This window comes from Vanessa cardui, chromosome 4, assembly GCF_905220365.1.
Source record: "Vanessa cardui chromosome 4, ilVanCard2.1, whole genome shotgun sequence".
In the NCBI taxonomy this organism is placed as follows: Eukaryota; Metazoa; Arthropoda; class Insecta; order Lepidoptera; family Nymphalidae; genus Vanessa; species Vanessa cardui.
In genome coordinates, this window is record NC_061126.1 from 13,933,832 (window position 1) to 14,203,235 (window position 269,404).

At 33.2% G+C, this 269,404-nt stretch overlaps 8 protein-coding genes and 1 long non-coding RNA gene across 36 annotated transcripts; 6 read left to right on the forward strand and 3 right to left on the reverse strand.

Annotated features, from left to right (window-relative positions):
* The first annotated feature begins 31,593 nt into the window (after positions 1-31,593).
* Positions 31,594-40,367, forward strand: LOC124543997 (ornithine decarboxylase 1-like). The gene is made up of 9 exons (XM_047122317.1): positions 31,594-31,780; positions 32,355-32,472; positions 32,577-32,708; positions 33,497-33,617; positions 33,744-33,917; positions 34,818-34,949; positions 35,677-35,778; positions 36,411-36,637; positions 40,221-40,367. Exons 1-9 carry the CDS (start codon positions 31,594-31,596, stop codon positions 40,360-40,362), a joined length of 1,335 nt encoding a protein of 444 aa, XP_046978273.1. The 3' UTR covers positions 40,363-40,367.
* A 5,762-nt stretch (positions 40,368-46,129) lies between these two features.
* Positions 46,130-63,064, reverse strand: LOC124543998 (troponin I). 23 transcript variants are annotated; one of them, XM_047122322.1, is made up of 13 exons: positions 62,920-63,062; positions 61,283-61,320; positions 59,482-59,499; positions 59,120-59,248; positions 58,915-59,038; positions 57,619-57,719; positions 55,107-55,150; positions 53,768-53,909; positions 52,805-52,822; positions 51,137-51,178; positions 47,321-47,396; positions 46,944-46,979; positions 46,130-46,277 (listed from the first exon to the last, which is right to left on the reverse strand). In XM_047122322.1, the coding sequence occupies exons 2-13, from the start codon at positions 61,295-61,297 to the stop codon at positions 46,267-46,269; spliced, it is 756 nt and encodes a 251-aa protein (XP_046978278.1). In that variant the 5' UTR covers positions 61,298-61,320; positions 62,920-63,062; the 3' UTR covers positions 46,130-46,266. The 23 variants fall into 23 exon arrangements, with proteins under 23 accessions (XP_046978278.1, XP_046978277.1, XP_046978275.1 ...); XM_047122321.1 differs by lacking the exon at positions 57,619-57,719 and adding an exon at positions 58,141-58,241 and having other exon boundaries at positions 62,920-63,060; XM_047122319.1 differs by lacking the exon at positions 57,619-57,719 and adding an exon at positions 57,322-57,422 and having other exon boundaries at positions 62,920-63,057.
* A 45,830-nt stretch (positions 63,065-108,894) lies between these two features.
* LOC124544255 (tetratricopeptide repeat protein 17) lies at positions 108,895-127,287 on the reverse strand. The gene is made up of 22 exons (XM_047122728.1): positions 127,039-127,287; positions 126,556-126,927; positions 126,069-126,295; positions 124,599-124,886; positions 123,773-123,882; positions 123,098-123,403; positions 122,843-122,948; positions 122,006-122,158; positions 121,696-121,818; positions 121,069-121,207; positions 119,559-119,783; positions 117,438-117,615; positions 116,675-116,791; positions 115,136-115,336; positions 113,981-114,098; positions 113,333-113,552; positions 111,050-111,207; positions 110,842-110,922; positions 110,636-110,714; positions 110,322-110,521; positions 109,858-109,963; positions 108,895-109,406 (listed from the first exon to the last, which is right to left on the reverse strand). Exons 1-22 carry the CDS (start codon positions 127,147-127,149, stop codon positions 109,266-109,268), a joined length of 3,759 nt encoding a protein of 1,252 aa, XP_046978684.1. The 5' UTR covers positions 127,150-127,287; the 3' UTR covers positions 108,895-109,265.
* A 184-nt stretch (positions 127,288-127,471) lies between these two features.
* LOC124544522 (post-GPI attachment to proteins factor 2-like) lies at positions 127,472-131,119 on the forward strand. The gene is made up of 6 exons (XM_047123120.1): positions 127,472-128,069; positions 128,145-128,276; positions 128,392-128,553; positions 128,646-128,751; positions 128,839-129,045; positions 129,243-131,119. Exons 1-6 carry the CDS (start codon positions 127,959-127,961, stop codon positions 129,371-129,373), a joined length of 849 nt encoding a protein of 282 aa, XP_046979076.1. The 5' UTR covers positions 127,472-127,958; the 3' UTR covers positions 129,374-131,119.
* A 1,011-nt stretch (positions 131,120-132,130) lies between these two features.
* On the forward strand, positions 132,131-217,006 carry LOC124544002 (protein scalloped). 4 transcript variants are annotated; one of them, XM_047122348.1, is made up of 12 exons: positions 132,131-132,426; positions 141,578-141,654; positions 184,035-184,165; positions 192,075-192,204; positions 202,381-202,511; positions 202,884-202,982; positions 203,615-203,655; positions 205,914-206,091; positions 207,377-207,457; positions 208,304-208,470; positions 210,729-210,963; positions 212,763-217,006. In XM_047122348.1, exons 2-12 carry the CDS (start codon positions 141,621-141,623, stop codon positions 212,874-212,876), a joined length of 1,341 nt encoding a protein of 446 aa, XP_046978304.1. In that variant the 5' UTR covers positions 132,131-132,426; positions 141,578-141,620; the 3' UTR covers positions 212,877-217,006. The 4 variants fall into 4 exon arrangements, with proteins under 4 accessions (XP_046978304.1, XP_046978305.1, XP_046978308.1 ...); XM_047122349.1 differs by having other exon boundaries at positions 205,932-206,091; XM_047122352.1 differs by lacking the exon at positions 202,884-202,982 and having other exon boundaries at positions 132,141-132,426; positions 205,932-206,091.
* Positions 217,007-223,262: 6,256 nt separating this feature from the next.
* Positions 223,263-225,451, forward strand: LOC124544160. The gene is made up of 3 exons (XR_006967519.1): positions 223,263-223,397; positions 224,242-224,341; positions 225,285-225,451. It is a non-coding gene; the product is annotated as an uncharacterized LOC124544160 (long non-coding RNA).
* Positions 225,452-226,542: 1,091 nt separating this feature from the next.
* LOC124544159 (lysosomal acid glucosylceramidase-like) lies at positions 226,543-230,336 on the forward strand (the record flags this gene model as incomplete). Its single annotated transcript, XM_047122618.1, has 8 exons — positions 226,543-226,710; positions 226,995-227,155; positions 227,662-227,785; positions 228,233-228,346; positions 228,859-229,003; positions 229,385-229,464; positions 229,548-229,828; positions 230,186-230,336. Coding segments are annotated over 8 exons (1,179 nt in total), but the record flags the coding sequence as incomplete, so codon positions are not given.
* A 1,616-nt stretch (positions 230,337-231,952) lies between these two features.
* LOC124544142 (mitochondrial inner membrane protease subunit 1) lies at positions 231,953-233,017 on the reverse strand. The gene is made up of 2 exons (XM_047122598.1): positions 232,624-233,017; positions 231,953-232,404 (listed from the first exon to the last, which is right to left on the reverse strand). The coding sequence occupies exons 1-2, from the start codon at positions 232,729-232,731 to the stop codon at positions 232,048-232,050; spliced, it is 465 nt and encodes a 154-aa protein (XP_046978554.1). The 5' UTR covers positions 232,732-233,017; the 3' UTR covers positions 231,953-232,047.
* Positions 233,018-234,116: 1,099 nt separating this feature from the next.
* On the forward strand, positions 234,117-268,340 carry LOC124544036 (zinc transporter 1). Of its 3 annotated transcripts, XM_047122424.1 has the most exons (10): positions 234,117-234,617; positions 235,447-235,631; positions 241,371-241,593; positions 245,836-246,087; positions 251,340-251,515; positions 255,063-255,175; positions 260,869-260,992; positions 261,464-261,559; positions 265,601-265,746; positions 267,152-268,340. In XM_047122424.1, the coding sequence occupies exons 2-10, from the start codon at positions 235,455-235,457 to the stop codon at positions 267,195-267,197; spliced, it is 1,353 nt and encodes a 450-aa protein (XP_046978380.1). In that variant the 5' UTR covers positions 234,117-234,617; positions 235,447-235,454; the 3' UTR covers positions 267,198-268,340. The 3 variants fall into 3 exon arrangements, with proteins under 3 accessions (XP_046978380.1, XP_046978382.1, XP_046978381.1); XM_047122426.1 differs by lacking the exons at positions 265,601-265,746; positions 267,152-268,340 and adding an exon at positions 264,042-264,325; XM_047122425.1 differs by lacking the exons at positions 265,601-265,746; positions 267,152-268,340 and adding an exon at positions 264,088-264,325.
* Positions 268,341-269,404: the final 1,064 nt, after the last annotated feature.

Sequence of the window (269,404 nt, forward strand, 5' to 3'; positions counted from 1 at the left end):
TGAAAAATTTGAGAAGAACTTGAGAAATAGTTTTTTTGGTAAAAAAAGATTTTCAAGGTGACGGATTGATTATGATTTAGTTTTGAATGTCAGGAGAGATTGTCTTGTAAACTATAATTGTCCAAGGTCCAAGATTAAATTGTATGTGTATAGTTCCAACTTCATGTGTTTTTTTTTTCAAAAGCCGAAGGAATAATTTTCCGAATAGTTCAATGTTCATATTATAATTTAAATATGAGAGTTGCTACTTTAACGTCTTTGGGTAAGGTTTTTATGCCGCTTTAGTTCGCGCTCCCTGTGAAAGGGCATACTGTCTTAACTATATAGTAGTCTAGAAATCCTCAAAATTTCATGATTAATGATCTCGGAATGAATTATAAACTCAAATTAAGCACATATATATAGTGGTTCTTGTCTGTGTTTGAATCCGCAATCATCGGTTAAGATGCACGCGTTCTAACCACTGAGCTATCTCAGCTAAAAATAAAGCTAAACGTTTATTCGAATGACTCAAATTCTCACACTCTGCCAAGTCTAACTAATTTATCACATTTCTTTAGGCGTATTATTTTAGACGAATTTCAGCAATCTTACTTTTTTCTTCCCAATTTCACATTCGTTTGGCAATTGTATATTCGTGTTTCGATTTGATTGAAAAAAAGAAGGAATTTGTATTTCGAATTGTGTTTTTTAAGAGAAATGTCAATTGATTTGGGCGTAAGAATGAATCGTATGCCGTGACAGCAAACGCTTTGACTCCCTCGTGTGACGTAATGTAAAGGATATTACGGCATAATTTTTGTCAGTTTCTCTTTCTCGTACGTATGCTATATACTTTGTTGCTGTATATTATCATAACAATAAGAAATATACATTCTTTATTGATTTCAAATGTATTTGCTGTAATGGTATTCGAGTTTTCAGGCGTGTCAATAGATGTTTCACGTTAATAATGCAGAAAGGGATAAGTAATAGTGATAACTGTTATTTACATTTTGGTCACGAGTGATTACACAATGAATATGCACGCACTGAATATTATTATTGATGAACTTAGTAAGATATCTTCCAAATCAGTTCAAATACTGGATCCTATTTCACGACCTCCATGGTCGAGTGGTGTGTACACCGGTTTTCATGGGTACGCCACTCTGAGTTCCCGGGTTCGATTCCCGGTCGAGTCGATGTAGATTACCATTAGTTTTCTATGTTGTCTTGGGTCTGGGTGTTTGTGGTACCGTCGTTTCTTCTAATTTCCATTACACAAGTGCTTCAGCTACTTACATTGTACATTGGGATCAGAGTAATGTATGTGATGTTGTCTCATATTTATTTATTATTATTATTTATTATTATTGTTATATATATTATGCGATTTGAAGGTTGTGCTAATTATTACAATACTCGTGAAGAAAAAGTTAGAAGACATAATTAACTTTGGTTGAACAGTTGGGCCATGCAATTCATGACCTTGGGCTGGAGATTCCGAAAGACTTGGTGGAGCAATTACAAGGGAGTCACAGCCTACCAGTGCGTTATCGTTCCCTGTAGAATTCCGCGATAATTAATTCATTAAATCTATAATAACAAAGACCTTGTCGATAAATTTATAGGTTGTAATGATATTTGCATACGAACGAGTATGTCTCTATCTGGAACCGTTAAATTATGAATGGCAATCGTTTTGGAAATCGAACGAACTTACGAGATATTCAAATTCGATTTCAGGTAAAACTTTATCATCATTGAATTGAATATTTACTCTTATCTATAAAATATTCTTACACTCAAGTATTTCTTATTCATTAATTTTGATAATGATAGTTATAACCTCGGTTTCCAGTTCATATACATATTTAAAGAATTATTGTACATCTGTAACCGACAGCCAATCATTTTTGAGTTCCGTTTTTAATCACTTCAAAACATATGAAACATTTTTTTTGGAAGAATTCGTATCAAATCTTAGTTACCAGACATTGATGAATTTCTTATGTATTTACTTATTAAAAGAATTGGTACAATGAATTGGACAAAGGTTGTAGTACCAGTCATAGGAATTTTCTTAGCATATCTGAATATGAATTACACTTAACAATTAACTTGCCAAAGCCTGTATCTGTATCTTGATGTAAAGGATCTTAGTACCTTACTCTATATGAAGAAGCTCCTGAAACAGTACTCTTTGTTGGTTTGCATTGGCGGTGAGAGGAATAATTAAAATGTCTACATCGCCAACGTCCAATGCCAATATGGCGACCACTTACCATGAAGTGTTCATTTGCCAGTTGGCCTAAGGTATAAAAAATAATTGAATATTATTTAAATAATCTAATTAATAAAAAAACTTCTCTGCACCAGTTGGGAGCGGTGTATTAAAAGCCAATACACGCACCGTTAAGCCGCAGCGCAATATGGCTTTGCAAACATTCGCATTCACATCCCAGCCTCATGTTCGACGATGTGGAATGGGTGAGAATGGTGTATTTGTAGAATTGATACTATTTATGATATTGAAATCATATAATGGAAACATTCAGTTTATTATTTAAAACTAGCTGTGGTCGTGACCTCGAAAAAGAAAAAAAAATATCGTAGCCTAAGTTACTTCTTACTATATCAATTATCTGCCAGTGAAAGTCCCGTTAAAATCCAGCCGCTCCAGAGATTAGCCGGAACAAACGGACAGACAGACAAAAATTGTAAAAAATGTTATTTCGGTACCGTGTGTACATACATGCACTGAGCAAAAAAGGGGCTATTTTGATATGAGACAGACATGGACACTCCAATTTTATTATATGAATAGATTTAAAATAAAACGCATTCTGTATTTTACTTTTAAAAACAGCTGAAATGTATTTTATAAAACTGTCCATTGGTTTGATTGCATTGTAAATAATTTTTCACTAGAGATTTTTCTGATATTATCAAAATTTTGCGTACGTGTTGTCTATGACATTTTTGTATCTTGTTTCACGTTAATCGTTAAGAGTAATAAGTATAGATAAAAAAGATGGCATAAGTATGTAAACGTGAGGCTACCTGACGGTAATTGGTAGGCAATGAACATAAACATAGGAGCTGTCACAAAAAAAATACGACAAGCAACCTTTGGAACTGCAATGCTATGTCACTGTGAGCCAGTGTAATTACAGGTGTGATTACACTGGCTCACTGATCCTTCAAAAAGGAACACAACAACGCTGTGTAGAGCTGTATGGTGATAATATATCTCATGGGTAAAAATAATATTTATTGGTAAAAGTCGAGAAGCACATCTATTAATGATTCTAGTTCTGGACTTTCTTATGGGAAAATAATAAATAAATAAGTATGAATATTGGAAAACATCACATACATTACTCTGATTGTAATGTAAATAGCTAAAGCACTCGTGTAAAGATGTAGTAACGATGGTACCACAAACACCCTAGCCCTAGTAGTAAAGTAACAGCCTGTAAATTTTTCCATTACTGGGATAAGGCCTCCTCTTGCATTAAGGAGAGCGTGTGGAACATATTCCACCACGCTGTTCCAGTGCGGGTTGCTGGAATGCACATGTGATACACGCATTCTAACCACTTGGCCATCTCAGACCCAGGCCCTAGATAACATAGAAAACTAATGAACTTTGGAAAACGAACCCTGGCCCTCGGAGTTGCGTACCCATGAAAACCGGTGTACACACCACTCGACCACAGAGTTCGTCGGATATACGGATAATAATATTAAATTACAAATAGTACTTGAATAGTAGAAAGTTCTATTAACTCCAAACAAAATTTCCAAGTTATTTCCATGATGCGTTCAAATATTCATTTGTAAAATAGATTTTATTGCCAGAACGAAGTACATTTGAAAGAGATGTAATGGTTTCCTTGTTTACTTGACTTCGCTAAACGACACAAACATTGGAAGCGAACCAGTGATAGACGATCTAATCGTAGCTTGTTTACAAAACTATTTATTTGTGCCGTATATTCATGGAATGTATGAGTCTTCTGTAGTCTGGTTCAGCTTTTATTGAGTCGTTTAGACTTTAGAATAATCTTTGCTAACAGTATTTATGCGAGATATTTTACTATAAGTTTCCGATAAGAGGTCAGTTGTTAGCTTAGGTGTCCTTTTCGATACCCCTAAAAAATAATGATGATCAGTTGCATAAGAACTCATTCATAATATCAGTGAAGAATAACTGTTACGCGCATAAAAGTTGAATCGATTTTTTTGTATGCAAACCTAATTACTTTTATAAAGTAAGAGTATCTTAGAAACTCATAAAATATCTATTAAAGTCGATTCAGCCATTTTCAAGATTAATCGGAAAAAAATGATAGACCAACATACAGAGAAAATTTTAGATTTTTTTCTGTTATAGTACCGTATATACTTTCGCATGCATTAAGAACAAAGCTATGTACTAGTTATATCAAAGTTCATTACAATTGTTTCATAGATTTAGTCGTGATAAGACAACAAATAGAGTAAATTTCGTATATACTAGTATAATAATAGAAGCTTAATTATATTAAATCATTAGACTACCATTAAATAGCGCTATCGATTACAAAATAATAATTACTATTAGTTCAACGTAATTCATCACGTATATTATTGACGGCTGTTTGTAGGTATTTCAAATAGCTAAACGATAATTAATACATATTGGAATCCTAATAACGGTATCTCATATATGTTAGGGATCACTAACAGTTCTCACAAATCAACTTCACTAAATTGAGTAAACAATAATTAAACCTTCAGAAATCTTGACAACCAGCTTACAAAACAGATTTACAGAATTGAGTGTTCATTTTTTTTTTCATTTTCAAATTTCAATTTAATAGATTCAAGTAGATGCCCCCTACACCTTTTTTCATACATTAATATGCTAAAAAATGTATACAAACACAGTCTGATATTATTCTAAATTTTCGTTCGTTGATATTATGCAGGGCAGCAGAGCAATTATCTACGACTAACATTGTGCACAATCTCTCAATTTAACACGAACCTTTGCGTTTTCAGTTCCTCTGCGCTTTTATTTGTTCAAGAAATTTAATTATAATTTATGAAAAAGTAATTTTCAATTTGCAATTTTATTTTTTGAAGATATAGGTGGAAAATTCTAATTAACTGCAATATTCTAATTGTTAGAATTTTATTTTATTTATTTTAAACACCGCTTCGTTCAAGTTCTATCAATGTAATCGATAGGACTTAGTATAGTTAGTTAATAGTTCAGATATAAAAAAAACTAATAAACATTTGTTAAATTATATTTTACTACAAATACGTAGTTACAAAGACTAAATTTATAAAAATATTTGCTTTAAAACTATTCACAATTTCAAATGGTAATGTTCATGTAATAGTAGTGTTCAAATCATCAGTTATTCTACCGCCAAATAACAGTACTCATTATTGTTGTGTTCCGGTTTGAAGGGTGAGTGAGCCAGTGTAACTACAGGCACAAGGGACATAACATCTTAGTTCCCAAGGTTGGTAGCACATTGACGATGTAAGGAATAGTTAATATTTCTTACAGCGTCATTGTCTATGGGTGATGGTGACCACTTACCATCAGGTGGCCCTTATGCTCGTCCGCCAACCTATACCATAAAACTAAAAAAAAAAACAAATAAGGCACCTATCTATCAAACCTTGACTATTTTCAATACATTTCGTCTTCCATCTCACGTTTCGTTCGTCAAAGAGTTCATAGATTAATATCAATTTGTGAGAAACACGACTTTATCAGCTACACGATTTCTTTTCGCTCGTTCGCTCCGATACGAGACTCTCGAGATCGCTAGACCTCGTTATATGGATTTATTAGCTCCTTAAAAGGGCTCACACTTTTAGTAAAAAGTATCCACTTATCTTCGAAATCATGAGTGCCTTAAATTGACTAGTTGACACTTTTATTTACGTAATATATTAGGGTTTGAGTGGGCTTTTATAATGTCATATAATCTCTATTATAATACATAATAAAAAAAACCATCTATTAAGTGAATTCCTGGTCGAAATGAAAACAGGCCAAAGACGACAAATGTCTTGGAAATATGATACCAGTTTTTATATGTGGTAGAGCTGTGTGCAGGCCCGTTTGGTTGTGGTTTACTCACTTATCAGATATTCTACCATTATTAGTACACCGTAGAATATTTTGGTTTGATGTAAATTTCTAGATAATATAATAACTTCATTGACACAATTTCAGCCTCTTCAACTTTAATATTGCCTTATAGTCCAGCTAAATCAACTAGGTCATTAAATAGTAAATGTAGTCTATCTGTCTCCAGCGACAGTTGAATTCAACAGGTGAATAAATTTCGGCGCTAAATAAAAACTCGTTTAACTCAAATGTTGAAGTATTAACACAAACAAATAGAAACCGACTTTGTTTTGATTTATGGTATATGCAGATCGTAGAATGATTACATAAATTGTAAATAATTTTCCACGAAATAGTAATAGTACATTAAAATTGTTAGTTATAGCTTTTCAGATTTATTAATTCTAAAGGCTAATATTGATCAAATACCAGGATAATATGACTGATTAATAATTCAATTGCTTGGTATACAATAGGAATAGAAAAAGAAGTAAAAGTTACCGGATTGCAGAATACTTTTGTTACATGACGATTTTTGTCAGTTCCACTGTGATAAAACAAATAATTACGCTCCAAAAATGTTTTTGATTACTATCAGATGAGCAATTTGCAAGTATGTCTTCTTATCAAAAAAATATAACAACAATAAATGAAGCGCAACGTAAATATCCGCTTAATTCATTTAACATTGATTTTATTCTCCTGAAAATTTGTACAATGTTGTCACACGCCAAACCAATTATTTGATTTGTTTAACTCTCGACTTCGACTCGTGACGAGAAACACAGGTTGTTTGTTCTACATTTTTTCTAAAATAAATGAAAATTCAAATATAATACTCATAATTTAAAAAAAAACAGCTAGGAATAAAAACGGAATAAATTGAGTTAGTTTTTTGTGCATTTATTTTTTAAATAAATTTAACTTTTTTTCATAATACAGAAACAAATCATGACTCAAAAATTCAACCACTTCCGCTGTTGAAATTCAATTTTATTGAATTCCAAATTCCATACCGACATTCGAAAATAAATCTATCTCTACCGGGATTCGTGGTATGTCAAAGCGAATAAAAAGCTCGGGTATATCCGAAGCATGTTCACACACTTTGATGTACGCCTATTCCCAACATCTGCTACATTTTCCTTGAACTTATAAAACTGATGCAAATTTTCTTCTTGTTAGATGCGTAGGGTCGACCATAATAAAAACCACAATCGTAAAAACTTTTCCAATAAAATTATATTGTTCCATCACAAATTACCTTTGCATAAAGTAAAATGAAAGGAAACGAACGAATAAAAATATCGTATAGATTTATTGTAGAGCAAATATTAGCAATACAATTCAAATATATATTTTTTACAGTTATAGATGTTTTTCTATTCATATCTGATAAAGCATATTTTATTATTTTGCTGTTTATTGATTGATTTGAGTTTGCTAAGCCAATTTCGTATCACAGCTGCACAAAATTTGACACACCAAATAAGTTGAAGAGGTACTTTACACCCAAACAGATTTGCCATTTTCTGCATCGGCGATTTAAGATATAGTTAACATTTCCTTAACGCCAATGGCTGTCAAAAGTCTATAAAGTTAAATAATACTTCATTCATGTCCAATCCGTTTACGAATGAATTGAAACCACTTGTGACATGATTCACTTGTACAGTCGAGGTAAGAAAGGGTTCGTCACCTGAAGATCTATTTTCGTGTGCTCAGTATGAGCGATATTCTGCTTTACCGATTGAAAATGACATATTGCGGCGCAATGATTTGATGTTCAGATTCGAAAGGTACTAAGAGTTTAAGACTTGATAAAGGAATGAATTCGAAAACTGACGAAGGTTTTCTTACTCTGACTGTACATTGTGAATCATTGCACTAGGAAACCTAACAGCGATGCGTCACTGATTCTATCCAAATTCTGACGTAATAACGATACTGACACACTGATGCAAGCTAAAGTGCCTGTCAATCTTCTACAGCGTATGCACTTCGGAAAGTAAGCACTGGAGTTACATGACACATCCTTTAGCATCCCTGTTACGTCATCTCATCATCATGGCGTCATCACCAGCCATTGTCACGATGCGGTTTGTTTAGTAATTTTTCATGCAACCACAGATGTGTGGAATATCCTATCTGCGTCTGTCTTTACAAAGTATTATAATCTGAATGTCTATTAATTTATTTACAACAACAAATTAAATAAATTATCCACGGCCTGTAAATTTTCCACGGTTAGACTAAAGGCTCGCGCAAACTATAGCCGCGGCGGGCCTCAACGCATTGCATTGCAAAATTGCGCCAAAGCATATAGCAGGCGCATCGGGCCGCATCGCAACCCAATATCTTATAATCAGTCAGGTTTTGGCAATCTAAGAAGATGGATAGTTCTAACGAAGAGCTTTTTTTATTCAATATGTTGTTTTATGATTCCGCCTATATCTCTTCCCATATTATTCCTTCTCTATACATCATCATATTTGGAATGTTGTAGGTCGTACAATTCCTTGTACTGTTCTACTAAAGAAAATATAAACTTTAGTACTATAAAAAAATACCTGAATAAATATTGTTGATGATTCGGTTTCTGTTTTATTAATTACTTTTATTAATTAATTATGGTAATTCGCGAACAGCACTCATTCAGCCGTCTACTTGTTGGGTCTGCTAACGCACACTGAGACGGGCCGCATTGCAACGCATAACATCGCCGCAAAAATACGCCTGGCTAGCGATGCGCTAATGCGTTGCGATGCGGCCCGTTGCGGCCAGCCTGAGGTGTGCGATAGCCCATACAAAATGTATGAAACTGATTCAGGAGCATTTGTGTTACGCGTTGCGGCCCGCCTTGGTGTGCGCCTATCTTAAGACTTACCATGTGGCAGAATTTCAATGAAATTAGACACATGCAGGTTTAATCGCGATGTTTGCCTTCACAGCACGAGATGAATTATAAACACAAATTAAGCACATGAGTATTTAGTGGTGCTTGCCTGGGTTTGAACCCGCAATCATCAGTTAAGGCACGCGTTCTACGCACTGAGCCATCTCGGCTCTTTATTTATTTATGTTTTATTGCACAAACACTTAATACTACATTATACCAAATGATTAACATTTACAAAAGATGCATGAATGCAACATGCGATTTTATCGCTAAAACAGCAATCTATTTATATTCATCTAATTATTTAAAAAAATCATAATAGTTTAGAATGCCTAACCGACAGGCACGTCAGTCAGGCATTCAGCTATTAGTTATGACTACTAATGCAAGAAATATTCTTTCAAGTGATAATGTTGAGTTTTGGGAAAATGCTTTCTGATTTATTTAATAAGCTTGTACTGTAACCGTTCGAATCGTAAATAAATTAAAAAAGAAAACCAATGTTATAAGTAGAAATTAAAAAGTAGAAAGGAGTCGTTTAAACGCTGCCTATAAAAGTCATCAAGATTGAATAGACGTCTTCGAATCACGCTGCATCTCAGATCGTAATAGAACTTACCAACAATATACAATTGTTGTCGAAGTAAAGCCTTAAAGACAATAATAATGTTCGTAATAAATTGCTCATGTAGTACTGAAAAATTAATCGTAAATATTCATATACTTATTCGTCGATTCATAATGCGAGTATCAATATTATATTATTGTACACGACACTTGCTGCTATGATTAGGTTGAGAGCACTTCCTCCACAGTGAACGAGGAAGCGATTGTATCACAATATTAGTTTATAATACTAACATTGTAAATTTATTACCAACTAGTTAACGCCCAGTCGAGATTGCCCAGTGGTAAGAACACGTACATCTTAACTGATAATTGCGGGATCAAACCCAGGGAGGTACCACTGAATTTTCATGTGCTTAATTTGTGTTTATAATTCATGTCGTGCTCAGCGGTGAAGAATTGTATCGTGAGGAAACCATTGTGTCTAATTTCAACGAAATTCAGCAACATGTAAATCCACCCATCCACATTGGAGCAGCGTGGTAGAATATGCTTCAATCCTTGAAGGGAGTGGAGGACTTAGCCCGACAGTGGGAAATTTACAGGCTGTTGTCGTTGTTGTTTTCGTATTTATCGACCGCGGTTTCGATCTAGTGTAGAGTAGCAGATATCAAGTATTGTATCTACATTTTTTGAAGTTAAGTTAATTAGTTACGACATTTAAAGTATACGAAACAACCCACTGCTGCATGTAAGTGTGATGCATATTAGTTCAAATTATTGTATTATATACTTAGTGGGCTTGAAAGAATTCTTCAAATAATGACGAAATTTCCTTTACTAATTAATAAATAAGTCGAAATAAATTATAACAATTACGCCCACATAAATTAAACACGACGTAAATATCCGTTTAAATCATTTAACATAGATTATTTATTCTCTTGAAAATTTGTACAATGTTGTCACACGTCAAATCAGTTATTTGATTTGTTTCCCTCTCAACTTCGCCTCGTGACGAGAAACACACATGATTGTTTGTTTTACTTTTTTTCTAAAATGAATGAAAGTTCAAATAAAAATTTTATGATTAAAAAAAACTATACCAGCATTAAAATATAGTATGATTGTTGGAGAAATAATATCAAATATTTCCTTATTTTATCATTGATAACATGATTTCAAAGCTGAGAATACATCAAACAAATATTGACCAATCATCGACCAGTAAGTACACGCACACTAATAAAGTGGTGACGTTTGGCGAGTGAGTCGAGATGGCCCAGTGGTTAGAACGCGTGCATCTTAACCGACGATTGCGGGTTCAAACCCAGGCAAGCACCGCTGATTCATGTGCTTAATCTATCTTTATAATTCATCTCGTGCTCAGCGGTGAAGGAAAACATCGAGAGGAAACCTATGGGACAAATTTCATAGAAATTCTGCCACATGTGTATTCCACCAACCCGCATTGGAACAGCGTGGTGGAATATGTTCCAAACTTTATCCTCAAAGGGAGAGGAGGCCTTTAGCCCAGCAGTGGGAATTTACAGGCTGTTGTTGTTAGTGTTGTTGTTGTTGTTTGGCGAGTGTCAAACGTAGTTACACGCACACCAAGATAATAAAGGTAACTCGTTTGTTTTCGTGAAATGCGATGCTAGGTATATCAATCTTTTTTTTTTCTTGTTGAACAAAACTGGATTAGCTCATCGATCATGTAGCTCAGTTCAGTCTCGCATGAACGGTATTTGCGGTTGTAGATCCATTTTTCGTCAAAAGCGGTCAGTCGGTCTGAAATTCATTCGTTCTTTTGTTGATTGATCAATGAAAAGCATGCATCGTCGCGTTCAACTCTTTGAAGCTTGTTTAATTGGACTTGAAAGGTTCTTTCTCGTTTTATAATTTTTGTGATTAATTTCGAAAGGGCAGATGTTAATGCACATTTCTGCTTCGTTTGATGAGTAGTTTTCTTATAATTCTTTTAGATTTTTATTAAATATATTGTATTAAAAAAGTATTTAATATTTTTATGAACCAAAATATAAAACTTTATACAATGAGAGTCACCAATTTCAATAAGATTTGGAAATTACAATTCTTTGAATGTCCTGTGATACTTTATCAAGTAAATATATAACATCACGCTACAACCGGGCAGGGCAGTCAAAAACAACCAGCCCCAAAACACACAATAAAACAAACAATGAAATAAAAATACAACAGTATAAAGAAATCAACAGCCTCATCATAGACCAAGTTTTTATTCGGTGTTTTCTATTAATAGCTGCAAGTGACGTCACATCTCTGTATAATCATATTTTTATCCTAAAATTATAGCTAGCTTCCTTGCGTGAATTACTCATTAGTACTTATGATATCTTACAGCGCCTTCCAGCGCTGTCTTTAAAAGTTGTTCAACGTAGCTCTACAATTGCAAACAGTAACGTCTTACCGAGATATTTTCCTTCGGTTGGTGGAGTCCAATTAGTAAGCAGTAGTCGATTAAATCTCGTTAAAAATATCAATTGCTACCATTCCTTATTAGCCAATATTTCTACATGTTTTCCAACCGGTTTTTTACATGACAATACAAACTAAAAAAATAAATAAACAAACATAATACAAGCAATATCGTTCTTAACTATCTGTGAGCCTTTTAATTTTAGTTTTATTTAATTTATTTAACTAAATATGCTGTTGTATCTCTTGCTGCGTATAAACGACGTACAAGAAACTTACTAAAAGAAACACTTTTCTACTGTTCTATAATAAGAATACATTAATATTTTACAAGCTATTACAGTATTATTCTAAGCTAATATTATAAATGTCAGAGTAACTTTGTATGTCTGTTGCTCTTTCACGATCAAACCAATGGATCGGATTTGACCAAATTTGACGTAAAGCAAATTAGAACTTCAAGTAAGGTCATACGCTACTTTTTTGTCTAACACATCAGAACCTACCCTAAAACGCGCCTGACATCCAGTCGTATATAGTTATTTCATAAAAAGTTTTTTACGTGTATATTATTACAAACTTTTAATACCGGCTCTTACAATTTTTAAAAAAGGAATAAATACTTATTTAAACGGAAACAGAGAGATCGAACACAAAGCAATTTCAAAAAAAGAATTATTATTCGAATCTAAAATACATTACAAAATTGGAAATACAAAATGTTGTCATTCTTTAATAGAATTTTCTTGAAATATTCAGGAGCAACTGTATCTCATTTCCTGTTGCTACCCGTTCCTGCTTCGAACGGGCCAATTTAATGTTTTACCTTAGGGTACTTTTTAAATGATGAGATGTAACAGGTATTACAATAATCAGGATCGATTCAAGTAATTGGCTCAAATGGGTACCCACTTTAAGTAAAGTAAATAAATAAAATATATTTGCTATGAATAAGCATAAGCTAGGTACGCCTGTCACACGACTAAAGAGGTTTTTGTTGTTGTTGTCACAGAATAACCTTATTTATACATTAATGAAATTAATGAAACTAATAACAATATTAATACAGATTAAAGACGTTCGCCTGTAGACTGATGCAAGTATAAACAAAATAAAATCGGAGTTTTTAGCACCAGTTCTTCCCTGGTATTATGCATATCTTTCCTTAGAAGTGATAGATGATACTGTAATGTGAAAGTATTAACTTTTCTTTCACCAAATATCAATATTATATTTGGTATAATATAGTTGAATATTCCCCTGAGTGAATTGATACTCATACCTTTGACATTCATAAGATGTTCTTTAGAAAATTGGACGATATAGTTTGTATAGCTGTTATAATATGAACTTATCATACTACATGATCTTAATAGAATCTATTCAATGCGAAGCCGTAAGAAGCCACTAGTTTCGTTAGTTCAAGAGTAACTATTATAAATTTACAGCAATTTACTTTGACAAAGTCGCGAATTGCACTGGGCGTCTGTATAACTCTTGCTCGTATAGTTTTGTGTAAGGACCTATGTATTTTAGGCTTGCGGCTAAGTTGAAAACTTGCTTGAGTTTAAGCGACATTTGTATGAAACACATATACCAAGCGTTAAGGATAGCTAATTTTCTTAAATAAATGAAGGGCATTGTTTAGCTTTGACGCAGAGTTTAACTTTAAAGATCGTTTCAGATTGTTATATTATTCAAAACTTCAATAAATTCGCTACATGCAAGTTTCTATTTACCTTTGCCTCTTATGAGAACATACACAAAATAAGAACGCGAAACACATTGCTGCGTTCCTGGTTTACAACAAAACTTTGTTTAAAGGAATATCAAACACAATAAAAAGTAATAATTGTAAATTAACGGTAAACCGAATATATTTAAAAGTAAATTGTCATACTTATAGATAACCACGACACGTAATACACTAATCATGTTACATGATAATAAATCAATAATTAAGAAACTTGTTTCGTCGTGTATTGTATTGTTACTTATATGTATTATATAACAAACACTATACTTAAAGTTAATAAGTTTGAGAACAAATATAATAACAAAATTATTAATTATTAGTTCGAATATTCTAAAAGCTGATGTGGCCCAGTGGTTAGAAAGCGTGCGTCTGAACCGATGATTGTGGGTAGCAAGCACCAGGGAATGTTAATGTGTTTATAAATTCATCTCGTGCCCGGCGGTGAAGGAAAACATCTTGAGGACACGTGTCTTATTTCATAGAACTTCTGCCACATGTGTATTCCACAAACCCGCAATGGAAAATGTTCCAAACATTTTCCTCGAAGGGAGAGGAGGCCTTAGCCTAGAAGGAAAGGTTGGCTGAAAGCCCTTGACGACTCTTATCTCTTAAAAACTGTTCGAGAAAAAATAATAAACAGTCAAGTGGTTTTACTAACAGTAGTATAATGTTTCTAATATGTACGTGACAATGAATAACTTAGAAACAGTAAAAATTTTATGAGCTAATATCATTGTTAAATCTCAAATAATTTAATATGAAAGTCTTAAAATTAACGATTTTATTTGAGAATATATTTGAGACTTTTTATGCAAATATTTATATTGCCTCATTAATCTTTTTAACGGATTGCAAATTATGCCTATATATATAGTATATACATAATTTGCTCTTTTCGTTTTGACATCTTCAAACCACTTAATTTCTTTTCTTTCGCTGTTAAAACGCCTTTACGTGTTTTCCCCGGAAATTAACATCATGTCATATCATGAACCCCAAATGTAGGACACACGGCCTAAGAACTCTAGACACTTCAGCACGCCAAAACAGCCACCGAACGAGAATAGTGGGATCCATCTGTCTCTAAGGGGACATCACGGGATCGCTTGCGCATATTACCGTGACTACGCATTCCATAAATATAGTTTTTGGTTGCAGAAAGCTATTCTAAAAAGAACCTTCCAGTATATCCTCTTTAAAATCAAATCCATCCTTGTATGAGAAACTGAATCTCACACAGACAGTCTTTAAACGAGGCGACAATGTCATAAAACACGGTGTAATTACAGCCACAGGGGACATAACGTATTAGATCCAATTGTTGACGAAGCGTTTACGGTGTCAGAAGTGGTTTATACATCTTGGAGTGCGCGGAGGTTATTACTGCTTGAGAATAGCCAAACAACAAACAAGGTTCATATACAAATTAAATTATTTGTGTCATGTTAAATATATCTTTATTACTTTACTGGTGTCAATAAAGCACAGATTATTTCGCCAAAATCAAATAGGACGTAGGGGAAAGATTGATCAGCACGGAGGCTTATAATAAAAGGCGTAATTGTATCTTACAACTCATGCTTTTTTGTAAGAATCAACGTTAGTGAATTATGATTATTCATTATTTTGTTTAATTTATTTTTTATATATCTTGTCGACCTCCGTGGTCGAGTGATGTGCACACCGGTTTTCAATGGTTCGCCACCACGAGGTCCCGGATTCGATTTCCGGCCAAGTCGATTTAGAAAATCATTAGTTTTCTATTTTGTCTTGGGTCTAGGTGTTTGTGGTACCATCGTAACTTCTGACTTTCCATAACACAAGTGATTTAGCTACTTACATTGGGATCAGAGTAATGTACGTGATGTTGTCTCATATTTCTATAAACTTTAATTAAAATTTCGACAGTGTTTTTCACGAATAAAAATATGTAATCACTTTTATTCTTAGTATAGTTTATAAATAGATTAAATATATCTATAAAGTATATATGTAATATGTAGAATGGTGTAGACTTAAAAGAATTTCCAGAGACCCATATATGTCCGCAGACAACTTTCGATACGTGTCGCGCTGCACTCATTAAAATAAATTACTAGAAACTAAGATAGTTCCCTACTTGGTTTCCCTTTCACTTTTAATAGTTTTCTATTAAACTATTTTTATAACTTAATCGAAGAAAACAGAGACTCAAGTATATTAAACAAGATTATTATTATATTGAGTATTAATTTTATTGCAGTGTTTTTATTATTGTGTAATGTATATGTAATGTTGAATACTAACTAATAATGAAGTATATTTTTTAAGCTATAGGCAGGTGGAAGCACAAAAGGGAAACCTGACGGTTTTATGCCAGCTCACTCGCCCTTCAAATCTGGATACATCAATAGTGGATTTGGTTCCTGCTTAGACGGGCTTGCACAAAATCTACCACCAAGAAAGGACAATGCATTTTTTCCTTATATTTTAAAATTATATAATCTTACATCACCAGAAATAAATAATAAGTATCTTAAAATCACAAAAAGAACGTTTGTGTTCGTTAAATATTAAAATTAAAAAGTACACTTTAAAAATGATTTAGTCTATGGAAATATTTAAATTTCCAAAGAGGTTTAACTCAATAAATAATGTTTAAACTTATAACTTTAGTCGTTTGTCCCGCTCCGTATATCGTGTGAGCTAACAGTTTGGGAACGGTGTTTAGAAGTTAAATTGGACAACAATTTCGCTTATAATTGTGTAAAACTATGGCGTACAAAACTAAATACTGTATAATTAATTTGAAAAAATTAAATATATGTAACTATTTTCTAATACATCATATTAGTGACAGACTGACTATTTGTTGACCACATTCGTCACCTTGGGAAGGAGGGCTGGTTAATTTTTAGCCCAGAGGATCGGAATTGCAATTGAACGAGGAAGTGCTGCAAGCATTCTTGCCTCCATGACACGCGGTCAAGATTTATACAGTAACTAGTTTTAGTTCATATTTGTATATATTTAAGCATTTAATATTATTAAACCCTAAAAATACCAACCTTTGGAAGAAATGTAGGTATTTTCTATTACTTCGTATAAGTAACAGACTGACCATTATTTGAAAAATGAACCAATCTTTGGAACAAATGTGCCTATTTTCTATAACTTCATATAAGTAACAGACTGACGATTGGTTGACCAATGCACCAACCTAACAAATGTTGCGTATCTTGTTCCCGTAATTACAATAACTTCGTTTTGACCGAAACACAACAATACTTATATATTTTGCTGTTTGGCGATAGAATATGCTCTGGAGTCTGTATTTGGAAGTTGCAAGTGTACACTCTCGTGATTCTTCTCGTACGGATTATTAGAGTCAAGTACCGCGAATGCATTTCTGTTTGCTTATAGATTTGTACACTATAATATGCTCTGTCCGATTATCTTTTTTTTCCTTGAGATTGGCCGTCGTAACCGAGGTCGACCAGACGATATTACAAATAGCTTGCATAAAAAATGAAACCATTATACTTATTACTAGTACATTACACCCGTACAAGTTATACCCTGTACAGTGTACAAGTTAGTTTGACCCTGAGATTTTCTAAATGTAAATTTTTCTTGTCGACGTAACTTTTTTTGAATTGCAAGGACGAAAATATAATTTTCTCAATTTAATGGTTTTAAAGATAGTAAACACAAAAGTCCCTAAAGATTCGAACGTTATCCAAAAATTTTAAGACTTTTTATTGCTTCAAGGTAAAATTTAAATAGGAAGACTGAAAATAATATACGCTTGTATAATGTTACATCGGTCAGGATGGGACACGAAAAACAGCCAGTAACTGTTATCAATATCGATTATAAAAAATCATTATTAAAGATCATTGTTAATTTATTGCTACGAACGGAAACTTTCGGTTGGGGTCTCTTTGCTAGTGGTTGATTAAAGACCAATAGCTGGTATAACTCTTTCTAGAAAAATAAGGTAAAAAAACATCTTGTTACAAAAAGAGTTCTTGACAAATAGGTTTTATGTACACTACAAAACTGCTTAAATGCGGTAAGGTAAGGTGCCCCTTATTTTTGACGTCGAGTAAAAATAGAAAATGAAACCGCAACTTTTGCACATTTTATAATAGTTTTCCTTTTTAAAGTTTATAAGTCAAACTCTTAAGAATAACGGCAAGTTTAATAATTAACTAGCTTTTCTTAAAGTTATAAAATCTGAAATCAGCAACAATCCTTCTAAACTTTTAAAATTAATGTCATGTTTTTTACAAAGTTTTTTATCGATTATGTAACACTATGCTGTTATCGAAATCATATGACTTACAGAAATAATTAATTTGAACAGATACTTTGGGTCCTGGGTAAGCATATAGGCTTCTTTTTAATTAATTCAACCCACGAGGGTATAAATTGGAGTTGACGGTGTAAACCGCATATTCATAAAAACAAAATAAAAAACCGATGATAAAGTGTTTATATATTAAATTAAATTGGATCCTTCATTCCACCGTATTCAAAATATTTTCTTGTAGACTAAGAATAACGATTAATGTATAAATAAACTTTATAATATAAAAAACATGAAAATACGCGTTTTATTTACATTACCTGTTTTAAGCAATGCCATGATTGACTATCATTGCAATAATGACTTCAGATGAGGCCGTCATAATAATATAATTATATTATAATAAATCAAAAATAAATATAAAACTCATGGTATTATCAGTGTAAACTTCGAATTATAATTAAAAAAATAACTTTCCAAATTAATGCAAATATGTGTTTATGTACTTCTGATTGATTGAGTTAAGATACCTTTGTTTTATAAGTTGGGGGATTGGGTATTCTATTAATTCAAAAGGATATGGCATCAGGTCATGCCTATAATTTTGTAATAATAATACCGAATTACAGGATAATAAAAGCTGCTCATATCCTTATAACTAAAACAACAGAAGATTTAAAAAAGTAGAATTGTAATTCTTTTTAGTTTACACATTTAAGAACATTCTCGAAAAATCCTAGAAGTAAATCGAAATTGATTCGAGCTACGATGTCATAGATATACACAGATCAAACTTTTCCTAATTGTGCATTAAGAGTTCAAATATTAATACGAGTTTGAAGTCATTAAATAATGCTTATTCATCAGTATACATATTATTTCTTTTTATATTTTGGATAGTTTACATGTATGCTTTGATTGATTCAAAACAACTACTGACTTAATTACCAATTTTTTTCAAGTAGAATCTATATTTCGATCATGTAAAATGTAAAAATTCATGATTTGGACAAGGGCTTGTTATTACTTGAATAAATTATAATTTGATTCTGAAATTCAACTCGATCATTGTTGACTAACAATCTATTTACACATTTAAAGTTTGTTTTTATTTGTGTTTTTGCTTTACTTATTTTTAAGGCCTTAAATGTATTTCAATATAAAAAGGCTTTAAAAATTATAGCAGTACCTTCTTTTAAAACAAGTTGCTACTCCATACCAAAGCCAAACATTATTCACATCACTTAACAACCATTAGGTACAAATAGTTCATCTGTTTACGTAATAAAAACCAAAGTTCAAAACGAAACACATTCGCATGGAACAATTTCATTCATCGGCATTCGGCACCAATGTTTTTGGCAGGAGTGACAATAAAGGCGTGATTACGTTGTCCGCGATACCGCCGTACTGAGTTCATCTACGTTTTGGCATCTCTGCCTTCACACTAAAATAAAACTTCACGGCCTATGTATCACTATCATTCCTTAAAGCACAAAATACATCGACGCCTATAAATTACAAAACAAGAAATTCGTATTGTAAAATCATCAATGGATGTTACTTAGAAAATAGTGACGTTCGTTTAAGACATCTGGGTCCGTTGGTCTGATCCCGTCAGCTGTATTTCGTATATCGAAAAGTTCTCTGTAGTCATTTGGTTGTCAAATTTGTGCTAATGCCTAAAACCCGTACATGGCTTTGAATTTAAATGGACTTCTACCTAGCTAGTTCCATTTTGCATGTTTGAAAATGTCGATACAAGAAACATATCATTGCAAGTAAAGAAACATAAGTGAAGTAAATGTGCCATTTCTCGACTATGATATTCTCTACACTTTAACGCAAACCTTTGGAGCTTATTCCACCTCGCTGTCCCAGTGCATGTTGACACATATGTGGCAGATTTTCATCCAATCCATGGAAATCCTTTTAATCTTTTCCTTGACCGCCGAGCACGGTGAATTTAAAATTCAAATAAGCAGATGATAATTCGGCTTGGGCTTGAAGACGCAAACATCTATAAGACTTACGTTTTCTAACAACTTAAGCAATTCTTCTCGAAAGAAAATAAGAAAACTTAGAGGTATGATAAAGCGCCACGGTGTTCAAATCAGTCTCACCCCCGAAGTTGATCACACAATACCCATATATCAATATTTATCTGCCCAATTGATATTGTGTTGTTTCAACATTTTTATTAATATCTCGCAATTCAAACATCACTAAATCACCGCCTTTATTAACTTATTTACAAATATATTTAATTGATTTGATTGAATTTCAAAACTCGACATTGATATAATGGGCCCTATACGTTTTTGAAAGCAATGGTGAATGAGGGACCACGCACTGATTAATTATTATTAATTTCTAGATTTTTTTACATCATAGGTGGTAAACAAGAAGGAGGCTCACCCGATTAATAGTGACTACCACCGCCCATGGACATCTGCAACACCAGGGGGCTTGCAGGTGCTTTACCAGCCTTTAAGAGTACGCTCTTTTCTTGAAGGTTCCCATTAAAATTAGCAAATTGATATCTCATATATATGTATATATGAGATAACAATCACATTTTACGCAAAGGCCTTTACACTATTAAGACAATGCCCTCTATAAACAGTTAAAAATAAATCACATTCTTATACCATATCTATTTAAAAATCCATTAAAATTTTATTCATATTATGCCTCATTTTGCTTGTAGCATTTCGGAAGGATGTTTTTATTTTTATTTCTTTGTAGTCATAATTTGCTTCCAGCCACATTCATTTAAAAAAATGCTCCGGCACGAATATCCTAAATGTTTTAAAAGGATTTCACTTGAAAATCATTGAGGATGTGAAATGAATTTAAAATATTGAAACATTTGTATAAGTTTTTGTATGATTATAATAATATGAATATGAGAGTATTATAAGAAATTCAGTAAAATATTTAATCAACAACTAAATAAAAATTTCTCAATTCAAATTGCAGTAATTGAAAGTTTCTCCTCTTTTCTTGGTAGGGTTTTGTGAGTCCCTATGGGTAAGTTAACTTAGCTTAAACAGCATTTGTCAGTATTGTTTTATTCCGGTTATATATAAAGGCGAGCAAGCCAAATTAACATTGTATCACTCACTCGGTGCATTGACGATGTAATATTAAGATAACATTAACCGCCTGTTAATTTCCCACGGCTGGGCATATTCCACCATCACGACGGTTTCCACCGCTCGGCGATGCGGTGCGGCTCGAGGTGAATTATAAACAAATATTAAGCACATAATAATTCAGAGGTGCTTGCCTGGGTTAGAACCCGCAATCATCGATTAAGAGGTATGCGCTCTAACCACTGGGCCATCTTGACTCTAAGCTGGTACGATACCAGTATCGTATCGTATCGTTTATAATACATGTTTTCAAATATAATATTGCAGAAAATTTTAAGCTTCAAATGAATAAAAATACAGCTATATGCAATGATTGTGGGTCTTTTGAGCAATAGTCCAGACAACTTATGTCCGCAGTAGATGCAATTACTTTACGTTTCACGTCAATCGAGAAAATATTTTCGAAGAACATTTTTAAAACTAAATATAAAGTATATTGTGGCTGTATTCGGTACTTTTGTACGGAAAAGTCTTTTGCAAACTTTCTTAGAAGAAAAATTTAAAAATCGAATTTACTTACAACATTTCTTTTGTATTATGGTTACTAGCTCAAAGAAAGTAGGCTGCGTTGCTTTGTACATATCAGAAGAAGATCTCCAGAGTACACAGAAAATTTAGTGAACAATCTTAACGTTACAGGGTCAAGACCCTGACAGCGACTTAAAACCAGATGGACAGATGTGGTCAGAAAAGATCTTAGTTCCTGCAATATTACTGAAAACGATATGTCACTGTAAGATATCTCCTTCATATTATTTCAATGTAAAATTGCAAATACCATTAAACTATAATCTATTTCGCGCAATTGTAAACTATCGATAGATTTCGGAATTATATTCAATTTGCAAAATAAAATATAAACAATTTCGATAGTTCATAATATTTCGGATAGGTTGGTTGTTTTTATATTTTAACTGAAATTTACTTCGATAGAATTTAAACTACCGAGTAATAACGGTGACATGTGTATGATTGGTCGCTCTTACAATATGATCGGCCAATCAGAAAGTGCTTTCCACAGTTGACAATTTGACGCGGGACAGATTGTAATCTAACAGTTTATAATTGCAATCACATTTTACGGTTCACAATGCTTCGACAGATTATAATCTGACGAGAAAGATTGTAATTTGTCGAATTTTGTAATCTTACGGTGACTGATACGTCAAATAGAGCGCAATTGAAGCTAATGACTAGGAAGGCAGACCATCTGATGGGAATTATAAATGCACAGAAGAGATAATAGAGTTGACGCGAAAAAATGCCCGTATCGCGTATACTGAGCGGCACACGCATTTAAATCGTTTACGTTGATCCGGACAAGCGTAACTGAATTTCACGAGCTGTTCGTTTACAATACATTTCATGGTGAAAATAAAGGAAAACATCATCACAAAACCTGTTGCAACATATCTGCCACATCACAGACCGCTAAAGTAACTGATTCTAATAGAAACAATCTAAAAAAACGAATACAATTATCTTACGTTGTATTTCAAAACGACTTTATTATTTTTCAATTTTGGAAATGTTATCATTCTAGCTGTAAATATTTCTTTAGACTATTGCTATTTAAGTCTCATAAGAATCATTACATTTAATGATTTCCTAATATTAACGTATAACAACTTTAGCACATTAGCTAGTTACTCATATATGTATGACCAAATTGTTCTTGATTCAGACTTACATTCTGGATGAGCTAGGCTTCTCTAATTGGGTACTACTCTCTTATATTTAGTCTATCGTTAGCTAACATTAATTTGTAACGTTTTATTTCGGTTTTAATGGCTAGTGAATCAATTTATAAATATTTTTACTAAACAGTCGTCGTGCTCCAAATAATTTTAAATAAAAACTGGTAACAAAAATCTGCGAATTCGTTATAATCGGATTTAAAGAAATCATTGAAATATGATTTAAATTATTTGAGTGTAATATTTACCTCGATATTCTATACAATCCCGAAAAAAACGAAACAATAAAAAAACGATAATTTTTACATTGAAACTTCAAAAATAGAAACAGTTAGTTAACTAAAGATAAAAAATAAAAATTACGAAACTGCTCGATCGATTTTAATTATACTTACACTGTGCCCTAAGTTGAAGTGCATCTAACTTAAATTATCATCTAAATACAACTTTTAATTTTCGAGAAATTCGTGGACATACAAACATACACGAAATTTAGCATACGTGCTTGGAAGCCTAAATGGATCATCACACTCAAATATAATTAAATTCTAACGATCTTAAACACATACATGTCGAACATATAACCTCCTGTTTTAGAAGTCGGTTAAAAACTAAAACTCATTTACTCAATATATTTAAGTTTTTGATAGCTTAGAAAATGGTTATTAAAGTTAACCCTTTAAACAACCGCCAGAATCAACTGACGCTAATAAATTTACGCTGAAACTAAATGAAATTTGCTGCTAGAAATTTAAGCCTTTGAGAGTACCCATTACAGTGAAATTTGCGTTCATAGATAAGTTCCGAGTTGAGTTATATTTGATATTCGTAATTCTTATGTTAGCTTTATGCCCATGTATAGTGTTGAATCTAAAACTACAGACAACAGTGACACTACACGATAATATTTTCGGTAAATCTATTTTTCTATCTGCAGACAAATTTTGCGAATTGGCCAGTATAAGATTTACAAAAAATAGTATACTTCCAAACTATACGAAAAAACATTCTAAATTTAAATATTTTGTGTTCTTACACTAGAAAGAGTATTTTAATAGGTGTCCTAAAATGATCGCAATCTCATTCGAAACTACGCAAATTAATCTCCTCCGTAGTTTTAAAATCAAATAAGAAAGAAGAGATGTCAAAGTAACAGTAAGGATTAAGGATTTGTTCATCCAAAAAGTTTGCATATTTAATGAAAAAAACTGACTCTAAATTGTTATGACGTACGAATAATTAAGCAGAGACCGAATTCCTGATAGCTATCTATCACGTATCCGCCATCCACCCGCATCCAGCGTCCAGCATCACAGAATCATGTTCTAATTTAAAACAGTTATTACCTCTATGAAACTACATAACAAAATAAACTAAATGATAATGATTTACTATCGAAAAATGTATCAAAAATTACATTGGTAAAAAGGCTGCGAATTGATTCGCCTAAATTTTCCTGAAGTTAATATTCAACTACTTTCGTGTAATTTTTGTATAAAGCTTGGTGTATATGGTGCCACAGCTGCAACGGCGCGTGACCGCAAATTTCGTATAAATAACGATCAACGTATGGCCTGAAACGTTACCGCGTCGCAATTTTCAGTAGGTGCAGTATTCTGTGAGACCGTGCATCGTATCTCACTCGTGAATAATGTTTAAAAGGAATTTACGGTAATACGCTATTCTGTGTGTAACGTTAAAATATCATCATTATTATAGTAAACTAAACTTCAGAGGAAGATTTATAAGATCATGGTCAGACCTGTTTTCCTATATGTACCAGAGTGTTGGGCCACAAAATGAATGAATGAAAGACAACAGCATGTAGTGGAGATATGAATGTTGAGAGGAATGTTACGCGAACGGATAGAGTAAAGAATGATTACGTAAGAGGAAGTTTGAAATTGGCACCGATATCCGAGAAGTTATGTGGAAGGCGGCTATCATGGTATGGGCGTGTTATACGGAGGAAGGGAGAACATATTGTGAGAAAGGTCTTGAGCATGAACGTGAATGGTTATAGAGGAAGGGGACGACCAATGAAACGGTGGATGGATTGTGTGAAAGATGATATGGCTGAAAAGAATGACCCCAAGTAAATTGGGATAAGGATAAGAGGATGAGGATGTTGATATTATAGTACATGTAGTTTATCATGTTTGAAATGTTACGACTGTGTGTATGGAGTTTCAAGTGTGTTCTATCCCTCTGCTCTAATATCAAATTTTAATTTATGTCTTCAAATATACACTTGAAGTCACCAATGGCGATTCGTACTTTATTAACCTATATACCTATGCCCGTGACTTCGTGTACGTTGGAATTAAACTGAAATTTTATATGTAATTCTAAAATAAAAATAAGTTACTCCTTATTAGGTACACCAGATGTCTGCAAGTGTTTCGTCGTGGTAGCATGCGTAACCGATCCCGTGGCGCCCGCCGAAAGACGGAGAGGGTACCGCTGGTTTTTTTAGTGGGTAAACCCGGTGGACCTTGGCGCACTCAGCGTCCAGGAAACCGGGGAGTCCCACACACCTCCCCACTTTCCATCACGTGGGGAAAGCGCGTAAGGCGTTTTTCCAGCGAAAAAAAAAAGAAAAAGCAAAGCTGTCTGCAAGTGTAAGTCTCGTAAAAATAGGTCCAGCCGTTCCAGAGATTAGCCGGAACACACAAGACAGACAAGAATTGTAAAAAAAATATTTGGTACATGTACTTTTTTAAACATAAACATGTATTTATTACAAAACGAATATTTTAATATTACAATCAAACACTCAAATTTTATTAAATGCATAGATAACATTCAAAGTATTCTTCACAAGTACTTATAAATAGTAATATTACGAGATTTCATAAAAAAATGATTCATAAAGTAAGAATTAAATCAATAGTTACTTTATTTCGTCAACCATAAAAATATCATAATCATACAGTTAGTGTATCTGTTTGTGTACCTATATATGTGCTTCTAATACTACTATTTTGTATCGATTACTTGATAATAGTTATATAATATCATACGATCGTGTATTCTAGTTTTCTAATGTATTCATGAATAATAAATAGCTTTTAGGATTCTCGTAACTAATTTTTTTATGTTACTTGGCGGTAGGGCTTTGTGCAAGCCCGTCTGGGTAGGTACCACCCACTCAGTTATTCTACCGCCAAGTATATTTATTTGTAATAAAATATTTTTTGCATTTTGATAGCTGACGCAGATTATACTTGATTTTCGAATAGTATTAAGTATACAATGCTGTTCTCATTCACTTTAATAAATGTATTAATATGATAAGCACAGAATCAATAAATCGATAGAATGTCAATCACCCCAATTAGGACTAAACTGATAATAAGGACAGTAAATACAATTAAATATAATATTAACAAGCTCATTGTAGAAGAAATAGAACGTTTCCATTAATTCATACTACATACATTCATACAACCGATAATTATTAATTAACGCGGAATATGTGGGTAGAGCTCCCAGCCGATCTCACTTTTTTTCGACATTTTCAATATTCATCCTTATACTTTAGAGACCCGAGATGGCCTATTGGTTAGAACGCATACATCTTAACCGATGAATGCGGGTTCAAACCCAGGCAAGCACGACTGAATTTTCATATTGATGCGTGTACTTGATGTGTGTTTATAATTCAACGAAACCCACGTGTCTTTTTTTAACAAAAAATCTGCCGCATGTGTTTTCACCAACCCGCGAAGCAGAATAGTGGAATATGTTCCTCACTTTCTCCTCAAAGGGCAAAGAGGCCTTTGCCCAGCGGTGGGAAGTTTAAAAGAATTCCATTTTGAAAGGTAAGCCAAAGGTAGACCGGACATCAAATCTTAGTTCCCAAAGATGGTGGCGCGTTGTAAAGTATCGTTAAAAAAATTTGCGGTGTTCATTTTAGGTACTAGTTACCACTGATCATCAGGTGGCTCATTAGTCCATTCCCCTACATATGAAGTATTACTTCTTCAGCGAGGTTAAAATAATTTTTCAATTGCATACAAATAAAATAATTAATAATTTGATAAATGTAATTTCTAATTTTTACTAATATTTTAAGTGTCGCAAATTGTAACATTGTATAAAATAAACGTTGTAAAATAAGATAAGGTGTGATATTGTCTATCTCGAATTACTATGTAACAATATTATGGCATTAGTATATCTTATGAAATGGAATTAATATATAATGCCATTTAGTACTGAATTGGTGGTTTAGCGAGAATTTTTATCGTGTTATTTTAATGTCAGCCTGAACGCAAGCATCATAAAGAATCACTGAAAACGTCTTTTGTAACGGTCCAAAGGAAATAACCATAAAAAATAATAATAGTAACGTTCTGATAAAATTATTTGATGTAGTTAATATGTTACATATTGAAAATGCGACCTTATTACTTACAAGGATCTCTGACAGCTTAGTAAGAATATCTAAACTATATTATATTAAAGAACTGAGATGGCCCAGTGGTTAGAACGCGTGTATTAACCGATGATTGCGATATATATATATGTGTGCTTAATTTGTACTTTAAAACATCGTGAGGAAACCTGCATGTGTCTCATTTCATCGAAATTCTACCACATGTGCCTTCCACCAACCCGCATTGGAACAGCGTGGTGGCATATGTTCCAAAACCCTCTCCTTAATGGAAGCCTTATCCCAGCAGTGGGAAATTTACAGACTGTTACTTTTTACTCTTTTTTTATTGTATTAAAATTATTGTTCATAAATGAATATTTAAAATAATGATGGAATTCGAAGTTTTCATTTATTTAATTAATTAATGAAAATTCCATAATTAATTTCAGATTCCTATTAAAAAAAACCTTTAGTACTAAGAATTAAGATGTTATGACTCTTTTTCCTATTACACGAGATACATTGGCTCATTATTCGGAATACAACAATACAAAGTACCTGCTGGCGGTATCTTTGATAAATGGATGGTTTTGTGTCCAGAAGGGCTTGCACAAAATCTTATCAAGTAGACTCTATTGCGTCATTTCCAAAATCCTGTGAGATAGCAATCCGACACGGTTGGAAAGACAAGTTTCTGAGATATGAAAGTGTAAATTTGATATCAAACTAAACAAAAAAAAAACAAAAAACTACACATGCAAAAAAACACCGTACGTAAGTACGAAATAAACATAAACATAAACACACACATAATTTTATATCTTACTCGTTTCACACAAACACAAACGCACTTTCACACTTTTTCTTCATCGTCAGTTTGAATTAATCATTTAATTACCTTGTAACACATTATATTATTGAAAATTTATTCTGTCTCAAATATATACTCTTGTATGCTCACTGAGATTCCCAGCCTCAAATATATGCTATAAGTATTTATATTATATACATTATGTATTGTACATACGAAAGATTAATTTTGAAATACACCACTTCGAACTCTATACTCGTATCTATTTACATAGGACACAGATCTTCCCCTGTACACAATCCTTATTAACATAAATAAGGTTTTCATTAAACTTCTATTAATAGTCTTTTAGACATCACAATTTGGATGTATTGATGTCTTAAAACTTTTTAAACATTTGTTGATAATGTTTATAAAGAGTAAAAAAAAATAAAATAAAGTAAAGTAACGGCCTGTAAATTTCTCACTGCTGGTTAGGACTTCCTCTTCCATTAAGGAGAGGGTTTGGCACATATTCCACCACGCTGTTCCGATGCGGGTAGATGGAATGCACATGTGGCAGAATTTCGATAAAAATAGACACATGCAGGTTTCCTCACGTTGTTTTCCTTCACCGCCGAGCACGAGATGAATTATAAACACAAATTAAGCACATACATATAGTGGTGCTTGCCTGGATTTGAAACCGCAATCATCGGTTAAGATGCACACGTTCTAACCACTGAGCCATCTCAGCTCTCCATTTAAAAAATATTGAAGACAAAATACAGTCTAAGGGCCTGGTGACAAGTGCTATTCTGTACTAATTTACTGAGTACATCACTTGTGAAATGATGATAACAGTTAATGTGATACGCCATTTTGGGTGAAAATGCAATGGTCGACAGAGCTTAGAGGATTAGCTGGCTGAAGTGGCAGTGGGCCGGTTAGAATGTTTTTGAGTTAAAAACGCAAATCCGCAAGCGTACTATGGCTGGCGGAGCGATGATGTATGAAAGGTGGCTGGTAGAAAGTGGATGAGCAGGGTCGAAGATCGAACTCAGTGGCACGAGTTGGGGGAGCTGTGAACTGATACAGGCTGATTATGATTATTGGTGATTTTGATGCATATACCTATCGTATAATTTTTATAATAATTTTTGTCAACAGCTAATGTAATTTTTTTGGATTTAAATACCGTAATTTAATTAAACACCTTTGCCGTTATTCAAGTTCTAGAATTTATACGAGTATTTATTATTAATTATCTATAGATACAAATTATATAAATGCAAAAGTAGCTCTGTCTATCTTTATGGCTGTAACTCTTTCAAGATGCCATTAGTCCGATTTTAATAAAATTTGGTTTGAAACAATCTTAAGCACTTAATAGGCTACCGCTAAAACGAAAGTGAAGACGCAGGCGAGAGCTAGTAAACAATATCCTTATAAAATAAAATTATCTATTCGTTGACGTTTCATTTGTTCATTGTTATATTTCACGCTATCGTCGTAAAGTTCTCAACAAACACTCGTAAATAAAATGTCTATATAAACTTCACCATAACACAATAACGATTTTAGTTATTTAACGAACTCAGAGCAAGATAAACGTAAATCTAATTATAAATTGCTATAGTTTATTCTATAATAAATAACTTGACACTAAACGTAAGTAAAAATGTGTTAACGTGTAAATTTTTAAACTAAGAGTTCTTTGAGTGGAATAAAATATCGTATACTTATAATATTGATTGAATTTTAGTGCGAAAGTGCAAACAGTGTTATTAATTTCTTTAAATTTCAACGAATAAACTTTCCTTGGTGGTAAAACTTTGTGCATGCCCATCTGGGTAGGTACCACCCACTCATCAGATATCCTACGGCCAAACAACATTTACTTAGTATTATTGTGTTCCGGTTTGAAAGGTGAGTCAGCCAGTATTACAGGCACAAAGGACATCACACCTTTTTCCAAGGTTGGTGGCGCTTCGGCAATGTAAGGAATGGTTAACATTTCTTTCTATGGGCGGTGACCACTTACCGTCAGGTGGGCCATATGCTCGTGCGCCAACCTATAGCATAAAAAGGATTATTGCTAGGTTATTATAAACATTCTGTACTAATTTACTGAGTACATCACTTGTGAAATGATGATAACAGTTAATGTGATACGCCATTTTGGGTGAAAATGCAATGGTCGACAGAGCTTAGAGGATTAGCTGGCTGAAGTGGCAGTGGGCCGGTTAGAATGTTTTTGAGTTAAAAACGCAAATCCGCAAGCGTACTATGGCTGGCGGAGCGATGATGTATGAAAGGTGGCTGGTAGAAAGTGGATGAGCAGGGTCGAAGATCGAACTCAGTGGCACGAGTTGGGGGAGCTGTGAACTGATACAGGCTGATTATGATTATTGGTGATTTTGATGCATATACCTATCGTATAATTTTTATAATAATTTTTGTCAACAGCTAATGTAATTTTTTTGGATTTAAATACCGTAATTTAATTAAACACCTTTGCCGTTATTCAAGTTCTAGAATTTATACGAGTATTTATTATTAATTATCTATAGATACAAATTATATAAATGCAAAAGTAGCTCTGTCTATCTTTATGGCTGTAACTCTTTCAAGATGCCATTAGTCCGATTTTAATAAAATTTGGTTTGAAACAATCTTAAGCACTTAATAGGCTACCGCTAAAACGAAAGTGAAGACGCAGGCGAGAGCTAGTAAACAATATCCTTATAAAATAAAATTATCTATTCGTTGACGTTTCATTTGTTCATTGTTATATTTCACGCTATCGTCGTAAAGTTCTCAACAAACACTCGTAAATAAAATGTCTATATAAACTTCACCATAACACAATAACGATTTTAGTTATTTAACGAACTCAGAGCAAGATAAACGTAAATCTAATTATAAATTGCTATAGTTTATTCTATAATAAATAACTTGACACTAAACGTAAGTAAAAATGTGTTAACGTGTAAATTTTTAAACTAAGAGTTCTTTGAGTGGAATAAAATATCGTATACTTATAATATTGATTGAATTTTAGTGCGAAAGTGCAAACAGTGTTATTAATTTCTTTAAATTTCAACGAATAAACTTTCCTTGGTGGTAAAACTTTGTGCATGCCCATCTGGGTAGGTACCACCCACTCATCAGATATCCTACGGCCAAACAACATTTACTTAGTATTATTGTGTTCCGGTTTGAAAGGTGAGTCAGCCAGTATTACAGGCACAAAGGACATCACACCTTTTTCCAAGGTTGGTGGCGCTTCGGCAATGTAAGGAATGGTTAACATTTCTTTCTATGGGCGGTGACCACTTACCGTCAGGTGGGCCATATGCTCGTGCGCCAACCTATAGCATAAAAAGGATTATTGCTAGGTTATTATAAACATTCTGTTCTGCAGCATCTCAGACTTAATTTGATAAATTGATTATCATTTTAGGGTCATGGCCAGTAAGATCCTCGGTCCAGATATTGGGTTAATTTTAAAAAACAAAACACCAGAAGATGTAGCGAGGGCCATGATTGAAAGTGGGGGCCAGAAGGAGCCGTTCTATGTATTTTGTATTGATGAAGCATATAACAGGATACAGCATTTTAAAAAAATGATGCCTAGAATACAGATCTTTTATGGTAAGTTGATCAAAAGAATTCTTAATTTATTAATTATAAATTAATCATCGTGTAGTGAGCGAAACAGTCTGATCCAAGTCACCTTGAGGATGTTAGGACACGAAGTGACACCTGTTTTAATAATACGTCAAAAGAAAAGTCAATTTATTTTTATGAATTGCGAACTGAACCCGCGGCTTTACCTAGGCGAGATTTAGAAAACTTCACCCTACAACACCCTAGCACACAAACCGTCACCCCCTATTTCACCTACTTGAGGGATGAATTAAAAAAAGTAGCCTTTGTCCTTTCCTGGGATTAAAACTATCACCATTTCAAATTTCATCTAAATCAATTCGCGGTGAAGCGTGAAGAGGTACCAGACAGAGTTACTTTAGCATTTATAATATTAATATACAAATAATTATAAATACATATTGAACTAGTAACAAACTGTATATTACTGCACACACTTTTTGGAATAAGAATTGTTGTATTCGCTTTTGTTACTGCACTATAATACTTAGAGCGCTCCATCTGAATATCATGGAAAATAAAATTTTCATAAATTTTAAATATGATATTATTATTGTAGCTATGAAAGCAAATGACAGTGACAAAATGCTGAAATTAGCAGCTGGGCTTGGATTAGGATTTGACTGTGCGTCACCTGGAGAAATAAACAAAATATTAAAACTGAATATATCGCCATTGTACGTATTTCATTTACATATTTTAAAATAAGTTCCACAACCACAAATATCGAAGCGAGTCACATTGCGCCTTCATAAAATTGAATGTGTATTACTTTTTACAGGAGCATTATTTTCGCACTACCAATCAAGAGTCCGGAATGGATGGTTTTCGCCCGAGACTCTGGTATTCGTCATACAACATTCGACTCAATTAACGAGCTGAAGACGATTAAGCAATATTGGCCTGACGCTAAGTATATATAATTATATAAATCCATGGGTAGCATATTGTAAATATCGTTTGACAACAAAACTCCTACTAAAAATAATCAATAACAACTTTAACCATTTTAAATTTTGGACCTATAAATGGAATCCAACACATGTAACACTAATTCAAATTTCCATATCAAGTGCCAATAATTTTGTGACCTCGTGATTATCGGACAAAATCCGCCATTGAAATCCACTGGATCACCTCGGGAATGAGTACTCGATGACCATATATCAATTACGTTGTAATATTATCCTCAGTTGCCAAACTGTACATCAATTAGTTGACCATGATGCTTTGTGTAGCTTGCAGCTGACGTCTTTATTACTGTATCCGACATGACGTCATGAGAGGAGTGTTCATTGTTTTGATTGGATCAGTAGTCAGTTGTATTTGTCAATGCGTGCTATTAACTAATTCAATACCATATTACATAATGTTAATCCATTATCAGCTACATATAATTAGCTCATACAGTTACCGATATATAACAAATTGTATAAGATGATAAAGATATAAAACTTTTATATTTACTGAAGGTTCAATTTCAAATCGTCTCAAGTTCGCCTCAAGTAAGATGCATGTTAGTACCAACCTGTAGAAGAACAGCATAGTGGAATTAGCTCTAAACCTTCTCTTTGTTAGAAAAGAATAATTTGATCAGAAGTTGAACCTTACCTTTTACTAATTTTTCCAAATTATTATTTAAACATTAAATTTATAATAGATTATTTTTATATCTTGTCTTATTATATTTTAATATTTTAGACTATTGATTCGAATTAAAGTAGATGGAGAGAGTATCTATAAATTGGGTGAAAAATTCGGTTGTGACTTCGAAACAGAAGCCGTCTATCTTTTAGAAAAAGCGGCTGCGTTAGATTTGAAGGTAAGGTAGCTTTTATAAAATAACATGGTGACTTATTAACTTGTACTATTTACACTATATATACTTTAAAGTATCTAGCCATAGAAGACTCTGCTATAGTTTTACTTATACTAATATTTACTTCAGGTAGTTGGAGTAGCATTCCACGTGGGTAGTGCTTGTTCTTCAGCTGATAGTCATGTTATTGGATTACGACAAGCAAAAGCGCTTTTTGATCATGAAGCCCGAGCAGGCAGGCATATGAATATTATTGATATAGGAGGAGGATTCTTGAGCGATCGAACTGACCGAATTGACCAGGCACGTGGTATAATTTAAACCATCCTATTTTATTTTTTACCGACTTAATTTCCAGAGATTTGAATATCCATTTTTTGATGATATAGTGAGAGGCATCTCTAGATATAAAAAGAAAATATTCGTTTTACATAGTTGAATAGTTACTTGTTTTAAGAAAATTGATAAACAAAGTTACCATCTGATAATAAGTGATCTTGTGATATGATCATAAGTGATGACCTTGGCCCAAACTCTGCGAGAGGTTTACATAACATTGCGTTCATGTTCAGCGGTAGAATATTTATTCTGTGAATGGAACCCTAAACTAAATTATGTCAGTAACTAAACGTTCCGAATAATATTTTACAATTCCAGCAAATTAAATTACAAATAGCAAAGCTTGCTCTGGAATCAATTGCTGGAGCAACACTTATTCAAATGTAGATACAATTTATTGGAAATCGAGTTCTGTCAATAGATATTCCGAGCGGCGTCGCATTTTAATCAATCGTTTTCAAATTGCCGCAGAGATGTTGAACGTCTGATATTATTTTAAATCATTTTGTAACAGCCTGTGGATTTCCCACTGTTGGGCTAAGGCCTCCTCTTCCACTAATGAGAGGGTTTGGAACATATTTTGCCACGATGTTTCAATGCGGGTTGGTGGAATACACTTGTGTCAGAATTTCGAAATTAGACACATGCAGGTTTCCTCACGATGTTTCCCTTCACCGCCGAGCACGAGATGACACGAGAATTAGAAACACAAATTAAGCATATATATAATATATATAGCGGTGCTTACCTGGGTTTAAATCCAAAATCATCGGTTAAGACGCGTCCTGACCACTGGGCCATCTCAGCTCATTTGGTACAAAATGAGACTATTTTCGCTACTAATATGTGATTTTTTTACTATAGGTATCCAAATTAATAAATAGTACTTTGGGAGAATTATTCCCCGATCCAAATATACAAGTTATCGCGGAACCGGGACGATATATCTGTGATTCATCTTGCAATTTGTATTGTAGTATTAGCAATGTACGAAGGGTAAGATATAAATCAGACTTCTTATATTAAGAATATACTTGAAACATCTAATGCTTTTAGATAAAACCGACCGCCCATACCTTTTTATAGACGAAATTGTCAGGCGAACGGGCAACTGAAGTACCACCACCTGATGGTAAGTGATCACCATCACCCATAGACATTGGAGCTATAAGAAATTTTAATCAATCCTATGAATCATGTCTCTGGTTGTCTGTAAGTTGCACTGACTCAATCACCATTAAAACTGGAATACTTCACAACAATAAGCAATATTATAAAGTTTCTATAGGGTATTTGCTGCTAAGTGGTAGGATGTATGGTGAGTAGGTGGTGCCTAGTCAGACGGCCTTGCACGAAGCTTTACCACTGAGATTGCCGTAGCAGCAAAACGGTACAACGCTTATGCCGTAATGGTTGTTGCGAAGATTTGATTTATTGATTATCTTTAATAATATTTTATTTCATGACCTTTAAAATAAATGTATAACATTTCATATCCCGTGACAGACGTATATTTTATTCCATGATCTTATTTACTTGTCTATTAATAAAATGATAAAAATATTTGTGAAATATTTGATTATATTATACGCTTTATACGAGAGCCCAATTCAAACAAAGTATTGCCTTACTATAATGATTGTGAGATAAGAACTGTTATATCTTTGTTAAACATCATAAATTTTGATATGATTTAAATGTTATATTTGTTCACTTTAATCAGGTCACTAAAGGAGAGGAAATTGTAAATATGATTTATCTAAATGACGGACTTTTTGGATCCTTGAGATATCATGAGCCGTGGCATACTGTGAAGCGGTTTCAGGTAATTTATCTATACATATAATAAAATTGGTGTGTCTGTTAGTAAAATTAAAATAGTCCTTTTTTACTCAATGTCTATGTATGTATACAAGGTACATATACCAAAAAAACATTTTTTGCCGGTCTGTCTGTTTGTTCCGGCTTATCTGTACAACAGTCGGAGCGATTTTGACAGGACTTTCACTGTCAGATAACTGATATGATAAGGAGTAAATTAGGCTACAATAATATTTTTTTTGTTAAATTCAATTGCTAATTTCCTAAGTGTTATTCTGATATATAATCTATATTACAGTAAAATTTCATCCAAATTCATTCAGTAATTTTTTCGTGAAAGAATAACAAACATATATTCATCCATTATTACAAATTTTCGCATTTATATTATTAGTAGAACATTTAAATTTTAATAGCCAAATAACAATAAAGGTAATATCATTAAAATAGAATATCAATTTTAATGATTTTACCTTTATTTATTTTGTTTACAAGTCAATTTCAAATAGCACTTTCTGTGATATTTCGATTTCTTATAGAAAAGTTTTACAGTTTCAGAACATTTACGTTTCTCTTCAATAATAAATAACAAATGTGTCACAATACCACAGCAATTTATAATGTTGTTTTAACCAGACACGTGGTGAAGTTATAAATGAGAATCCCGAAAGGACTATACTCTGGGGCCCGAGCTGCGACTCGACGGATCGCGTGATGGAGAACTTGGACATCTTTCTGCCTCGCTGCACATCATTGGATTGGCTGGTGTTTTCCACGCAAGGGGCATACACCTTTGGATTTGCATCTTCCTTCTCTTGCTTAGAAAAACCCCAGATACGTTCGGTTATTTCACAGGAACTATGGTAAGATGGTTTTTATATACTATTTCATAAAGGTGCCAAAGCATAGGCCATTTGACTGGTTTTTAAAATCCATTTTATATTATTAATTAGAGGTTAAGGAACTCAGTAAAAGTTGTGTTTTTTTTTTTATTTCTAGTACATATTTGCCGCAAAAATCATCGTCACGTCGGTGACGTCACTTGCTTGTATTTTAATCTTTTGTACATATAGTACGCAAGCAAGGTTAACAAGCTAGTGACTTCATCATATGCCCAAGGAACGTTTTGTGTCACGTGACAAACGTTAAAAACATGCATTATTTATTGATTTTTGAATAATTTAAATATTATCTTCAACTTTCGTTAATAAATAACCATTTTGAAACTCATAATATGTACTGATTACAATAATTGAGACTTTACTTTTCGCATTGTCCAAATAGCCTATTGATTGTAAACAAGTCTTAAGTCAAGCTAGAAATATAAGCGATTACTCGTTTGACACTCGTCTCAGCCCCTGCTGTATACCGAGTATTAAGAGGCTTACAAAATATTTTTGTACTTAATACTCAATAATTATAACATATTAGATATGTACGGTATTCTTCGTTCTATTAAGATTACTATAAATCAATAAGGGCTGGTTCAGTTTCTGTATGAAGATAACAAAAATAATAAGGATTTTTTTTCGGACAATTCCCAAAATCAGAGTGCGAACTCACACGGGCGTTATAAAATTTCTTGTGCAGTCGACTAGTTCTTAGAGAGTGGATATATCCTCCTAAAGTGACATCTGTCAGTAGAATATAGTCATCATTATATTGTATCATAAAAATAGTCTGGTCCTACATAAGAGATATATATTTGGTACAGGGTTATAGAGGTAATTTCGGTAGTCAAAAATAAATCACGAAATTTGATAATAATTAAACTATATGTAGAAAACTTTTCTTGGTAGTTTTAGTTTTAGGTTCGTTGTTTTCATCAATTTGATGTCACCAAGATGACTGACAGCGTTTGTGCGGAAATAAAAAAGATTTAAAATGTAATTTAATTTTAAGACCAGAAAGCGTAAGCGTGTTTTATGTTTTATTGAATATTTCCTTCCAACCAAGAAAAACCGACAAGAAATCAGTAGTTACTCTTTTCCAAAATTTAAAATGTAAGTTATTTTAGTTATATACAATTAAGTATATATTTATACAATGTTACTAGTACTTGGATTTGACGCGCTACCGCGTGTCTAGATAATATTCCTGTCTCGAAGTAAATATGTTTATCTCTGTAATCTTGTATCAGATCATATGATTTTTGTATTTATGTTTTACAATATACTATTACTACTACTTATAAATACATATATATTTAATAAACTACAAATGAAAGGTAAAAAAAGTATAAGCTAATTAAAATTCGAATTTGTATTTATTCATTAATTTATATGTTGTGAATACAGCGGCTGGATGCATCCAGCCGTGACTGTCGAACAACATTAAACATAGCATAATTAAATTGAAATCAATTTTAAATACATTTAATAATGAGCGTATTTATACTTCCATGAAAATGTTTAAATACCATTATTTCACAACGCTAAATTATTAAACAATACTCATTTTTATTTAAACGTTGTAATGTATCTTAACATTTTGAATTCCAATGTACTGCTATTATTACCTAAATTTTCATGGAAATATAAATTCGATCGTTACTAAATATACTGAAAATTGATTCCAATTTCAAAATCGTATGAAATATTTTTGATGATTGAGTTCGCGTAAATCTATCTGAGTATTTATCTTGTAACTTATCAATTATGATATGTTTCAAATTGGGTTCCGGTGTCAGTGTGAGTAATACACACTGACTTTGTCGTTGCAAACATCTTGTCTGTCTTTGACAAAGCACATGTCAGATTTTCTGGCGCATCCCAAATTGATGTCGCGGTAGTTTAATAAACAGACAGAATATTAAACAACATTAAGAAACTATGTCCCAGTACTGGACAAAGGCCTATCCTTACTCGGGAAAACTTTCTGCACCATGCTATTCCAATGCAGGCAACGCTACTTACAGTTTTACTTTACCGCCAAATACACAGTTAACAATAGATACAAATTAAGCACATGAAGAATTGTACAGAAGTTCAGTAGTGACTCATGTCTTCTAACTTTGTTATCAAGACACTCATAAAGAATCAGAGAGTTATTTTTTTTTATAGCGCAATATTATCTACGTACCATCATGATTCACACATAACAAATAATGTGATCACAGGTCTCGTCTGTAACATTTGCACATAATTCTAGGCAGCAAGCAGCATTTGTGCTCATTGCCAAGTCACTATAATTATAATATAAAGAAAACTATTGATACAATTACTAAATGTTGATTTATAACTACATAATAATTTGAATAGGACTTAGCTTCTATGAAATCTCAAAACTTTTTACGATGGAAAGACTGCATCGAGAGACTTGGAATTTTTTTTACATTGAATGTTTTTGGTGGGATATCTATTTCTTATTAAAACTGTATTCATAGTCACTAGGCAACGACGTAAACGTACACAACGTTTAAGCCATATGATATCGCTTTGAGCCTTTAATTAATCCATTATATTTACTCTATTTAGATCTGTTTGTGTACAAAACGTCATATTCATATCAGTTTCAGCAATAATAAACCTTTATTAACAATTATTTACATTAGCTGAATTATATTATGTAATATGTATTATATTATATATATAAATGTTATGTTTTTGACAAACATAATTTTAGATTTTTTGAATGATTTTATATTATTTTTGAAATTACACTTATCTTGGTGCGTTACGAAAAAATGATGAGTGATTTTTTAGGATACGCGTGCGGACATGACGTATACGCAATGAAGTCGCTCGAAATATACAAATTCCTGTCTTACTTTATTTTATAATGTTTAATTTATTCCAAATTTAAATTTTCATCGTCATAGTGGTCATGTGAAAAGCAGTAATTACATTTATTGTAATAATAATTATTATTTTATTCTTATTGAATTATAATTACTTACTTCTAATTATTTGTATACAATTAAAAACTATTTTTTATAATATTAAATAGAAATTCTCACGATCTTAAATATGTAGACGCATTCATTTATATAAAAATCACTATTAAAAATAATCAATCTTTGAATATTTATAGGCTGTGGATGCATTCTTAATTTATGCATTTCTCCATAATATAAGTCTATACTTTAATATAGAAACTACATAAGCAAAATACGTGTGAATTCCTTAACGAAAATCAAACACGGCGATGGATCTTTGTGGACAAACACACACAATGTTCCAACTATAGGGAACACCTTGACAGAAATTGGAATTGACCCGGTGATTGGAATTGGTTCGATTCTTGACCTCAACGTCAGATTCATATCTGATTCCGAACAATTTAACTACTAGACGCTTACATACATCAAGCCTGTGATGACAATGAACTATCAATTTATCCAAAAAAATATGTCTTATAAACATCATATAAAATATAGTCATGAATATTTTATATGGTTTATACGCAATAGTTCATCTTTGTATTAAAAAACCTTGCTTGTTTCAGGGACAAAATAAAAAATAGTACGTTTTTCAATTCAAACGAATTTACTGAAGAATATGATATTTCATCGGCGCTGCCTTCAACTTTACCGCGAATCACTAAAACGAGGAACATAACGGGCTCGAATAATACTTTGAAGATATAACGAGCGATAGATATGATAAAAGGAAAATGGTATCGAATGGGTTCATTATTTTTGTATACTTTTAAAAAATGCATACATTTTTTGAGTCCGAAATAACAAGCTACTACAACTCATATACAGGACAATATCCAAGGACGGCGAAGTGTAGTAATCAGAACTTTTCTCCTAACAAATACGCCAATGGAATGGAAACAACATCCATCCACCATCCCGAACATTACACACCGCATACAAGATATCGTAATGATCGCCGATCTTTGAAACAAGATGACAATTTAAAACTCTCAAAACTACTGATGTTCACTTTTCATATATTTTTGCAATATTATTACTTACTAATTGTTAACCTCTCGCTTCGCTGGGCTCAAAGCAGAGGATCAAAAAATAATAGCCTTGAATCATGTACAAAAAATTTCGCGTCGACTGGACACGTTCAATAGTTCGACGTGATTGGGGTACAAAGAAAATAAATATTATATACTAGGTCCTTACAAAAATAGTAATTCATATTTTTTATCTATGCTCATAGTTTTCGGTAATCTTTAATGTTCAAATCTTAAATGTAAGCCAATTATTTATTAAGTAATATTATGTTATTCAATATTTCAACAAAAATGTATTAATCTACTTTTTATACATATTAAATGAGTATTACTCATTACTTTTTTAATGCTACTCTATGTTTCTTTAATTGCAAATTAAAGTAAAAATTAAAATAACACATACCTACATGTAATATCACTTGCATCTATATATTAAATTATTACATTAAATTTATATATATGTATATATACATACATTAGAATTTATCTTAAGTATTATATTACTGGAAACAAAACTTTGATTGAATAATAAAAATTAAGAAATGTTTTGACAAAAAAAAATGTGATTTACGATTTTGTCATTAAAAAAGTGTTTTATAAAGTTGTGGATTCATTTCATTTTCGCTATCAAGTCTGAAATATTGAATGAAACTTAGAAACCGATTAGTTCTAAAGATAAGGTCATTGTAAAACAAATTGTCCCTGTATATGCTTAGATCTTTAGAATTAGGCAACGGATTTTGATGTTTTTTTTTTAATAGAGACAGTGATCCGAGAGAAAGGTTTTTGTATAAAATACAATATAGTAAGAAAATACTGATAATTTTAGAAGCTTCCAATATGACGTCGTAAAAAACCCAAATTATGTAGTATATTCTGTATCTGCATTGCACCCGTATGGAGTTGGGGCGGGTCGCTAGTTAATAATGTTACAAGCATTAATATATTTTCACATTTAAGTGAAATAATTTGGATATAATCTTAGTGTGATATATCTATAATGATAAAGGTAGGCTAACGACCAAATGGGTCACTTCGTGGCAAGAGATTACAATCGTCCATAGATAATGGTGCTGTAAGAAATATTTACTATTCTCTACAACGCCAATACAATACCAACCTTAGAAACTAAAATTTTACTGTCAAAATCAAAATAAACTTTATTCAAGTGGGCTTTTACAAGCACTTTTGAATAAACAATTAAGTGGAGCTACCACCGGTTCGGAGAGCAGATTCTACCGAGAAGAACCGGCAAGAAACTCAGTAGTTACTCTTTTTCAATATTTAAAAAATACAAAGTCATGTTAGTTAATACAATTATTTAAATTAATATATCCTGCGTGGAAGTCAATAGGTATTAATTCCACGCTTTTTTATCATGTACAAAATCTTGTATCGAGTAATACGCCTTTTTTACCAATGTATATTTTATGAACGATTTGAATTTACGAAGAGGCAAAGTTAAAAATGTCGTAGTGATAAAATATCAGATGAGCGGGTGGTACCGGAAAAAAACGGTCTTACTCAGCCCTACGAGCAAGAATATGTATAAATGTCATTTTGACAGATCTCAATTTTTCAATATTGTGCTGTGAAAGTTTAATTTGTAAATAAATAGCATACTAGAAAATGACCACAGAACAAAAAAATTCAAAAAGTGATATGCACAATTGACTTTTATAATTATAAGATTTAAAGGCTACACACATATAAATAGCTCACCATAAGTCCCTTTGAACATTACTCGCATGAGATACAAAGAGGGTTCTTATAGAATGTAACCAACATACAATTAAATTATTGTTAACATAAAATACGTCGTTTTATTTCGACTCCAAGGCCCGAGGGAGTGTGCTAGATATAAAAATCTCAAAATACCTATACAAAACCTTAATATCAGAACAAACAATTACTTAAAAGGACTTAAGTCCATTTAATTTAGATCCCTACATTAATACCAGACGCAAGCATTATGGGACTAAAATAAATCTGGTGAATATTATCATTTAATTACTTATTTGGAGACCTCATTTGAACCGTTCCTTGGTTTGGTCAAATTAGGTTAATGCGGCAGACCTCGTGACCTTCCTCTCTGCGTTAAGTGCTAAGACCATACAAAATTTCTTTATTTCAGTAAAATTAAAAGTCGGGTAAGCACTGGTTTCATAATTTTCAACAAAATTAACACTAAATTACTCTGAGATTTTAACGTACTTACGTTAAAGGCTAAAGCGGCCCTTAGAGATAAGAGTTCTTATAAGAGAAAATTATATATATACTTATATATAAATTTTTAACACACAATTCAATTCAATAGTTATAATTAAACGATCGTGAATTAGTCATTCGCAAATTTATTATGTTATGTTATGAAAAAAAATGGAATTAATCAATTGCAATAATAATTCGCATTTTTTTTTGTTTTATTCACGAGTGACAAAAAAGAAAATTTTTAGATAAATTTAATATTTATGTTACTTATATTTGAACAATATATTTTATATATGTAACAACATTAAATGCTTAAATATATACAAATATGAACTAAATCTAGTTACTGTATAAATCTTGACCGCGTGGAATGGTGGCAAGAATGCTATATTTATTATATTATTTCATAATTTATATGTATCTTTATCAACGTTCTATGTATAACCTATCAAATAACCTTCTAACCGATCAAAGCTACGTCACGTAGCTTGTATGAAATACATATATACACGAATTACATCAATTCAAATCGAATTCAAAGCAACAATACACTATTATTATATTAATTAAAACCGGTACGTATTCCCTTACACACTCATGGCTATAATGGAGTTCTTAGAACATTTTATCTCGAAGTATCCATTTATGTAAAGGCTTTCCACATAACACTATTCCAGACGAAATATGGTACAAGGGTAATTTACCTTAAATGTGTTGGGTGCCGGGTCGAACTAATAAATGTGGAGATAGGGGTATTGATGCGTAAGGTCTCAAGGCTGAGTCAGCCTAATTTATAAACAGTTTAACCCGACTAAAGGCCAATAAGCCGCTTAAGCTTTTTTCGATAATTGTGATATTTCCCTTGATAAGACACTGAGTCCAAACTTTGATTGAGTATATCTTTAGATAGATTGTCAAAGACGAGAACGCGTCGAAAAATATAATATTAAAAAGAGTAGAAACAGCTAGTGAACAAAAATAAAAAATATATTTATGAAACTACTAGACCAATTTTAATTTTAATGAAACTTACACTGTTAGGGAATAACCGATGAGCCGAGATGGCCCAGTGGTTAGAACGCGTACATCTTAACCGATGATTGCGGGTTCAAACCCAGGCAAGCACCGCTGTTTCATGTGCTTAATTTGTCTTTATAATTCATCTCGTGCTCAGCGGTGAAGGAAAACGTCGTGAGGAAACCTGCATGTGACAAATTTCATAGAAATTCTGCGATATGTGCATTGCACCAACCCGCATTGGAACAGCGTGGTGGAATATGTTCCAAACCTTCTCCTCAAAGGGAGAGGAGGCCTTTAGCCCAGTAGTGGGAATTTACAGGCTGATGTTGTTGTTGTTGAATAACCGATGATTGCGGGTTCAAACACAGGCAAGCACCACTGAATGTTCATGCCCTTAATTTGTGTATATAATTCATTTTGAGCTCACCAGTGACCAAAAACATTGCGAGGAAACCTGAATGCGTCTAATTTCAACGAAATTCTGCCACATCTGAATCCACCAATCTGCATTGGTGCAGCGTTGTGGAATATGCTCTCAACCATCTCCTCAAAGGGGCCTTGTCCAGCTGTGGGACATTTACAATGTTACTAATACGAATACTATGTATATATAATATGGCATATTGTTAAATGATTTAAATATTTAAGTTTCTGTATATTCCAAAAGTTGAAAATGACATCTTAAGTGATCAACGACTGAAATATTGTCAATTCTTGTTTAATTACTTTATTAACTTTTCTCTAAGCAGCCGATACCAATAGTTTGAACAGCACGATTCATCGAGATTGTTCAGGTACTTAATTAGTGTTTATTATTCATGTCGTGTTCAGTAGTTAAGGGAAAACATCGAAAGTAACCTGTGTTGGACGAAAATCAAACATGGGGATAGACCCCTAAGCATTCTGAAGGAGACTATTCTAACCTACAGTGTATTTGACAAATTATTTTGTACCGGATAAATGGATGGATTTTTTCTCTATGACGTCAAAACTGAATGGGTCTAAGTCCGAAATAGAAATTAAGATTATTTTTATGTCTAATACTTGGAATATAACTACCCTGCATCCGCTGGCCGGTACTAAAAAAAGTAAAGTTTAAACTTTAAACTTTTATATCTGATTTGTTGCTCTGTATTTTGGTATTCCCGATGGATGTTTCTCTTCTGCTTTTTATATTATTAACATTAATTAAGAATATAATTAGGCTCCAGTAGTCAGTGTTGTTGTGTTCCGGTTTGAAGGGTGAGTGAGCCAGTGTAACTACAGGCACTAGGGACGTAATATCTTAGTTCCCAAGGTTAGTGGCGCATTGACGATTTAAGGAATAGTTAATAATTCTTACAGCGTAATTGTCTATGGGTAATGGTGACCACTTACCATCAGGTGGCTCATATGCTCGTCCGCGAAACTATAAAAAAAAATCTGTTACTAAATAAGTTTTCATAAATAAACAACAGTTGAAGCAATTAAAAGTCGTTGAATGTTTCAACAATATTTAAAAATAAGGATAACTTTTTTTAGTTCTACAAAAAGTAAATATCCAACGATAATGGTGGCTTGAAACCGTCGATAAGAATTGTGAACATGAATGAACAATGTTTACCTTATAGACCGCACTTGTTTGAGGGATACGTGTGTTGTGTACGCTTGGCCTATTGATCTAGGATTTCGTGTGAACAAGATAGGACAAACTTGCTGATTTTCTGGACATCGGTAAAATTTGGTTGTGAACTTTAAATATATAAAACGGAGGTAAATGAGGACATCGTTATCAGATTCGTCATAAGATGGAAGACTCATTGTAGCAAAAATCAAATAATATTATCTCTTTTAAAATCCTTTATTATCTTTTTATATTTTTGCTATTTCCTCTATTTTTCTAATGGCGGCTGCCAACCAGTGACCGCCGCTCCATCTACTTCACTTCAGCGTACTAAAAACGACAATATAATTCTTTAGAGTATCAGATAATGCAATAGGTCTGAGATACTTATGTCTCATTATAGGAAACGAGCAGGCGGCTCACCTGACCAAAAGTGATTACTATCGCCCATGAATATCTGCAGCTCTGTGGACTAGTGGATACAATGCCGGTCTTTAAGAGAAGAGTACGCTCTTTTCTTGAAGGTTCCCATATTTTATTGTAAATAGACCAAATATCACAACAATTCTGAGAATGTAAGTCAGTCTTAGTCTAAAATAAAACAAAACAGTTGCATTATAAACGAATAGTTTATTTTATAATAAAATTAACAATTATAATTAACGTGATAAAATATTTGTACGAAATAGTTCCTGAACTCGCGGTCGTATGATGGTTAAACGAATGTCTGACGTTATCTTTATATCCTTATGCTGAAGCTGTGAAAAAAATTGTCAATATCAATTATTATGAAATATTCACTAAATAGTATGAAACAAAGGTGCTCACCGCTGTCTGTGTCTATGTATGCATAGATCTTTAAAGTTACGAATCGGATATTGATGCGATTTTTTTAATAGATAGAGCGATTCAAGAGGATGGTTTTTGTACGTAATACATGGTTTTACAAGTTTCTAATGTGATGGCGTAAATAAACAAATTCTGTAGTATGTTTTGGTATCAGTTATTGGACCGCTAGTAAATAATATATTAATACTTAAAAGTTTCTTCACAATATAGGTATTTTTGCTACATTGAATATGAAGCTTAAGTTATTATCGTGATGGTTTGCCTTTAGGCAATCATCGTTAGGTCCATATGTCGTATGAAATCTATTTACCAGAAGATCTAACGAGAAAAACATTAGACTTTTTTCCTATAAACAAGTGACTGGTATTTTTTTGGTGGACTTTTTTAACATTGCAATCTTAAAATTTTCATATTAGGATCACTACTGTATCAACGTATTGATCTCAACTACATATTATAATTGCCTTGAAGTTTTAGCTGGATTTATTCAAGAGAGGTTTCTTATTTTGAGAAGACAGGTTATTCTCAATTTGTTTTTTCTTTTTAATTTTATTTGTTTTGATTTTTTAACTCACCTTGTACTGGTGGAGCCGCAGGCGCTGGTGCGGGAGCTATCAAATATAACAGGAATGATTAATAAAATTGTCAATCTTGAAGAAAAAGATCTTACTTAATTTTTTTTAAATATAAGATTATATAATAATGATCAGTTAGGCCTTAATCTTTACACTAAAATACGACCCAATAAAATATACCTAAAATGAGAATGAATTCGAAAACTTGCGATTTTAAAATGGCCGATTTACACAATCCCTAGACATATTCGTAGCGCAGATGTTTAGTGAAAATGGAATATTGCGTTATCATTCAACTCGTGCTGGTTGAATTTGACAACCGATTTTCATCGAATGAAATAAGCTATCCGAATAATAAATGTGAATAGATTTGTTACCCGCAGCTGGAGCAGCTGGAGCGCCAGCTGCAGGGGCTGCGCCAGCCGCAGGAGTTGCAGGAGCGCCTTCGCCTTCCTATAAAATAACACACCATTTATATAATACTTGAAACTATAACATACTGTGCTGAAGCATATAAGACTTCCTTCCATGCACTATATTAGTTATGATCTTTTTGACGTGACAACGTCTTATAAATTGGTTTGCCGGGTGACACTTCAAGAAACTGCGTTACGCTCCGCTCACGTTATGCGCTCATAATGAGAGCGAGTGAGAGGCACGCGTCCCTTCCACTCGGGCATGGTTAGCCCGCCTAAGAGCGAGAGAGACAGACAAAATTCAGTGCGAGATTCATTGTATAAATTAATGTTTTAAATATAATTCTTTGTATAAATAAATGTTTTAAATTGTTACTATTATTTCATCCTTCTTCCTACTATACGAATGAATATTCACATTAAAATTATTTTACCACTCAAAGTCGTTGTCACGTAAAACTTTCGCCCGTATACAGACTTTACAGGCAACAGGTAATTTTTTTTTTTTAAAAAGAGAAGAGAAAAGCCAGCACACAGTAAGTAGCTATAATATACAATGCTTGCTTGATATTATTATATTATATTCATTTCATTAATTAATTCCTAGTCTTAATAAATTAATTAATCTTAAATTTCTTTGTACACCTTACACGTGGATATTTGTTTTAAGATATTCTAATATATGCTAAAAGTGAATTAATTCATGAAATAAATATTATATTACAAAGTTTTATTTAATTTCTATACGTTTTACTCGAGACAATAGCAAAACTCATAATTGAATGCGCTAAACGAACTCCACGCTGCGAAAGTAGCGTTAACAAATAATTTAATTTATAGAAGCCAGTTCAATTAAGCCGCTATGAATATTAATATATTTTATCAATGAACGAGTGTCATTGGGTTTTATAAATGGTTAATAATTAATACATAAACAGAATTAAATAATTGGCGATTCGTTTCAATTGCTTAACGAAATTAACGACAGTTGAAACAATAAGGTTTCCAATTCAATATTTTATCATTATTTTAAGGTCTGAATGTTTTTTTGGAGATGTTCAGAAATTAATGACAATGGTTTTAGTTCCTCAAACTTGACAATGTAAATGAGTGTATAGTGCTTATATTTAAGCGATACTTGTTTACTGCTGATTCCAAACGTTCGTCCAATATTCCAACATGCCTCCAATCTTTTCCAACACACGATCGCTAATAACAGACTCTACATTTGAACCTAATTCTTTACGTTGAAGTGATAGGCGCTTTTGTTTGGCATTGATTTGTGATGGGATTGTTTGTGTAGTAGGTCAACTTCTTTGATCTGGATACCATTTGACGCCATCGGAGCCAACGCACTCCAACAAACATTCATCGAATATTTCTTTATGCGTGGTGGATTGGACGAATAGTTGGGCTATTGGATACGAATATTGTATATGTGTATTCGATTGGTCTATGATTTAATGTAGACAACGTAGAAACAAATGTCGGATACGTTTATCAAATACGGAAATATCCAAATAAACATTCTTGAAAGTATTCGATTTTCAACAAGTATGTATGAATTATAAAGAATGTAAATTATCTATCAGGCGAAAGTTACTTGTGCGAAATAATTTATAAGCAGAACACGCAGAAGCTTATTCAATAAATAGGGTCCTAAAGAATATTAGTTGCTAAATTTGTATGCTCATATGTCGTCTTTACAAAAATTTTTGTCAAAAGTTAAAATATTAAACTTCAGCGATTATAAGCGTAATATTGCTAAGTATTTTTCCGTACTTACCTTGAGTCTATATGGTAAGGTTCGTGTATTGTCTCGATTGAACTTTCCGTAGATAGTGTAGGTGTTGTATGCTTGGAATACAATGTTAATTTGTTTCTTCAGAATGACTACAACAGATGTTATTATGTAATCATAAACGAACCATGCCTCCTTCACCGGTGAAGGCAATAAGACGATTTTAGTTTTTTTTGCCACCATTCCACACGGTCAAGATTTATGCAATAACTATTCTTAATTCATATTTCAATATATTTCAAATCAATACAAAAATCAAATAAATCTTTATTTGTACATACACGTTGTACAAACCATTAACAAAATTATATAAAATAACAAAAGACAAAAATAATGTGATGCCCAAATTGGTAAACCACTCAGCTTGTGTTGAAACCATTGTTAAATGAGCTTCAACGCTGGTATTCTGTGGTCGCCAGTAGCTACGTACGTCACGTCGTAGGTAGCGATAAAAAATATATATTTTTTTAATTATAAATATTTGAGGACTTAATATTAAGAATTTGTACGATTATAAATTTATATGCTGTAAAAATGCGTGTGTCTGTGTGTGTGTGACGTGTATTGACTCGATATATTCGATAAAAAAGGTTGAGTTTTTCTATCTATATGAATATCCGGAGTCTGGATGTTGGAAGTGTAGCCGTTGCTATTGTACCTTTCCGGTCGTATTATATTTGCCATCATGTCGGTTTATGGGGGTGAAAAATAGAGAGTTCATTTATGTGTGCGCACCAACTTATGTTATTGGTTAGTTTCCCTTGGGATTGGTGGCTGTGGCTGAAATCGTTATCACAATATTTTACATATAATTTTAATATTTTTCGAATTCATATTTAAAGTTGTATTAATATCAACAACAACACTTACGATCTTACGACATTAGTCTGTAAGTGATAGTCAAATTATTTCTGTCTTAGTTTCAATATTTTACAACCTGCTTATATATCGACATCAAAAATTGCAATGTTATGCAATATAATTAAAATTTAGACTGACAACCCCATTCCAATCGTCAATTCCAGTGCGACACTAACTAATTTAAAACATAAATTACACATACAAGATACGAGAAAAAAGATATCGATTTTTTTTTTAATAATGTCAATATTTTAATCTTTTGATAAAAAATTGTAAAGTATTACTGAATGTCTATCGCAAATAAATCAGGCACAAACAAATCGTATAGATGCCCTCGAATGTCTAAGAATTTTGACTTCTACAATACCGAAAAAGGATTCCATACGTAGCTGTTTGGCTTTCGATCAAACTTATAAGCGGCGATTCTTAATTCTTAAAACTAGCCAGTTTTCCACCAGATTTACAGTCAGCCACACTTCATTTTCCATACTTATCATAATTGTAATTTCACTTGAGTATATTCTGTCTGCGAATATGTATATTATTTGATCTGTATATTTATGTTGGGATTTCTGTACTTACCAAAAATAAATGTTGCACTGCATTTTTTTCTAAAAAAATATATGCAAAATCGAACAAAAGTATGACATTCAAAATAAAATACTTATGTATTTATAACGTACATTATAATATTTTACGGGGATATGATTTTCTCGGTAGTATTATTCAAATAAAATCATTCAAAATGTTCGATTAGTACAAGGAATCATGGCAACGAGTTTTTTTTTTAATTTGACAATAGATGCAACAAAGGGCAAAGGGGTAGGATTATAGGAAAATGACATCGCACCTCGCGTAATATAATACAGAAATTAATTTTATTTAACATATTATTAACTTACAAAAACATTATTTATAAATAAATAATTATATAAAATTGATGATCGAAGTGTCGTCAGAAAATACATAGAGAATGGTGAAGGAATTTTGTCAAGGAGAATTGAACCCTTTGGGGGTAAAATCGTGCTTGAAATGCATTTTTTGGTCAGCTGATACAAAGGTCACATATAGATGGTGGGAACAACACTTCATGCCTCAACTTCCTCCTCCTTTACCTTCTGGTCTCCTGGCTTGCCCTTGGACCAGTCTGGTTTTTTCTGTAAAATAATTAAAAAAATATATTACTTCATTTCTATTCGCACCGTACAACAGTAGTACCGACAGCATAAAACTACAGACAACCAAACTCAAAGACGCTGTCAATCATTTATAAAGGTCTGTAAGCAATAAATCTGCTTGTTTCAAACTATTTTGTACAATCTAAATACGTGTGATATCTATGCACAGATTTAAATTGTAGATAAAACTGAGCATAGACTTATATACAAATAGTATGTAGTGTATGACAGTCGTTGAATTCAAAAACGAAATCAATAAAATCGAAACTTATAAAATATACCTAGTACTATAATACACTACAATGCGTCGTCATCAAAACAAATGCCTCTTGAAAAATATAAAAGTAATTTTTAAACAATTGGAACATTGAATTTCATTTAATTTTTAATTACGTTAAAAATAACGATCGGCATTTGTTTTAATGTCCAAATAAGCCAAACCCATACTTCTAAAAGGTTTTTTTATATAATTCCATAACCCACTTCGCGGCTAAAATGCATTGCGAAAAAAAAAACGGGAAAATTGCTACCGTATATTTAATAAACGTAGTATACAATACAGTAGCAATTATGACTTTTTGTAAAAGCTATAAACCTCATAACTTACAAAAAAGTGAAGCTAAAAATCAAATATATGTATTCAATGTTGGTGTATAGCTTAATATGCAATCATGGCGCCCAATTGACTTATAACACAATTTGGTCAGGGTAATTTAGACAAAGGGAAGTCAGAACCATTATGTGTTCAACAAATTCGATTCGAAAGAATGTAAAAGCTCATTACAGCATCAAACTCTTTAAAGCGGTGATATTTTATAAGCTGTGAAGGGTAGGACAATCTATATCGCTATCAAAAAATAAAGCGTGCTCCTTAAAATGTTCGTTTATATTGCTGGTTACATTCTCAATATTATTCTTAAATCGTAATATTTAGAAAATAATCCAAATTCGAATTTTAAAAAATATTTTTAATTTAAAACTGAATCTCGAAAGAGTTTTCAGAATTAAATATTATTTAAATGAAAATTTTACAATGTCCAGTATAGTGTTATTTTTTTTAATTAATGCACAGGTACATTTTTGAATTCTTTTTTTTTAATATAAATTTAATGATTTAGAAAGTACGTAATTTATAATAAGTAATTTATAAGGGATTATTTTTTTATTGTTAAATAAGGATAATTTGACATACGACCTTTTGCGTACTAAACAATTCTGTATAAAAAGTTATTCTTATATATGACATTACGAATATATTTCAGAAAGTGAACAGCAATATAAAGTGCTCGTATAAGCTGTGTAGACTTAAACTGTGCCGGCGGCTATGTGTCAAAACCTAATAAAAATCATTAAAAAAAAAAATTGAAAAATTCAATAAAAAAATAATTCTACTTCCTGTAGAAAATTTTCGAAACGAAGATAATCTACGGAATCATTTGACGACATCGTATTTCGTGTCAAAGATTACCGATAGATGAAAAGTAAAAAAAATAAAATCAAAATAACATCTTAAAAGTCATTTGCATCTTTTACATTATATATATTACATACTACGTGAATTCACTAATTAAAACATGGCTCTTTTTTACAATTCGATCAAATTACCTTGGTTCCAGCACCACCCTGTAAATATCGTACTCATTGAAATTCAACTGTTATAAAAGATATAAAAAAAAAACACCTTAAAAATAGCCGCCTTAAAATAATAAAAATGATTTAAATGAAATATGGTGAAGTGTTAATTATGAAAAGTGTTAAAATTAGCATAGAAACGATAGCTTGAATCAGCCCTGAAATCATAATAAATCAAGATTTGCGAAGCTGCGGCAATCGTTCGATATATAAAGACTGATAACTTTGGCTTAAGCGGTAGTGGGAGGTCGTAAAACAAAACGTTATTGACACAATATTCACAATTCGTAGCGCAAAGGGAAGCTTATTTATACGCTCGCTTCAAACTGATCTCACCTTATTTCCCTTTATATTTGAATTTTATGGGAAATTTTAAAGCCAAAATAAACGATATATATAATTTATTAAAAAATATTATTTTATAATTAAAGTAAATAATTCATCAGGGATCGATGTGATGGAAATATTGTAATAGTAATTCATGCGTGAAGCTGAATCACTTCTTTCCGATAGCCCAATCAGCTTTCTCTGCCTTCTTAGCCTGTTGGAACATTATGAGAAAATGTACTGGGTTGTTTATATGATAAACAGAGTGTGTTATGTGTCCTTTTAAATCTCAAGAAGAAGAGTTTGTACGAGATTATCTGTTCAATAGATATTTACTTGAATCTAAACTGTTAATTTGAATGAAAGTAAATCAGTTACATCTAAAGCTACCATCTTAACAATGTTATAATGAAGTATTACAAGTATTAGAACAAGTGTTGTTTTTCTAATTACCAATAAATAAATAAAAAGTTAAAGCTTACCATAGATAAGGTTTTATATGTTGTTTTAATTTAATACAAAAAATATATGGAAATATTTGTTTTTATAATTTAGTCAAAGTAAGAGAGAAAATTGTTAATGTGATTCAACGATTCTCTGCATATTTACCTCTTTGTCTTCTTCTTCGAGGGTGAATTCCTTCTTTTTGACGACCTTCAACTGGTTACGGAAGTTGAACTCAGCCGCCTTCTTCTGGAGCTTGGCGAATTTGTTCTCGTATTTGGACACCTTCTTGAGTGTTGGTTTGACGCTAAATAAATACAACACATTTCATTAAACGGTTACCAATTCATTAATAATAGATCTTATCATTTTCAACTTGAAAGATCAGTAAAGAAATATGTATTGTATGACACAACTTAGATGTAGCATCAGCTAATTAAATTAAACCGATTACTGCCGATACATGCAACCAATAGAAATAGATCCCGATCGCGCCATTCGACGCTATTCGTCGCTATAGATTCTCGCGTCAATTCAACCCGAGAAAGTGCATTTAAACTGACGTGTCAAATTGATTAATATACTAGGTCATATGATGTTAAAAGTTATTACGTTTGTGTAAAGATTATATTCACATAAGAATTAAATATTGATTTGGGATAGCGTACTTCATTCGGATGTGATCGGTATTACGAATTTTGCCGATGCTACATCGAAGTTGTGTCGTACTATTCTCTATTTAAATGTCAGTAACAATACTCTAAATATGGAAGATCGCAGATAACAATTTATAGATTAAACATTATATAATAACCTTGTTAATTTATCTCTAGAGGGAATTAATGTAAACAAGAGGTCCTTGTACTGATATGAATCGTTAATTTATTGCCGTTATTACGAAACCAGTTAACTCGAACGCAACCAAATATTTAGCGGAATAAATTAATTTGTTCTATTAATGTGGATAATACCCATTGTTTGATTGAAAATTTGGACACAAAGCTCGAGATTAAATCATCACTAAATTAATTTTGTATTAGTTAAAGACAATTCTACCACAGATATCAATTAATTTTCATGTGCTTTTGTAATTATAATTTATTTCCTGGCGTAAATATGATATATCGTAATGAAAACTCCACGTATATTTAATTCGGCCACTGAGTAATAGGATTGCCCGTTGTAGCCCGTTACCGACCAGTGAAATCTTTGCAGATAGTTGTCAACTGTTTCTTCCGATCTATGTCTTTAAATATCAATTCTGTACCACGAGACAGAAGTAAATAAAAACATAAATTATATAATAATCGTAGCGATACGTTGTGTATCCTTAGTTATGATTGCGTGAACTTTTAAAACAAAAACATAAATTTGAAACCGTCATCTAGATATTGTTTATACAAGGACCCAGGAAAACTTAACTAAATCGACAACTCCAAGATTTTACCTGCTATTTTTGGCTCATATGTATGAAAGTTAAAACTTATAAATTAATTATACTTACAATTTTCCTCTGAGGTCATTGACTTGGGAGTTCAGGTCGGAGATCTGGTAAAATAAAATTGTGTGAACAAGAATAGTAAAAAACATGAAGAAAACCATACGTTTCTCTCGTTTCGAAAGCTTTAGAACATTATATAATTACCTTTATTATCGGAACAAGTAAGCTAGTGTCAGTATTAAATAATAATAATAAATCATTTCAATGACTGATTGTTTGGCTAGTACAACTTTGTAAATAAAAAGTAATACAACACGTAAAAACAATTAAATTTGAAGGTGTAACAAAACATGCAATACAAGAAAAAATAGTTTAGAAACATGAAAAGCGCTAAAAATACAAAAGTAAGCCTTAAGAATTAAATACGGAACAGTTATCCATTAACTATTTCGCAAAAAAAAATACAGATTATTAATTCAAAGCATAGATCTACATAGGTAAAGAGCTGAGCGTAGATTAGGCAGTGTTATTTGCGAGCTTGTAGAATATTTATGATTAACTTTCAATGTGATATTCACAGAAAATATTATCGAAGAATATTATATATCTATAACGATCGTATTATCTAATGCCATTGCTCTTCGCCTAAATGTATTTTACACTTCTAATCACTAAGTGTGTATTCTTATCGTGCATTTCCCCGTGCCCTGTGCCTGGTAGCTGGTCGCTTGCAGTACCTGTTCGCCTATGACACTATGTGCAGGATATATTACATGTGAAAAAATTGTGCCAGCAATATTCTACTTCTTCGTTGCCTTGTTATAAAATTTATAATTTACACTTACCGAATATTCATAGGAAATTTTATTGTTATGGTTTTAAGAATGAAAGTCCAACATTATAATAAGAAGATTACTTCTAATTGGACTCAAATAATAGATATATATATCTATGTTTGTTTCAAGTAATCGCAATCGAAGTTGTAATATATTGAGCACTGTAACACTATATTCATAAAGAAAAAATACATTAACGGATTGTGTAACATCAGTTCACCACACATACAGTTAAGTACATCGTCGCTTCCAAGTGTATGAATTAGAGTGACGGTGCAAAATCGATCGATTTATATCTGTATGTAAATGTATACATAATATGTAGTGTCATGAATTCGTATGTGTATAATTCACCATTCCACACAAGACAGAGAACATGTATCCGACTGAGCTCCACTATTTCGGACTCGACAGGATAAGGGAAGGATTTTTATCGACCACAGCATGGCACTTTCAATTTTAAGCACTTGGTGTCCAACTAAAACATAGGGGTCTCACAATGGTAAGAAATAACATATATCTCAGCGACCGAACACGCAAACAGTTCGCGCGGAGTGTAACGGCACATACATGAATTGTTGGAGATTTGGAACAAGAAGTTTGATTTACACTTTGCACTTGCGTGTGCCAATAGAGGAACCCGTCCATCGTTCCAATTTACATCGGCAACTACTTGTTATCATAAAAAGAGAAAATTCAGTAAGGCCACTAAGCTCGCCATCACACATGAAGCGTCACACGGTCAAGGTTGGTAAGTACTCGATTTATCATTATCGAATATATTAAAGTGCCATACTATTAGGGAAATTAATTGGGACTCTGAAGCCAATTTCTATACATTAATAGTTTTCTACGTCATGCATTAAATAAAAGCTTTATCGTTTGAGTCAACAACATCGTTGAGTAACTCGGCCAGTAGAAGGTCCTCGCATCGATAAATCGACTAAATATTTATAGGCTTTAGAACTTGAATATCCGATGGCGTCGAAGGTGTATATGATATCGAGATATGAAATCGACGATGATTTAATGAATGTTAAGCGAGCATGCAGCTGGTCGAGCCCATCTGTGGCGAATGATTGCAGTGTTTGTTACGCCGATGGCTATTACTGGCGTTAGTGTAGTTAATCGTGTAAGCTCCATGTCAGATGACATCACCGTTGAACGCGGCAAAGATCGATTTTGCACCGCACGTCTTACCGTGGCTGGTAAACCCCGGCGAAGTCCGCGCGCGACAACCCTCTACTTCACGCTCAGGCACACACCTGCTCTACGAGTACACCACTAACCCGCGCCTCGACCGTTATTTACAATCCAACAGCAAACAACCGAAAACTTACAAAGCATTATATCAAAGTGTAAACACGATTGTCACACGCGTACGTTTGTTACAGAATCGATGACTGTGATATTCACAATGGTCACAAAGTATTGGTCAATACCTCATAATCTCTTTTCCTGACTTCATGTTCCAAATCCCACTTCTGGCCCTCACACACATACAAGCGGTCATAATACTCCTGTATTATTCTCTTGAGCATTGCTAAAGAAAAAGGAAAGATAGATTATTTAGCCGGCACAATGAGCATGGGCATCTGTGTGAGTAACCTGCGTTTGTCGACGGAGCGACGTGTGCATGTGTGCGGTGAGCCGTACAACTATCATGTCATGTCGTAAAACTAAATCATTATTAACTCATATCACGTCATACGCATTCCCAATCCTAATATGCAGTTTACCTCCAATTTCCTAATTGCGATAGCTCGTTCTAGTTCATATTTATCCCCCTCAAGGTTGTATATTCTGTGCCAGTACATTTGACATATCGTCTGCAGTTCCGCTAAAGAAAAAGAATCACATTTTAAGGTTTAGATAATTTTGAGCGTAGCGCTATCCGCCTCTCGTGTCGTGGGTAGTGTAGATTCTTATGGCATTGAAGCGTAAGCGAAGCTACATGAGAAAGTAGATGGATCAAATGGGCTGTTTATTTTTTTCTTAATTAATTGTTAACTCGATGAAATTATCTACAACTGTCATCTATTGCTCCATTCGAAATAACGAGACGATGTTATTTTAGCGAATCCAAATATTTATTTTGTTATCCACATTAGTTAAAGTATATTTATTTTCAGCTGCCTAAAATGGTAAAAATGAGTCGGCTGTGAAAACAAAACATTATCTTTTTCTAGTCACATTGTTGGCATAAACTACTCAAACGTAGAGCGTAATACAAATTGCTTTTCGCCCAAACCAGGTCAGACCTCGAAATCTCTGCGAGCCACTTCCATCTCGTGGTCGTACTTCTCCTCTTCGAGCTTCGCGATACGCTGATGGTAACCGGTTATGATGCTCGTGAGAGCCGCTACAAAATCAACCAATATTACTCCCGCTATCTAAGCTCACCGCCTCCCCTAACGGTAACCGTCATCGACAATGCTCGCGCGAATTATGTTGAAAGTAAGTAAAAGTGTAAGTCTTAGATAGAAATTTAATAAATTAAAGAGGTATGTCAGTATTGGCGTGTGAGTTCAATGACTACAGCTTGGAAAAGGAAGACGCAATAGAAATTAAAGGCCATTTAGATAAACAACCTATCAGATCAGCGGATCGCACGATCCGATGTTAAAGTAGACGAAATATAGAAACACGCACTTCGACATCACAACGTTAAATTCAAGAAATTATTTTTTGTAAGTTTTGTAAGTTTGTCAAAATACAGGGCCTCTGACGTGGCTCGTCTCGCTACCTCCATATCTTTCCTCTTAACGATGTATTCCAGATCAAACTTTTCGTCCTCAAGGTTGGCAATGCGGGTGTGGTAGTCTTTGCAAACCCTCTTAATAGTATCTATAATTCGAATACATAATTTACATGGGAAATAGTGTCAATATCACAAAACGACCTGCAAATTGCCATAATGTGTAGTGTATTTCTTATGATATTTCTGAAACTGCTACATACATTGATGTAATGGTTTTCTGTATTTATACAATTTAATGGTTCATTAAGTGATACGGTGTTATCGTAATAATTACCTTCGTTTGCATCGTCAATGTTCTTGGGTTTACCGCACCTCTCTTCGATGATACGCCTTCTCTCGGCTGCTTTGCGTTCCTGTTCTTTCTTTAATTCCTCAGCGGCTTTTTTACGCAGGAGCAACTGTTAGAGATTCATTAATAACTTAAATGAACTTTATATCACGTATATATACTTATTCAGTCAGATGTGTGTGATACGTACCCTAAGCTTCTTCTTTCTCTCGGGGGTCATGAAACCTTTCTTCGCCTTCTTGGCCTTGGAGGCTTCCTCCATGCGCTTGCGCACCTCAGCACGCTTGCGGTCGATTTCGGCCTGTTTGGCCTTCTTCGCCTAAAGATATTGTGATAGCAATGAAATTTGATATCATGTGTAATTATCATGTTAATAAAGAAAATTTATATTATAATGAACAATTAATATGACTACATTTAAAGCAAAATTATGTTATTTTATCTTTTAGAGCTCCAATAGAAGTTGTTACATTATTTATTGATTTTATTTAAAGAAAATTAGATAGTATTGGATAGGTGGTGTCATGTTCTTCTGATTCTTCTCTACTTTACCTCCTCGAGACGTTTTTTCTGTAAAACAAATAAAATATTGTTAGAATTTGTTTTATTATCAAGATAATGTTAATATGCATTTGTGATTAAGTGTTTGTAGCTTAGCGTTGATTATATACTTCTTACATGTGAAATTATGTAGTGCGCTATTTTACGGTGCAAATTAAGTTATGTGCGATTACGATTATATAGATACCATCCGCAATTATATATTTAAGTGCATTTCTATATACTTTGCATTAATAATTAGTATTGATGTGTACATTTTTTATAAATACAGCGTATAATTTATATTCATTAAGAAATTCGTGTGAAAACATTTAATATATTAACTGTTATTTACGTACATATATATTTATAATATCGTTTTATATATTAAGTTTTAGTGAGTTTAGATCGACATCTAAGAAAAGTTATCGAACTCCGACTTGAATCAACTTACATTGTTTTCAATACGTACATATGTTTATATATTATAATTCTGAAAAAACTATTACAATAATAATCTGTATATTGTAAATAAATTCATAAAGATATTTGTCGATTTTTAAACGACAAATATTAATGAAACAACATTTTATCGTATCGAACAATGATAATAATATTTGAAAAGTATAATTAAATTTTGATTTTGCATTTTTAGCCGAGTCAAAGTTTTTGTCGAGATTGTTTATCCAATAACTGACTGTGTCGTTAATACTATACAGTACTCAATTAAATCTATAAATATAGCGCTGCAAAATAAAAGACGAAAGCTGTAGAAGTTGCAGGAAATACCGAATTATATTTTATTAAAAATTGCTGTCGCCATCTAAAATCGATCGTTGTAGTTCGTAATGTGAAGTAAACATGTGTAAGTTGTTGTTATTGGTATTAATATCTTACCTGTGTCTCAAGGAGTGAAACAATTCAATACTGTTGGGTGCGGCCAGTGGTAATGAGGTTGGTAACATCCAGAAGTCAATCGCAGACGATGCAGAATGGAAATGAAACAGAAACACATACAAGAAAACGTTAGCGATACATTGCAATATTTCTTTAAAAGAACTTTACGAAGTCCCTTTTTAAGAAATTACCAGTGTACTTTTTCAACTCTTAAAATAAGCTTAGAACTTCTATATGACAATATTCAAAGTATCAGGCTAAAACCTGCGACTTTTTACATCATCGATCCTTTAACTATGTGACAATCTTTAATTTAAAAAGTAAGAGCTTTATTCTATATCTTATCTTGATCAAACTGGAATATGCCAATACGACGTTGTCTTGAAAATGTACTGTAAGTACAGGCTCAAGGACCATTACATCTTAGTTTCGATGCTTGACGCATCCAGACTACAGGAAAGATCTGATGATCTGATATTACAAATACTTTATTATATTAAAACATATCAATAAGGTTAATATCATTTTAAAATGATACTCAATTTTATATGTAAGTTTACTAAATAAAAGATATTTTTTAACTATCTGTTCAATTTTCTACTCTAAAATTTTTAATGCTTCAAATTTTTTTCCTCGCTAAATTTTGAAATCTTGAAAATCGCCTTCGCATCGGAATCGGAACTGATATGCTTCAAATATATTTATTATTTTTGTGATTGGCGCACATCATTTAATGACGTTTTAATGAACGTCTTCTGCGATGAGTTTAATTTTTTTCTTCCGAAATAACTCTACTGACCTCAATCACTATTTAATAATAATATAATACTAGTATGAAAAAAATACTTGAATATTCTAGAATAGGTATTGCAAACATTATTAATAATTTTATTTTTTTGTTCAGTTCTTACCTCACTTCATCATCCGCCATTTTGTGTTTGTTGTTTGAGTGTCCTGCAAGAAATTAAAATATTTTTATAAAATCAGGAACTGCACACGTCACAGTATTTATAAGAAACAATCTAATTTCAGACCTACAAGTCTCTGATACAAAATTTAGAAAAACAATTTTTATTATCAAGACCAGTCAAAAAAGTCTTTCATAAGTTACGAAACTACAAACCGTTGTTAATAGTATTATTATATATGTAAATTTTAACTTAACAGAGCATTTAACTAAAATAACTATGCTTGTTCAGTAGAATTTTCATCGTTTGCGCAATTGTTAGCATATTCTCAAAATAAATATCGTCACGAAAATTTCCCTGAAAATTTTCTTTCTAAATATGCTTACAATTTCCACAGGGAATCTTAAACTTTGAATATGAAATCCGAGAAGTACAATATTCTCTAAATAGTTGATATTAAAGATATGAAAATATATACCAATTCAATGGAGCTTACTAACTTTAGATACTAACATTACGTGCCATTTTATAGTTTTAGTAGAACATAGAATTCGTGCTAAATTGTTATTTAAAACATCCTGGACAAATGCCAAATTCCTAGACTAAAACTGATATTTGATATTGGCGAAGATATAACGATCTGCATAAATTTCATGAATGTTGCGACCACTAAATGTCTTTTAAAACGATTTCAGCATTAAAATTACGGCGGGGCATTCACGTTCTAAATTAGGTCGAGTAAAAGTCATAATATGGGGCAGTATGAAAATACATTCATTTTTCTTTCACGTATATCGCAACCGTAAATGTGTGCCGTAATTAGTTTCGTGCGAGTTCGGGTAATTTCGCGCGGCTTCGCCAGCGCTCGGATAGATCGCACGCGACTGAAATAGGCTGGCGCGCACTCCGGCGCATCCTAATTTGGTCGCAATCGGTCTTCTTCGATTACACGCGGTTCAGATGTAGCGCTCGACGGACGCGAAGTGTAATAGGATATCCGTCTATTTTCTACAAGTTATCCTATATCTTCCGTAGTATTACTTTAAGGAGCTTAAGAAATATTTCAAATGGTAAAAAATGAAAATACATTTCGTTGAAATAAAATAAAATTGAGTTATAGTAAATTAAACTAAAAAAAACTGTAATAAAATATTATAAAAGTTACATTTATTAATAAAATTATTTATGTTTAAAATAATCCCTTTTAATGCTTATAAAAAATAGTTTCTATAAATAAATGTAAATTGAAAATAAAAGTTAATTTCCAAAAAAAAATCGTCTAAGGAGGTCAATGTAATGAGGTGTTATAGGTCTTATGGTAAGTTTCAATGTCATGTCCTGAAGCCGGATGAAATATTAACAGTATATAATCTATAATTATCCGTGACGTCACATTATCATGTTTCATATTAGGCGGGATATTTGGAACGCATTTTGTGCAACACCGATTACGTTAGTTAACTTCTCTTCCCGAATGAGTTTATTACGAACGTATGGCATCACATATATACACACAAGAGCCGATGCATCACGGCGATCCATTACAGAAGACGTTGATATATCACTTCACTGAACGATAGATGCACTCAGAAATCTTTGCGCATTGATTATAGTTAGTAAAAAGTTAAACTTCACGGAAACTCACCTACGGCAAGAAAAAGAAGATGGCCCTACTGATGGTTCAGCCAACACGAGTCACAGTTGCTGACTGGCGGTACGCGGGCGGCAAGGTGCGGCGGGCGATGAGTGGGCGCAGACCCCGCGCCCCCCGCGCCCCTCGCACCCCCCGGACTCACCCGCGTTGCTCCGAGACTCGACATCCCCCCGAGCTCCTCTGCTTGCGCACAGACATTTTTAGAGCAGTGTCGTTTTGACACCAACACCGAAATAACACAGCATCTCAGCTCCATTTGAAAATTGGATATCTAGTAAACATACATATCGCAGGGTCGCTGCTACATAATGAGAAACATGATATTTCAGCTTTTAGATCGATTATAGTCAACAAAAATGCAAATTGTTTAGTTTTCTTCATTGATGGTTTAGCCTTACATAAGAGATTCAGTAGTTTCATACACCTATAAAAATAACAATATAGGAAAAGACTTTCTACGTACTTGCATGTTACATAATATGAATACTTGAATAAATAATGATTATAACCAAATTTACTTTTAATGAAACATTTGTTCATCCCGGATGAGTTACGTCGCACTAAATTTATTTTCTGACGCGAACCTGACACGGTTCTAGTTTTTGCACGCAGCGATTGTAATCAGTGGCACTGTTCTGAAAGCACAAGCTGAGATTCACAAAAAAACTATTTAAATATATAGGATATATAAATGATAAAAGGAAATCATTACCATACTTTAAGACAATTTTAGATCTAATTTGGTTTCTACGGATATGCTATAGGTTGTCGCTAATTTGCGATTAACGTAAATGCATGAAGTATTTATCTATGAGTAATAGAACAAGAGACAATACAGTTAATTGGCCTTCTTTATAAGTAAGAAGAATTTTAATAAAAAAAAAAAAACATTTTGTTCTAGTAGGTACCCTCAATCACCAGTTTTCATCATATTAGAATATTAAATGAAAGTTAAGGCTAACACCCACAAAAGAAGGTCATCTCGAGAAGATCCGATAAAAACACTGTAGTTACTGTACTACTTTTTCTCTACTAAAATACAGAGTCAACTACATATGTATATATACTATATTATATCCTTTATGGAAATGAAGGATCACGGAAGTCCACGCTCTTTTATCATCTACTGGTATATAGTATTGCGTTATAAACTTACTTCATTATCGTCTTTAAAACACAATATTTAAAATTGAAAGACAATGTATATTCATATAAATGTGAAAGTAACTATGTCTGTCTGTCTATCTATCGGTCCTTAACAACCAAACCGCTGAACCGAATTTGATGATATTTGGCATGAAGCAAACTCGAACTCCAAGAAAAGACATAGTCTATATTTGCCTACCATATAACACACCAACACCGTAAAACGCGAGCAAAGATGTGAGCGATTACTAGTTTTAAAATATCTGAGAAATCTTATTATAGAATACCTTGTCCCAGGAAGTATTTAAGATTGTGTAAACACGACAAGTGATATATTTATGCAGTGATTGCATATAATACGTATTATAATTGAATACAGATTATGAAGTAAGTAATCCTATATCAATAACAACATCCCAAAGGGAATATCGAGCTTCATGGTTATAAATAGACCGGACAGCTCTTTTTTGTAGTATGAAAACAGTTTTAACACTTTCGATGTAGCATCCATTTTTTATTTTTTCATTCCTACGTTACGGGGTGCTTAAGACCTCGTATGTAAATTGTCATAATACCGATACGGGGTTTATTAGGCCCCGTATTTTTAAGAAACTAAAACTCGAAGTGATGTGATGCTGTGATGTGATCAAATTTTATTTTTCAGTACAGTACATGGTCAAGGAGACCCCGTATTAAGTAATATAATGTACCGATACATATATTACAATTAAAATAACCATGATATACTTTCTAATTAAAGAGTATCAATATTACTTAATTTTATAATCATATATGTAGCTACAAATACTGTGGATCTCTACGCATTTAAAAAATGATAATTGAGGTTTGCATTAAAGTTCCAAATATTTGTGTGATTCCTGTAAATACTGTAATGTTTACATTCAGCTCACTTCGATTCAGACCGTTGACTTTAAACGATGCTTTCTTACATTTAAAACTATTTTATTTTTCTAAACCAATTGTTTATGAATAATATGTTTATATTGACGAGTTTTATGTAATATTTAAAAGCAATGAAATATTGCCAACATACTATTGAATATCAGAATGAACTTTGTTGTAAGAAGATCATTTGCATATACCAAAAATACAAACAGACTTATAATAGATCCTTGTGGAACACTTATTTTTAGACTTGATTTCTTGATTGATTTTTCTTGAGCTTATATTAAGCTTATAATTATAAGAAAAATCAATCAAGATTGTAACTCAGAGCAAAATTATCATGCCGGATGATCAGTTATTAAGTTTCATATAATTTGTACAGAACACTATTTCCATTACCAAAACTAATCAGACCACGAGTGTCATAAATTTAAGTCACCATCGTAAAATCATTTGGCTTTTACTAATATTTGTACAATTTTTTTGTCAATTCCCCCGCCAATGCCCAAATTATTTGGCCACAGATCCGAAGAGACATGATTCAAGCCCCCAGGCGGGGCAGATACGACTTTTATGACGACTGATATTTAAATTTTCAGTAGACAGATTTTCAATATGTCAAATTGTGTTATAATAGATGCATTAAAAAAGTATCCCATGTGATAATTACGTCACCCTCGAATTAAGACTGGAGGAGACTGTATTTGTTACTGTAGAAACTAAAACTGATTAAAAGTAAAGTCTTTATGTCATCTCAATAGTTTTATAATTTAGTGTCGCATTATAGTATACCTAGACCTTTACAGTGAATTTTTAGGCGTTGATATTTATTTCTGTTGTTACTGTTGTATTTTTGCCGTATTGGCAATGTTCCATTCAAACCAAAATAACAATGTGTAGTTATTCATTGCCTGTTAAAACTCAATGACATAAATCATTTAAATATGACGCACTTACTATATAGTATAAGTAATTGTTATTCTTTAAAAAACGCTTTTGTTATAATAGATTTTGAAAAAGGAACGATGGATGATGTGTCCGGATCTGGAACATGGTAGTAATGACAATAAATCTAGCCAACTGCGCCACATTCTTTTTGCATGCACAACTATAAGCCCAAGTATAAATAACCATTCTCTATTCCCACACTAAAATCCAACACAATTGGAGTAACACTGGCAATTGGCTAACTCAAAACTACTTCTTAAACGTACTTGACCGTAGTAGTAATAAAAAGTTGTTCAGTATTCTCAACGATTACAACTTCCCAGGACTTAACCTATGACTTAGGATCTTGTTCTTACAAGCTACTACAGCAACCATGTCTTATAATATTTTAACCGACTTTAAAAAAAGAGAAAGTTATCCATTTAACGGTATTGTTTTGTGTTTGTTATTTTTTGCGAGATTTCTAGTATTCTCGTATTATTTTTGCTAGATATACTGTAAGATTTCTTGGATGACACCGATTCCAAATAACAATAATTGTAACTGGATTATATAATAGAAAATCGACTTTTAAGCAGTCTATTAATTTGTATTTCATTTTACTAAAATTGTTTTGAATACACAATTCTTATTACCTTTAGTTAAAATAATGTATTGTTTGAAGTCGGTTTTATAAATGTGAAAGTAACTCTGTCTGTCTGGCTGTCTGTCTTTCGCTCTTCCACAACCAAACCAATTAACTGAATTTGATCAAATTTGATTTGAAGCAAACTGAAAGTCCAAGGAAGGATATAGGCTACTTTTTCCGCTAACACATGACCAACCCTCTAAAACGCGAACGACCCCGCGGGCAACAAATAGTATAATATCTAACGGAGCAGCATGTCCGAGCCCGTTTGACGTCAGCATAGCTGACGTCACGGGTGTCAGAGTTTCGATCTTTAACCATCTTCAGTGGTACGAAATAAAACTCAGGAAATAATCCTCTCTGATTTATTCCAATATGAGGTGGTCCGATCGCTCCGACGGCTCGACCAAGCCTGTCGATACCGGCGGGCGCTTGATCTTTCATAACAAAAATAGGATGGTAGACTTATTCACTCAACATAACAGCTGTTTACAAAAACTAAAATATTTCAGACTAATTTAACATTTCAAAATTCACTAAAAACTTTTAATTTAACAATCAAACACTTTTAAATTATTAAAATGATCATTTCTGGACACGTGTTTTTCTTAAATTCGTGGTTTCGCGCCGACATATATTTTATGGAAATAGAAGTAAATAGGACAAACCAACGAACGTATGCAAAGTCGTAAATATACGTGGAATATAAAACTTGACGTAACCTGATGAGATAGAGGATACTTACACGGATTCCATTAACCTTCCGCCGACGTAAGTTCTGGTATGAAAACGTGTACAGGAGCCGTTGTTGTTACTAGAATATTATTTTAGTCAAAATACGTTTTATTATGTTTATTTTGTCACTTATTTTATATCATGAAATACTCCAAGAATGGATATCGTTTGTCAAGGAATTAAGCCTTGTGCCTGTAGTTACACTGGCTCACTCGCCCTTCAAACCGGAACACAACAATACTGAGTACTATTATTTGGCGGAAGAATAGCTAATGAGTGGGTTGTACCTACTCAAACGGTCTTGTAAACTAGAGGTGAATTTCTTCTGGTATAAGAAAGGAATAGATGCCATACCCATACATAGATACTATAAAAATGTACTGTCTACTACTCTATGTAATAACTTTAATAGTTATTAAATTCCATCCCAATATTATAAATTTCACACTTTCACGGCTACATTCACTAAAACGATATTAATTTTTGGTACGAAACAACAATATATTGAAAGGATATGAGTTACTTTTCAAAATATCTTTCAAGGGGCAAATGTGCGTTTGATATAGGCAGGAAAATCTTTTGATTGTAGAGTAAAAAACTAAACGATTCACAAAGTCACATAGTCACTACAAAATAGTAGGCTACGGTCTCCCTTACTATTAAGAAAAAGGGTAAGTACTTATTGCAAATACGTCTGGAAAAATATTATCCACCACATTCACATTCAGGCTTCCTTCGATATATTTCTAAGCCGCTGAACTGAAAATTTACTATTTATATTTCTTATTAATTTAATATTTCTTTATATTGCCAATGTACCTTCTTTTGGAGCTCTTGCCTTTTACACTAATTAAAATTCCCTTCAAACTCAACAACACTTAGTTTTCCTGTTCGGGGTTCGAACGACCAACCGTGTCATAGCATGCGCAAATGATCCTGTGATTCCTGATGAGACTGATTGGGTAGCGCTAGTTTTTTAGTGCATCAGGCATTGTCATAACAAGCTCCTTTCTTAAAGGCCGGCAACGCACCTACAAAGCCCCCCGGTGTAGACGTCCATAGGCGGAAGTAGTCACTTTCCATCAGGTGAGCCTCCTGATCTTCTGTCCCCTATAACATGAAAAAAAAGCCCAGCGTGGGGGAAGCGTGTATATATACCTTTTGTCGGTCGAGAAAATATCTTTTTCAGATTCACCGGCCGCTACAATAACTTTTTTAAGCATATATAAAAATATTAAGTGCACCAGCGGTTTTTAAAGAAATCCTCTGGGACTACTTCGCTGTAACCGTTAGTTCAAATAAATAAATGAATTATGAATTATGAATTCCCGCCTCCGCCGCAACTTTGATATTTGAAAATTCTCAACACGTTGTAGCGAAACATTCCGATAACTCATTGTCCGTGTCCGGACCTACCAGACCGTGCATTTTTCATTATAGTGTATTTAAACTAATCGTAAAAAATATTTTATTTTATATTACATATCTATATTAACTACATTCATATAAGAAATATAAACTATGTTTGTCTATTTGTCAGCCGTTCTATCACAACCAAACCGCTGAACCGAATTTTATAAAATTTGGTAGGAAGCAAACATGAACTCCAAGAAAGGGTATTTTTTTCTAACACATGACAACCAACATTTCAAAACGCGTGCGAGACTGCGAGCGACTACTAGTTAAAATATATTTGAGACAAAAAAGCAGGTACAATTATGTCGATTATCAAATTAATTAAAATAATTGTATTAACTAATATGACTTTGTATTTTTTAAATGTTGAAAAAGAGTAAGTACTGAGTTTCTTGCCGGTTTTTCTCGATAGAATCTACTTTCTCAAAAGTGCTTGTAAACAACTTGTAAACTTGAATGAAGTTTATTTTGATTTATCGATTGAAAGAGTTTAAGGCAGGAATCATTTTTGTTTGCATGCGTATCCGGTTTGCATTTAAATTTGAAACTATATTTTATATTATCTATCTAGCAGTTATAAATTAAGTTCAAAAGGTAATGTTCTTTACACTACCGTTCGTCGGATAGCTCTCTGGTCATCTAGGTTCCGTACCATCGGATCATGAGACTGAGGTAATGGAGATTGCAATAAGTCCGTGAACAAACTTGGCCAGTATAATATCTCCTGCGCAGTTGGCTAGCCTTCGTTGGGAAAGACCGCCTTGACATCATGACATGAAAAACATCTTCATCTAGTATTACATGCACTAATATATTTTGTTTATGTGTAAATATAATGTTTGTGTATTGTTATTTTTGTCAGTGTTTATTTTTAATAAGTCATGGCGATTTATGGCATGTATACCTAATACACATAATACTTTTTGTATTTTTTTTTTATACATACTAATATTATAAACTAAACACTGAATATTCTCATGGCTAAATCTTGAGATATTGATGAAACTCGGGATGAAGCAAGATTGAGTCCTAAGGACAGATCCATTTTTATGCCCTTGAAGGTATAACAATTTATTTATCTCTTTATATGACAGTCAAAAAAATACACGTAAATAAATCAAACTTAAGCCATTTTCTCGGGCTGATCACAAACAAGTGAAGAATGAATTCAATCATAAAAGGCGGAAATTAATACCGCTGAAATTTCCTCCCCACGCAACTTATATTTACCTTATTTTGAAAATTCAAAGAACGTCAATGACGATGGAAAGTAATACCTTTACACATTATTCTCAACAAATATTAAATTTCGGAAGTTTATAAAATTTAAGATTACAAAGATTGTTTACTTTAACTTGTCAAACATTGGAAGTTCGACATATAATTTAACAACGTGTATGAACAAAAACATAGATTTGTTTTGTGCAAACCCGTCTGGGTAGGTACCACCCACTCATCAGTTATTCTACCGCCAAATATCAGTATTCAGTATTGTTGTGTTCCGGTTTGAAGGGTGAGTGAGCCAGTGTAACTACAGGCACAAGGGACATAACATCTTAGTTCCCAAGGTTGGTGGCACATTGACGATATAAGGAATAGTTAATATTTCTTACTGCGTCATTGTCTATGGGTGACCACTTACCATGAGGTGGCCCATATGCTCGTCCGCCAACATATACCATAAAAAAATACACTTCGGTGACATATTAAAACTTCCAGAAGCAATTGTTTTACAATTAAAACTGCAAACATTGTATATTTTCTAAATGTTTTGACCAAACTGTGTGCCAACCCGTCTGGGTTGCCACACACTCATCAGATATTCTACCGCCAAACAGAATTACATAGTAGTATTAAATTAAACGATGAGTCAGCTAGTGTTACTGGCATAAGGGGCAAGATGATAGTTTTAGCTCCCCAGGGCTGATCGTGCGTTGATGTGTTTTAAAGATTAAATTCTTTCAATTTCCAACAGCTGTGCTATTTATCATCCACCTATCTATTACATAAAATATACAATTTTCATATAATGCTACTTGGTATATGTTTCTTTCTATATATATGTTGCCCGTACAGAAAATCAATTATAATAATATTATTGCCTATAATTGTGGTAAAGATGGACTGATTCAATCCTAGTTTTTAGGTACTAGGCCATCTCGTCTATGTCTTAAATAGAATAGATAAGAGCTTACTAGAATAGAGAATATTATGATTTTTGTCACGTAACTCGAGTGCTCATGCAATTCTGACAAGTGTATAAGCATGATCGGTACAATTTGTTCAATTATCATGGGCAAATAAATAAGAAAAAATACAACAACAAAGACACGACAATAGCACAACACATTTGTAAAGACTTTGATTTTATGAGATAGAAAAAAGACCTTTAGGAAAAAAGGACCCAGAAGAAATGTCCCGCTGGACATGTAATCTATACATATGTAAACAAAAATAAAATACATCACGTTTGTAACGCAGACAAAAAAGGCACAAAACGTATGTAAAGCCTTGGATTTTATGAGAAAGTAAAAAGACCGACCTTTACTAGAAAAGGACCCAGAAGAAAGAAATGTCCTGCTGGCCATCACATAGAAATTATATGTATGTATCAAGTAAATTGACGAAAATACTCATAAAGTTTCATTTGAACTACTACAAGTATCTTGCCTGACAAAAGCAGACTCTATAGTTAGCAGAACTACTTAAGTAGCTCCTGAATATCTGACAAAGTTCAAAACAGATAACATATCTAAACTACCAATAAGGTTACCGAAATGATGATTACTTTATGAAAACTTTATTATCAAAAGACTTTTTCTTATTATACCTTACTTGTTTTCACCCGGATGGGACAAGTCTTGGGAACCATTTGTTCCTAAAGTGAACAATATACAGAAAACTGTATCCCATATACGTAGAATGCAAAATTTGATCGGTATAGTACTTAAATAAAAAAAAGGAACTCACTTTTACATTCATAATATTAATTAGGGAGCTAGAACAAGATACTGTTTCAATACGCAAACTTTCACACGAGGCTTTGCCGGGTTTTGGGTTTGGTCGTCAGGTAACGCATAAAAGACTACCATGTTCCTGAAATTCAAGCTTGCTTTGCAAACAGACAGAGAGACTTTAGAATATATTTTTTTGAGGAAAACTAACAATGATACTTATGGTCTAATAATACACAATATTATACACATCAGCTAAGTTTCTACTGATACTAATAAAACAATTATTATTCATTATTTGAAACATAATATCAGTATCTGAATCTGTATTGTGTAAGTAAAGATATAATTATACCATAATATACATAAAAGATAATTGAGTTTTGGTTAACAAATGCATCCTTTTCATTTATTATTTATATGCTCAGAAATATTTATATGTATAGAAAATATGTATAGATATTTTTATGGATGATTTGATTTCGGTGATTCCTTTTATACCTCCCTTCTTATCCCAACTCGCAGACATCACATCAACAAATCGCCTCATTGATTCCAGAGTTCAATATTTCTTGATATTCGATAATACAGACTAACAATTGAGTGATATATGTATTTCTAACTTTGTACATTAATCTTTACTATACAATTTTCTAAATGGTTACTTCGTGTATAAACTTAAACATATATATAAAAAAAAACTATCACAATATTTTATGCCAAGCTTTATTTTAACCATTAATAGTAATTTAAACCGGGCTGTATATTTTTAAACCTTTTTATGGAGTATATATGTGATCATTAAATTAAAAAAAACTTATATTTTTCGATTTTATATCAAAACATCTCGATTATACGAATGTAGTTGACTAAAAAATCATTATCTTCTAACAGTCTATACTTGTGGATAGGTTTCGATAGACTCTATAGTACTTATCTTACGAAAATATAATTAATATCAACATACATGTTCTTTGTGAATTTAAACGTATAAAGTTAATTTATTTGCGTACATTAGGAAGCTTAATATTAAGTTGATATTTACTCATGTTTAATGTTCTGGTACTAATAAGACAATTTTGGTACGAGGACCCAAGAACATAAACTGACAACGTTTTGAAATTCATTTCGTACTCTAAAGTAATAAAAATTTGAAAACGACATTTTAGTAGGCTAATTTTTTTTTTTGAGTAATGAATCGTTAACATTTTTTCTTTATTTTGTTATGTCTTCGTACAAGATCATTTTGAAATATATTCGTTAAAATAATATTTTAGCGTTCCTCTTTTAAACATAGCCCAAAACAATATTTTACATGCTTGCCTTAATTTAATAAAAAGACTTAGGTAGACTTCAACATCACCCTTCCTTGGAATTTAGCCTTTAGAATGATTTCGCTTTTTGGTGGTCAATAATGACCTCGATTGTGTTTAATGAAAATTTTCGTAATCGATTCTTAAAACATCCGAAAGGAAAAACGGGGCTTGCTCTCTTATTTACGATTACGCAAAATGCAGTAATCCAAATATTAATCCTTCGTAACGTGACATAGTAAATAATCCGTAGAGCGTTTATTACTTTTGAATATTATGTAGGACGTGAGCACATCAAAGACGCTAATATTACAGATACAATAACACAGATTTACAATCAAATGTTGATAAAATACATAATACAATTAAAATGATTTCTAAAATGTCAAGTCACAATACTTATCTTATAAAGCATACAAATATATCATAATTGAATATATTATTAATAAACGAAGTTTACAGTGCTGAAATATATACGTTTATTTTTTGGCACCGACTTCAAAGAGTGTATTACATATAAAACCTTATAACGAAACCTAATTGAGTTATTCACCTTCTAGTACGTTTGCTGTTATTTTACACTTTTATTTTTATATAAATAAATAGTATGCAAGCATAGACAATGTTTCGTAGTCATCAAATATATTAATACATTAACAGAATGATAATGTTTAGAGCATGTTACACCACGCTACTCCAATACGGGGTGGTGGATACACAATTGGCCGAATTCCATTAAAATGAGATACATGCAGCTTTCCTTACGATGTTTTCCTTCACCGTCCAACACGGCACCCAAATTAATCATATGAAAATTTAACGCCTGGGCAATCTCGGCTCTTTGTATATTATATAAAAAATATTCCTTATAATGTTTACAGATTATCTGATAATATTTTAAATATTAGCATTATTGCTTATGTTACAAAAAAAGGATTGATCTTTGGTCTGTATTATGAAAACAGATAAACTTGAAAATGAAAGCAATGTTAGGATATTTTTCGATCTTGCCTTACCAACTATTTATTAGATCGTGTCGTAACTTTTATCGGCCCGACCCGGGATTCGACCCCGGAACTTGGGGCCGCGCCCACAGAAAGTTAATAATATCGTAAGCGTATCGTATCTACTTGTATGTTGTACAATTTTAGTTCAAACAAGAAAAATGTTTCTAAACGATGTAGCATTGGCAAAAATTATGCGAATTAAGTACGCTATCCCAAATTATAAAAATCTATTTCTTATGTGAATAGGATCTTTACACAAACGTATTAACTTGTAACATCATATGACCAAATATATTCGTCAATTTACATGCACTTGCTTTCTCTAAGATAGGGAGCTATTTCTATTGGTTGTATAAATCGACAACAATCGGTTTTATTGAAGTTGAAGAGCTGAGATGGCCCAGTGGTTAGAACGCGTGCATCTTAACCGATGATTGCGGGTTCAAACCCAGGCAAGCATCAGTACATATATGTGCTTTGTGTTTACAATTCATCTCGTGCTCGGCGGTGAAGAAAAACATCATGAGGAAACCTGCATGAGTCTAATTTCATCGAAATTGTGCCACATGTGCATTCCACCAACCCGCATTGGACCAGGGTGGTGGAATATGTTCCAAACCCTCTCCTTAATGGAAGAAGAAGCCTTATCCCAGCAGTGGGAAATATACAGACTGTGGCTTTACTTTACTTTACGTCTAAGTGGTGTCGTACTATACACATGTACGTTTATGTATATACTTATATGTCTTTACCTGATCTCTTTTTAGTCTAAATAATAAATAACGGAATGTACATCCGTCAGCGATAAAGTAATGTAATAACCTTTGTCCATTGAACCTATCTCTACAGTAGAATGTTCTTTTTTGTCGAAAAATAAATTACTTTTTAACGAAAAAATTGGGTATCGAAAATTCAATTGTTCGAGATATAGGTAACCATACGTATATTTAGGGACGTATATTTTAACTTTATTGTAATATTCATAAATAAAAGTAGTTCTATGTTTAAATTTATTTGGAACTCCTTGAGTATAAAACATTATCATAACCGTATTTTTTCTTAAAATATTTAACTTTAATAATAATATATCGTTATCTTTGTTTGTTCTTGACCAAACAATTATATCGGAAAATATGATAACAAAAAAATATAAATCAAAATATTTATTTTATAAATGTGAAAATAACTCTACATCCTTGTAACGTCGTCACGATGAAACCACTGAACTGATCTTAATGAAATTCGACATTGAGGAGGCCTGGGACCTAGAAAAGGAAATAAATATAAAATTTATAGGATTTTTGCGAAAATCAATTTGTTAAGAAAGGTTGTACTATGATGTTTAGACGGTAATATAATTGGACCTGACTTTCTTATGTTAGTGGATACTTAAGGTTTATAGTAAAGACTTTCATTTGCTTCCAGACCTGGGAAGATATAGGGCTTAAAAACAGTACATTTATATAAAATTAAATCATTATATAAATACGGTTCCCTAGTCAAACGATTTCATCGCCCGTGCTATAATGGATCGTACCGCAAACTTCACGTATTTTTTCATGCGTTTGTTTAAACATCCTGTAATATATCTCGAACTACTGCTTGAAATAAAATGTATGTTTCAGTTAACTCTCAAAATTACTATGCTATTTATTACAATATGAGTTAATAATGAGTCAGTGAATACTCAATATCGATTGTGTTGCAAAGACGGCTTTTTCTGAATATAACAGAGGTTTAATATTGATTTAGTATGCCGTCTTATATCACCTTTAATGATACTTTTTTTACTAAATCATGATACGTGACGAAATATATGAGAACATATGAGCATATACATGCCGAAATCATACCTTTCCTTAGCTAGTAGCTTATTAATAAAATTAAATATTTAATAATCGTGTTTATTTATATTGTTAAAACAAGTTATACTTTAGTTCTGCGAGAGATACGTCATCATACCTCGCTCGGTCAATGCACGACATAAATCTGATTTGACAAGAGCATGACATGACATGTCTTTTTGATGGGACACCGTAGTCGAAGAAGTAATACATTTCTACGTAATAGTGATATCGAATGGCCAGTCAGTGTGAAGAAAAACCTCCAAATCACACAATATTCCCGCTTACATGTCGTGTTAAGTGTGTAAACACCATAAGGTGCCATAGGTGAATAGCCCAGCGAGAAGAGCACATATAATTTTCAAGATATTCATGTTTAAAAAACCAATTGTCATGTTTCAATTATTTGAAATAGTTTTTATTTAAGAACTATAAAAAAGCTGAGATGGCCCAGTAGTTAAAACGGGCGCATCTTAACCGATAGTTGCGGGTTCAATTACAATAATATAAAAAAAAAACACAAATTAAGCACATGAAACCCATGTGCTTAATTTGTGTTTATAATTCATCCCGTGCTCGGTGGTGAAGGAAAACATCTCGAAGAAACCTGCATGTGTCTAATTTCATCGAAATTCTGCCACATGTGCATTCCACCAGCCGGCATTGAAATATGTTCCAAACCCTCTTCTTAATGGGAGAGGAGGCCTTAGCCCAGCAGTGGGAATTTCTCAGGCTACTACTTTTGTTACATTATAAAATATGTTGCATTTAGAAACATCATTTTAATGTTAAAAGCAAATTGAAAAAACTACTTGAAAATTACCGCTGCTAGTCTCATACCGCCCCCTTTTTGGGGAGAAGGAATAACTTATCCCAGAAAACTATTCCAATGGGGGTTGGTTAATACACTATACGATATATTTACATCCAACTCATGATTTTGACTACGTGAGATAAATTTTATCAAACAGATTAAGCACATGGAAATTCGATGACGCCTGTCTGAATTTGAACCTCTAACCTTCGGATAATGTTCACGAGTCTTAACCACGTTTATTTATGATTATTTAAAAACTAAATTGATACTCTACAAGTGTATCAAAATGGAACATTATTTTGACAGCTTTCCTACTAATAATCAGCATTCATTAAATACAAAAATTAATGAAGGAATTAACAAAAGTAGTAAACTGCCTTAAAAATTGTATCATCGATAAATGTAATTGAATTAAACCTTTTTTTGTTTTTGCAGAATAGTAATAGCAGATATTTAACATATTTTAGACGAACACGGCTCGCGTCGACGTAACGTTAGCAAACTAACCCATCGCGACCTCATTCTTTCTTTTACTGTCGCTATTTCTAGCGACGCGTCTTTAGACAAATTAAAATAGTCACGTTTCGTGCGTATCGAACTATAATTAACTAACATCTCTGTCAAAATACAGATCAACTTTTTAATATCGTTCAAAATATAGGAAGCGTCGAAGAAATTATTTATTAAATCGTCCAGAAATTTTCAAGCTCCGCTTTCATTTACGCGGCGAAATTTATTACAAACCAAATTAGGTGTTACAGTGGAGTTCATATTTCCAAGCGAGTATCTACAGGGAGCTCGTTTTGTTAGAGCCCACGCAATAACGTAATTCGGTAAAGTCTCGTAAACGTATCCTCATGAAACGCTCACAAATAAAAGCCTTAAATCCCCAGAGAAATAGCTTTGAAAGGAGACACAAATCCAGCGAGCTTTAAGGTAAATCTAAACATAATTTCGACACATTTGTCATAGTAACGATTGCTTTGAGAAAGAAATATATAAAGAGAGAGTATTTTATACAATACGTCAGCTCGAGGCGATATGGAAACTGACAATCACACGTGCTTGTGAAATATGGAGGATATCAAATATATAAATGGCCGCCGTAAAGACAAGCACGTGAAGTCGACTGACGCTGAATCGCAGCAATTATTTCCTTTTCATTGTAAGACATATGAGTATAATTTAGACACGCTATGTCAACGGAAGTTGCGAGAGATGTTTCTCTTATATTTCATGTTAATCAGTAGCTTACGCACTGTACATATGTTGCCGCAAACAAATCAAGTCGATTTATCATTTAATTGAACTTTAACAGTTAAGCAATTTATACTATATATAAAATTTACATCAGAAGATGTAACCCGTTTTAGTAAAGGGAATGATTTTTATAAGAAAAAAACCTGACAGTTTCATCGTCTATTAATATAGACTATTTATAATACTAATTTTAATATTGTTGAAAACTCACTTACACTACACTTTATTCATGACTTAAACACTCTTGTATCGTCATTTAGAAAGTTAATTAAATTAATAAGGTAACACCGGTTCGGAATGAGGACGAACAGACCATAAACTTAGTATTTCAATGTAAATTAAAAGAAAAAATAATTTATGTAAGTATTTTTTATGACCTTCAACAAATCTTTGATAATTTAAAAAGTAAAATCTTTGTTTTTTTTTATGAGTGTTAATTTTATCTATAAGTAAATATAAATATAATGTAAAGAAATAATAATCTACGTATTTAAATGTCACAACTATGCTACATATATTATATCCTAATAAAAACGGATGCGACTAAAAACGTTGGAACTATGCACTTCCGTTTCCGCAAAGTATAAAACTGACTCTGATAAAATCGTAAAATATTTAATAGAGCTTTAAAAGCGAACAAACTTTACTTAAATTGTATCTTTATTCTATATTGATATCACCAATGCGAAAGTGGCCCAATCTGTTCATCAGTATGTCTGTTACTTTATGACAGTCAAACTTCTCGAACCGAATTTTATAAAAAAAAGAAGCGTAGCCTTTTTATGTTATTTTAATAATTACCCATTGTATAGAATAAGATATATTTAACTCATAAATTAGTTAATTTAAAATTAGTTTACGTCATATTACTAAACTGTTTATGTTGCTTTTTATATTTTTTGTTTTTTAAATATTCATTTGTCTGTAATAATTTTAAGTGGAAACTTAATTGATTTATGATTTTCTTATATATTTTTTACTATTAAGTGTAATTATAGTTATTTATTTCCCAAATAAATAAATAAATCCCTAAAATACAACCGAAGCCGTGGGTAAAAAACCACCAGCCCCATTCAAACAAAACATTTAATTGAAAATTTTAATTTATAAAACAAAGTCTCTTGTACGAGTGAAAGTTATCTCTAAAAATATTTATATTCATTAAATTATATTTTTTTAAAGAAAAACACGGGCATGTTTTACTAAAAGAACATAAAATATTTAATTTTAGCATACAGGAAGCTGTTTCTGTACAATTCAGGAAGAACTATTTTCTTTTTTTTTATGGTATAGGTTGGCGGACGAGCATATGGGCCACCTGATGGCAAGTGGTCACCATCGCCCATAGACAATGACGCTGAAAGAAATATTAACTATTCCTCACATCGTCAATGTGCCACCAACCTTGGGAACTTGTTATTTTATGTTATGTCCCTTGTGTCTGTAGTTACACTGGCTCACTCACCCTTCAGACCGGAACACAACAATACTGAGTACTGTTATTTGGCGGTAGAATAACTGATGAGTGGGTGGTACCTACCCAGATGGGCTTGCACAAAGCTAGGCTTGGTGGTAGGCCACCAAGTTAAAACTGTATCAAAACTAATTGTTTTTGAATCTCAACATTCTATAAAATATATTTATTGCAAAACTTAGTTTACGAGTTAAAACAAAAAACTGCCTAAAACTCATTTCAATGTTTACCTTTGCAAACATTGCTCGAGGAACGTGTACACGTGTGTATTCAGGACATAATTAGACAGGAACTCAGACATTTCACTTTAAAAATATCAGGTAACAAAATAGCGTTACAAAATTCACATTAATACATGTTTCTATAAAACATTTTTGCAACTTTGTATAAAAACGACATTCAAATGATTAATATGTATGTATATTTCAGTAAATGTTAGTGCTTTCGGTATTTCGCAGAACTATCATAAAAGTTCATTAATTTTATGTCAGGATGATTACAACAAACCCTAAGTAAACATGAAAATGTTATGAAGAAAAAACAAGTCTAAAAGAATAACGCAGCTTTCAAAAAAAATCTGCTTTTACTCTTTAAATAAAATCATAATATTCAAAATAAAATTGGTAGATTTGTAAATAATGTTTTTGTTCATAAAATAAGGCAATGGAGCGATCTTTGAGCTATACTGGAACAAACGCAAAAATTATGATAATTCGTTCATAACACATACAAAATAAATAAATAAATAAAAAATCCAACCAAACAAACACATGCACTTGGTCTGTATATTCAACCGGCAGTCTTATTGTGTTACAGTTTGAAGGGTAGTGAGCCAGTGTAACTACATGCACAAGAGACATAGCACCTGAATCCCAAGGTAAACCTTAGTTCCCAATGTCGGTGACGGATTGGTTAATATTTTTATAGTGATATTATCTATGGGTGGTTTAGACCAAGCTCGCTAATAATAAAGATAGTTAAAAGAATGAATACTATCAATCAAATAATTAATATTATTTATAAACTTTATGTTAAAGCTGCCTTGCTACTAGCGCCATCTTTCGAAAACATTTCGGATTTTGCAGCGATGTAGTACAGAAGCGACATCTTAATCAATTATTTGGAACTAGCAGTCTTCCCTTGATAAAATATTTTCGACGTTACGAAATAGTTCCATGCTTTTCTTATTGCTTATCAATATAAATACCAGAGGGCGTTTATATTACTGATATTACGTTACGACGTTTATATTAGCAGACATTGGGTATATGTTTTTAATGAAATATAAATAAAAAGAAATAAAACTTTTATTCCGCAATTGATTTCAGATACAATTTCGTCCGAACAAATACTAATGCATCACGAACACTATTTTGATATATTATTTAGGCACATACTCATGTGAACACATAGATTTATGTAAATTCTTAGACACGATTATGAAAGCACCATGAGCAAACCATCTAGAACAGACCTAGCATGCTATCCCAACATCCATGGTCTTATGATCAAACGCTATATTTTTCTGTCCAAAGCGCCGAAACCTTAGAAAATTAATGACAAAGTAAAGTATAAAAAAAAAAATAATAGAATATGATAAATCTTAAATAGTTTTCTTTCAGAATACATCGATGATGAAACTTTCTAGGGGATCTTTATGCAATAAGTACATGGACAGGCACGGCCACCTGATGGTAAGAAGCCACCACTGCGCATAGACGACGCTATACTCAACCTCAAACTCAACTCAAATTCCTTTATCCAACATAGAAGCATTCCACTTACTTATTGATTGTGATGGTATAAGAAATACTACCCATTCTTTATACCACAAACATGATCCACCAACCTTTGTAGCTAAGTTATTACATCCTTTTTGCCTGTAGTTATACCATCGTACAACAAATGAACATACATACGTACATCATCCTACCACCAAGCGCTTTGTTGCCTAACTCCTTGCTGCTGCTGCTTCCTTGGTAATGCATGTATCCCGCTATCTTTGGTTAGTCAAAGTCAAAAACAAACATCTTTATTGAACATACAAGCGTTAAAATTACTTATGAAATGTAAAAATCTCCTACTGGTTCGGATCTAAGCACCTAGTAGAACCTGAGAAGAACAGGCAAAAAAAACAGTGTTCTTTTATGACGTATCTTGTTACAATGGTTCATACAATAAAAAAAAAAATTCGAAATAGCCGTTGACCATCAACAACAAGAGACGATGAATTAAAAAACTTCATGCTTGCAATTAATATTTTATTAGCAGCCATAATCTGTGTCATGAAAACTATTTTCCTAGCATTTCGTCATCAACGACTAAAATTAAATTTGTCTACAAGTTACTTCGTACAGTACTAGCTGTTGCCTACGGCTTTGCTCACGTGGAATTTTAACATTGTTATAAGTTTATCACCCCCTTAGGGGTAGCATTTCCAAAACTCCTTTCTTAGTGGGAGTCTGCACAATAAAACGATTCTTCTCACCAAGTTTCATGGACGATAAGTCAGTCAGGACAACCAAAAAATTTACTGAGAGATCACTCAGTAAATATCGAAAAAGAGAGATTTCGAACGTGAACGACGTGTATTTTGAATATTATCATGTCTGGATGATTGATGATTGATGATTGATGATTATATGCTTAACTTCTCTTTATATAGATAATTAAATATAATTTCAACTTACCTTTACTAAAAAACCAACGTAAGTGAAATAATGCTCTTTGAAGTCAATAATTTCACCTTCCCTAAAACGTGAACACTTACGTCACGTTTTTAAGAATTTGGGAAATAAAAATAAAAGTAATAGTTAGTCTTACACTGATCTCAGTCAGTTTATTTTTTAATTTTATTAATGAAATTAATATTTGAGCAGACGTGTTTTATTAGATAATTGAAAAAGTACTAAAGCAATATATGTACGATAAGCTACATATGTATATACGCCACAACGATATTTACATATATGTACATATACTATAAGACGCAGCGCATTTCGGAGAAGATATATCATATAATTAGATATGTAACTATTGTGATAGACAAGGCGAGTCAGAGGTGATACATTTGTGTATAAATTTAAAATAATAAATATTAAAATTCTAATTAAATTAAATAAAAAGATCTGGTTAAGGCACACAGGTAATATCCAATGCCATATTAAAATAATTGCTTTTTACTAAATGCATATGTTAGATACATACATGGTCATTCTCAATCTTTGGAATGACTGGACCGATTTTGACAGGACTTTCACTGGCTACCGTTGAAAGACTCCTTAAATAAGGAGTAACTTAGACTACAACACTTATTTGTTAAATTCAAACGCGTACGAAATTTCGGACACAGAACTATTCTTGTCTATATAATTAAATTTAAAAAAATGTATCCAAAGGTGCAAGCCTCGTGAATGAAAGTCTAGTATGTGTAATTCACAGTCTTAGAAAAAAGGAAAGAAAGAATGTAATGGAGTTAAACGAAGAAAGCTCGTGCGGCAAGAAAATAAAGACATGTTCGCGGTAAAGCTCCAAATACAATGTATGAAACGAATATTGTTGCGTCATTTATGACTTTTATTTCTTGCCTTCTGATCTTAGAATTAATCATCCTTTTATGTAAGACGCAAATCATTTAGAAAAGCGATACAGATTATATATTTATGTTTCATACGTTTCATTTCAGTTGACTTCCGTGTTTTGCCCATGTTTTAAGGGTTGACTATCCGATGTCAAAGTCAAACTTCATCATCAGCCCGTTCCCGTCCACTGCTGGACATAGGCTCTTCAAGTGCACGCCATTGTGGTCTTTCTCCGGCAACTCAAGTCAAACTTGCTTCATACTTTTTGCTTGGTGGAAGAGCTTTGTGCAAACCCATCTGGCTACGAACCATTCTCTTATCAGATATTCTACTGACAAACAACAGTACTCAGTATTGTTGTGTTTCGGTTTGAAGGGTGAGTGAGCCAATGTAACTCCTGTAGTTACATTGGCTCGCTCACCCTTGTGTGCCTGCATAAGGGACATAACAACTCAGTTCCCAAGGTTGGTGGAATATTGGCGATAAAAGGAATGGTTAATATTTCGTACAGTGCCATTGTCTGTGGGTGGTGGTGGATACTGAACATCGAGTAGGGCATTTGCCAGTATAACATAACAATACAACTGACAATTATATCAAAAAACTAGGTATGTACCTATATAAATAGTTTTAGTGAAGGATTTTTATTATACAACGTCAAACAGCAAACAACGTCTACTACGCTATATTTTAAAGAGGATGCAAAATCGCAAGGGACATAATAAAACAAATAGACAGAATATATTAATGTATGTTTACCATTAAACTTATTTTTTTTACATCAATACTAAACACTGACTAAACATTGGAACAGCGTGGTAGAATATGTTCCAAGCCCTCTCCTTAATGGAAAGAGGCCTTATCCCAGCTGTGGGAAAATTACTTTTTTACTTTACTTTTTTATACTTTAAACACTGAAAAAATATTCATAGTAAAATTATAAAGTCGCTCCGTCCAATCGTTTGTTACGCTTTCTCCGAATTTGATAATAATATTGCTGTAAAACGAGCTTGAATCTGAAGGGGGAGGCTATTTCTTGTATCTACTACCTACGAACCTCCTAATACCCAGCCGAGTTTTTACACTAATAGTTTATATTTAAAAGGAAGTGCAGCTTTATGATGCACGGAGGGGAAAGGTCCGAGGGGAGCGGGGTAGAACTATGACGTCACAATCCTAGGCTGCGTGTACAGAGCAACGCCTCTATTCGGGTCACCTATTTTAGGATGCACTTAACGGAGCGCTTATGTGTGGCGAGGATCTAAAAATAAATCTGAGTTCGATTTTCAATTTAAGTACGTGTTTTTCTTTTTTATCATATAAAACCTTTTTCTTACTTATAATTGTAGTATCCCGTTAGATGTCATAAATATATATTGATTAAATTCATATATATTTGTTCAACTATCACTGTTTAATGTTTTTTTATTCGTAATAAACTTATTTAAACATTTTTTTATATTTCAATTGAATACTTTCATCATCATATGAATTTCCCACTGCTGGACTAAGGCCTCCTCTCCCTTTAAGGAGAAGGTTAGGAGCATATTCGAAAACCCTCGCGATACTTCTGCGATATTCGCGAGCCTTCGCCACCGAGCACGAGACGAATTACAAACACAAATTAAGCACACGAAAATTCAGTGGTGTTTGCCTGGGTTTGAACCCGTAATCGTCGGTTAAGATGCTCTGGGCCATCTCGGCTCTTTGAATGCTTTATTTAAATCAAATTATATAGAAACAAACAATATTCTATCTTTATATTACAAATGAACAAACTTAATCACAATTATCTCTAACTCTACCCCGTCTATAAAATCATCTTTAACTTATAAGCTTAAACTCTTAAATCATTAATTTACATGAACATTTAAATAAAACCAATTTGCATCTTTGCAACGGTCTTTATAAGTGGTGGCCAGAGGTTGTAGGTTTAGTGTAAGCTTGGTGCCTGTTCCTCTACGGTTCCCTAAGAAAGATTGCTGATGCGGTATACACTTTATCATGTTCTCCAGAATGTATCAATAATCATTTTATCATACATATTCTACGGCTAAACAATAATATTTTGTATCGGTTTGAAGGGTAAGTGAGCCTGTTACACTGAAACTACAGACACAAGGGTCCATACACATAAGTCAATCTAGATCCCACAGTTGGTGGGAATTTTACCGATGTATTGAATGGTTAATATTTATTAAATCGCCAATGCTTATGGACGGTGGTGACCACTTACCACCAGGAGGCCTAATAATTTTTAATGTTTTCTTTGTGTTAATATTTTTAACCTTCCAAGTTTTTTAATTAAAAGTCCAGTGAAATGAGCAGGTAACAGCTGTTTAATTATTAACACAAGTTACGCACATGAAACTCAGCGGTAGTTGAGCGTTATCTTGAACCCGCAACCACCAGACTTACGTTTTCTAATTACTAGGCCTTCTTAGTATAGAAATAACTCTTTTTCTTTTAAATCATACAGGAAACAATAGAGATAAAATTTTAATTTTTACAAATATATGAGAAGAAAATGTTTAATTTTTTTTTAGTCCTGTCAGTTGATAATAGACGTATTTTTGGCAATACGTAAGTAAAGTAAAGTTCATAGGCAGCCCATAGCTGAGCAAGATCTTCAGGGTATTGTGGCAATACATTCAAGCTACGTGCGATATTTTAGTGAAATTAAATTAAATATGATAGTTTTTTTGTACCTGTCTGTCTTGACTACACCAAGTTCTATATATACTAAAATCTACTACACGAAACGTAAAACTAGTCGCGCTTTCAGTTAGAAGTTTTATGAATATCGGTTTAATATTTTTTTATAAATATGTGACATACTAATAGTTATAAAATGGTGTTCTGCAATAATTAAACATGAATTCAATTTCTTATAAAATTGCATAATATTTAGGGAGATATTTAAGCTGGTCGATAAATAAATTCCAAATTTTAATACTTAAATAATTTATTTTTAAACATACAAATGACATGAGCCTCGAATGAGCACTTTGTTTAAAAATAGCAAATCCTATAATCGTCTTAATAATTAGTTTCGACTAATTCCCGTTCGATGTAACCCCCTCCCCATGCCCACCATCGAACCTGTTTCAGAATGAAACTGACCTAATTCCACCGCTGCAGACCCCCTCCGCACTGACTGACGTCATACTTTAACCCAGAAACGACAAGTGTGTATCCCAGTTTTATGTGACAGACGATTAAGGTGATAATATCAAAGACATAGGGAAGTTTATTCCGTGGCAGAATCGAATCGGTTACGGCGTTTCGTATTTGGATAAATGGAGCTTGGTGTCAAAAACTGGGTCAGGCAGGGTTGCATTTATGAATCGAAACACGCAGGGCGACGCGCGTTCATTCTTGTCTGTTCTTGTTAATCGAACTCAGCTACCTGCTTTGGACGCATGAATCAGTCCATATAACTACTACGTATGACTTATATTTATATATAAATGCACATTATAAAATTATTTTTGATTATATATTTGAAACACAATAGAGAATTATCTGTTTTTCATACGTGGTTTCGGCTTTGAATGATAATAATATTATCTTAATCAGAGCGTTATCAGTGCTTTTTTTCTATAATATATGTATATCTTGTAGAAAATATGTGTATATTATAGAAATGTTTGCCAGTCTAAATTATATCATGAATAAATTTATGTTTTCAGTAAACATCTATTTATAAATTTCTCAAAAGCCACAAATAACTTACTTATTTATAAACACTGCGCCCCCAACCTAGATATACGATGAAGGCATTATTTGCAAGGTCAAAAAATACCGAATAATCAACATTAGTGGCGCTAGCTATTAATAGTGAAACTTAAAACAGAACCAACAATGTGAGTAAATTAAATAGCCTTATTCCGCCTAATGTGAGGTCGAAGGACGCGTCCTTGACTATGACGCACGAATGTGCCTTGGAAGACAATGAAATGTAGTTATTGTTATATACGAAATAAAATGGTCGAAAGTGACAGAACTTCTAGACAGATGCAGTCCTTCCTGTTTTCGGAACGTTCGTGAGATAAGCTGTTTCAATAATATAATTGTGTTTTATCGATAAATATAAAACTAACAATCGATATGGCACCAGATTCATACAGTATTTGGAGACATCATAAAAAAAACAATTGAATGACTAATACTAGATAAAGCGATATAAGAACACTGTTTAATATAGATGATTATAGTATTTATTTGCCATTTTCGTTAATATTATCCAATCGGCGATCGAATAAGGCTCGTATATCTGCAACTGCTTTATGCGGTAATACTATTTTGTGTGACGTATTTCAGTTAACAAGGTAAAGAACACCAGTGGTCAGCTATGTTCATCTTATATCTCTACGGACAATTTCTTCTAAGAAATTGTCCGTAGAGATATAAGATGAACAAAGAAAAGTCGCTGATCCAAACATGTTCTAGTGCAAAATGTATAGTATAATACGTAATTTCCTTTAATTTTATAACTAGTTCACATTTTGATGTTATAAAGCGTATCTTGCTACTGACTTGCTTATTTATTTACTTAATTGAAGTTTGCATTTTAGTTACATATAGGATAAATCACTGACTTACAATGCACTACACTAATACACTGAAATTTAGACGTTAGATGATATTTCTGTTGCTGAAAATACTCTACGTTTAGCAAACTTAACTTTACCAATTCTCCTTAAAAATTATTCAATGACTTTTGAGAAGTCATTATATATAATACATATAAATAAATTTCATAAAGTCAAAGATTTGAGAGTTGATGAATATGTGCGATGAAAACGCACTAAATAATACAAATCTGCAGATGCAGACGAGAGGGATATAGTTTCATATAAAAATCCCTGGCCAGAATAATATAAGGCCATCTAACACCCGACATGTCCATTTCTCCAAAGTAAAGCGAGGCCGCGTCCTTGGCTATGACGCACGCTTACACCTTGGACGGTGAATGGGAAGCGCCCGAAACTCATTCACGCCCTATAAAATGAATGTAGCAAATATAATGTGACAAAAAAATAAGACTAATATATTATATAATCAGTCAATTACGTTTAATTGAGTTTCATAGTAGTAGGTAGTATCGTTATACTGATTTTTATTATGATAATCAAGAGAAAGCTTTTGTCTGCTCTATTAGTAATTTTAGATACAAAACTCTCATAAATAAACTATTTAATCCTTAACACTTTATGCAATAAGGCTAAGTAAAGACTTAGCTATGATCTTAGCTACTGTTATCATCATATACTAGAGCTTTATGCTAAAGAAAGAAAGTGAGAAAGCCCAATGGAAACTAGCATTCCGTGATTGTCTATGTATCTGTTGTTGATTCGTGTAATGTTTCTTTAATTCATTATTTTTATTTTTAAAATATAAGTCATCGCATACTTGCTCGTTTTATTAAATTTTGTCACCTTTCAAATTCATTCATAGATTTATGTAAATTGTGCTTTTTGACACTTATGTTTCTTATCTCGCCATTAAGGTTTACACGGAGTAGGACGGAAATGAAATGCGCTTTTAAAAATGTATACAAATCTAAGAAACATTTTTTTTGAACATTCGGTTTCATTTTAAGTATTTTAATATGTAAGAAACTTAATTACAATGAAACTAGTATATTGACTAAATGACTAATTTACAGTTTTCATGATTATATTGAAAAGGTCATTCAAAGCTACATATAAGGTTTAAGTATCTTGAGATAATTTAATCAACGTCAGTATCTTAGAAGAATAAATGATCAACAAGATACTTTTTATAAGTTGTTTTGAATTATTTTCTTAATATCCTTGTAACATTATTTTTTTTCTAATATATACAATAGAATAATATCAAGACTAATGAAATATAATTTCATTTTATCATAGGAGATGTGCTAAGGCGATGCTATGGCGATGTCGGCAAATGTCAAACGGCCAGAGTCGATACACTTGTTGCTGACCGGGTCAGCGGGGCGCGGGGGGCGGTCAACGACCTATGCAGGCTATTTCAGGAGCCTGCATAGGTAAAGTTCGAAGGTCACGCGGGATAATTTTAAATGTCTTGATTTATTAAATGGGCGTTTATGCCTTTATTATTATTAAAGGGAATCATGATTTATTCTCAATGTAGAAATAATATATCTTTTTATTACTGACTATTTAATAGACAAAGGATATTTAAATAAATATAGAAATACATACAAGTACAAAAAAAAGATAATTGCTGAATTTGTATATCAAAAAGCGTACAATGTTTATGCTTTAATTAAGAACGAACAAATTATATTTAAACTTATAAAATTTTACTATTCGCTCGTAACAATGACAACACATATGGAAGTTTGTTTCATTAAATTACAATCGTGGTTACATCCAACGACACAATTGCCTCAAAAAATCCCGATAAGCTTTATTGCCATTTCTAAGAAACTGGTCAAAGCCTCTGTTATACTCGAAAAGTTATCTATTTCAGGCGAGTTGCATAATGTGACGTCAGGGGGCACGGCGCGGGCGCGGCCGCTCATTCATGCACACCCACACCAGCATCCGCGACCTGGCACATGGCTGTGACGTCACTCCGCTCGACCAATCACAGCGCGGATCCATTCAAGCCTAACTCCTGAAGGGAAATTCGTCGGATGTAGAACCAGTCGACGAACGACCGCCGTGGACCATGGCTGGTAGCGTTAACACTAAAGAAGATAAGTTAAATCATTTCAAATTTTTAAGTTTCGAATCTAACTTAGCAGTTAGCACCATTCGTGTTTTAGCGGTGATTCGGATTACATTATGGTAAGTTTTAGAAATAAAATAAAACTATACATTAAATTTAATATACAACATATTTAAAAGAAACTTGAAAGTGGCAATCCTAAGTTCTAACTATGTTATCACGTGTCTACAGTTACGCTACGGTACGCCTACGCGCCGTCTGGCTCGTAGCTCCGTAGACTCGCCCACGCAAAGTCTGCCCTAACTTAGCTTTTGTGGGTGAAGTTCTAGCTTTACCAAACTTCGAAGTATCAAATTGTGCTCTATAAATTACGATTGCATGAAAAAAAATATTTCTTACACATACATAACTTTAATTTAATCTCAGTATATTATAGTAAACATTAACTAAAGATGACGAGCTTATTCAAATATATTCTATTTTCAATGTCTTTACTGTATTCTAAAATATATTCTAAAAAGTAACAACTTAATATGTGTACTGACTTCCATTATAACACCTATGATTCTCTCGGCGTAGATAATTGGACTTTACCGTTATTAAAAAAAATACACATATACACTATGGGATATAAAATAGTTAGACAAAGGCCAGATGATAGATGGTAAGTTGTGTGACCATCACAGTCACATGTCACAGTATACATTGACTTCGAAAAAACATTAATCCCTCTTTCAAAATCAATGCGCTACTTACCTCGGGTACTGAGATATTGTGTCCAGTTTGTAGTTACAACATACTAGGGATTTCTTGTTACTGATAGAATATATGACGAAGGTAAAGCTTTGCACAAAGCTCTGCGATCAAGATTATAGATATAACATAGTTACAGCTTGGTGAGAAATTAACAAGGTCAAAAGTGACAAAGTAATGATCGGTTTCTCAAAACGTTCAGAACGTATTCCATGAACGAAACCCTCCGTTGTAAAGTTTACTTGAATAAAATTGCTTTGATTTGAATTGATTTGACGTATCTTGCAAAAATTAACAAAGATAAATCAATATCATCAATGTCATAACAATTTCATCAACTCTTAAGATATACGGTATATCATATCCGGAAATCAATACTACAATATATATTTCTCTACCTTTTCAAATATATATCATCTAGAATTCAAATATATTTTGAAACAAACAGCAAACTTCAAATAGGTTCTTATTTCGAATATGTTTAAAATATTAATGGAAAATTCCACTCCAGTTTGAACTAAAACTAGAAACATAACGTATTTTACAACTTAATAAGATAGTTAAGTTGTAGGTTTGATCCTCAGTCGCATCTATTGTAAAATAAATGTATCGCCTTAACATATATATATATAAGTGATATGTACGTAAACTATGTGAGAGAGATTTCAACACGCCATTCCAGATTGTGAATTCAAAGTACAAAGTATTTATATATAAAAATGATTGCAAACCCACAATGGTTTTAAATATTGTAATTCACTTTTGAAATATTGTCTATTTATTATAATTCAATATTATCATTGAACTCATATTAAAAATGCAAGAAAATTACAGTTGAAAATTCAGCATTGTATGAAATTTATAACATCTTAAAGTTCACTATATACAGTATTATAGAAATCTATAAGTTATTTGCAAAACCAACCTTGAAACTATAATAACAATGCAAACATACAATGCCCTAAAAATGTTGATGAGAATTTACTAAATATAAGACAGTTTTAAAGAAATAGTACTTGTGATACTATAAAAAATATGAAATTGGCGAGCTATTAATATAAAACCATAACACTTATAGAAAAATTCTAAAATATAATCTTATGAATTCGTATGTTTCATTCATTTTTTCCTTCTTCTAAAGCTTTTCGAAAGCTACAAAACAAAAATCTATTGATAAGATATAAGATAGGTACTAAACTGTTTTGTGTTTGTCCATAACGATTATTTTGTTATTATTATACATGACGATATCGCACACATAAAATTCACAGAAAGTTGTATTTTCCGAAATATCTTTCGTAGCGAGCGTCTGCGCTACGAACAGAGTTACAATGTCAAATTAAGTCAATCGGAACTATATATAACAAAGTATTTTTATTTAGACAGGTTATTTAAAAAAAGGCTCATTCACTTGCTGTTAGAGTCTTATGCAAGCTTGCGGTATACCTGATATGTAGAACTTTAGGTATTCTGCCGCCAAACAGTGATACATTGTTGTGTTCCGATTTGAAGTGTAAGTGTGCCAGTGTATCTTTAGGCGCAAGGGACATAACATCTTAGTTCTCAAGATAGGTGGCGCATTTACCATATTGTTTTTTACAGCGCCTATTTCCATGGGCTACGATTAACTTAACGTAAGGTGACCTATTATATAGAATTTTTGTATTTTTCAAACATAAAACACGTAGGCTTACAATGACACAAAGGCAGTACTTTCGTCAGTCAGGTATGAAACAAAGGTGAAGTTTCAATCAATACTTTGGAATTATAAATCCTTGACATGCATTCGATTTTCTTTTTAATAAATAATACCGAGACCTCTTTTCAAGGAATTATTTATTTATAGTTTACTTTTCTATCATTTTCTTCAGTTTGTCGTAGAGCTTAGAATGGTGATAACAATTGCCCTTGGATATACTGATCAGTATTGAAACTGGAACTTTCAAACCTCTAGGCGGCCTACATATCCTTGATCTATTACGGTATTTATTTTATTATTATTTTCATGATAACTATCGATTTGTAAACAGAAAACCAATTCTTCTTTTACGTGGAGCTTTTAAAGTTCTTATCAATAGAATATGCTAAGGCTTTAAGTACAGCTTGTGATCAAATTAAAATTATATGGCAAAATTAATGAAATTATTTAAGTTAGTTATAGTTGCAAGTTATTTTGATAGTTTTGTACGTCATCTAAAAGGACTACAAAGGAATAATACCTATAAAACTGGTTCCGTTCGTATCCTAGGGGTGTGTATCAAAAGGGGAAGAGGGGTTCTTTGACGTCAGAGCTTTCCTGTGACGTCATGGGAACAAGCCACACCCGCTTTGACGTAATCGAGAAACGTGCCTAGCTTGACCTAAAGTCACATAACATTCTCTATCACGAAACATAGATTGGATAACATATATTTTTTGGTAATAACACAATTGAAAATAACAAACGAAACGTAGACCTAGATCTTATAACGCACCTACAAATCCAACCACAGCTGAAACGTTATAGTATAATAATAATAACATTTTGACGAATAATTAATTCTAATTTGCAAAAATTACGAATAGATTAAAGAATAACAGTCGTGAATGCATGACAGATAAGCGTTTTGCTTTATCTATAAAATTCAATGAACGAACTTTGCGACGTCACGGATTCCGCAGGTTGTGCTTTCGTCCTTGTCTCGCGCGAGAGTTTCAGCGGGCGCAAACGAGAGGGTGCACCCAGTGACCCAGTTTCTCGACCTCGCTCGGGAGGGACCCGTCTATTTTTAATCTGAAGGTCGATTTATTTATAGAGCTGGGCGTGCGGCGGGAACTCGCTCATTGTAATTAATTGTTGTGTTTTCTAATTACAAACTATTCTATAAAATAACCTTATCTTGCGGAATATTGCCTATGTTTGCGAATTTATACACGTTTTCGATTTTATTTAAAACCGTTCCATTCAAGCATATAACATTAATTTTAACATAGACTTTACGTGTCAAAATAAATAATAAATATTTGTATTAGAGCTTTTCCATAAAAATAGTGGGCCTTTTTTAAATAATAACATTGGCCTTTACAAGTAACAGTGTATAAGTCCCAATCCAAATAGTGGGCTTTCTTATTTTTTGACAAAAAATCTTCTTCTTTTAGTGTTTAGTGTTCATTCCACCACGATTTTCCGGTATAAAACGGTGAATACTTATTTGGCATATGTTCATTCAATACCCACAGGTTTCATCATGAGGTTTTCCTTCACCACCAAGCACGAGATGAATGATATATGCTTCATTTGTGCTTATGTTTTTATTAATTATACATGACTATCAGGCATGACTGGCTTTGAGAACGCAGTCGTCGGTTAAGATTCATTTTGATTTGTGAGAACATTCTGATTTTGAGCCCTATAGACCTTTCCTTTGTCTAAAATTTGAAAAGAAGAAATATTTAATAGTTAAACATATATTTTAGCAGTAGTAAATTCATAATATCACAATAACATATTGAAGAAAATGAAATTCGTCACGCCTATAATCATAATTTAAAGCTTATTTATAACTTTAATTATTTTGTACTTAACATTACTTAGGATATTCCTATTATTTTCGAGGGACCTTATTTCTAAATTATACTTATAATAATTATTTATATATTTTACTGCAATTGCGAAGGACAATTCAGAACAGAGTATTATTATACAATCATCATATTTTGCAAAACTCTACTGCAAATACTAATTAAGTATTGTTTTATTCCGATTTGACCGGTAATGTGCCACTGTAAATGGAAAATAACATTTCAGTTCCCAAGGTTGGTGGCACATTAGCGACGTAAATAACGGTAAACTTTTGTTATGGTGTTTTTATGCACCACTTACCAGTATGGCCCATATACCAACTGCGCCTGTGTAGAGATGTCTTAGAAACAAAATTCATTGACATACGTTTTAAAAATTGAACAGATATGTAAGAACAATTAAATTAAAAGACTTTATAAAAAATATATTTATTAAAAAAAACAGTGATATAATAAAATAATAAGTACACGTTTTTTTGTTGACAAGTATTCAATGCAATTCGCACGCCACCTGTTGAACTTAGATGGTACTTTGTCAGAAGCCTCCGCGGACTTGCGCATAACAACGCAACGAAATCCAATGAATGGAACGGGACAATATAGATATACAGGATACAGAAACAGATTTTATATATGTTTATTGTTTGATATACATATAAACATATTCAAGAACTATCTCAATAGTGTACATGTATATTATATGTATACAAGTAAATATTAAGTCGTTTTAGTGATCATTACTAAGACTTATATTAGTTTTTCAAATATTACTTTTTTTTTTACAAATTTTTTGAAGGGAAGTTTTGTGATTTGTTCTATATGAGACAAAATTAAATTACTGTTTTTATTTTAGAATAATTTTATGAGCCTCAACTTCATAAGTGTCATGTTAGCCTTTTCATTTTATAGGATGTATAAATTTGCACAAAAAATGTTCAAACTGGATATTTTATTTCTTTACGGTATTCGTTCGCGGATGAGTAAAGGCCATACAGGCCACCTGAAGGTATGTGGTCACCACAGTGGCTCTGTAAGACATTTTAACGATTACATGTTATGATCAGTTGACACTCAGATGTTATGACCCTCGTGCTTGTTACAATGGCTCACTTACCCTTCAAACCGGAACGCAACAATTCTGAGTATAGTAACATATACTGCTGTTTGGCCGTAGAATATCTGACGAGTGCGTGGTACCACGGGCTCGCACAACTTATTCATTAAAATGTATCGTACCACAACTAAACTGTTAAACCATAACAGATACGGTATAGTATCTAAGGTACAATTAATGAAATGACAAACTTATACAAACAATCGCCCAATCAAATACCCTCCTTGGAATTGCAAGGGGATCGATGCCATATGAACGGCGAATGGCCCAGTTGTTAGAACGCGCGCATCTTAACCGATTATTGCGGGTTCAAACCCAGGCAAGTACCACAATATTTATGTGCTTAATCTGTGTTTATAATTCATCTCGTGCTCGGCGGTGAAGGAACACATCTTGAGGAAACCTGCATGTGTCTAATTTCATCGAAATTCTGCCACATATGTATTCCACCAACCTGCATTGGAACAGCGTGGTGGAATTTGTTCCTAAACCCTCTCCTTAATGGGAGATGAAATAAATTGAAGAGGACCTTCAATTTATTTCATCTTGATCCTAATAATAAAACATCCTTGTTTCTGTAGTTGCATAAGACGATCGATTCCAAGGTTCTAAGTTCAAAACTCATACTGGTTCAGTACATTTTTTTCGGTTTGTTGTCAAAAAATGCTCAGTAACAGTCTGGTGTTCGGAAGCAGGTAGTGTTTTGTGCTTCAAACAGTTGGTCCTGCGTCTGGTCGCACTGCGGTCGTGTCGGATTACCGGCACATCAACAAAACTAATGGTATATTACAGTTCCTCTGTTTTTTGCGAAAATAACCAATAACTGTGAAACCGAAATTTGACGACCTCCGTAGTCGAGTGGTGTGTTCACCGGTTTTCATGGGTACGCCACTCCGAGGTCCCGGGTTCATACCCGGCCTAGTCGGTGTAGATTATCATTTAGTTTTCTATGTTGTCTTGGGTCATTGGGATCAGAATAATATGTAAAATTGTCTCATATTAAATTGAGCTAAGATCACTACTATCTATATAAGTGGTGTGCAGGAGAAAATGCCAGTCTCAGGTTCAAAACCGTGTCGGATCAAGAAAGTTAATAGGTATGTCTGTCTAAAAAATATTAGTTACAGCCTTTGTTGTTGTTGTTATCAGTGTTAATCTACCTCTCTCTAAATCCTGTGCAATAAGGTTTACTTTCGAAGTATGTTTTACACTTCATTATATTCCATTTATTCTTTTCATCAACGTTGCAGGAGCTCAAACCTTTCTGACTCCATCTTTCCATTTGGTGTTAAACTTCCGTGCTTCAAAAAATAAATATACCCTTAGTTCCGTTCCCGATCTATCGTATCTCATTACTGTGATACGGAAAAATATATTTAGTAACCCTGTTTGTTAAACCATATGATAAAATTATCAAATATAACACGCAATAAAACAAAACCATTTAAACTTTTTTTTATAATATATTTAACCAAAATACTGTAAAAAAATAAAAATAAATAATTATCAAGAAATATTTATCAGTCAGTAAGGCAGATAAGTAGCGACACCTAGAAAGCCCAGTGGTTAGAACACGTGTTTGTTAACCGATGATTGTGAGTTGAAACCCTGCCTGGGTTAGCACCACTATATTTTCATGTGCTTAATTTGTGTTTATCTCGTACTCGGCCTGTGTCTAATTTTAACCATATGTGTCCACCATATGTGTCCACCTGCAGGTTGCATTGGAGCAGCGTGGTGAAATATACTCCAAACTTTGTGCTCAAAGGGATAGGAGGCCTTTTTTTATCGCTGTAAAAACGCATTACGCGCTTCCCCCACGTGATGGAAAGTGGGGGGGTGTGACTCCCCGGAGCCCTGAACGCCGATTGCGTCCTAGTTCGCCGGGTTTACCAACTAAAAAACTAGCGGTACCCTCTCCGTCTTTCGATGGACGCCACGGGATCACTTACGCATGCTACCGTTTCGAGGAAGTCCCAGTAAAAAGCATGAGAATGAACTGACCGTTTTTAAGCTCTTGTATTTCCTATCCTTGTCCTGCGTAGTTGGATCATCATAAGTTGGTTAAAAATGGCTGCGGTTGCCGAAATCGGTCATGAGATCAGAAGTCAGGTTATTGGATATTGGGCATTATCTTTCTTCTTAGTCAATTGTCTCATCTTCGCAAACCAGAACATATCAACAGAAAGCATTATTAATGGTAGAACATCATGGTACCAACACCATCCAGACAACTTTAACTGTTAACAACTATCGTGAAAAACTATGAATATACAGATTTTTTTTCAGTTAATAATGTACAAAGATCAGATATCAAAGATTTAAACAATAAAAGTTTTGTAATTAAAGAAAATGAGAACATATTATCGTATTTATGCTGATATATATAAATTACATATAAATCCTTGATAACAATACTAATTCACATGTTAATTTGCTAGATTGTAAATAACTGATTTTATACAAAATCCAATTTAAGTTACATCGATATGTAAAAAGGATACCAATTTTTCAACATTTTTTTGTGTTTTCTTTGAATTATCCTTCTGTAGGTATGTTTGTATATTATCCGCTTGTATATCTAAAGAACATAAAATGATAACGACTCTGAGTTAATTTCAAAATGTAAGACTAATAAATTATATAAAATTCATTATATTTTAACTCGTACTTAAAGGTGTGGATATACCCTTATAATATAATCACCCTTATATATTAATGCAATCGAACTGACCAAATATGTTTATAAGGCATGAATCTATGTCCCATGACCCTAATCCGCCTATTTCCTCTATTGGATCTAAAACACTAATCAACAGAACCGCTCCGTATATATCATTACGCTCGGGCAGACGGTGTCGGGTGGCCGGACACAACTTCCGCGGGGCTTCGGTCTCGAATGTCTAATCTATTACCTGTGCCGTCCACATCGCCCCGGTGGAGGATACGCTTTTTATCGAAAATTTAATACGATTCAATACGGCTCGCGTCACACGAGTGATCTATGACAGTTGACATTTTGTTGACGTTTGTAGAATTATTTCAATTTTTCAATTCGCTAATTAATAATTCTTAAAACAATTTATATTAATCAATAGACCTACTAGTAATGGGTCTTCGACGACTTATCTTGTTTGTTCAAAAGAATTGGAATTTATCTATAAAAAGTTTTCTATAATTTTGTTTTTCAATTTTTTTTCTTATGCAGCCTTTATACCGCTCTCTAATCGGCCAGTATTTTTTTCCCGCTCTCTTATATTAAATCTTTGTTAAATTGCAACAATTTAACAAATTGCATTCAAGAATCCTCTTTATTTTTCTGCACATCTACGGCTGGAGCTTCGAAGTAGACCATAACCGAATACCATAATTAATTAATAAGACCAAAATTTTCTACATGCAGCTCCTTTCATAGTCACTGGGACATAATCACCCTACACTATTAATATATAAGATGTGTAAAATTTTATTTGAAGAGTTGTCACGAAAAGGCCAGTCGGAAAATATTTAAATCATTTTTTCTTTATACAACATAAAGAAAAAAGGTCTTTTCGTTTAACATAATTATACATATTTCAAAAGTTTAATCCTTTTATTATACCTAGTATTAGTCGTCACCTGCGACTTTGCTCGCGCTTTAGGGTTCGGTTATCATATATTTGGCCAAAAGTAGCCAATGTAGTACAAGTAGCCTTTCTTGAAGTTTAAGTTTGCTTCACACAAAATTTCATCAAATTCGGTTCATTGGTTTGGTCGTCAAAGAATGACAGACAGACTAACAAAGTTACTGTCAAATTAATAATATTAGTATAGATATAAAAAAAACTAATTTAAAACAAAAAGGTAATATTCACACAAAAGATTTTTTTTCGTTCAAAAACGTACAGAAGTATGTCTTTTTAATAAGAAGATACATAAAAATATGTATTATATTATAAACATAGTATTAATTATATTAAAAAATATCTTTTTTTTTTTTAATTGTAATTAAATAAAACAAATAGATTGATAAAAAAAAACTTAAGGTAAAATTTGATTTGCAACGATGGCGTACAAGTCACGAACTGTTAAATAAACCTGCTTAAAACAATACTTATAAGAAAGAAATTGCATAATAATAATTGCATTATAATTAACCTTGTACTCGCTAAGACTATTATCAGCTGGATTTAACCACGTAACATGGTACGGTTAGATGGCAGGTTTAAATCTTGGTGGTACCGTAATCCTGTAACGAGGGAGGCGCCGACCTCCTTACTAAGGCTTCGGTGCCCTCTGTACATTCCAGCCTTTTCTATTATGCTTTACATTTTATGTATTTGTTTTATTTTCATTATATTTGAAATATTTTTTTTTTAATACAATTCTCTTCAATAACATAATTGTCAAAATGTGTATAGTTTTATCTAAATTATTTTATTCTTACAATTTCATTCTATAAATATTAAATGAATAGTTAAGAAAGACTTTACTAACATTTTATTACATCTTACGTAATTTATATTTATTTTAATAAATCCTTTATCCGTGGATTATTTCTATATCTTGATAGTGTTTCGTACTACAAAATAACTAAAATAAATGAGTTAATATTTTTAAATTTTTAATTTAATGTCTTTATGAGCCGACTTCATTATCTTAGTATGCGTGATAGCTACGCTTGATACTCGCATACGTCACACTAATTTACTGGTGTGCGTAAACTTATTGACCAATTGCAGGCCACTATTAATTTCGAAGCATCTCCTGCTTTGACAGTTTCTCGAGATACATAAATAATCAAAACTTTTATATAAGTTGTCTGTAATACAGCCGTACCAAAATAATAAATTAAAGCCGTCATTTTGAATTTTATTATTTTAAAATCTAAAAAAAATAGTCTTACAAATAAATATAGTATTAGGTAAGCAAATAATCGCGTCAGTACCCCACCCCGCCCTGCGCTTATACCTCGGGGCGGAGCAAATTAAGGGTGATGGACACAGGCCTGTTTTGTTAGTTATAAGGTAGCTCCGATGTGTTGCCTCGGCTATTCATTCGCACCCCGGCTCGACCGGGGTGCACACGTTCTTTTGTTTCTTTTATTAAAAAAAAAAAACTAAATTGATATAACAGCCAGTGATAGCCGCTACGATTTTATAGTTTTTCTTTTTTTTTAAATTCATTTTTCTATTTTGATTTGTGTTGTTCTTTTTACTTACAAGTGAGTATTAATTTTTATTTTATTTTAATAGCTTTAATTATATTGATTTTATTATTATTTAAGATATAATTTTATTCAAATTTATACAGTCAGCCATTTCATAAATCATATTAAAACTATTTTTCTTTAGTTTTTATTAAAGCTAACTTAAAAAACGTCCTCGAATAATTTTATTATTGTTAGCTGTAACGATAGGCTTTTGCAACTATTTAATATAGAGGTTTATTATTTAAATTGTTTAATTAAGTTATACAATACGTATCAATTAATAATCAGCACTATCGTCGCATTACCGTTGTGCATCGGCTTAAGCCGGTAGTATGGTTTCTGGACGATGCGGGGCTTCCCGCCATTCGATACCTATGCTTTTAACACGCCATCCGTTCTACCCCACTATAAATATTAATATTAAATTTCGTATCAATTTCGAAAGCAATATTGTGAAAGAATTCAGCGTGCCTTTACATGTTTTTTTTTAAAAAAAATAGCTGTCATTGTTAAATAAAAAATAAACCTTATCGAAACCAATGCATTACTAACTCATTAAACTATTCGATTATATAATATGTATCACATAGTTTTATGTTTATTTTTTTATTAATTACTGATGATTTCAGTTGTAATGTTTGTTCGTATCAGTCGTTTATTTTGTTTGTATTTTGTTGCGTTGTATCTGCATTGCCAACCCCAACTGAAGAACTGAAATACAATGAAGTCCAAAGCAGCTGCTGGCCACTGCACAAGATTAGTATATACTCTTGTGCGTGTGACAGCGGCTATTGCGGATCTTTCATTAGCAACGTTCGAAGACCACGGAATCACAACGACATGTCAACTTTTATTTAAAATCTTCTGTCTATTTATAGTTCTTTATGTTTTGAAGAACCAAACAACTTATCGTAATTACAGTTCAATTCAACGAAATATTATTGCCAATAAGAATTGATGTTCACCTGTAGTCCATTAGGCTTTAAACCAAACAGCCAATACGTCGAAGGAGGTTTTAAGTAGAAATTATATTTTAGATATGACTATTTGTATCTTCGAATTTTATTGTATTGTTGAAGTAAAGTGAATGAGATATCGTTCGAATTTTATTACATAGTTGAAGTAAACTGAATGACTGTTTTCCAACAGATATCGTATTGATGAAATAAATTTCAAAAAAGGAACGTTATCGTCTGTGCCGTTAATATTCAAAATGGCTAAAACAAGCAGTCACTTTACTTCTAATATTGTAAATTATAAATTTAATAGTGATTAGAGTAATATGTTTAATTATAAACAATATATTGTATATCATGTGTGTTCATAAAATCATGTAATTATTTTTCAGATAAACTTTTCAAATAACATAATTTTTATGGTCAATTTAGTAATATAAAAAAAATTAAACCAAAAATATTTGTACTAAAATAATAACATAAAACCAATGAAAATAATACGAAATCGTTTACATTTCTCTTAAAAAAAGTGTGCATATTAATAAAACAAAATGTAAGTTTTTAAAATCCAACACGACGCGAATCCGTAGGAGTTAGTGTTAAAATAAATTCAAAATTATGTCTAGATCCTAATCATAAACAGCCAATATGGTATTTATAACAATATCACTGAATACAATAATCATAATAATTAAAAAGCTTCCTAATAAATATCTATTAAATACTTGAAAAATAAAATAACTGGAAAAAAAATAACAAAAATACACGCGTAGACCACACAAGTTATTGTGAAATAAAGCGCAAGACACACCAATAGGACATATGTGAGGTAGAAGGTATTCAAAAAAAAGCATACGCAGTCGGTTAAATGTGGCCGTAGCCTAACGTACACTTGATACCGCAACAGAGTCGTGTCTTGTCATGTCGCTTCACGTGATCATCATCGTAGATCCCTTAGAATCCTTGTGCAGGTAAAAATTATTTAAACTTATTAATTAGTCTATGTGTAAATATAATCTGTATCTTCGTATGTAGTAGTATTATCGCATAATAATGTATACTACATAATTTACTAATACGATAAACGAGGAACGTTTATATAAAAAAATTGTAAAAATGGCTGAACCATTACGATGTTTTATCATAAAAACTGTTCAGTGAAATCATTTTTGTTTGGTAATTTATTATAGATTAAATCGTCATCGTCTTTTAGAAGATATGACCGATTCCAAATTACGTACAACCAAAAAGTCTTTAATATAGAAATTATATTTACACTTGCTCTCGAACTAGTATTTTTTTTTTTTAAATTAAAATTACTAGTCTAATACAACTAAAACTAAAAATATCAATAAATATAACATTCAAAAACAATAACAGAAATTTAAAATTTCACTTTCTTAAATCGTGTGTACCTACTTTTTTTTCGAAATTCAACCATTTTGGTTACTGCCAGTTTCAAGTGACATAAATTTTCATTTATCTATTCCTTGTAAAATATATCTTAATTAAAAAAATGCACGACATGTTCCGGGACGTTAAAAAATGAACAGTTTTTTTCAATGAAGTAATTTTTCAAAAGATTATCATTGCGCTATATCCGTACGAATATAACAATAGTAATGGAAATCTGTTCATAATCAACCAATCTACTGATACCGATGCAAGTGGCAATAGCAATAGATATTCGAAAGATGTATTACTAAATTCAATTAATTCATTATCATTTGTCTACACACAAATAAATATTTTTAAAGTAATTACCATTTCAATTTGAATCAAAATATACTTAAGTAATGCTTACAGACACTTTTACTTTGGGAGTGAAGTATTATTTGTCTTTTACAGATATTAACAAAATTAATTTGTAAGATATGTCAACTTTGAGTAACGTGGTGTACCTATTTTTATAAGAGATTTTGCTTCGAGAAATTTCTTTGCTCGTTTCATCACGCTGCTCCTGTTGGTGATTAAGCATGAGATTGACAAATAATATAAAAAAAGTTTCTTTAACTTTTAACACTTAAGTTACAAAACATACAGCCGGGGACCTCTTTTAATTTATAAAGTTAACTTAAAATACTTATTTAATGTCAATTAAAAAAACACAAACTCTATAATAATATTTAACAACGAGAAATAATAATTATTATAAGGCATTATTGATAAAATTATTTTAATAATATGAAATAAAACAAATTAAATTTCAAAAAATCATCACTCCATTTTCATAACATTTTCAAATAATAAATTAATTTAGACGATTTAAGTACATTTGTTAAGAAAATTGATAAGTGCAGCTTATTTATATGTTTGCTTTTTGCGTGTTAAATAAAAATCTTCGATATTACATTTTTTAGTATGTTATATTTTATAATCTTTATTGTGCCATACATTGTGAGCCTTAATATATATTATACGACGATATCCGATGATCAGTGTGATTTGTATTATCTACATAATGCTTTTAATGATTGTTCTAAGCATGTCCTAAAAATATTAAAAGTTCTTATGAAATGTTTAGAAATTTAGAATATCAACTGTTTGCGTACTGTCTTTTTTTTAATTTTTTTTTATAAAAATGTCAATATCAGAACGTAGAAAAGTATAGTAATTATTAGTATAATAAATAAAAAATAAAAGGTTTAAAATACTTTAAGTAGAAATTTAAATTCCTGGTATGTGTGTATATCAAATCTAAAAGAAATTTTTAAACATTTAAAGCAGTTCCCCACGATCGATGGGGCAGTACACACGCTTCTATGGAGGTTGCAATACTATCTAGCTTTAATTTTTACTACTTTGTCAATATTGTTTTAAAATGTACACAGATAAAAGAAGAATTATTTTAATTAGAAAATCGATTTAAAAACAGACGATAATTATTATGCAACTGCCTTTTTTCTTAGTTCTGATATTGTAATTATTGCAATTTATTAAATTGATTTATTTTTAAGGTTTAATTGTCTTCATAGGAAATAATAGTATAATATGTATATGATTAAATAATATGTTATTGCCTTAAGGTTTGTAGTGCAAATTTCATGTAATGTGTAACTTATACGAAGTTCTGTTTTCAGCTAGATAATGTTCTGAAACGGAGTCCTCTAAGAAGACGTTGGCATGAAGCCCAAAACAACTATTGGTCACTGCACAGGACTAGTAAACGTATTATACTCTTGTGCGTGTTCCAATAGTTATTGTGGGCGCTTCAAAATCGTCGTGGCGTGAAGACTAACAGCATCTACCGGGAACGTTTTATAAATAATCAATATTGGCTTTGTTTTAATTTAAAATTATTCAAAATTTGTTAAAGTTATTCCGTAAGTATTAGACGTAAGTTTCATTTGTGATGACAATACAGGTTTTGAAAAGTGTTATTGTTTCAAAATTGCGCATTACAGTTTTGAAAATCGCACACTTTTTAAATACTTTTACACTAAAGTATTACTCGTGTGAATGTTATAAAATGTTTTAACGTGTATTTTACAAATTCATAATTTAATTTCTATTTACGTCTTATTTATATTATTTTCCGTTTTATCAGTTTCATTTATCATAATACAATGCGGATTTTAATGAAAGTAACTTACAATACTTTCTAAATTAACCAGGCCTGTATTTGACTGTAGCTTATTTTAAATTTAGTAATACGAGGTTATTGTAAAAATCAATAATATACCTAAGCAACTTCGCATAAAGGCGCACTATGATATTCGTTGCCTTACAATCGTTACTAGCCACAAATTTTATTTACTTAACATTGGTTTATTAAGGACGAACAACTTATCGTAAAACTTAATTTTGATGGTTTTTACGGTACCCAGGAGCCGACTTATACAATCGCTCGTCAATTTTACCACAAAACGACTACTGACTTATTGTTAGAAGTTTGAGTGAAATGGGTGTTGTTGGAGCGTCTTTAAGAGTGACGACATGTATAGCATCTTATTAATTACCTTGGTCGTGGTAGTTCAACGCCATGCAGTGCCAATGTCTGTGTATATGTGGTGGTAAGAACCACTTAAAGTAAAAAAGAAAAAGTTACAGCCTGTAAATTTCCCATAGTTGTCCTAAGGCCTCCTCTCCCATTAAGGAGAGAGTTTGGTACATATTTCACCACGCTGTTCCAATGCGAGTTGGTGGAAATGGTGGAATGCACATGTGGCAGAATTTCGATGAAATTAGACACATGCAGGTTTCCTCACGATGTTTTCCTTCACCGTCGAGCACGAGATGAATTGTAAACACAAATTAAGTTCATAGATATAGTGGTGCTTGCCTGGGTTTGAACCCGAAATCATCGGTTAAGATGCACGCGTTCTAAGCACTAGGCCATCTCAGCTCCTGAGAGACCCAGTCAATAAAGAAAATCTGTTTGTCCACCTGCCATTCCATATAAAAAAAGAAATAAAGACATTATATAATATATTTGTAGTATATATATATTGGAAATGGTATAAGATAATATTTTTCGATCAATAGACAATATAGACTAAGCAAACTCTTTAGTTCAGAAAAAGGTCCCATGAATAGATTAATATTAATAGCCCATATTATTTTGTGTTATGGCAATACCAAAATAAAGAAACAATAGTAAAGGACAACAAGAATATATAAAATTATTGTGTAATCACATTACTGACTTCCTGGTAAGGTGGTAAGATATACCTACCTATAACGAATAACGATTTTATAGGTTTGACGAAGCGATAAAAATTCGCCGGCGTACGTAAATATCTTGGTTCTGATGAAACTTCACCACAATCGCATTAATGGTTTAGGAAAAATTTATTTTTAGTGATTAAGAAGACACAAGAGATAAAAAAAAACTAAATATTATTTACTAGTAATCATCTTCTTTGCTGGCGTTTTAGGGTGTTGCTTGTCTTGTGTTAAGCAAAGTAGCCTACGTCCTTCGTTAGAGTTAAGAGGACTGCATACCAAATTTTATCAAATTCAGTTTGGTCGTGAAAGAGTGACAGACAGGCAGACATAGTTACTTTCACATTTAAAATATTAATGTAGATTCATGTACGCTCATAAAAGCTCTTATGAATCAAAAGTTAACACTGTTAAATGTAAAGCCAGGCAGCTTTACATTTAAGTGTAAACTTATAAGCTGGGTTGGAAAGTGGACTCTACCGATAAAAATGTCCTTAGTTACTATTTTAATTATTGAGTACATCAGTAAAGTACAATTATTTTTTTTAGATATCCTGCCAAGTAATTTATATATACTAAATACATGCTTTATTACAACAAAAATAAAACGGACCCAAAATGAATCCCTGTAGAACGCCCATTCTAAATACAGATGCAGAAGACTATATTCCATTAACAGATTAATAGACACCTTTTTAATTCTTTAATTTAATTACTAGGCAATAGGATCAAGAGCCGCGTTTCGCTGTTAATAACGTGCTCAATGTGTTAACGTGGTCTAAACAGTCAAATGCCTTGGATAAATCACAAACACACACGCTAATAGTTAATTTCTGACATTTCTCCCGTGCATCGTATGTATGTCTAGGAGTAAGTCCGAATTTTTCTATGAAATATAATATTTAAACTAAAGTGAGCGATAAGAAAATTAACATATTTTTTTTCAGATATTCTGCTCAACGATGGAAGTGTAAAATAGGCCTATAATGACACGAATCGCTTTGAATGACTGGCAACATTATTGTTCCAAATTAGCGCATTCAGATCAAAATCAAATTCATACTTTTCGTATGGATATAACATCGATTGCTATTGCCTTTTGCTGACTGGAGGGCTGGTTCATTTATCGCAAAGACAATTGGAGAATATTTTAACGAAATTTTTTTTTAATGTAAAATTGTATATAAAAATAAAACTGCAACACAACATTCAAAATTGTCTGTATATTTTAAAGACCAATTGGTCAAAAATAAAAAATAAACAAGTTCGGTCAGTCTTAGTACATTGTACTACATGTGCAAATTAATATAATTTTTTTACGTAAACAATATTAAACGTGAAACAGTTGACATTTTTCAAACAATAAACAGACGTTTGCAAATGCATAAAAAATCACAATTTTTTTTGTGTATTTGGAAAAAAGTGAAAAAATCAATTCGATATATTAACGTAGAATACGAAGCTTACGCTATGACCCGTTTTAAGCTGAATATATATATGAGTAGCTGTGCCCTGCGGGTTCATCCGCGTTAGTTTTGATTCCATATTTAAAATTCCATATTTTGCTTTATAATTCATACGTTATAACTTTAAGCTTTTTCAAACGAACTGTCATTCAAAAAACATACATCGAAACCGAGCGTGTTCAACCATATAACTCTTCATCTCTTCACAGTATTCATTGATTATTAAACTTGTATTTTTTAATAGAGACTCATAAATAGTATAATAAACATTATTATAGTTTATTCCAACGGCAGGAGGAGAAATGTTAAATAAACTTACAACTTACGTATTCCAGTTGCTAATGGTTCTGCTTTGCCGTAAAAACAATCCCCGATTAAAAATCATTATATAGTAAAAAACAAAGTCGCTTATTGCTGTCTATCCATATGTATGCTTAGATCTTTAAAATTACACGACGAATTTCGAAGCGGTCTTTTTTTAAGGGATACAGTGATTTGAGAGAAAGGTTTTTGTATGTACATACATGGTCAATATAGTAATGAATCAATGATAATAGTAGAAGTTTCTAATGTGATGTCGTATACAAACAAATTCTGTAGTATATTTAGTATCAGTATTGCACCCGTTCGAAGCCGTTAGCCAGGGTGAATTGCAACTAATTCATATAAAACACTATTTGTTTCTGGATTGGATAATAATTACTCCGACATTAAAAACACAAGTATTTCACGGAACCATGATTTATATCGTCGATTGACGTCATTTTATTTCAAGATCATAGTTGTTTTCTTATGGTTACTCTTCTTGCCATTGAAATAAACTATGGGTAACAAGTATAAAGCACAGCTCACACTTGATACTTTCTGATTTTAAAAAAATATAATTGAAGTCGATATATTTTATACATGTTTTATTTCCATAATTACTAAATAAAATACCGGTGGTAGTACCTTGTGATTGGGTAGGTACCACCCAATTTTTACTCATCCTAGAATTAAAAATATATTTTATAAACATAGCAAATGTTTGAAGAGTCAGCCAGTGAAGTTACAAGGGACATATTAACTTATTGTTCCATGGTTGTCTTTCTTACTGCAAAAGCGTCTATGACCGTCCGTGACCACTTACCATCCATTCTCCATCTAGTGGACTATTTGCCCGACTCTTTGCCCAATACAATAAAAAAATAATAAAATACGACTAGTAATTAGTAACTTATGATAATAACAATAGTATTTGGGCATATTTGATGAAACCATCTATCAATTGTGATTTGCCCTCTTAAACTATTCAAGAGAATCTTGCGGCAAATTAAAAGCTTAGTACATTATAAAAAATCTCATCGGTTACTATTATAACGAGTATTTGGAATGATAACATAAGTTCATCAAGGCGGCTAAGCTTAAACAATACAAAAAATATTAAGATTCAATGAACACAGACCTATGTTTGCTTAATTCTAGATTACATTTATTTATTTAAAAATGGAAAAAAATATTTTCCTAAGTTTTGTGGATAAATGTGCTAATCTTGTATTTTTTTTTTGATTTATAAAACCGTATAAACATTTAGATTATATTGATATTATTAAGCTAATTCGTATCATATCTCGTGGAGGAAGCAATTCGGAAAAACATTTTCTTTTCAGATTATTCATCCTTATATAAGATCTTATACAAACGAAACTAAACATTAAGCTGCGTCTCTACTAAAGAAAAAATTGTAAATTTGCGTGTTATCAACACATAATTTGTATTTTCGAAGAAAGTCAACCATAGTAATTATTTTGTGTGTATGTTATGAAAAAAATAATAGTGGAAACGCACCTTAATGTTTGCAACAACTTCTTAGGCATATTTCTCGTAGGAACATTCAGCCTCTATGATGGCTTGCCTTGAACATATTTAATTAAAATATCTATTCCTCCTTGACTTTACCCTGGTTGTCCCCATAGAACATGAGACACATGGTCGCATGCAGACACGCCTTCGCTGGAATAAACTTCTCGTCGAAAGCGAGCGCGTAACGATACATCCATACAGCTTGTTCGTACTCAGCCTGATCAAAATATAAAAAAAAATAAAAGTGAAGTAATTACGAGAAATTCGAACAAAATGACGATTCAATATTTCGGTTGTATAGATATATCTACCGATTTTTTTTCGGGGAGTTTTCCGAATTGTTCGGATTAATCCCGGCTGCTGAATTACACCTACGGACATCTCGCCAAAATTCGAAGTCTCACCCGCACTACATTGATGTCCGAATATCCACAACAGCGCGATTTCTTAGATATTTCCTGCCTCGCACAACCACTTTGTGGAACCAGCTTTCGCCGGCGGTTTTTCGAACCGATACGACATTGGAACCTTCAAGAAAAGAGGTTACTCCTTTCGTGTTTTCGTGTGCGTGTTATAGATGTCTATGGACGGTGGTAGTCACTCTCCATCAGGTAAGCCTCCGTAAGCGTTTGCCACCTATATCATAAATAAAAGTCATAGAGACTTACGAGATAGGAGTGTGAGACAGCAACCAGGAACGCTTCTATCTTACTCTTTGGTGACATGTAGAAGGACAAGTAAGCCACTTCCTTCGCATCCAGTTGTTTCGATTGCCTGAAATAGACATTTTTATATTGATTATAAAAATTATAATGTTTATAAATAACGTAAATAACGCCTCACTGCGAAATTGTCGATGACGTCCAATTTGTAAGAAAACTAATAAAACAAAATTTTAATGTCAAAATTGTTTCCATTTCAGGTCAACGAGAAAATGACATAATGGTAAATTTAACAAATTATTCTCGTGAATTGTGTCTCATTCATAGCAGTAAATTGACCCTGACAAACAACAGGTGTTATATTGTCCCACGCTATCACATAAAGGTCAGGTCACAACGTGTGGGCAACTGCACGCGACAGGCCGTAGTGTGCGTGCGCGCACGAGCCTGTACACGGACACACTACTCACACGTGCAGCAGCGCCACGAGCGCGCGCAGGGCGTAGTGCGCGTGCGCGCGCGACGCCAGCGCGTAGGCGGCGCGCACGAGCCTGTACACGGACACACTACTCACACGTGCAGCAGCGCCACGAGCGCGCGCAGGGCGTAGTGCGCGTGCGCGCGCGACGCCAGCGCGTAGGCGGCGCGCACGAGCCTGTACACGGACACACTACTCACACGTGCAGCAGCGCCACGAGCGCGCGCAGGGCGTAGTGCGCGTGCGCGCGCGACGCCAGCGCGTAGGCGGCGCGCACGAGCCTGTACACGGACACACTACTCACACGTGCAGCAGCGCCACGAGCGCGCGCAGGGCGTAGTGCGCGTGCGCGCGCGACGCCAGCGCGTAGGCGGCGCGCACGAGCCTGTACACGGACACACTACTCACACGTGCAGCAGCGCCACGAGCGCGCGCAGGGCGTAGTGCGCGTGCGCGCGCGACGCCAGCGCGTAGGCGGCGCGCACGAGCCTGTACACGGACACACTACTCACACGTGCAGCAGCGCCACGAGCGCGCGCAGGGCGTAGTGCGCGTGCGCGCGCGACGCCAGCGCGTAGGCGGCGCGCACGAGCCTGTACACGGACACACTACTCACACGTGCAGCAGCGCCACGAGCGCGCGCAGGGCGTAGTGCGCGTGCGCGCGCGACGCCAGCGCGTAGGCGGCGCGCACGAGCCTGTACACGGACACACTACTCACACGTGCAGCAGCGCCACGAGCGCGCGCAGGGCGTAGTGCGCGTGCGCGCGCGACGCCAGCGCGTAGGCGGCGCGTGCGCAGCGCACGGCGCAGGCGCCGCGTCCGCCGGCGCCGCACCACCAGCCCGCTACCAGCGCACCCGTCCAAGAGTTCGGCCGCTGTCGATTCCCAAACATGGTTTTAGTAATAAAAATAAAATTGCTGTATATCTTATATAAGCTGATCTGATAACGAACAAAAATACCGACCGTTTATGCTACATTTGGCGAGGGAGCCATTACTATGTAACAACAGAATACAACGATTAGACGTTTGGTGACATAGTTATAATATATCTTCGTTCAAGAATGCCGGAATAGATACCGTCCTCTTATGAGATATTCTGCAGAGCTGCAGTTTCAATGTAGTCATATGCTTTTATACTTATGCTACAAATACCAGACAGCATCGATGCAACCGTCCACAGACCTAATACTGCAGCATTACATCATAATAACCCAAAAGAATATACACTACTTTTATCAATATAGTTGACTGAAGCCAAAAATCACTACTGTTAATTTGTCATCGGTCAAAGTTGGAGTCATGCTTGCAGTCCGTTCAAATGGCCAAAAATAATAATAGTAAGCTTACAATAATTGGCATCGATTGTAGATAGATAGATAGAATACGTATAAAATAAAAAAATCAGTTATCGATACCGTCTGGTATAAAATTTCAAGGTCAAAATTGGGGTTGGGTATCATGTATATCACTTTGATCTTAGCCAGAAGCGATATCATATATATTGTGGAGTGTTTTATAAAAAATATCTATTTTTATTTGAAGAATATAATGTTTGTATATATAGCGTACGATTGATACCTTAAACTTTTTGAAATAAATTTATTATCATTTTAAATGTGTATTTTAAACAATAAACAGATTAAAATTTAATATAAATAATATTTTTAATTGACTATCCTTACAACCATAAGTACAATAAACATAGTACATATATAAGAATAGATAACATTTGACTACATATTTTGTTATTTGACTACATACCAAGGTTTATTCAGGATTTTTACCACCAATTGAAATACTATAACGACCAATATTCCATACTTATTTTTTAATGATAATCCTCTTGTATTTTATAATGTTTTAATTTAACCAATTTGAACCAAACTCAATGCCATATTAAAATACAGTTTGTACGCATACTTTTGTAAAATTTAGTAATTGGGCCACTGTTTTCATAAAAATAATCAAATAATGTATTTTATATTTTTACTACTTATGTAAAACCCCTTTTCAAATAATATTTTAAAGTTCTATGCTCTTTAACTAAATACATAGAATATTGTTATTTGCAAAATTTGAAGCGTCAATAGTCGCAGTACCGCTCAGGATGCCTTAAAAGCGTTTTTTTGCTTTTTCAAAAGCCTTTAATTGCGTACACCATGCAACTCTGATAAGGGAATGTTAAAAAATTGGGGGGTAGAAAAGTGAGCTAACCTTTAACTTTATATCATAATAATAAAACGAAATTTTCAATGTAAGACAAAAATATTGCGGTCGTAGATGACATAAGGGTCTCTCAAGGATCAATTCTTGGACCTTTTCTATTATTCATATTTACATGACTTGCCCTTTTTTATTAACCAATAAGATACAGTATTTTTTTTCGCTTTTGTCATAAAAAATAATACTATTTAATGGAAACACTAAATATTTTTTCGAGTATTATACATCGCTTTAAGACTATTTTTATACATGTTTTTAAAATTTACAATTTCAAAACAATGATTTGACTTTTAACAGTAATTAAGCAAATTTTAAACTTAAATATGAGTTTTAAAATATATCTGTGCATTAAACTATTAAGTTGATTATATATAAATGGCAGACGAACGAGGGGAGGGAGAACAGAACCTAACCTAACCATCTCCGATTAAATAGCTCAATATTAATGGATTTACTTACAAAATAAATCATAAATATACCACAGATAACTGTTAACTAATTCATACACATTTTACAAACTCAAACAACTTTATTTAATGTATAAGCATTACACTTTCTTATTGATGGTCAAATTAATGGTTCGGAGAAGAAACTCAGCGGGTCTTTTTTTGTCAAATTAATTAAATACATATTGTATATGAATAGAAATAGCCAGGAGGCGATCGTTTCATTCCCATGGTGTGCTATCAAACATAAACTCAATAATTGTATAGTAACGTTTCGCACATAAGCGGTACAGTATTCAAACCAAATAAAATCAAAATATATGCTCACCATTTCAACATATTTAGCTATCTTAGCTCCGAGGGTAACGTAGTCAAACGAGTCGAACATTTCTGCTAACTGATGCATGAGGCTTAGCACAGGCTCCCAGCCTTCCGTGCTCACACGAGTCAGCTTCTCAGTGATGAAGTCTTCCATTGGGTCACCGATTATACGACATTCGGGCACTTTTTTGTTCGAAGGTGTCACTAATGTTATTTCTGTCGGCAATCTAAAATTACAAATGAGGTACAATTATTGCGGTGAAACTCATAAAAATTCAGACATACATTTATATATGTTGCATGTAAAATGGACTTGAATATTATTGATAAGACGTATTTCTTGAAAGTAAATAAATATGAGACAACATCACATACATTACTCTGATCGCAATGTAAGTAGCTGAAGCACTTGTGTTATGGAAATCAGAAGTAACGACGGTACCACAAACCAGACCCAAGACAACATAGAAAACTAATGGTAATCTACATCGACTCGGCCGGGACTCGAACCCGGGACCTCAGAGTAGCGTACCCATGAAAACCGGTGTACACACCACTCGACCATGGAGGTCGTCATCGGAAATTTTTTTATTGAATCATACAAAGTGTATAGTTGAAAGATAAGGTTGAAAAATTGTTTCAAATGTGCACTCACTCGACATCCGAATCCGTGAGTAGCTGTCTAAAGCTGACGATATGCAGCCAGTAGCCGAGCTGGAAGTGATGATACGAGCAATCCTGCTCCTTCATCGACATGTCTTCCGGTTTGAGATCTGGTCAAAACATTCAAAATGACCCAAGTTCTTGAAAAATAAAATAAAATTTCGTTAAAATTTATTTTGAAAATATACCGAATTTATCATGGATATAATTTTGGGGTCAGTGCAGTCCGATTTTTAATACAAGCAGAAAAAGTATTGGTCACGTTACTCTAAACGTCCGCCAACCCTTGACACAACCACTTGTAAATATTTTCTGATGATGTTTCATCATTTATTACTACCATATGATGGTTGAAGATATGAGTTGAAGTAGCACTAAGCGCTTTTAGTTTATGTTTAGTGGGTTTATGTTTATTACTACTTATTTTACTCAAACCACTAATCAATATTTTTATATGCTTCCTACGCCATTATATTTTTATATGTTATGTATGTCTAAAAAGATACATGTTTTGTAAATGTGCTTTAAGTAGGTCTCCAGCGAAACTTCGCGTTTATTCAAAATAATAGGAATTTGTAACTTTTTTTCCTATACAGCTGTAGTATCGCTCTCTAATCGGCTAGTAATATTTTAGCGCTCTCTAATATTACCCTAAAACAAAATAAGGACTACGTACTAAGTATTATTACCAGCAATAGAAAAAGTGATGACTGGGCGTTTCTACCCGGATCCGGTGGAGTACCGATTACGTGTACAGCTGTCAATCTCAAAGGAGACTTGCCGTACTACGCAAAACATATTACAGTGATCATATTATATGCGTATGCGCAAGTGCACTTTCTATTGCCGTACAAACCGAAGTGACGGCAAATCCGACACGACCGAAAAGAATTTATTTCGGCTTGACGTGCTTTCCTAGTCACGGTACACACTTTTTAGTCTTTGGACTGACATTGATCTTTGACTGGTAAACCCTACAATTGCCAGGGCGCCCTTTTTTTTCGAATTGTCTGTTACTGTTGGCCAGAGTGGCCTCTACAGCGTCACCGGGCGGGGTGGCAAGTCACAGAAGACTCTGCCGGAGCCAGGGCGCCCGGATGATCGGGCAACTTTTATAGGTTCGTGCAGTAGCGAGGGGGGCACTCACTGTGGCAGCCGGCGGGCCCGCAGCCGCGCAGCGCGTCGTGCGTGGTGCGCAGCAGCGCGTCGTAGTGCGCGCGGTGCGCCAGGCGGTCGGCGCGCTGCGCGGGCGCGCGGGCGACGAACTCGTCGAAGAAGCCCGCGTGCAGCTCGCCCGCCGCGCGCCGCTCGCGCTCGCGCAGCAGCGACACCAGCTTGCTCGTGTCCGCTGGACGGTCACATCCCATAACGAGCTAGCTCATTTTGTCCAGTGTCAAAGTTGGGTCGATGGGATTTATTCCACAAAAAATAAAACTAGTTATACCGGATTTGAATCGCGTATATTAATTTTTTTCATGGGTACACCACTCTGAGGTCCCCGGTTCGATTCCCGGCCGAGTCGATGTAGATTACCATTAGTTTTCTATGTTGTCTTGGGTCTGGGTGTTTGTGGTACCGTCGTTACTTCTGATTTAGCTACTTACATTGGGATCAGAGTAATGTATGTGATGTTGTCTCATATTTATAATAAAAAAAAAAAAAAATATTTTTGGCATCCCGACGTTTCGAGAACTTTACAGCGTTCGTGGTCACGGGTAGATTTATTCCAATTATAAAAGTGTGAAATATAATTCTCAAAATTAAATAGCAACTCCACATCCATTCGACTTCAAAATTTTAGACCCACTTTTATTGCTTACTAAATGAACTAACTAGTAATTTCACCAGCTTGCTCGTGTCCGCTGGACGGTCACATCCCATAACGAGTAGCTCATTTTGTCAAGTGTCAAAGTTGAGTTGATGGGATTTGTTCCAATGGTATGTAACTTGGTAAATAGACATGAATTTAAAAGCAGACTAACTCCCGGCTCACACTATTTTAATTTTGATTCACTCCACATCAATTCGACTTCAAAATCTTAGACACATTTTTATTGCTTAATAAATGAACTATAGTCTGTTCGCGTTAAGAATGCAGTGGGTTGTCATTGTTTACCTGCCTGACTCCGCCCCCTTTGATCAATCAAATCTTTTCAAATTACAAGTTCACATTTAATTAATTATTAACTGATATTTTTATTTTTATAATTTAAATTTTGTTTATTTTTATATTTATATTAAATTTATTCAAGCTGTACACGTAATCATTAATTTAACCTATAGCTACTAGATGGCGTTATGTCAAAATATGTAAATTTCTCCATCGCGATGGCAAGATTCGCAAACGATTGTATATACCTAGTGTTAAGAATTTTGTTGATTAAACACCCGCATTCGATTTTTACTTTAATGTCTATTTTAAAATTAATTATACTTAGTCTTAAAAACAAATATAATTTGTTGGAATTTTAACACAAATATGCATACACCTTCACCCCGCTGTTAAAAAATATTTGATTGATCAGGGGGCGGAATAAAGCCGGTAAACAATGACAACTCACTGCATTCTTAACGCGAACAAACTATAGTAATTTTTCATTCAAATGAATCCACATCCACTAATTATTCAAACAATATTTATCAACATTTTAAATGAATATAAATTGATATAATATGTGTATAATACCTCTATCATGGCTGCTGAAACACTGTATGTTACTCATTTGGCAATTCTCGCCGTCCTTCTCGCACACCACGTTGACCATTGGCTTCACGTGCGTACATATATCGCCCTCCCCCATATCTGAAATACAATGATATGAAAGATACATTTTATGGTCTGTACAACTACACAATAATTTAAATTTTATGCTTCTCACGTCATGTATTTTATCTCACTGTCTCCACAAAGGGAGGGGCATACTGGGGTTCATTGGCATCGAATGTACCGGAATTTATTTAATTATTATTTTAATTTCTAATAATAACTTCCTCTGTTCCGACGCGCCACGGGATCGCTTGTGCACGCGACCGTGACGTCATAGCAAGAGGTCGTAAACAACTTACATACATGTGCTTTTTAATTATGCTGACATTGGATTATTTAAATGTAATCTTAAATAAAATATAGAAAGATACAAGATAAGGGAAATATATTACATATTATATACTTCCTCATGAAAGTACAAAGTAAAGGACATTTATGGGATGTTACTTTTGCCATAATTTAAATAATAAATCATTAATAATATCACACTATACTATTACTAACTTAAGTTCCAATGCATTTTTTCGCATTAACTATTATCTATGAATTGAAAATTCAACGTCATTATTAAAAAAAACATACAAATTAGAGTCCTTTCACGCCTGAAACCGATTTTGTTTTATATAGGCTGAGCGTAAAAAGCCAAAACATAGCCTAGAGATTCAATTATTTTTCAGCATACCCATTTCCTTCAAGTTACTGAGCTGCTTCATGAGGCAGGCCCAGTTGGTGAGCAAGTTGCGCGCCAGCCCGGCCATGTAGCGCGCCTCCACGCGCAGCGTCTGCTTCAGGTGGAACATGTGCGTGTTGTGGTTCTTCTTCATTACGTTTATCTGAGCCAGCAGGAAGTTCGTCGCCGGCTGGAAACAAAACGTTATCATTGTATCAATGAATAAGTCACACAATCATATTAAGGAAGATAGTTCACATTGACTCCTCGAAATTAACTATAATGTGCATTTACAGAGAAAGCTAAATTGCAATTTAAAAATATTAGTAAGTCACACAATCATACTCCAGGAAGATGGTTCACATTGACTCCTCGAAATTAACTATAATGTGCATTTACAGAGAAAGCTAAATTACAATTTAAAAATAAGATATTTAGTTTAACTTTTCTTACCATCATATTATTGTATAAGATTAGATCGAGTAGGTTGTACATATAGTTTAAATATAAATTAAAGTTAATTAATTAAATTTGTTTCAAAATTGTTTCTGTTTTTTTTTTCGCCCCTTTGTCTGTAGCTTACGTAACTAGTTTGTATGTATGTGTCATCAAAAACAAAACAGTTATATTTCACTTGATAAATGAAAATATATAGAGTAGCCAACGACTTAATTAAGCTTTGAAGTGTTCTTTTTTTTTTTAATGGACAAAGGAATGCGCCATATGATAGTGAACGGTCAGCCAAGCGCGACACTTCACAACTTATAAATATTCGATGGGGGAATACTTTTAACAAAATTAAGTAATGGTGGTGCCTCTAAAATATATATGTTGTAACTTCCGAAATAAAAATAAATATAGATTCTGTCTTTGACTGAGCCTTCAACGTTGGGAACAAAGCTGTTATATTATATCTCGTGTCTGTATAATAGGCTATTTGACAATGCGAAAAATAAATTGTGAATTATTATAATCACATAATTAAATAATTACGTAATATATACACTATATTATGAGTTTAAAAATGGTTATTTACTAATACTTAATTTATTCAAAAATCAATAAAAATGCATTTTTTCAAACGTTTGTCACGTGACACAAAACGCTCCTGATTGGCCGGGCTTATGATGAAGTCACTTTCTTGTAAGCTTTGCATTTCTACTATATGAACCACAGATTAAAATACAGGAAAATGACGTCACCGACCCCATTGCAGCGCCATATTGTCCAAGTAGCGTTTTCGCGCATTATATAAATATGGAAATTTTAATATGATATTTTTCGGCAAATATGTAATTTAAAAAAAAAAAAAACTTTTACTGGGGTACCTTAACCTCTAGTAAATAATATAAAATGGATTTTAAAAACCAGTCAAATAGCCTATGACCCTGGATCACTTGCCCTTCAAACCGATAGTCATAACACAACATAAGCCGATATAACTAAAGAAAATATAGTACCCAAACGAACTTGTATGATATCACCAAAATAATTACAATGGATAATTATAGTAACTGTTGTCAATGTAAATTTCCCACTGTTGGGCTAAGAGCCTCTTCCTATGAGGAGAAGGTTAGGAGTATATTCCACCCCGCTGCTCCAATTATTAGCATATTAATTATAAACACAAATTAAGCACATGAAATTTCAGCTGTACTTGTCTGTTAAGATGTACTGGACCGTCTTGGCTCTTGCATCAAATCCTACTACTATTATAAAGGCGAAAGTTTGTATGTATGGATGTATGGATGTTTGTTACTCTTTCACGTAAAAACTACTGAATGGATTTGAATGAAACTTTACCACAATATAGCTTATACATCAGAATAACACATAGGCTAAAATTTTTGAGGTTTCTAATGTGAGGTCGTAAAAAAACACATTTTTTGCGCTTACATTGCAAACGCTGACTGAATCCTACAAGATAGATCAAAACAATGTACTACAGTATTGTACAACTTAAAAAGGTCTACAAAAAAGTCCATGATGGTATATGTTTATCTCTTAGGAATAACCCACAATAACTTATTTACGAAGCGATTTTAAGCGATTACTAGACTAGACGGGACGAACCTGAAGTCCACGCGAACGAAGTCGCGGGCAAATGCTAGTTAGCAATAATACTCAACAAACCTCGTATAAACTAAGTCGGAACGCCGCATCAGCCGTCGCCAGGGCCTCGTCGTAGTATCCCATCTCTAAATAAACCGAACCCAGCGACACCAATACTAAGTCCTTGTATTCCTCCTGTACCCAGCGGACGGCGTTGTGGAGGCAATGGAGAGCGTTTATGTTGTTCTTGCGAACCCTCCAGTACAGAGACGAGAGGGTCAGCAGCATCCATTTCGGTGCCAGTTTCTATACAAAAAGTAAAAAAAAAAAAGTAAAGTAACAGCCTGTTAATTTCCCACTGCTGGGATAAGGCCTCCTCTGCCATTAAGGAGAGGGTTTGGAGCATATTCCACCACGCTGTTCCAATGCGGGTTGGTGGAATGCACATGTGGCAGAATTTCGATGAAATTAGACACATGCAGGTTTCCTCACGATGTTTTCCTTCACCGCCGAGCACGAGATGAATTATAAACACAAATTAAGCACATATATATATAGTGGCGCTTGCCTGGGTTTGAACCCGCAATCATCGGTTAAGATGTACGCGTTCTAACCACTGGGCCATCTCAGCTCATTTATACAAAACGAGACAATATATCATTACATATAGTACGACACAACTTAGATGTCGCATCGGCAAAATTCGTAAAACCGATCACATCCGAATTGAGTACGCTATCCCAAATTATCAATATTTATTTCTCATTCGAATATGATCTTTACACAAACGTAATAACTTGTAATATATGACCTAATATATTCGTCAATTTGACGCGTCGATTTACATGCACTTGCTTACTCTGACGCGTGAATCTATAGCGACGAATAGCGTCGAATGGCGCGATTTCTATTGGTTGTGTAAATCGGCAGTAATCGGTTTTATTTTCATTCCATTGCATTTTCCGATGCTACATCTATGTAATTTGTGTCGTACTATACATATTTATTTATATTAAGAAATTTTAACGAAATGGACCAAAACATATAACTACTCTCCTACAAATATTTGTAATGGCAATATAAATTCATAATTCGGTCTTAGCAGGATTGCATTTCTTTAAAAAAAATACTTATGACGTACATGTTTGTCAATATCTTATCTCTTATATATTAGCTTTTGGAAAGTAAAGGGTTACTAACTAATATAATAAATGAGAAAATAACTCTATCCAGCTTAATTTGCTGATCCAATTTTGATCCGATCTGCTAAAATTTAGTATGAAGATAGTTTGAGTTTCGGGAAAAAACATGAGGATGAAGAAAATAAATGGTTATAACGGATTTGAATCGCGTATATTAATTATTTTTAACATCCCGACGTTTCGAGCACTTTACAGCGTTCGTGGTCACGGGTAGACCCGTGATAATATACGCGATTCAAATCCGTTATAGGTATTTTTATATCAATGTGTAATCGCGAAAATTTAAGACAATATTAAAATAAATGGTGACTGTTCGTATGCTTTAAGTAGTCTTATAAACTTTGCATGAGTAAAGACGCAGGCTGAACTAGTTTTTTATATATATTTACCTTTTTCATAGCTACGTATATACGCTGGCCTATTTCCGCTTCTTGCATGTGCTTAGCCGCTTCGACGTTTCCATCGCTGACATATTCCAGAAGTTTTGTCCGCATGTAGTCCGTATCTACTATTTCAGGAGTACTTTGTCTATGAAAAAGTAAAAATAATGAATAATAAATCATTAAGTACAATTGACGTCTATATACAGTAAATTTGGGAAGGTGCTCTAATGAGAGGATGACAAATTTATTTAACGAAATTTGATAATTCATAATGTGCAATAAGAAACTATTAATACTTAATTGAGAGTAGGCTACATAACCCAAATGTGCGTGAAGCTTGTACTACGCACAAACTTCAACTTCCATATTCTTCATGTGCGCGTAGTGCGCGGCGTCGCGATCGAGCGCGCAGACGTCCGGCCTCGGCCTTACCTGTTCTTCTTGTGCGCGTAGTGCGCGACGTCGCGTTCCAGCACGGAGACGTAACCCTTCGCCTTACCTGTTCTTCTTGTGCGCGTAGTGCGCGACGTCGCGTTCCAGCACGGAGACGTAACCCTTCGCCTTACCTGTTCTTCTTGTGCGCGTAGTGCGCGACGTCGCGTTCCAGCACGGAGACGTAACCCTTCGCCTTACCTGTTCTTCTTGTGCGCGTAGTGCGCGGCGTCGCGGTCGAGCGCGCAGACGGGCGGATGCCACGGCAGCTCGTGTTCCTCGGTGAGCGGCACGCCCAATTTCTCAGTGAGTAGGGACCGCATCCTGATAAGAGCAAATATAATATAAATATTTAATATTTAAACTAAAAAAAAACAATTTTTTCATAACATTTTTAAGAATCTACTGAGATTGATCTATTTTAAGATGTAAAGTAAAAGTAATATATTGTTTTTTTCTGATTTCCAGTATCTATTTATATTTTGCTTCAAAGTTCACAGTCTAATCTCACCTTATACCTTTATTCTCAAAAGGCAGGAAAACTGGAATGACGGCATCTAAACTTTTAGGCATCCTTGGTACATTTTTGCAGAGTTCATCTGACGGCCACTCGATCTCTTTGTCAAAGTCTTCCACGTTTCTATTAATAGTTATAGATGCATACCTTGAAAAAAATAAAAAAAATTTTAGCATAAATTTATTTAATTGATTTGCCAAGAAATTATTTGAGGAACATGAAACTAAAAATGCATCTTAAACGATGATCGATGATCGGGTTTAAACCCAGGCAAGCTTCACTGAATATCTAAGTGCTAACATAAATGTTTTTATAATTCATCTCACGCTCGGCGGTGAAGGAAAAAATCGAGAGGAAACCTGCATGTGTCTAATTTCATAGAATATCTGCCACATGTGTATTCCAACCAACCCGCATTGGAACAGGGTGGTGGAATATGTTCCAAAAGCTCTCCTCAAAGGGAGAGGATGCCTTGGCCCAGCAGTGATAACTTTACAGGCTGTTGTTGTTATTAGTTGTTGTTGTCGTTTGAAATTTAAAGCGAATGTCAGTGCCCCTCACCGAAAGCGCGACCATAGACAACTTTAAAATTACAATTCCTGTAGGTCACATACTGTTGTATGGGTAATATTGTGTTCCGGTCAGCATGATGACTGACCCAGTATAACTAACCACAGGGACAAGGAATATAAATAGGAATATAATATCTTAGTTTAAAAGATCAAGAGTAATAATATCTCTTACATTGTCTATATACAGTACCATAAACTCATCGACACTTCCGACTATCTTTATTAGATAAAAAAAAAGTCTGAAAATTTCAAAACTTACATAAATATCCCAGTTTCGTATTCAGACAAAGATTCTCGTGGAATTTTTGTAACCTTCTTCTCATTAGTATGTGGGACAGGTTTAGCCTCATTTGGAAAGGGGTATTCTGAAACAACATTATCAAATATTAAGCAGCACATGAGATGTCACATATAAAAGCAAACATTGATTAAATGGAGAGAATATCTTCAAATTTTAGACAAGAAATTAATCCTTAAAATTTTGATAATTTTGAATTGTTCTAATGATTAATACCTGGAATTGAGGGAGCCGGAGACGGTTTATCATTAAAGTTGTTTATTTCAATCGGCTTTTCAGTCTGAGACGTAATTTCAGCGGCATTGCGACCATTTTTATTTATATTCTTAATCAGCTTCTCCAGATTATAAATGGTCTCCATTGCATCGATACCCTGTTTTCCCAAAGTTTCGTCGCTATACAACGGACCATCAATGAAGTATTTTATCAGAGAATTTTTCTCTATATAATTTTTCAATTTCTTTATATCCAAACCTGTTATCAATGACATTTTCTCAGAGTTCTTTTCCTTATTTCTGTAATCTGTAATAAAAAATAAGTTCTTTATGCTGAAACTACAAAAATAACATCTTAATCTTAGATTAGCCAATCAACGTTCAAGGTAATAATGTCTTTAACAAACTGGGATTGTTGCTTTGATCCAAAAAAAGTTTAATCAAAAAAATATTTTAATGCCAATTATCCGGTCTCAACTCCTTCATTCAATATAGAAGCATCACACTTACTTATTGATCGTTAAATTAAACACTACCACCGGTTCGGAAAAACCCTGACCTGAGAAGAACCGGCGAAAGAAACTCAGCGGGTCTTTTTTTTTTGTCAATCTAATTAAACACATAGAATTGTCGACCAGCAATGCCCATAATTATGACAAAGAATGCTATATACTACCAAAGTCATCTCCATTTTTTAAAGTTCTTAAGAATTCTGCTTGCATTTTAGGCCATGCAGCTTCCTTTAGTTTGTATTCATGTAATTCACCACGTAGCTTGTTCAGTGTTCTGAAATTGATTTAATTTTCGAGGCTAAAAAATTATATATACATTATACCGTAACAAAAAATGTCATTTGCGAACTATAAAACTTGTAAATTTTATATTCATGTCTTTGTGGCTCAGAGTACTATACTAAAATTCCATATTATGGTTTGTACACATTTGAAATGGTATGTTATTATTCGATTGCTAATTAAATCAGATCAATTCAAATTTTATCTAGTTTTCAAAATTAGATAATTGCAATGATATTCTAATAAACAGATATGTTATATCCATACTAAACAACAGAAAAAAGTGTGCCGCGCCGGGGACCGTTTATTTTAGTTTATTTTTACATTTCGTTAAAAGTAAAAGGGATAACTAGATGTTTTAATTACGCAAAACGTATTACTACGTAATTATGATGTATTATAACGTATTACTACGTAAAACAACTAAAGGCAAACGTCCCAATTAGGACGTTTTCTAGTCTTCACTTTTTGCGCGTTAATAACATATCTGTTTACTACAACATCATTGGATAATTGTCAATCTTTCAATACCTGTGATGCTCTAAACCCTTTACTACATGCAAATTGACATTGGGCTGGCCAGATATCCGGCTTGGTCAACAAATATCTGACTAGGTCTCATATCTACTTAGAACTATTTCAGTATTTAGTTTTATTTCATCTATGTATATAAATATAACAACATTCAAGAAATAAAATAGTACTTACTCCCTAATTGCTTTTATCCTTACTGCTAATTTTGCATGACATAAAACTCCATATTTATGTCTTATTGCTAATTCCATTCTTGGATTCAACTTCAAAGTTTGGTCATAATATTTTAATGACGTGTTAAATTCACCGATCACGGTATAAGCATTCGCAATTGAAAAGTGACTCACATAATTTTTTGGATCATGCTCTACTGCTGCATTTAGTACAACTATAGCATCATTCGTTTTACTACAACGATGTAAAACCATTCCAAGACTCCCTAGAGCTACATCTTTGAACACTCTGAAAGAAAAAATGACTTTGAATAAATAAAATGAACTAAGGCTACATATTATTTAGTTTCCTTTCTTTTTCAATACATGTAGATGCTTAAGAGACGTAGGTCGAATGATTAGGACGCGTGCATCTTAACCGATGATTGCATGTTCAAACCCAGGCATGCATTACTGAATACTCATGTGCTTAATTTGTGTTTACAATTCATCTCATGCTCGGTGGTGAAGGAAAGCATTGTGAGGAAACCTGCATGTGTCTCATTTCATAGAAACTCTGCCACATGTGTATTCCACCAACCCACATTTGAACAGCATGGTGGAATATGTTCCAAACGTTTTCCTCAAAGGGAGGAGGCCTTAGCCTAGCAGTGGGTAATTTACAGGCTGTTGTTGTTGTTGTTATTCAGATGTTATTAATAATATTCAAATTAATTCAACAAATTTTATCATTATGCATGAAAGTTTTTTTTTAAATATTATTTACATTACAAAAGGGTTTAGCCCTTTGAAATAATATTTGACTATTTGTTTTAATACTAGTCTTATCTGTTTCATTTGTCATATTTAAAACAAAGTATATATAAATTATAACAATTTGTTAACTAATGCTACAAAATATCATTTAGTTGTATCAAGTTATATCAGTAAAATAGGGTCAAGGATAAATTTAACCAACACATAATAAAGATTCTTTTGCAAGGCAACTTTGAAATGACCAGTATTTTTTTAAATACTTTTGATAAGAAATTTTAATCTATGTAAATAAACAATAAGTTCGTTTACATAGATTTCCATATGAGTAAAAGTACTTCTATTCCTATCCCTGTTATATATATCTTATGATATAGATTATCTGTAAGAGGTTGTTCTAGGAATCATTTCTTTAAGATGCTTTTCCAACTAGATGGTAAGTTTTGATTGAGAACAGATAGCTAGTCTCGGTGGATAGATTTTGTGTTAAAATCTAGCATTCAATCAGATGTTTAAGATAGAATGATTATGTTAGAGAAGCACCATAATTACAGTCTGTATAACACTTATACTAGATGTTTATAAGTTTAATTTGTTTTAACCTTTACATCACTTTATATCCTATATAAAAAAACTCTTGATAAAAACAATGTATTAATTTAAGACTTAAGCATTTTATGTGAATTTGTTCAGTTAATAAAACATGTATATTAATTACCTCGGGACATAATGTAAAGCACGCCGTGAGCATTCAATAGCTTTGGTAGCACTGCCTCTAACCCTCCAATATAGGGAAGCCATGTGGTAATGTAACCAGGAAGAACTATTACGACGAAGCACCCCAGTCAGCCAGTGCCCATACTGACCGAGACTCATGATGGGTGATATTAATTCAGGCAACACAAATTCTGGATTGGCTGTTAAATTTACCCTGTTTCTCAGACTCTAAAAGATAAATGAAATATTAGTAAATATGTTCCACTAACATCTGTATAAATTATATCTGAGGAAGGATATAAATTAAATATCACATCTTCAGTACCAGACAGACTGACATTTTTTACCAAATAAATCTAGAAAAATGTTAACATAGTATCTTTTATTTAGGCTGGATCCAAGTTATATTTATTTATTTTCTCTGTGTGGTGTACAATAAAGTATGGAGTATATTTTAGAGTATAAGACGAACAAAGTTATTTACATACCTCTAAATGCTCAAAGGCAGACATACTAAATGGTAATGATGATATACGTTTACAATCAGGTATATCGCTATTTGGACCATAATAAGGATTAGGGAGTAAAAATTCATTTGGATGTATTTTATTAGAACCATCTTCTAGAAGAGCAGCATACCAGTCTATTATGTTAACATTACCGGCTTTTATGCAATCATCATTCTGGGCTATCTGCCTTCCAACATCTGTATATTTCCGAACATTAGCCCAAAGTTTATCTATCTCTATTTGTCTATTTATAAGATCGTTAAAAAGATCTGATATACTATCCCACCGTTGTTCTTGATTTAAAAATGCTAAAAGATCATACGGTCGGGCCATTTCAAACGGCGAATCAAGCTGGAATGTAAAAAATAAATAATGTATTGACCATTATCAAGGTTTTAATATAAATGTATAGGTAATATACAACTTTGTTAATATAACTTAAAACGGAAGCTATTATCATACCCTTGGCTGTATTAAGCCACTTTCAGTAACCATCCAATGATTAGAGGCATGTATTTCGTAAAAAAACAATACGCACGCAATAAATAAACAGGGTAGCTTAGCGAACAACATAATTAAGTTTTTTTAAGTATAAGTTATTTGAAAAGTCCTTAATATTAATTTAAAAATAATATGATTATTATTTTTTTATTTCAATGAAAACAAACAACAAAATCCCAATCGGTAGATCGACGCATGACAAACTGAGGCAAATTTTGGTACTTTGCAGTTGGTAATGAATAATGTCATCTGACAATCTGACAGTGACGTTACGTCGTTTAGTTGCCTAGCTAAAGTTATATTTTCGTATAAATCGATTACATAATTATTTATATAAGTGTTTCATTAACTTTCTTCTATTTCAATATATTTCTTGAATTATTATATATATTTGTTACTATTGTGTTTTAAATATTTGTCAGTGTCTGTTTTAGTAAAATAAAACATATATAATATATTTATGACGAGTTAGTTAATGATTAAAAATAAACTTCCTACGAAAGATTAGTATTGATAATATAGTTTCAAAGCTTTTATTCTTATTATACTTATTCTGTTATTATCTAGCTATATGATAAATTTGTATGAAAGTTAAGTTCTGAATGCGCAAGTCCATATAACTTCATTCTATCCACGCCTCTAGTGAAGACATTCGTTTTATCATTGTATTTCATAGAAAATCTAAAATGTTTGGCGCAAACAATGTATTGCGTTAAAATGAATTCTAGAACGCAATTAAATAAGCTTGTAATTTGTTAATAATGTGCTCCGCCTAACAAAATATATATAAAGTGACAATGAACCAAGCAAAAACATTAAATATCGGTTAAATATTGTTGATTAATTATGAAACTGTTGGTTAAAATAGAGTGAGAAGGAAAATGGGAAATGACGCACAAGTAGAGATAACGACGAATTCAAATAATCGCGTAACTGACCGCACAAACGAATTAAATATTACCAACAGAACCGTTGCTATTTTAGACTACAAGGTGCATCTGATATTACGCACTTAGTAAGCTCTCATGGAGTAAAATGGAATTCTAATACATATTTTATTTCTTCAGGGATTGCTTTGGTCATGCTCTCTAAGGAAAATATGTTTAACTGCCCTTTGGCTTCCACTAGGCGCTTTAATGTTTTGTTATGTGACAGCGTCAATATTTCAAGCAGATGATATACATGAAACACATTGTAGGGTAAGTTACACCACATGGCAATTATTTTTGACCAATTATTCAAATCGAAACAGTAACCAAGACAATTAGAGTTGTCGAATGTCGATATTATTATTAATACTTGATGTATTCTTAGGTTTATAATGTAGTTCCATCAATAAGTGCAATTACGGGAATCAGCCCACAAAGATATATATGGAGAATTTGCATTGCATACCACCTTGGACCAAGACTGTTAATAGGTTCGCTATATTATAACTACCATAGAGAAAGAACTTCGTACATAACTGAGGAAAGGGTGAGTTAAACATATGGATCTTAAATATTATTTTAAACTAGTACTTAGTACTTTTTTATTTTGTTCTATATTTTAATGTTTTTTTCTTTCAGATGCGTAATTTAGCAACAAAATTAGGAGAGGCTTGTTACTGGTTAAATTTAATTGAACTATTTGCTCTCACAGGTGTTACTTATGTTTCCAATAGAGAAAACTATTGTAAGATTTTTTTTTTTTAAATTAATATTATGCCAAGAAAGAATAAAATAATTTTATGAATAATTTTAAATATTTTTTACCTTCCAGTCATACACGAAAAAATTTTCATAGTATTCATGATAGCTACTTTACTGCACATGCTGTGTCGCGCACGTGTGGGTTGCATAGGAAATGACTCCGTAGAGCCAGTACGCACCAATAAAATCGTGTGGATATTGTTTTTTGTAGCCATAGCCGCTACACTCGGCCTTATATTTTTTTTTCTAAGGCACCGGTTGCTCTGTCGGCCGCTCGGTAAGCCTTTTTTATTATTCGTTTAGAATATTAACTCTACTGTATATTAACTCTAATATATCAATTATACATAGAATTTACTTAATACGCTCATCTATTTAATCCTTCTTAAGCCCTGTTTATCTTTGTCCATGCTATTTGTTGTGTAATTAATTGAAAATTTCGTTTATATAATTTATTGTACTTTTACGTTTCAGCATTTACATGGTTCTCTGTTTGCGAGTACATCCTTGCAACAGCAAATATGGCTTTTCACGCTGTTGTGGTTCGGGACCTTCCAGTACACGAACTGCAAGTTATATGCCCCACTCATCACAAGACCAAGTAATTTATGAGTGATGTAGTAAGATAGAATTTAAAAAAGTAAAATAACGGCAAACGTACGTTCTTCAAAAAACTTTGAGAGTGTAAGATACGGGTTTCTTCTACCTATATTTGAATAGCTTAAAAATATATAATTTTTAATTAGTTTATAATTGATGCACTCGTGAGCTCAAGTCTTTTGATAGAAACTCAAAACTATAGAGTTTTATTCTCGCTAACAATAAGAAAAAAATAATTTATAATATGCTATTTATTATAAAAAATGTTTTGATAGAAATTACAAAATTTGGGTGCCTAAATAATAGTTGGATTTACTTTATATAAAAACGAATACTGCTGGAAAATTTATACAATTGTGACGAAATATTTAAGCTTAATTATTCGATACACTATTAAGTAGGTATGATACGCTCACAATTTAAGTTGGCCAGTCAGATTTACTTAGTCAACAACGCAGCGAAGACATTGTTTCAACGATCTAAAAAGCGCATCTCTAGTCTAAGGATTGTGACGACGTAAGGAGTGAGACGAGGCATCTCAACTTACTACGTAATTTTCCAATTTAATTTTAGTCTTTATAAACATATAAAGTCAATTACTTTTTGTTTTTTAATCCTGTTTGATATGCGAATGTCTCGGACTTTCTTCGGGCCAATATGTCGCACTTATTGGAGCTATAATATAAATCACAATGAAATGAATAAGTAATTATTATATTAAGCATTGTTAATTTGAGGTTAAGTTAAACTGTTAAGCTATTCATTAGTTTTAAATACTACATTCGGTTAAGAAGACGGCAACAATGCTTTTAAATTAATTTCATCACACAAAAAAATGCCCAAATTAAATAGGCATAATGTGCCACTGTGTTTTCCAATTAAATGAAAAGGAAAAAGCTCTTGGAAAAATGTTTTAAGTATCTATTTCGGAAAAGAAAGAGATTATAAGCGTTTGTATTTTTGTTTTACAATAAGTGTTTACACTCACTTGTTTCATTTGCTTTTGAACGTATTTAATATTTATTAGCTTAATATTATAAAATTGTAGTGTAAAAATGTTGAAGAAGATGACCTAATTTTAAATCCACGTTACATATAACTTGTATGAAGTATTATAATATTATGTATTGTTTGTAAGTTATTACATTAATTTTAAAAGTAACTTTATTAATATAGTAGCTCAAAATGTAGCGAATGTATTCAACGTAGCTATTACTATTTACTGTTATTATTAAATTACATACATATATATTATATAGTCTGTTGAATTTTAAACGTTTATATTTGTGTTTAATGAATAAAACTTTGTTAAACGATTTTGTTCACAAAAACTGTTATAATTTAATAATAGATGTCACAATTTCCAAAAGCGCAAAGTTATGTTTTTATATTTTATTTTATAAGTGTTTATTTATATTCCATTTATAAATTGATATTAAGGGAATTGTTTTTGCAACAAGTTTATAATGCTTGTTTTGTATAAGCTGTTATTTAATAATTATAGGTATATATAGGCACAACACCATTTTAACTTTTTACCTTACATAGATTTAACCATTTTAATTATCTTACAGTAATAAATAATTATTTTAAAATATGATTAGGTAATTAATTATATTACATTTCAAACATATCCCCGTAAAAGTTTCGAATAAATTTTAATTATTATCTATCGATGTCAAACGAATTTTTAAAAACGTTACGCGTGTACTATTGAAGTTTGTTGAAGAAATAAAGTGCTGTACATTTTATGCTGATTTTTTATTACATTGTAGATGAATGAAATAGACGATACATGAAATTTTCTTTTTATTATTATTAATCTTTTTATTGCCCCCCTTTAAGTAATAAATAAACAACTATCTAAAATGATTATTAAGTCTTGTAATGCTAGAAATAATAAAAATCAACTAAAATAACAATATTTAAGATTAGTTACTTTTCAATGAAATACCGTATTACCCAGTACATGTGTATTATCTATGGTATTACCGAAAAAAGTTCCTATTCGAATTGAAAAAAAAGTATTTTATTTTATCCATTTATGAAGTTCGTATTCTAATTCTAAGTACATCGACAAGTATTTTTAGCTCCAATAAGAAATGACATCTAGTGGCAAATTGTAGCTTCATAAGCTTTCGCCTAGATGGCGTTGGGTACCTTGACATATCAAAATAGAGAATGCTCGTTTTTCGTCGTAACTACTCGTAACAAAGATGGCGGCGAACGGGAGCTACGCAGGTATAAATTTGTATTTGTGTGTGTGTATACATGCACAAAATTTCACGTTTGACCACTCTAGTCACGCACACTAACAAAGAAAACCGGGTGAGCGCGGGGCAAGGGGAGTAACATCCATGAAGTTGTGTCAGCATATGCGCAAACGAGGTGCGCATTCGTCGCGTGCGTTGTCGGGATTCTTTGTGCCATTCTTCGCATACCAATAAGAGTATATTCTTTAAATTCACTCTTAAATTGACATTTAATCAAAATTCGCCCCTACACTACATCTTCGAAGTTTGAAATAGGTGAGTAAAAATTATTTTACAGTGTTTTTCATACAACTAACTCAAGATTTTGGTGATTTTTATTCGGGAATGTCAACAATGCGATCGCGATCCTGCAATATTTTACATAGTTGTCGCGTTTGCTTCGCTTCGACTTCCGGTCGTTCGGGTGTCGGCATTTCGCGATGTAAACATTATCTAGTTTTAAGTTTTGGACGTTTATGAAAGCTAGTAAGCATGAAGTGTGCTCAAGGTGTTTTTGTGTTGTTAAATTTTGCTCGAGTGTGCTTACTGAGATGGCGCAATTTTCGAAAGACGCGGTATGGTATCGTTCGCCCGTGATACACTTCAGTCGCGTTGGTGGCTGTATGCGATTTGACGTATTCCGCGCGCGGGGATGACACTTGTCAGCTTAATTTATGAAATGTCAAACGTTTTACATGTAATGCGCGAGTGATCGGTAAACAAATTAAACAGTGTAATTGATATTTATGCAGTGATTTTTTTTAAGGGTGAAATGGACTGTTATTACTCGAAATTTTATCCAAGGCGTGAGTATTTATCACTATTCAGCGAAGATAAACAAACAAATTCCTTAAATATTTTTGCGAATTCCTAAGTCATGCCGCGTATTCTATTTGAACTTAAGTTACTTCGGTGTACGGACATAAATTAAATACATCTAGCTAGCTTATTCATTTCAATTTGTTTTAATTTTCAAAATACTTATAAAACTCGTGGATTGGATTTTTAATATAATTTTCGTTTTATAAATAAATTATTTTAAAATAAATTTCGATAAATAAATTAAAGCGGTTTTTCGGTTATTTCATAGCAAAAAAATTCTATTTCTATAAAAGTTTTTTACATTATTAGTTAAATATTTCAACTCGTAATTAATTTTATGATAAAGTTTTTACGATGTCTTGTAGTATTTATAACGACTTAAAAATATACTAGAATTTATTTTATGACAAGTTAAAATAAATTGTGTGGAAATATAATTACAATTAAGTATATATTAAAAAAGGCGTTACATTTTATAAGTTTAAATATAATTTATTTACGTCTTACGTGTTCTTATAATGAATATTAATGTATTTTATTATAATAAAAGACTTATTCTATGGAATTTTATGGAATTATGTAGTATTTTATTGTTCAGTATCATAATATATGGGCGTGTATCGTAATGTAGTTTTATACATAAATATTTCGAAACAATATTTTATACTTTTCTAATCACTTTGAATACTTTTTAACTATCTTGTGATTTGTCAAGAAATACGTAATACCTATTTTAAGCTAAAATTAAAATGGGCGCGAAAACTTGATAATCATATTATACGTATGGAATAATACTTAAGATACTTTGTATTAAGTTATGAGATCCTTGTTTTATAGAAATCGATATTTTTTTCATAGATTCGATAAAACATATAAATATAATTTGAAAACAAACTAAGGTTAGTGATGTACTTCGCTCACATCACTAGTTTGCGGTTCTTTACTTTCGTATCCGTCGGTCTCTCGAATGGGTGCCAAGAGTTATTTTGGTGAGAACGCTTGATGTTTTTATTGCGCGTCGCGACGGAGCGACAAGCAATAAGACGTGTAAACTGCTGACACTTGGAGCCCTCACGCGGCGTCGCACCTAATGGCCGATCTAGCACGATTTATCACGTCGCTGTCGCACGAATATTGAATTCACACGAATTTATTTTTCTATTCTATTCATTTTATTTGATTCTTTATCTTTACTTTGTATAAAATAAAGTCGCTTATACCTGTCCGACTCTATGTATGCTTAGATCTTTAAAATTATGCAATGGATTTTGATGCGATTCTTTTTAATAGATAGAGTAATTTGATAGAAAGGTTTTTGTTTATTATATACATCGACAATATAGGAGAGAAACACTTATAATTTTAGAAGTTTCTAATGTGATGTAGTAAACAAACCAATTCTGTAGTACATTTACTTGCGACGCCGGGCCGGGTCGCTAGTATAAATATATAAAATTATTAACAAAATACAATATATATAATAAAATGTACTTTCTGATCAGAAACGATGTACGCTCGTTATAATTTATGTCATTATTATTTTAGTAAAGTTTCCTATTAATATATAATGTTTGTAGTTTCTGGGAAGCATATTACTCAACGATGGTAATATTATATTTTTAGTACATAAATACTAGATTCATTATTAAATTCTGTGTTCATTAATAATGTACAGTAAAAGTTAAATAGATAAAGGTTCTGATGTAGTAAATAAGGCGGCCACCGTGAGGTTACGCTACCTGCTCTTATTGACCTGTGAGACACCCTAATCCCCGAACAAACTCACCGGCCACGAATCAAAGCCATTACATGTCAAGCATTACGAGGTGCCTAATAATAGCTTATTGAGAATTCTCTAATTCAAAAATGGAATAGTCATTTAAATTTTAAACGTTTTTTTTTTATCAATGAAATTAAGTAATTTAAAAAAAGAACTCGGTACACCGTTCGCGTACGTGCTTTTATTTCGAGTTGTAAGTCTTAGTTGGGTAGTTCGTTATTCGAAATGTATCATTGTGACAAATTAACGAGTTATGATACTTGATGAGCATACATAAACATGAGCCAATGGTTTATAGCAAGACTACGCGTTGAAAAATTATGCTGCTCTAGCTGGAGATATGATTGCGACGAGTATCCAGTAGCCTCGCTCTATTCTCGGACTCCTATTTGTAGATTACTATCGCATGGAACCCTCGTCACTGTCACTGTAAAATAAACCGTAAAATAACGTACGTAGAGTATATATTTAGTTAACCCAACGTTGTTGTATAAGACGAATTTATAAGCACGAGAGATTTAAGCGAAAGGACCCACTCCTTACCTCTTATTTATCTTAATTTTGCTCTCCATAGAAATGGCTACTCGGGGATTATTGTTATACGAAAATTGATGTCATATGAAATTAATTGCGACATATCCGCGAAACGCTTACATTTGTATTATAAGTTATATTAAACAAACATACATATGTACGTGATCGCTTAAATAAAATAAATTGCGATTGAGCCAAAAACTATCCGGTTTATGATCGCTAGGTATATATGTATATCAAAAAGGCATTTCTAAACAATATCATAATCATCATCAATAATAGATGATTTAATAGACTAGTTGTGTTTCGCGTCTCCGTTCACGTAATATTTTTTTATCCAGTAAATACATATGTAATTATTAAACCCGTATTATCATTTTTTCATTCAGATTACGGTTGAAGGGTTAACATACATACAGACAGATATATCTGTTAAAATAAAGTATACAGTTACTTTTTTTATATCGCGTGTACATAATTCAATACAAATGTTTCGACGGAACGATTTGAATTGCATAAAAAAATAAACGAATAACAAAATGTAAAGTATATGAAAATAGCTCTTAGTGTAAAACATATTTCAGTTCAACAAACTCGTCGGATGTATCCCGTGAAAGCGAAATTAGACGAGTTGTGCAATAATTTTCACGATTGAACTCTGCGTATTGCAGGTAGCATTCGATATGAAGCTTACTTTGACTTCACTTGTTAAACTATCGTTTTAGTTGGAATTGTTCCCGCACAGCTCCCTCTGTGCCGCTCTTGGCGATTTAATTAAACTTGTTATTTGTGCGTTTTATTTCACAATTGGGTCCGAGCTCGCTTTGATTGTCCGATGGCTCGTGAGTACGTAACCTTTTGTCTTGGACGTTGCTAGTTTAAAAATAACCAGCTTTTGTGTAAAAAAACGATGCCCTATTTTATTAACTTTGTGTTTATTTTATAGATAGCTGTCTAGCTTAGACACCCGTCCCGACTTGTTACGAAAGGAAGCGCTCGCGTTCGTATATTTTTTTCTGGTTCCATTGACACCGCACGTCATATATAATAAGCAACTTGTAATATACATAATATAGATCTTCTAAGCTTATCATTTCCTTGTATCCGGAACAAATAAGCAATCAAAACTTACATATATACATGGTTTGTAGTCTACCAGTAAATATTGTAATTTTTATAGACCCGGGATCTGCTTGGACAGCCCTGATCTATATAATATTGTTATTAAATACACTGGTTTTTAATAGCTGTTTTTACTTGATTGTGCGGAATTTCTTCCGCTAACTATTAAAATATTTACATTAACATTTAATTTCATAACAATGCAACTTTAAATGTTATTGCCAACATAAAGATAAAATATTTTTTATTGGTTTAATTTTAGTTTCCTATTTTATTTTAATAAATGTTCATATATTTTACTTTTAGATTATATAAGCTTTCTTAATAAGAGATTTTTATGTATACTCAACATTTTTCAATTTTGGCTGTCCTTAGATAAATTAAATAAACGACGGAAAGAGAAAATAAGTTCAAATAAAGTTGAATACAGAACCAGTTAAATAATTCGTTTTCAGATACTATTGTCAATTAGTTTTACTTAATTCAATTATATACGAAATCATTTACAATCACTTGTTATAAATATTTGATAATTCAGGGCAAGCTTGCATTGTAACTTTTGTCTCTTGAGTAAAAAAAAAACATTTGAAATTGATAATGCCGAAATTAATTGACACCAAATTGTAATAGAGTTGTACTTGTTTTCCATACATTTAATTATAGTTGGATTTTAAAGATTTAATAAAGTGTATTTCCTACAATTGAGCTGAAGATAAGTTAAAATAAAATAAAACATATAGGATCATAACGTGACAATACAAACGATACAAGAACACATTTGAATATAGAATATTTTTTTTATTTTTAATTATCTATGGTTATTTAAAAGCAAGTACATTAGACACATTATAATGACCTCCAAATAGTAGTATAATTGTGGTCACAGTCAATACCATAGGTAGCAAATACCAAGCCTTATAGGTATTTAATAATAGTTAATGCGTCAGTGTAATTATCGAGATACTAAATTTGAATATCCTGCGGTGAATTACAAAGGACAGACTATAATATTGATTCTCAGGTCCCGTTAATTTGATCCCCTAATCTGAAGCTCACTTCGAAGTATTTAATTAAATAAAAAAAGTCATCACATCTCCCGCCTTTAACAGATAAAAACATTGTTCGAAATTTGTAATCCAAACCTTTCTCCATTATTAAAACCTTTTTACATAAAACTTCTCACTAAATATTATACAGATAATATTAAAATATTTATTAATTATTATTTACCTAATAAAAAAAATAGATACAGATTAAATTATTGAAGTATTCAATCTACAAGAGTTAATTTAAATTTCACATTGAGTATATGTTTCAAACGTTACATAATAAAATATTGTATTTATTTTTTGGGCATTCAACCAAAGCTCCGTTGAGTTTCAGACAGTTCTTAGTCTGTAAAGATTAATGTTGCAACGCTTTTGGGTTGCTAGAGCGAAGCGGCGCGGCTGTCGCACGATAAATTAAACGCAACTCATAATAGGAGAGGTACCTATATTAAATCCTATTATCTCTCTCTAATGATAGAGAAAATCCTTAGAAAGACAAGGATATAGTTAATGGCGTCATGACGGGACCGCTTTTTTTTGTTATTCCACTACAAGTCTAACGGTTAGCCGTAACTAAGTTACTTTAACGACGGCTATATTGAGGAACATTTTTATTCCTTTGAAAAAATCTTACACTACTCACAGTATATCGTAATGAAATAAAAATCATAAACAATGAAACAGTTTTTAAATAAATATAACTAATTTATTATTTTAATTAAACGTAACGATGTAGAAACGTTAAACTAACATTAAAAGAATTATTTCTTGCTTATTTAGGTTAAGTATAATATGTAGCAACAAGTATGCGAGTGAAGCGATCTGACCAGATTACTCGGCCGGCCCTGGCGTACCTATCTGCAATCGGTAAATGGTTACTTTAAGTCTCGATATGCGAAGTATTCCCCATGGAATGTCACCGTCAATGCACCGTACTTATATGTGCTCGGGCGGACTGAATTTTTTCTTATCGCCGTTGCATTTTCTGCAAGTTTTCAATGTGAGCGACATGAACGCGCGGCTTCGAAGCGATCTCTAGTCAACTCGTTCGCCTGTTTTATGTTACATCGAAGAACACACCCATATCATGGAAATATAACCAATTTATGTTTCAGTTAATCTACAATGTATATTACAATAAAAGTTTATCGTATATATTTTACGTAACGTTACTTAAGCATTAGTTTTATTTCAAGTTATTAGGAAACAGTTAAAACAATGACGTCACATATAATGTTTAATAAAAAGCGTTTTAAATTATGCGATTACCACACACGATTAGCCACATTTTTTCATTATCGTCTAATTTTCTTCGGGCGAGGATATTAAGCCGGCAGTAATAACCCGGCCGACTCCCGCCATCCATCACGGGCGCTGCAATCGTTCCGCTGTCAGTTCTATTCCGGGACGCTACGTTTTCGCTAATGATACCCTGGTGCCGTCAGATCGTGCGACATTTACGAAAGCCGACTGCGCCTCCACGTCGCACGTGCAAAACCTCCGTACAACTGGAGTGATCTAAAATTTACCTCGTTTCAACACACATTCGAAGCTCATTCAAGCGTCGCTAGATACTCCCGAAGCGGTGCAAGTTAAACGTGCACAACTGCAGCGCATCCCCGCTGTTTATGAGTTTTATACAAATAAAAGTACATGCCGGATCGCGTTCCACGTGAGAGAGTTTATAATTTATTTGCTCGCTGTTTTCTGGCGACGATTTTCCCACAGGGGCGGTGTCTCAAACGAGCCGCGCCCGCCCTTTATGTGGTTTTTTGTAGCGACACAAAATACCCCGGTGGAAAACATTCAGTGATAACTGGTAACAATCGCTGCCGCCCGGATGCCCCTGCCATTCCACGCATACCTCGCATTGGACCTCGGCTGTTGCTTTTTCATCTAGCACCGCATCACTGACCGAAAGATGCGACTCGTGACTGGACAGCTAATGAACAATGATTAATTTATTTTATACTCGACATATTTCCTAAGATTAAAATCTGACGTACCCAATCGGTAGACTAGAAAATGAAATACCTATGCCCAGTTTGAACTGGTAACAATTTCTCCGAAGTATGTTTTTCTTAAAAAGGTATTATTTTATTTTAAATAGCATATATTTTATTTATAAATTGGTTGAATTTATAAGCTTTCCGTTTACGCCAGTCTATACAGACGAGAAATTGAGTAACTGAACACTGACAAACTGGTTTTCGTACACGTAATTTTGATCCTGCAATGTTTGAACTTAGATTCAATCGATATTACTCTGAAATAGTATGAAGCATAAATACAATGAATAGCAGATATCATATTTAAAAAAGTTACATCATTTTCATTAACACCATTGAATATTTTATCTTCATTAACAAAAGACTCATTTGTTTTTAATGAACAATGAAATGCAAAAATATGCTTTATCAGTGCGTGATTTTGTATAGATAGCTAAAATAATCACGTTCTTGTGATAATCCCAAATATCCCTCAATACGGTAAACAGGTCACACTGTGATAGACATAGTTAATTCGAGCCTATGAGCTATTATAATTACACGAAAAAAAAAAAAAATTTTTATGAAAAAAAAAAGGAATGAAAATAATATTTTAAATGGGTTACCTTTATAAAGTATGTGAACAAAATTTTGTAATTTTATTTCACAATTCCGTTTATGAATTCAGAATGATTACTTAGCAACAGAGGAAATTAGTTTAACTACGTAACGCAAACGACAAATTTCATAGAAACGGAACATTTTCATGCTTCGCTCCAGTACAAGTAGCGTTTTTATTAACGTCCCATTGTTTCATAATCACCGCGCTAGATTTGATATAGTGATAAGTTACGACTAAAAGCATAATGTCGAGTAAAACGCGTTTCTGCCGTTTTGGACCGAAAACCGAAAAGCCGCTCCAATAGATCTAAAGCTCGATTACGAGTATCTCTCACTTTGATCGGCATTTGAATGATATTGCTCTCCTGTATTTAAGGAGAACAAGAGTCGATTTTTCAACCCGTAAACTTATTTAAGTGACGCTTAGTAAATACTTCGTTGCCGCCTTAATTAAAATTTCTCATACATACCTTCAAAAAAATTAAGAATATCGCCGATCGGTATGGCATTTTCTAAGTTAAATATTTTCTATGAAGTATGCGCTAAGTAGTTCCTAATAATTTAGGCTTTATTACAGGTATTAAATGGAAGCGTGCTAAATAATATATCGACTTTACGTGCAAGTGAGAGCTCGTTATTACATAGTTATTACGCCATCGCAAGCTGAAATTAATATCCCTGATCTGGTCTATAGGTTGTTGAATCGAGATATAAAGTTGTTTATGTGATGTTATGGATTAAGTTCACGTTAGACAGCAATGCAATACCATTACATATGCCAATTAAACTTTAATAACATTCGACAACGCCGTTAAAGTACGATTAATACATGAACCATTTGAAATTAATTCATATGTTTGCCCTTCTAGGTTAACTACGATACGTCAAACTGTACATGTTATTTATTATTTGAATTTAGAATTAAAAACTTTAAATCGAATAAAATCATTAATTACTTTTTAGTCTAAAGATTTAAATGTTCGTTCGTCTTTTGTTTCGAATTGACGAATACCGCCGAAATGGTGACAAACAATTTTTCACCTTTCAATGTTTCCGAGCATTCATAACATTACGACGTGTGACGTACAAATCTCGCGAGATGTATCACTGTTCTAGTTAGCTGACAATAAATCGTATGTTTAACGTCTCGGTGAATTGTGTATATAATTAACAATAATACAAGTATACACGATTTCCAAACTAAGCGACGCAACGCAGATCGTTTGTCACGAAGTAAATTGCTATTTATTAGGATTATCGCCAGAACAAACTATTTCGCTTTGTTAGTACACATTGAATTTACACGTATTTATTTACGCAATATTCGCGAACGTCTTTGTTCGAAAGCGGTATTAAGTTATCAATTATATAAAAATATATATAGCGGAAAATTCCTCTTCCAGTCCTCTTGTGCATTGTTCTCGACGCAAACAGTGCAGCTCATAAATAAGCCGTAGCTATTTAGCTAACAATCGGGCACCGATGGGCATTTGGTCAGATTCCGAGGCAGGCAGTCGTGGAAGCCACGTGTGCTCGCCTCCGCATGCCTCGGCCTGAATATGCAACCCTTGCTTGAATTTGCCCCTATGCCGAATATTCCCTGCACATCGGACAATGTGAGCGCATAATTCAATGCCAAAATGAAATGTCTCTTCGTTTGTCGATTATTGCTTCATTGTCGATGTTAACTGATAATCATACTGTCAATAGTTGATTTTTGATTGAACTTAGCTGTCTCAAAAAGTTTTATATAACATGCAGTCAAGATTTTAATTACCTTATGTATGTATTATACAAGATATTTTTGTTTTTTTTTTTTCGTTTAGGTATGTAAAATTTCGAAAATATTTTATTTAGGTCACTGACCAATTAAGGTGCCATGGAAAGTAATATAATTAGTATTAAGAATGACTTAATTTCGCAACATTAAAAGTAAGCATAATGTGAACCGAGGACGTCTGTTTTTGCGAAATTTTATTTTCGTTTTTATGTTTTTATTTTTTGTATAGTTTGTTTTATTTTACGTTTTTGTTCGTTATAGGTAAGTGACAAATGGAAAATTTACTGCGGTGATCGTTACGCTCATGATGCATCCTGCTGGGTACTACGCGAATCTTGGTAAGCTAAGATATGCTTTGAATATAATTATTATATTTTCGAGAAACATCTTTAAAAAATATATATGCATGTGTTAGGTCGACGAAGACAAAAAGGCCTATTTATGTTTGATTTCTTTAACTTTAGTTTCTTTGTTAAGGTTGGAATAAATAAAGAAAAAGGTTTATGACTATATTAACAAATTGTTTTATACAACAACATTTATTTTTAAAAACATTTATATCCTAATTTAAATATAGAAGGTTCATCTATGTAGTTGTAGAACTACATAGATGAACCTTCTATATTCCAATTAAAGAAATCATAACAAACGTTTTCCATTTACATTGGTAATCTGTACAATACTAACAGTTCTTCCACTTAACTATTGATAACTACTTTAATTTTATTTCTAAAGTAACGATAACAGCATCATAGACTAATTGTTGCCCGCGGCTTCGCTCGTGTTTAGAGGGATGATTGACATGTGTTAGGCAAAAATGTAGCGTATATAATCTTCCTTGAAGTTCAAATTTGCTCCACACCAAATTTCATCTAATTCGGTTCATTGGTTTGGTCGTGAATAAGAAAAAAACAGACAGACACTTTCACATTTATAATATTAATATATATTATTCAAGCCCTCGACCAATGACATCGCGTCATTTGTTGTCAAATTTTCTATATTTAGATTTTGTCCTCTTGTGTTTGGTATAGACTTTACTATAGTAAATACAATATCAAAAATGTTTGGAATCGCGATTAAACGACGACCTCCATGGTCGAGTGGTGTGTACACCGGTTTTCATGGGTACGCCAGGCTGAGGTCCCGGGTTCGATTCCTGGCCGAGTCGATGTAGATTACCATTAGTTTTCTATGTTGTCTTGGGTCTGGGTGTTTGTGGTACCGTCGTTACTTCTGATTTCCATAACACAAGTGCTTCAGCTACTTACATTGGGATCAGAGTAATGTATGTGATGTTGTCTCATATTTACTAGATATTTATTTATTTCTTTACTAGATTAGGGTCCAGATACATATACTTATGCCTAGAAAAAAAATATACGAATCCAATTCCTTTTTCAAATTCGCTAATTAAAATAATATGCTCCAAACTTTATCAAAGGGAGATGAGGCTTGGGCTAAGGCCCAATAGTGGGACATTGATAGGCTATTGTTTTTGTTGTTGTAATTAAAATTACATTAATATAAAAGAATATCGTAAAAGTGTTTTGTGTTTAACATTTATCGTTCTGTTTATCGCCTTGATTAAATTTATCTATTGGATTTAAGATATAGAAATGTTCCACGAGTAAGTTTATTGATCATAGTTCTCCACTTGATTAACTTAAGGCTATATATAATAAGCAAGCGGGCTTTTCGATAATAAATGTGTCAAATAATTATGCCACCATAACTGCTTTCTAGTACAATAAAAATTTTATGTCTTTGTGTTCTTTAAATTGTCCTTTCTTGTTATTTACTGTATTATAATTATTATTATAGCCGCCGGTCCTTATTGAAACGAGGTTTAATTTTATTATAACTAGCTATTTCCTTCGTGTATGTCCGTGTTAAACTTATGATACAGTAGCTTATTAATACAGGAAGTCTCACGTCAAATTAGATTAAGAACTGTTCAGTAATTTTGTCGTTTTATTAAGACATAAGACGGAATTACTTTCGCCTATCTACTTTTAAGATTTATATTACGTCACAAAACACTATCTATATGGTTGCGCTATATTTAAAGTATTAAATATTAATTATATTTCTACATGTAAATATGTATAGACTTTACTAAAATAGTAAACTCGTGTACTAACTTGGATGTATGTAACAGTTTTCCCGCGTTTCCAAAATGATGATTCTGATTGCGGTGACTTATATCATATATAGATTGTTTATTTATTATTTAATATTAAACATGCAAATACATTATGTAATTATGTTAATACAATTAACAGCCGATTCTCAAACAGCGAAAACAACGCTGGCGCTTTTAGACACAATCGGGTATACTCGTGGGATTTCGTCAAACTAAGCGTTAGTATAACATTACAAAAGAATATGTAAATTATTTAAAAACAAATAAATGAAGATAGTTAATTTTATGACCAGTAGTCGGATGCTTTAGACTTTAAAATTTCAGCTTTATTTGTTAGTTGAAACATATTGGGTGATACAGGTTAAAAAACAGTTGTATGCGATTCACCCATACGATACATTATAATAGCTGAAGTTTATTTACTTGTTTGTTAATAATTAGTTTCTGTATTCCTTTTTTAAAAACAATCAAATAAATATAAACGCGGGCGCAACTTAGCGCAAATAAAAGCTAATAAAAACTCAAATAGTTGAATATTTGAAATATTTTTTGTATGGTAAATTTATAACAACTTCTACCCAATTGCATTGTCCATTAGAAGTTCCAAAAAACAGTAATTAGTGGCTCGATGTTGTTACTCATCTATTAAGGCCATTATCTCGCTTAATTATAATTCCTGTCCAATTCTTATCGCTGCCTATCTTTTCTGCGAAATTAATGATAACAAAACTGTGACGTCACGGTTTTTTTCGGTAACACAAATTAGTGTTTAATACGATTCTCGTGCGATTTCCTTGAAAGTTAACACAGAAGTGTTAGTTTTAATAATTTGTTTAGGTATTATTATAAGAATAATGTTATTGGACGCTCGCGCTTTGTATAATTTCGTTTCAGAAATTAACATCAATTTCGTAATGATATTTTAAACTGGGCGTATATTTGCATAACTTAACACAATTATGTATTTATGTTTAACTCGTTGAGTTATATTTAAATGAAACCTTTTCCAAAAGATTCGAACGTGCAAATAATTTGGCCATGGCAGATATTAAAAGAAACTGCTTTTATAGATTGTTTTTTTTTTCTTAATCAATTGACATGTGCGGTTCATGAAATCATACCTGATATGATAATCAGGAACCCAATATCACCATTGTCATCATCTATATATCGACATAGGCCTCTCCAAGTGCACGCCACTGTGGTCTTTCTCCGGCTATTCGCACCAGACTCCTGCCTGCCGCCTGAACCCAATATATTAAACAATAATAGCTATAACATCTCATTCGTAAAGACCTATTTTGATGCTGTAATCATAAAATATGTCGCATATCACGTTCTGATCGTATCGAGAAAATAATGACATGATGAATGATAACTCTAGGGTTATTAAAAAAAAGCTTTTATAAATACAACCAAATTAGAAATCTGTATATACTGTTAAACGAAAGAAAAACGTTTTCGTGTTTTGATGATAATTTTAACATCGTACATTGATAAGATTGCCGATGGGATACGGGTATCAAGTTCAAGATTATATTTCGATAACAACGCATGCGTTATGTAAGTCATCGTATTAAGATAAAGAATAAGATTTTAACTAAACATTAATATTAGCAATGAAGCCTTTCAGCGCGCTAAAATTGATTGATAATAAATACATATTATTTGGGTCTTTTATTTGTGACGTAAGAATCAAAATAAACGTTTTCAAGTTAATTTTTGCAAGACATTTAATTTGTTGTTTTACACCAACGTAATGTTAATCTGTTCTGAATATATATGAAAAAAAAAAACAATCAATATATAATTTACATTTCATCTTGAATTAGAATACATTATGTTATGAGATATGGTTGGAAGTTATAAGTGGTTCTTATTTCATAGAGTGTTTGTGTCTAAGCTGTTTTATCATGTGCATCTGCACAATTTACAATTAAAAAAAAAAAAAAAGTTTATGTGAAGAAATTTTTTAAGGGATAATCAACCTTATGTTTATAATTCGAAAGAGAATAGTCGTTTAAATATTGAAATGTGCTAATATTGACAAAAATGGTAGAGTTGAATTATTAACGATTTAAACTTTAAAGTTTAAAAAAAATAGTATGATATACTTGTGATGATGTAATGTGAAAAATCATTTGTAAATAAATGTTTTATTGAAAAGAAAATGTAGTATAATATAAAATGTTGTCATTATCATATAACGTTCAGTTATAACGTTACAAATGTTATCTATTAATCATGTAAATATGGTCGTACTTGACTTACATACGTTTACGTCGGTACGTTTCAATTCTGAAATTAGTAAGATTATAATCTATCTTTATTACTACTCGCTAATAGAATTAAGTGGCAGTAAATGTATTATTTATGGATCGATATGGCACAGTGGATACTAACTCGAAATCCTAGGTTTAATTCCGGGAACTACAGAGATGTCATATGTTTAATTTTTGTTTATATTTGGTGAAAGAATTTATCCAAAAGGAAATGTTTCATTTTCATTCTGAGAAGACCTTTGCTAGCAGTGTCGCTATGGACTAATCCGTAGATCTGTGGAACCATAGTAAAACAAATTTGTAAACATTTATATTTGTCCGTTCATAGTTGACACGACTTGATTTTAATCAGATACAGTACTATCATTTCCTTAACAATGTTTTCATTACTAGATAAGTGATATTAATAAATAAATATTAATATACGATAAAGCTTCAGCTGTTAACAGTAACGTTGGTTCGATCGGATTAATATTTTATCGCCCCACCATTATTAAGGTCAATATACAATTGTCTGTTTCTAAGATAGTTCTGATTTGATACCGTGAGAACTTCAAGGTATGTTGTGATCGATGCTAACGTCAGATTGATCGTTAAAACAAACTGGTATTTATTTTTAGACAACCATTAAAAAACGAATGTCCGAACGAAGTACGCTCGCTGCTATTTTATATTCGATAGAACGTTATATTTAATTGTATATCGATATTTGTGTAATCGATTCTACAAATTTAGTTTCAATAGCGCTATACGCTTGTGAAAGGAAAATAGGAAAACAATTATGCCTTCAAAAATGGTAATAGCAACACTGTTACAATGGAAATTTGTGTAGTAGTGTAAGTGTAGGTATTATATTTTAGATTGTGTTACTGAAACGTTGATCAAAGTCAGATTAACTATTTTAGCTTTAATCTGAACGCTGATTGGACATTTATCGCGTCATCAGCTGTTATCGACCAATGAATGTACAGCGGCACTTAAAGTTAATGTAATCTAAACCAATTAATACACTAACAATACAAATAATTGTAAACATGTTTTGGTCGCTTGTGTTCTTTTCCGATTCGAATTAGTTTGAAAAACGAAGAGAAGATTCGTATAAAGTAAGAAATTCTCGCTCCTTTAAAGTCAGACAAATCGTCAGCGTTTCGATACCATTACTTGGGGTTAATTGGTTTTCGGGATGTTTATAGCAAACGATTGATTGGCCAATTACCTTCAGCGACTTGTCTGCTTTCGATACTAATTCGTTGGAAATAGTTTTTGTGCTACAGTATAAGTGTGTTAAATTTAAGTTTAATAATGTACGACAAGCAGCACTTTGCGGTTTCGCCAAAGAGTTTGAAATAAATCTACCTTACCTCTACCTTAAGGTTGCCTGGAAGAGATCGCTGTGTTAGCGATAAGGCCGCCTCTTGTACATCTTTCATCTAACCGTGTATATGTGATTTATTTACTGGTGTACAATAAAGAGTATTTTGATTTGATTTGATTTTTAAATCGAAGTTGCTAAATATTCAATAAATTTTTGATAGAGACACTCCGGTATACTTCCTGGTATCAAAGCGTGAAATATTGCAAGTCGCGAATTTGAAGTACGCGTTGAATTCATCCTCACACAATAAATATCTTGCGAATATTACAAATCTAAAATTTTGGATGGATTTTTGTTATAAATTAACACAATGGCTAAACAGATGTCAATGAAATTTAGTTTCGAGACAGATAGCCTGGAATATAACGTAAGTTGCTTTTTATTCAGAAAAAAATATACCAAATACTTGCAAAATTAGTTCCCCTAGACTCCTAACTAATAAAATAGTAAGTAGTTTGAGGTTTTAGCGAATTTTTGGTTATTTCTTCTCGAGCCTTGTAAATGTTCGGTAAGATATTTTTTTTTTTAATATATGAAAAATCATAAATATATTATTTAAGAGTTGATGAATGAATTGTTCTTCAATTATTGATATTGACATATTGATAAGAATTGATGAGTTATAAAATGTTTCATGAGCATTAATATTGAGTATAATTATTCAAACTTTGCCCGCCTTTCTATGACAGATAATTTGTAACACAATAATGTATTGTAACAATCTTGTTATTAATGAATTCGAATTGATTTGATAATTTGTATTTTATGTAACTACTAAGTCTTTAATTAATTGCATCGTTAATTACTCCAAGTTGTAGGAATAAGTTTGAACTAAAAAAATCTGTTTTCACGGAAGCTCAAAGATAAATAAGAGTCTTGTAAAAGCGCGCTCGAGTATTGTTCATCTCACACTGACCTCGGCTTCTTTTACGAACGTTAATAATAAAGAGTCGGGAAGTACAACGGATGCAGTGAGTGCAGCATGCGAGCCACGACTTCGGACGCCTCTATCGGCCCCGGCGTGACATAACACCGCTCGCCCCGCCCACGCGCTCTCGCTCACACGCCTCCAGTGCGAGAGGGACGACATAATATCCTCCGCCGAAGCCTCCACACCGTACTGATTCTAAGAAAAGCCAACTGTTATTATCTGACGCGGATTGTTCTCGGCCTCTCGTTTGCCTCGGTCTCATGAATGAATCGCGGCGCCTGCAGGTGCGCACCCTCCAGCGCTAAATTTCGACAATTACCCATTTCTAAATTCAGGGTAATTTTCAGCACGCCACTGCATAATTTTCGGTGGCGGATCGCTTCGATTTTGGCTAATTTCAATCAGACAGGAAGTCGATGTTAGTATCGTTGAGCCAATTAGATTAGCATATACGTGTTGAGATGCTGATGTTCAGCCGTAGATCTGCACGGCTCACGTGCCCATCACGAACCATCAGACATCAATCACAATTCTGCTGGCACTCGCACTCGCGATAATTTGAGCATGCATATAAAAAGATTCATTGCGCTTTGCCAATGATTGAATAATCAATTACAATTTAAATAAATACAAATAACGCTGCTGATTATATTGATAAAGTTTGCGATCAAAATGCAAACGAAATTGTTATTAAACAAACGTAATTCCCATACGCAAACTCCAACGCTTTTACTTCAACAAAACGATTTGTTTTAAAGATATTTAAATAGCAATATTCATTCGTTTTGAGTAAACATCTCAAAAGCTTCAAATCGCTTTATTCTGGGAAAAAGACGTGTCGTTATAAAATATACGTAATTAATTAGAAGATATCAAACATAAATTAGCATCAATTGTTTTTGGAATCGTGACAGCGAATTCATATTGCAGGAAGCTTAGCGTCTTGGCACGGTAGCCAGCGGCGATATTTACGAGTATACATTAAATTTGTGTATCACTTTAAACATGATATTTAATATCATGTACTTCGATGATTCACTGTATAGATTTGAAAGCAACAAAGTTATCAACTCTAGAATCTTCGAGTTATTTTAATGGCATTTGAATTGCAACTTTAACCTTTGTATCGCCGTTCGTAACGACCCTTGACCATGACATTAGTTTAAAATAATATACATTATACCAATATGCTATGTTTTGTCTATTCCATTCGAATTCCTAATTAATCTTTTATTATGGGCAAATTGAAATAGATCTATTTATGAAAAAATCCAGAGCAACAATAAATTATTGTCTGAACAAACTCATAGAATAAGCTAAAACAATATTTACTCTCCTTATTCAGACATAAAACATTAAAGAAATCGCCATCCGTTAAAACGAGTGTTATCATCTGATAAGAAATTAATAACGATTTAAAACGCGATCGATAAGGAGAGAAAGCAATGTGATCTTAAATGGTTCATGTTGTATTGAGTGCTCTCGGTCTATGGCGCTAAGGTTGATGGAGTTGATTCAACGGACGCAGTTAAACCGGTTGTCCAAGCACTGTCGTAACAGTAGCCTTAACGATAGTTGCCTTACAATAAAATTATGCCTTGTTCTGTCTTTATTTCTAATCCAGGCACGTCTTTCATGTTTAAGTGAGGTTTGCTTAAGCTATGTTTTAGTTAGACAACGTTCATTTAAGTTTTACTCTGATAGCAGACAATAAAGTCTGTGGTTTTTGAATACATTTTACTTCACGTACGCATTTTGTATCTTATCATTATATCGGTTCAGCTCAATTGCTTTATAATGATTTTATGTTTCATTAAGTATTACGTTAGCGTAATGTTTATATAAAGCATGTGTCATTTTATAATGTTAATGATAAACTTTCGTTATATGATTATTTTCATTAAACTAATTGATGTATCATTAATATGATATCCGTACAATAATGAGATTTAATAATGACCACGTGATTCGAGACGGCGAGCGAAATCAACCAGGCATGTCGAATAATCAATACGACACGACGATATTCAGATTTAAATCCGCTGTTGCGAACTTAGCGTGGCATTTTTGCCTCTTTAATTATAAACACTTTAAAATATTTAAACTTTGACTAATTCAACCGGAAATTTTAGTCGAATTCAATTTAATTATCGTTGTTGCCAAAAAAAGTCTTTTTTATAAACGACAACCTCTTCAAACTTTCATTCACGTGTGAATAAGTTCATAGTCGTCCTCTGTTGCGAAATAAAAGTGGCCAACGACCGTCCGACGGTCCGACCGTCAACAAAGGTACGAGCAAAATTTAAACAGCAATTTAAATTGCCACTATAATAACGTTTTGTATGAAATTGAGTCTAGCGTTTTCTCCGCAAGCGAAGTGCTACAAAAACACGTAATGATTCACCGAGACGCGATCATTTCCACCGAGTCGGAAAATTCCTGTAATCTTTGTAGACTTTCTTCAGCGATTGCCACTCGTTTTGCTAATCTGAACACGCGACACTCGTTTCTGTTTGTACGCCTACTTACATTTAATTAATATCACACAATAAATCGTCGTCCATTGGGTGGCTAATTGACGTTTCACATAATATACGTCATATTTACAAGTAACAATCTGGCAAGTGCATCGTTTGTTAGCACACAAACGTAACAAAACATTCCTAACTCAGGGCTTTATCAGCGACAAGATAAGAGACTAAAGTAGTGGTGACATCACCGCTCCACAGACTGTAGATAAAGAAAGTGCTCAGTAGGTAACCCTATAAAAGATAAGATGTCATTTGGCCAATTCAAAACGATTTTATTTTTAAGACTCAGTGAAAGTGCTGTGGCGAGTTGTAACTAATTGCTTTAATAAGCATTTACGACAACATTTAAGCAGCCTCGACGCTCGAACGGGCACATAAATTCTCATTTATTAAAACTCTTACGTGAAAAAAAGTAAAAAGCGAGTTCTAATTCATCCTCCCGTTTTTAAACAACAGCGGAACAGCTCTACTCAAGCAAAGTTGACTGAGACAGGAGCATATCGGATTGAAACTCGAAATCTTAAACCGGTTTTCTCATATCCCGCGTCCTGCTCTAACTTATGGCTCCGCGAATGTCCCATCTCGCTCAGTGAGTCACCGTTTTTACGTACAGCGCTGGAGACCGGCCGCTCTACGCACTTCATGGTCACTCGTTCAACTTCGTCACGCTTTGACTGCAATGACTCGACATTATGTGACACTATATTAATGTTCAAATTAATAAGTAAATATTACTTTTATAGAGTACTTGTGTAATAGTCGAACTGTTATCAACATATCATTGAATGGTTATGAGTTAAAGGCTTTAAGTTCGTTTAAATTGAGAACGCAAATAGATATCATTTAATAGAAATACAATATCTACTTAATAATTAAATTAACATCATTGCTCAATACAATAACACGTGCAAAACGTTGACAGTTTACTTATTGTACGTATAGACAATTATAAATTGTAATATATTTTCTATCAAACCAAAACGATATTCACGATATTATTATAATTTATTAAATCGAGTTTTTGATGCTTGATTTTATTCGTGTTTTCAAAAGCGTATCGGTGAAAGGACGTTTTACTTGTCGTGGATTTACCGCTTTTTAAGTGTTTATGTGCCATTTGGCATGTTCTCGAATAAACAAAAACGTTGAGCGTTCTCAACGAAAACCAGATATATTTAAAAATATGAACGGTTAACGGCGTGTACCGTGTAACTTTTAAAAGAAGCATCATTCGTATATTCCCACACATTTGCATTATTTATTGAAATCGGTAACAATTTATTTACGAGCATGATTCGTTTTGTTGGTGTAATGAATGGCCCCGAACCGAGTGCAGCGTCGGAGGTGTAGAAAGAGAAAGGGAACTTATTCAAAAGTAGGTAATGTTTTTGCTGTTCTCGTTGTGTTGAGGCAACGGGCGGCGCGGGCGCAGGCGCGGGCGCATGATTCATCGGCGCGTGGGCCGAGCTTATTATGTTCGCTCCTCTATTCGCGTTATTACTTTTTCTTTTACAGCTTCTGTCTCATCTATTAATTCATAATTTATTGCCATTCATTATATTATTATCATACAATGATTCATCTCATACAAATACGTGCAATGTGATGTAATGTACGTACATAAACCAGTGTCTTATATAGCGTAATATTTGTTTTCCTGTATACAATGTAAACACACGTTCCGCAATATAAAGTTCGAAACTGCCGTTCATTAAGGCGTTATTGTTGTAATCGCTGTTGTGTTTACATTTTGCCGTCGGGACCAACGTATCCTGCTAAATGCAAGTCTTGTGTACAGAGCTGCTCTTCGACCAATTCAATCAGGGACCCGTATGGTTTCATCTCATTGTAGACTTTCCTTTTCTTATCTGTTACTAGTAATTTAACTGCTCATTTTGTAACTTTTCTATTCATTTCTAAGACTGTTTTTTGTCGACTGTCGCCACCATTGTTATTTGACAAAAGGTCATATTCGACGACTACCGCTTAAAATATTACTTATTGTATTTTCCTCGGCCCGATATGGATAAACATTTACATAGTGTTGTGAAATGAAATCGGTTGCAGAGATAAATAAATATAATTTAACGTGGTTGCGTTTATTGTTTAATGGCTACAAGGTAATATTGTTTTAGTATTGAAATGCGTTTCCTTCGATAAATCCTGCAGATATTTATAGCAGGAGTATTAATTTCCAATAAGTGACTGTGATCTGATATCATAGCTTTCCAGTTTTACATGAGATTTAGTTTTTTTTTTAAGACTGTAGATAAAGTAAACTTATTCCACTTTAAGATTGTTTTGGTTAGATATTAATACAATTTTTTTTTTAAATTAAAGCCTGTATTTGTATCTTAAGTTTAACAACAGGTAACAGGAAAGTTAAACTTAGTTTCGTTATGTACAGTCGCACTCGGGAAATAATTTTATATTTTTAATAATATTTATTTTTTAAATACAGCCTTTCACTTTCCTCTAAGCATCATTTATCAATCATCCTATAAATTTAAAAAAATCATCAATTTTTGTTTATCACTTAGCATATAGAAGTGCTTATTTATTTATAATTCTAGTAAATCACAATACGTTTCGTGTCGTATTCCAAGCGGTACGCAGTTAAAAGGCTAGTTCTAAGCTGATATTTAACTTTGACCTTTTAAGATCAATCCTTAGTATCTATGACGCCCTATCCTGATGTCGCAAACTCTGGGTCGCTCGAATTGTGCCGCAGACTCGGCGCCGGCGCACGAACGAGCTTTCTCACCGTGGCATTGTAATGTATACGTTCTCTTCTGACGAGACCTTTATGCTGATGTTTATACATAATGCACATTGTTGTCCTATATATAATCACGATTAGAGGTTTTTATGTACTTTTAGATCATTCTAGATGCTTAAGATATATAGTTGATGACGAAGATGTCTTGACGACCTCCGGGGTCGAGTGGCGTGTACACCGGTTTTCATGGGTATGCCACTCCGAGTGGGTTCGATTCCCGGCCGAGTCGATGTAGAAAAATTTCATTAGTGTTCTATGTTGTCTTGGGTATGGGTGTTTGTGTTACCTTCGTTTCTTCTCATTTTCCATAACACAAGTGCTTTTGCTACTTATATTGGGATCAGAGTTATGTATGTGATGTTGTCCAATATAATGTCATAGTCAAGCGAATGATACTCATAATTATAGTTGTGTTGTAAGATAGGTATGTTTCTAAGCTAGTTTTAACGAATTATACTTTTACGATACAGCTATTTCTAGGAACTCTAAAATCATTTGATATCTCTAAACCACGTTGATTGATAAGAATTAATTTAAACATCCAATTAGGAGTTCATTAATTCATAATAAAAAAAGCAGATTAGCGATTTCGTCTAAAGTACATTTTCGAACAGCGCCTCGGCCATTAAAGCACAAATATAGTTACAAAGATTTAATTCGTTTCCAAAGCGTCGCTAAAATTATGCCTTAAAAGTCGGAAAGATATAACAGTAGGTAGTCATTAAAGTTACGATTGCAAATTCAATAAAAATGTCTCTCGATATCTTTTGCAAATTGATCTTAAAAATGCTCTCAGTCCGCGATCGATTGTTAAATGAAAAAGTTATTTTACGTTTCTCTTTTGAAATTAATTTAAAAAATTGTCAAAGGAATTTTGATCTAATTTTTTTTTTCATATGATTTAAAAACGTTATTGTTAATAGATTATAAAAGTATATATTTAAGGAGGCTGAGAGCTATTCTGTCGATACATTTGTAAATATTGCTTTAAATCCGCCATGTTATTTTTCATGATATTTAATTTTTCTCTAAAACTGTTCAAAGTTTGATTAACAGTGTATAGGATGAAAAATATTCCTTTCAGTCCAAAGTCCAAGTGACCACTAGACCAACGTTTGTCTACCTATATTATAAATAACAGTCTATACTTAATAAAAAAAATAATGCATATAAATTTAAAAAAGCCTCCATGTATTAAACGAAATAAATTACTACAAGTTCAACAGCGCCTCAGTCACGAAGTGTCCGATATCGCAAGTCATATACAATGCATACAACTTTTTTGAGACAAACTAGAATTATTTATCCGTGAAAACAGTTCCGAGAATTATTCGGTCAGTAGATACGTTACAAGCGACTTTGAATTTCTAAAGTTTTTGCCTTAACTGTCGTCCAAGACATTCACAATTTCACAAATAGATTTACAGTCACATGGAACAATTGCATATAAAAAAAGTTAAGTAACAGCCTGTAAAGTTCCCAATGCTGGGATAAGGCCTCTTCCATTAAGGAGAGGGTTTGGAACATATTCCACCACGCTGTTCCAATGCGGGTTGGTGAAATGCACATGGGACAGAATTTCGATGAAATTAGACACATGCAGGTTTCCTCACGATGTTTTCTTCACCGCCGAGCACGAGATGAATTATAAACACAAATTAAGCACTTATATATGGTAAACCGAACGTCATCGGTTAAGATGCACGCGTTCTAACCACTGGGCCATCTCAGCTCTCAGCAATCAGCATTTGCATATCTTATATATTATTATTGGCGTAAGCCGATTTTTGTCTATAGTCCCATAATAACTGGGCTATGGGACGGGGACGACAACGGCACGTAGAAAATTGGTTATGGTCTCATCTGAAAATTTCTAGCCATATATAAAATGTGCATACAATAAAATGAGCATTCTTGATTGCAATTTACTTAAATGTTGTGATTTAACAAAGATTTAATATGAGAGCGAAAATAAGTTACTGGCCGGTTAGAGTGCGGTACTAAGGCTTTATAAGAAAAAAAAATTAAAAACGTTAACAAAATTAAAGACAGTTGTTATCGAAAAACTGAAATTCTTTTAAGTAACACGTAGATTCGCGGGAGATTTATTTTATTGAATTTTTATCCAGTTCGATAATTAGTTATTTTTTAATTTAAAACAATTCGCTGTTAATTACAATTATATTTGTATTTTAAATATCATGTTTTTTTCAAGAGATCCTATCTCGAAATCGCAGTTACAATTTCAGGCAACACTGAGTTGTCTTGTGTTTAAATCGTGTATATAATTGATCACGTGCTCGACGGTGGAGAAAAATATCGTGAGGAAACCTGTACGGGCCGGATGCAAATCCACCACGTGTCTCATGTCCACTAACTTGCTCTGGGGCAGCGTGGTGGAATAAACTCTTAACGTTATCTTTAAGTTCAAGCCTTTGATCAGTTGTGACATATTTACGGCATGTTAATATACGCTTTATTATATATGTAACGATTTTTATTTCTCTTCGCGTCAATCACGCGTAAAGTACTGAACGGTTTGCTATAATTCTTTGAAATCAGTTAATTTAATTAGTAAAATTAACTCTTTTTAATATTTAATGACCGTCGAACGGTTAACGGCTGAGTTATTACTATATATATTTTAATTAATCTATATTAATAGCATAAATTTAAAAGTATTTCTGTCTGTCGCTTTTTCACGCCCAAATCGCTGAACCGAATTTGATGAAATTTGGTAAAAAACAAAATTGGACTTTTTCTACTAGCACATTGATGAACATGGTATTGCTATTAGTTCTGTATGTGAGCCGAAATGACCCAGTGTCTACAACACGTAAGGGAAAACTGTGGGTTAAAACGCGACCAAGCACAAATAAATTATCTATTACCTAATTAATTTGAATTCACATTCGGCAGTGAATAAACATCTTAAAACAACATGCATAATGCATATCTATCATCCAACTGTCATTGGAAAAGCGTTGTTAGCTCCTTCGCCTCAAAGAAGCCACTTTACCCGCGCATTGGGACGTTTTCTAAACTTTTTTAAGTTACCAGTAGACTTGTCCTCTGCCTTTTAAATATAAAACTAATGAACCTGTTGCGATGTCGTCGAAAGTGAATTTAAAGCTACTCGATATAGTAACGCCTTCAAATATTGCACTGACGAGATCAATTCTGTATCAATGTTTCTAGCAATTATAAATGTTATACTTTTATTACATTAAACGTAATTACATGAATGCCGAATAAATTATGCGTCGTTTTTTTTAAATTGCAATTTAAGTTCTCTTTGAGATCCTTAATTGGATTTTTTTGTCTTAAGTATTTATATGATAGTTGTACGCGTCGCAGTTTCGTTCGCGGAAAGTTTTGATTAAAAGTATGATATTATGTCGATCAGAGTATATCAATTTGATGATGATTAAAATTGAGTTATACAATATTATAGCAATGTGATCTCTTAGCATTACGATTGATATATTACGATACGAATGTCTCAAAATTTCAAGTTTAACTATTTATTATACTGCGTTGATTACGTAAATGTGTCCGTCTGATGATGGATGATTCCAAACTAGTTGACAATCATAAATTCTCATTATAGACATAGCCATCTTCACGGACCATCTTAGATGATACAAATGTGTGGGCAAACTAAAGCGCAGCCAATAAACTGCAATAGATAATACCCTCTCAATATTACGATACGAATGTTTTCAATTTTGTTTAAGTTTAATTTTTTATTATACTGCGTAGATTACGCAAATGATTCTGTGTGGTGATGAATACTTTCTTCCCCAGATTCTCAATGGAGTCTAACTTTCTACACATACATTTTGTATTGTACATATGTGTGTAAATAAAAGTGCAGTCAATGAACTGTAATAGGGAATACTGCCTCATAATCCTATAGAATAGCAGAATTTACATGCCCTATCCGCGGTACAATACACTAACATCTCCCATACCACTAATTAAGATTTCTTAAAGATCAAATTCAATAACTTTACTCGTCCGAATCAAATTTTAACCGAGAACATCGCCCCCAGCCTTATGATCTAACCACTAGACCAGGCAGTCAAATAGAGTGTTGATGGTCAGGAACAGCAATTTATAGCATTGGAACGGCTGTTAATTTTATTTCAAGTTTATGTGAACTTTGTGAAATCGCCTTAAATCAAAATAGACGGGCTGTAAATGGCCGTAACGTTCCCACTTTGATTGCACTCAGTTTATGTACCGTTACTGCAGTGCCGATCTGGCCACGTGTTTGTTTTAATCAACTCATTACTCAGAACGATTTACTTGAATATTTCATTCAAACTCACAAAACGAATGAACGTTTTACATTAACAATATTCATAACATCCTTTTCATAATATAAATGAGGCGTTTCAAATTGTTGATGTGTGCGTTTAAATCTAGTACACGGTTTTTATTCTATTTAAAGACTTATTGTAATTTTTAAAAAAAGAATACATTTATTCAAGGTTGTATGTGCTTTAAAATAGGTAAAGTATAAAAGAGTATTTAACAGTTTTCGTGAAAAAAACGTGTAGGTGTTTATTTATGTTAAACCAGTTAGCAGTGTTAAAGAAGCATTTTTAAATGCCTACTCATTTATCTCATTAGTAAAAAAAAAAGAAAAAATGTTGCTGAAATAGTACTTTTGGCCTTTACTTTAAATCTCATTTTCTAAAAGCACCATTTTGGCGCATAAGCCTTTTACACTGATGATACAGATGTATCATAATATTATAAAGTCGTACAATTTGTTATTTGTATGTAAGGGGGTATTCAGGAACTAGTGAGCCAATTATATACTCCACGTAATAAGCACAGTATTCCTAAATGCTATAGAGCGTAAATTAGGGCTGTACTAATAACAGCAAAGTCGGATCACAAAAAAAAGAATATACAATCTTCTCAAATATCAATGAAGACTACTTAAAAGGTACTTGTGATTCACATATGTGTGCGTAAACAGATACAATATTTATTCACACATTCTCATAATCCGATGGGACTGGAGATAAAAGGTTACAAATGCTTTTTAAGTAGTAAATCAGTGTTAACTCTGGGCTACTATTGAGACTTTGACAAAATAACTCAATCTGTATTTTTAAGTGTTCACAATTTGAATTCAGAACCTAGAGTTAGCAAGCGACTAGAGCAGCGAGTAGCTAATTTAAATCCCGTATTATACAAATCGATTCACGCGCGTCGTTAGTACATAATTAATTATCCGCCCTTCATATTAAAACTATTCGTCACCATCGACAATTTACATATCATCATCATTACATAGTATTAAACAGAGTCGCTTACCGCTGCCGTCTCTATGTATGCTTAGATCTTTAAAATCACAAACTGATTTTGATGCGGTTTTTTTATATATAGATAGATTGATTCGCGAGGGTTTTTGTATACAAAAGATGAACAATATAGTAAAGAAAAACTGTTAATTTGAGAAGTTTCTAATGTGATGTAAATAAATACATATTTTGTAGTATGTTTATTATAATACCCGTGCAAAGCTGGGGCGAGTCGCTAGTATTTCATATAGTGTTAAGTAGGGAACAAATTGACAAATAATGAAAATAAATAACTTAGAATTATAAATTCTGAGTCATTTAAATATTATATACTTTGTAACATGCGTTGTACCCGAATCAACGGTAAATATGTTTTATTTATAGCGACACCGAGCTTGTATGTCGGTTTTGCGTAATGGCGCTAACTTATTGTTTTAATAAGTCGTAATAACTATCATTACTTTATTATACTGTAATTGATACGCGATAATTTAAATTTTAAATATTAGCTATAATAAATACGACGGGATTGATCGCTTGTGTTTTTATAATGCAAATAAATTGTGTAGAGGAAACCGCTAAATATGTCCAGGAAGTTATTAATTTATTTCATTGGCTTTTAAAATGCTCAAGCTTATTTCTAATTGCTTATTTTAAACGAACATCAAATTAGCACATTGCTTATTATCTTTGAGCAGCCGTTTTACTTTAAAGAATCATCTGATGCTATATAAATTTATGTAATAAAAAAAAAAAACATTCGACGTATAGAATATTTCTGTGTTGTATTCAAAAATCAAAATATTCTTTTTTGTACACCGGTTAATAAATCATATAGACACGATAAGGAAAGATGCACAAGAGCCAGGTATTCGTATATATTCAAAATGTATGTGTATTTAAAATGATTAATATAAAAAACTCAGCGAGTAAATATTAATAAAATCTAAAAGCTGGTGACAACGGTATCATACGAACCTGTTGTCGATGGTGGAGCGTCGCGGCAAATCAGTTTGGTGTGAGGGGGGCGAGGTGGGGCGCGGAGGGGGGGGGGAGCACACATGCATTATTCAAGGCTCATTTCTATTCAACGGCGACAGGCCGCCCGATAAAAACTTCTCGTTTGACAACTCAGACGCCTGCACCCTTTGTACTTACGTCATGTACACTAAGCTTAACAGTCTTAGCGAATTCATAATAGAGAGTGTCAAGAATTATGATATACGTATCAAAAGTTATCTCAGTTTATTTTATAACTAGCGGCTTCGTAATGCTGATACAACAAAATTTGTTTATTTACGAAATCACATCAGAAATTTCTAAAATTATCAGAGTTCCTTTACTACTTTTTTTGGGTTTTAGATTTATTAATTAAAATAATAGTAATTAGTCTTAAGAACTTATTGTAGTAATTGAATAGTAATAACGTTGGGAAGGAACTGACTTCTGACACACGGTTAACACTAGTTCAGAAGTCAGGGCTGCACTATTGTAAGATATAACAAATGGTTAACAATAAAGTATTTTTATTATTATTATTATTACTACATGTATTAAATATAAAAACCTTTCTCTCGAATCACTCTATCGTAATTTTAATTGTTTCGTTTCGTAATTTTAAAGATCTAGGCCTAAGGGACAGATAGCGGTCAGCGACATTGTTTTATACTAAGTAATGTAAATCGCCCTCATAAACACTATAACGTAATTATTTTCACTTATAACTAATTTAAAAACATCTTCATATGGGATATAGAGAGCAACTGTTAGCAATAAGTTTAGTGATGAAACGTTCGCAGAAATATCTTGTATCGCGTCCAAGTAACATCCGGTATTAGCACTTCATAAAGCGGAGCGAAACACGCGTATTAATTAATTATTTTTGACAAACACACTTTCGTGTAATTTTATGTGTTTCAATAGTAATAATACATCGTGGCTTATTTGTTATCTTGGGCAAGTAACGCACTGTTTCATAATTATATTGTAATTATTTAATATATTGAATAATAAACGTATATTTTTAGATTTACTGTTTCGTAATATCGGTTACGAAAACTTTCGTTTGGAAATCGAAAGCAAAGTTAACTGAATATGAAAATATTGAAGTGAGTTAAAACGACGATCAAGACTAAATCGGTTCAGTAGTTTGCTATATAACGCGCGGTCGAACAGTCATATAAGTCAGACTATAATTTAACACAATAATAAGTTAAATAGGTGATTGATAATGACATCCCTGAGGTCTTTTAAATAATATCTTAAAATTAAATAACACCAAATTTTCTTAAACTAATCATAAAAGCATTCTAACTTTTTGCAAGCACAACAAAATATGTTATGAAATATAACCATGTTTTTTTCTCAGTTGATCAAGAGTATGCCACCAATAACAACTCTAGTTTTGTTTCAATAGATTCAAGACAGTTTACGAACCCTCAATTGTCACGCCACATAATCGATACTTTACGGACGAACTGACATTTGTTACATTTAAATAATGCCGTCTCAGATTTGATTTTATATCAAGAGATGAAACCGGTATGAAACTCCTTACTATCAGACAGCACATCGACAGTGTACATAATACTTTTGTAAAACGAGTGTAAATATATACGACCGCCATTAAACGCTCATATGGTGGTTCGACGAAATATTCTCAAAAAGTCGGTACTAGATTTTATTCAATACTAGCAGCCCCGGCACACATGGGTGGACATTTTTTGCTTGTTCCGACATGTTTACCAATTGTCATTGTATTTCAATTTATTTATACAAAAACCTTAATAAATTATATACCTAAACCTACCTTATGAATACCTCTGCCTATTAGTGAAAACCGCATTAAAATCCGTTCAGTAATTTTGGAGTTTATCGCCAACATACAGACAGACTCGGCCGGGAGACTTTTTACAACGGTTATAACGTTATGTTATTTATATATTATATTACATCAAATATCTTACGATAAAATATGATCCTATCTTATATGTCATACGTGCATAATATTTAAATTTATTTATTTTTATTAAAAGTTTATTGATTGATACGCAGTGATAAATTACAGAAGATTACTATATACTATATTATTAAAATACAGGTAGCAGAGACTGCACATAATAAAGTTCTTTTTTTTTTAATTTATTTAGAATAATTCATAGTACCTAGCTTATGCGATAGGGGCAAGTGTGATATTTATTATAACATTCAAAATATGTATATTTAACATAAAAAAGCTTTTGTTTTTATCTTTGTTGGCATGTGTATGAAGTGCTTTAATGTTGTCTTAAATTTTCTACATACATATGAAGTGCTTTATTGTGTCTAAGAATAATTATATAAAGTATTTAATATGCGTTATATTTAGTAACACGATAAATTTATATCTTCTTATATCTTAAAATATTTTGCCTCTCGAAACTAATGAGTGGTTTTGTATGCTGCGATTTTTATCATCATCATCCTCCTGCCCTTATCCCAATTTTATTTGGGGACGGCTCAGCATGTCTTCTCCTTCCATACTTCTCTGTCAGACGTCATCTCACAAGTAACATTCTTTCTAACCATATCGTCTTTCACACAATCCATTTATCTTTTCTTGGGTTGTCCTCTACCTCTATATCCATCCACATCCATGCTAAAGGCCTTCCTCATAGTATGTTTCTTAATTTAAAAATAAAATTGAATAAAAAGTTTGAAAACTTGTCAAGTCCGACGTGTACACCCGCCTTTAGTAAAGTAGAGTTTAAAGATCAAGTAATCATTTTTAACGATCCTTAGGCCGACAAAAACTCAATCACAGCGTGATCGATTCGGCCTACTTCTCTCGAGGAGGTGTCTTCGAATGACTCAATTTAGCCACTAGTTCTTCACACTAAATAACTTGAACAGGAAAAATGTATACTTTACTTAGCAAGTATATACTATAATATACATGTATGTGTTTTTTATACACGTACAAACTTATTATCGTAATCGTTGTTTATGAAATTACTTTTAAGGAAGTCTAAACTCGTGATTTAATACAAATTACGGCATGTAATATATATCCGTTCGATTTAATTCATTAAATAAAATCTCCGATACTATATTTGCTTAATAAATAAATCGTTTTTCACTCTGCTGGCGTCCGCGGCGTTACAATGAAAAGCGCCAAACGTTTTCTACACAAACAACGTTGAAATACTGAACTGCAGTGCTATTCCCTGAGAAATCACTTCGTACCTCACGTGGGAAATGTCTAGAACCGACTTAAAGTGATATGCTATAGACGTATATCCTTTAAATGTTTAAGTTATTTTAGTCAATGTCGCAAATCACTTTATGACATTTCACGGCTGTTACACGGCGGGTTTCGAGTTCTCTTACGGAAAATTTGTTCTAAAATCTCGTATATTTTTAAAAATTAAAAATCAACTTGTTTGTGTTATGATAATAAAAGTACATAGTGCTAGGATGTTACTAATTTTAAGTTTAAAACTTTACGATATTATCGTATGTCACTAGTTTATGTAACATAATATATGTCTGAAATTACAATTAAAGAGTTTAAAGCTTTTGATTTTTTGCAACTTTCTTTTAATTTATATTTTTTTGGTACATGATTCTAGTGTTATGTATGTACTTAGGTAATTAAAAATTGAAAGTTCTCTTGCAAAAGCCAACCGACGTGTAAGCTACTGGTTTTGAAAAGTGGTTTAATAGTTTCATATTTTCAATAAATTCAAAAGTATAAATTAATTTATAAATCAAAAAATTAAAATGTAAAGTAGTATCGAATAAACGTAAAATATGTAAATATTATTTTTAAGAGAGTTTTTAAAAAAAATTATTTATACAAAAACTATTTTTGGTTTAAAAGTCAAAATTGATCTCGAATATCATGATATAATCAAAAATAGTGTGATCGTGTTTCAAAAGAATTATAACGAATAAATAAGGAATGAATTGTAACTATGGCCAACGAATAAAATTAAGATGAGGTCCGATCCTAATTTTATAACAAGAAGCTATACTGAACTCAACGCAGAAAAAACATCAAAAGACGTTTATAAAATATATATGTAGAAAATAAGACATTAAACCATTTGTCAGTGAAATATATGACAAATGTTGCTAGGTTTTTACGATTCAATTTTATATTACAATAAAAACTTTTTTTTTAATTCTTGTATTTTTAAGGGGCCTTTATAGACAACCTATATGTCGTTACCCGCTAAATTCAATCAAAAAATAAAAAGACTTAATCAGTTTGAGGGAATTACAAAGAAATTCATATATTTTAATTGCCGAAAGGCTTACTTAGAAGAGAGGTAAAAACAGCAATATTACTATTATAATATCGATCACGTACGTATCATAAATTGTACAGAAGCACACGTAAGCTATCACGGTTCGTTTGAAAACCCTCAATTATTATTAGCCCATATGACAAGTGGTCGGGCGACATCGTGCGGAAGTCGGCCTGCCTGTTGGCACACTGCCCGTGACCGAACTACTGTTACACGGCGCTGATCTGCTCTCGTACATGCGATCGACTGGAAAACTGACGAGTTGAATTTTTCGAATAAATCTTTTAGTCTTTCGAGCACACTTCGAAATGCTCAAAGTTTTATATCGTATCGGAGTTTTCATTCGATTTTTAAACTTATTTTAAATCCTTATATAATTATAATTATATATATTAAACGAGATGTTATTTTGACTTGTTTCATATTGAAAATAAATGCACCTTATTATTCCAAATATGTATGTCAATATAATAAGATATTTTAGATTGTGTTTATGTAATGTTTTGTGTGTATTTAAATTGTAAGGCTACTTGTTCCGGTTTTATCCGAATGGATATAATATCAATAAAGATATATTTGTTGATATGCAATGACATGTAGCTAATATTCTTAGGATATTCATAGTGACACTAAAGTTACTTTTGGAAGAATATTCTGTTTTATTTTCAATTACCTAAAGGCTCTATCAAGGATAATAAAAGCGCTTCACCGTCTTAACCTCTGCTCACCTTTCCCACCTAATCTGCCTTGGATTGACACAGTATTATTGAATAGGAAAGACGTAGTCACTGCATTACGGTTGCGATCTGGATACATTCCATTAGGAAAATTTGCGCATCTGATGGGAGTGGTTCCCCATCCTTATTGCTCGGTTTGTGGAGTTGTGGAGGATGCCTATCATGTTTTGTTGGAGTGTGTCAAGAACGAAACCATAAGACGCCAAATCTTTTGTGATAAGCTGTTTTTTTGTATTCTGTCCATACCTGATTCTGTCTCGGCGAAGAAATTGTATAAATTGATTGATAGTGTACAAAGAAGCTGAATTAATGTAAATGTTCAATAACAGGGCGACATAGTCGCTTAAGCGACAAAGCTCTTAATTAAAGAAAAAAAAAAAAAAACCTCTGCTCAGATCCAAGGCTGTGTCACAATAAAATATTAGTTAATTTTAATGTATATACGATATAAATAGGTTTATATACAGATATGTTTTTAAATTATTATTATGCAAAGCAACTTTTAAATATGCAACGCATATAAAACTACCGACGCGAGCCGTTAAAATACAGACGATTACTTCAATTAAAATATATACAGTAAATTACACACACATGTAAAATAGTACATACAGAGGCAACGACGATCTTCCATTTTCTCACTGTCATTTTCTAATATATAATATGAGGTAATATATAAACAGTTCATCACTTTCTTCGATGAATTTATTTGTTTAAGTCGGACATAATGGTGTTTATCACCTTTTCTGGCTAGACGGCTAGAGTAATACCTTAGCAAGTACGCTACCTGTGTACATAATGTTTACGTCAATGCTACCACAAACTGTGACGCCATCCCGGCTTTTGACACGTGACTTGCTTTTATGTGTCTATTTAAATAAGGCGTTTATTCGCTTGCTTAATCTCTTGGTCGTTACGGAAAAAAAATGCATTTATATATATTTTTTATGTTATATTATTTTCTGGACGATTTTATAGTTTTATTTAGAGATGATTGTTTAATTTAAGTTGCCAAAAAACGTATTTTTATGCAAGTATGTAAAACATTAATTTACATACTTAAATAAATGATGCAATTGTATTTACTTAAAATAATATAACGAAGTAATTAAGGACGAGCGAGTGATATTATCGAAACACTGATTAAAATCGCAATAACATAGTGCATCTATAAAAATCATTAACCGTAAGTTCAGCTCTAATTTTTTATTCGTATTCAAATGAAACATAACAAAATATAATCATGACATAGTATAAAACAAAGTCGCTTACTGCTGTTTGTCCCTATGTATGCTTAGATGTTTAATATTACTCAGCGGATTTTGATGAGTTTTTTTTAATAAATAGAGCGATTTGAGAGGTATTTGTATATAATATATGGACAATATAGTAGAGACACACTGATAATTTTAGAAGTTTCTTCTTTGATGTCGTAAATAGACAAATTCTGTAGTATATTTCGTATCAGCATTACACCCTTGCGAAGACGGGGCTGGTCGCTAGTTAAACATAAATGTCACACATACTAATATGAAATAAAATCTCTCATTCATATTTACTATATTATATTGTTTTGTGACCACCGATAGTGTGTATAAATCGAGTAATAGAAATTACATGTGTATACCGGATTTCATGGGTACGACACTCCGAGGCCTCGGTTCGATCCCTGACCAAGTCGTACCATCGTAACTTCTGACTTTCCATAACACAAGTGATTTAGCTTATTACTTTGGGATCAGAGTAATGTATGTGATGTTGTCCAATATATTTATATTAATGTAAAGATTTTGTTGACAAAATCTTTATAAGTGTGTAACAGTGTAGTCACATAAAGTTTAAACGCGAAACGTCATATGTTCAATAATTTCACCGGATCGAAAATAGCAATTTCATAATGATCCCAGCAGCGCTAATGGATTATCTAGTTATGCAAACATGACAATTCTTCATGAATACCACAATAGCCCGCATAGAAACGCTGATTGCTTGTGTTGCAAGTATTCGCGACAACCGCTCATTTTCTAATTACGCTTCGCCTGTTGCATTCGGATTGCGTAAGTATGCTTTGATTTATAAAAGCAATTCGCACAAAACGCGGAGCACGAGAAATATAATAAATAAATAAAACTTATTACGTTTTTTTTTATGTTTTTAATTTTCCAATTGCATGTTCGTCTAATGAGTTTTATAGATCGTTGCTTTGTTTTTTTTTTTGACGTCAATGTGTGGGTAAGTTTGTTTGTGGTTTTTTTTTCTGCTCGTATTATATTGCGGATAAAACAAGATGCGTTAAAACACATTTATATGTAAGAAATATTAAATTTAATCAACATCAAGAAGCAAACTTCACTGCTTTGCTAAGGCCTCCTCTCCCTTTTGAGGGGAAGTTTTGGAACATATTCAACCACGCTGATCCAATGCGGGTTGGAAAATACACATGTGGCAGAATTTCTATGAATTTTGACACATGCAGGTTTCCTCACGATATTTTCCTCCACTGCCGAGAACGAGATGAATTATAAACACAAATTAAGCACATGAACATTCAGTTGTGCTTTCCTGAGTTTGAACCCGTAATCACCAGTTAAGATACACGCGTTCTAATCACTGGACCATCTCATTAAATGTAATATGATTCCATAAATAAAAAAAAAGAGTATAATAGTTTGTAATCTTTGATTTATATTAACGGACGAAAACAAAAGGACGACCTCAAATTGACGCTTATATATTGTTTATAAAACTATAAAAATAAAATGCTTACAAGCGAACAAACAAAATGCCTTATTTCAATTTTACTTTTTTTGAAAAAAAAACGCCATTGTTTGCACAAATCTATGAAGTAAATTAACTTCTCACTGTCGTATCGTATCAATTGTTGCTTTGCAAATTATATATATATATATATATAAGGAACTGTAATGTCAGATGTAATTGCAAACAATATGTTTTACAGCAAGTAACCAAGACAAAATCTTTCTAAACAAGATTACGATATTTACTGAGAATAAAGGAAAGGTCACATATGAGGATATTTTTTAGCTTCCTTCACCGTTGAAATCGAAAGGAATTATTAAATTGAACGCATGAAAATCAGTAGCAGAATATAAGATGACACGATCTTTATCCAATAGTATTTTTTATCATTGAACTCTCTATGTTACAACAATGTTACGAACAGATGTAAATAAAAGTAAATTTTGTAATTGAATTAATAGTCTTTTATTTTTTATTTATATTATTACTATTCCATCTCATAATTTTCTTAGCTTATTGTAATTCATTATATACTTTATCTCGAGCACTAAACACCCTATAAGGAAAAACAATAAAGTTGGTAATTAAAAAAAATAAACATAAAAAGATAATTATCTCAATAGGTGGTGGATGCGTCAGGCTAGGCGTGGTCATATATGGCTATTCAACAGAACACACTTATATGTCTCGAAAGATCCTTGTTTTTTTTTAACGTTTATGTGCTATTGCAAGCGAGGAATTCTGCTAATCGTCGGTGGCAACATTTTGCGCGCGCTTACACTGTCGCCGCGGTAAATGAGAGCAATTTAAACGAGCTGCCTCCTCGACTGAGCTCATTGTGAACTACCACCGTTCGAAATAGGTTTGGTTTCGCAGATTGCTCCTTGATTTGCGTTAAGTACATTGAAATATTATTACCTTTACTAATTTAATTTTGGTTGTAGTTAATATTGGATCATGTTCTGAGGAAGGTCTTGAGCATTGACTTGGATGGATATAGAAGGGGGAAGTGAGATGACGTCAGAAAGAGTAGTAAGGGTATGGAAGAAGATATGCTGCGTTGATCCCAAGTAAAATTGAGATAAGGATGGGAAGAGGATGATGACGATGATGAGGTAATATTGACTGCCTGATTAGTCTAGCTTGTAATCAAGCTTAAACTCGAGACGATACAAATTTTCCGTGAACCAATTCTAAGTAAAGAGATCGCAAGTGGTAGCGTCGAAACACCGCTGATCGTGCGTCTTAAATCTTTCCGGTCGCTTGGTCTAGCCGTGCCTTTAGATTATATTAGTGAGGAAATACAGATTGAAACAGTGTTTACGTACACAATTGAACGCGTGATCAGTTACACGCTACAAACTCGGTCAGGAAGACATCACGGTTAAAATGATAATGAAACAATACTTTTCATTTTTTTTTGAAATTGAATTACTTTTCAATTACGGTCGTTGAATATTTGGGACATCAAATACAATTATATATATGAGCAGTATAATCTTAATTATATTCAGTGTTGATATAATATCCTTGTTCCTATGTCACTCGTCTAAGCGCAGTATTCAAGCGCCGTCGAGTGACTCCTCCCACGCGTTGACCCGAGACCCGAGTAAATCATCAACGCGAGTAATGTCGGCACTACACCTACCTATTATATGCCTGAGAAATTAGAATGAATGATCGATAAAAGAGCTACAACGTAAACCAAATTTCTTGTATATGTTACCTTTTAAGCGAGAGTGTTTATTTTAGTTTTTGTCATGGAGTGTGTTGATGCCATTTCTAAAGGGTTTTAGTCTCGCGGTCGCGCTGCCCGTCGCGTCGCCACAATCTATGCAAATCGCGGGCTCGAACTTATAACTCTCGCCTACACTCCTTTCCAAATGCATACTAAATAGCGTCGTGCCGCCCTTTGTTTCCACTTTTTCACTTAACCGCGCTTCGTTTCAATGGAAATGCTTTTCGTATTTAAAACACCTACGGATTTATATTTGGTCTTGTCCATTTTTTAACGCGTTCGCTCGCATTCATTAGCGTTTGTTTTATTAAGCTTCTATAGTTTTTGTTACTTGGACGCTGCGAAACGAGAGCGTGCTAAATAACTGTTTACTGATACTAATTAACTTTGTACATAAGTCACATTTTAATGAGATAGCTGCGATTCAAGAGTTCGCTTTCATACATAGTATTCCCATGGCGTTCTTAGAACAAGACACAGAATGTAACTGGAGACGAGGCTCCCGTTCTTCCGCATACGTACTCGCATTGCGATCCAATTATACGTGATACCGACGAGAAATAATATTACACTTATAAATACATAATTACTGTGAGAATCTTAATCGCGCTTATTCTTATTCCATTGTCGGCAACGCGCGCCAAAAGCTAATGTTAATCCTTTATTATGGTACCTACTTAATTACAGGTAACATGAGTCGAGGTATACTCGTGCGTCTGACGTAATGCGACATAAATCTTATGTTTAAGGTAATATTTATATTTAAGCGTTAACACACGAGTTAAACAATTGATTTATAATTGCCTAATGTTAAATAGAAACATTCGCCTGATTATCATTTTTCCAAATTTTGCTTATGATATTTTGGAGATCATTCCACCATGTTTTTCTATTAAATATTGGAAACAACACATGGAATTAAATTCTTGCAAAATCCGACTCTTCGAAATCAACGAAACAGATCTAAAATATGATATATGTCGTAGGGCAATTGAAACGCATCTCATAACAGGTGATTCCCAACTACTTAATATCACAAAAGCCACTTAATACAGAAGTAATAGATGATAGCAAAAACTGCGACCCATACAAATGCGAAGGCAAGAATACACCTAGTATTACAAATCGTATTATTTTTAATAGTAAGACAACGATACAGAGAGATCGCCTAAGGGTAAGGAAAACCACAAGAAAAAGCCTGCGACGATATCTGCCAGTTCAATCAACTGTAAGCCGCGTAAAAGAACATCGCTACGACAAAATAAACTAAGTATAATATCCTAAGTAACAGACGCTATTATTTTTAGGAAAAAATGTATAGAAAGAAATAACTTTAATTCAAATTGAACAACAGTTAAGACGCCTAATTAGTAATTAGTACTGTAATTGTCAAGACGATGACATTAATTAATTAATTTAATGATCAAATTGTACCTAACGGTATATTACAAGCAAATAAGAAAGATTCAATTCAAGCTATTGGTTCTTTAAATCTCTAGTATGCGTTTAAGAGATTATTATGACAATGTTAACTTGTGTTGCGGCAGATTGTGGCGAGTTACAAATTGGATAAAATAAAACTTTCTCCATGAAAAACACACCTGCGATAACTCTCAAGGGAATTTGTCAAATCTATTTTTATAAATAAGTCTGCTAACACGCTTTTTTTTTTTAGTTCAATCACGAATCAGAAAATATCGATACATTATTTCTAACACCAGTATGATGACACCTTTATTTGATGGAAATGGAAACGTTTTTTATTTTGTTATAAAAAAATAATAAACCGTAAAACCGTGATCAACATTTAATTTTATAATTTTTATTAAAAAAACCTGTATGCTCATTAACATAGATAAAATCTCACGAACGTTGCACTCTGATTTATCTATAGTTTGAAAAAATAACACGTATATATACATACATGTACATTATATTTATTAACACTTGTTTTATTTTCTTTTTGTTTAGACATTTAAGTCACTACGTTCATTTCCTTGATGGAAATGAACATTGATTAAAGAGTTAATTACCGTAGATTTATAATTTATTCGATACACTATACTACAAAAATCTCGGCTGTGAAACTATTATAGTACGTGTTATGGATAATCTAAATCCGAACTAAAACGTTAATTTGAATTGATCTATTGCTAGCACAGAGGTTATAAATAGTGTGAGTGGTTGCACCGTTGGTCGTTGAACCCTGCGAATTGTCGCCGGCAATTGTCTCTGCAGCTGGCCCTCGCGACCGTTACCGCTAATTGCGATAGCTTCATCATTTTATAACCCTTTATGACGTACTTCCGCGGCTTTTAACATACAAATTAAAAAAAAAAACGTTCTTTTTTCAAAAAAAATCGAACATTAAATTTGTCGTAATATTTTTAATTAAAGATGGTATCTAATAGAGTATTAATATGAATAACCGTCATAACGATTAGTACTCTGCGATCCCTCTCGTGAGGTTTAATTACACACGTCAAAGAACATGCCCCCAATCTGAGCTCAGAAGCTCCTTATATAGCGTGTGCACGTAAACTCTAAACGATATCCGTTGTTCGGCAGCCCAATGAAACTACAACGTTATACACTCGAACAGCTCTATATGGCTTAACCGATTTCAAAGCACTCAAGACGTTCGCAACAAACTTGTTGCACGCCGGGAGCGTACCTAGCATAGTCATAAACTAAGTTAAACCCTCTGTCGGCAACATTGCCGGCTTCAGTGCAGTGAAATTAATTCGATTATCAGCGCACCTTGATCCCACTAAAGCTCTCAGATTCCCTCCATTACATTCACGGCCTCTGTACTTGTAATGAAACGATGTCTTGAACAGGGAACGCAAGCTTTGTCGAAATTTAACAGTTATTAAATCATTATTAATAATGTGTTGTATTTTCAATAGAATCTAAACCGAAACAATACATGAATTATTCTCTTTAATTGATCAACTATGTGATAAAGATTACCTATAATATTATAAAGAAATAAATACTGTAAAAATTAAAGTTATATTAAAACTCTAGATAGACGTAATAATATAAACTATAACATATTTTATGAATATTAATATGATTATATTATACTATAGGAATAAACATTTAATGTCATTATGGCTATTATTAAACTACAATATATTTAAGTTGATGATTTTTTTTTTCATGAATTGATAACTTCTGTAATTATTGCCAATATTTTGGTAGACTCCATATTCCAAACTGTCAGATTAAAATTGAAATTGTTCATATTAAAATCGATTCGAAAGTGTTCATAAGAATCTTCTCGATGAAATAATATATCGATTTAAATAAAGTACCTTTTCGCTCATGTAAAATTCGGTGCTATTGTCACGACTGTATTATCAGTGGCATAAATGTATTCATTATCGGGATATAAATAATTGATTTCTTCGAAGTTTTATAGCACATCGTTGTTACTCTGTATTCAGGTGGCAGCTGGTGACGGCTCAACGCTCACGCACTGGGCTGGAAGTTGATCGTGGATTCATTGTTTTTGACGTAGTCGTGTGATATTGAACCACAATAGGAAAGAGTTCAGGTCACGTAACCAAGACCGAACGGTTCGAGAATATTAAAGTTCAAATATTCAATGGGCCGAGTTTTTAGAATTCTTCCATATATATTTATGCGATGAATATTAATATACAATCGTTTATGTGTTTAAATGTTACACGTAATAAGGTATTATTTCATTTTTATTTATGACTAATCAAATTGGATTTATAGAAAGCGGTCGTTGTCAAATTGTTTACAGTAAAAAAAAAAAAAACTATACTCTATGGACAATTAAGAAAATCTCTATATAGACTATTCGCAAGAATATAGATGCATTCATAGTGGTATTAGACCTACATAACCAATGTAGTGTGTCTGCTCACCTATCGTATCGGTTACGTCAGCTCTTTATACGGTAAGCTAAATGCTGCTGAATCTTTCTTATTCATTTTTTTTTACCGCCATTTTTATTACATTCAATTCAACGACGTGAATGAATTTTCACATTTTGTTTACAAAAAAATACTTTTACCGAGTAATTTTTGTAAACGATTTTACCTTATATTTATTTCCTTTGTTTATCTCAATCATTATTAAAAAAAAAATAGTTAATGTATCGTGAATTTTTTATCTGTTTTCATATGTTAATCTACTTTATCTGTTTCTCGAGCAAACTAGCAAGTATTGCCTGTGAGCTCTACCTATCTTCGGCTGTTATCTTTAGTTACGACGCCAGCGTCGCGCACCGACGCCTCTAGCTTACGCCATAAAATCTGCATGTCCGTTTTGCAAACATTGTTTAATCTATTGTAATTAATTTAAACTAATCTCTTACTAAAAATAGTACACAATTTGATATTTGGACTTATTTATATAAGTACGTAAACATATTGCGCCTACGGAATATTGCGGAGAGTTTATCTACAAAAAGTCTAGACACCTGAAATTTATACATAATGTGTTATAAATACATTTTATTAAGTTATATAACACATTCGTTTATATAACACAGTTTGGTTAAAGTTAAAACCTGTATCGATTTTAAGTTTAACCAAAAAGTCTATAAAGACTTTTTTGAAATTTTCTTGTTTCTTTTTATTACCGTTCTGAGTATAATACGCCAAGTTGAACCAAGCTTTCCTATAATATTAAATTTTAAATAACTCGAAATTTTAAATGTACTTAACCATAATATATTAATAAGAATTGTTATGTATCATATGATAATGAATTAGGGTCAAATTCAGACCATTGGATGACCTAGCTCTCATTAATCTAAGTCATCCATTAATATGTAATAAGCTTGGGCACTAAACATAAGTTAATTTACCAAAAATACGTTCAAAAGACAGAACATTATAAGCGGGTGCTATAATGATTACATCTATCACTTAGCGTATATTATGTCCAACAGAATATTACTTTACATTCAGGCGAGCGGCCGGCGGGCGTCGGCATACGACATTATTTACATATATGCCGTTGTTCCTGCGCTCATTCATAGCCGGGCCCGCTCCGACCGCGTTGATTTATCGCCTTAATTTCATAAGTATCTTTTGTTACCACACCATCTATATTAGATATTGCTTCCAGTTTAATATCGTCTTCGCAGCTCGATAGTATAACGGAGATCATTATTCATATTTTTTAATTTAAATTTCGATGTCTTAAAAATACAATAATATATTTATCGATTGCGAAATCTAGAAAGTCTAGAAATTCAGAAGTTTCAACAGTTTCCATATCAACAAAAGGATTATTTCGGGCTCGAACGAAACGCCGACAAGACAAGCCTCACTGTATTTGTAGGTGTTTAATTTGTGTCTATAATGTATCAAATCAAATCAAGTTCATGTATTAAATACAGAAGCATTACGCTTACTGATTGATTGTCAAATTTAACACTACCACAGCGAGTGTATCTAGTGTATCTGTTCTGTGATATTAAATAAAGAATCATTAAGCTTACTGATTGATTGTCAAATTTAACACTACCACAGCGAGTGTATCCACAGCTGTTTAGTCGCTGAAGAACTTTACTGTTACAAAATAAACGTCTGTAACAATATTTTTAGTACCATCGGAGCGTCATAGTGGAATAAGTTCCAAATTTACTCAAAAAGGAGAGCTTTTGAAAAGTCCCAATACTGGCTGTAGAAGAAACTTTTTGAGCCAGTATTGTAACATTTTCAGAACACCTTAATTACCTTTATAACACATATACACTTAATATATGTCAAAGTAAGCGTCAAAAAGTTTAATTAGTATCTTTTTTATCGTACATGCTGGCGACGTCAGTGTGACGCAGAATATATGACGGCCGAAAAGTCATGTTTGATGGAATATCGACAGAAGAGATATTACGAATATTATCATGTCTGATAACGAGTATATGCCTAACTCATCGATATATATATATTAAGCTTACGGCCCGTCCTGTTTTGTTTACATCTTTATCCATTGTTTTTAATTATCCATGTACCAGTTGTACGAGTGTTTATTAACGGCACACGATATCGATCACACTGCATGCTCTGCAAATTATTCACGTCATAGTATCAACAGTGGACAGGTGTGTGTCTTGTTAAAAACTCGATATATTAATGCAGTCTTGTTTCGTTATAAATTATTTCTTTGCTCGAAATGTTCTCGTATATTATTATACGATCAAATTAAGATGATGTTTTTTTTTTTTATTTTTCCTCGAATGACTAAACTATATTATAAACAAGCAACTGCGTATAAATAGCAATTTACTCATTTGTGTATATGTGAGTTTTTATATACTCTGAGCACAAATTTGTTTGATACTATTAATGCTTGGTTACAGATTACAGACCATTTGGCGAATTTCCAAGCCTTTTTTTATTCGAATTACAAATGAAATCGACAATCAACCGAATGTTACATTAATTGTAATAAGTCTTTTACATTTCATACAATAACTTAAAAAAATCTCCATGAGGAAGGCATGGTATTGTTTTTATTATGCATGTTACATTCTGTAAGATGATCCGTGATATTTGCCGAGAACACTGCAATCTGAGTATTCGTTTGCAGCTGGCAAATCGACCGATGATTCATTAAAATCTATGTATAGTTACGATTGTTACAATATGATCTTTAAATCAATTCGGATAAAGTTGTTATTTGTGTAGCGAAGTCGAACAGATACGACTCTATTCTTGGCATTGCGTTTAGTTGGCAGTGGTCTACATGTGACTCAGTGGTGCGCTCCCATGATTATCTCTCGCGGTTACTTCGTATTGGAAGGAAAATATATTGTCAACACTCGCTGATTCAAAACGAAGCCGAATGTGGCCGATCATATTTCCGAAATGGTTCATTAGATTTCATGCGTCTAAAAGACCATTACAAAGATTAATTGCTGATGCTGTTGGATAACGATTATTCGTGGTTACACATCACAAATATGTAACGTGAACTTAACGTTTTAAGTTACGAAATGTATTTGTGAGATTAGACAGTGTCCGCTGACGTATAGTGGCGCTTCCAGTAGCGATGTACAGCGAGGCACGTTGCTGCATTCTGTGGTGGAGTCGCTAGCGAGTACGTGCGTGCTGGATGCGCCACGTGGCTCCGTCGCCTCACCACCGCACGACCGCACGTCTTATGCCGTTAGTAAACATTCACTCCGGCAGATAAACATCTTTGTAAATCCAGCCGCACGCGCGTCTTCCAATAAACACAACACGTCCTCTGTCAATATCGATTTTCGCATACACTCTCAATGTGTTCGCGTCGTGTATTAAAATCGGGATGCCTCGTACTATCAAATCAACTGAGGCGGGTTAAAGCTATTGAATAATGAATGGAGCGAGGGCCGTGATTCGAGTCACGTGTCTTTGCTCTATATTTACATTAGGTTTACATTGTACTAATTAAACGTAATTAATTTTCCTTAAAGACCGTTAACGTGAATGTCCTACTCTTCGATTTCAATATAAATACAGTTGAGTCTTTTTGTTTTATTTGTATATAAATATTATTGGTAATAATATTACTGACCGGCTCATATATTACATTAATAACGAAAGTAATTTTACATAATTACACAATATCGTGTACAAACCAAAAATCAGTATGTCGCTCATTAAAAAGTGGAGTTATTGAGAACGCTAACCGGCCCTTTGTTATATCAAAATGTACGCAAACCGCACGGAGCGGTGTACGGTCAACCGAAAATTAATTAACATACTTTGGCGCGCAACCCTCGCCGGCGGCACAGCGGCGCACAGGTGGCCGCCCACACCCTCCCCCGGCACAACCGATACGGAAATTATTTCTCTATTTTCCCTCTCACTTTATTTCATTTGCTCACTTCGCCAATTTGCCGATGGACACGAATCCGCTGATGCTACGGGGAATCCACACAAAGTGATGTTTGCTACGAGTCATACTATCCATATACTTTTAAATAGTACATGTTAACATATTAAAACCCTGTATTTTTAATAGCGTACGTAACATCAAGGTTATACTTTCGATAAGCTCTTGATAATTGTCGTTTAAAAAAATAGTGATTACAAAACTGTTTACAATTATCGAAAAAAAATCCTTACGTACTACAAGTGGTACCTCATTAGCCTCCGTAATGGGTTGTTTACCAATAAAAGATATGGATTTAATTGAATGTTTTTATAGTAAAATTATTTACGATTTTATAAATACAATATGCAAGCAAAATTTTAAAAAATTACTTAAACATGTTAACGATGGTTTATTAATTTACTTAGTGACCCTCTCTGTCTGCGCACGGGTGCAATACTGATACTAAATTTACGACATCACAATAGATACTCTAAAATTATCAGTGTTTCTTTACTATATTATTCATGCATTATATACAAAAACCTTCCTCTCGAATCACTCTATCTAAAAAAAACGCATCAAAATCGTTTACGTTATTTTAAAGATCTAAGGATACATAGAGTTTTATACAATTTGATGAAGTTTTAGTTTAAAAAAAGAAATGTTTTACAAGTACTGAACGTTTTATACGGTATACGAAATAGGTATACTTGTGTAATAACGAAATAGGGAGCTGTGAAAAAAGCTTTCTTCTATTACCTCGGCAAGGTACACGCGATACGGTCTAAACGCCACTAAATTACTGGAATTATTCCGCTGTTGGTATTAAATGCATTCCTGTTTCAGGAATCGCGTGCTACTTCTATAGCCTTGTTTCAGTAAGGGACAACACGAGTTTCTCGATATACGATTAATATTTTCAATGGTTTTTATTACTGAATTTCATAGCATTAAATCGAAAAATAAATTACTGTTACATACGACGTTTTAGACATGTAGTAGCTGTATAATTGTATTGCTTATTTTTACTGTAAAACTATAAAATTCTACAGAGCGAGAAAAAAAACATTTAAGTTTATTATTTTATCTTATTTTATACGTATATAGTATAAAACAAAGTCGCTTACCGCTGTCTGACCCTATGTATCATTAGATCTTTAAAATCACTAAACGGATTTCGATGCGGTTTTTTTGAATAGATAGCTTGATTCAAGAAGAAGGTGTTTGTAAATAACACATGGACAATATAGTAAAGAAACGTTGATAATTTTAGAAGTTTCTAATGTGACATTGTAACATCTTTCGTTGTATATATAATATCAGTATTTTAACGGTGCAAAGCCGGGTCAGGTCGCTAGTTAGTATATAAGAATACTAACTAATGGTTGATTTAAAAGCAACCATCATGGACTTTATTATGGACATAATCCTTTGTCACAGCAATTCAAAATATTTATAATCCCGCTCCACTCATTTCGTTAGGGTCGCAATATATTCATCGCTTTTTTTTCAATTTGACAAACATGCACTGGATGAACTACAATCTATACTTCCATAACTTATATTACTCTATAAATATGAAAGTAACTCTGTTTCGCTCTTTAACGACCAAACCAATGAATCGAGTTTGATGAAATTTGGTGTGAAGCAAACTTGACCTCTAAGGTAGAACATAGGACCTTTTTAAATATGACATGACAACCCCCTAAAACGTGGAAAGCCGCGGGCGAGAACTAGTACGACATAATACGTCATAAAGTGTTTATTGATATCATTTATAAAGAAGATAACAACTTATCCCACACTAATTATAAGAGATTAATCTTTCACAGTTGTGTATTTTTCTCTAATTTTAGGTGATTAATTTTTTATATTAAATTAAGCCTATTAATAACACTTTTAGTTAATTGAGTTAAAAGCCTCAGATAAAAAATCTATACTAATATTACGTGTAAAAAAACGGTCTGTGTGTTACGCTTTCACAGCTAAACTAATGACCCAAATTTGATGAAATTTAGTACGAAGCAGTATTAAACCCTAAGGAAGATCATACTTTAAACACGGGCCCCAATATTAAACCCTAAGGAAGAACATACTTTAAACTTAAGACCCTAAATTACGGGCGAAATCTAGTTTTTCCTCTTTTGAATACGTTTCGTATAATGGCGACACTGCGTTATAGATAACTGTAAACAAAAGTCTACAAAGGATTCTACGGACGTTAGAATATGTTTTGTTTCTATATTACGTATTTACCTCGTCGTGGAGTTATGAGTAATGCATAATAAGTGTATTTACGTTTTTACTTGTAATCAATCATGCTGAGCTACCGAGTATGTATACATCATTGTCATTACACCCATTCATTGTTAAAATTATCATTTAAATATATATTTAAATATTTCTTTATTTATTATATTCATTAGGTTAACTCGTATATGAATAGTATTATTAGTATTTAAATATATCAATCATTTTATTTAAATTATACTTTGTACATATGTTTATTTTGTTAGGATAAAACATAGCAATGTAGGTTAGCAATGCCAAGATGTGGCCATTTCGTTTGTTTAAGCAAGCAAGCAAGCAAGCAAGCGAGTCTAATTGTTATACTTTAATTATATTTTAAACATACGTAGTAAACCCCTGTTGATTGAAATGTACTTAATTAAATTGATGATATTTAGCTAATTTGTGCATTGAACTTCTTTTTTTAGGATTAAAAACTTATAAGTTGAAATTTTAATTAAATAATATATTTAAACATTAATAAAAAAACACATAACGAATCATTCTACTACCTAATAAATATTCTCCAAAACGTTGATTTCAATATAAAAAGACTCCTTTTAATGTAGGGGGATTGTTTTATAACTAACAGCGCCCCTCGTTGTTCTATATTCAATTTTAAATATGTAAATTTCCCCAATTCATACAGTTCGCCATATTGATTGACGTTTTTGACATTTTCACTAACGGGTCGTAGCGTGAAGTTCCACAACCTATCTCAATATCCTATCTAAAACAAAATATATTTCTCCAGTGCAACTAGCTGTACTTGAGACGAAAGATATTCACCATACAAAATCTCCAAATTTGTAAAATAGATAGATATAAATAGAATGCATCCGATACCACCCCATGATTATTATAACGCAAGGGGTCCCATTATTGAAATGATCTTTTTTTCCGTTATAGCATTACCGTATAAATATCACCCTTCATTTTAGCTGCATACATTCCTATTATTTAATTTGATTAGTTGCCTAATTAACAAACTAATTAAAATATTTTTTTTAATTCACCTACCACGTAGATTCTTTTCTACATGTCAAAGGTATGTAAAGGTACAACGTTACCGTAACTGGCAACCCCAAAGTTACTTAACACGTTCATATCAAATTGATAGACATTGGAATATTTCAAATTCATTTCGTGAACGAAACGTACTCGTACGTTGATCAGTGCCGACCCCCACATGCCGAGCGGGCCCTTATTGCGGACACTTGTCATATCACAAAGGGGGCCAGGGCTCGGGGGCGATGCTTTATTATTTTAATTATTGCACGTTCACAGCCCTTTGTCAGTCCAGACCGCCACTGTCGCCTTGAATTAATCTGAATTGTCCTAATTGAAGATCCTCGCTTTAATATGTGAACGTTTATTAATAATTGCCCGGTTTGTGCGAATAATAATTAACTTGGAATATTTGACTTGTTGAGTAGAAGTTTTTGGAAACATTCCTTCTCGTATTTAAACTGTCTTCGTTGTAAAACTGAATGCGGTATTTCTTTAGTGGTTATATATAGTAGTATTGGAACAGCTTGTAAGTAACAGCCTGTATAAATCCCTGTGCAACAGATTCTTCTCGGGTTTTTTTTTGCGTTTTGCAACACGCCGTGCTAATGCGTTTTGTGCACACACATCTGGCAGACTTTCATACGACAAATTCAGACAGGTTTCTTCAAGATGTTTTCATTTACTGTCGAGCACGAGATAAACTATAAACAGCGCTTGAAAACTCGGTGGTACTCGCTCGTATTTTTACCTCAGATTGAGTTAAAAAACATTTCGGTTGAAAAAATTAATACTGTATTAAGACTATTTAGAAAAAACAAGACTTAATACTTAGAATAAAAAATGAACAATAGTTAATTATGTTCACTTTCATCAACCCGCATTGGAACAGCATGGTGGACTATGTTCCTCCTTCTCGAAGTGAGAGGAGACCTTAGCCCAGCAGTGGGGAATTTAGAGGTTGTTTTTGTTGTAATTATGTAAAACAAAATGTATGAAATATTTACCAGTTGAAAGAGATTAACAAATATTTCGTCAGATCTATAAGACGGTGTACATGTATCTATCGAGTAACAGCGCCGGCACGGGGACACAGTGGAAGGCGGGCGGCGCATATTTTTACTCTCTCGAGCCGATCTTCATAACAAAATTCTCCGTTTTGATATTATATTTATATTGTTAACGTTCGTACCTGCATATTTCTAACGGTAAATATGAAAATTTCGAGAATGCCTACGCGCTCTTCTTTCGCGTCCCGAACGAACAAAGGTCTATCGTAAGCATCTATTATGAAAATCTCGATTCGGATTGCTTTCGGATTATATGTATTTTTTTAATAAACTTTATTTCCTCGAGAATTTTGTCCTTTATATATTTTTTGGAACATACACGTGTGACTATTTCTATTCAAGTTTTAATTAAACTTCATCTGTCCATAACTAATAATATATATATACAAAACTTTATTTCAAGCTACTTATAATAAAGAAATATATTGATTATATAAGACTAATATTAACAATATTTTTAATTATTTAAACACACTTTTAACGATAAAATTATTTGATAACAAGGAAATTAAATTAAATAAAAATTCGTTTTAAAATTTTGTAATTGTTTAAATAGAGTGTGATTTTTATTAAACTGTACATTTAAAATTAAATATAACGTAATATAATAATAATCGTTTATTGAACTCATTACTACAATTATACTATATTCCGTGTACTGAATGTAATTCGTAAGTGTTTGGTACTGTTTAACTGAATTAACCTTACGACGTACTTTCAAATGAGACCGGAAAATTTTCAAGGTATGAAGGTATATCTTAGTCCATGTTTTAAATAGTTATAAACACTTTAAATTTACTTGGTATGACTTTCTTCTAGAATCTATCCCATACTTAGTACAACCCACAACCAAATAGTTATATATTTATACAAGATTATATAGACGATGAAAAGCTTATACTTGTTGACTTCCAAGCAGGATATATTATATACTTTGTATTTTCAATGTTGAAAAAAGAGTCACTACTTAATTTCTTGCTAGTTCTCAGTAGAATCTACATTCCGAACTGGTACTCAATTAATATAGTTTGTAAATTTAGTTGAATAAAACGTATTTTGATTTTGGTTTTTTGATTTTATTAATTTCTGGTTAATAGAGTAAGCTAGTGTAACTAGAGTCATATATGATATATCATAATAAGTAAAATACGGTTAATATTTATTATAATGTTAGTGTCAATAGATCATAAGTACCATTCAGTCTTTCTACTTTATATAAAAGAAAATGATGACACTTTACCTATACTGTGAAGGAAAATTCCTACACAATGTAGGTACTTAGGACTTTATTAATAGCGTATTGCATATAACCACAGCTATATTCTATTACATGAAACGCAGCAGTAAATCTTGTTTTTGCTTACGTTAATGTATTAGCGCAAAGCCACAATACGATTGGAAGTTTACAAGGCGCGCATCCGAATAAGTAAGCAAACACCGTATGACGTCAGCCGGAGCAAGTGGGGGGCTATTCTGAAGAAATTATCTAATTATCTTTGAGTTTATATAACGAAAAGTTTCTCGGTAATACCGTAGCTCTTGATCGTTGTGACAATTACCTTTTATTAAAGTAGTTGTCTAGTAAAGCGAGATGGACCGACGATCTGGTCAAGTTCGCTTGGTATCGCTGGATGCAGGTCGCTACTCACCGGTCAAGGTGGAAATCATTGGGTGAGGCCTATGTTCAGCAGTGGACGTCCTACGGCTGAGATGATGATGATGATGATGATGAAAGTAGTAGTTTCTGTAGGGTGTGTCCCCGTCGTGAGAAGAGGGAGGAGTCTATTGAGTACTCTATGTCCTTTTCTATACCTCAAGACATGTCTATTCTAATTATCGTCATGATCGGTTAAATATTAAAGATGCTTTATCAAACGAATGTTAAACAACTCACTTCCGAATTCATAATATTTGTTTGACGTATGCCAAATAAGAATTTGACTTTTACACTTAGAGTTTCCCTTGGGGTTGGACTCTTTGCTGTTATTACTGCGTATTCTCGTAACGATTGTTGATATTGATGTTACCTTAGACGGACAGAGGCCTGCACTTATTTCCAGGGTTTCTTCCCGTTGGATACGGAACTCTAAAACACGCTTTATTAGTTGAATCTTAAGAAGTAAACAAAACAGATTCTTTTAAAACGCTCTCTTGTTTATAGTCTTCAAAACATTAGCAAAAGTTTCTGATATCGGCTTTATGGTTTTGGCAGCGTTTCATTTATATTCGTTAAAAAATCTTTATTTATTTTTCGTATTTTCACAGCGTCAGTATAAATATACTATCTATACTAATATCATAAATGAGAAAGTAACTCTGTCTGTCCGTTGTTATACCACGCGCAAACTACTAAATCAAATTTGTTTTAATTTTGTATAAAGCAAGCTTGAACTATAAGGAATTAAAGGATAATGTTTCTATGATATGCCTGACGACCAAGTTTTGGATTACTATATTTTATAATTGTATTGTCAAATATTTTAGATGATTTGGTTGAAAATGGAGGATGAAACAACAAAATTAGAATAAGAGTTGTAAATTAGATATAAGAAATGATAACTTTAGGAACCAGAGCAGTTTAGTTGAACATATTGTTTGTGTTGTTGCAGCGAGCGGCGCGCTCGCAGCCGGCACCATTGCGTCTCCGTGGAGCACGGCGGCCGGCGCGCCCGACACCAACGGATCGGGCGGCGCTGACGCCAAGCACCTCGATGTCGGCGAGGCCAGCGATGATGAAAAGGTAACAATATGCTGTTACACTAATAAATACCTGACTGTTCTTTTTATCTTTATCTGTACATAGTATAAAACAAAGTCGCTTTCCAGTCTCCCTCTCTATGTGTGCTTAGATCTTTAAAATTACGCAACGGATTTTGATGCGGTTTTTTTTAAAGATAGAGGGACTCGAGAGGAAGGTTTTTTGTATATAATAAATGACACTATATAAGTTTCTACTGTGATGTCGTAAATAAACAAATTCTGTCGCACCCGTGCGGAGTGGGTCGCTAGTTATTTTCTATCAAATACAATTTTTACTCAAGTATTAAAATATATTCTTGTAATCATTCTGTTTCGTGATTATTTTTTTGTTATTGTTTTTTTTTTACATTGTTATTGTTATAGTAAACGAAAAAACATTACTTGCATTTATGCTCTATTCGTGTATGTGTATCTTTCTGTAACCGATACCTTTACGGGCTTTACGGACATAAGGCACTGGGTAGTTGGTAATGAAACTAGATGTTCCCGAGAGAGCCTTACACAACTTTATCGAACAAACAAAGTTTCAGCTAGTAATTTTCTTTTTGTTTATCTGTGGTCACACAATAAAGTCTCAATGTAAACGATAGTTGATCTTATAATTACTGTAATGGGCTGAATTTTTAACATAGTGACAAATCCCATATAATTGGCAAGGCAAAAGGCATTATAATTGTACACGAACACTATGCTACTGTGCATTCTTTTAAAATCAGAAACCAATTATATGACTATTGAAAAAAATCAATCAAATCAATATTAACGTGCTTTTCGAGGCTTTTTTTATGGAATAGGTTTGCGGACGAGCATATGGGCCACGTGATGGTAAGTAGTCACCATCACCCATAGACAATGACGCTGTAAAAAATGTTAACTATTCCTTATATCGTCAATGCGCCACCAACCTTGTGAACTAAGATGCTATGCCCATTGTGCCTGTACCTACCTGTAGTTACATTGGCTCACTCACCCTTCAAACCGGAACACAACAATACTGCGTACTGTTGTTTAGCGGTAGAATATTTGATGAGTGGGTGGTACCTACGCAAGCGGGCTTGCACAAAGTACATTATACCACTAATCACCCTCCCACCAAGTACTTACATTTGAGAGTCACATTTATTACCCAAAAGACGTAAGTCAGATTCTCAAACATCTCAATCTGTTGTAAAAGTGACATTATCAAACGAAACAGTTAATACTTACCAACAATAACATCAAACATTTGCTTTCCCTTATAATACTTTCAGTAGTAATTGAACAATCCCGCGGAACCTCGCGTTTGCATGAACGTACAAATATTAGCTCGGAGCATATTCCGAGTAAGTGAATCACTATATTTCGTCTGAAGCGCCTCCCGCTCGAAGGAGTCGGCCGGCGTTATTTTTATTTTCTTTTGAGAATAGAACCGGCTCTATTAATTACAATGACGCACCTCTTCGCTTTCGTGTTCGAACTTATTTGTGCGCTCGTGTTACAGCGCAAATTTGAATTTTACCTAAATTCGAAAATGTTCAATTGTCTCAGATTATATCATATATTTTATTTCCCTGCATTGGAACAGCGTGGTGGAATATGTTCCAAACCCTCACCTTAATGAGTAGACCTTAGCCCACCAATGGGAAATTAACAGGCTGTGACTGTTACTATTTCACGTATCACCGTAAAGAAAACAGTTTTCAAGAAAAATATGTAGTTATTTTTAATATACTTTTAAAAGATGTTTATGGTTTTATGGTATATGGTAGGTATAAATATTCCTTTTTAATAAATACAGTATTGGCAATATTAATCGCTCTTTCTAAAGGAATTGTAACACCAAAAGTGTTTGCAATAAAAGTGAAAAGTTGTAATTGTCTGTATACTAGACTATTTAGCGGGTTATTATGAAATTAGTCGTATTACTTCAGCTAACTGTAACCTTCATAATATGTTTGCTTACAGACATATGTTAATAGCATCTGGTTTGTGTGATAAACCGAAACACTATTACGAGACGTGCTATGTTTTGCAATAGTGCATTTTGGCGGGAACGATAGATACAAGATATAGAAACGTTAACTAGCGGACCTATATATATACTTGTATACCTTGACTATAACTTCACCCTGAACCATCCATTTATTTTGTTAACTATTTGAAATTCAATACAACAACAACAGACTGTAAATTTCCCACTGCGTGGCTAACGCCTCCTCTCCCTTTTGAGGAGAAGATTTGGAGATGTTCCACCACACTGTTTTGATTAGTGGAATATACATGTGACAGGATTTCTATGAAATTAGACATATACAGGTTTCCTTCACCGCGGAGCACGAGATGAATTATAAACACAAATTAAGCACATGAATATTCAGTGGTGCTTTCCTGGGTTTGAACCCGCAATCATCGGTTAAGATGCACACGGTATAACCACGGAGCCATCTCGGTAATACACTTACATATACTTCGTATTAAGATGGTTAAAACTCCTAAGATATCTTGGTCAATATCCAAAAATCCGCGTTCTCGATTAAAACGCTTTATTGAATGCATATTGATTGGACTATTTGTGTTTTATAGCCTATTTCAACCATTAGTAGAGTAAAAACAAATAAACAACATTGAAATGAAGCGTTGTCATTGGTCGACATCTTGTATAAATGTGTGATGTGATATTCATTTAATATTATGGATTCGTGAAAATGACGTATAGTATTGGATATCGACGAGTTGTTACCGTAACTTTGGAACTAATAAATTATTAATAAAACAATAAAGCATTCATAATGTAGCAGAACTATTAACAGATCTCATGAAATCTGTTAATCTAAAGTTCGTTTGTGTAATCAATTTAAATATTATTTATTCAGATAGGCTCATTGTAATCACTTTTAAATCATGTTACGTTATTGAATTAAATGTGTAAATATCGTAGATAGAAGCAGAACTAGTACTTCGATTGGAATATGCTTCAAGTATTGAAGGACAATATGTGCCCACTTGTTGTAAGGTAAGGTACACGGTATGACTCAATATATTATAACAGTACAGAATTTGTTAGATACTTCTAAAATTATCAGTACTTCTTTGCAGTATTCTCAATGTATTATGTCCAAAAACCTTCCTTTCGAATCATTCCATCTATTAAAAAAAACCGCATCGAAAACCGATGAGTGATTTTAAAGATCTAAGCATACATAGGGTACAGCCAGCGGTAAACGACTTTGTTTTATGCTATGTAATGATGTACAGATCAAAATAAAACATTGTAACTTGTTGGTATAATAACTACTATGTTGATAGTGCAGTTTCCGAAAGTTGTCTTCACACTGGGAATAGCTAAATAGTAAAGTCGAATTATCGCTTCGACGACAGTTGCAAATCAAATCAAGTTTATTCAAGTAAACTTCACAATGAAGCGTTTTTGAATCGTCAATAACCAAATACTACCACCGTTTCGGAAGCGTGTTGCGTGTTGAATGATATCGGGACAAGTAGGATACCTGATGATAACTTCCTACTATCTATAATGTCTGAATGTGCAAGTAATACCTTACGCGCAATTTCAATGCAATCGCAACACTGACCCTCCTTATCCCAATTTTATTTGGGGTCGGCGCAGAATGCCTTCTCCTTCCATGCTTCTCTGTCAGACGTCATCTCACAAGTAACATTATTTCAAACCATATCTTTCACACAACACCGGTACCTGAAATTAGTAACAAAATAAATCCAAATAAATCTTCTAAGAAATTGTCAATTGTCAGATAGTTTCAGTTCGTTTGAAGTTGTATGTAAAGATTAGTAGAATTGTTAGGTTGGTACAAATTTATCCTCAAATATTGAGTTGAGTATCTTGAAACCATATCTTTGAATCGCTCAAGAGAACGTTTTAATTTTTATTAGGTGTAGGTATATTGGCGCTCAGCAATGATATCATCTTTAAATTTATATTATTGGAATAAACTTAGTCACATAAATTTAAAAACCATTTCGTACAAAACCTTTACATAACAATTAAACTACTCGTATCTGGTACCTATTGGTGAAATTCGCCAATTTTTTAAACGATTGCCGCCCAATTTTTTCATTTACTTTTTTCATGTATTCTTTCGACTGATGCAAAAGCACGCGTTTTTGAAGCTAATTTAAATTTAACGAATTAAAAATAACCTATTTGTCTTAAAAAAAGAACACGTATTTTAAGATATATAAATCTACAAAATTCTAGTTTATTTTGCTGTGCGTTAAAGCCAATCTTGGGTGTACAAATAGGTCAAACTTACCATAAAAAAATCATAATCTGTATGAATGAATAAAAGGATTGTTCCAATTCAATTTGCAAGATTTGAAAAAAACATTGCAAGTTAAATAAAATGTTGTAAAAATATAATTATAGATGTTTCTTATTAAAATAGATTATAAAACAAGCCAGACCAACTGATTCCTTAGCACGTACCATAGGCTACTCCGTGTTAATATTACCTTACCGCACACCCTACGTTACGCTTAAGTTCTTTTAACTACTGTTCCAATTTTAAACGTCAAATTTAATTTACGAAATTTACTTGAAATGATTTTGTCATTAATTAAAATTGATACAAAAAGTTACAACTGAAATTACCGTTACAGATTTAAGATTCAATAAAACGGAATATTCACAGAATCGTTTCGGTTTTTCTTTGAGCATCAATCGAGGCATATTTTTTTCGACTTAATGAAACAAAAATAATTGCTCATAAACTTTTGGTGCAAAAGTTTAATTTTGAGTGTAAACAAACGAATCTTGGATTCGAATTAAAATAAAATAAAAAGATATTAAGTGTTATAGCTTCGGTATATATTATCACACTATCAATATAATAAGCATCATTGACATAGGAATTACGTGTATTTGGCTTCTGGGCTTAACAGCTGCAGATTCAATACTTAATGCAACTATTTGTCTTGTACGTTGGGCCCGTTTGGGTACGTTGGTTATCTGAATAGTGATTCAAAAAATAAAAATCATACATAAACTATATTGATTCAATAAGCACTCGAAAATATTTACTAATAACATCCTCTTTTTTGAATTTGGAAGTCAGCGGCCAATATTAAAAGACAAGCCAATTGCGGAGTAGAGATTATTTTAGTGACAAGTATGCTTGTTTATATAGGTAAACTCTCATAGACCGTGATCATACGTGATTTCCTAGGAAGAGACCAAAGAGTAAAGAAATTCAGAGAGTGTATCGTCTATACTCAGTTCTCAATTCAAGGCTCAATAACTTTTATTGGACCGATTCCCTAAAGAAAAGAAAATTGAAACCTGGGCGCGTACCCCCTGAGTTTTCATGTTTATGAATTACGTTATGAATTTAAAACGCAATTTAAAGACATGAAAATGCTGCTTCTATTAATCTCGTGTTCGTGTGTCTTTCGAAAGAAGTTCTGTCACTGACCTGCATTGGAGCATGGAACAAGCACGAAACCTCTTTAGAAGGAAATGTACTGGCTGTTACGTTCTGTATGGATTTTTTTCTTTTACGTAATAATTAAATACTAAAAAGTATTTAATGCAAAAAAAATACGTCCATAACAGGACATATCGAACGTTAACGACATAAAAGCTAAAAATAAACACGAAATCTTGTTAATGTTTTGCGAAATCAGTTCAAAAGCTAAAAATATTCAAAATGTTCTTATTGTGGATAGTTTTCGTATCAAAGTTAATTACTGTTTATCACGTGTTATGTTTAAAGATATCGATGCCATATACAGAAGGAACGGGGCAGCGGTACGTTTATTTAAGGCAATAATTACAATATCTCGTTCAGTCGAAATCGAACGGGTAATTTAATCTTTTAAATTAATTCGACTCGACTTACTTTTTTTTTTTTTGAAAACTTTTACTCGAACGCGTGACCCTATTAATCAATAAACGAAGGTCATTGAATACAAACATGGTTTAATTGTTATAACGTTTTGCTGACTGTTCGGCGATTGCAACTGTACAATTATTCCAGCTACATTCAATGTGCACAATTATCACTATTCACTAACAATAGGTCTCAACTTGATTCAGTACATTCTATATATGAAATAACGTAAGCTTAAATGTTCCATTTTGGCTTCGATTTTTGGCATCACAACCATAAATTATTAAAGAAAAAAAAAATATACACGTGACAGGAGTAAAACCTTTTTACATGAGCGTCAACTTTTTTTTAAAAACGTTCCATTTCGAAACGTGGTCGCCGTGAAAAGTTTCACTTGAAATAGCTCCCGAATACCCGTGTCTGTACAACATCTCAAGCGATGAACACGGGAAATTGCTAAGATACACTAAACCGCTAAATCACTCTCGTGTGCACTAAACTAAACAATGAGAATCCGGTTCGAATCCATTCAACCTATTTGGGTGAATCCAGGTTACGCAGATGATCAAGCCGTATTGATTTTTTTAACGTCCTTTGAGCAGGCAGATGCGTTTTTGTTTATTTTTATTTTAGACGTGCTTTTGTTTTATTTGCTTTTTTACTAACGTGTTTATTTCTAAAAGGCGATATGTGTGTTATTGTTTGATAATAATATATTAGTTTTTCATAGCTTACTTGTGTGTTTTAAGATTGTTAAATGTTAATGATTTTAATGAATGTTATAGATTTTGTTCATTACAATTTGACAGTGATTAAGTGAGCTGGGCTTCTGGACTTAACAGTTGCAAATTCAAAACTCATGGCAACTATTTGTCTTGCGAATAAAGCCCTTGGCTACACGTTCGTCGTTCTCTGAGTCATTAAGGCATCCATATTTTTATTTATTACGCACCTGACAAACAAAACTATTTAGTTATCTCATTGACTAAATTTTATATTTTTAATTAGTCATTGTCTTGTAAAAATTTCATATCAAGTGCAATAAACAAATATTGTTTCAACAAATCCTATCCAACATATTCTTTCTAATATTATGAACACAAAAGTGAGTTTGTTCATATCTCAACTCAATCATTAAGTAAAGTAGTAAGAAGTACTAATATTTGCATATTCGTCTGGTGTACGGAAAAGAGGCCGTAAAGATGATGGGTAATACCGCTCCTGCCATACACGAGCAATACCGCGCGCAGAACTAGTTGATTATTAAGCTGCGTTCTCGCTAAAGACAAAATACAAATTTTCGTTGTTATCGACTAATGTTAGTCTAGAATTACCTTGAATGGATACAATAGATAGGTTTTTTGAAAAAACATTGCATTTACTGAAAGTGAAAGCGCACCTTAACGAGACGGCGTCAGATATTCTGAAAAACAAATGAACCGAGCGGTATCCCCGACTTCACCGTATTAGCGACTAAAAGCATAATTAATTTAACCTACAATTTAAGTCAATCGAGACTGCTAGTTCTGAAGTAACGATTTTCAAGGTCCGAAGCGGTTAACCCAACCTTACAAAGGGGACCCTGAGACCACTATTATTCAGATATACGAAAACCAATATCAATTTAGCTATTTCCATTACATAAGCCACAATATTAATATAGAAGGACATAATAAATCACCTATATGGGAGAGGATAAATTGCTCCCGCAATATTTTAATGACGAGAAATTTACGCTCATATAGGACGTTGATACATTCTAATTTAAACGTTGTATTAATAATCTAGCTTATGAGATTTATAATGAAAGTTATTATTATTAATAACATGATTTTTCAGCTGTTTCTATACTGTCCAAAGTTTTGATTTATTTTTAACAACGATTGAAATAATGTAATATAAATTTCGATACTAAAACAGAATATTAAATAATTACCTATATTATCTAATGTTGCCATCAAAATGTCTTGCCATTCTTTCTGTGATAAAAAACAAAAGTGATTCTATTTTTAAAAACTATTAATGATGTTTCATTTGTGTCCTTAGGATTTATCGGCAGCGGACGCGGAGGGAGTGTGGTCTCCTGACATCGAACAGAGTTTCCAGGAGGCCCTTGCGATATACCCTCCGTGCGGCAGGCGGAAGATCATCCTCTCAGATGAGGGCAAGATGTACGGTGAGTCCGGACATGCTAGATAACCTTATAGGTTTTACCGAGACAATGATAACTTTTCAATTCAATCTACACTAATATTTCAAATGCGTAAGACTAAAAGAAAGTGAATCTTATTGAGAATAAGTGTTTATTATTAGTCACTAAAACTAAAGTCAAGTTCATTTAAAATAATATCTGAATAGTATTTAGCACAGATCATTAGCCGAGCCCAGATATTGTCATGTTCATAAACAACGCCTTCATTATCTGGGTTACTCTCAGTCTTACTCACCGCAATCAAGCATCAGTTGTTTACGTAACTTTCTAATATGAACACGTACATGTCAATTTAATTGAATTATGAATTGCTATCAAGGCCATACCTAAAATGAACAATGGTGTAGCACGAGACAAAAGGCACGGTAGATATTGATGTGAGCCGACAAAGCGGTTTGCGCAATAGGATTCCACGGAAAGACGTGAACCGACAATTATTATCTCTCTCGATCGGTGTGTCGTCGATTCGAGGAAGCTGCAGTCGCGGCTTTTGTTCAATCTCGCCTGCAATCTTCGAAATTCGCGAACTAGTTCAGGACACGTGTCCCGTTTTCGACACTTGTTTATTTTTAAAATGGTTCAGTTAGCGGAAAGCGTACGAGCTAAGAAATAAATCTTTGAAAGACTTTATTAGATTAGTCTTCCTTTTGAGCTTTTTAATAATAATAATTTCGAACAAACTTCGGGATAGAAATTTGTAATGTGGAATCGTTATTTGAAAATTATATAGGATCGTATAAAACGTTTCTTAATCTTCGAAATAAAAGGAATACTAATGAATGAATTAATTTATCACAGCAATAAAATCTTGACCGTAAAAACGTTATCGACCTAATTTAAACGGAGACTGATGATTGTAATGTAAGCTCAGTTTCTGTAAACTGAAGGGCGAGGGGAATTTTTTCACGGTGCACTGTTAACTAAGGAAGCTCGTTAACGGTACGTGACGATCACCGAAAGAAACCTTTTCCCTTCACTAAATTAACAGCCGGAGTAAATCTCTCGTGTTTCGAGTAACTTTTGCTGAGACACTTTCAAAAATAAATGGATAATGGTTATAATCGTCGTAATCGTGCATGACTTCAGCGTTAGGAATACTGCCAAGATTCTGAGTGTTTTGAGTGTAATTTGTATCTTAGATGACTGTTTTTTTCCCTGGCAGCGTCGTTAATATCACTTCTTTAGATAATCTTAGTTTTCAGTGCAACGGTAAGAGATTGCGTCAATACCTACACACCGCTAGTTCGAACCGGTAAGGTTGTAGCAAAATATAAAACTTTTTAATTTTATGTCTTCATACTAAAACGTATGTCATGATGCCGTTATGTCAATGTTGTTGGTTTATATTAAAACCCGTCCTACATTAAAAAAAATCTAATATTTCTGGTAAGATTTGTACGATGAACCTGCATCGAAAATAACATTGCCTGATACTTAGGGGATCGGAGCTCTAGGTCGATATGGTATATATGATATATATATGATATATAATATTCTGAATTCAAAATGATTTTTTTTTATCACAAATATAAATTTACTTCAAAAAATTCAATTGTACGATTGATTTCAAACCTCTTTTATAGCCTTAAAACCTCTTTGTTCGCTGAAAAGAAAATTTAAAAAAAAATCCCATTAATTTCGAATATGTATTTCGGCGAGGAATATTGCAGAGAATGAATGCCATATCGACGACGTATATGAACCAGATAATACAAATGATGACGCCGTGTTTTGTTTTGATTGAAACTCGTGCACTGAGACTTAAGTCAATAATGAAGAATTGGACGCGATCGTGGAATTCATATTCATCTTAAACTGCGTCAGAGTTAACAGCGCCCTTTCAACACGTGCGATAATACGATGCTGATCCATTTGCGTCACATAAAGTTGGATGTCGTGTCAATTTACTGAGGAAGATAAAGAAAAGAGGGAGTATTCATTTAGCTTACGAAATAAATTAAGGAGAATTAAGAAATTATCACAGGTGGACATTTTATGATGCATAATCGAAATTGGAAAACGAATTTTTATTGAAATGAGACATCTTGTAACTGGATGAATTGCATCTTCCTACATCAGAGTTATCATCATCATCAGCGTAGCATCCTGAGTGATACCTTCAGAAGTACAAGATGTAAACTTTAATTGGCTTGTTTATGTTCTTCTCTAAACAGCTTGGACTTCACTTTCAACATCCATCTCTTCTTGTCTTAGTCCAAGAATATATCATCACTTTCCAATCTAAACAATCCTTAATTAATTAAAAAAATTGAGTCACTGAAAACCTCTATGAAGAATTCATCAATATTATCAGCTTCATAAATTTGTTAACAACAGTTGTTGCAATAAAACCAATGATTGCTATTAAAATTACGAAACTGCATCGACTATTATGGCCAATACTTCGATTAATTACATATAATTATACTTTTCATAATAGATATATTGATTAAATATCTCTATGTAGAGCGGCAGTTACACAGTACTAATAAAATATTACTTGAAATACAGATCATTGTCAATACTTATCCCATGTGTCATTTATACATTTGATTAGCATTTTGAAACAACTGGACAATACATGAGGTCAATCTATTTATTTATTTTTTAAGAAATTAATATTGGACATTACTCAGATCCCATTGTATGTAGCTAAAGCACATGTGTTATGGAAAATCAGAAGTAACGACGGTCCCACCAACACCCAGATCTAAGACAATATAGAAAAGTAATGAACTTTTTCTACCTTGATTTGGCCTGGAATCAAACCCTTGACCTCGGAGTAGTGTACCCATGACGAACACACTATCGAGTAGTCTGGTCGTCATTATTGAATGTTGTTGTGTGTAAGTGTATTATCTTAACTAAATTGCAAAGAAGAACTGGATACCTGGTGATAGGGCCTTGTGTAAGTCCATTAGGGTAGGTGCAATCTATTTATCATATATTGTACCGCCATGCAGCAGTAGTTTGTAATATGCTGCTTCCTTTTGAATGGTAAGTGAGCCTGTTTAACTAAGAGGAAAAAGGACATAATAACTTAATTCTCAAAGTTGGTAGCGCTTTGGAGTTGCAAGGAATGACCTTTTATGTCTCATAGATCTAATTTCTATAAGTTGTAATTACCATTTACCATCAGATGATACCATTTACCATTAGCCCGGACACAAAATGCCTGATGTAGTGCCATTTTTATAGATTCCCTTTAATCTTTCATTTTATATCTAATGTGGTATAATATTGTCATCAAAACTTATGCATAAATATACACCAAAGGCATAGAAAACCGGTCTGTTTGGTTTACAGAGATTAAACAAAAACAATAATAACAATCGTTATTGGCAAAACTCGACGATAACAGTTATAATTCAGTCAAACAAGCAATTGCAGATTCATTCGACGGACGATGAAACATTTAACTTAGTAACGGCCGAGAGCGACTGTAATAACTTTCTGGAGACTCGCCATTGTCACGTATGTTACTGGCACAATTGACGTGGAACAATTAAAGGCAGCCACTGCCATTATCCGCCGGACGCACATTAAGTTCGCGTCAAGCTCCAACATTATACCGCCCGGCTTTAATTAAAGGACTGCCCGAGCTCCCGGGTCGGACCGGGTGGATGGAATTGCTAAACAAATCTACCGCAAGCGATGTGTCCACCTTAAGTGATTTAATAGACGGAAAGAAATGTGCCGGTTTAATCTTATCGCCTCTGCGGAAATAATCCTTTTAACGGCGTTACGTAATGCACTGTGGATTTTGTTGTTTAAATTAAGGTTTTTTTTTTTTATTTTATATTATAAGCACGTGAAGAAATCTTATATTACTTTTTTTTATTTTTTATTTGTGGCGTCTTCTACACTAATTGTAAATTCATTATAATATTCATTTTTAAAGCAGTAGAGCGGTATTAATCTGAACAATTCGCCGCTACGTAACTAATGTATCTATGAAGTGAGAAATCATGAACATCAAAACTCATAACAGATCATATAACATGTTCAATGATATTTGTCAAGCAATTTATTATGGTAGGGGCAGTTGTAAAAGAACATGGTACATAATTGCGGGCGCGCTCGTCCGGACAATATATGGGCGCATTACTCGCGGACGTGTCGGCTCGGCTTAATCTAGCCCTGAGTGCGTCACCGCCTGTCGTCCGTCACACCCTCGCCCTCTAATCTTCGAGAACTCCTCACAACACTCCCGATACCTTACACTTTGTAGTTTTATTGCTGTCGTCGAGATAAGGGCTCGCCTGTTGTATTAACATATGTTTACATTTTGAATATCGTTACGATGAAGATAGTAATTGTAGCATTTCCAATTAACTATAATTAAATACATAAAGTAAATTAAGAATGTTTTCTTAAATTCAACTGAAATATAACCCATAAAGCATACAAGTTTCGTAGTTATAACCAATGAGAAACGAGCTATTAACACTATCAAGTAATTTGCAAAACTATGAACAACACAAAGTCACAATCAAAGTTGGTGAATGTCTAAAGACATTACACGCGTCGGATCGGTATATCAATAAGAAGTTACGGAGCCGTCAGGCGGTGCATTATTGCAGCGCCGAGAGGACTTTACCTTGTCATAGAGACAAGTGAGCAGTAATTTCGCGTAGCTCGAACGATGCGGTGAGTTGTTGGAAACAGTTTGCCTACAAAGCCAGCACTGGCGGCACCGCTGCAGGCGCGTTCGTGAGTTAAGACATTCAAAACCGCTCAATATCCTGGGAGTATGAAAGTTTCGTCGGCGCACGGCTTCACGTGGTCCGGGGGCGGCGGGCGAGGGGTTCGCCGGGAGGGCTAAACTATGCGAAGAATGCGCAATTAGTGAGCGAGCGAGCGTGTAAGGGGCCCGGCCGCGCCGCTAGGCGGCGAACGCAGTAAGAAAATATAAAGAAGGCCCGCCCCTTCTCCCGCGCCCCTCGTTTAGCGCCCCGCCCGAAGGCATAACTCCCGATTGTCTCCCGAGAAATCCTCCTTAGACCGTCGAAACTCAACCCTTCTGCGAGGATTCGCCTTGCATATCTTCTGTTGGGTCAGCGTGAAATTCTGACCCGACGCTTCTATCATGGCTCGTAATGTTTCTTTTATTGAAAACGACCCTCTTTTTAACGTTTAACATTTACTATTCCTTTTGCTAAATGAAAAACTCTAACGCTATTACATATTGACGGTTAACTTTGATGTATGCACGGCATAAACATTCTTCTACAAAACATCGATACATACAACATATTAAGTCATTTTACCGGTCACAGTTTGTTTGAGATGAACTTATCAATTGAATGTTTTAGTAACACAAACATTGCACAACACACATTATAATGGTAATAAATGTAAGCTTATTACCATTATAAAAATAGAGCTGTAATAAATTAATGCATTTATAATTTGAAGTGCACTCGAAAATATAAATAAATTTATATTACAGCTATTCTTGTTGTGGAAATGACGAAATTTATAAAAAAATTATGTAAAACAATAAATTCTAATATCCTAACCCAATTAGCTAATTAATCGCTCAAATTAATCATAAATTATTTCCTACAAGTAAGCAAGTCAGGGCATTTTTAATCGTGATTTATTCGATTTAATTTTATTTCCGTCATTTGTGGAAAATATCCTTAAAATATTCGTTGAAAATTTCTTAAAATAATATCCTCGATGAATTGGGATGAACATAGCGTGGTAACATACCCACACACTAATACAAGTAGTGTGTTTTTATATAGCAAAAACGAATGATTTAGCAAACTTGTTTCTGGGGGATGACTTTGGTTGTGGGTTGGGGCCACCTAGGCGTTGTAGATGCTCTAAATATTCTAGTATTTCTAGATGGTTTAATCACCAATAGGCCTTAGCTAATGTTTATAAGAGATATCTAGCTGTTTTGAACTCTGCTGGAAACCACGTCTACGATTTACTAGATAGGTAATAAACAAAATACTAAATCGTTTCACTGTGGCTTTAAGTGACGCAGATCAACAGAACATTCATAGATAAACATCTGCCTGATGTCTTCGTATGAGTACAATTCTTACAAATGCCTATTTACCGCACTTTCCTTTTAAATTTGCAAACACTTCATTTTAGTGTATGTCGCTAAATAAAATCTAAATTTCTGCTTTTAGAATCCGTAGTTTTGGCTTCACGTTCACGCACTTGGGACAAACGTTTTATAAGTAAACGATAAAGTTCCTACTCTTCTAAATTCAAAAGTTATTTCATCTCACAAGCTATAGTTGTTTGATTAACCTTACATTAACTGTGTGTATCGTAAAGTCCCCGAGTTATAGTTGCTTCATTCAAAACGTAGTCAGGGAGAAAGTTATCAGTCAGAATGAGGAAATTGATCCTTACGTGGTCGCTGTTGGTAAAGCTACAGCCGTTACCGTAAGGTAACGTAACGTAACGTACCGTAAGGTAACTAGAGTAATCTAGTCACACATTAAATGTTATATTTTATCTTAACCAGTATACGCGTCGCCTAGCAATGTGAAAGAAATTATGACGAAAATAGGGCTACTATTATTTTTGTGAAAAGACGGTGATACATTTTTTTCTTAAAAAAAAACTTATTATTATAACACATGAATATACTGAAATACATTTGACTTTCAAAAAATAGAGAATTGTCTTTTATATATCGAACAAAAATGTTTACAATTTTATTCGCTTTATGCATGAAAATAGTACACGAAATTGGTAAACATCCTATATTCTATAAAGTAATGCAAATGCCATAAATTGATTAGAACTAACTTTTAAAAATTCTAGTTTCCTTAGTTCCGTTGGAGAATACAAATGCACTCACGAAACGCACTAATACCGGATATCAGGATACTGTTTTGGTAACATTTTGGCAGCTATTCAATTTACTGAGAAAGATTAAACACTTTACATATATACTACGACCCTTAGATGCAATAATCCTTCACGATACGACCCTTAGAAGTAATAACCATAAACGTCATCTTATACGACAAACTTGTACGAAAGGGCCGTATGTAATTCAAATTAGATTTTGAAACCGTGTGACATAAGGAGCTAGATATAAATCTCGTGACAGTCATTCACTCATTCAATTGAATGAAACACTGATATAAATGTTTCTCTAAGTTTTAAAGTAATGGCCATATGTAATTCAAATTAGATTTTGAAACCGTATGACACAAGGCGCTAGATATAAATCTCGTTACAATCATTCACTCATTCAAGTGAATGAAACACCGATATAAATGTTTCTCTAAGTTTTAAATTTATAGAAACGCCAAACTTAAAGCGTAACGCGTAACTTGGTAAGTTATCTAATTCGAAATCAAAATTCCGCGCACTACCATTTCTGTGCTGATATAATTACGAAATAATTAAACGCCATGTAATCGTTGTTTAGCCAAAAAGGTCAATTGGATTGCATGGAATATGAGCGAAGATTTGAGGATCGAATAACGGGCGCTACTGACTTTTCACTTACGCCTTAAGTGCATATAATTAATTATCATACTCAGCTGTGAGAAATGTCGTGAACAATACATGATTCGATTAAAATTCTTCCACGTGTTAGTTAAAATCAGTGTAGCAACCACGTGCTGAAGAATTTTGAAAGAAATGCTTTTATCAAGAAATGTTACATACTGCCTATTATAACGGAGCTAAGTTCACTTGTTGCTTATTAATATCTCCTCCGTGGTCGAGTGGTGTGTACATCGGTTTTCATGGGTACGCCACTCCGAAGTCTCGGGATCGATTCCCGGTCGAGTCCATGTAGAAAAATTCATTAGTTTTCCATGTTGTCTTGGGTCTGTGTGTGGTACCGTCGTTACTTCTAATTTTCCATAACACGAGTGCTTTAGTTACTTACATTGGGATCAGAGTAGTGTGTGTGACGTTGTCCAATATTTATTTATATATTGAACATCATCATATACATTGTCTAAAATTAATTTCGTTTTTCCTGTAAATAATTGTACACATATCAATTTAGTATAATCTAGTACTGAGCATGTATTCCGCTAGAGCTCGTTGCGAAAACAATCGGAAGGTCATAGCCGTTACGTTAATGTGTTTCTGATGGATCTCCGATAGCTTCCCGCTTGTTGTATAAATTATCTGTCTTAAAAAATAAATATGTATTATATGTTCAGGATTCCCCGCCATTTAATATTGCTGTAATTTGAATATAGAATCACATTGGGATGTGAAGCAACCATCGATTTGAAATATAGATTATATCAAAAATAACCGAAAAGAAACTCAGTTGTACTATTTTCTCAAATGAAATACATCGTAATTTATTTACGATTAAATTTATATGTACTGTATCACCGAATACCAACTCGAAAATATCTTATATTTTAATGATTTTTAACATAATATTTGAATTTATTTATAGGAAACGTTGAAGATATCTGTGGAATTTTACTATAGAACCGAATACCTTGCCCCAGGAAGGATGTATTAACTTTGCGGAGTCGGAAACTTGGTGTATAAAATGAAACATGCTCTCTCGAAATCTGGATGACACATTGAATTATATTCCTTAGTTTTTTTGCCTGTTTTAAAGAGATTACTAATTACAGTTACTAATTTATTAATCTGTTATGTAACTGAAATTAATGGTTACTTTTTTTAATTATAATAGCACATACAAAATTCAATTAGAGTTGGATTCGATAAAAAACCTACATTTTGCGTCATACTTGAAGTATTATGAAAAAAACTGAAGTGAAAATTTTATCCATGTACTAATCGGGCAAAAGTTGATGAGAATATTAATAATCTAAGAAGTAATATTTCAGTATTTTACATTATTCGTGATTGATATAACAAAGTAACGCTGCAGATGAATTAAAAAAGCAATCAATATTCATATATGGCAACAGTCGACTGCACGCACAATTTCATCCGCGTGGAGTGCGTAAGAGCGTGGCGCGTTGGCACCGGACCAAATTAGCCAACTAACTAACTAATAAATAATCATCTCTTGTTTTTCTATTCGTCGCCGAATAGAAGCGTTTCTACTTGATCCTCTGCAACACTATTTATAGAGATGCACACGGCGTCTCGGGTGAAGGCACTCTTAATGTGGGATTCGCGGGCGCGGATGTCGCCTCGAGCACCGAGGATGTCCCGACGCGACGAATAACATACGACGTGTTTATTTTTCACGCCCACCGTGTTAAAAGCAGCCGTAGTGGCCCCCACTAATTTTAACCTAATACCCGCCGTTGAAACTTTATGAAACCGTGCCATAATTTCAGAGCAATTTCAAGAATGTTTTCACTTAGCAGACTTCTAAAGTTTGTTTGCCGACTTACTACAACTGCCTTTCACTTTAATTTTGAACAAAGTTACGAAGGACTTAAGGTGTATTCAAGTCTGTTATATTATAAAATTTTATTGATTATTTATTTGAAACCGTTACGCTTTGTATTTTAGTCGATAAATTTAAAAATAGAATATGTTATTCGGTCCTATCGAACGTGTTTCATCATCTATAAAATTTGACTGACGATCTACATGAAAATTAATAGATATACGCACGCACGCCTCAACGAGCAGGCAAGGGGTTAATTAAATTCGCACCAGCCGTCTCTCGTCGCCATCGCATTCCCCGAATTCAATGAGATTTCAATTTACTTTGGTCTGCCCCAGTCTTGTTCTATACCAGCCTCAAATTAATACACCATTGTTCGATTTAAACTCGCATTAGTCGATAGAAAATTCACTGACGTAACATTTGAAATGAATTAATTCACTGCAAAATAATTGTAGCGTTTCAAATATTTCAATATAACTGATCTGTTAATAAAATATATTTCATTACCGCTGCCGATCCGCCCCGCATTCCGAACCGACTGCAGTTTCAATAATTGAAAATAGCTATTCAAAATATTTTGAAAATTGTTTCATAACGAGAGCGGCATCGAGGTTGTGCCGGCATTGCATTGTAGAGCGCGTTTTGATTTGACTATTTGGAATATTTCGCGGGTTATGACAATTGCCGCTCTTTCTGAACAACTGTTATTCGAAAATTAAATTTATAAAAAAAACTGGCCGTTTTTAACGATCGTATAAATAAAAAAAAGATATTTAATTTGTTGTTTTTTATGTTTACAGGACGAAATGAACTTATAGCAAGATATATAAAACTTAGGACAGGGAAGACGCGCACAAGGAAACAGGTCTCATCACACATACAGGTGCTAGCTAGGCGGAAACTACGCGAAATCCAGGCCAAACTCAAAGTGGTAAGTACATTTCTATTCACCTTTCTCTTACAATGCAAACGGATAAAATTTTAATTAAAACAGGAGCTGACCTTTCGGGGAATCTCAAATACAACACTATGAAATAAAGCAAAGTCACTCGTGTTCCTACCTAACTTCTGTTATCCTGTTACGTGACAATGTAATTCTAAAACTACTCACACATACATGGAGTTCGAAACTAATAACAATGTTTGATTTATATAAAACACGCACACTGATACGTTTGCAATAAAATGTAGTTATAAAAAAAATTAAAAAAAAATAATAATTCCATATTTAAAACGAAGTTGTCTATTATTTAGTAATCCGTTGATCGAAACGTACCGATTTAAGAGGTGATAAACAATCTAGGACGGTGGTGTGATGAAAGAGAAGGCGATGCAGTCTATGAGCACGCTGTCTAGCGCACAGATAGTGGCGGGATTGCCGCACCCGGCGTACCATCACACGGTACATTTTGCAAGGCATGCCTTTGTGTTACTTCACACAAAAAACGCCTTTATTGTGTTGCTTCTAGCAAGGCATGGCCGCATGCACGCCACGGAGATACATCAATATAACAATTGGCTTTTAATTTAACTCTCGCCGACTGTTTATTTGTGGCTTCTGGTCTTTTACTGAACGGATTTCTCGATTTCTATGGAGATAAACGATTATATTGGATATACATTATGTTACTGATTCGTAAACTTGTTATATAAAAATGTTATTATTAAACTATTTCATAATTACTGTAATGATCTAGATTGTGTTGCTTAAATGCTAATTAAACTAAATAAAAGACTAAACACGTTATTAATTTAGTGTACTTACGTGAATTTAATGTTTGTAAATGATTCACAAAATAACTGATTCTATCATCTTAACTCGCAATCATAAACATTTTAACTAAACATACGACGAAACTAATAACTCTTTAAGTTAGATGATTGTGTGAACGCTAAGGTTCGAGATATATGACACGCTTCGAAGTGTACAGTGTGTAAACAATTTGCTGAATCTAACAAATTGGGCTATTATTTGTTTAACGTTGTTTTATGGTCATTTCATTGTAGTAATTTTTTTGTTATTTTCTATTTCAGCAATTTTGGCAACCGGGCTTACAAGCGGGGACGTCACAAGAGTGAGTATAATCATATATTTATTACTAGTAATCTGGTGAATCTGATGAATTGAACAAAAAAAGTTATGGTTGTGACCTAACTATTCTCATTACATCAGCTTTCTGACAATGAAAGTTACGTTAAAAACGGTCCGCCGTTCCAGAGATAAATCGGAACAGGCAGAGAAAAAATATTGTCAAAAAAGTAATTTTGATATATGTAACGTGTATAAATGCATTTAGTAAAAAGCGGTTATTTTAATATTACAAATTAACACTTAAATTTTATTATATGTCAATGCTAGTAGTCGCCCGCGGCTTCGTTCTCGTTTTAGGGTGTTGGTTGTCATGTGACAGGCAAGAAAAGTAGCCTATGTCCTTTGTTGGAGTTCAAGTTTGCTTCATACCATTCCATGAAATCGTTTCAGCTGTTTGGTCGTGAAATAGCGACAGAGTTATTGTCACATTTATAATATTAATACAGATGATGTATTTATTTATATATTCTAAAAGTTACACCATCGATTTATCACTAAACACTTAAAATTATTTTTTGATGTAGGCAACATTCGAAGTCATGCATCTTTATAGGTGTAAATAACATTGAATTCAAAAATAAAATTCGAACTAACCTACATATATAAAATATATAATCAAATTTTAATGAATAAATTATATATACATAACTAAGATAAAACTTCGTAATGAGGGATGTAAAAGCAAATTATAAAATAAAAAAAAAACTTAAATATATTACTTGTAGGTAATTAAATTAATAGGATTTGATCGAACTATGAGATCTTTGGAATGTTTAACAAAATTGTCTATTCAATTTTATATTTTACGATACAATTTTATATTTTTATTCTTTTAATTGTGCACACAATAAGAAAACCATCGGAACACAGGAATACTAAACACTAAACAAATCTTCTCAGTAGAATCTACTTTCCGAACCGATGGTTTACATTTAACACTGTAACATTTCAATATAAATGTGCGTTTAAGAACGAGCTTGATGAGATAATTTTTATGTTGTTTGTAACAATTGGATACTGGTCGTTATCAATGCGATGTAGATCAGTGATGCTTTTTTAATATGAAATTTGTTTAGAAAAGTATCGATATCCCATTTCGTACTATAAAAGACTTTTAAGACTTTTATTAGGATTCAACCAGCGATTGACGTAACTACATAATAAACATATAAACTTTAGCCCTTATATTTGAGTAAAGTAACTGAACATTCCCACTGGTGGTCAAAGCGTTCTCACCCCTTGAAGAGAAGTTTACAATAGCTGACTCCAACACGCTTTAATGTGATATTTACACGTGTAGCAGAATTTCACGTTCATATTATGTAGGTATCCTCGCGATATTTTGCCTCAACGTCAAACATGAAATTAATTATAAACAAATGAGTCTCATGAAACCTCAGTCCTGCTTATTCGAGCTTGAAACCAGAATATTCGGTTAAAATTCACCTTTTCTAACCGCTGTCATGTTAACTCAATATTGAATATTAGTATGTTTAATTTATCGTTTTTAAAAATTTTGAGAGCTGAGATTTCACAGTGGTTAGAACGCATGCATCTTGACTTCGGGTTCAAACCCAGGCAAGCACCACTGTATGTGCTTAATTTGTGTTTATAATTCATCTTGTGCTCGGCGGTGAAGGAAAACATCGTGAGGAAACCTGCATGTGACAAATTTCATAGAAATTCCGCCACATGTGTATTCCACCAACCCGCATTGAACAGAGTGGTGGAATATGTTACAAATCCGCTCCTTAATGGATGAGGAGGTCTTAGCCCAGAAGTAGGACAGGCAGTTACCGTTTTATAAATTTTAGCTACCCCTGTTATCCGAGGAAATGGTCCGATTCCTAAATATGCTCTCAATATCGATTCGAAATCTCTCACTACATTTTATATTGCGCACTCTCCTTGCTAAATTGATTAATACACTATTACAATATTAACATCTAATGCGTTTGTAACGTCCAGGTATACCCAAAGTTTCAAAACTTTACAACCGAAAATTGGTACCAATAAATGTTTAGCGCGAATAATTTAATAAGCAAATTTCATTGACATTTGGACCACGATTATATAGACTAGATACAACCGAAAATTGGTACCAATAAATGTTTGGCGTGATAATTTAAATTGCGAATTTCATTGACATTTGGCCCACGATTATCTAGACCAGACTTCTGTTTATGAAGGTTCGTTACCGTTTTCTTATTTCGACGTACTGATGTGACCGTCAACCTGCAGTGTGAAGCCGTTTCCCAGCGCTGGCTACAAGGGCGTGGGCGGCGTGGGCGGCGTGGGCGTGCCCGGCGGCGCGGACGTGGCGCCGCCGCCGCCGTGGGAGGGCCGGGCCATCGCCACGCACAAGCTGCGTCTCGTCGAGTTCTCGGCCTTCGTGGAACACCCGCGAGACCCCGACACGGTGAATACCCAATTTGTTAACACAGGAACCCCATTCTCAGCTGATGGTTGTTGTTTGAGAAGCCCTGACACATTCAAATTAAGAGTGTCCACCCGTTCTCAGCTGATGGTTGTTATTTGAGAAGCCCCAGACACATTCAAATTAAGAGTGTCCATATTAAAAGATGATATGTCCCTTGATCATGCAATTGCGGTTTAAATCAGATCCTCCACTTTGGCGGGAAAGTAACTGATACATAGATGGTATGGACGCAGATTGTTCCACCTGTTATTAGTTCAATACCTAACCACTCTCAGAGTAGTCAGATGCTTTTTGGGATTGCTTGATTGCTCTCAGCAGCTGTGGAAATATTTATGAAGGCCATTTGCTACTGGAATGGTCACTTAATTTTGTTATATCTTTGACAACCATAAGCTTATTAAAGTATTTATATAAAGAAATCTGTATGCACAATAAAATCTATCTGTTGCTAGAATAGCCTCGAATTGAGAATATGTGCCACTGTATTGTACATCTTAGTACATTTCGAAGTTGATGCCGTTCAACCAGTGGTCTGAATGACATCAGTCTATTCATCTTCCGTTCATAACATAAGGTCCTAGACTCTACTTTGTTTTAGTTTTTAAATAAGGCGAAAAACATCTATTAGCTCTTTAACTGTATACACTTTTGCCGTTAATCTGAGAGTGTGTTTTAAAAATCCAAAGCAGTAACAATCATCCTTTTGGGACCAACCCTAATTTATGAACAGAAGATGAATTGGCTGTTGCCCGTAGTTTTATGGCATTTTTAGTTATATATGACGTCATACTGGCTTATAAAAAAGGCGACTAATAAGTTATTCGTCTATCAAGTGAAAAGTGGTCACAATCCATAGATACCAACGCTGTAAGAAATACTAGCCGTCTCTTACATCACCAACGCATCACCAACCTTGGTAACTAAGATGTTATGTCCCTTGTTTCGAGTCTTTAACCCGTTAAAGACAATACTAACAGCAGTGCCACTTATGATTGCTGTTTGACCTCCTTGTGGTATTGTGAGGAAGGGAGGGAGGTAGGGTTTGGGGGGGGGGGTTGTGAGGTAGTGCGTTGTGTGAGCGTGCGCGTGTTGCAGTACCCGCCCAGCGGTGGTTACTCCGAGTCTTTAATCCGTTAAAGATGGTATTAACAACAGCGACACTTATTGTTGCTGCTTGGCTATGTTGTGGTGTTGTGAGGGAGGGAGGGAGGTAGGGGGTGGGGGGTGAGAGGTTGTTTGCTATATAAGCGTGCGCGTGTTGCAGTACCCGCCCAGTGCGTCGCCGGCGCAGCACCTCTTCGTACACATCGGCGGCTCCGTCACCTACGCAGACCCCTTGCTAGAGGTGACTAGCCTTTGTTATATTTGTAACCTTTACACCTTTTCGTAACTAACGAAACATTTAGTCATCACCAAATGGTTTTTGGTTTTAATATTTGGAAATTGAACATTGAAAATAAATTACTCTTCATAATATTAGATTTCTATCAGTAAAGTTTCGTAATCATCGTAATCTCATCAATATAAATTCAATATATATAAATAACAGAGAGAATAAACAGAGAGAGAATAATGAAATGAAAATCTGAGTATCATTACAGTTATTTAATAAAAATAATGAGACAGTCTCGCTAAATATATATGGAGATAATGTCGAAATATCGAGCTCCACTAAATAAAAATAACCATGTTACTTTAAAATCTCTCTTGAATAGTCTCACGTATAACTTTATAGACATTTATCAATATTATGTCTCCATGCTAGTAAGTACCACAAGACCGACTCGAAGACGCATCGATAGATCTTTCATTCAAACACAATGATGTTGTAGTAAACAGATATGTTATTAACGCGCAAAAAGTGAAGACTAGAAAACGTCCTAATTGGGACGTTTGCCTTTACTCGTTTTACGTAGTAATACGTTATAATACATCATAATTACGTAGTAATACGTTTTGCGTAATTAAAACATATAGTTTTCGATTTTAGTTATTGTTTTTATCAAGCTATCCTTTTTACTTTTAACGAAATGTAAAAATAAACTAAAATAAACGGTCCCCGGCGCGGCACACTTTTTTCTGTTGTTAAGTATGGATATAACATATCTGTTTATTAGAATATCATTATACAAACATATAATATTGAATTGTCTGTATAAAATCATAAAACATATAAACATATTGTTTCCAGTCAGTCGATGTGCAGCAAATAAACGACAAGTTCCCGGAGAAGAAAGGCGGCTTGAAGGAGCTCTATGAGAAAGGACCCCGAAACGCGTTCTTCTTGGTGAAGTTCTGGGCAGACCTTAACACAAATAACTTGGACGACCCGGGGGCCTTCTATGGAGTTACGAGTGTGTAAGTATTACCAAATTAACCAAGATTTGAAATTCCTTTTCATATTTAAGGGTGGTAAAACTTGACCATCTATCTAGGTGGTAACAATCGCCCATAGATGGCACTGTATGAAAAGTTAATCATTCTCTACGTTGTCTGTGAGTCGCAAATCATAAGTTGTTTTGTCATTTTCTCTAAACTACTTTCGTCATTCGAACCGAAGCACAACGATACAAAGTTTTGCTTTATCTAAAAATAGCTGAGCCCTCGACTGTGTACGTGTTTGTAATTAACAAAAAAAATTATTGCTGTAGCCTTAGTTTATCCCTATTAGATTAGCTATTACTACTAGTGAAAGTCCCGACAAAATCGGTCCAGCCGTTCGAGAGATTAGCCGGAACAAACAGACAGACATAAACATTGTAAAGAAATGTTATTTTGGTATATGTACCATGTATATATTCATTTGCATTGAGCAAAAATCGCTTATTTTAATATAACAAACTGACACTCCAATTTTATTATATGTAAAGACTAACAGTCGCCCGCAGCTTCGCTAGAGTTTTAGGTTGTTGGTTGTCATGTGTCAGGCAAAAAAGTAGCCCATGTCCCTTCTTGGAGTTCAAGTTCGCTTCATACCAAATTTCATCAAATTCGGTTCAGCGGTTTCGTCCTGACAGCGACAAATTAGACAGCGACAGATTATATAAAAAAACTTATCTTTCGAATCATTCTATCTAATAAAAAAAACGCACAATTTAAGCATACATAGGTATATAGGGACAAAGAAAGCGACTTCGTTTTATAGTATGTAGTGATATAGATAAATTAAAATTCACCGTACTCATAAGTACGCTCGCTATACAACAATAAACAACAACAACGGCCTGTAAATTCCCACTGCTGGGCCAATGGCCTCCTCTCCCTTTGAGGAGAAGGTTTTTAGAACATATTCCTCCACTTAAATAAAACTATTTATAACGGATGAATCGCGTATATTAATTATTTTTAAACATCCCGACGTTTCGAGCACTTTGCAGTGTTCGTGGTCACGGGCAGACTAAGATGACATTTGTCTATTTGAAGAACAAAGGAAATATTATTAACAACTACCGCCAACGATTTCTCAATTGATATCTTGAGTAACGTTCCGGTTGCACGCAGAAGGCACTAACTGTATCTTTAGGTCTTGCAGTCTGTTGGATTTGGGATTTTAAATTTTTAATAAGTGGATCCCAGGTGTTAGAAAGTCTCCAACCATCTTCTCTATTGAAGTTCGGATGTTTTTGAATTTCAATAGCCTCGCGTATCATTCTAGGAATGAATCTGTGTTCTCTAGCGAGGATCTGTGGTTTATCAAATCGGATAAAATGGTTAGGTTTATCCAGAGCATGTTCACAGACTGCAGACTTAGAAGAACGCCTATTTTTGACATCTCCTATATGTTCCTTGACCCTGGTACCGATACTTCTCTTTGTTTGGCCTATGTAAGATAAACCACACTCACATTCGGTACCAGGGTCAAGGAACATATAGGAGATGTCAAAAATAGGCGTTCTTCTAAGTCTGCAGTCTGTGAACATGCTCTGGATAAACCTAACCATTTTATCCGATTTGATAAACCACAGATCCTCGCTAGAGAACACAGATTCATTCCTAGAATGATACGCGAGGCTATTGAAATTCAAAAACATCCGAACTTCAATAGAGAAGATGGTTGGAGACTTTCTAACACCTGGGATCCACTTATTAAAAATTTAAAATCCCAAATCCAACAGACTGCAAGACCTAAAGATACAGTTAGTGCCTTCTGCGTGCAACCGGAACGTTACTCAAGATATCAATTGAGAAATCGTTGGCGGTAGTTGTTAATAATATTTCCTTTGTTCTTCAAATAGACAAATGTCATCTTAGTCTGCCCGTGACCACGAACACTGCAAAGTGCTCGAAACGTCGGGATGTTTAAAAATAATTAATATACGCGATTCATCCGTTATAAATAGTTTTATTTAAATGTGTAATCATCGCGAAAATTTAAGACTACATCATATTCCTCCACACTGTTCCAATGCGTGTTGGTGGAATGCACATGTGGCAGAATTTCAATGAAATAATACACATGCAGGTTTTCCTTCACCGCCAAGCAAGAGATGAATTATAAACACAAATTAAGCACATTATACATAGTGGTGTTTGCCTGGGTTTGAACCCGCAATCATCGGTTAAGATGCACGCGTTCTAACCACTGGGCCGTTCTTATATTAACGTGTTCATTCCAGGTACGAGAGCAACGAGAACATGACAATAACGTGCAGTACGAAGGTTTGCTCGTTCGGCAAGCAGGTCGTCGAGAAAGTTGAGACGGAGTACGCCCGCTTCGAGGGCGGACGCTTCGTGTACCGCATACAGAGGTCGCCCATGTGCGAGTACATGGTCAACTTCATCCACAAGCTGAAACACCTACCGGAGAAGTACATGATGAACAGCGTGCTCGAAAACTTCACCATACTACAGGTAACGTAGTCTGTGCTGTTATGTTTATTATTTTTGATAAAACTATAACGTTTCGCATAAGAAAATAAGGCATTTGATTTTTTTTTTTAAATAAGACCAAGAGATTAGGCAGTTCTGTTTGAGTTTTGATACCAAGACACGAGTTTAACAACAGACAATAAACTTTGCACAATGTACTGATATGGTGTCGATGTGTGTGTAACAGAGAGAAAATAAATATGAGAGCGTGTGTCTATTAAGGGTGCGTGCCATTTATCGCTATGCATGTGTGATTTAACACACACATAGCTTCGAAGGTAATAGGTATCCCTAATCAATAAAAATAGATAAAGAATATCTTTTTATGGAATAGGTTTCCGGAAGAGCATATGGGCCACCTGATGGTAAGTGGTCACCATCACCCATAGACAATGACGCTGTAAGAAATATTAACTGTTCCTTACATCGTCAATGTGCCATCAACTTTGGGAACTAAGTTGTTACGTCCCTTGTGCCTGCAGTTACACTGGCTCACTCACCCTTCAAACCGGAACACAACAATACTGAGTACTGTTATTTGGCGGTAGAATAACTGATGAGTGGGTGGTACTACCCAGACGGGCGTGCACAAAGCCCTACTACCAAGTAAATGTACCTCTAGATATGTTAGATGCTCGAAACTATCAACTATAACAAACAACAATCATAACAACAACAGCCTGTGAATTTTGCACTGCTGAGCTAAAGACTTTCTCTCCCTTTGAGGAGAGGGTTAGAAACATATTCCACTACGCTGGAAACTGTCATTGAAACTACTATCCATGAAATATTAACAGCAGTTCAGTTATGGAGTTATCAGTATTACACAGGCTTGCACGTACCGCTTGGTTTCCAAATTGTGGGACTGAGACAAAGAATATGTATTGGGGCACACACGCTACAATTATATCTTGTATTTAGTTATATAATGTGCCCATTTAAAAATATAATTGTCATTCAAATAACGGTTATCATTAGCACTTGGCAACTGTTCTTTTCTCAAGTTATGATCCCAAACCATTGTCGAATATTCCTGGGCAATGTAACATAAATTAAATATTATAATAACATTTTAATTTTTGTCATTATCTGTCATTTTACTTAATCAATATTGAGCCAATTTTCATAGACGTTTTAAAAAGTGTACAAGCATATTTGTTGGCAACTCTACTAAACATAGACCCAACTACATAAAATAGACCCAGTTCCGATTTGAATATACTTAATATATGCAGTGGCGGCGTAAGATCGAATCTCAATATGGGCAAGATATATTTAAGGTTTTTTTGTTACCTTTTTTGTTACATTACTCGAGTCGTGATGGCCCAATAGTTAGAACGCGTGCGTCTTAACCAATGATTGCGGGTTCAAATCCAGGCAAACACCGCTGATTCATTTGCTTAATTTGTCTTTATAATTCATCTCGTGCTCAACGGTGAAGGAAAACATCGTGAGGAAACCTGCATGTGACAAATTTCATAGACATTCTGCCACATGTGTATTCCACCAAACCGCACTGGAACAGCGTGGAGGAACATGTTCCAAACGTTCTCCTCAATAGGAGAAGCCTTTAGCCCAGCAGTGGGAATATAGGAATATACAGGCTGTTGTTGTGTTGTTGTATACATTACTCTGATCCAAAAGTAATGTAGGATGGGTCATACTTTTTCAAATTTTTTTTCGGGTGTGACCACACGCTTTCCGCTGCCACTGAGTACACGTGTCCTCGCTGTCACGGTGCCCATGGTCACCCGACAGCGGCTGACGAGCGCGCCTTTCAGGTTGTGTCCAACCGCGACACGCAGGAGACGCTGCTGTGTGCCGCCTTCGTGTTCGAGGTCTCCAACAGCGAGCACGGCGCGCAGCACCACATCTACCGCCTCGTAAAGGACTGAGCGCCCGTGACGTCACGCGTGAGCGCCCGTGACGTCACGCGTGAGCGCCCGTGACGTCACGCACCCGCCACGCGCCGCCCTAGTCCCTGACACTTTTCCTTTTCTGGGTACCTCTAACATTTCCACCTGATCTTCAATCTGGTGTCGCCTCTCTCCGGGGGGGCATCAATCTGGTGTCGCCTCTCTCCGGGGGGGGGCATCAATCTGGTGTCGCCTCTCTCCGGGGGGGGGTGCAGTGGGCGGTCCGTGGCGTCCGAGTGGACCTAGTGAGCGGCACGTCGGTGACTCGTGGGTCTCTGCAGTATGGAGGTGTAGCGTCGCCGGGCCGGCGGACGATGTTCGAAGTTAAACAAATCGTTATACATATTATAGTGATGCGAATCAGCAAAAATGTGATCTGAAAATTACGCTACAAGTATTTTTGTAAATGAAAATTTTATGTATAGCTCAATTTTTAATATCTATCATAGAGTTCTAATACTTTACACCCGGTGTCTTGGGGGGAGATTATCGTTTTAAATTTTTTAAACACTATATTTATATATTTTTTTAACATTTTCGTTTGTAAAATGTTTTCTCGTCCAATACTTTCACGGAATATCAGTATCTATTACCTAAATGCGTGTAAAAATAACGTTATAAGAAAAAAAATTATAGATTTGAATACACACAGTGCCTCTATAATTATGTTACATTAACATAAATGAGCATATTTGGTTCTTTCATTGTGAAATTGAATCTAAATGTATTAAGGTTCGGACACACCTCCGTGACCGAGTATAGCGAGTGTGGAAAATTCATCGAGAGTGTGGTTTTGTAGGCCCGTTTCGGTCTAATCCAATTCTATTTCAGTTTGTACAGTATATTGTATCGTCACAAAACATTTTTACCCATAATTGGACGCGAAAAGTATAGAAGATCATTTATACTTATTATAACTAAGAGGAAGCTTTCACTTATCAAGAGATGTACCATATTTCTATTTCCTTTTCATAATAATTACAAAATTACTTAAAGCTGCTTCCATTATCCAGTTCCACATATACATTTGAAATACTTTTTTCTTAATGCCTATCAATTTTCTTGTTTCAATGTCTATTTACTATCAAAATCATTCACTCACTCACTCACGTCCGCACTCGCTTCGCTCGGCCGCTCGGGTGCATACGATCCCTAAGTAGGGTACTAATAATGAAAGGACCAAAGTCTTAGTGTAGGATACAGTGAATACTTCGTTATAAGATATAGAATTGTTAAGAAGCCTAGTGAAGTTTTTCTGAGTACATTTTGTACATTTGCTTTTCATTAAAATCGTTCGAAAACGTTGCTTGTAATATTATTTTAAAACGTTATTTTCGTTTCGTCTTATTCTATTGTACATATTTTCGAGTAGCAGCTTCGTTTAGTTTATATTTTAGCGAGTAAAGTGAAAAATATAACATAATCAAGCAGCGTTTTCGTTTATTATTTTTTAATGTGGCAACTCTTAATTAATTCTCTCTTAGAGTATTTATTTGCCCTTAGCGCGTACGCTTGTACGTATATATTTGATTTTACGTCACAGAAATCTTTGCCACATATAAAGGCGGCGCTTCACATGGCGTTGCGTGTTTGTGTTTGTTCAAAAATTATTAACAAATAATGGTCTGTAGTCCTGAATAACATTCTCTAATTTGTGGACCAAAACATTTGTCCAAATGGACCAAATATAAAAGATCCTCTACACGCTGTGTCCGCACAAATACAAGGACAGGTCGCCTCACGTGTGGCGCCGCCACGAAATGTACATAAGTACTCACGTGTTTGTTATTGTAAAATTGTATAATAGTGACGTGATTGTTGATTTATCGATATGAATCAAACGAAACTGTACAGCTATAATAGGTAGCGTTAAAGATATGCCCTTGATATTTTGGATTGTATTTACGATCTCGACTCAACTTATTTAAGATTTATGAGAACTTTTTTTTTTTTATATATAACCTTTGCAAATTTTTTTAACACGTATTTTTACGATATATTTACAAAGCGTCGCCTTTTATTTACACTTTAATCCGGCAGCTCGCTCTTGCTTGAAATTATTTTGTTATTTTTATGTTTCTATATTATTCGACTTACTCCTTTATTTACACTTACTCTGATTATTATTTTCGTTTAATCGATTTTTATAATCAATTTGATTCGAATAATCATTCGAATGAAAAAATATCGATGATTATTACTTTATTACTAACGACACATCAGTTGCAAGTAAGCATGGACAAACATAAAAACATTAACATTAATTATTATTTATGAATTAAATTGATTATTTAAATCGTTAAGATGACTTTACACGACCGATAAAGATTGTTAATTTGTGTTATCGTTGCGATAAATTATTTTTGGTCCATTTTTATCAAATTACATTTATAATTAAACATAGTATTGAATTTGGTAGGTCCATTCTTCTTCTAAGGGGAAGGTTTTGGAACTTATTTCACCGCTTTACTCCGCCTCGAGTTGGTAAAACTACCACCAATGAATAATTATTAAATCATCATCAACACCAATGTAATTACTCTAAAGCAGATTATAATCTGTGACTGTAATCGTCTTGCTTCGTGTAAAGTCGTCTTCAGCCCATAAGCCGTTTTTATCATTCAAAGTACAAAAGGCGACTTTCGTCCCCAACGGCCTGCCGATATACATTAGTTTGCGTGGCAATGATTTGATCTCTCTTTTAGTCAAATATTTTTAGGGTCCTCCCGACTACGCACTCGAGCGCTCCTAACTCTAACATCGAAATGATTCTTCATAGATGAAGCTACTTAAACAAACAATAGCAAACGCTAAACAACACTGTATCAATACTCCGTCGACTGGTCGGGCGACTGGTCGGGCGACCGGTCGAGCGACCAGTCGCGTCTATGAAGGGTCGTATGTGCATTACATAGCGTTTAGTTTCAAGACATGCGTTAGGAAAATATTATCTTAGTTAATTTTAAGAGATTTTTGTATTTATTTCATAGATTTATATTAGGTAATTTGTAAAGTGATTAGCTGTAAGCGTTTTATTTTTTAAATATGGCGATGGTCGTTCAGAAACGTAGGCGAAGTTGTCGAACACTTAGTACTTAAGGTGAAATTGACTTTTGTTGCTTCTGTGGCTTATACTTTGTCTTCGGAGTCAGTCTCGGTGGACGGGAACCGGCCGGCCCGAGCTGTTTCAGCGCCAAAAATACTAAAATTTTAATTAAACCAGACAACAAAGACATACATAACACATATTAAAATAAAGCGCGGCGCTGGTGTTGATATTCATTGTAACCAATTGAAAAGAAAATGCTCCCTCAAATTAACACCTATATGGACTGCATCGTTGATTACTGGCCAGCTTATAAAGCTACATATCTCAAATTAAAAAGATATTGAGTCGTTCTTTCAATAAATTCCCATAAACAGTCCGGAGCATTAAACAATTTCATAAATGCCTGACACTGGAAAATGCTCCCTCAAATAAATACCTAAATGGACTGCATCGTCGATTACTGGCCGGCTTATAAAGCTACATATCTCAAATTAAAAAGATATTGAGTCGTTCTTTCAATAAATTCCCATTAACAGTCCGGGGTATAAAACAATTTCGTAAATGCCTGCTATTGTCCGGCAGTCCGCTCGGGCCGGCGCGGCTCCCAATGAGTGCGGCGTAAGAGATCTGTCTTGTTGTGATTATATAATGTAATATTAATATAATGTACTCAAATGAGATTAACTCGGCTCCTTTGCGATTAAGTTGGAGTTCTAACTAACTGGGACGCTCGACTCGACGTCCCCAGAGGTTATCGTGTAAATAGAATTATATTTTTAGTGCATTTCATTCAGTTCTAGTTCTAAGTGATTTTTGCTTCTAAAAGTATTTCATATCGACAATCTGCCATATCAATATGAAAATAAAAATATAGTCGGTGGCGTTGCAGAAAATCATTTGCGTCGAATCGTTTGTTTTATATATTTCAATTATACTCTTCAAGTTAATTTGTTGTTTGCAAATGATTGCCTACAAAGCTAGCCGGCGCGTGTACAGTATTTTAAAGATAAATTACGTTAAAGATTTGTATGAAAATTTAATTATATTGTCTTCTTAAAGCTACGTGTTTATCATTTAAATTACACCCTATATTTATTATTTTAAATCCACCTACAAGCCCCTCGGTGTTGCAGATGTCCATTGGCGGTGATAGTCACTTTCCATCAGGTAAGTCTCCTGCTCGTTTGTTCCTATAACATAAAAAAAATTTAAATTGGTTGCCTGTAAAGTCGGTATACGGGCGAAAGTTTTACGTGACAACGACTTTGAGTGGTAAAATAATTTTAATGTGAATATTCATTCGTATAGTAGGAAGAAGGATGAAATAATAGTAACAATTTAAAACATTTATTTATACAAAGAATTATATTTAAAATATTAATTTATACAAAGAATCTCGCACTGAATTTTGTCTGTCTCTCTCGCTCTTAGGCGGGCTAACCATGCCCGAGTGGAAGGCACGCGTGCCTCTCACTCGCTCTCATTGTGAGCGCATAACGTGAGCGGAGCATAACGCAGTTTCTTGAAGTGTCAAACCAATTTATAAGACGTTGTCACGTCAAAAATATATTACAAGGCAAACGTATGAGTATGTTGATCTTCCCAATACACAATGCTTACATGAAAAATAAATATAATTATTATAATTTGTACACAGATTATAGTCTACCAATACCAGTATAAAAAGACCTATCAAAAATATTTAATTAGTCCACAGGGCAATAATTAGTCAGCAATTGATATTTTCTACTAGATTACACTTGATTTTGTTACTATCTGATTAAAAGAACTAAGAGTACCTAGTATTATTTACAAAAAATACAGATATGATAAAAAATAAATCGACCATTATAGAAAAAATATTTAGTATTGGTATTTTCCTATCTAGCTTTAATTAAATTATTGGATAATAACAATAGTTGTGTAATACTTGCTCGTTTGTCTAGTCGGGAATGGGAATCCAGTCGAGCTTGCTTTTTTTGAAGAAACTAGCACATTCAGAGTTTTCCAACTGAAATCATCTAATGGTCAAATCAACGGTCTACTGGAAATATGTTAAATCATTAAGTAAGTAAAGTAACTGCCTGTACATTTCCCTCTACTGAGATAAGGCCTCCTCTTCCATTAAGGAAAGGGTTTGGAATGCGTGAATTCCAATGCGCGTTGATGGTATGCGCATGTGGCAGAATTTCATTGAAATTATAAACATGCAGGTTTCCTCACGATGTTTTCCTTCACCGCCGAGCAAGAAATGAATTATAAACACAAATTAAGCACATATATATAGTGGTGCTGGTGGTGCCGATGATTGCGGGTTCAAACCCAGGCAGGGTTTGAACCCGCAATCATCGGTTAGTATGCCATTATTAAAAAGTAGCAAAATTGTCTATGTTTATTATCTAAATCTAAGTGTCTTTGATTAGTTTTTTTTGTTTTCTTTATTTTTTGTTTTTCTGTTATATTATTTAGTTATTATGTTTATAAACGACGATAGCATAGGTAATTTTTTTTTTTTGGTTGTATAATATATTTTAATTTCAACTTTAAATAAACATGTTGACACGATACACTGTGAATGTTATGTACACTTGTAATCGATGTACATATCAGAAGTTGTTTTTCTTTTTTTGGATGTTGTGTAAGCCATCAATTAATATGTATATTGTTAGTGTACATATTAAATAAATAAATAAATAAATATAAATATGAGACAACATCACATACATTACTCTGATTCCAATGTAAGAAGCTGAAGCACTTGTGTTATGGATATCAGAAGTAACGACGGCACCACAAACACCCAGACCCAAGACAACATAGAAAACTTATGGTAATCTACAGCGACTCGGCCGGGAATCGAACCCGGGACCTCGGAGTGGCGTACCCATGAAAACCGGTGTACAAACCACTCGATCATGGAGGTCGTTAAAATAAATTAGTTTTCCAGAAAATTATGCATTATCGCCTTTACCATAAGGACTTATAAGGACTTATGAAGCCCAGGGCTTCCATCCTGTGAGGCCCCGAAGAATCAACAGTTTGTCTCACACGCTACTTCTACTTGAAATGGCTCTGAGTTTATGTATAATTAGAGTCGAAGAATTCTGTAACAATACTTATATAGTGAATTTATTAATAAGTGTTACGCAACCATTTTGAATAAAGGTTTTTGACTTTGAGATAAACATAGCATAAGAGACAGCAAAACACAAAAGTGCAATAGTAACTGTAAGCAGCAAATAGTGCGTCTGTTTAAACATACAGCTGATCGCTATAATACACACATGCAGCTATGTTCGTTGACATTTAAACGATTCATTGGTCCGGTTGATATGGAGATTTCATATCATTATTTTTCTTCTTGACAGCCCAATCACATGTATAGATCATACAGCAGAGTGTTGACGAGACACGATGTCTAAATCTCGATGTGTTTATTCTAAGAACAATGAAATTCACCAGAAAAATAGTATAACCCCGACTCTCTATTGTTTCATAAAAATATTTTGTTGGTAATAAACATTTTTTTTACTTAGTCATCATTACGTCGTTTATCACTTTCCGCTGTCTGTCCCTATGTATGCTTAGATTTTTAAAATTACGCAACGGTTTTTGATGAGTTTATTTTTTTAATAAATAGAGTTATTCGAGGGAGAGGTTTTTGTATATAATTCAAGGACAATATATTAAAGAAACGCTGATAATTTTAGAAGTAAATGAACAGGATTGCACCCGTGCCATGGTGGGTGCTATACTAGCTAGTTAAGTATTATAATATTGCTTCAAAGATAGATTTAATTTTGCAAACAGTTTAGATGACATCCAAAAACTAAGCTAAGTAAAATACATACATAAAATCTTCATGTACTTAAGATAGTGTAGCTCAGCAGTTAAGTAGTTGTAAATATGTGAATGAAGAAAAACCTTGGTTTCATATTGTATCTTCAAAAGGACGCTGAACCCTTATTTTACCGTTAACCAACGATAGCTATCTAGTTTGCTATAAATAATACATTTGAACCTGTGGTGTTTGTTCCGTTTAAATATATCACCTCTTGGTTCTTTTACTGGTGAGAAGGAGGACTATTTAAGTTTTCATCCAGAGTATCGGAGTTGCTTCCACCTGAAGATTAAATCTGGAAATTATTAGGGCATCGTGACACCAATCCTCAAGGTCGTGATTTGTTTAATGCTGGTTTGTATGTATGTGTATTAAGTCTTTAACTTAATGTAAATACTATCGGCCCGTCCAGACTTCGGGTGCAAATAACTTTTTTGTTTAAATATTTTTTTACCTTTAATGTTTTTTGGGGCTTTTTCCGACATGTTTAACAATTGTTCTATTTCAAATTATTGGCGCAAAAACCGTAACAAATGACCTGCCTTATAAATTGGTGAGAACCGAATGAAAATCGGCTCAGTGATTTTGGTGTTTAACGCGAACATATAGACAGAATGACGCAGCCTAACTTTGTATTATAATATGTAGTGATAAACATTATCTGTGATTTATCTAACACATGCCCCCACTATTGGCCTAATCGAAGATCAACGTTGCAGATAAATTTAATCCGAAATATATCGATGTAATTTTGTTTCATTTCAAACGTACAGCACGACACAACTTAGATGTACCATCGGCAAATTCAATAGAACCGATTACCGCTGATTTATGCAACCAAAAGAAATAGCTCCCTATCGCGCTATTCGACGCTATTCGTCGCTATAGATTCTCACGTTGGTTCACCCAAGAAAGTTCATGTAAATCCACTTGTCAAATTGACGAATACAGTATTTTCATGTTATGATATTAGGTACAGGTTACTACGTTTGTGTAAAGATCATATTCATACTAGAAATAAATATTGATAATTTGGGACAGCGTACTTAATTCGGATGTGATCGGTTTTACGAATTTTGCCGACGTTACATCTAAGTTGTGTATATGTCTATAGCTACGTCACAATGTTTGGCAAAATAAAAAAATAGAGGTATGCTACCTTTGATATAATCAATTGATTACAGATATCTTAATGAGAAGATTAAGATTAGAAATATTTTCTTTCGTTTGAAAATAATTAAATAAATCAAAGTTGCAGCTGACAGCGGTAAGTTGTGTTATGAAATATATATTTTATAAGATTATTAATTCTAATAGGCCTTAGGGGATTAAACTCGATGCTACTGAACTAATACAATACGAATGTGAGTTTGTTATTTAATCTATAGCTATCTTAACGATTCAACTGATAATTATTATATTTTGCATCTATATTATCAGACGTACGTACAGAAAAGAGCATGGGTCATATCTTACACCTGCCCGACTTCCTCACACACGAGAAAAGCCGCAGGCGAAAAGAAGTGTATAGTACGCCATAGAATAATTACTGTGGCGAGTGACATAGTTGGGATCTTTATTTTAGTACATCACCTGAGGCAGACAGTTCCATTCTTACAATGGTACCGAATTAATTCACAAAATAACCTTTACATAAATAACAAATGTGTATAAAAACCGATATGCATGTGTGCAATTGTGTTCGTATGTAGTTACCTTGTAAGTGACACAAGTAGGCCAATTAAAAGTTATAATAAAGCGACTTAAAAGCCTGTTTTAGAAGAGCCGACATAACTGTTTAAAAGCTGCTTAAACTTTTTTGTACAAGTTTCTCGTAAATACGAATGTTTTTACTTAAAATTTCCGTGAATCGAGCTCAACATTATGACATGTTGACTTATCTGTTGTTGGATATATGAGAACTAGAAGACTGTATCCACCATAAAGCAACTTTTCTAATTACAGTTTTGAATGCATATGCATATATATTATAATGTACTTTAGATTTTAACACCGATTTGTGTGTGTGCAATGTTTTATATCATGTTTAAGTGAATCGTTTTATATATACATATTTATATAATGTACGAGTCAATTTACTTAATAGATTTCGTGTGTTTCAAAAAATGATTAGTAGTTACTACTATACTGTGCCCCACGGATAGACGTGTTAAACTGAAGTTTAGTTTTATTTCATTCATTCAATCGGATAAGGCAATCAAATTACTTTATATTTATAATCAATTTTATTTTTTCCTTTAATTTGTAATACGTAACGTAATACGTAATTTAAAGTACGTAAATATACGCGGCACAGTCAATATATATTTTCATAATTTTAAACGAAACGTCCGTAAGTTTGAGAACTTCAATGTCTAATACGTCGGTTAATTGCATTTTAAATTTATCCGTTTTATAAAAATGAGCACTTTTTACGGATAGATAATTTATTTATTTCTAGAAAATACTACGTCTACTACTTCTCGTTTGCCTTTTTTAATTTCGAAATCGATACAATATTTCAATACAAATTATATCCTATCTCTTTTATAGCTTTTTTCACTTTATAAATCTTTATTTCAGATGACGAATAAAAGGAGATGGACATTTTTAGTTATAACAACAGTTTTGTTTTCGTTGTTTTTGTCGGGGAAGTGTGGTAAGTACTTTTATTTGTAATTATTTTAGTTTTATTATCTCATGTCATGTATTATTTTGTTATTTCATGTCGCAACTCATTCACTTGTCGCAACCGGCAGGCCGCCAGGCCTTCAGCCAAAGACTTTTAACATTTGACCTGACAGTAGAGCCAAAATTAACGTATGAAAAATTTACTATTAAAGTTTTCAGATTAAAATGACGACGTGTACGTTTACTTAAGGATGTATGTAAAATATATCTACTTGTCAAACTGTAAATTTGGAATATATAACAGAGTTGATTACGCTGCATTATTTGGTAAAGAAAAAGGGACTTAGCCGATGATTTGAAAGAAATAGGAGAAAATAGGAGAATCCACATTTAACTCTGTGTTATTCTTGCCGAAAGTTGACGAAATTGAACTAAGTTGATAAAAAAAGTATATATATCGTAGTCAATGCTTGGCCAAAACATACAAATATAATGTGCGAACAGAAATTATTGGGCAGTGAAATTTGTATATGAAAATTAACCTTAAAAAAAAGATGAACTGTGAACTTAATCTTACATACCTCTACATCCTTAATGTCGTAGTTGTAGAATACTAAAACCGAACGACTATCTAACAATAATCTATATTTAAACTAAAAATGACATTAACTATATATACATAAGTAAAGCTATCATCTTTTACAATGCATTCCATACTTTCATATAAAATAGAATTTAAAAAAAAAAACGCACACACAATTTAATGAATAATAATTTTATCAAAAGACAAATAAGTTATCGGGCAAAAATCTCTTATTAAATTAAATAGCTACACATTTTTTCAGATCAGCCATGTGAAGCTCGAGATGTAGGTATAGCAGGTCGGTCGGTTGTGTGTGTGTGCAACGCTTCGTACTGCGACACCGTCACTCGCGATGCGCCGTCGTGGGGTACTTTCGTTGCTTATACTAGCAGCCGTGTAAGTTATTTGGGCTTATAAAATTTCTAATAATAAAAGCATCTCCTTGTCCAGTGGACCACATTGTTTTTATGACTTTTATTTGTGCCAAAAAGGCAGAGATCATTTCATCAATGTCACGTGCGATGGAGAAGACACGATAGAGATTGATCGGTACGGTCGAGATTACGGGCTTGACAGGAAAGTTGTTTTTATTTATTTATTTATTTGAATGGCAAATCATTAAAATGGAATGGCAATTGTTAAAATAAAATGATATTCCCCAAATCAGGGTATACGTTCCTCTGTTCGTGGTAAAGAGGTTTAAAGCTATTTCTATCATGATGAGCATCATACAATTGGTAACACCGCTGTTTGTTGTCATTTATTCAACAACGGCCTGTGACTTTCCCACTAATGGGCTTAGGACTCCTCTCCATTTGAGGAGAAGGTTTGGCTCTTATTTGACCACGCCGATCTAATGCGAGTTGGTGGAATAAACATGTGGCAGAATTCCTGTGAAATTAGACGTGTGATAGGTTTTCTCACGATTTTCTCCTTCGCCGCCGAGCACGGGATGAATTATAATTGCAAATTAAGCATATGAATATTCAGTGGTACTTGCCTGGGTTTGAACTCGCAATCATCGGTTAAGATGCACGCGTTCTAACCACTGGCCCATCTCGGCTCGTTGTCATTTATTAGTTGTATTTTATAATACACATATACATAATATGTTCCAATTTAAATGTGTTCATCGGATTTGAGATGCTTTTTATAATAGGATTCTTTGTTGCCTTGCCCGGAAGGGCATCCTCTGAAACTGGCATTGTAGTAGTTAGCTCATTTTAGTAATTTATTACAGGCCGGTAAGAGATTCGAAAAAAGCACTGGCCCTATAAGATTTAATATCGGTGGTAAAGCTACTGAGACTCAAAATTACGATCGTTCAGGAAAAACAATACGTAAGTATCGTCTTGATTTTCAACGACCATACAAAGTAATGTAAACAAATCAACAGAATTGAACTGAATATCGTAAATCAATTTTGACTATTTTTTTAATCAAAAAATGACAGTAACTTAACGTATAATTTACAATCGAATCAGACTTAATCTAATCAATTATTTAATCGAAATCAATTGGAAGTCTGATCAAATTCAATGTAATTAAAATAACAAGAAATAAAATCATAAAAAAATCTCTTGTCAATCAAAGACAATGGATTTAGACGTAGACAATTGCACTTTATTACTAATTATTTCTAACACACATTATTGATCTTATTTTCATAACATATTCCACCACGCTGTTCCAATGCGGATTGGTGAAATACACATATGGCAGAATTTCTATGAAATTTGTCACATACAGGTTCCTTACGATGTTTTCCTTCACCGCTGAGCACGAGATGAATTATAAAGACAAATTAAGCACATGAATCAGCGGTGCTTGCCTGGGTTTGAACCCGCAATCATCGGTTAAGATGCACGCGGTCTGACCACTGGGCCATCTCTGCGCAATAATAAATTTATCACTCTTTAATTATCATATACGTAAACATTAATACTTAGAATTCGTACGATTTTAATCACTGTTCTTTTTAAATTCAAATTTTGTGCAATCATTGATTAAATTCTGGAAAAGAGGCATATTGCAATGCCATTGCGATCAGTACATTGAAATTTAGTAAAGTTATTAATTTCGGGATATTTACCATGTTTATTTTTCGGTGGAGTTCGATATTTCGACATTATCTACGAATGTTTTATTCGCGAGAACAACAATAAAAACACAGTAAATATCCTAATTAATAACTTTAATAATAAAAATAACCATGTTAATTTAAAATCTTGTTTTGAAATTTAGGAACATCAAACAAAGCATATAATGTTCTGTATGTTTCAGCTGGGCTTTTTAACGAAGCGTCATATAGAATTGTCAGCAATAATAGATTTCAGAAGATAGAAGGCTTCGGCGGTTCAGTGACGGACGCCGCCTCGATCAACTGGCGTAAGCTGTCTGATTCAACGCAAAGACGCTTTATTAAGTAAGTTCCAAATTCAGAAGCATCAGGAATCATATATGTTTTCGTAATTATTAAACCGTAAAGCTTGAATTACTCCTTATTATATTAGTTATCTGCCAGTGAAAGTCCCGTCATAATCGGTCCAGCCGTTCCAGAGATTACCTGGAACAAACAGACGGACAGAAAAAATTGGGAGAAAATGTTATTTTGGTATATGTAACGTGTATGCATTGAGTAAAAAGGGGATATTTTAATATTACAAAAAGACGCTCCAATTTTGTCCTATGTATAGAAGATATTTTGTAGATCATCGAAAGAGTATCGAAAAAATATATATCAGTAGTATCACCTACTATCATGAATGCAAGATTTTTTTATATCTGTAAAGTTATCAAATAGTCATGCTTGCCAGATACGAATTCATTATCATTAACGATAAGATTTTAAAAGTTTAATAAATATATCTTTTTTATGATACAGGTTACATTACTCATCCGCTTGGATGAGTAATGGATCGATGTTAAGTGGTCGCATGGCCTTAGGAACTAAGATGTTATATCCGTTGTGCCTTGTGTACTTACACTCATCCAACCTACATATCGGAACCCAATAATACTGAGTAATGCTGTTAGTTGATAGAATATCCAATGAGTGGGAGCTACCTACTCAGACGGGCTGGCATAAAGACCAGAACAGACTACCAAGTATTGTCAAATGATTGATGAATGATGAATGAAAATCCTATTGGTTTATAATCGACAATACTTGTAATTTCAATCTTTGTTCATTTTTGCTCATTAACAAAGAATTCATATGACTACTGGTACGTTGCTCAATTTTTAATTTGATACCTACCTAGTTTTTGCAATATTTCAATAACTCTTACAAGGATAAGCTACAAAACTTATGTTGGGTGTTGCTACATTTTTATTAAATACGCGAATTCGTCCAATGCAAGTAAATTTACAAGTAACAACTAAATTTCTGATGCTAGGCTAAGGCTTCCTATCCTCAAGAAGAATGTTTGGAACATATTCTATAACGCTGCTTTAATGTGGATGTGTTTTTAGTTAAAAACTAACAATTAATTTCTTTCATAAAATTAATAAAGAGATGGCTAGTAACTCATAAATACATTTCGATTTCAGTTCATATTTCGGTCGAGAGGGCATAGAGTACAATTTGATCCGCGTACCGATCGGCGGCGCCGACTTTTCAACTCACCCTTACACGTACAACGAATACCCTTTGAATGACAAGGCTCTATCAAACTACTCTTTATCTCATGAAGATTACTTTTATAAGGTTTGTTACCCATTAATTTGTTATGAATATTTGTAAATCAATTTGCTACATATATTTAAAAAAAACCTACCACATTTAAATATACTTTATAAGCTCATGAAAGTAAACAAAACATTAGTATCATTAACAACATTTTTATTTCTAGTAAGGGTGCATTATTCCCGCTTTTGTACATCGCTTGATACATAAATATTGTTTTGGCCAATATTGTTTTCGACAAACGACGATAAACAAGTAGTTACAAAATACAAAATAATATGTATTTTTCATTGTGACTATTTCAGCTGCCTATGATTAAGCAAGCCCAAGAAGCATCGACGTCTGAGATCAAAGTGACAGCGAGCACGTGGTCACCGCCGGTGTGGATGAAGACCAACGGAGCTATCACCGGCTTCGCGCAACTCAAACGGGAATTCTATCAGACCTACGCAGATTATCACTTACGGTAAGAAATATAATGACAGCCTTCTGGTCCAGTCCACGCTGACCATTCTCAATAGAAAATGGTATAGAACCTTAGTCTTTGTACAAATTATACTTTTTATTCTTTTAATCTCGTAGTGAAATACATAATATGGCAGCAATCCGTTACCGGGGAGCTAGGATAAGACCAATCTCAGTTATCATAAACCCTTTACTTGTTACGGGAACATAGTGCTATATTTACTATGGAGTAAATATAGCACTATGTTCATCATGTCAGCCACAGAGAGTCACTTACTACGAAATAAATATCAGAATCAAAGAATCTGAGATATGTCATTGGTACTTTAAATTACACTTTTTCATTCACAATTCAAACCAGAAAACTGATGTTTATATTAGGTAGGTGTACTACCGACGTTGATGAGTGAAATGCATCAGATCAATGTGCTCGTATCATACACACTGGGTATACCCAGCTGGCATTGTCATTACATCAGAATAAACAAATTCGTATTTGTTCTCTAGTTTCATTGAAGAGTACGCTAAAGCAGAGGTCAAGATTTGGGCTCTTACGACTACAAATGAACCGATAAATGGAATCGTCCCATTTGTGGATTTCAACTCCTTGGGATGGTTTCCAACAGACCTGGTGCGTATAACTTTTCAAACATTAAAATTATTATAATTGTTTAACTGGTTATTTTTAATCAAAATACAAAATTTGCGTTATTTTCAGTGAAGAATTATATAGATAAACTTTGCCATGCTATCAAGTTTCAGCTAAATCATTAGAACCACTTTCCAAGACTAGTTAGATGATTCGATTTATATGTTTACAAAAAGGGTCCATATAATGTAGTAACATTTATACATTGTCAAAATTAGCCATAATATTATTTTTTATTGTCGAATAGAATTGGATGAAAATTAATGGGTTTTCATATTATAAAAGGTTTAGTAAAACCGTCAATCGTTCGGTATATGCTTGGCATATATTTCGTTTATAAATATTCTGCAATTTGTATAACAATTTATATGATAACAAAAATATTTCTGGATTGATTTATGTAATATAAAATAATGTACATGTTTACAGGGCATTTGGGTAGCGCAAAATCTTGGTCCAACGATAAGAAACTCGCGTTTTAATGACACCCTCATTCTGGCCGTCGACGATCAGCGTTATCTCATTGATATCTATTTGGGAGGGGTAAGAATATCCTCTTATAATTCTCTTTTCACACTTTCAGGTATTTTTAAAGCTTTTGTAATATTGTTTTAATGCTGTAGGTATGTGCCTTTACGAATAAGGTTCTTTAAGGTATGTTTTCCTTCACCGCTGAGCACGAGATGAATTATAAAGACAAATTAAGCACATGAATCAGCGGTGCTTGCCTGGGTTTGAACCCGCAATCATCGGTTATCTTAAAATAATTACAATTGGAAAAAAACCTTGTTACTATGTCATTTAAAAAACTATTTTCACAACAGTTCTGCTTCACTATTCACTATAATAGGAGTGAGATTGTCTAAATTGTGTATAATTTTTTTATTAAAAATCGAATACCATCTGCGTTAAACATTTACGTTACTATTCATTGTTTATTAGCAACGTTCTGAGCGAGCAATTCAGATATATCATCTTTTGTTTTACCACAGACACACACGAATGAATGAAACACACTCTTAGTATATAATGATACAACACAATGTATTTTTCAGATGGCAAGAGGAGATCCTAAATCATTAGAATATATTGACGGCATCGCTGTCCATTATTATGGGAACTTTATACCGGCTGGGATTCTGTCTAATATTCAGAGACGATATCCTGACAAGATACTTCTCGCGACAGAGGCTTGTGAAGGTAAATTAATTACTATGTCAGATGTTACTTTTATTGGTTGTGTTACTGAATGTGGTCGGAATTTCACTTAAATTATTCCTTAACAAGTAAATTGTCTATGTCTTAATCTCATTGTCTTTGATAAGTATTTTAGTTTGACATTGCGCGAGAATATTGATGATCACTATGTTGAATAAGCCTATATTAATAAATACATATATACTGATTAAATAGTTAAAATTAGTAACTCAAAAGTGAAAATTTACACAGTAAGCTAAAATATTCACGTTAAGTTTTAGTTCAAACACAGTAAATCGCAAAAAAAAAACTCTTTTTTTTTCTCGCCCTAACCATTGTTTACTTAAGATGGATGTAGAAAATATATCAATTTTATGTCTGCAGGTCCAATGCCGTGGGATTTGATGAGGGTGAAAATAGGATCCTGGGAGCGCGCAGACAGATACACGCGTCATGTTATAGATGTGAGACAATGATCTGTTAATACACTAATAATATAGGGAGCTATTAAGTATCTGTGGCAATAAAAATAATTTTAATATTTTAGGATTTGAATAATTTCGTTGTCGGCTGGATAGATTGGAATCTTTGCTTGGATGAAAATGGCGGTCCGAACTGGGCTCACAACTACGTCGATGCACCAATTCTTGTCTATGGTGACAGGGATGAGTTCATTAAACAACCTATGTTCTACGCTATGGGTCACTTCTCCAAGTTTATTCCGAGAGGATCGCAACGAGTTGAAGTATTGCGTACAAGTTTAGCGCACGTTAACAATGTTGCCTTTATAACGCCTCAAGGAAATATCGTAATGGTACTTCAAAATACGTAAGTAAAATATTTGATCTATATTAATATTATAAATGTGTGACAGGGTTTCCCTGTGTCTCTCTGTCTTTCATGACAAAAACCGCTGAACCGAATTTCATGAAATTTAGTATGAAGCAAACATAAACTCCGAGAAAGAACATAAGCTACTTTTTTTTCTTAACACATGACAACTAACAACCTAAAACGCGAATGAAACCGCGTGCGACTAATTGTATAAAATAATATTATAAACAATTCGAAATCTTTTTATATTATTTTTAAATAAGGTATCACGCATTGTCAAAAAACTCGATACATCGAATCGTTAATATTCGGAAACGCCGTAACACATTCAAAATAATGTTTTATTTCCAGGAACACCCATGAAGTGAAAGTTAATGTCGCAATATCCTTACTAAGATATGTAGAATTTACTATGGAGCCAGAATCAATCAAAACTATTGAAATTAATAGTATTTAATCTTATGACATATAAAATAGTGACTTATTATAAAAATGTATAATTTAATATAAAAATTTAAAGTAACACAAGCTTATTACTTATCCCCATATTACCCTCACAATACAGTACAGGTAAAGGATTTTAAAAGAAATATATATTAGAAAGCTTATTTTACAACAATTCATTCAATTTGTATTAACCTGTTATAGCTCAACATATTATATTTTATTAAATTTATTTTATTTGTTTCATATGGTATTCGAATATAATCCATTTCCTAACATAATAGCTACTAGTTGAGCTAAATGGGCAGGTTTGACAGTGAAGCTAATTTATTTGATAGCGCTATGTCAGTAAAGCTGTGTAGCCTTCAAAACAAGAGAGCTGAGATGGCCCGTGGTTCGAACGCGTGCATCTTAACCGATGATTTCGAGTTCAAACCCAGGCAAGCACCACTATATGTATGTGCTTAATTGTGTTTATAATTCATCTCGTGTTCGGCGGTGAAAGAAAACATCGTGAGGAAACCTGCATGTGTCTAATTCTGCCACAATTCTCCAACATCAAAATTCTGCCACATATGCATTCCACCAACCCGGATTGGAACAACGTGGTGGAATATGTTCTAAACTCTCTCATCAATAGGAGGGGAGGCCTTAGCCCAACAGTGGGAAATTTACGGGCTGTTACTTTACTTTACTTTTATTCAAAACAAAAGTATTAGTGTAGGCATGAAGTAACAGACAACTAACTACAACAGCTACATTATTCGTCACTTAGATTTAACTATGAATATTCATGATTATTTTGTCAATTCATATAATTTTTTAACCAATCTGTTTAGCAACTTACGGAAATATTTTATTGCTTATTTTTCATTCTGGTAGGTCCTATTTGACTAAAGGAAACAATCAGTTATACAAACTGTATTCGTAAGATGATTTGGCAGCCCGGTGCTGACCGACCAGACAATCTTACGAATAGTTATTTAATAGTTCATTCGATAATCGATTATATTACACCAAAGTTAAACATGCTACATCACTAGAAACTTCAAATTTTAAATGTCATAATGTCTATGACGGATTATATAACTTCAAAGTATGGAACAGACTTAGGTCTTGTATCTGACTTTTCTGGCACATATAAGATATAACATTGGTAGAATACTTTGCGCATAACTAGCGCAGATACACGTGGTGAAAAAAAATGCTTGGTATTTCATGTGGCATCCAAAATTACGTTATAGTGTATGAATACTGACTAAAATAGGGTCTTTCCAAGTAAATGTAATTCTTCCCTTAAATTGATCATACCATTGATGATTTTAATTAAATGTGGTTATTGTTTTACTTTATATTTGTTTTTTATCATTGTAATAGTTTATAATTTTTTGTTTACTAATGACATAGTATAGGGTACAAGTAAGATAAGATTAGATACAATAAGTACACTTAATAAGGCTCTTTAAATTTTTATACTACTATTTTTAGTGTATATATGTAATAATAAAAAAAAACTGAAATAACTTGTTATAATTTTGTCAGGCAAAAAAAAGCTGAGGTACCAAATTTGATATAAACTATATCTCACAATATTTATGTAAATATAAGTTAATACTTACTGTAAAAATAATTTATTTGATTCTCAAATTATTATCCAAATTGAATACAATTTTATATGAGTTATAAACCTTTATTTACAATTACAGAACTAATATAGATCAATTCAAAACAACAAAATTGTTTACTTTAAGAAAATAATGGAGGACTAGTTAGTGTTCAGTCAAAAAACTCATTTTATTTAACGGCCACACTCTACAAACTACTCTACCACGTATTAAACCCTGTGGAACTGGACCGTACATTCTTGAATCTTTGGAATTATCCGAATTGTCACCCTCTAACCAGACATGTCCTCTCGGTACCACTTGACTCCCTCTAGGGAAATAACCCTTCACTTTATCACCAGGCAAGCCTGTTATTCTTTTACAAATGTTTTGCTTTGGATCTGTGGGACACTTAGCTGTAATTATGTCTCCACGACGTAGCCGTTGCAGTCTCGGTGTTATGTGTTCAGTAAAAAGAATATTATTGGTTTCTAAGGTAGGCTCCATGGATGGACCAGTACACTGTAATCAGAAAAAATTGATGTTTATTATAAATAAGACATTCATTCAGGTAATTTCATTTTATGACTTTAGCTAATAAATTGACATTTAATTTATAATGATTAAATCTTTAACTTAGTTTGTTATCTTATAGAACTATTTATATTATGTAACAAAGTAATCAAATATCTTTTTAGCCTAAATTTCTATAAATTATCTTACAAAACTGACTAGACTCACCAGTACAAAATCACCCACATATTCTATGATGCAATGAGTGATACAAGCCGTCTGTAACACATAACCTATTACAGCAGAAGCTTTACCTAAAAACGGTCTTACACTCATACTTATGTTATTTAAGTATAAAGCGGAACGTGAAAATTGAAATTTTCATTGGCATTGATATTAAGACTCGTTTCGAAGAAAAACCTATTTTTTTATCAATAGTTCTATCATGAGTAATTTTAAAAAGTCATCATTTACATTGTTAATTTTAGTTTTTCTAGTTGAATTTTTCTCTTACAGAAGAATGAGTATATTTTCGAAATATTATGATTTTGGCAAAATACAACATTAGCCATCAGACATCACACATACAGCTGGGTTACCAGCGAGTGACAGATATTTGACATTTTAAGGTTTTACCTTTATCGCTGGAATAATATGTGACACCTTAGCTTTTTTGTTCTGCTTAATAATGTACTTTTTTTTGTAAAAGCAATTAGTTTACATTATACAGCCACGATTTTTTTATTCTCATAAAACCTAACGACATTATCACTAGTAGCCAATGCATTAGCGTATTAACATTTATATTTAGCGATTCAGATTCAAATCGAAAAAAATATTAAAAGAAGACAAATATCTGCCCTACTGATATGACATATACAGGGTTATTAGTAATTCGTCGTATATCCTCTAGGAGATGATAGGGTCATTATCTAAAGTATATAGTGCAGGATGCTATCCTTAACATTATCCTCACTAAGAAATCCCTGAAAGGAGAGTTATTTTTTGTAAATATTGACAAATATTTGTAAAAGAGAAAAAAAAAATTTTAATTGATACTTCTTTTTAAATTGACAATTTTTGAAAAAAGCTACAAAAATGGTTAATTTTTGCACCATGTATATGGGGGTTAAAATTATTGCAAATAGTCACCCTTATTATTACCAATAACCCTGTATAATGTACAAAAGGCCCGTTGTCTGACTCGATATCTAACTCATTTTTACTAAAAAGAGAATAAATTAGTTATGTGGTGATGTTGCGGTTATAATATAGCAGATGATGAAATAAAACCGCAACAAATATTTGATAGCAGCAGTTGCTATACTATAACCGTTATAGCACTACTTGAATATACTTTTTATTTAACTTACCAGTTAGCACTTGAAACGAAAAACCTAAATATATGTAAGCAAATGAAGTGATAACTACGGCTTTAAGGGCGTAAACAACTTTAATACACATGAATATAAAAAGCATTAATAACATTTAAATAATACGAGATCATATTATTTAATTTCTAAATTTAAAAAAATATAGAAGACAAAATATTAATGTAATTGATTTAAATTATGTAACAAGAGAAAATAAAATAAGAAAAATTAAAAAGAAGGCATAACTATTCATTCTAATTAGAGCTAAGTGATGATATATTATTCATCCGTAAGTATTCGATTGTATTATATATCCTTCATTCGGTCCGTGCTCCGCTACTCTCCAATCTCCATTCTCCATGCACTATTTGAGTTTGACAGTTATATTCAGACGGACCATCGTTTAGGCACCGATTGATCTCAAACGAGAGTGGAATTTTAAAATTCTTATTAAAACAAAGAAGTGAATTAATATTCATCCTTGCCAATGAGAAAAACGATTCAGTGTGGTTGTAGTTACAAATTGAATACCTGTTAAATTCTTGTATCACGATTTCTTAGCCTATACGTGAAGCCTTTTCTTATATTGTTTTACGGTAAATATAATCAAAGTACACGAAAAGAAGGGATTTGTTTTGAAATCTTACACGGGTATTAAATGTTTATCAGTTTTTTTAATCGAGGGTGTTATATGTTCTGCTTAGATGTTGCGTTGAATCGATATTGAATTGAGATTCATATTGTTGTCAAATGAGTACGCATATTTTGTGAATCTATTGCCACCCAAAAACCTAATGGGTTCGACTCTCTGATATTTAACATCAACATTCGGTAGTCGATATAAATAAGGTGAGTGAACTATGAGTCACGTGGATATTATTTAATTCAGTATATACTGTGTGACAGTAAATAAAACACACTAAGTGTCCCTTAAGAGTTTCGAATTTGTAAAAATTATCATAATTTTATCAGCATATAATGTTGTTTTTACTTTATATGGTAACATGATGTATAATTTCACTCCTATTTCAGTGTGAGAGCAAATCTTGTAAGATTATCAACATGATTATGCTATACACTTAAATTCCATACTACTGGAAAATGTATTAGTCATATACATTTTACAAACAAATCTGAACATTTCATGTTAGTCATTATTCATTATTTGACCATAAATAATAAACTTGTACAAAGAATATGTTAAGTAAACTATAATACTGACTAACTGTAAAAAATTATTGTAAAGGATTGATCATAGGCTCAATTGTAATTAATTTGTTACCCCTTTTTGAGATCTGTAGGGTCAGACATCTGTTGTCTATGTAGTAAAGCAATATTCAGTTTCTTAGCTTGAAAAAAAGATAAAAACATACTTACTGGTTTGTTTTTGTAATTAAAATCGTCATTATAAGTAAAGCGCATTAAACTTAGTAACTATCAAAGTAAACAACTTTGAAAGTATACTTTCTTAAATATATAATTTAATAAACATTAAGCTACTTACTCATAATTATTATTAATTGAAATTTTGTTAAGTTTATAAATATTATGTTTTTGCATGATATAAAATTCATTTGCAGAAATTTATAATGAGTTTTCCCATTACTAAGGTTATGTAGCGAGTTGAGTTGTAATAATATATTTAGTTGTAACACTAATTATATTTTTTTATTTTTAGATATAAAAATGGGCAAGTTTTCCGGGAAAAAATGTCGGCTGCTATCAATGTTATGGCTGACGGGCACATTCTTTGTTGTGGAACTGATAGTCGGCTATGTAACCAATTCTATGGCCCTTGTAGCTGACTCCTTTCATATGTTGAGTGATGTTGCCGCTCTTGTAATTGCATTCTTATCAGTTAAGGTATGCTATCATTAGTTATATCATTTTATCATACTTAATTTAGTGCTCTTATTAAATCATTGTTTTAAGGTTATTTATATATTGTCAAGGTGACTTGGACTGAGAACACGGCACTTAATACTTTGAGAGTTGACTAGACACAATAGCCGTCTACCCTACAAAGTGATAACCAATCACTTTCAGAGTATTAAGCTTTTTTATAGTTCTTCTATGTTTTTTAATTAATAAGAAGGTTACAATTTATAGGTTTTATATGTAATCAATTAGTTTTTTATTGCCCAATATATTGCCTTTATAATTATTGAAGGTGTTCTTTTACATTTAACTAATAACTCGTATTATAAAAGTGTCATGTCAGAATATTTACATTTATGTCATAAAGGGCTAGGCTAGCTACCTGGCCTATGGCCTATGGCCCACCTGATGGTAAGTGGTCACCACTGCTCATAGATGTTAGCACTAAAAGAAATAATAATAATAATTTCTGATATCACCAAACCTCCTTAGAAACTAAAATGTTATCTACCTCACCATTACATTGGTCCATTCATTCAAACAGCAATATTATATTATACTTGAGTATATGACCCTTGCTTGGTGCCTATAGCCTATTCTAGTGGATGTAGGAAAAGTTTGAGCAACTCATAGATTTCCGTATGTCATGTGTGTAACATTATAATATGTTCGTAAATATTTTAGTGATTTATTTAATTAGCCGAACTTAACATTCACTAACTTTCAGAAGAATGTTCTAGAATATTTGAACGATTCAGGATATTGATATTTACAAATTGAATAATTTAAAAATCGTATGACGTCATTTTACTATACGGTCATAGGAAATAGTTTTGTTTTACCTCAACATACTATCATGACTCAACATACTAAAACGTCCGCGTTGTATGTTTTGAGGGGATTTTCCTATGCATTCAACACTTCCTTTATAATTAACTAGTAGTGGCCCGCGGCTTGGTTCGTTTTAGGGTGTTGGTTGTCATGTGTTCGGCAAAAAAAAGTAGCCTATCTCCTATCTTACGAGTTCAAATTTGCTTCACACCAAATTTCATCAAATTTCAGAACTTTGAAAGACCGACAGACTGACAGACAGAGCTGCTTTAACATTTATAATATTAATATAGAATCATAGAAGAATAACAAAATCAAAATATTGAAGCAGGCTTTTACAAGCACTTTTGAATAGTAATTTAACAACTATTAATTGAAGTTACCACCGATTCGGAAAGTAGATTCTACCGAGAAGAACCGACAAGAAAATCACTAGTTACTATTTTTCAACATTTAAAAATACAGTCATGTTAGTTCATTACAATTATAAATAAATAATAATGAAACTGTACTTATAGTAGAATAGTTTTTATTGATAACTAATCACCTATTGTGTATTGATAGGAATACCTCTACGCTCGCTTGAAAATCGATTGGGTTATTTATATAAAATGCATACAAGATGAACTATAATTCATATTTATATATGTATGCATAATTCACTAGCTAGCTCAGACTTTAACTATATAATTCAATTTTAAACAGTAAATGAAAGTGCAAGCGGTTGATCATGTAAACATTTTTTTTAAAATGTAGCCCGCGTTTTGTTGGCTATATCTATTTCGTTTTAATAGGCTATTTGACTGGTTTTTTAAATCCATTTTATATTATTTGGTAGAAGTTAAGGAACCCAGTAAAAGTTGTTTTTTTTTTTATTTCTGGTACATATTTGCCGAAAAATATCATATTAAAAATTCCATATTTAAATAGCGCGCAAAAACGGTACTTGGACAATATGGCGCTGCAATAGAGTCAGTGACGTCACTTTCTTGTATTTTAATCTGTGGTACATATAGTAGAAAAGCAAAAACAAGCAAGTGTCACAAACGTTTGAAAAAATGCATTTTTTTATGGATTTTTGAATAAATTAAGTATTATTTTCAACTTTCGTTAGTAAGCCGATTGGATTATTTATATACCATTTTTAAACCATTTTAAATAATTCACAATTTATTTTTCGCATTGTCAAAAAGCCTATTATGCATAATATGTAAGTAGTAGTAGTGACCCTCGGTTTCTCTTGTCTGTAGATGTGTGTTAGGTGTCGAGCGTAAAAAAGTAATCTGCGTCCTTCGTTGGATTCAAATTTTGTTCAATACCAAATTTAATCAAATTCAGAGCTACTTTCGAATTTATAATATTCGTATATATTTTTTAGAGTACGAAAACATTGATATTCAAACGTATTTGTGGTTCGCGGTTCTGCGTGGGCTTAGAGTTGACACAAATAACGGACAATGCTCGTACGTGTTTTGTTTATATTTTTGTAGCATGATAATATAATCTATATTATCGATATTAATATTATACAAGTGAAAGTAATCTGCCTGTCTGTTTGTCGGTCTTTCACGACCAAACCTGGTGTGCGAGCCCGTCTGGGTAGGTACCACCCACTCGTCAGTTATTCTACCGCCAAATAACGGTACTCAGTATCGTTGTCTTCCGGTTTGAAGGGTGAGTGAGCCAGTGTAACTACAGGCACAAGGGACATAACATCTTAGTTCTCAAGGTTGGTGGCACATTGGCGATGTGAGGAATAGTTAATATTTCTTGCAGCTTCATTGTCTGTGGGCAATGGTGACCACTTACCATCAGGTGGCCTTTCGTCCGCCAACCTATACCATAAAAAAATCGAATTTGATGAAATTTCATATGAAGCAAACTTGGACTCCAAGAAAGAACATAGGATACTTCTTTGCCTATCACTTGTCAGCCAATACACTAAAACGCGAGAAGTTGCAGTCGACTACTAGTAATATATAATTTCGAATTTCTATGAATAAATTGCAGTGCAAGTTATAGAGAGGCTTTTTAATTGTTTATTAATCTATCAATCAATTTGTTCCGCAAATTTATACGTAGAAGTGTAAATAATTTATCATAGGTCGCTTGCCCTTATCATATTCATTTGTGGTCGGCGCAGTCGCACATAAAAAAAATCGGATTTTTACGTCTTGGGAATTATTTTGTTAATGGGGTAATTGCGCTAACATCCTGACATCTACAAATTGAAATGGCTAGGCTCTATAATATATAGAGTAAAGTAAAGTAACAGCCTGTTGTTTATGAGCGCTGTTGATCACTTAAAACCAGGTTGCCCATTTCTCTGCTGCCTGCCTATATGATAAATAATACTCAAATACTAATATTCTCAAATGCTTCTCTTTTCACTAAGACAAATTCCGATCCAATGGTCTATAAAGATACTACAAATTACTTTAAAAATATATATAGGCTAGTCTTATGTGACACTGTACTACAGGGTTTACAAATATTTACAATATACATATTTACTTTGTACGTCATGAATTAAACAATTCAATTATCAATCGAGATATAGTTTTAGGACATATATGTACAAATACGGTATGCATTCTGTACAATGTAGACACGTGTTTTTTATTATTGTTTATATCTCCATAGTCAGAATAAAATTATTTGTAAATATATATTAACAAGCCGTCGTCCGTGACATTGCTTTAGAGGTTACTCGTCAAATGTTAGGCTTACTTACAAAGTCTGTAGTCTAAATTTCATCAAATTCGGTGTAATGGTTTGCTCTCGAACAAAATAAAAATAAATTTTATTCAAGTGGGCTTTTACAAGCACTTTTGAACCGTCATTTAACAATTAAGTGAAGCTACCACCAGTTCGGAAAGTAGATACTACAGAAACGGCAAGAAACTCAGTAGTTACTCTTTTTCAACATTTAAAAAATACAATCGTATTAGTAGAACGAGTTACTTTCGCGTTTATAATATTAGTATATATATATGTAATGCATCCTTGCGGTACTCCTGTCATATCTGCGTAGTTATCACCCAGTTATCACTTATTATAGCGGTTAACAACAATACTTTTATTGATGTGTTCCGGCTCGAAGGGTGAATGAGCCGGTGTCACTACAAAAGATAAGATCTTAGATCCTATGCTTTGCAGCGCTTCGATCTGCGAATTAAGAGCAGGATTAATTATTGTATTTAGTCAGAGATTGGTTGTTTTGTATACAAATGCCAATTATTGCTTGAAATCGTGTTCCGAAATTATTTTTGTCATGCAAGTTGGATTCTAAGTTCCATATTTAATTTGAAAGTACAACTCCTTACTTTCACTATCAATGTATAACTGACCGTATAAGCTGGTTTTACGACAATTTTTCCAACATAAATCTAGCCTTTCTTATATTGAGAGTTGAGGCCCAGTGGTTAGAACTCGTGCAACTTAACCGATGATTGCGAGTCCAAACCCAGGCAAGCACCAATATATATTTGCGCTTAATTTGTGTTTATAATTTATCTCGTGCTCGGTGGTGAAGGAAAACATTGTGAGGAAATCTGCATGTGTCTCATTTAATCGAAATTCTGACAAATGTGCATTCTACCAACCGGCAGCGTGGTGGAAAATGTTCCAAACCCTTTCCTTAATGGTAGAGAAGGCCCTATCCCAGCAGTGGGAATTTACTTTCTTATACTACGGAATATGGATTATATTTGTAAAGAGAAATCTCGTCTTACGATACAAAATCAACGATCGATATCTTAATAATATTATTGCGATGATAGTTACTTTCAATATTTACATAATAGAGTAAAACGTTACTTCACCGCGAGTGGTTCTCGATTTTTTCCCACGAAATCTGAATCGCAGGATATATAATTCAACCTCAAGGGCATTACTAATACGTTGAATATTCGCAAAGCTCTCGTGCTCAGTATTGTACGTCGATTTAAAGAGTGAATCATAGCTGACATCAGATGAATTATTATAAAGGACGACGTGAATTGGCAACTTAGTTAAAACAAATTACACGTCTCTTTTTAACCCCACACATGAGAAAGAGATAGTTATACTTTTCGTCCTGCCAAATTATCCCAATCATTGTTCGATAATATTCTGTCATGGAAAAGGCGAACAAAAGCGAATTAGAGTTCCGTGATTTGGTAAGGTGAAGTTTCATTACGTTACATGACAATTTCAGAAAATAGGTGCTATATTTAGAGAATCATTTCCTAATGATGTTCATAGTTATATGACTTTAATTTGTTTTCCTCAAGCTTAAAAGGTATAAAGAGTGATCTGAACCCCTTCTGGGTAGTACTTACAGCTAAGCTAAGCAAATATTCTCGATGGCGGCAAAAATCTTTGAAATTGTTATGTACAGTAAGAGTAAAAAAACCTTCGTCAGTTTTTAAATTCGTTCCTTTATTAAGTCTTACACTCTTAGTATTCACTTTTGTGTCTATTCTCAATCGGTAAAGCAGATTATCGCTCAAACTGACCATACGAAAAAGTTCTTAAGGTGACGAACCTTTTACTACCTCGACTGTACATCAAATTTAGTATTTGTAAAAACCCGCATAGCTTTATTTACTTTATATTTTTTGTTACAACAACAACAACAACAACAGCATATTCCACCACGCTGTTCCAATGCGGGTTGGTGAAATACACATGTGACAGAATTTCTATGAAATTTGTCATATGCAGGTTTCCTCACGTTTTCCTTCACCGCTGAGCACGAGATGAATTATAAAGACAAATTAAGCACATGAATCAGCAATGCTGGCCTGGGTTTGAACCCGCAATCATCGGCTAAGATGCACGCGTTCTAACCACTGGGCCATCTCGACTATATATATTTTTTGTTAATTTCAAATGATTGTTTCTTCGTAGATGTCACCAAAGAAATGGTCAAAGAATACATTCGGATGGGCGCGGGCAGAAGTTCTGGGAGCGTTGGTGAATGCGGTTTTCCTCGTTGCGTTGTGCTTCAGTATAACAGTGGAGGCCGTGCAGAGGTTCATCAAGATTGAGACGATACACAACGCGAAGTTACTGGTGGCCGTCGGGACCCTCGGCTTGATACTAAACATCGTTGGATTGTTTTTATTCCATGGTGAGTTTTATCCAAACAATAATGTCTCAGTGGATAACTGTTTAGGTCGTATAAACCGAGATCCTAGTTTAAATTACAGGAAAAAAGGTATTTGCGGTGGAAATAATTCTCCTTTACAGGTATTTAAATAATACTTCTTCAAGTAGGTTTTTACAAGCTTTTGAATCGTCATTTAACAACTATATTAAGTGAAGCAACCATCGGTATGGAAAGTACATTATACCGAGAAGAACCGGCAAGAAATTCAGTAGTTAATCTTTTTCAACATTTAAAAATACAGTCGTGTTAGTTAAATACAATTAAACTCAAACTCAAATAACTTTATTCAATATAGAAGCATTACACTTTCTTATTGATGGTCAATTGAAACACTACCACCGGTTCGGAAAAGATAATACCCTGACCTGAGAAGAACCGGGAAGAAGAATTATATATGTATGTAATATATCCTGCCTGGAAATCGACAAGTATTAATTCCACGCTTTTTGATACTTATTTTATTATGTACGTTAGAAGTGTGTACAATGCTGTGTTTCGCAAAGCACGTGATTTGCATTGATCCTGCCCATTAACTGTTCAATGGTTGTGTCGAACGCCGCCTATTAGATTATGAGAGCAAGTGAATTGATAATTCACTTGGGCAAGTCTCAGGAAGATGGCTAATTAGAAGGTCCCTTAAGAATGGCCCTAGTCAAATCCGTCAGGTGAAAACCCTACATTAGTTTAGATCCCATCTTCACCTACTATCGATTCGAGTATTAACGATCAATGAAATTATTGTCGTAGCTAAAAATATGATCTTATTTGGTGACCTGATTAAATCATTTATAAGACGTAACCCAGACATGCTAACAGGTGAAGTAAGATAAAAGCTTGTAATGATATAAAATCGATTTTTTTATTTTTAATTCCGTGTGGGTGCTTAGTCCACTCGTATGTGTGGATCTACATTTATACAACGTTATCTCTGCTATTTTAATCTTTGAGGACGCTAGTCGTAATATTACTTTAAAAAAATTATATATAACTTTTTATACGGCGCTTTCACAATTAGCTTCGAAATTTGAAAAAGCGGAAATATAATTACAACACCATTCCTTTGTCATATTATAAGATTTCGAGGCGTGTCAATGTTGTACCTTTGTTTCTGTGTAAATTGTGAGCAAAATTCACCCTTCTTATTAGTCAAAATTAATCATTATTTATATTAATTTACAAGAAATAGCGTATGGCACTTATTACATTTTGTCCCGTAATACATTAAATATTCATACTATGTATAAGTGTATAGATGAAAGATAAAATTGAAAGAATCAAATGCAAACTCAATAATTAAAACCTTTTTGTTAAAATCAGTCCCTTATTATCTGACTTTAAGTAAGATAGAGATTATGTTGTGAGTTTACTTGGAGGTAGGGCTTTGTGCAAGCCCGCCTGGGTAGGTACTACCCACTCATCAGATATTCTACCGCTAAACAACAGTACGCAGTATTGTTGTGTACCAGTTTGAAGAGTGAGTGAGCCAGTGTAACGACAGGCACAAGGGACATAACATCTTAGTTCCTTAGGTTGGTGGCGCATTGACGATGTAAGGCCATATGCTCGTCCGCAAACCTATTCCATAAAAAACGAGCTCTATTTTTATTGATTAGGGATACCTATTACCTTCGAAGCGATGTGTGTGTTAAATCACACATGCATAACGATAAATGGCACGCACCCTTAATAGACACACGCTCTCATATTTATTTTCTCTCTGTTACACACACATCGACACCATATCAGTACATTGTGCAAAGTTTATTGTCTTTTGTTAAACTCGTGTCTTGGTATCAAAACTCAAACAGAACTGCCTAATCTCTTGGTCTTATTTAAAAAAAATCAAATGCCTTATTTTCTTATGTGAAACGTTATAGTTTTATCAAAAAAAAAATAAACACTAATATACCTATTGCCTTCAATGGAAGATTAATATAAATAGGCTATTTTGTTAAATAATCTTTTTGATATAAAATTCCTTGTCTGCTTTTTACCGTTGAAGAAGTTCTCAGTGAAGTCCCTTTTGTGGCCAAATCTTAATGTGAAATTACAATTCCGTAGGATTCGTGCAAGATGTTCTAATCAGTTTCTGTAAGCAGTTACAAGATTTGACCCAAACAAAAATTGCCAGTTTAATAAAAGCTTTTAAAAAAGAATTATTGAATTTATAACCCAACTGTCAAAAATGTTAATGTTGCCGCCATGTTGAATTTCTTACAAGTTTTAAATGAGCTAGTCCGTCCTTGTTAGGAGAGGCGATTATAGGTAAACAAAAGTAGGCCATACCCTTCCTTGGGTTTCAAGCTTCATAACAAATCTAATCAAATTCGGTCTAGTTGTTTATCCTTGAAAGCGTAACAGACAGACAGCTAAATCCAAATATATTCAAATCGTTATAAGTTATAGTGGAACAAAAAAACACACATACATACATTGTTATCATTACACATTTTTTTCGTGCAGTCGTGTTATAAAACAAATGTAGAATATAATTTTTACACGTGGTGTATAGTTTTATCTATATTGTGTAACCGATATTAATTGTTTGGGTGTCTAAACACGAATTCGATTGTATCTTCGTACGTTATCATAACAACAACAAAGGAAATTAGTTCAGCCGGTTAATGATTTATTATTAACGCGCTGAAATCATTTCGTTTATCGTTATCGTTTATGTTTGCGCAAACTTACACGTCTATTGTATTCAACAATTTACTATATTGATTATATAGAACAGTATATAAGGTTCGTACATAGTACTAATGATTCGTAATTTTGAATATTAGTAATATATTTTGTTCTGTCAAAAATGTTTTTTTTTTACAAACACTGGCCATGGTGTTGTAATTATTAAGCAAATGTTACCCACTTAAAAATATATTTTTTTTTAATAAATCAAAATACGTTTTAAATGATATCGTTTGAGATTTTTCTTATATTTCTAAAAAAGTCGTATGTAAGTTAAATAATAAATACTACCGTGATGTAATTTAGGTCATTTCATTTTTACGAATCCTTTAGTTTGCCAATCTCGTTCCGGTATTTAATTATTATTGTAGAATATATATGGCTGTTTAAATAATACAGGTTTTGTTCTATTTTTAAAATTATTGACTTCGATTTAGAAAAATGATTTAAAAAAAATTGAATGTACGATACATTGTATGTGTTTAATTCTTGAAAAGTATGTATTCAGTTTAGTTAAGGCAGTTCTTTTATAAAAAGCAAAAAACTGTTGGTTCGCTGAGGTTCATCCGTCATCCACCTTCTACGAAATTAAAACGGGTTCTTGTTTCAAAAATTTGCATGGCAATAATGGAAGATGCTACTGACGTCTTCGTAATTCGAGAATGAGTTGGTTTTTTATTGTTTGTTATTCTTGTTCGATTAATTATAATTGAAAATATTTTGAGTAATTTAATTTTCTAAATTGCTACGTACTGGTATAGAAAACGTTCAATTTTTTAGAACGTTTACATATAAAAAAATATTAGTTTAAAGTTTGTATATCAATAAATCATTTGGATGACAAATGTGAACCCAGTTTACACGCTCTGATTCTCTGAACTATCGAACTAAAATGACGGGCAAGTAACGTAGGTTTCAATAACCAATCAATAATTTATAATTAGTTTGTTATAGTAAAAAAATCAATTTTTCGTTCCAAGTTTCAAACCCAGACACAGGCCTTAGGGTTAACTTGATTTTTTTTTATAGTGGTCGCATTTGTTCATCTAATAGGATATTTATAGTTTTTAAATTATTAGATAGAGATTTTATAATCTGTACGCCTTTTTAAGGCAGAACTTTAACGGTCTGAAAATTATACGACCTCGTCCACAAAAACTTTAAAAATCACATTCCAGCTAGTTCGCTCTTCAGCTCTTCTTCTCACATCCTCGCCCTGTACCTTATCTAGTATAAATCAAAATAAACTTGTAAAAGTGAAGCTACCGCCGGTTCGGAAAGTAGATTCTACCGAAAAGAACCGGCAAGAAACTCAGTAGTTACTCTGTTTATTTAAAAAAAGTACAAAGTCATGTTAGTTAATACAATTATTTAAATTAATATATCCTGCCTGGAAGTCAACAGGTATTAATTCCACGCTTTTTTATCATCTACAAAATCTTGTATCGAATAATATGCCTCGTCTATACTATCGTCGATCTAATTATATTTTTAATATATATTTTATTTCTCTAGAACATGGTAGCAGTCACGGTCACACCCACGGCGGTGTTCCACCACCAGCGAACGTCCGACACCTCACAGAGCTAGTGAATAGCAACGCAGACATGGCACTAGGCCACGCCGCCACCGATACTGAAGAAACCGACGAGATGGTACCACCAAAGATAGATAAGATACCGAGCAAGCAAGCGCCCCGGCCGACTTCCGATCCAGGACATTTGAATATGAAGGGAGTTTTTCTTCACGTCCTTTCCGACGCATTAGGTAAGTTTGTTCGTTATATGGCAGCACTCCGCTGTCCGCTATTCTGTATGCGAGTCCGTTTGTTGGTGACAAAATCAAAATCAAAATGTACTTTATTCAAGTGGGCTTTTAAGCTACCACCGGTTCGGAATGTAGATTCTACCGAGAAGAACCGGCAAGAAACTCAGTAGTTACTCTTTTTCAATATTTAAAAAAAATATAGTCATGTTAGTTAATACAATTATTTAAATTAATAGATCCTGCCTGCTTCAAATGCTATATCTCGTGAACTATGATAAACTGATAGTTAGACGATAGAAATTTTCACAGAAGACATATTTCTGATGCCGCTTTAACAAAAAGTGCTTAAATATAGGGGGATCCCATGCAATGTGATTTTTTTTGCCGTTTTTGATGGAACAACGGAACTTTTTGCGCGCGAGTATCACTCACACTTGGCTGGATTATTTTTATATAATACTTTTAAATAATATATGTAGTTGTTACCAATTGGGCAGGAGTGAGTTGCCCATACATTTAATAAACACCCCTCTCAAAAAGTCAACGTAATAAACTCAAAAACTATAGCACAACAAAACTTGGCAAGTTTGACAACAGCTAAGAACAGATTTGACGAAACTATAAGGGAACATATTACCATCCCCTATGGTTTCGTTTACGGTGGTTCAGCTTATTAATAATAATAAAAGTCATCATAGATTATCAGATCAATTGATTGCAAAGAATACCATATTTAGTGGATTTTTTTTTATTTTAAGTCACCGTTGATTAAAATACTGTGCCTTATTTGAGTTTCAAGTGAAACCGATACAATAAATACAAAATTTTTAATTATGTATTTCAGTGTTCAAGTACAAAACTAATTGAATGCGCAAATTATTTAACGGTGTTGCCATTGTATAAATAAATAACATTGACCAATTTTCGGTTTACATTGAAATGCATTTGTCATTGATAGCGACGGAAATTCGATTTTCGATAAACAAACTTTAATCATAGTTTTAAATTTGGCGGAAATGTGGAAGGTTCTTTTCTGGTATTGGAATGCAAGACTTATTTTAAAGAAGCCGCCGTTTATAGGATATATAAATATACAATAACCGTTTTGTAGTAGAAAGGTACATGAAGTAAACTGTATATATAATAGCATAAACATATACCTAATAGTTTAAACTAAAAAAAAAATTCATAAAAGATTTTAAAGTTATATAAAAGAAATTCACACACTCTGCATATTGAATAAAACTCACTAAATATAATATATACTTAATATAATATATATCTGTATTCAAAAGTGAGGAGGCGTTTATGTATTGCCAAACTGAAAAAAGATAAAAAGGTAGAAGATGTGCATTTTGGGAGAGATCAATAAATAAGAAAGAATAGAAGGAAAAAAGGAACAGTTTATTTAAAACAAAAACTAAATAAAAAGTCCTAACAAAATACATACATAGAATCTAAGGAATAATAATAAATAAAAGACAGAATGAGGAAATGCAAGAAACGGGATGAGATTTATTGAATAATAAAAAAGTCAGCATAAATATTATTTGAGATATCACACGATCGAGATTCGAGATGATTTAAAATGAGAAAAATGACAGTGCACTTTTTTGTCTTTTTTTTAAGATACGGCGTGAAGTCTTATAATTAAACTTCAAATGAGGAAATGTTCATTGACTGATGACTAATTTCATTCAAAGTGTTATTGATAGTTAGTCCTATTTAAACGAGTTTTAAACGTGGAAATATATATAAATAAGCCACTAAAGGTGATCCAAGATGACCAATGCACTTGACGTTATAATTATTAACCATACTTTACATCGCCAATGCGCCACCAATATTTGGAAATGAGATGTTATGTCCCTTGTGCCTGTTGCCGGAGTACAACAATTCTGTTGTTTGGCGGCAGAATATTTGGTTAGTGGGGGGTGCCTACCCAGATTAACCTGCACAATGCTCTACCTACAAATTATTGTACAATTCGTTTGTTTTTTTTATGGTATAAGTTGGCGGACGAGCATATGGGCCACCTGATGGTAAGTGGTCACCATCGCCCATAAACAATGACGCTGTAAGAAATAATAACCATTCCTTACATCGTCAATGTGCCACCAACCTTGGGAACTAAGATTTTATTTCCCTTGTGCCTGTAGTTACACTGGCTCACTCACCCTTCAGACCGGAACACAACAATACTGTGTACTGTTATTTGACGGTAGAATAACTGATGAGTGGGTGGTACCTACCCAGACGGGCTTGCACGAAGCCCTACCACCAAGTAATAAACTTAGCTGCACTCATCTTTCTGACAGGAGAATTGGTATTTGCCTCTTAGTTATGCATTCGTTATTTATATTTAAATCAAATTCGTGTACGTGTCATATCGTTTGTACTTAGATTTATGGTCGTTGATTCATGTTCATTCGCCTTTAAAGAATTTAAGACTGTGTATAATTATATTACTCCTTTGAAACGAACGTACACTGGGTGTGAATGACCCTTTATGGAGCTTCAGTTTAAAACGATTCGATCAATTTGTATTTAATATTTGTCAGTCATGAATGTAATGATGAATTGTGTACAAGCGTTTTTATTCCTTTGATTGTAACAAGAATTGAAATGAGGAAATTCGTGTGCAATGAATCGGGATTTTATATATGATGGTGTTAAATAAAAAGTAATCGTGTAAGACGTAAAAGAAACTGTTAGGGAGAGGCCTCTTGAGAAAAATATTAGGAATTTGGTCCTCCACAATAGCCTTACACGGGTTGTGGAAACATTGGTTACTTTTCAATATATACGGCTTTTTCTTTCACCGTCGAAAATAACTAAAAGAAACCTTCGTATGACATACTCATGCGTGTATCTGCACTCTTCTGCTAAAAGTCATGTGTTCCAGTCCAAGGCTGTCCGAAATTTACTCCTAAAGGTGACATTTTTCCTGAATAGATGTTAACATTAAACATGTTTTCTATATCACAGCGATAGGACTGGCAAATGCTTCCGACTCATAGACGTTGGTACTGTGAGAAATATTAATCCCCTCAGATATTTAAGAAACCTACTGGGGTGCCGATGTTCTAAGATTTGATGAGACCAAGGGCCGGTACCCAAGTTTTTTTGCACAAAATTCTAAATTAAGAGAGGTTTCGCTACACTAACTTTGAGGACTAAGATTTTTTGTATGATCAGACAACTCGGTCACTCACCCTTCAAACCAGCACACACAATACTTAGTATTGCCATTTGGAGATACACAGACAAAACTCTTTCCACGAAGTATACATAGATTTAGGTGTTTTTTTCGGTGTTTCAAAAAAAGAACATATTCTCACTAATATGTCATATTTAACTAGAAATTGTATAGAAAGTTGCAAAATGTTATTCTTCGTGAAATATTTCAAGTATGCCAAGTGCGTTTGTAAGATTCGCATATCGACGGTTGCTTCGTCTGAGCCGAGACGCGGTATCCGTTGACACTATTTTAATCGTAAATAACAAACGTGCGAACGGCGACCTTGTACTACATTTGGCTAAATCTTATCACATATTAAGACCGGTTACATTGATTTTGAGTTATCACCTTTAACCGTAACCGTAACGTATGTTATAAGTCAGTGTTTCTCAAAGTAAATGATTGGGGACCCAATAAATATTTAATTCATATTTACGATCATAACAAAATCAATAAATTTCACTCAAGATGAATAAAAAACAATTGAATAATAATAATCAACGTAATGAAACACAAATGTTGTATTTCAAAGATGTTTTTTTATTCTTTTTTTTTAAAGTGATTTGATACGTTTCTTGAATAAGGAATATTTTAAAATATATAATAGTTTAATTCCTAAAATAGTATAAATACTTTTATAGTAATATAAATCAAATATCCGAGTAATTTCACTTTCCAATTAATTATTTATTCTCGTTCTAATCGTTATAATAAAGTTAACATTATGACGTAAAACATTCGTCAATTTATTGATTTTTCATTTAGTATGCACGAATTGTATTTTGCTGTTGTTTTGTTTTTCCGTAGTAGATTGGAACCGTGGTTTGAGAAACACTGTTATGGTGTTATCGAGTAATCTCTCATTATTGTCATCACCTATTATTGTAACTCATTTCCACGCTATCAGATATTGCTAAACGCTCAAGGTCGGATAGGCCTATCGAGCTTTTTGTTTGTATTTATAATAATATCAATTATATTTATAAAAATAGAATTTTGATAAATTGAGATCCAAATTTATTTTTAAATATATTAAAAAAGTTAATCAAGTATAACTTTCTTTACCTTTATATATTAATAGCAAAGTTTATACGGATAAAGTATTTTGATTAAAATTATTTATTATTGGGTATTAACAGAGATAAACAATAAATAAATATATATATAATCCAAATATGTACAATGCACATATTAAATAAAAAGTAAGTGTATATAATTAATAGATGAAACAAATAGGGTTTTTATAAGTATTTATTGCATTTTTATATGATAAAACTGTATGAAAGAATTATAATTATGTCCTAATATATTTATAGATACAATGTCTAACAAAGGATCGCTCGTATAAGTTTCAATAGACAGTAAACAATTTGTAAAATGCAATTCACGACAGTAATGCACTATTACTTGAAAGTTATTTGAAGTTGTTTTTCGACCTTCACGACCGTTAGACGCTGAGCGCCTTGCGGTCAAACTTCGGATATTATTGAACCTCAAGTTTGAAGTATTATAATGTTCTCCTTGTCAAATATAATAGGAGTGTCTGTTTGTAATATTAAAATACATGATACATATACCTAATTAACATGTTTCAATATTTATCTGTTTGTTTGTTGTAACCAAACTCTGGAACGGCTAGACTGATTTTAATGGCGCTTTCTTTTTTAGTCCTAAGGAACAAAACGGTCATCGGTAAACCTTATTAATATACATCGTTGTAAAACTAGATATATCATAAGTATTCCTTAGGTGTAATAAGGATTAATTATAATTTAGACTACAATAATAACTTTTTTTATTTAATTCAAACGCGCGTGAAGCCGTGTGCACAGCTAGTATTAACGTTAAGAATATCGATTACTAAATTGATTCGTTAAATTAATAAACTAAAGCTAATTTGAAAATAGAACACTTTTGATTTGAGAACGAATTTGATTGTTTTTTTTTTATAATACAATGAAGTATTTTATACTGGTCAGATTTTAAATGTTCAAATGTGATATTTTTCTAGGTTCGCTAATAGTTGTGAGTTCGGCGCTGGTGGTCTGGCTCACGAATTGGGAGTACAAGTACTACATCGATCCGGCTCTCAGTATAGTTCTAGTCATTTTGATACTTGCCTCCGTGTGGCCGCTGCTGAGGGAATCCGCCCTCATCCTCCTTCAGACAGTTCCGACACACATACAGGTGAGACTATATTCACTTCAATATTGTATATTATTTTGGGTAGACAGACTTTTTTATTATTGTCTTATGGTACCTACTTATAAGTGACCACAGTGGCGTGCACTTGGAGAGGCCTATGTCCAGCAGTGGACAAAAAGGGGCTGATGATGATGACTTATTAGTGCTTAAAAAACGCTTAATTAATCTTTCATCTTTAATGTAATTGTAAATAAAAAAAACATTGAAAAATATTTTCGTGGTATTCGTAAAACGTTCGTATTGGTGAGGTAGAATTCCTTGCCAGGTTGGTAGAATTTTGGTTACTTGCATAACCACAAGATCATGAGTCAACGTCAAGTGATTTTAACACGTAGAACTCAAAATATAAATTGCTCAAAAGTGAAGGAATATATCGTAAGGATACCTGCACTTATGGCATGGAAACATGAAGAGATCTTAACCCTGTGTTATATTTAAAGGCATTTAATTATAAAGTATTGTGCCACGGTACCGTATCAGTATATTACCGTTGCTAATTGAAAACAATTTGAAGGTGTGCACGTTTTGTCCTAATATGCGTAACTTAGTGTATTTCTTTCAAGTGAGAATATATTATCATCATAAACACTTCAAACAATAAGCTGTTAAGTTTATGATTTTATGTTTGAAACTAAACTAAATTGTTATTGTGAGTACTTTTATTACCGATCGGATATTGTTTTATAATAACAAAAACCTTGAAATTTAAATTATATGTCATAATTATCATCAGCAACAGCCTGTAAACTCCCACTGCGGGGCTAAAGGCCTCCTCTCCCTTTGAGGAGAAGGTTTGGAACATATTCCACCACGCTGTTCCAATGCGGGTTGGTGGAATACACATGTGGCAGAATTTCTATGAAATTTGTCACATGCAGGTTTCCTCACAATGTTTTCCTTCACCGCTGAGCACGAGATGAATTATAAAGACAAATTAAGCACATGAATCAGCGGTGCTTGCCTGGGTTTGAACCCGCAAACATCGGTTAAGATGTACGCGTTCTAACCACTGGGCCATCTCGACTCTTTATATAATTATCATATTCACACTATTTTAACCCAAGTGAACCCAATGGAAGTAAGCCTTGGTTCTCGCGCGATAATTCTCATGGGCTTGATATAACCCTCAACGATTGAGTCAATATTTTTCTGACTTCACCCGATCAAACTGCTCACTGGCATTCTCGTTTCTCTTGTTGGTGATGATTTTATTCTTATTTCCGTTTTGCGGATTAGCCATGTGTACCATAGTCGGCAGCATCCACTTGGGTTGCTATGATGCTGTGACCCATGTACTTGTACTTAAATCGGCTTGGTTGCTTTTCAAACTGACACAACACTTGGTACTGCTGTTCGGGGATTTATATATTAAGTGTTCAGGCTTCGCGCGATTTTAGGGGCTAGTTGATAGGTGTTCAGCACCTATCCTTGGAGTTCATGTTTGGTACATACAAATTTTCATCAAAATCGGTTTAATGGTTTGTCCGTGAAGCAAGATAGTTAGAGTGGCTTTCGCATCTATTAAAGTAAAGTATCAGCCTGTTAATTTCTCACTGCTGAGATAAGATCTCCTCTTCCATTATGGAGAAGGTTTGGAACATATTCCACCACGCTGTTCCAATGCGGGTTGGTGGAATGCACATGTGGCAGCATTTCGATGAAATTAGACATGCAGTTTTCCTCACGATGTTTTCCATCACCGCCGAGCACGTGATGAATTAAAAAACACAAATTAAGCACATATATAAAGTGGTGCTTGCCTGGGTTTGAACCCGCAATCATCGGTTAAGATGTACGCGTTCTAACCACTGGGCCATCTCAGCTCATATTATTTCGTCGCATCTATTACATTAGTATGGACGAGTATAGTAGTATAGAAACCTGAAAAAGCCATTAGCCACAAGGATGGATTTCCGAAAATATTCCTCACACAGACACGTCTCGGCCTAAGTTTTTATTATACGCACAGATAACGCTGTTGATAAGCGCTTGTCTACGGTAGCTACGCACAGACGCCACGACATTCAGCGACCTGAATATATTTACTCGGATATCACTTATTTGCAGATTGATAATAGTTTAATGTACGAAACGTGGTACTGTTAAGGTTCTGACACACTAACCGCCTCTTAATCAATGAATTCGATTATTTCCAACATAATACTAAGTGTTATTATTGTGTTATCGAAATATGAGCAACCGGAAATAATGACAAAATTAATAAAATTTCGTAAATCTAATATTAAACTACAGCTCATAATGAACAACGTAAAACAGTGTGTATTTAAATGTGATAAGAAAAATGCAATTGCATTGAAGATATAATATAAATATATTGAAATTTTTATTTGATTTTTATTGTTCAATTAGTAATATCACATGATACTATAAAACATCAAATATGTATTTATTGTATTCCACAATAAATAAAGCATAAATAAAAAAACAATTATGGCGACCGTATCACAACATAACTTAGATTAATAAATAAGTTTAAATATATAATATAAATATTATATATCAATGAATGGAATGCATTATCGATACACGTAATTAGTCTTGATCTCGTATATCTATTGGTCATTTAATCCAGCTTTCCGAATGTTGATTTGACGGATTATTGTACAATGGAAGAAAAAAATGGAAGAAAACTGTGTTAGTGCATGCACGTAATAAATACTCGAATGCTTTCACACGTCTATACTTATACTTGGTGGTAGAGCTTCGTGCATTGTCTGGGTAGGTACCACCCACTCATCAGATATTCTACCGCCCAACAACAGTAGTTGTAATTGTGTTCCGGTTTGAAGGGTGAGTGAGCCAGTGTAGCTACTGGCACAAGGTACATAACATCTTAGTTCCCAAGGTTGGTAGCGCATTGTCGATGAAATGAATGGGTAATGTTTCTTACAGCGCCATTGTCTATGAGGTGATGGTGACCATTTAGCATCAGGTGGCCCATAACCTCGTCCGCCAATCAATAGCATAAAATTAAGTTTATTTTTATGCTATTGGTCGGCGACTTGTCCGAACCGAGAGCGTGCGCGCGCACGAACAATTTTATTATACTGTCAGACAACGACCGTCGTAGTGTGTACACCGGTTTTCATGGGTAAGCCACTCTGAGGTCCTGGATTCGATGTCCGGCCGAGTTGATGTAGAAAAAAATCATTACTTTTCTATATGTCTTGGGTATGGGTGTTTGTGGTACCGTCGTTACTTCTGATTTTCCATAACGCAAGTGGTTTAGCTACTTACATTGGGATCAGAGTAATGTATGTGATGTTGTCCAATATTTATTTGTTTATTTTACACTTGTGTGTCATAATATGACACTATTTTTATCATCTTCTGTAAATGTACATAAATCAAATCAAAATCAAAGTATACTTTATTCAAGTGAGCTTTTACAAGCACTTTTGAATCGTCATTTAACAATTAAGTGAAGCTACCACCGGTTCGGAAAGTAGATTCTACCGAGAAGAACCGGCAAGAAACTACAAATCTCTAAGAAGTATTCGTTCATCAGGTTGACGCGATACAGAGACGTCTGCTGGAAAAAGTGGACGGCGTGCTCGCTGTACACGAATTCCACGTGTGGCAGCTCGCCGGCGACAGGATCATCGCGAGCGCTCATATTAGGTAATTATAGATAACTAACTATATAGATATATATAACTAGATAGATATATATAGATAGATAGATAACTGCCTTACTTAATTTTTAATTAGTCAATGTCAATATAATATGTCTTATCTATTTTTAAAGTACGATTTAATTTAATTTAAATTAGTTTTGTTAAATTTAAAATTTTAATAATAATTATTTGCATCTATACTGTAATTGTAAAAATTGTATGAATTATTTAACATAGGAAACAAAAATTTTAACAAAATTTTTTTGTATTCAATAGTTACTGTATGTTTCCAAAATAAATAAATAAATAAATAAATAAACAAAACACGCTTAACGACCTCCTCTAAGTCTTAAGCATTCTGTACAACATATAGCTTAACTAGCGTATAGTACGAAACAAAATAGATGTAGCTGCGGAAAATGCAATGGAATGAATGTAAAACCTATTACTGTCGATTTACACAACCAATAGAAATAGCTCAATATCGCGTCAATCGACGCTATTCGTTGCTATAGATTCTCGCGTCAGAGAAAGCAAGTGCATGTAAATCGACGCGTCAAATTGACGAATATATTAAGTCATACGATATTACAAGTTATTACGTTGTGTAAGCCATCATCATGTGGATCATATTCACATGAGAAATAAATTTTGATAATTTGGGATAGCGTACTCAATTCGGATGTGATCGGTTTTACGAATTTTGCCGATGCGACATCTAAGTTGTGTCGTACTATACCCAGCTTCGCACGGATGCATTACTGACTCTAAATATACTACAGATATTGTTTATTTACGATATAAACATTACAAACTTTTAAAATTGTCAGTATTTTTCTCCTATATTGTTTGTGTATTATACACAAAACCTTTCCTCTGGAATCACTCTATCAATTAAAAGAAATCGCATCAAAATCCGTTTTGTAATTTTAAAGATCTAATACATAGGGACAGACAGCGGTAAGCGACTTTGTTGTATACTATGTAAAAGTATATAGGTAGATACAATATATTTTATCACTCAAATGAGTATGACAATGTATTCAGGTATGGTGCGGATATTTTTTAACATTGGTAGAAATGACTGGTTAGCCATTCTATAGGTAGGTTTGAGGTTGAAGCATATAATAAAAATTGTTTCAATATAATATATATGTAATTTTAAAACACATTTTAGACCATTTGATATTGTCAATACAATAAATTGATTAAGATGTAATTAGTCATTTAAATACACATAATACATATGACTTTATATTTAGCAAATAAGCAAATGTTTGGACTTTATATTTATGTATATCATAATCATACAACAGTAATAGGGGTAATTTTTAAATTTCTAAATATTTTTTACTGTTCTATCTCGATTAAACCAGCTATCGAATGACGAAAAAAGAATTAAAATTAGTTTATGTGTTTTGTAGCTACTATGGCACAGACCAACTCATTTGAGCTTCAATACTAATGGCATCTCTAGTTTTACGACGATGTATATTAATAATGTGTACCGATGACCGTTTTGTTCCTTTTTCACGAGATAAGATTATTTCGTCGTTCGACATTGACTCCGTTACTCGAAACCTTCAGATGTATTTTTTCGTACCATAACATAATTAAAATTAATATTTGCGATACAGATTAAATATTTAAATGGCAGAAATTTGATAATGAAAGCCTTTTATTATGTACTGATAACGAGATAGTCGCGAGTTCAAACTTTATCAACAATGTAACATGGGACTCGTGCGACAAACAAATGTACAGACGCTTGTTCCGACTTGTTCTATATTAATAATGATACAATATACAGTTGATTGCTTTAATCTGATCAGGCGATTGGCTGGGTATCAAATAAGTGACTGATAGCGTTCTTGCATACATTTTTACTAATGATATTTACTAATGTTTCTGCTTCCGTCTAATAATTTTACGGTTAAGGAATAAATAAAGAGTAATTACTGAGTTTCTTGCCGGTTTTTCTTTGTAGAATATATTTTTCGAATCTGTGGCTTCACATTTAATTTACTGTAAAATGACGACTCAGAATTGCTTTTATGAGCCTACTTATAGGTAGTATTTTATATTTTAAGCCATTCTTTACATGTACATATATAAGGCTATAAGTATATAAGATCGACAATGCTGTACAGATACGTGTAGTATTTAAAAGTAATTGAGTACACAACTATTTTTATTTTGTTATCATCTGTTTAGTATTATATATGCTGGCAGGTTATTAACAAACATTTTTTTATGGAATAGGTTGGCAGACGAGCATATGGGTCACCTGATGGTAAGTGGTCACCATCACCCATAGACAATGACGCTGTAAGAAATATTAACTATTCACGGGAACACAACAATACTGCGTACTGTTGTTTACCGGTAGAATATCGGATGAGTGGGTGGTACCCTACCCAGGCGGGCTTGCACAAAGCCCCAAGTATCGATCACGTAATCAAGTAAATATAAAAAAAGGATAATATTATGTTGAAGAACAGCTAATAAAGGTTAATTTGTATTATAAATGCATTAATGAATTACTTTTTAGTTGTGTTATGACGGTTAAAATGACACTGTCAATATCACGTCGATTCAAGAAGCGAGATTCTTCCTATCGTACAATATAATCATTATACAATTATGAATTAACTATGGTTATTTATAATACGACTGAATATATCCAATGTTATTACAATGTAACCGAAATTGGCACGTGATATCGTATGAAATTAGAACGATTGTCGAAATTCCGTGTGATTTATATTCACTTGTTGGTAGGGCTTTGTGCTAGCCCGTCTGGGTTGGTACCACCCACTCATCAGTTAATCTTCCGCCAAATAACAGTACTCAGTATTGTTGTGTTCCGGTTTGAAGGGTGAGTGAGTCCAGTGTAACTACAGGCACAAGGGACATAGCACCTTAGTTCCCAAGGTTGGTGGCGCATTGACGATGTAAGGAATAGTTAATATTTCTTACAGCGTCATTCTCTATGGGTGATGGTGAACACTTATCATCAGGTGGCCCATATGCTCGTCCGCCAACCTATACCATAAAAAAACCGTTTTGATAATAGCCCCGCGACAACCGATCTTAATACTAAAACACGTGTATGTGATTAAATCAACACTCTCAAATTCAATACGTCGATATAGTAGAGCAGAATTTATAATATAAACACGAACGAATTTACCCGCTGTGTTTTCAACATTTCGGAACTAATTCTTTTGGCGATTATCCAAGAGCCTTTGTCCCGACTCGAGTGTCAGTGAACCAATGCGCCGGCGTATTTATTTGTCCCTGATTTAAAACGCGATTAATGTATATTTACGAATTATCACTAGTCTGGATACAAATGTGCATCTTCATTGTGACGTATATCATTAGGACACATAAATACTTGTTGGTTTTTAAAGGCAAAGTTTGAAATTTGTTACCCATTAGTCCGGCCATAGCCATCAATTTATGGTCATAGACTACACACTTGAACAATATAATTCTCCTAGTTGGACCATATTGTGGAGACATGTTTCGTACGTTTTTCTATAGTAGCATCAATTAAGTTTGTTATATATACAAAAGAGAAAATACTATTTTACAGTAATTTTTTTAAACTATATAAGTTTATAAGTACGTCTAAATCAGAATAACCAAAATTAGCGCCCTGGGGTTGGTGCATTTCTACACAACGCGATCTAGTTAAGAATGGTTCGTGGTGAAAAAAGATAAAATGATATACTAGGATGATTGTTCGACAATTCCAGGCTAAACTGAATCTAAAACATGATGCCACTGATTCTTAGTCTGATTAAATATTAGCTCTTATTCTTCTTTACAATATTACTTTATCTTTACAAATAATCGCTATCCCTATGATATTTTTAGGTGCTTCTTTGAAATTTACTAAAGTATATTGTAATATTATTTATGTAAGATGACAATAATAAGGATACGCTATGTAGGTCGATCGGTCTCCAAACGGCTCGCATTGAAATATCTAAGTCTATCGCTAAAAATATGCTGTTTTCGCCCATTACTCCGCTTTTAATATTTTTAACTTGTTTTTCTCGTCTATGTAGTTTGATTGCGCGTGCAGCATCTGGAAGACGCAAATACGCTTCTATTTACACAACAATTTATTTATTTACAAAATAGATAGTGTATTTTATGATCCTCGGAGGTGACCATAATGTATGTAATAAAAAAGGAATATAATTTCGAATCTTATTTATTGAGTCGAAATTAAATTTGAATGTACATATTCATACATACATAAATAAGTTCCAGCCACGTGTGAAGTGGGCGGTAATCGGGTATTAGGTATTTATGTATATATTTATTGTATATTTATTTTTAAGGTCTGTTGAGTGGTTACGTTGTCGAAATCTAAATATATTTTACTCGATCGGATTTCTGAATCGTCATTTTATAGAACTAAATGTAAAAGAAAGTTACCGCCGAATCGGAATGTAGATTTATAATATTAGGATATCACTTTTTCTATACATACGTTTAGTACGACTCAACTCAGATGTAGCATGGGAAAATTCAATAAAACCGATTACTGCCGATTTATATAACCAATAGACATAGCTCTCTATCGCGCCATTCGAAGCTTTTCGTCGCTATAGATTCTCGCGTCAACCCGAGAAAGCAAGTGCATTTAAACTGACGAGTAAAATTGACAAATATATTAGGTTGTTATATTATAATATCATATATATTACAAGTTATTACGTTTGCGTAAAGATCATATTCACATGAAAAATAAATATTGACAATTTGGCATAGCGTACTTAATTCGGATGTGATCGGTTTTACGAATTTTGCCGATGCTACATCTAAGTTGTGTCGTACTATACCTGTTTACATACATGTATGCTAATAATTTAATATTAAATTAAAAGATAAATGTTATTCGAGAAAATAAATGTTGTTTAATTAACGGCAACGTGTATGTTGTAAACTATTAAATTTTACAAACACAAATATAATATCACGACACGAGTCGCAGGCTACTTACGCGAGTGACTAAAGTTTCACTTTATCACGATTTGATCCTGATAACATTGGCAGCGAATTCAAAGGCATTGTCTTCGAAGCTGATGAGTTATATATTTGCGAGCGATTGTTTTAATAACAGTGAATCATGTCTTTGTTTGAAACGTCATCGTGTTTTGAAATTAATTGATCGCCGTTTAATGTTATTCGGTTTGGAAATTATGTTCAACGATATGGTAACAAAAGGCAGCCAAGAGCAAGGTAATCTTTCTTTTTGTGACTGACTCCACTCCACTCGAAGACGGCTAATACAGTCAGTTAAAATGAACTAGTTACCTTACCTAGTTTGTAGGATACCTCTTCATGTTTGAAGGAACCCAGGTTATAAAATACGAGGAACTAGTTTTCCACGAGTCATCTCATGTATTTATATGCACTTTTTAGTTAAGCAGAATACGTTAAACAAAGCGCAAAAGTGATATGATTTGTGATCTGTTGTGCTTTTGTTTTCCCATATACTAAGCAACACTACATAAGCTTCATCTTAAGGAGGAAATAAAATATTGGATATTAACTAAGTTCTTTAGAATATTAACTTCATATTATTATAGATTAAGCCATTTTTTAGATTAGACGGTGAGAGGTTGTCAGTGTTACTTTCAAAGGAGTGTAAATAATTTAACGTTTTCTTTATAGGTGTAGAAATTTATCGGAGTACATGAAGATTGCAGAAAAAGTTAAGGAGTTCTTTCACAACGAAGGAATTCACTCGACGACCATACAGCCGGAATTCGTGGAACTGCCTCTGGACGGCAACGAGGTATACATTTGTCTTATCTAGTTACTCGCGATATTATGGGTCAGCGAATAATCTCCATTCATTGTTTTGAGAATAATGAACAATAGAACTTTTGTCAATACGATACGATTTGGTCAAAGTTGTATAAATTTTTTACATGATTGTATTTATCATAATTCCATAATTATTTCCCGTTTAAAGGACGGTTTTGAAGTTTTTTTTTTCTAATTAATTTATCAACTGTTGATTGAATTAAGGAATAATATTACCTAACGACGTTTTTCTTCATGATGGAAATGTTTTTTACGATGTTTTCACTTCACCGCCGAGCTCGAGATGAATTATAAACACAAATTAAGCATATGAAAATTCAGCTGTGCTTGCCTGGGTTTGAACCAGCAATCATCGTTTAAGATGCACGTGCTCTAACCACTGGGGCATATCGGCTCCTAGCTCCAGCATCACCAATAATGTGACAAATGTTTCCCGTAGATAATGAGCGGCGCGTCAGCAGAGGCGCCGTGCGCGCTGCACTGTCCGCCCAACGACCTGTGTCACAACGCAACGTGCTGCGGACCCAACCAGCAGGTAACCACACTTGACTCACTCACCCATGACACACTGCGCCACACACATCCATTAAAGTTTAAAGCCCTACGCTAGACAGCTTGATAATACTTGGTTTTATGTTAGGACAAGTTAAAGCATTTCGTCTTCCTGACATCCGATTGACTGGTTCCATTATAATTGAAGAAGGATAAAAGACAAAAAATGATATGCTATTATAGCTTAACGAGTTAATTCAACGGTACAGAGTTTTTAATGAAAGAAATATTTTTTATTGAATGTTATACACGCGTGTAATTACTGCAATATTGTTTTAAATATACCAAAACATAAATAAAACCTTAAATATCAAATAATCACCAGTACAGTAAAAGTTATGTACAACATGGAACATGAGTGTTGCCATGTACAAAAAATAATCTTAAAATTGATTTCAATTTGAAATATACATAATATTTGGTAATGATAAAATATTATTTTTTCTTACAATTGACAAGGATATATAATCTGTGTCACTTTTCATTGTATATGTGCGAATATATTTTAGAAAATCTGAAAGTTCAACGTAAGTGTATTGTTGTGGTTAATATAAATCGTGTGGTTTTGTAGACAAATATATTACTTGGAGAATCGATTATAGTATGTCTGAATATAGCAGAGATAAAATATATGGAAAATCTCTATCAAAGGCTTTTTTGTCTCTTTTCCTCCTTCAGTTGTAGTGGATATTGAAAAATAAGATCCTTATATTGTATTGTATACATATTTTGTGAATATTATTTTGTCCACGAAAACATCATCCAGTATACAATTACTAATTTGATTTAGATGCATCAGCTCTTGTTTCGTTGCTCTATTTTGTTGGTGTAGTTGGTGTATTGTGAAAATGTGTTGTGCATTGCATTTGTGGAGTTTTGTTCCGCCATATGTAGTATGTTAATTAACTTTCAGACGCAAGTGGAATTCGCATTTTGTCTGTTTGCTTCTGATTTCAACTCCAAGAGTCTCGTGACGCGACATTTCCTATTAGTTGACCCAATAATTTATTGCCATTAATGCCATTATTATAAACACATACATAATAACGTATTACAACAAGCCACTAATATTGACCAAGTATGCTGGCGATTTTATTGAAATAAGGCTTTTATCACTTGCCAATTGCAATTTGATATAAAAATGACATAACGCGATTAAAATGGACGTCTCGAAATCGACAATAATATTATCTAATCGTTGTATAACGTGGAAAAATTCAATGACTCATGTACGTTCAGGTTTTATATATATGACATCTTAGCAACAGCCTTAGCTATAGCAAAATTAGAACTAATAATTATTAGTTTCAGCTAAATTATAATTAGTTAGTGTGTGACGATGAAATAATGTAAATATACTTATCCATTACTGTTCCTGAATGGAATAAAGTCGCTATCAATGAGTTCAAATATTACATATAGGGTTGTTTATATTTCTCTTCAGCGAAACCTGAACATGGAGGAACAAATATATAAAATATGTTTCTTATTTTACTAGTCATACTAGATTAGAACTTCTTATGGGAGGATAAATCGCTTCGTTACGTAACGCGTTATAGTGCAAGTCAGCCTGGCTTGCCACTTTCTTAAGAATGTTCAAATTAATTTCAATTATCACTTATGTCCCTCGTCCTGTGACGTACACGTATTATTATTTTTTAAGACTCCTGCCGTTTCCTTTTGACTACTACTTATTTAAAAATAACACGTGCTATGAACGACATCTAAATAATTTAATAAAAACAAGCATATTCTTCATAAATAGGGTTTAGATCTTTTTGAAGTATGAAACGGTATAAGTCAAAAAAAACGATGACGACTTGAGAAAGTAAGGTGCAAAAAAAAAAGAAAGAGTATTTTTTTTAAATTATCCTTTTAATTGTAGGATAGTTCTTGGCAAAATTTTTAGGCCAGAAAATTTAAGCATCTTTGATCATCCGATCAGCTATACAATTAACTTTTGTATGTTTAAACAATATGTATGTTGAATGCGTTTATGTGAAAAAGCTGTCGAATCCCCAAACATGAGCTTGCTTTATTTGTGTCTTTCACTGTCTAATACCAGTATAATTAAGACTGGTGGTGTTTCGATGAGCATACATCGGGCAAGGGACCATCCACTCACCATTTTCGTCTACTGATAAAAATCAATAAATAAAGATAGTAATCAGGATAACAACAGGCTAAAAGGACGTAACATCTTTTATCCCGTAGTTGGTTTCGCCTTTACGATGATTTACACCTATAAAAGTGTATGGGCGATGATAATAATTTACTGACAACTCCATTTACTTGCCTTAACACAGACAAAAATTATGTATGCATTTAAAATGAATTTATATTAAAGTACGTTGGATTGAGATATAGTTAATAGTATGACATTATATTATTGTAATTATCAGCGATTGCTTTGATAACATACAGATTCAAATATTTCCAAAGAATTGTTTTTTTTTAACTTGCAGTTTTTCAGTTTAGACACGATAAGGGTTCGTTAAAATATTTTTCAAGGAGATGCTTCTAATGCGTTCGGGCCTCAAAATGTCTACCTCCGACACTCAACTTTTGAAGAATTTATTGTGACTTCGTTGTCTTATGAAGAATATTGTTATTTTAGTATAAAGAAAATGTGATATATTTTTAATAATTGATATTGTTGTATTGTTAAATCGTTTTAATCGTGTTAATTGTAAAAAAATCATAGTTAGTTTTTTTTACCTCAGTGTGCCAAAGTTTATTTGTTATATGTGTATAAAATTTATTAAAAATAGCAAAATATGTATGTTTTTGATTTATTTATAAATACAACACTTGAAAACATTCGAACACTTATGATTTTGATACATGAAAATACACTAATCTTCGAAATCAATATTACATAAATGCCACTTAAAAGATTAGCTAAATTATTCAAATATATTGACCACTGATTAAAGATTTAAAACAAAAACGAAATAGTATCATAAAAATCGACACCGATGTGAAAGAAACTCACATTAGCAATTGAATATCATGAACAATGCCGTGACGTCACTGATAACATATCGATTTTGAGATATTTACAGTTAACAAGGTGCTGTAACATACCTAAAGTACGTATAATTAACTACTTATATCGAAACAATTATGAAAAACTAAGGCACGTGTGCCGTGCCTAATCCCATTTTGCAATATGTTTCACTCGAGCAACGCTCTTGAATTTGACCTCAAATTTTACTTTAATTATTTCGATAACGATACAATGTCAAACTATTGGCATAATTTTGTTTTAAATAAAATTACAGTAATATAATACGAGTTGTATTTAATTTTTGATTACATATTATTTTAACGAATTGAATCGATAGCAATATTTTATCTGTGGTATCAATACTTTGAAATGTCATTTATGTTTATTTAATCGAATTACAAATATGTATTTACAATGATGATTACATAATACACAATGGAATATTAAATATATGCCCTTTCATGTATATCGATCGATATGAATGTGTATTTATGACTAATCTTCGAAAATTGATTTGACCTTTTTTACGATGAAAATTATAGATAATTTACAATGTTTGTAATCGAGAATATATTATTGAATTCTGAAGCAATTTTCGATATCAATATTAATATTTATGTATAGTTTTAATTCGATTTTATAGTCACATTGATTAAGCTTGATTTTAATGTTCCAAACATTGTGATGGATTCCTCAACGAAGTAATAGATAAAATCCTGGATTCTCGTCAGGTGACTACTTAATCTTCTGACTTCAGGTCATGTTATTTATACTATCATTTTAGTTCAATAGTAATCTATTTAACATTCATTAGTCGGAAATATACATATTTCATTAATGTTTTATGAATTTATCTATTTCTTTACAAAAAGATTGAAACTTTTATATGTACAGTTTCCGTATAAAATTTCGCCGTCCAAATATACTTTGTCATCACATTCATAATCATCATTAGCTTCATTAGTTATTCTGGTTTATTGATCTTTGAGTTCTAATACTGATTATTATTTTCAGAAACAAAGTACCCCGTCCCCAACGGTCACTCCGTATCTATGCAGGCAGAGAAACATGGGCTCGCGGACGGAGTCGATCAGTTCGAACCTTGGTACCGCCGGCCAAGGGAATGCCACTGCGAGGAATCTGGACGCGTTAGAGTGCGGGTGAGGATTATATCTTCATTAAGTACGTTCAGATGATAATATAGCCATCTCAACTCGACTAGTTGTGATGGCCGAATAAGTTTTTCAGCACTATTAAGTTATTGCCTCGTTTAACTACTAATTAAACTACATAATATATAGGGACTATTGTTGCGGAATCCTTCGTCACACTAGATAATCTCACGTAGACTTTTCATGTAGGTACTGTCAAATATTATACATATAAAAAAAGAAAAGTAAAGTAACAGCCTGTAAATTATATAAGGCCTCCTTTCCCATTAAGGATAGCGTTTTTTTTCTTAACGAAATATTATAGATAAAAGAAAAATCTAACATGTAACAAAGACCATGAGATTAAGACAAAGACAATTTTAATAATTTTCTTTTATTGTAATACTGCTAATCATATCCCTTATATGGCTGGGTTTAAACATCTGGCAAATAACGCCCGTTTCTTATGGTCAGATGTGAGTGTGTTATAGCTAAGCTAGGTATAGCTAAGCTTTACAACTCTTAGGTTTTTTTAATATTTTGAATAATTTCGTGTACCAAATTTCATAGCAACTTCTATAGATATGAATATAGGACAAACAAATATGCTTTACTATTTACAATCTATACACTACTAGGTTAGGAAAACATTGAGGCCGATGAATAAAATTATACGATTTTAATAATGTCATCTCAAACTGTTTCTATTTCTCAGATAGAGAGCAACTTACGTCAGCATTATACAAATATAATTTTATTACATTACACGAAACTTTTAAGTCGACTGTAAACATTATAATCTATATCATTCATAACTTTATACATGTGTATGTCTTAGATTATTTATGTATAGTACAATACAACTTAGATATAGCATCGTCAAATTCAATAAAACCGATTCCTGCCGATTTATACAACCAATAGAAATGGCTTCATGTCACGCCATTCAACGCTATTCGTCGCTATAGATTCTCGAGTTAGAGAAAACAAGTGCATGTAAATCGTGTCAAATTGACGAATATATTCGGTCATGTGATATTACAAGTATTACGTTTGCGTAAAGATCATATTCACATAAGAAATAAATATTGGTAAATTGGGGTAGGGTACTTAATTCGGATGTGATCGGTTTTACGAATTTTGCCGATGCTACATCTAAGTTGTGTCGTACCGTACTGTATTTAGAAAGTTTGGTACTATTAAATAGTATAATATAACTAAAATAAACAAGCCAATTTTATTATCTTAGTGTGCATGACCATAATTTTTTTTCGCGCGTGTGCGTATACTACTTCGTAAAAAATATTTACCAACTACTACACACTCACAGACCGTAGTAGTATTTTTTTATTAGATATGTCAATATTTGTTTTCTTTTTTGATGATCAGATTTTATAAATTTATTATTTTTCAGGTCCCTTCTACCCTCGCCGATGCCAGACGGTCGTCTGGCCGTGTGACATGCAGCCGCATAGTGCCCCCACGACACGTTACACATTAGCTGTGAAATTCAAACTTACACAAATAATATCACTCACATAAATAGGTAATTTTTTTAATGAATGAAATGTATGAAATAAATGTTGGCGATGAGTAAAGATTATAAATCATTTATGTAATAAAATTTAGATCCGTTTTCAATTGACGAAAAATTATTTGTATCTTACAAATAATTTCAAATTTCGTATTCTGATATAACAAATATCTCATAACTGAGGACTGCTTTAACATACTATAAAATAATTAATAAATAGATGAGACGTCCACAAAGGAGTGTTTCGGCCCAAAAATTGACATAATATTATATAGACCGCGAAAAGGAGATCTTATGTCGAAAAACGTCGGACTTTTAGGCAAAGGTACAAGGTTTTCATTCCTTGTACTTACCTAGCACAAAACAATATTAAAAATTAAAATTCGTAATATATTTAATATTGAAAATTAATCATCTCATCGCGCTATAAATCTAATTTTTTTTTGGGTCCGAAAATACTCTATTGGACTCTCACCCTTTATTAGAATCGTTTTACTAAATTAAGATTTCAAAAAAAACAACAATGTGTTCGTAGACATAAGCATTTCACATCTGTGTGTTAGTTAATGTACCAAATCACGTTGGTTCTATATTAAAAAAAAATCCTTTTACGGTAATAGTGATGAATTGTGTTAATATAATTTATAGTCTACAAGACAAGTATGTCAGGGTTAATAGCTTATAAGCGATATATTATAAATGATTAGGCATAGCAAACTGAATAACACTGTTGGATTATTATTTTTTTTGTTTTTTTTTTTCTATACAGCCTAATCCTTTATATTATTACGCCTAGTAAATACAGATAATATAAAAACTGTCCTGTTTTCTGTTTTTAATTTACGAAAAATTAATTTTAATTAAAAAAATAGTACAAAAGTACAATTAACATGTTTCTTTATTTAAATATTTCAATATAATCTGATAAATAGATACATCGTAATTATACAATATATTCGTATGTTTAATATAAGCCTTCGGTATTCGTGAGCTGGCGTTAGAATTCATAGTGATAAATAAGGGCATTTGTACAATCGCATAAACGACAAATCTTCGTCCAATGTAAAATTAAAAATTAAAAAAGCACAGGTACGTACACATATATACCTACGTCTATAAAAATTGGATAAACGAAAAAAAAAATGTACACAATTTCTTATGGTAAACAATTTGTAATGACGTTTAAATTCCGTTCGCGTTGATTTGAGTCCAAGGACAAAAGTCATTGACCTGACACGAATTTAGTTTCCAATGTTCGTCTTAACACATTGATAGTATCGTATCTTATCTATCGTCATCTATACACGAGTGTGCGACGACTTCAAACAATCGAAACAATATTTTATTATTTCCAGTATTATTAGGCCAGACAATTCTTTTTTTAAATATATACGATTTTTTTTTTCATGCGCGTGTCATACGGAACTGAGAATTGTCGAAGAGTATTCAGCCTTGACAACTTAATAAATTAAAAAAAAAACATGACAACCCGGCTAATTATTCTTTTTCAAAATAATACCATAATTTTAACAAATGACATTAGTCCTGAGACTCGTTTAAATTTTTTTCGATATCCTATTCACATTCGGAATTTATACCACATCTTTCTACTCAGTATCCTCCTACGTATTTCAATATTATAAAGAAATAATGCTTTTTTTTAAAACAAATCAATAAAAATCAAAATATATGAAGTGAAGCTACCTAAATCAAATCCTAAATATATAACAGTGTACAATTAAAATGAATTCATTGATATTACATATTTAACTGACATATATTATCGTTTATTGTGATCACCAAATACAATCTACCTTCACGATCAAGCAATAATTAAGCACTATAAAGTAATTTAAACTAAGTTGAAGACTAGCAGCCAAAATATATTAATAGTACTAATACTACGGTTTATTTATAATAAAATCTTTTAATAAACTTTATTCATATTAAAAACACTACATTGACGTTGTAATATAAGCAAAATCATTCATTTAATCAAATCTCGTTTTTTTTCCATAAGCCATGTAAATTGGTGAAATGGCGCGTAAAATTTTAATTTTTTTAACTAACCTTAGAAAGATAAGCTACGATTATAATACCGGCGACCGATAAACATATATAATAAAAATGTTT

Bases quoted from the DNA above. Each gene is read 5' to 3' on its own strand.
- LOC124543997 (XM_047122317.1), top strand. From the start codon at position 31,594: ATGGCCAGTAAGATCCTCGGTCCAGATATTGGGTTAATTTTAAAAAAC. The intron at 32,473-32,576 runs GTACGTATTTCA...TACTTTTTACAG, and splicing joins AAACTGAATATATCGCCATT to GAGCATTATTTTCGCACTAC. The intron at 33,618-33,743 runs GTAAGGTAGCTT...TATTTACTTCAG, and splicing joins CGGCTGCGTTAGATTTGAAG to GTAGTTGGAGTAGCATTCCA.
- LOC124543998 (XM_047122322.1), bottom strand. The intron at 59,039-59,119 runs GTACGTATCACA...AATCTCTAACAG, and splicing joins AGAGAAAGAAGAAGCTTAGG to TTGCTCCTGCGTAAAAAAGC. The intron at 55,151-57,618 runs GTAAACTGCATA...TTATTTTACCAG, and splicing joins TCGCAATTAGGAAATTGGAG to ATCTCCGACCTGAACTCCCA.
- LOC124544255 (XM_047122728.1), bottom strand. From the start codon at position 127,149: ATGTTGTTCGCTAAGCTACCCTGTTTATTTATTGCGTGCGTATTGTTT. The intron at 122,949-123,097 runs GTATTAATCATT...ATGTTGTTTCAG, and splicing joins TCCGGCTCCCTCAATTCCAG to AATACCCCTTTCCAAATGAG. The intron at 113,553-113,980 runs GTGAGTGCACAT...TTGTAATTTTAG, and splicing joins CTCACGGATTCGGATGTCGA to ATTGCCGACAGAAATAACAT.
- LOC124544522 (XM_047123120.1), top strand. From the start codon at position 127,959: ATGGGAAATGACGCACAAGTAGAGATAACGACGAATTCAAATAATCGC. The intron at 128,752-128,838 runs GTAAGATTTTTT...TTTACCTTCCAG, and splicing joins TTCCAATAGAGAAAACTATT to TCATACACGAAAAAATTTTC. The intron at 129,046-129,242 runs GTAAGCCTTTTT...TTTACGTTTCAG, and splicing joins GTTGCTCTGTCGGCCGCTCG to CATTTACATGGTTCTCTGTT.
- LOC124544002 (XM_047122348.1), top strand. From the start codon at position 141,621: ATGATGCATCCTGCTGGGTACTACGCGAATCTTG. The intron at 192,205-202,380 runs GTGAGTCCGGAC...TTATGTTTACAG, and splicing joins AGATGAGGGCAAGATGTACG to GACGAAATGAACTTATAGCA. The intron at 208,471-210,728 runs GTAAGTATTACC...TGTTCATTCCAG, and splicing joins TTCTATGGAGTTACGAGTGT to GTACGAGAGCAACGAGAACA.
- LOC124544142 (XM_047122598.1), bottom strand. From the start codon at position 232,731: ATGAGTGTAAGACCGTTTTTAGGTAAAGCTTCTGCTGTAATAGGTTAT. The intron at 232,405-232,623 runs GTGAGTCTAGTC...TTCTGATTACAG, and splicing joins ATGTGGGTGATTTTGTACTG to TGTACTGGTCCATCCATGGA.
- LOC124544036 (XM_047122424.1), top strand. From the start codon at position 235,455: ATGGGCAAGTTTTCCGGGAAAAAATGTCGGCTGCTATCAATGTTATGG. The intron at 235,632-241,370 runs GTATGCTATCAT...GTTTCTTCGTAG, and splicing joins TTGCATTCTTATCAGTTAAG to ATGTCACCAAAGAAATGGTC. The intron at 255,176-260,868 runs GTAATTATAGAT...TTTTCTTTATAG, and splicing joins ATCGCGAGCGCTCATATTAG to GTGTAGAAATTTATCGGAGT.